General features: G+C 40.0%; 1 protein-coding gene across 1 annotated transcript; it reads left to right on the top strand.

Moving 5' to 3' along the window:
• Positions 1-23,628: 23,628 nt before the first annotated feature.
• On the top strand, positions 23,629-183,119 carry nrn1la (neuritin 1-like a). The gene is made up of 3 exons (XM_057837782.1): positions 23,629-23,785; positions 141,256-141,406; positions 182,427-183,119. The coding sequence occupies exons 1-3, from the start codon at positions 23,740-23,742 to the stop codon at positions 182,713-182,715; spliced, it is 486 nt and encodes a 161-aa protein (XP_057693765.1). The 5' UTR covers positions 23,629-23,739; the 3' UTR covers positions 182,716-183,119.
• Positions 183,120-235,007: the final 51,888 nt, after the last annotated feature.

The raw sequence follows: 235,007 nt of genomic DNA on the forward strand, positions 1-235,007 counted from the left end.
TAAATATATTGTTTCTCTTTTTTTTAAACTGACTTAACGTAAGATAGTTGAAAAAGTTAACTTCCTCATCATCATAGATAGAAAGCCTCCAATTCCTGTTTTTATGTCCTCCTAGAGCACCCTCATGAGGTCGGTTGTTGTGAAAGCCAAGATGGCTGCAAGATGTACACAGTTGTAGCTTCGGCTGTGATGTTGGTCTTTGTTTCTTCCTTTAGACAAATATTTGTGAACAAATATTTTATAAGGTACAGTGCATATTTTTGTTCTTGTATGAGATGTCTTTTTTTTCTTATATTGGTCATTTGTAGATTGTTTTGAGCGTAACTTGTTTGTACAGTTACCGTACGTTGCGAATACTAAGTTATTTGCATTTTCAGTTTTATGACGGTCTAAATTGGGCAGTGGTCAGAAAAGGACAGCATATTGTATAGGTATAGGCTTATAGTTCGCACTCGCATTTTGGGATAAAAGTTTGGGTAAAAAAAATTGCGACCGATACACGTGTATATATGGTACTTGGTTATTCGTCGACGAATTCCAATAAAATTTGGTACATATTGTCTACGGATTTATAGGCATCAATCCTTTTAGCCTTATTATTGGTTTTTTTTTTTTTTTTTTACCATCTCAGCCTCTCAGGGCTGCTAAACTACATTAATTGTGGAATTAAAACTGCCATTGCGCCGTTATTTGTGGATGGATCAATGAAATTTGGTACCGTAATTTTCGGACTTTGAGCCGCTACTTTTTTTCCTTCATTTTGAATCCTGTGGCTTATAGTCTAGTGCGGCTTATTTGTTGATTTATTGGGGTTAATAGGTAACACTTAATTTGACACTGTTAAGGGCATTAATGAATGCTTATGACGGATGTCATTTAGTGTTATCCGGCAAATTATGTCACTAACTCCATTTATGTCCAGCTCGCCTCGTTTACATCCATTCAAAAGTTTCGAGCTGCTGGTTGGTTCGCTCACACTGACTATTACTTTGTGGATGGTCCCCGAGGACAGGCTCACCCCAATACCCAGACCCGAGCAAAACGCCCTCCAGACTTGTGAGGTGAACTGCGGCCCTTTGTCGGAGACCATGTCAACAGGACTGCCATGTAGGTGGAATATATGGAGAGTGACGCGGTCTGCAGTTTCCTTGGCCGAAGGGAGCTTGCGTAGTAGGTTGGGGTGGGCATCTTGGAGAATCTTTTGACAATGGTGAGAATCACTATGTTACCTCGAGATGGAGGGAGACCGGTAACAAAATCCAGGGCAATGTGAGACCAAGGACGACTCGGGATTGGTAACTGGTGGAGGAGTCCAGCGCTGGGCTTTATGGAGGTCTTGCTGTGAGGGCAGACTGTAAAGGCCATGACAAAAGAATGTTTGTCTTCCTGTAGAGAAGGCTACCAGAACCGCTGGATGGTGGCGCCATTCCTCCAGGGCCAGTTTAACCGCCAGCAGTTCCCTGTCGTCGATGCTGTAGTGGCGCTCAGCATTAGATAACCTGCAGGAGAAAAAGGCACGCAGATGCACCTTGCCGTCGGCGTTGCGACAAAACAGCTCCCACCCCTGACTCTGAGGCATCGACCTCCACGATGAAGCGGTGGGTAGGGATGGACGAGCACAGGCGCATGGTAAAACGTTTCTTGATGTCGGTCGTTGAAGGCCAAGTCTGCAGTGTCGGACCAGCAGAATAGTGTGACTATGGAGGTGAGTGGAGAAAGAGGGGCTGCGATTCGGCTGTAGTTTCTGATAAACCTCCGGTAGAAATTGGCAAAACCGAGAAAAGGCTGGAGCTGTTTTCTATCGGTGGGGCAAGGCCACTTAAGTACTGCTGTGAGCTTAGCTGGTTCCATACGTAGCTCCCCCTTGCCCACGATATAGCCCAAAAAGGTAGTCTCAGAAACGTGAAACTGACATTTTTTCGCTTTCACAAACAGCTTGTTCTCAAGTAGTCGTTGGAGGACTTCACGGACGTGGGTCTTGTGCTCGGAGGGCATGCGAGAGAACACTAAAATGTTGTCCAGGTACACGACCACAAACCTGTCAATCATGTCCCCAAGGACATCGTTAACAAGGTTCTGGAAAACCGTGGGGGCGTTGGTGAGCCCGAATGGCATGACCAGATACTCAAAATGACCCAGCGGTGTATTGAAGGTGGTCTTCCTTTCATCGCCCTCGCGGATACGGACCAGGTGATGGGCGTTATTTAGGTCTAGCTTGGTAAAAATGGTGGCATAATGGAGGGGGGTGAAAGCGGAGTCGATGAGCGGACGAGGGAATTTGTTCTTAATGGTGATGTCATTAAGGGGTCGGAAGTCGATGCAGGGTCTCAGGCCACTATCCTTTTTGCCCACAAAGAAGAAACCAGCGCCGACTGGGGAGGAGGATGGACGGATAGCAGCAGTGGCAAGGGATTCGGTGATGTTTTTTTCCATTGCCTCCCTCTCTGGCGGCGAGATGTTGAATAAACGACCCTTGGGAAGCGCAGCACCAGGAAGGAGGTCAATGGTAAAATCGTAAGGGCGGTGACAAAGTGAAATGGCATGATCTTTACTAAAGACCTGTCCAAGGTCATGATAGCACTTTGGGACCGCAGACAGGTCTGGCTGTCCCTGGTCCTGGGCAGGACGGGCCGGCACTAGAGCAAGTTTAAGACAGTTAGTGTCACAGGATGGGCTCCATGCAGTCAGCTTGAAGTGGGTCCAGTCTATGGAGGGGTTGTGTTTTTTGAGCCATGGGAACCCAAGGACCAAGGGTGTGTGGGGGCTTACAAAAACGAGGAAGGTGCTCACCTCTTGGTGGTTGCCAGACAGGAGGAGGTTAACAGGCTCGGTTTGCCGGTCCACACTGAAGAGGAGCTGGCCATTAGGTGCAGTGGTCCTCAGCGGCAGGGGGAGCAGGTGCGTTACCAGTCCTAGTCGGGTCACGAGCTCGTGGTCGATAAAGTTCTCATCAGAACCGCAATCAACTAGGCCTGTAACAGTGCGCGACAGGGTCCTCAAGGAGAGCATAGCTGTGAGCTTGAGTCTGCGTGAGGAATTTTGCGACATGTGACTCACTGCAAAAAAATTTCCACTCTCCCCACAGTAAATACATTGACGTGCCTCATACCTGCGTGTGCGCTCATCTTGGGACAGCCTGGTGCGCCTCAATTGTGTTTGGTCGGCAACCCACAGCAGGGGATGATGTCGCGGTTTCATCGTCTGTGGCCAGGGCAGGTAGCGGAGCGGGCCGCCGAGGGACAGTGGAGCAAGGAGGCCGGGTGAACAGCTGTTCGCAGTGCTGTCTCCGGCGTTCATGCAGCCGGTTATCAATTTTGTTCGTGATATTTGACACCGACCAAAGCATCTGAGAAGTGTTTTTGCTATTTATGATCAAAGGCACAAATCAAAGGCACAAATGTGTTAATCGTGTAGTCAATCTTCGTTGTGTTAGTCTGTTTTCAGCAGTGTGAGTGCCAAAACATGAGTGAATTTGAGTGGATTCACTCATATGAAATATATGAATGTTATGGAACGTGATTAAAAGCACGCATATGTGTAAATAAGCGTGTACAATTCATAAAAAATATTAAAACTACAAAATAAGGTTAAAAACAACCTGACTGAACTAACTGAAAGAGATAGATTAAATGGTTTAAAAAATCAATTAGGATTACAGTGAATTGTATGTGGTCCATTCGCATACACGTAAATAAATGTGTACCATTCGTTAAAAATATTAAAACTACAAAATATGGTTAAAAAAAACCTGGTCGAACTAATTGAAAAAGATAAGTAAAGAATACTTGGTAGAAAAAACAATTACCGTAGATTGAGGATTACAGTTCATTGTGTTTGAATGTGGTCCATTCGCATAAACTTAAATAAACATGTAAAATTCATTAAAAATAATATCAAAACTATGAGATAAGGTTAAAATAACCTTCCCAAACTAACTGAAAAAGACAAGAAATAAAGATGAATTGGTATAAAATTGTGATTGAGATTGTCATACTATCATTTCCTCATATATTGGAAGAAGACAAAGGAATGAAATTACTTAAATACACCGAAAACGGTAAATATTACTTGGCTAAAGGAATTACAAGATAAATATAAGAACGGATGGATTAAATAGTGAATCAGACAAAAGATTGCAGTGGATTGTGTAACCGTGATGCCACGGAATAATACAACACAGGTCCGGCAAAAATAAAGCAGCAGCAGAGGTGGTGGCCAGTGTTGTTAATAACGGCGTTACAATATAACGGCGTTACTAACGGCGTTATTTTTTTCAGTAATGAGTAATCTAATTAATTACTTTTCTCATCTTGGCAACGCCGTTACCGTTACTGAGGCGGGAAAGGCGTGCGTTACTATGCGTTACTAAGTTGGTTGAATAAAAAAAAGTCTGAGAGAAACGGACTCACGGGGACGAGAGAAGAGCAGGAGTGGGGAAGACGCCGTTGCAACCGCGATGCTAGGTGGCTCCAATAATACCTGACTGCAGCCATAGCCGACAAACTACGCCCACATGACACGGTAGATATCATATTATAGAACTAGATGCAAATGATAGACACTGCTGCACTGCCAACATGTTTTAAGGACTACATGCGTTTGTAAACAGCCGCCATCTTAAAGCAGTAGACCTCTCAGGAAGGCCCTGATGTAGAGATCCTTCCTAGCGAACCTAAGTAATTTTTTTAAATCTAAAATGCTCCTAAATCGGCAAAATCTTAACATAAATCTATCTTTAAATGATGAAACAGTTTTAAAACTTACACATGTTTAAAGTAGACAGAAGGGAACTAATGCAATAACGGGAGAAATTTTAACAACTTTAACGACTGATTCACAACTTTAAATGACTTCCACACATAGCAAAGGTTACTAGCTAGTTATCGCAATACACTTGTGTCTAGTTAAGTGGAGGGTAAAGAATTGGGCTAGGGCCAATTGTCCCCCAAACACTTTAAGCTTCACATTGTGTGACCTGTGTGTGTGTGTTTTTTCTTTTTTTTGAGAAAGAAAAAAACATCACTAGTTACTTTGCCAAGTAACTAATTACTCTTACATTCAGGTAACTGAGTTACTAACGCAATTACTTTTTGGGAGAAGTAATTTGTAACTGTAATTAATTACTTTTTTAACGTAAAATTAACAACACTGCATGGCAAAAAATGCGTTAGTAGACAGCCGCCATCTTAAAGCAGTAGACTTTTTAGGACGGCTCTGTTGTAGAGAACCTTCCTAGCGAACCTAAGTAACTTTTTATCTTTTTTAAATCTTTTTATATAAATACTTCTAAATCGGCAAAATCTTGACTTGAATCTATCTTTAAATGATGAAACAGTTTTAAAACTTTCATATGTCGAAAGTAGAGAGAAGGGAACAAATGCAATAATGGGAGCAATTTTAACAACTTTTTACAGTTGATTCAGGGTAAAGGGTAAATTAGGGTAAAGAATTGGGCTCGGGCCAATTGTACCAAAAACCTTCACAAAAAACTTCACATAGTGTGGCCAATGTTTTTTTTTTTTTTTTTTTTTTTTTTTTTTTTTTAGGGGAAAAAAAAAAAGTAATTATCACCAATTGCTTTGCCAAGTAACTAATTACTCTTACATTCAGGTAATTGAGTTACTAACGCAATTACTTTTTGGGAGAAGTAATTTGTAACTATAATTAATTACTTTTTTTCAGTAAGATTAACAACACTGGTGGTGGCACAGTGAAGAACAATTTATATTAGTGAATTTAATTCAACAGTCATAAATAAAAAGCATACTTTATTCAAAACTATTTAAAATCTTTGAGTGGATAGTTTGGAAACGAAATGACAGAAAACTCAAACATGAAAATTCCCCCAACCAAGAAAAAGAAAATAACTACTAAAGATTACACTTCCAACTAGTCTTTGAATGTAATCGATTCAATGATCGAAATGCATTTAACATATATTTTTTATTGAAATGGCATACGAGTCCACCCATATCCAAGCAACTCATGTGTAAAGAAAACAGTTTATTTCATTAGGTCTCGATTGGCTCTCCGCATACGTAATGCACCCCCCCCCCCCCCCCCCCCGAGCCGCGACGCCCCAAGAGTGATTTATTTAGTGGATTCAGACATTAAAAAACAATATATTAATCAACCCACACACCACACTATTCGAAAAATAATATATATGCCCGAATCTCTCGCGTTTTACAAGCGTAAAGCCGTCGACGGAAGTGACGTACAGTCGCGTGATCCCCGGTCGTGTTAGTGGAGCTATCTGCGCATGCGCGGTAATATTTTATTTTATTATTATTTTTAATTAATGGGGGATTGCAAACAACTTTTAGGTGCATACTGCCATCTACTGTACATAAATGTACAACATCTGTGCCTCCACTCTTATCTGTACATTAATTTAGCGTCTAAAGATTTTAAAAAGTGCTTTCCTTACACACCAAAATATCTTCCTCTCCACTCACCTCAAGTAACCCCTTCAGAGACCATTCACGCTGGTAAAATTTAAAAGAAAAACTTTAAACGTTACAGACTTTGTTATAACATACAATGTTTCTCAATGTTATTACAAATAGAAACCGTTATTGTAAAAATGTACGAAGGCTTCTAAGTCCTAGACTTGTATACGTGAGTATAGTTTATTCCTTAACACTAACAATTATAAAGAGCCTCTATTTTGACTTTTATATATTTAGTAAATATACACAATTTTGATACATACTATGTTATGATTTACTTCTGCAGCTAAATCAGACAATAAAATGTTGTTGTTTTTGGTATATATTTTGGTATATTTGTAGTTTCATGTAATCATGTAACATTCTCTATCACTGTCAAACTTATTGTAATATTTCGACCATTTTTATAAGCAGAATACTATATATATTATGAACTATACATAAATATATAATACTCTTTCACTTATTTCCTGTAGATTTTCACTGAAAACAAAGGAATTTAACTAGTTTTAAGGAGGTGTGTTTTTTCAATGTACGATCAAAGTCACGAATCTTAATCATTTAGTCAGTCTTCGTTGTCTAGTGGTTGTTGTCGGCAGCATGAGCATCAAAGAGTGAGTGAATTTGAGTGGACTCACTCATGTGAATTATATGAATGTTATGGAGATGTTATTAAAAAATTATTCACTCGCATATTTTAAACTTTTAAACTAATTACGTAACAATGAAAAAAATGGCGTCTGCAAAAAAGTCACGGATATCTACCTCATAACTATCGCTAAATTGTATTTTTTTGTTACCGTCGCATTTTCTCCAACATGTTAGATGATAAATAATCGATCCAAACAAAGAAGAGGAAGAAAAAAAAAACGTTTGAAATGGTAAATATATGAAAAAGAAAATCTCGACCACTCCATGATGTCTGCGATTTCTGCATCGCGGCCCTTGTTATATTACCATGTTTCACCCATAAAATCCCCCCAAAATCCAGATGTGGCCATTCAACGGCTTTGTCTTGACACTCAGTGAGACATGCGACATGGAGTTTTTGGATTGAAACAAGGTAAGTACGTGATAATATCTCGTTAAAGTCATGTCATCTGTAATTCTGCTCTCACATGCTCTCACCTCCAGGTAGGGTTTTGCTGTTTAAAAAAACAAATTTTTTTTTTTTTTTTTTTGTAAATACCCTCTTGTCCAAAATGTTTCTTCCTCCAGAAAATTGAGATTTTAAGCTTTCCAAAGATGGATCACACATGCATATCGGACAATTTTGAAATTTGGCCAAATTGGGGTTCTCAGAGTGGAACTTCAAGTCACCTGAGTGTTTTCTGCCATATATATATATATATATATATATATATATATATATATATATTTTTTTTTTTTTTTAAAAAAAAGTTTTTAACAGTTAAAAAGTAACAAAATATTCCAGAAATACAATGGCATTGCCAAAAGATTCAATAATATATACGCTTTCTACTCAGCCACACTCCTGGAAAAATTGGAAGATGAAGTACTGTAAAAAGTACAGTACTGTAATATGTTTGGAACTTTAGTTCAAATAAAAACAAAAATTCTCGGTATCGATCGTGACTCTGTATCGACAGATTCTCAAAATCAAGTGACTCTGTCTCTGGTGCAAAAATATGCGATCAGGACATCCATAAAAATGACAATTAGTTATAAGATCATTCAAGGCACACCTTAAGAAAGGTGAGTTGAACATTAAAGAATATTCATTCACATCAGTTCTTGAGCTGAATATGGACTGATCGTCATTGCTCCCTCAATCTGTCCACTCTGACCGATAGTCTTTGCTTTTTCAACCTGTCTGCTCTTGTAGTGATTAACTTTGACATCATCTCATCATGTTGGTCTGGCCAATTAATCATGGGTTTCTGAGGTGAGATTTTCACTGCAGGGGTTGTGTCAATTTCAAAATATAGTTTTAAGTCCCGCTGTGACATCAGGGCATACTTTACTGAATTCAATTGATTAGTCTTCACTGAGCCACAAATTGTTGTCTGTTTGTGAAATACAACAAAGAAGTGCAAAACACAGTTTTAATCCCAGTTTAAATCATCTTCTGTTGGCCCTGATGCTAGAGTCAGTAATTGGAAGTAATGTTTGAAATGGGATGCTTTTCCGAGCGCAGCGGACTCATCCATGTAGTTTCATTGCTGTGGTGGCCAGTGTTTTCGCCCCCCCCCCCCTACCCCCCAAGCAATTAAACCATTTTTATCAAGACAATGGTTAATAGGAGTGGGAACCTCAGGGCACCTCACGATACGATACGATTCGCGATACAAGGCTCACGATAACGATTATATCACGATACAGCGATTATCGATATATTGGTCAGAAATTGGATACATGATATTCTACGATACAACTGTTGAAACGAAAAAAAAAAAAGATATTTCAAAAAATAGAAAAAAATACTGTTTAAGTCATTTATTAAACAGTGACACCTTTTCTGTGCAACTTTGCTGTAAAATATAAATCTACTGCAAATTGTGCACCTGCACATATAGAGGAAACAAACCATAACCACTGATATCGCTTGGAGAGATCATGATGAATGGCACCCTTAATTTCTTTAAAGTTTTAAATCTTTAAAAATATAAAATAAAATAAAAAGTGCCGTAGGTTTCAGCAGTTGAGCTTGGAGTGGGGCAATGATAAAACTGGTGGGTCTTTTCTTCGTATATGACCTTGGTTGCTTGGTTTGAGCACTTCCACTATCTGCTTCAGCATTTAAGAAGTCAGACTTGCTCAGTCACAGTCTTCCTCACCTTAAAAACAAAACAAAAAATATTAACTACTTAATAGCTTTTTAGTTTAAATCCTGATTTTTTTTGTTTTTTTGTTATGTCGGAAGTATTGAGTAAATTTTAAAAATGAACATATAGAAATTAAAAATGCAATAATTAGCTATTTTTAATGTGTAGGCTACATTAATTATCATGCACATCACCTTATATATCTTGGAAGCTATTCAAACCATTTTTATAGCTTATTGTATCAAAATGGTAGTAATAACAGTTTGTGTAGTAAACTAGATGGAAAGTGGTACTCAAATAATATCAAATAAATCAGTAAATTCATGTAGGCTTGTTTGATATTCCTTTTCATCCAGTTTAGGGTCCTGGTTTATTTTATATCATTCAACACCAAATATCATCAAAATAATACATGTAAATTAGAAAGTCAATTACATTGCAAAACTTTCTTACCTCAAGTGATGAAAGCGAAGCTCACAAACTTCGGTGTCCACTACGTCACCAGCTGACAGTGAAGCTTATTTTTCTTAGACAATTCTTGCATACAGCAAAGTCCTTGTTCACCTTACTTCCTTTCTTGTTGGTGTAAGATCTAAAGTGTGTCCCCATGTGTGATTTGTAGCAATATTTTTCTCATTTTTTCCTCCACCGTTCTCACGGAGCTTTTTTATTTTTTCAACCCACTTGGAGCTTCCTTTCTTCTTCTCTAGACAACTTGTGAGCACTTTACCCTCACCGCCACTCCCGAGCGCCCCTAGTGGACCGCCAAGGAATTGCTCAACAAACGTTGAGCAGTTTACAGCATCCATACTCCATTGTATGGCCAATATGTTAAATAAAAGTATCGATACTTGGCGGGAGTATATCGATAACCGATCGGGTTGCAAAATATCGCGATATATCGCTGTATCGAGATATTGTCACACTCTTAATGGTTAATACGGGTTGTTTATGGAACAATGGTTAATGAGTTGTGTAGGAAATTGCTCCAACACGAACACTTTTTTATATCAGCCCACATAATTTTCCATATGACCAAGCGGTGAGTGCAGAGTGGATTAAGCACATCAAGTGGCATGATTCCTGTGAGAATGCTGTTGTTCATCAAAACATTTTACTCAACACTACTTTGAGGAAGTGGAAAATGTGTTTCCAAGGAAGAGTTGTTGACAATGACATTGGAACCAAAACAAGAAGGCAAGAGCTGGCATTGTCGGTCCATCCGCCAAAAGTGCACCAGTAAAAATAACCTGATTTTAATATTTTCAGATGATAAATTATTCGTTTTTCAATTGCTATGCCTGCTGTAGTGGAGTGGAGAGGCATAAATGTAAGATATTTACCATTCAGTGTTCTGTGGGCCGCAAGGTTCTGATGGAAATTCAGCTAAAGTTCTTCCATGCTTCCATTGTAGGACTCATCACTTGCGCTGTTTGATGGTGATTCTGCCTTTGGTTCGAACCTGTATGGTAGAATCTGTCGGAAATTGTGTTCTTCGGGAATTACCTCCTTCTCTGGCTCAATTTCAATTTCGTATTCTGACTCGTCGCACTATAATGTCAACGTGTCTTGACGACTGTTTTCTACTAACTCATATGCCCCCACCGGAATCCTTGCCTGGAACTCCAGACTCACTGCTGTTCCAGCGATAGAGTGTGGCGACCGTTCCGCGGATCATATTTCCAGGGCAGAGCAAGCCACAGCAAACAGAAAGCGGAGTGGACCAATCAGACGTGACGTTGGTAAAGCGACAAGAAACTCAAGAAAGTTTTTTCCACTTGGCTGGCTCAATGTGTTTTTGGTCATTCAAAACTGGATTTACCGCGGATTGGAACATATTCTTGGCTCTATTGTTCGCCATCTGTGTTGTTGTGGAAACGACTCCGGACGCGCGAGAATGACGTTGCTCGTTAAGAACACGTCACGCAAATAAATGAATCTGATTGCGCGGATGATTTCGTTTTGGCTCGAGAGGCCAACAAGGATCTGGGTCCCAGACTCTTCTCATGGTGTTTGAAAAATACAGGGAGAACAGTTTGTTCGTGCCAGGCAACCGGAATCCTTCCCTTTTGATACGTCATCGGTTTCAACTATGCAGAGGCAAACCAACTGCAAAAAATCTTTTTATTGCACAATTTCAATATTTATGGATCTGTGCATGTCTTTATGATTGAATACCTTTTGACAACGTGGTCATTTAATTAATGTGGAAAAAAATGGTTACAGACGGTCTTTATTGAATTTATTTTTCAGTTTCAATTATAACTTCACCTTTGCAGACTTAAAATGAGATAGTGTCCTAATAATTTGAACACAAAACAACAAAGGTGTGGACACTGCACCAAGTGATACAGCAGAAGCTCAAATTACAACAATCTCTCTGCCCCTGACCGTGGAGTTAAACTGCTGAACCTTGTGGGTTTGTTGTCCCACTCCCTGTCAGTCTGAGATATGGTGATACTCGTGGAAAAACAAATATTTAGTACTTGTAGCTTTGATAGAGTTGATCAGTTTTGCCATTGTACAGTATTTTTCCCTTTTCCTGTCTTATCTAGGTCATTTGAATGTCACCGCCCCGCCCCCATTGTAGTTAATCTCTCTTCAGAGAGTGTCTACCTAACAATTTTTATGTCCCCTTCGCCTCTGAAGGCGTGCATCCTTTCTTCCCTTCTGCTGTTCTTGCAGTCAAACAATTCCCTGAGCAAAGCAATGTCTCTTTACAGCTTGGTATAGAGTTCAGACACCTCTCTGGTTTGTAGCTGGGCTATGGTCCCTTGGAGGCGGGTGTGGTTCATAATGAACTTTTATTAGCTCAAAGTATTTGGGGCTTCGCGGCCTAGTGTCCTGTTGAGTCTACAAACTTGATCGCTGTTGAAACCCACCTGAAATTGCAGTTCTATTCAGTGGTCATCCGAATCCTGCTGTCGTTTAAAATTTTGGGAACTTGCTACAATATGTCCTTTATTATTACATATACAGGAAGACAAAGGAGTCACTAATACGGATTTTGATATCATTATTGAGCACGTTTGTGCCCCCTCTCTATGCCTGGCTGGGGCCCAGCTGGCACAATACAGTAGCTCGAGTAGGGTAGGCTGTGCCCATAGAGATGAATGGTCACTTAAACTGTTAAGACAGTAAAGCGTCTGTGCTGTCACACCACCAGCTGTTTCATTGTAACAGTTAATTTCAAAGCGAGATGCACAATGGCAGGAGGAAGAGGAGATGGTGCAGCTGTAGATGACAATTCCATCCTACTGCATTTTTTTGGGCAGAAACACAATAATCATTAACACGAGTGAGCAGGTAGCCTTTAAGGACAGTGCTTGACATTGAAGTCTAGTGATGAAAGTGTAATAACCACTGAACATTATGTTGTGTGCTCTACTGCAGGGGTCTTTTTTACACGGACTAGTGTTCTGACAAATTTTGCAACCCATCAAAAATTGCAACGATGCAATTCTGCGCAAATGCGTAACGTTAAACATAGCCGTAAAAGGCGCAAATGCAGCGATTCCAAAGTAAACACTACAAACTTTCTTGAAAGAATTATCAACTTACGTTTGATCATGGAAGGACTTGTAGAAAAGTTCTCCTCAGATACATCCTGATTCCTCCCATGTTAGCTGCACACAACAACTGCACAACGCTCTCACCATTAACGACTTCGCCTTGTCATTGTCGCATTATTTAAGAAGCCCGCTTCACAAAGATACGATGTTGGAAATTGTAGCAAGGTTTTCAATGCTCTCGTAGCGATGTCAGGATATTCCAGAATGACTTTAATCCAGAACCTCAGTAGAGTTGTTGTCTCAAATGTACGTTTAATAAGGTCGCCGTCATTTGCGATCTCTACAAGTTGATCCTCCTGTTGCACAGACATGCTCGAATCACTTGGTTTATTTACAAACGGGTCACGAATCCACTCCTTCGCAGTTCGTGGGTCTTCGAGGTTGTAGGCTTGTCAGGTGCCCTTTTCGCCGTAAAAATATCTCCAAAGACGTCTGTTTTCCACTCCACTTGTGTGGGGGCTAATTTTTTCCGGGAACAAACGTGCTGCGCCCGCCCGCGGCCTAGTAATACAATATTATCGAGGACAAGCGCACATAGATATATTATATACACAAACAAAATGTACTGCTAGCAGTCCAATCAATGGATTTCTATGACGACATTCTAATCTATCCTGTGGTATTATACAGTGCCTTGCAAAAGTATTCGGCCCCCTTGAATCTTGCAACCTTTTGCCACATTTCAGGCTTCAAACATAAAGATGTGAAATTTAATTTTTTTGTCAAGAATCAACAACAAGTGGGACACAATCGTGAAGTGGAACAACATTTATTGGATAATTTAAACTTTTTTAACAAATAAAAAACTGAAAAGTGGGGCGTGCAATATTATTCGGCCCCTTTACTTTCAGTGCAGCAAACTCACTCCAGAAGTTCAGTGAGGATCTCTGAATGATCCAATGTTGTCCTAAATGACCGATGATGATAAATAGAATCCACCTGTGTGTAATCAAGTCTCCGTATAAATGCACCTGCTCTGTGATAGTCTCAGGGTTCTGTTTAAAGTGCAGAGAGCATTATGAAAACCAAGGAACACACCAGGCAGGTCCGAGATACTGTTGTGGAGAAGTTTAAAGCCGGATTTGGATACAAAAAGATTTCCCAAGCTTTAAACATCTCAAGGAGCACTGTGCTAGCCATCATATTGAAATGGAAGGAGCATCAGACCACTGCAAATCTACCAAGACCCGGCCGTCCTTCCAAACTTTCTTCTCAAACAAGGAGAAAACTGATCAGAGATGCAGCCAAGAGGCCCATGATCACTCTGGATGAACTGCAGAGATCTACAGCTGAGGTGGGAGAGTCTGTCCATAGGACAACAATCAGTCGTACACTGCACAAATCTGGCCTTTATGGAAGAGTGGCAAGAAGAAAGCCATTTCTCAAAGATATCCATAAAAAGTCTCGTTTAAAGTTTGCCACAAGCCACCTGGGAGACACACCAAACATGTGGAAGAAGGTGCTCTGGTCAGATGAAACCAAAATTGAACTTTTTGGCCACAATGCAAAACGATATGTTTGGCGTAAAAGCAACACAGCTCATCACCCTGAACACACCATCCCCATTGTCAAACATGGTGGTGGCAGCATCATGATTTGGGCCTGCTTTTCTTCAGCAGGGACAGGGAAGATGGTTAAAATTGACGGGAAGATGGATGCAGCCAAATACAGGAACATTCTGGAAGAAAACCTGTTGGTATCTGCACAAGACCTGAGACTGGGACGGAGATTTATCTTCCAACAGGACAATGATCCAAAACATAAAGCCAAATCTACAATGGAATGGTTCAAAAATAAACGTATCCAGGTGTTAGAATGGCCAAGACAAAGTCCAGACCTGAATCCAATCGAGAATCTGTGGAAAGAGCTGAAGACTGCTGTTCACAAACACTCTCCATCCAACCTCACTGAGCTCGAGCTGTTTTGCAAGGAAGAATGGGCAAGAATGTCAGTCTCTCGATGTGCAAAACTGATAGAAACACATCCCAAGCGACTTGCAGCTGTAATTGGAGCAAAAGGTGGCGCTACAAAGTATTAACGCAAGGGGGCCGAATAATATTGCACGCCCCACTTTTCAGTTTTTTATTTGTTAAAAAAGTTTAAATTATCCAATAAATTTTGTTCCACTTCACGATTGTGTCCCACTTGTTGTTGATTCTTGACAAAAAATTAAAATTTTATATCTTTATGTTTGAAGCCTGAAATGTGGCGAAAGGTTGCAAGGTTCAAGGGGGCCGAATACTTTTGCAAGGCACTGTATCTAGAGTAGACAGGGATATTGGTGTGTTAAGCAGGGGCACAGGGTTAATTCGGCCAGAATGCGGTCGTTATTAAATTATTATTTCTGTGCGGCCCGGTAGCAAATACGCCACGGACCGGCCCCGGCAGATGGAGACCCCTGCCCTACTGCATATAGGCTACATTGTTTAAGTGAAGAATTGCCAACCTTACCATAAATGTTTTGTGCCAGAATCATTGGCTGTCATTTTGGAGGACTTGGAGGACGCATTGATTAACCTTTACCACAGTAACCCTGGAACGAGAGATTTCCTGTCTTCCATGGCGGCCGTAGTTATACTGTAGCTCACTGCCTTCGTGCAGCAGGACCCCCACAGCAAGAGAGAACGGCTTCTCATTAAGATCCTCCAAGGACTCGTTAACCATTAGTTTATTTCAAATCACATTACCAAGAATGAACACTTAGAAATTCAGACGTGTCTGACTTTTCAGTTCCATTTTTCTTATGTGCATCGTTTCTTTTCTATATAAGCATTTAGTCTTTATTCATTGTTTGAAATGACAAAACCTGTGAAAAGTATTACAAATTGTTTTGATATATATTTTTTTTTTTTACTGAAATGCTCTCTGAAGTTTTTCTTTTGAAAACTGGACGTGCAGTTACTTCTCATGGGCTTTAGGTGGCAGCACCGTATTGAAGTGCATTCTCCATTGCTGCTCGTTGAGACTGTTTAAAACACCACCATCTCTGTTAGCTCATGTTCAACCATTTTTGTGTGCAACTTATATACAAACACCAGTTGGCGGTTTTGTTGAGAATGTCAGATGAGTCATGATATGGTTTGGAGATCCCTTCAATCAATGGAGAAAATTGAAACAAAGTTGCACTTTGTGACTCTCTCACTATTTTTACCTGCCTTGGAAGCAGCCAACGCCCACTACAAACCTCCCCAATGACTTTGACCTGCACATGGAGCATTCTATCCACGCCAAACATGTCTTGGATCTCCGGTGGATATTATGAGCGGCTTTTTTCATTATTACACCCGCTTTGAACATACCCAAAGCCCGCTACACACCTCCAAGAAAACCTTTTTTTTTTTTTTTTTTTTTTTTAAATCCCAAATTGATCGTCATATATCAGCTACATGCTCACTTCGCCCGCGAGTGGTGCAGTTGACCGTCATGCCGACTGTCCGGTCCTCTGCATGGTTTGCTCACTCTGAGGCAATCCTGGTGACCAATTCATGCCCCCTCTGTTCCAGGCGAAGTTTTCCAGAGCAGTCCAGGCCACCTGGATTTTCCGTTCTATGGACTTGTCTGTTATGGTGACCGGGGGACTGAATTGAGCATTTGCCCTCTGCCAACATCCCACCAACTCCACCCTGACATCCTTGACCAGCTGGTTGATGCTGTAGTTCCTCCTATCCACCCCATCCTCCAACAGCCTCTTTTCCTGCAGGTAGATGCCATGCCTCAGGACACCCCGGAGGGTAGGGAGCTCAGTTTGTATCATCGGTTCTCCTGGACCTGTCACATCAGCCAGACTAGTACCAGCCTCATGCCTGGTCTTGGGACACATCTCAATAGGAGTTATCAATAAAAAGGTTCAACAGTTCAATTCAAATATGTCCGGGAACAAAGTGTTCTCTTAATGATCTGTGATGGCCGGCAGCATGTCTTGGCATGTTAGAAGAGTAAATGTTTTATTGGAAACTAAATAAGTTTAATTTTTAAAAGGACCATTTTTTTATTTTTAAAGGGACCATTTTCAACTGTAGTAAATATCTGGTTTTAAATGGTGATGATAAATATGGCATAAAAAATTACATATCTGAAAAAACAGGGTTTAGGCGGAAATGGTCAAAAAATGCAAAAACGCCCAAAAAATTCTGTTTTTTCAATCAAAAAAGGGGGTAGGTAAATAAAGTCAAAACTATTTTTTTGCTTTTGATTACGATCAAGTATATCAAAAGACAACTTGAAAACATAGGGCCCCCTCTCATTTCTCAACTTTTTATTTCTTGACACACCCTAGTGTACAGTATCATTATAACAACAGTTCATATAAGTTTGTGCTGAGAGAAAAAATACCATTGTTTAAAAAAACTTTTTTGCCATCACAGCATCAACGGAGCTCTTGGAGTTGTCAGTCATTTTATTAGTTGGATATCGGGCGTTCTCCTGTGTTCCTTGTGTTAGGACAGACCGTCCGACCATTTGTTGTGGACTGTGCGGGAGGACTGATTGCGAGACTTGGTGGTGTCAACGTGGGCTTGTCAGCATCCATCTCGCTCAGTTAGTTGTATGACGCAAGCCCTGGGCTTCCGTAATAAGAAGGCATTGTTTATCTCTTATGCCCTTTATTCTGCTTGTTTTCCTTAAACTATGGTACAAGTGCTATTTATTTTATATTGGCTTTGTTAGAGTAATGCAAACAGTTAGATGGTGCCTATGAGAAAAGTTACCATCTCCTTCAAGCAGTTAAGGAGTTAGTCAAAATGTTACTCATTACTTGAGTATTCTTTTCACTGGATACTTTTTCACTTGTCATTTTTTGGGATGACTACTTTTACTTGAGTAATATTATTTTGAAGTAACGCTACTTTTATATGGGTAAACTTATAGGCTACTCACCTCTGGTTAATTTGAACTTGGAATGTGAATGCAGTTGGCATGATAGTGCTATGTTGTTTAGCATGTGGGCATACACAGAGATTAAGGGGGGCATAGCCCCCTGGTGGATGAAAATATCATTGCATGCAATTGACTTTCCAATATATGATGGTAAAATTAAGACTTTGGTGGTAAAATGTTGTCTATAATTTTTTTTTTTATAATGGGTCAAGATTATTTTTCAAACAGATCATGTGACTAGCACCTTGGAGATGGTCAGTTGCTTTGCTTAGCCCCCCCCAAAATCACCTAAGGACATAAGAGGCAAGCTGGATATACGTAATTTTTTCAAACCTAAGCTATCAAAAACGACAACAACTACTGCCCGAGAGCCAAGGATTGAAGATTTGGACCATGAAACGCTGGAGAGCACCTTCAATTTCAGTTTGCCCCACTAAAGACATTAATTGTACAACAGATCTACCACCGGGTGTACCGTATTCTATGGACCACAAGCTTGGCCAAAAGCATTACTATCCTACGCAGCCTAATTTAGAATTCCCCTCAAAAATGATGGGAAACAATAAAAAAAAAAAAAAAAAAAAAAAAAAAACGCTCTTTTTCAAAGTATTATTATAAATGTTTCTGGCTGTAATATTCAGTCAAAAAGGATGCGGCGTCTACTTCTCCACTAAGTGAGACAGGAAAATGCCCGCACACACACACAGCTGGGATGCCTCTATGTACGAGAATGAGCTAAGCTACTATCTGAGCATATACAGTATCTTGTAAGTTAATTTTATTGCTGACACTGCGTTTCGGCATCATCAACATTTTTGCCTCCCCTGCCACAAAAGTCAAACTCCGCCTTTGTGTGTCGGCCGATTGAGCAGGGCAAAGATGGCGTTTTTATGCGCGCAAAAATGTTGGTAATTGAAATGGTTGGGTAAAAAATATATATCTTTTTGGATGCTGTCAATGCTTTACCAAATGAAATATTATTTGCCAGTGTGATGCTGCGAGGGGCATTCAAAAAGTAATGCACTCAAGTGCATTGCTCGTACAGGATTTTACCAATCTTGTTGATATTTGCCACAAACATGATAGGACACACTTTTTTGCGATTGTTATATGTGTTTTTCTTATTTTCAGATTTTTAAAGCTTAAACTAGCTTCCAAAATGGCTGCCCCTCTTGAAGCACGTCAGAGGTGGATGGGCGACCACTACAGGGCTTATCGGCTATGCTGGCTTTACCCACCTCTTCATGGGCTTTAGTACTGTTTTTAAATCGCTGTACCCATCTTTTTGCAGTACTAAAGTCTATGGTATCATCTTTGTAGACATTTTCCAGCCAGTTGTGAATCCTCAGAGGGGTTTCTCCCTCTGCAACAAGGAATTTGATTACAGCTCTTTGTTTTTGACAAGATTCAAGAGGGGCAGCCATTTTGGAATCTAGTTTGAGCTTTAAAAATCTGAAAATAAGAAAAACACATATAAGAATCGCAAAAACGTGTGTCCTATCATGTTTGTACCAAATATAAACAAGATTGGTAAAATCCTGTACGAGCAATGCACTTGAGTGCATTACTTTTTGAATGCCCCTCGTATGTTGAGTAAGGTCGTCCAGGTCTCATGTAATAAGAAACTAACCTTTGCTCACAAACTTTTTCTTTCTTTCTGGAAACTCGCTTTTGTACTAACCTACCTTGCTAAATTGATTGTTTTTTTGTGCACCAACTTAACCCGGGCAATCTGAAACCCTTATGTTTGAAGACTGGCCTGTACTCATTTTTCATAGGTTGTAGCCAGCAGCTAATGTATAGTCACACAGTCATTGCTAACAATGTGTAGTTTGTTAGCCACTGTATTTTCTGATTGGAATATAACATTGGTATGATAAAGCAGCATGATTCTCCATGGCGAAGAGCTTATCAGGCAACCCGAAGCAGAAAGGGATGCTGTGTGCTTCAATATTTTGATCCTGATTGCAGTAATATTTTGGGCCACCATTCTTGTATATTACTCCTATAATGAAGCATTGTCTCAACTCATTTGACATTTGCACACATTTTTGTCAATAACAGGCAGTTTCTGGTGCCGTCTACAGGCAGATGCAAACAACACATCAGAGAGCAGTGTTTACCTTGAAATCAATGTTGGCACCTACTTGGATGTTTTGGAGACGAGAAGTACTATTTTGACTATGCTTCGCGTGGTTGTTCGAGTTACGCACTTCCATTAGTAGATGAAGTACAATTTTTTTTTTTTTTTTTTTTAACTTAAGTAAAAGTATAGGTAATGGGCAAAAATTACTCAAATAAAAGTACAAAAATATTTGTAATAACATGTAGTTTACAAATCAAAAATAAAAGTATTTTCTCCTAATGCAAAAATTTAATAAATCCATTGACTGCTCAATTTTATTTAAAACTGTGCAGAATGGGGGAAAAAAGAACAAGCAATAAAATTAACTGCACTGTAAAAAAAAGATTTAAAAAAAACTCCAAAATGTAGCTTAGTGGCGGATTGCAAGCAACTATGAGATTCCTAACCCCATCAACTGGACACGTGTATGCAGCACCCATCTGAAGGCGCGCTGTTCTCACAGTTGGTTTTTAATGGTCAATAACTTGTTCACCTTCCTAATCTTGCTTGCGTGTTGCTGCCCCTGGTGCTCAATTATGGTATGCAGTAGTTGTGTGGGCTTTTCGATGCGCCGGAGGCATGAAAATGAAACTAACAATTCAAATTGACGGGAAAAAAAAACTTCATTACATTCCACCACTGCACACCACTGCGCACTTCAATAGAAATATTGTTTGACTTCTGCTTCACCCTAGGTGGAACACAACTGAAGCTTATGTGTTATTCTCTTTCAACTGTTCGGTTTGCTGTGTGAATCTCTTGCTGTTTATTTTACGCTAAACATTTGAAATTATTAAAAAAAAAAAAATGTTGATTAGATTTATTGTGGTGTGATAAACTGGTTGTTTTTGTTGAAAAGGTTGCAAGCCTCATTCTTTGAAGTTGGGAATACTATAATGTCTCAAATTTCACACACAAGAATCCAAAAGTTGAATTTTAATACGTACAGTACGGTAATTTTAACTTGTTCACAAGTACAGTGGCAGTCTTCAAATGATCAATTGACTGCAGTCCTGACTAACCTGCCCATAAACTTGGCAATGACAAGTGTAGAAAATTTGGGGCCGTTTACCGGTGACGCTGCGACACCACAACATGTTGCGGAATTGCCTCACCTTTGCACGGTGATGGCGAAAACGGAAGGCGAAGAAGCAAACTTTTGAGTTCGGACTCCGAAGCTTAACGATTTGACTGCGGTGATTGCGCCGCAACCATATGAATGGAACGCTCCCGCTCCTGTGCCGTCAGCACTCGCACTTTGGGCATGCGCAGTCACTGCTACTACATATTCAAAACTGCAAACATGGCAGAACGTCAGCTTGTTAATTTACTGTTGTTTTTTTTAAAATTATTTTTTTCTCCACAATATTTTTGTTGATTATACACACATTATGACATAACAAACAAAAAAACATCAAAACAAAACATTCCACAAGTCAAAGAGTTTCACATATTAGGATACAACAGGTGGTTTTGCACCCCACTTGTAATAAAGTTCAGTAAAGGTTTCCTCAGCTGCCACATACATAATTCAAAACACCTGCAAAATGTGCCCGAGCCTTTAAAACGTCAATCCAATACAGCATATAAGATAAAATTATTGCTAGTATCCCAAAAATAAAATGGTAACTCCACACAGAACCCGTGCTTGAGCAGAACTGTCATGCTAACCACTCTTCCTCCGTGCCTCCCTTTTTACAAGTTAATTGGAGAAAATTCATGTTGAATTAATCTTTACAAGTGTAAAGTAAAACTTTTCTTGTTTCTTTCTAATGAGGCGTAAATTTGAATGATGTAAGCATATTAGCTATGTATAACTCCTGTGCTAATAGGTGTCTTTAAAAATTAAAATATATGCAGTACTGGCAATAAGTATTGGCACCCCTGCAATTCTGTCGGATAATGCTAATTTTCTGCCAGAAAATGATTGCAATTACAAATGCTTTGGTTGTAATACCTTCATTTATTTAGCTTGAAATGAAAAAAACACAAAAGAAAAAAAAAATCATTATCATTTTACACAAAACTCCAAAAATGTTCTGGATAAAATTATTGGCACCCCAGCCTAATACTTGGTAGCACAACCTTTAGACAAAATAACTGCCAACGACCGCTTCCGGTAACCATTCGTGAGTTTCTTTCAATGCTCTGCTGGAATTTTAGACTATTCTTCTTTGGCCAACTGTTCCAGGTCTCTGATATTTGAAGGGAGTTCTCCAAACTGCCATTTTCAGATCTCTCCACACGTGCTCTATGGGATTCAGGTCTGGGTCTGGACTCATTGCTGGCCACTTTAGAAGTCTCCAGTATTTTCTCTCAAACCATTTTCTAATGCTTTTTGAAGTGTGTTTTGGGTCATTATCCTGCTGGAAGACCCATGGCCTCTTAGCGAGACCCAGCTTTCTCACACTGGGCCCTACATTATACTGCAGAATTTGTTGGTAGTCTTCAGACTTTATAGTGCCATGCACATGGTCAAGCTGTCCAGTGCATGAGGCAGCAAAGTAACCCAAAAACATCAGGGAACCTCCGCCATGTTTGACTGTGGGGAATGTGTTCTTTTCTTTGAAGGCCTCTCTTTTTTCCCCTGTAAACTCTATGTTGATGCCTTTCCCCAAAAAGCTCTATATTTGTCTCATCTGACCAGAGAACATTCTTCCAAAATGTGTTTAGCTTTCTCAGGTAAGTTTTGGCAAACTCCAGCCTGGCTTTTTTATGTCTCTGGGTCAGAAGTGGGGTCTTCCTAGGGCTCCTACCATAGAGTCCCTTTTCATTCAGACGCCGACGGATAGTACGGGTTGACACTGTTGTACCCTCGGACTGCAGGAGAGCTTGAACTTGTTTGGAATTTAGTCGGGGTTCTTAATCCACCATCCGCACGATTTTAATTGGAATCTCTCGTTAATTTTTCTTTTCCGTCCAAATCTAAGGATCTGTATCTTTACACTTTTTGATGACACTGCGCACGGTAGACACAGGAACATTCAGGTCTTTGGAGATGGACTTGTAGCCTTGAGATTGCCCATGCTTCATCACAATTTTTCTTCTCAAGTCCTCAGACTCTTTTGTCTTCTTTCTTTTCTCCATGCTCAATGTGGTACACACAAGGAAACAGGACAGAGGTTGAGTCAACTTTAATCAATTTTAACTGGCTCCAAGTGGGATTTAGTTATTGCCACCGCCTGTTATGTGCCACAGGTAAGTAACAGGTGCTGTTAATTACACAAATTAGAGAAGCATCACAAGATTTTTCAAAGAGTACCAATACTTTTGTCCGTTCCATTTTTGGAGTTTTGTGTAAAATGATAATTATTCAATTTTTTCCCCCCAATTCTCTTTTGTGTTTATTCATTTCAAGCAAAATAAATGAAGATATTACTACAAAGCATTTGTAATTGCAATCATTTTCTGGGAGAAATTGAGCATTATCTAACTGGATTGCAGGGGTGCCAATACTATTGGCCAGCACTGTAATTTTTGCATTAAAAAAAAAATGCCTGTAATTGCAAGTTTACTATTGACAGCATAGGATTAATCGCGATTAAACATCTTAATCGCTTGACAGCACGATAATTAATATAATATTTCAATACGATAGGTCATGATAAAGTGGGCCGGTCTGTGGCATGAAACTCCCGAGCTGAAAATGAGTCCCACTCCGGCCCTGGTGCAGAGGCAGATGTGGTCGTGCTTTGTCCTCCCCTCCCTCTCCGCTCCTTCACTTCTCTTCTACACTCCTCCCCCTCCAGTTCACAGACTCGCCCACCCCATCAGAGGAGCGCACTGTGCAGCCTCTCACTCCGGACGATAGCGCTGCACCAAACATAAGAGAGAAAAACATTTCATTGATGCGCGACAACTAACTTAATTTGTTCTTCAACAAAGCGTCGAGAATCTTCTCAGTGGTTGCCGGGACACATTTCAGCATCATGAACTCTGCGTGCTGTTTCTTCGTGCCTGTTGCTCTCATTCTGAGTAAGTACTTCAAAAAAGCCTTTGTAAGTTTAGTGGGTACTATATGGACCACTGAAATAGTTTGGATAGATAGATGCGTCCTCCAAAAGTGGTGTTCTGCAGGTGCACATCTGCACGTGTTGCCAACGTATTTATGAATAGGTTTGAGGTTGCGTGGATTTTATGGACTAGCGCACCTGACTGCGTCTCACTGCAGATGGATGCAGAATGATGAAACTTCCTTTTCTGTCATATTTGAGTCCGACCCATCACCAGCAACCAAGTTACACATCCACCTTTAACTTTTAAGTCCAAATGATAACTATAAGCGGTATCACACTAAATTCATTTCATGTCCAAGTCAGATCTGCGCTTAAATGCTCATTTTCTGCCATCGTTGTCATCTTCTCTTGCTGCTGACAGTTGAATAAAGATTAGGAAGGGGGATAGCGGATGTCCCTCAGGAGCATGACGCCTTGAGGGATAGAGGGAACAAACAAAGTTCCGCCATGGAGATAAATGATGAATGGATAGCATCTGTCCGCCTCCTCTCTTCCCTATTCCTCGCAGTGGAATCTCTTGAGACTTTCCTTAGCTTTTTCCATGCAAAAACATCCTTTCTGACAGTTCACTCGCCCTCACTCAATATTTGTCACATTTATAGACTTTGATATATTACATCATGTGTTAGAAAGTACCACGCAGACAAAAAAAAACAAAAACAAAAAAAACAGGGAAACCCTGCTCTGTTTAACATTGGCTATATGATGGCGAGAGATGTCCAATCTATTTGATCTGGATCGACGTAGCGATTGGTTAAGCATGATCGAATCAAAATCGTTCGAAATACAACACATCGATTAAAATCGATATACCGTTTTGTTAACTTTTTAGAGAGCAGTCATATAACTCATTGGCTGCCGTTGACGGCACTAGACGTCCAATACATTTTGACTGGGAAAGGCTGGCAGAAAATGAATGCTGACAGCCATCCAAGTCAAATTGGACTGGGCCTCAATGTCACCTAAAGATGAGCATTCATAGCCATTCCTCCCAGTTTAAATTAAATTAGACGTCAATTTTGTCAGTGGCAGGCAAGAATTAAATATTTTGAAAATAAAATACACATGTATAAATATATATATTTATATACTATATCTATACAGTATACATATATATATATATATATATATATATATATATATATATATATATATATATATATATATATATATATATATATATATATTAGGGCTGTCAAAATTATCACGTTAACGGGTGTTAATTAATTTTTTAAATTAATCACGTTAATATATTTGACGCATTTAACGCACATGTCCCGCTCAAACAGAATAAAATGACAGTAAAGTGTCATTTCCACTTGTTACTTGTGTTTTTTGGTGTTTTTCCGTCCTCTGCTGGCGCTTGGGTGCAACTAATTTTATGGGTTTCAGGCTTCAGCACCATAATTATTATTGACATCAACAATGGCGAGCTACTAGTTAATTTTTTTTATTAAAAATTTTACGAACTTTATTAAAACGAAAACATTAAGAGGGGTTTTAATATAAAAGTTCTATAACTTGTACTAACATTTATCTTTTAAGAACTACGAGTCTTTCTATCCATGGATCGCTTTAACAGAATGTTAGTAATGTTAATGCCATCTTGTTGATTTATTGTTATAATAAACAAATACAGTGCTAATGTACAGTATGTTGAATGTATATATCCGTCTTGTGTCTTATCTTTCCATTCCAACAATAATTTATAGAAAAATATGGCATATTTTATAGATGGTTTGAATTGCGATTGATTAGGATTAATTAATTTTCAAGCTGTGATTAACTATATATATAACTATATATAACTATATAATATATTAGGACACATTTGTCTTACAAATATTGATATTGTGGCCTACATGATCCAAAACCTGGCATCTGCGTATGTGGATGCCAGGTCTTTATGAGGTTAAACATTTTACATTTCCACAAATAGTCACTTGCCCTTCTAAAGGGTTAAAAAATAATCATTGACAATGTCTGAAAAGTTTTCATCAACGAAATTGTCCAAAACATAAAAGTTTCTAAATTGATTTGGGTAAAATGCAACTGTGTTACAGCATTGTAGTAAGTTGATCGAAGGTCCTTGAATCGAATCATGGCAGACTCTGTAATACTGGCAAATATTGTATCATTGAAGAATTGATCTTGTGTCGTCATGAAATTGGCACTTTGATTGGCATTCATCTTTAGTTGAAATGTTAAGGTCTTTAAATCACAGGAGTAATTTATTCTTTAACACGCATGATGCATATGTCAACTAGAGGAGTGAGTCAGTTCGTGCATCCTGAAAGATAAAAATGACACCGAATGACGTGGTAAGCAAGTGATTCACCTATTTTAGTCTGTTCTACAATTCATGTGCCAGCGCTGGCTTTTGGTTGCAATCTTTTACATGTTGCTTTTCCGTTTGCAGCCTTCGCTGAAGTTCAAAATGGTTTCCTATTGACTTAAGTTACAAATACATTAATCAATTTATTCAGACTTGATACACTTACGAACAGCATTGTTACTTTAAAGCCCCACTATGGCTTTCTTGTTTCAGCCCAGCCCCCTCCATGTTTCTGAAAAATGTACAGGATGTTAGAAAAATTGAAGCCACTAAAGTGTCCTCATTTTATTAGTATTATTAACACTTTCAGGGACAGTAGTCACTAAAGTCGGCAGCTATTCAAAAGTACTTTTACATTTAACCCTTCATAGAGCAAGTGACCTTTTGTTTTAAAAAAATATATCTATATTGGCTATTATTATTTTTCAATTATTAAAAATAAATGTATTGATCGATACAATGTTAATAAATTCTATGGCTGTCAAAATTAACGCGTTAACGGGCGGTAATTAAATTTTTTAAATTAATCACGTTAAAACATTTAACGCAATTAACGCATGCGCGGAATGACTCACACAAGCATTGCTGCGAACAGGCTACAATGGCGCCGTTTGAAATATATTGAGAGCTAAGGGCAGAGACAAGCAAGTGGAGTGGACGCAGGTGTTACCGGCACCCGCCAAGGGTGGCGCTGTTATTTTCAATGTGATCAGTGAGGAAGAAAGTGGTCGAGCGAGAGAGGGAGCGAGAGGGTAGAGAAAGTGCGCAGTTAGCGCAGGCTCAAGTGCTGTGTCCCCCACATGCTTTTGTTTTGTTATTAAACGTACCCACAAAAAGCCATCCAATGCCTCTCGGTGTTTAGATGTACACCGCCGTCTTCCTTAGGAGGAAATCGGACGAACTGAGCCAACCGACGACAACGAGCCAACATCTAATTGCCAGTCCATAGCATCGCCAACTACCAAAAAGGGCGAATTGGTAATGCAGGCATTTATTGGAACCGCGCTATTTAATGGAATAAGCGGTGGCATCTCTTCTATAACTGTTATAACTATTGTGGCTATCGACATGGGGAAAAAAATCACTGGAGACGATCTTTTTCTTAACACCATGTATTGTAATCAACGCAGAGAAGATATACCATTTGCAGCAACCACTGTGACTCATGGTTGCTCAAATTCCCATCATTCACTTGGGCAATTAAGAACATTTAAGTCGCTACAGTATCATTTAGTGAAAGCACAACAAAAATAATATTCCTATCTCTCAAAAATAAAATAATGTTCACAAAAAGAAAAGCACTCATTGCCAAGAGATCTGGCATTCCCAATCAAAATAGCTATGCAAAATAATACTCTATTCAAACATTAAGTTTAGCTCAACAAATACACTAGATGGCAATATTTAGTCACAATATACAAACTATCAAAATTACTATAGCTTGTACTCACATTTATCTTTTAAGAATTACAAGTCTTTCTATCCGTGGATCCCTTTCACAGAAAGAATGTTAATGTTAATGCCGTCTTGTGGATTTATTGTTATAATAAACAAATACAGTACTTATGTACAGTATGTTGAATGTATATATCCGTCTTGTCTTATTTTTTCATTCCAACAATAATTTACAGAAAAATATGGCATATTTTAGGATTAATTAATTTTTAAGCTGTGATTAACTTGATTAAAAATTTTAATCGTTTGACAGCCCTAATAAATTATAAATTAATTAAATGAAAACATAAACAGAAATACACGCTGGTTATGGCACAATTCTTAATAGTATTTAACCACTGCATGCCATTAATGTGATGGTGATTTGGTTTGGGCATCTTTTGAATTTGAACGGTTCCGATTCCACATTTCGATTGTGGTTCCAAACGATTCTCTATTCCAAATCTTATAATAGGTAGGGTGAAAAAAATATTGCATAGTTTGTATTAATTTCTTAACTACAATTAACTTTGCTATAAATTTTTCACAGGGCTATTTTTAACTTGTACATAAATATTAGTCTTTAAACTTGAATATGATGAAGTTTCTTTTCACAGGAGTGCACTTTCACAAAAATGTTTATTTTTCAAAAGCTCACGGAGAAAACATTTACACATATTCTTTTGCCTATGCTTTAGAGCGTCTTTTGCTGCAGGCATTATTACATGTCATTGAGCTCCCACTAATGGGCTAACCTGGTGCAGAATATTAAACCAACAAACAAACTAAAAAACAATTTGTAGAACCCAGTCCAGATTAGCAGCTAGTACAGTATGAACTGCCTTCTCAGGCAGTAAGTGTTCTGGGTAGATAGTGTCTTCTGCAGTGGAGAACACACGTTCACTGGGATTAGATGTAATAATACGATTTATTCTCGTGCTATTCCATCCATCCGTCCGTCCGTCCGTCCGTCCACCCGCCCGCCCGCCTGTTCGTCCGTCTGTCCGTACAGACCCACTGCTTTTTCTGGGGTCAGGTCACGGGACAACAGAAGACAAACGTAATTTATTGTTTTACATACCTGGTTCTGACTAGTTAGAGGTTCGGCGCAGCTCGTCAAATATGCGGCACTCAGCTATGCACTACTCTGCACTTGTATTTCATGAAGACGGGGGTGTATAATCATATCAGTTGTACAGCCACCTTTGCATGGTATAGCTGTGTTTCAAATGTTGCACTGAGCAGACTGGTCATTTTTCTTTGTGAAGTTGAGCCAAACGTTTGAGCGCCGCCACACAGTGAATACGATTGAAATCAAGTTGCAACGCACAATCACACACTTCATGTGGCTTCTTCTTCGTGGTGTTCGGCAGCTATTTTTTATAGTCGGTGGGCAGGGTATCAAAATGGAATCGAAATAAAAAATTCGAACAGTTCCGGGAGAACCGGAGTGTTAGTCCCGGATCCCATCAATGCTCGATGCCCAACCCTTACGGTGATAGAAGTCTAATTCATTTAAACTGGGAGAACTGGCTGTGAATGCTCATCTTTCAGTGCAAGGTTAATTTGCCCCTCCTTGTCAAATGTCTACCAATGTCAATGGTAGTCAGTGAGTTCAATGAGAACTGTGTAAGTGGACAAAAAAAAAATGCATTTGTGCGTGAAAATTTGTTAAATACAGTTCATAAGGTACAGAATCTCCTGTGATTAGCAGGTGACCAGTTTTGAGCAGAGGGTACGAGGCCAGTTCTTACTTGAAGTCAGCAACAGAATAGGATGTGGCTCAGCTGCAACCATAATGAGAAGAGCAAGAAAAAAAAAGATTATTATTAACTAAATCAAACAGCATAGGTGAAAAACCCATTTCCATTTTAGGTATGTTTGAATTGCCATGAGCGCCTAAAAGTCACTGCTGCACCTGTGATGCTTGAAAGAAAATTTGCTACGCTGTTCCGATCCGTTTACAAACACATAATAAGGTTAAAAAAACACAAAAGGAAAAACAATATTTTTCAGGGCAAAAAAGGGAGAGCGCAATAAATCACCGATTTGTACCTGAATACAAATAAGACAAGAAGTCAAGCTGCAGAATTAGCCATTTGAAATTGTGAGGAAAAGTTAAACAATGATGCTTTCTTGGCCTAAAGTGTGTTTGAGTTTGTAATTATTGCTCCATTAGTTTAAATGTGCATGAAAACAGTAAAATTAGAAATACTGAATATTCCAATTCAGTATGTATTATGGTTGGAGAAAAGGAAGGAAAGGTAACAAAAAGAAGAGACCGCTCCCTGTGTTTTTCGAGCTCATCAGAGACCCCCAAAATAATGTTAAAAGCTGTCCACTGGTAAGGAGAGGATTATATTTTAATTGTTCTCCCCTGAGAACAACAGTGCGTCTTTTCCTCCCATATGTTCCCTTGCGTGAGCACAGACACTGCAGGTGGAAGTTCCTTTGTTGAAACACTTGTAAAGGTCAATTGTGGCGTTTACTTTGCTGTCCGTGAGAGCTTCTCTGTTCAGTTCTCATAACCCTTTTACCAACTGTTTTTTTCCCTATCACTAATATCAGCTGAGTTTTGAGGTGTGTTTAAAGATGCAGTGACAAATGGTTACTATTGTGCACATATTGTGTGCGTGAAGTGAATCGACGGCGTACATCCAGTTTGCACTAAGTTGCTACTTGTTCAAAATTTCCCTGTTTGTCATCTTTATTCTACCTATTGAAATGGATGAAGGCCTCCTTGTCTTTTGTTGGCACAATACTTGTGAAGTTCTTCCCTTAAAACTTCCTTCGACCTTGAAGAAATGACAGGTTTTCTATGCACCAACTCCCTCCATTACATCCTTTCTCTTTCCCCAGTCAATTTTATTCTCGACGATTAAGAGCTTTTTGGCAATCTCGCTTTTTGCTTTTTGCTTCAAATCACATTAAAGCGAATGGTGTGCTAGTACGAGTAAGTGACCCATGATGTCCTGACTTTTTTTCCGCCAGGCTTCATAATTACAGGTCATGATCTTTGTGGTTGCATCCTTCGTCCCTGTGGCTTTTCTCTCATAAATGCTTTTTTTCACTTGTTCTTTGGCTAACTCTTCATATTACACCACTCATGTTGAATGGTCCCAGGAAAAAAATAGTACACCTTTTCAATCTCTGTGTGTGTGTGCCATTGAAAAATGACAGCATTGACCTTGGATGGTCACTGTGAATAAGGTTCACATGTAATCCTGGCAAACGTTGTGGGTGAGCATTTGCGATGAGGTGCAAGTTAATACATACTCACCAGAATCCTTGTTAAGCAAACTTGCGGAATAGAATGAGATGAAGAACATAAAGCTGCACTTGATTAATAGATTATATCCTTTCCTTCATTTTCTAAATACCACTTGTAATTAGGGTCAGTGGTTGGGGGCCCAGAGCTTATACCAGTAGTTCTAACATGAGACTCAATATATACAGACCTGATCCAAATTTTAAGACCAGTTGAAAAATAGCTCAAATTTAAATTTTGCACATTTGGATCTTGGTAAAGTTTTAGTAGAGCTACAATATGTAAAAACAAGAAGGGAGAGTGTGACAAAAAGCATTTTGACAAAGCAATGTATTGAAACAAACTGAAACTTTTGACCACCTGATAAACAGTCTAAGTTCAACCCTTAAAAGTGGTGGGACGTGCGTCCTGCGCGCATGTCATCTTTGAATTTTGTCATGTAATTACATCATCCACATGCCGGTGGTTTGTCTCGTTTGAAAGTGCACAAGTTGAGGTTTACTCTCATTTTTACTTGAAGTCAATTGACCAAGTAAAATGGGAAATAATGTCATCTGAGTTTTATAAATTTATTGCCCTCATAAATAAACATTAAAACGCTGCACAGACTACGGGTTTATCACTGTACTTCCATCACTTCTTGTCCTTTTTCAAAAGTGAAAGCACCATTAAAAACTACATATCCCAGGATAAATTGTGAGGTCACAAAAGACAGATGTAATGTGAACACTTTTTAAAAAATTGCTCAGTAAGGCGCCACCTAAGGCGTGGTAGCGATCAGCTGGTTGGAATTGGGCGAGCGACTTTGAAACGTGCCGAATGAATCGAAAACTAAATTTCATCAACTTGAGGAAGAGGATGGACCAGATTTGTCGTTGTTTTCTTCGATGAGTTGGCGAGTTAGAAGAGTGACAGGCTGACAGCAGTGCGCAAATGGCGGAAGAGTGGGCTGTGTGACGTAGTGTATAACGTAGCCATTTGTCTTGTTCAAGGGGAAACTGAGTGGCATGCCTGAAAAAATTGAACAGAACTAGTTTATTGTCAATATTTTTGAAAATACTTTTTTTCAATGTTATATTCGATAATTTCCCCCCACTATCAATCTTTTCAATTTGTATACAGATGTGTAAGGGAAGCTTGATTTACGGACTTCAGCATGGTGATGGTGAAGTCTATGCTTCATAGTATGCATATACTTTTTATAAAGTGATTGGTGCAATACCTAACTTCACGAAGAGATATCATCAAAATCCTTTTTTGAGTTAGATGACATATATATATGGCGGAAAACACAGACAAGGCTGAAAAAGCAATTTCCTCTTTAAAATAAACTGCTGTATTTTAAGCCAAAAGAACTGTTGTATTTGATAGAACAATATGCCTATATGCTGCTATAGCAGTTCCATGGCACATTAAGCCCCCAAACTATTTCTAATTTGTCCGTTTTACCCTGAAGACCCCGTTTACAGACACCGCACAACCGCTTTTGTTTCAACCCAGCCATAAAAAGAAGGTAAGTAATTATATTTATTATACGAAATGTCTGTCATTTTTGGCTTAGAATCATTAATTGATGTCTAATATTTAGTTAAAAAACAACAACAAAATTATTCACTCGCATATTTTGAACGTTTAAACAAATTACGTCACAATGAAAAAAATAGTGTCTGTAAATAAGTAATGGTATCTATCTCATAACTATCGCTTAATTTTATTTTTTTTGTTACTATGGCATTTTCCCCAATATTGTAAATGATAAATAATTGATCCAATTAAAGACAATTGAGAGAGAGAGAGAAAAAAAAAAAAACGTTTAAAAGGGTAAAATATATGAAAAAATCTCGACCACTCCTTGATGTTTGCACCGCGATCCTTGTTATATTACCATGTTTCACCCATAAAATCCCCCCAAAATCCGGCTGTGGCCATTCACAGCTGTGTCTCCACACTCAGTGATACATGGAGTTTTTGGATCAAAACAAGGTAAGTATGTGACAATATTTTGTTAAAATCATGGCGTATTTAAATATGCTCTCTCATGCTCTCACCTACAGTTAGGGTTTCGCTTTTTTAATTTATTATTATTTTTCAAATACTCTCCTGTACAAAATTTTTCTCCCCCCCGAAAACTGAGATTTTAAGCTTTCCAATGATGTAACACACATGAATATAGGACAATTTTGAAATTTGGCCAAATTGGGGGTCTCAGACCGGAATTTCAAGTCACCTGAGTGTTTTCCGCCATATAAATATAGATAAAACCATCCCCACACACTATTTTGCACTATGTGTAAAGGCCCAAAACGCCTATGACCATATCTGCTGTTTCTGTTGAATTATGAAATATAAAACTATTCAGTCGTGTTTTTTTCTGTTGAATTTTTATCCTAACAAGTTGAACAAATATTGTTAAGCTTCAAAACTGTTCTTCGTGCATGTTTGGTTGTCAGTAGGTCATCAATTGAAAATTTTGACCAAAATTATGGCATTTTTGTTTTTGTTGTTGTCTTTTTGGGTCCAAAATGTTCATTCTAATTGGCCGGTGAAGAACACAACAGTTTGGACATGAAGGTTATGGTGTCCTAAAAAGGGAACCAACCAAACCATTGTAAACAATTTTTTCTTTGAAATATAAAGGCAACATAAAAGGCATGCAAAATTGGACAAAATAGGCCCGGACCGTAGAGGGTTAAAAAACAAGAACAAAAAACTTTCTGAGAATGCTGAGCTAGTCAAGCTTTTGATAGTTTTCTATTTATTCTTGATGAATGTGGATCAGAAAGTCAGAAAAGTGTTTTCAAGAATTTGGAATAACAAATTCCTCCAATTTTGGTATGACCCATGTGTAAATATGCCAAATTTTGTGGCTTGTACTACATGTACTTGCAACAGAGTATTAGAATTGCGACAAGTGCACACAACGTAAAGTGGAGTTGCTGTCCTCTTTCATAATCGCTCTAATTCTATTAACTGCTAACTCTTCGTGTGTGCGTGCATGTGTGTGTGTGTGTGTGTGTGTGTTGGGGGGGGGGTGCGCACATGTCTGTATGTGAGAGAGAAGGAGCGAGAGACCACATTTGTACCCAGTACATGCTTGAAAATGAATATTGATGCCGAGTATTGTTTGGAGAAAAATAGAAGCCAGTCATGGTCTGCTAGTAATTTGTTAATGGCATTTGCCGAGAAGTACCTCAATTACACACACACCTACATACATCCGTGGGGACAAAGCTTTGGATTAAAGACTCAAGTAGGTCCATATTACAAAAATTAAGACTGCTGAAAGATGAATTTAAAATAAATGAATTGTCTTGTAGTAAAACGTAAAACACACGAGCACCACCAAGAACTGCTGGATTATCAGTGACTCACATCCTTAATACCATTTCATTATACCATTTAGGATACATGTAGTTCCTCACTGTTCTCTTGAGTTTAAATATGCTCCTTGAGGCACTGAAACATGAATCGCCAAGTGCTTCTTTTCACCATAGTTACCACCACTCTCATAACACACACACACATACAGCAAAAAGAATGGCATAATAAAGAATAAACTAACAGAGGTGACTCTCACACTGAGGAATTGTGATCATAAATCCACCATCTATCCATTTTTTCTAGAGAGAGTGGCATACACCCTCGAGTGGTCACCAGTCATTCAATTGCATGGTACAATTAAAGCCGGATTTAAACATACAAAGCATGCAAGATCAGGTTTAAAGTAAAGTTGATCTGCTGATATTGTTTGCTACATGTAGTATTTTCTGCACAGACAGTTCTGAGAACACTAAATGATTTTCAAAAAGAGTAAGAGTTCTCCAACTACAACTACAAAGTCAATTCCAATGAAGTTGAGACATTGGGTTAAACCTGTACTTCTCAAATAGTGGGCGTGTCCCTCCTCAGGGGGGCACAGAGTGATGCCGGGGGTGGCACATGTGTCCTCGGGAAACATACTTTGTGTTGTACTATAATAAAGTGTAATTGCACATCCACCAAACAAGAGCATACAGCAAAGAGCACTTGACATACTGTATGTTTCCTCGTGTTAGCTCTTCATGACGAAGCGTGTGTAGCGTTTGGCTTTTACTTTACATACAGTGGGAGACGAGGAAAGACCAGTCAGTTTACTGTCTCTACAAATGTTTTGAGTGGACAGCAGGAAGCCAAATCAATTAGATGTCACTGAAAGACATTAAACCCCAATCACACTGATGAGCTGCTTGATTTTTTCCCCCCAGCGAAAACGTGCAGAATATTGCCAACAATCGTCCCGCTTTGTCAGTATTACATTAGTAAACCAGCGAGCACTGTTGGTAAAATATAAGGTGGCGCAAGTTGTTCCATCAAAAGTAACCCCACACCACAGCAAAGGAGCTGCACTGCATGCAGCAAAAATAAAAACTGTCCCAATCCAATAACAAAGTCCTTTTTGTTCTATGAATTTTTCATTTTTATTTTTTAGGTCAGATTGTTTGGCATATATTGCCCTTATGAGTTAATGTTGCTAATCAAGTTGAATATACAGTGGTACCTTTACATACAAAGTTAATTTGTTCCAGAACCTTATCGAAATGGTTGTATGTCGAGCAGGATTTTTCCATAAGAATACATTATAATCCCATTAATCCGCACCACAGCCCAAAAACCTACACTAAATCATTAATAAATACTGCTGGTACTATTACAAATGGCAATTACACAAAGCAAAACAAATAAAATATAAATAAAAATCGGAATAATATAATTAATAATAATAATAATTCCTGTATTAATGTAAAAAATCGGGTTCTAATATTGCAGATGTTTTTTTCTGTACCCGAACGCATCGCGTGGCTGACATGACTGCGAGAGGGAGAGTTTACTTTCACTTTGGCAGTCTGTTGGCGTTTTGTGTTGGAAAAGTTCTGAAATAAATGATAAAAACCTGACCAAGCTGGCGATTTCGTTGGCGATGTTACCACAATAATAATTGTCATCTTAACGTATAAAGACTGGCGAACGGTGGTCGGAGGAGGACCACGGAGATGTATTGTTGAGTCAGTTCACGGATGCGCACCCCACCCTCATATTTTTCTATAGTTTGCATCTTCATTTCAATGGTAAGCGTCACCTTTTTCCTTGATTGACCACCTGTACCAACCTTTTTGAAACCTGTGTTGATTTCTCTCACAAGAAAATTTGCCATGCGTCCGTCTGCGGTGCTGTCATGTCGTCGTATTTCGAGCATGTCGTCGGATGTAGAAACAAATGGTGAGTCAAATTTTACGTTGAATGTGGAAAAGACCGTGTGTTAAAAGCGATCATATTTCGAGGTACAGTACCACTGTACTATTATTATTTACTGATTTTATTGAATTCAGTTTTTCAGTATGATTTTTCAGTAGCCTAACGATACTATTTACAGTGGTGGCGGCGAGTGGTGGGGGCGTGAAACATTAATGATTTGCTGTAGGGTGGGCGTAACAAAATAATTGAGAAGCACTCTGTTCAACAAATAATAAAATAAAATAATTTGCTAATCATGTTCAACCTATATTTAATTGAACACAATACAAAGACAAAATACTTTCTGTTTAAATGGATAAACTCAGGAAATTACAATTTTATGGCTGCAACAAGTTCCTAAAGAGCTGGGACCAGGTGAAGGATACTGCGTCACATCACAAAAGGGCCACAATATCCAAAAACTATTTGAAATGTGGACACGTCAGACCACAGTGTGTATTTACTCTCTCTAATTAGGGTTGCCAACAGTCCTGGATTGCGCGGGACAACCCAGAATTTAGGAAGTTCTGATTGGTACCATCGCCAGCCCTACCACCCTACCACTAATCCTTGTGAGGATTAGTGGTAGGGTGGTAGGGCTGGAGCCTTTACCAGATAACTATGGGCAGGAGGCAGGTTAAACCCTGAATTGGTCACCAGCCAATCACAGGGCATACAGATAAACACCCTCTCACACTAACACACACAACAATAGAGAATTTTGAGTGTTAATCAGCCTACTACGATTTTATTTGGGATGTGGGAGGAAGCCGGACTACCCGGAGATAACCTACGCAGGCACGTTGAGAACATGCAAACCCCACACAAGAAGGCCCGATCCCATGATTGAACTCTTGATCTCAGAACTGTGATTGGGACGTACTTACCATCTTGCTTGCATGTTCAAATGTAATTATTTTGTATTAAAACAACAACAAAAAATGATTCAAATTTATACTAATGTTACCAAGTGTTACAGGTATGTGGAGCCGACGCCGGCTCTACGCAGGGACAAGAGGGGGCAGTGCTCCCTCAGATAAATGTGTTGCCCCCTCAAATAAAAATTTTAGAAGTTGAGAAAGCATGTTTTTTATGTACTCACAAAATGAATACATTACAAATTGACAGATTAATCTGCAGTAGTGGAAAAAAAATCTGCCGCAAAAGGGACACGAAGACGATATAGTATCAGTTTTCTCTCATCTTTCTTTCCCTCCACTGTGTGTATTGATAACAGTGTACAGATAACAGTCGCTACAACAGGATGGTCTGCGCGCTCACAGCCACCAGTAAACATCCAGTCACACTGTTAGTAAATAGTGTTATACTTGTACAGCGCTTTTCCACCTTTCAAGGCCCTCAAGCGCCTTACACTACATCGCCATTAACTACTGGTGACACAGCACCAGGAGCAACTTGGGGTTCAGTATCTTGCTTAAGGATCCTTAGGGCGGAGAATCAAACCCACAACCTTTAGGTCGGGGGACAACGACTCTACCACTGAGCCACACTAACTTAGTATGTAAATAAGCCTAGACATCGCCAGACAATGTGGTGTCAGGTGTCAGCGCGGCCTCTAAGGATGCCACAATACTCGTTATTATATTGAACCGTTCGATACGCCCTCTTCGATTCAGTACGCAAACACAAGCTGATATGCTATCCCCACTCGTACATTTTAAATAATGACTGTCTTTGACAGTCTCTGACTGACATTGTTGCACGGGTAAGTACAACAATGTCCGCCAATATATCGTTGCCAACTTGGCTGCCTTGATTAACTTCGCTTTGACAACAGACAGGTTAAGACCATGGGTCACAGAGAGCTAACTCACGGCTACATGATGAAAAATGAGTGACAAATTAAGAGTGCTGTACTTCAAACTCGTCCTGTTTATGAAAGTCGATTGTCAAATGCTGGTGTTGTGCAGAAATGAGCAGACATGACTTCTGTGGCGTTTATTAACTTTTTTTTAATGCCCGACAACACTCGCGCGCACACACTTGATATCATCAAACAACAACCTAGATGTGCTACGTTAGATCCCCCCAAGTTCCATGCCAATGGCTGCGTGAGCCCAGAGTGATCATGGGACGCGTAGTCCATATACTACATTGTTGAATTAAAAACCGCCATGACTGAATAGAAGTTAAGCAGGCCAAATCAATCCATACCAGTGACTATAGATAATGCTGCAAATATTGTTAATTCAGTACGTAATACAGTTATATTTTCTTCAGATCAGTAAGAAGAAAGCACATACATATTATGCACTATAATGCATGTTTGTAGGCATTGGCATTGTTATTTTTGCTTTTTAGCAAAAAAAACAAAAACAAAAACATAAAAAACACTTGTATTTTTTGTTTCAGAGCATTAAATGTATTGAATCGAATCGAAAATCGTGTCCCTATAATCGAAAATCGTACCGAACCGTGACTTAACTGTATCGTTGCATCCCTAGCGGCCACGGAGCAGGTAGACTTTGAAGAAGCAGTTGCGTTTTCTCAGTTACAACAAGCAGAGAAATAAATGGTAAATGGAGAGTACTTATATAGCGCTTTATCTACAGTCCATGTCCACTTCACATGACAGACTGAAGACAAATCACCGGTGTTTTACAGACCCCTACGTAAAGCCCCACCTCAGAGTGTAGTTCTGCACTGCTTTGTTTCGTTAAATCACAACAGTTTTTACAAAGCCTTCTTACGTATTTTCACTTCAGCTTGATGCTGCTCACAAAGAGAAATGTAAATTGGCCCATGAGAAGTCCATAACAAAGAACTTGGATGAATTTGTGAGTTTTTGCAAAGGGAAGTTGGAGACCGATGTCTGTTGACTGTTGTTTGGTTGCTAACAACCCCCCCACCCCCCAAAAAAAAAAAAAAAAACAAACAAAAAGAAAAGATGAAATGTTCTGTTCTATATCTGTTGTTTTATAAATTAGTTTGAAAAGTATTTTTTATTATTATTTATAAGACTACGTACTCAGGAGACAGTTTATTTGAGAATTAGGTCATCCGGTTGAGATATATGTTACAGTATGTTAATAAAATCTGGATGAAGGATATTTTATTCATTTTATTATTCAGTTTCCCCCTTTTAAGGGATGGCCACCTTATTGTGGTCAAGGGGTTTGCGTGCCACAGTGACCTTAGGAGCTATACCAGCAGGAGCTTAGTCCTCAGGTGGGACACCGAAGTTGGACAGGTCTGAAGGTAGAGGCCTGACTAAGTGTAATTCATTTCTCTAGTTTGGGGTTGGACACAGCTAACAACCCAATTCAATAAACATAATTCGGTTGCTATGAGCACTTAGGGGGGTTCTGCAGCGTGATGTGTACATATGATACCCCCTACATATTTCTGACTGCCCCCTCATACATGCCTACCGACAACCGGACCTAGCTGGAGCTTCAATTGTTTCTTATTTTGTCTCCTTAGAGTTGTTTTGCCTCTTGGTATCCCATTATAGATGAGAGAGGATGTTGTTTAAATACACCTGCACGAGTTGCAACAATGTGAAGTGGCGTTCCCATTAAAAAAAGATGCGCTCGTCCCAGTGGATGCACACATAAGCCCTGTGTGCTCGTATGTGTTTGCATGTCCCATCACGTAGTAGTCTCTGGAAGGTAAAGGAAGTTGGCCTGGACAAAGCCTAGATTGCTAATGATTTAAGACTGATAAATATACTGCTTATTTGATATTACGATCATTGTTATCTTTGTTTCTTTGTAATTTTGTTTTTGTTTGTCTTGTTTTTTTTTTTTCATGTCTTAAAATTTCCTGATGGAATTGGCCTGTGCTTCAGGCAGCTTTCCTTTGAACAAGCTCTATTTCATTATTTTATTATCTATATCTTGAAGTCAAAACTAATTTTGGGAAGGTTAAAATGCCTGCAGGCATAACAAAGAACAGTGTCCTTGCACTCTGAATATTCAGTCCATTTGTGATGGGTATGCCACGAGCACATTGTTTTGCTTGTCCCCCATGATTGTCCTTGGAGATTTTGTAAGCTGTTGTTTGCACAAATGAGCTATAATAAACAACAAATTCTACACAATTTAAATGATTTTAGTATCAGGTTGCATGTTCAATGCAGCGCTGTCCTTGGGTAGTATATAAAGAGAATGCAAGTGTGATATAATGGCGACTATGATGATCTGGCAAAGGAGGAAGTTCAGGCCCACCAGAGCCAGTATACTCTAAACAGACAGACTGTAAAAGATAACAGTACATCTTAATACAAAGAAATTTGTTTACAAACATCAACTCTGTAAATTACCGTATTTTTCAGACTATAAGTCGCAGTTTTTTTCATAGTTTGGCTGGGGGTGCGACTTATACTCTGGAGCGACTTATGTGTGGAATTATTAACACATTTTTATATAATTTCACATGTTGTTTTAGTGTTTTGGAGTGACACTGATGGTTTGGTAAACTTGTTAGTATGTTCTTTATGCTATCGTTATCTGAATAACTCTTAATAGAATGAATGAATGAATGAATGCTTTATTTTGGACATGAGAAAAATAATAAAAATGATAGACAAACAAAACAAACGAAAAACAAAATGATTTTTTTTTTTTTTTTTTTTTTAAATCAGACAGAACCAATGATATTCTTGAGATAACAGAAACAATAGTTAAGACAATAATAATAATGATAATAATAACAAGATCAGAATTTATTCATTGTGTCCAAAAAGGAGTAGGATGAAGCATTTGCTTAATAGCTATGTTATGTTAGCATATCGGCCATGTTCGCATTTCGTTGTTCATTCATCATGTAACATTATCATACTATACACTTATTCAGCATGTTCTCTATTGTATTTTTATTTTAAATTGCCTTTCAAGATGACATATCTGTTCTATGTGTTGGATTTTATCAAGTAAATTTTCCCCAAAAATGCGACTTACAGTGCCTTGCAAAAGTATTCGGCCCCCTTGAATCTTGCAACCTTTCGCCACATTTCAGGCTTCAAACATAAAGATATGAAATTTAATTTTTTTGTCAAGAATCAACAACAAGTGGGACACAATCGTGAAGTGGAACAACATTAATTGGATAATTTAAACTTTTTTAACAAATAAAAAACTGAAAAGTGGGGCGTGCAATATTATTCGGCCCCTTTACTTTCAGTGCAGCAAACTCACTCCAGTGGCCTATACTACGAACCGAGTTCAACCTCCCCAGAAGTAATCCAGTTTACCAACGGGTAACCGGAGTTGACAAAACCTGGTTGTCTAGTTTGTGGTCAATCGGTGCTACGACGCTGATTATGAGGTTGATTAGTCGAACCTGTGTCAACCCAGTCAGAGTTACTGCGCGTTCACATAAAAGGGGGCGGTGACCAGAGTCAAACACTACTTGTGACGATGGCACGGGCACCTTACTTCACGGAGGAGGAATGCGCGATGATCATGCGGAATTATGAGGAATTAAAATCCACCTTCACCGCGAAATCCAACACCACTTCGGCGAGTAGAGCGCAACGGGTCTGTTGACAGCGAATTTACAGATCGTGTGATTTGTGAGTGCGTCAATATGCCAGTTTACTTATGTCCATGAAAAGAAATAAAGCCTGCTGTCAGGACAATAAAATAAGATTTGGTACATTAACAGTAAGAAATAATTGTCACGCATCACCACACGAAACAGGATGATTGTATGTTTAGTCCCCTTGACTGTACGAATACATATGTTCTTTTTTTTAGGTTGGGCCTAAAAAATCCAGCCCGACCCGACCCGAGTCCGATCAATAAACTTGATTTGCAGGCCCGAGCCCGACAACAAAAAAAAATTATGTTATATTTGTGAGGACTGCGGGGATGCCATGCATTGTTGCGTAAATAAAAGCCCGTCTTTTGTAACGATTTTTCACAGTTAAACAAGACTGTAAGATGCATATTCAATAAACTTTTATATTTGTGCGTCTGTCCTATCAGTGGATTTGACATTTAATTTAATCTCCTCGAGTTGGCAGAAAAAAACGCAAGTTTTCTCAATGTTTAAATAGTCTACATATTTCAATGATTATTGTAAATGCATCAATTTGAAGCGTTTCCATACCCCACTCCGAATCGCACGGCATACAGTGTTCATACGCAGATATTCAGCATCACCGATGGAATACATATATTGTCCCTGGCGAAAGAGCGCACGGACAGGCACACACAATTTGCGCGGTTGTGAGGGCCTGACTCGGCGGGTTACATTAGTGACGTCTGCCTAGATCAGTTGGCACAGGTAAAGAATTCCCTCAGCTGAAAATCTATATCTTTCATGGAGAACATCTTCCGGGTTCGCCAGCGGATTCTGGCGGTCCCGAAATACCCGTGCCCTCCGGAGAGAGCCCCTTACAATCCGCGCGCCAATGTCGTATGGGTCGTCCAAGTACGCTGTCATTGTCAGGAGGACACGTCCGCGGAGGAGTGCTGTTTAAATAAAGCGTGGTTAATTGGAATCCTGATGTTAAGCAAGATCTAACTCTGACACGACCAGGTTTGGCGTGTGGCGTGTGTTGCCATGGCAACACTTCTCGGTTCCAACATATCCACCTTTCGTAGTCTCGCATAGCCGCGAACTTACGTTGCACGTGATAAAGTTACTCTCGAAGTTACCCTGCTAAGCCAGAAAACCGGCTTCGTAGTATAGGCCACAGAAGTTCAGTGAGGATCTCTGAATGATCCAATGTTGTCCTAAATGACCGATGATGATAAATAGAATCCACTTGTGTGTAATCAAGTCTCCGTATAAATGCACCTGCTCTGTGATAGTCTCAGGGTTCTGTTTAAAGTGCAGAGAGCATTATGAAAACCAAGGAACACACCAGGCAGGTCCAAGATACTGTTGTGGAGAAGTTTAAAGCCGGATTTGGATACAAAAAGATTTCCCAAGCTTTAAACATCTCAAGGAGCACTGTGCAAGCCATCATATTGAAATGGAAGGAGCATCAGACCACTGCAAATCTACCAAGACCCGGCCGTCCTTCCAAACTTTCTTCTCAAACAAGGAGAAAACTGAGCAGAGATGCAGCCAAGAGGCCCATGATCACTCTGGATGAACTGCAGAGATCTACAGCTGAGGTGGGAGAGTCTGTCCATAGGACAACAATCAGTCGTACACTGCACAAATCTGGCCTTTATGGAAGAGTGGCAAGAAGAAAGCCATTTCTCAAAGATATCCATAAAAAGTCTCGTTTAAAGTTTGCCACAAGCCACCTGGGAGACACACCAAACATGTGGAAGAAGGTGCTCTGGTCAGATGAAACCAAAATTGAACTTTTTGGCCACAATGCAAAACGATATGTTTGGCGTAAAAGCAACACAGCTCATCACCCTGAACACACCATCCCCACTGACAAACATGGTGGTGGCAGCATCATGGTTTGGGCCTGCTTTTCTTCAGCAGGGGCAGGGAAGATGGTTAAAATTGACGGGAAGATGGATGCAGCCAAATACAGGAACATTCTGGAAGAAAACCTGTTGGTATCTGCACAAGACCTGAGACTGGGACGGAGATTTATCTTCCAACAGGACAATGATCCAAAACATAAAGCCAAATCTACAATGGAATGGTTAAAAAATAAACGTATCCAGGTGTTAGAATGGCCAAGTCAAAGTCCAGACCTGAATCCAATCGAGAATCTGTGGAAAGAGCTGAAGACTGCTGTTCACAAACACTCTCCATCCAACCTCACTGAGCTCGAGCTGTTTTGCAAGGAAGAATGGGCAAGAATGTCAGTCTCTCGATGTGCAAAACTGATAGAAACATACCCCAAGCGAATTGCAGCTGTAATTGAAGCAAAAGGTGGCGCTACAAAGTATTAACGCAAGGGGGCCGAATAATATTGCACGCCCCACTTTTCAGTTTTTTATTTGTTAAAAAAGTTTAAGTTATCCAATAAATTTTGTTCCACTTCACGATTGTGTCCCACTTGTTGTTGATTCTTGACAAAAAATTAAAATTTTATATCTTTATGTTTGAAGCCTGAAATGTGACGAAAGGTTGCAAGGTTCAAGGGGGCCGAATACTTTTGCAAGGCACTGTATACTCCGGTGCAACTTATATATGTTTTTTTCCTCTTCTTTGGGCATTTTATTGCTGGTGTGACTTATACTCAGGTGCGACTTATAGTCCGAAAAATACGGTAGTAAAGTGGAATTAAACATTCACAAAAAAATAAATGTTTTCCAAGAACATTTTTGATTTAGTGAATAAAAGAACATGATATACAAAATTAGCCGGAATCTCTTTTCCTTGTATGAACTGAACAAGTAAAGCTTGTTCACTTAAAAAAAAATTGTTCACTTAAAAAAAAAAAAAAGAGAGAGAAAAAGGAAGGAAAGAATTTAACCAATAAATATAGGGTAACTATTTTCAGTCTCTTTATTTGGGTAAATTTAACCCTTTAAGGTCTGGGCCTATTTTGTCTGATTTTGCATGCCTTTGAAGTTGCCTTTATATTTCAAAGAAAGAATTGTTTACGATGGCCTGGTTTGGTCCCTTTTTTTGTGACACCTTGAACTTCATGTCCAAACTGTTGTTTCATTCACTGACCAATTATAAATCATCATTTTGGGCCCAAAAAGACCAAAAATTCCAAAATCGTTTTGTCAAATTTTTTAATATTGATGTCCAATTGACAACCAAACATGCGTAACGAACCGTTTTGAAACTTTGTAATATTTATTCAACATGTTAGGATGAACATTCAACCAAAAAAATTTAGAATAAATAGTCTTATATTTGACAATTCAACATAAACAACAGGTATAGCCATAGGCGTTTTTTGCCTTTATACATGCTCTAGTCAAAACAGGTTATATACAGCAGACCGAACAGTGAAAAAATATATACCATCTAACACAAAAAGTGTTTAGAGGCCATCTCTTTATGAGTTTAGGTATTGCGGCCCATCACCTGATGAAAACTATGTACACACAATCAAGCTTCTTGAACACACATTTATATAGACAAATTGAGAAGACTGATTGTGGGGAAAAAATATATATACAACATTGGGAAAAAAAGTATTTTCAAAAATATTTACAATAAACAAGTTAAATTTTTTTCAGGCATGCCACTCCGAAAAGCAGTTTCGTCCTGGAATTCGACACAGGGCGACATCACACAGCCCACACTTCCATGGGGTGTCGGTCCTCTTTCCACCCTTCCATTTTCATTTCACTTTACTTTCATTGTCACTATAAATGTACATGAAAAAAAGTCAGTATTTATGAAAATAATAAAGTATAAAATAAAAATATATACAGCAATAAATAATAATGGAAATCTATATGTATGACAATAGAAAGAATACCATAGCTGAATATGTGCTACATCCCTAATCTTCATATAGAAAGAAGATCATCACAATTATAAATTCCTGCCTTGGATACACACAGTGCACGTACGACTTTGATCTGATATGCACATTTTATTATTATATACACAAACACACACTTATATTGCATCAAAATTAACTTTGTCTTGCAATATCAAAAGAAACTTTCAAAAGAAACTTTTTCAGCATCAAAAAAAAAAAAGTGAGTTTGCTTACCTCTGCTCGTCGATGGCGTCAACCACGTGTTCAAATCCGTCACTATCTTCACTCGAGGACTCTTCCGAAGAAGACGATGATGACGAATTTGGACCATCCTCTTCCTCAAGTTGATCAAAAAGCACAATTGCCTGCGCTAAATTTAGTTTTCCGTTCATTCTCAAAGTCACACAAAGTCGCTGCTCGAGCCACACGGCCGTCGCTCGCCCCCTCGCTGCTTCAGAACACTCCTCCCTCTCGTTCGGTGGAACCTCGCACGGCAGTTATATTTATTTAAAAAACGCATTTTGTGCTTCCACTGTGACTTCGAAAGGGTTCGTTTGATTTGTGTTTTTTTCATGGAGCTTCCGTTTTGAAAAAGGACAAGAAATGACGGAAATATAGACATAAAGAAATGATCCATGCAGCGTTTTAATGTTTTTTTGAGAGGACAATAAAACTATAAAACTTAAATGACAATATCTCACGTTTTAGTTGGTCGATTGACTTCAAATAATAACGAGAGTAAACCGCAACTTCCGCACTTTAAAACGAGACCAACCAACGGCATGTGGGTGACGTAATTAAAACGTGAGGGCGCTTCAAAGACGTGCGCTGAGGACGCGCCGGCGCGTCCTTCGACTCTCAAGGGTTAAATAAAGTATACTGAATTTTATTTATTACAAAAGCTATGAATGACTGAATTGATTATTTTCATTCAATTTTACATTCATCACTCACAAAAAATGAGTTGAGGGTGGTTTAAGTCGTCAGCCCGGCATGACTCAGGTGGGAGAGTGAAGGACTCCAAACCTGACAGATGTGGATTCATTCTACAGCCTTTGTGACAATGTTAAACATCTTTACGTGGGTGAAGGAAAAGATAGCATTGAGGCCCTTTTAGTACCTCAAAGGCATAAAACACTCCAAGTCAAAGCCCATTTCCCATTTTGCTTCTATTAACTAATTTTGAATTATGTTTGAACTTAATTCCCTAAGTATCTGAGTTATTTGTAGTCAAATAAAATTATTAGGGCTGTAGCTATCGAATATTTTAGAAATCGAGTATTCAACTGAAAATTTTATTGATTAATCCAGTAATCTTTTTTTTTTTTTTTTAGGGTAAAGAGCAATTATAAATATACACGAGAAAACAAGACATTTGATCTAATATTGAACCATTTTCAGTCAATCAATATCTTTATTTTTCATGTACATTGTTGAAAATAGCCAACGATTGTATCTCAGATGTGACTAGAAAAAAAAGACTAACTAATTGCACTCAAAAACTCTAGATCTTATATAGATTATATTATAGATCTTATATCTTATATATGTATATATATATATATATATATATATATATATATATATATACAGTGCCTTGCAAAAGTATTCGGCCCCCTTGCAACCTTTCGCCACATTTCAGGCTTCAAACATAAAGATATAAAATTTTAATTTTTTTGTCAAGAATCAACAACAAGTGGGACACAATCGTGAAGTGGAACAAAATTTATTGAGTAATTTAAACTTTTTTAACAAATAAAAAACTGAAAAGTGGGGCGTGCAATATTATTCGGCCCTCTTGCGTTAATACTTTGTAGCGCCACCTTTTGCTCCAATTACAGCTGCAAGTCGCTTGGGGTATGTTTCTATCAGTTTTGCACATCGAGAGACTGACATTCTTGCCCATTCTTCCTTGCAAAACAGCTCGAGCTCAGTGAGGTTGGATGGAGAGTGTTTGTGAACAGCAGTCTTCAGCTCTTTCCACAGATTCTCGATTGGATTCAGGTCTGGACTTTGACTTGGCCATTCTAACACCTGGATACGTTTATTTTTGAACCATTCCATTGTAGATTTGGCTTTATGTTTTGGATCATTGTCCTGTTGGAAGATAAATCTCCGTCCCAGTCTCAGGTCTTGTGCAGATACCAACAGGTTTTCTTCCAGAATGTTCCTGTATTTGGCTGCCTTCATCTTCCCGTCACTTTAACCATCTTCCCTGTCCCTGCTGAAGAAAAGCAGGCCCAAACCATGATGCTGCCACCACCATGTATGACAATGGGGATGGTGTGTTCAGGGTGATGAGCTGTGTTGCTTTTACGGCAAACATATCCTTTTGCATTGTGGCCAAAAAGTTCAATTTTGGTTTCATCTGACCAGAGCACCTTCTTCCACATGTTTGGTGTGTCTCCCAGGTGGCTTGTGGCAAACTTTAAACAAGACTTTTTATGGATATCTTTGAGAAATGGCTTTCTTCTTGCCGCTCTTCTATAAAGGCCAGATTTGTGCAGTGTACGACTGATTGTTGTCCTATGGACAGACTCTCCCACCTCAGCTGTAGATCTCTGCAGTTCATCCAGAGTGATCATGGGCCTCTTGGCTGCATCTCTGATCAGTTTTCTCCTTGTTTGAGAAGAAAGTTTGGAAGTACGGCCGGGTCTTGGTAGATTTGCAGTGGTCTGATGCTCCTTCCATTTCAATATGATGGCTTGCACAGTGCTCCTTGAGATGTTTAAAGCTTGGGAAATCTTTTTGTATCCAAATCCAGCTTTAAACTTCTCCACAACAGTATCTCGGACCTGCCTGGTGTGTTCCTTGGTTTTCATAATGCTCTCTGCACTTTAAACAGAACCCTGAGACTATCACAGAGCAGGTGCATTTATACGGAGACTTGATTACACACAGGTGGATTCTATTTATCATCATCGGTCATTTAGGACAACATTGGATCATTCAGAGATCCTCACTGAACTTCTGGAGTGAGTTTGCTGCACTGAAAGTAAAGGGGCCGAATAGTATTGCACGCCCCACTTTTCAGTTTTTTATTTGTTAAAAAAGTTTAAATTATCCAATAAATGTTGTTCCACTTCACGATTGTGTCCCACTTGTTGTTGATTCTTGACAAAAAAATTAAATTTCATATCTTTATGTTTGAAGCCTGAAATGTGGCGAAAGGTTGCAAGATTCAAGGGGGCCGAATACTTTTGCAAGGCACTGTATATATATATATATATATATATATATATATATATATATATATATATATATATATATGACAGTTAGCTTTATTATGTTTTTATTTTACAGCCTCATCACTCTACAGCGCTATGTTTTTACAGATTAAATAAAGCCTGTATGTAAGACATGTTAGTCACACATCTGTAAAACATGTTAGTCACACATCGACAGTAGTCATAATTAAGAGAAACCTAGCCCTCCGCAGGGCTAACGTTACGTGAGCAAGGGACATTACTGTTAATCTTATTTCTTAGCGCTAAGAAGCCTACTGCTTTAAGATGGCGGCTGTTTACTAACGTCGCCGAGTCTGTCATTGCGCATCTAGTTCTATATACATGTGATATTTATGAGACGCACCAGACACTACCTGCTACCACCGTAGCATCATGCGGGCGTAGTTTTTAGCAACATTGGCATAGTTAGTTTGTAGCGGCTGTTGGCTGCAGTCAGGTATTATTGCTTATTCCTCTACGCACATGACATCGTCCCCCATTAAAAGTAGCCTGGGCAAAACGTGATGCCTAGAGCTGGCAAAATTAAACGATTCTTCGAGGCGAATAACATTGCCCGGATCAGTTTTTAAACTCCTGTTACTTGAGTTGCTCGAGTATTCGTTTCAGCTCTAAAAATTAAATATAGTTAAATATGAATAAATCATTGCAATCTGTTTCCTCAAAACCACGTAAGTTGAACTAACTCATCGGGTTTTACAATCATCGTGATCGAGCATTACAGCACTCTTTTAGATGTTTTTTTTGAAAGGTGGATTTTATCCTGCATGGCTTATGTACCGTATTTTCTGGACTATAAATCGTTTCGGTGTATGAATCGCATTTTGGGGGTGTCATATGCCATTTCTCTTCACCAAGCAAGTGAACACAGACACTAGTATTACTTCAGCAACTAAAGAGCCGTTTAACAGAATTGAATAGTTGTGGAACTTGGCTTCAAAACCACCTACACGGGCATCCGCATTGCACTCAGTCAGTAAACATCAAACATCATGCTGGGCTAGTGCTAATCTCAGCTTTCTTTAGCTTAGCAAGCAACCAAATCACAGCACTTCAGCTCGATAACAGTCACTTCGTCAGCTTTTCTTGTACTTTGGTAGCATGCACACAGCCTTTTACGCATGGTTTTGTTTAACACTCATCTTATCGACAGTTCCGTTGGCTTAGTTTAGCTGTAGTGGCTTCACCTACTCAAGTGTAAGCTCCAGACGTTGGTTACTCTCTTGGAGTGACATCTCTTCCTTCGTTCGGCTCCAAAGACAAGATAAGACTGTTTCTGTAGCTACTTTGTGATAGGTTATCGTACAACATAATAAATATAGATAACTTTGTGCTGAGAAAAAAACAGTACCATTGTTTAATACAAAAATTAAAAAAAATCAAACATCGTAAGCAGTAACCCACAATGTTACTCATTACTTGAGTACTTTTTTCACCAAATACTTTTTTACTCATACTTGAGTACATTTTTTGGATGACTACTTTTACTTTTAGTAAAATATTAGTAGTATTAAAATTATTTTCATCAAAGCAACACAATTCATGCCTTTATAAGCTCAAGATGGACTACTGCGATGCACTAATTGTTGGTCTTCCCAAGTCCTCTATTTCTCGACTGCACCTCGTTCAAAATGCTGCTGCTCGATTTTTACACGGTACACCCAGACGTAAACATATTCCCCCACGTGCTATCATTGCTTCACTGACTTTCAGTTCATTTTAGAATTGATTTTGAACTTTTACCTTTTGTTTTTAATTCTATTACTGGCCAGGCTTCTTCTAATTTTAGGGAGATTTTAACCCTACGTAACTCTGGCAGTTCTCTTCGTTCTACCCACCAGCTCCTTCTGCAAGTTCATAGGTCAAGACTTAAACAATGGGGTGATCGATCTTTTGCGGTTGTTGCCCCAGGTTTTGGAATAGCCTGCCCCTAAAATCCACACCATTACGAATCTAGGCGTTTTTAAATTGTGGTTAAAGCCCCACTTTTTTAGACTCACCTTTTAGCCGGACTAGGGTAGCCTGGTTATATTTCTTAAAGGTTTTTATTGTGTTCAGATTTCATCTGTTGCTGTTTTGACTCGTGTGAGGTGTTGATTTGTTTATTCTCATTTTTACTGTATAATACTTTCCTGCCTTTTTGTTTATCATGAATTATATTTTTCGTTGTTGTAAAGCACTTCGAGGACCAGTGTTGGTAATAATAGTGTTATAACGGCATTAGTAACGGCGTTATTTTTTTCAGTAGTAAGTTATCTAATTCAGTGTTTTTCACTGACTCACGGCACGTTTTTACTAATGACGAGTCTGTGAGACCTCATGAAGCGTGTCGACACAGTGACATACTGTGTCATTGAATACTGACACGTGCTGGACATAAAAAATCCCTACAGGCAACCCACTTGACAGAGTGACACTGAACTGACGACATAGTAAAATCAAATCATTTAAGTCTGCATTCATATTGCATTATTCCATATCTTTAAATTATGTGAACATATATTATAATGTGAAAATGTAAGTAACGATGAATGGGTGAATAAGGATGCTTGTGGACTTTTTGTTCTGATAAAATTTTATTTAAAAACATAGGGTTTTTTTTTATGTTTAAAATTTAGTTGGTTCCTTTTTATTTATTAATTTTTTTAAAACAAGCAATTTCACCTGCTGTGGACAACACACACTCGCATGGAACCAACGATGTCAGGATGCACAAGAATTTCTCAGCCAGTTGAAAGAGGTTTGGCTAAGATGTCCATTGGCTCCTCCAGTATTGAAGACAATCTGCATTGCGTGCCATGTTCGGCTCAGCCATTCATCGTTGCACTTTTGCAATTTCATCTACAATTGCATTGCCTCCTTGACTCCCCACTTCGTCATCTAAGTGCTACCATAGCCCATCAGAAAAAAATTGAAGTGGACAATAAATAAATTATAGCTTAATTACCGATTTCTAATAAATTACCAAAAAATCTACAGTGGGAAAGTAAAGGAATGGCTCTATACCTGTGTTTATCTTGGGATTATCAGAAACTTCATTCTCATGCTTGGCCCAATAATGCTAAAGCATTGAGGAGGTGGCTACTGTTTGTATATGACAGGTTGAAAGTACAAATGCGACATTTCACTTGCAAAAAAAAAACGTTAATAAAATAACCGATGTCCTTAGAGCTGCGCCGTGCGATGCGATCCGGTTCACATGTTCAGACCACGACTCGTACATGCGCGCACGACGCGTCGAGGACAAAAGACAGGTGCTCTGACCACTGTGATAGCAGGTTGAATGCCTTTGGATCCTCATGAAGGCATCAAAAGGGATATTTCCACGCACCGCAAATGACGGACCCGCGTGTAACCGTCACACTAATAAACTGAGTTACCTTAAAATTAATTGTATTTTGAATGGAAGATGACAAGTGCGTTTTCCCTGTGTTACGTCCATTTCCACAGCATGTAGACAACGAGGAAGTAACCGTGAGATGTGGATTGTTTCAGCAGCTCCATCGCGTTGACAGACGCTCTTCCTTTTGAACCAGTTCGCCACGTCATGACTGTGTCGACACAGTTCAATGAGTTCATGCATCAGTCACGTGATTTTCTTGTAGCGATACGCGCATCGAAGCAGGGGCAGCTCCATGAGCTCGGCGCGCGCGCCGGCGCATTAATGTTACAGGACCCATCACTAGTTTTTACATTGGAAAAAATCTCGCGGCACACCACAAACACAAAATGTTCCAAAATTATTTTCTGTATAGTATATTTACTGTAATTATAAAATAATTTCTCAGTATGTATACTTACTCAGTGTTTAGATGAACACAAAGTCGATATCCTTATTTTTCAACAGATCTCAGTCTTTCTCTGTTTTTATTTTTTATTTTTTTATAGGCTTGAAAAAGCTCAGAATTATCAGACAGGGGGACTTGAGCAATGTCTTTAACCACATCAGGGCCGAGGATCTCGCAGAGAATGGCTTTGCAGGCATTTAGTATTAATTTCTCTGTCACGGTGTGGGACTTTTTGGATTTAGCAACAAGGTAACTGGCTTTGAGGGCTTTCTCATTTACCTTCGTAGTTTTTAATCAAAAAAGTTGCCTGTTTCTCTGTTTTCTCGAAGGCGAACAAAACTATCCATCGAGTAGTTTTGAAGTGACGGGTGTTTCGTTTGGAAATGACGTTTAGGAGAGCTGCTCGTGTCGTGTTCAAGAACTGCTCGGATTTCTAGCCGTCAGCCATTTTTCTGTCCTCGACAATGTTTTGGAATAAAACACAGGGGGAGGATTGACGGTCGTCACATATGGATAAAACCGAAAGGAAACATTCGAGTATATCGACACATGACGAGTCGAACCAAATAATGTGCAGTAGACGTGCTGGAGTCCACATTGTCGCGGACAACAAGGTCGTTGATGGCTAGAAATCCGAGCAGGTTTTGAACGCGACATAAGCAATCCTGCGCTCATCTGCACACGACCGAGAAGTTTCTACCTACTCCTTCCTACCTTCCAACTGCAACTCCGCCCCACGACGTAAAAAAAATATTGTAATAGGCCCGAAAGGGGAAATGGAAAGGAGAGGAGTCGGTGATGACTTTCCCACTTTATTGTGACAACAATGGAAAATAATAAACAAAATAACAGCGGCATCGCAACATGCGACCGCTAACTACGCTCTCACGCCGTTCCCCCTCCCTCCTCGCTTGCTTCCCGCTACGTCACCACTCTGCAGTCTGATGCCCCCTTCAAGGGCCCGCACAGTTACGGACATTACAATATTTATATATATAAATGCGACATTAGATAATTTCTCGCGGCACACCTGACGATCTCTCACGGCACACTAGTGTGCCGCGGCACACCAGTTGAAAAACACTGATCTAATTAATCACTTTTCCATCTTTGCAACACCATTACCGTTGCTTAGGATGTGAAGGGGCGCATTAGCAGCGTTACTACAATTTTGTTGAATGAACCGCTTGCTGTCTGATTTTGTCACAGCTGCCTGGGAGATAACAGAGCGGGCGGAAGAGGAGGAGGGAAATGGGTGGTGACACCTTTGCAAAGGTGATGCTAGGTGGCTTAGAGCGTTAGCATAGCATTCGCGTTCCCATTAGCATTAGCATTTAGTGTGGCGAGTGTCATCTTAAACCTTGGGGCAACTCTTTTTTGCATACAGTTCGTGGCGTCCAGGTGGATACAATTAATTGAAAAAAATTGTACTGTGTTCCTTTTGAGTATGCATTATCATCATCAAGTTGGCGTTGTCCTTGTAGATGCTACAATATAATAATAATAATAATTATATATATATTATTATTATTATTATTATAACCAAATATAGTCATTTGTGCTAAACTTTTCTTGAATGACGTATCCATGAACCTTGAGTGATGTTTTTTTTTTATTTTATTTTTTAATTAAATCAAAACAACTTGAGCAAAGATAGGAGAGGCAGGAGATTCACTTGCCTGGTACACCAGACTCACCGCTGTTCCAGCGATTGAGTCTGGCCACCATTCACTCGGATACAATTTCCAGGGCGGAGCAAGCCACAGCAAACAGACAGCGGAGTGGACCAATCAGCGACGGGCAGACGTGACGTTAGTAAAATGGCGACGGCAGGACGAGGGACCTGCGCGCGGAAGTAAACATACGAAGAGAGCGGAGTTTATTCAACATGGCTAGCGCGAGACAGACTGTTGTCAATGACTCGTGTCGATGTGTTTTTGGTCATTTAAAACTGATTTTACCGTGGACTGGAACATATTCTCGGCTCTGCCGTTCACCATCTGTGTTGTTGAAGAGACGACTTTCGACGCGCAAGAGTGACGTTGCTCGTGAAGAACACGTCACGCAAATAAACGAATCTGATTTGTCGATTGATTTTGTATCTGCTCGAAAAGGCCGTAAATGGGATGGTTCCCAGACTATTTCTCTCAGTGGAGAATAGTCTGGCAGAGCCAGGCAATATAACCAGGGGTGCACATAAGTGGTCCGCATGCGCGCATGCGTACTGGACGTAGACAAACGCGCTGGCCCTCAACGACTTCCATACGCTTTTGCGTACCGATGGCTGACCACTGTATTTGCGGCGGACACGAGAAAACAACTTCTCAAAATGTCGAAGAGGCAGGCCACACTGAGTAATTACTTTCGTGTTCCCCCACCCCCGTCAAAAGGCAGACAGACGACAGAGACGTCACCGGAGCTACCGAAAAAAAGGACTTTTGCTGAAAATTGGCTACAGGAGGTACCATGGCTAGAAGCAAATGATGCTCGCACGGAAATGCAGTACAAAATGTGCCGTGAGAATCCCAATGTCGCCAATAAAAGCAGCGCATTTTATGTAGGGTCAAAGAATGTCAGCCATCCAAACTTTGAAAAGCACGAAAAAAAAACTGAGCATGTGGCAATTAAGCAAACTATCGATGTCAAACAGGACCCCACTCGCCCTATGGACAAGTGGCGGCGGAATAGGGCGGAATAAAGGTAATGAACAGCGACATGCACTGACAAACGTGTTTTTGCTCACATTTTACAAAGCTAAACATGCACGTTCAATGAGGTTTTATGGGGAGGACATCCCACTTTTAAAAAGGCTTGGAGTTAATGTGGGAGCCGCATAATGCCCTTTATTTTGAATTGGCGCTTTTTATTTCTTTACATTTCACTTCAAAGTTGTTAGGATTCGTGGGTTGGAGAGGATCCTTATGCAAAAAACCGGCACGGTGTGGCAATGGGTTAAAAATGCTTTATTTGTGTCCAACACGAAAGCAGTGGAACTTCCTGATCGGGGTAGTCGAGTGGACGTGAGGCGATGAAGCTCGGGAAGGAGGCAGGCGTGAAATCCGACAAGGGGCGCGCAAAAAACAGGACCTGGGACAAGAGCAAAAATGTCGTGAGCCGGTGATCAGAGAAATAAGTAAAGAATGCGAGATACAACTGACTTGGCAAACAGACACGTTGATCGGGCGACGAGGTGGCGGCGTCCACTGCTTTTAAAAGAGGGCTGATCATCATCACCATCACCTGTGGCCGCTCACCCCGTCTCGTGCAATCTGTAATCAAAATAAAAACAGGCACACCTGCAGGAGGTGGGCCAGGGCTCAGGAGGGAGGAGCAGGAGCCCTAACAGGACCCCCCCTCCTACGGGCGCCACCTGGCGCCCGACGAAGACTTCCAGGATGGGTGCGGTGGAAATCACGGATTAGCTCGCGGGACAACACCCACCGGGCTGGAATCCAGGACCGCTCTTCCGGGCCACAACCCTCCCAGTCCACCAGATACTGGAGGCCCCGGCCACGATGGCGGACGTCGAGAAGCCGCTCCACACGGTAGGCAGGACCCCCATCGACCAGAGGGGTGGCGGAGGCGGCTGAACGGGGGGGCCAAGGGACTCGTGGAAACCGGCTTGACTTGGGAGACGTGGAAGGTAGGGTAGACTCTGAAATGGGCAGGGAGCTTAAGGCGCACGGCACTAGGGTTCACTAACTTTGTGATCTCAAAGGGGCCAACGAACCGGGGGGAAAGCTTAACAGACTCAGTTTTCAGTGGCAGGGACTTTGAAGACAGCCACACTTTTTGGCCGACGCTGTAGCTGGGTGCAGGTGTGCGGCGACGGTCAGCCTGGGCACGGGATTTCTCAGAGGCGCGGAGGAGGGCAGCGCGCGCTTGCTCCCAGACCCTGGAACAACGATCTATGTGTCCTTGGACCGATGGGACGGCGAGGTCACGTTCCTGTGAGGGGAACAACGGGGGTTGGTAACCCAAGGAACACAAGACTGGCGACATACCCGAGGAGGCATTTGGCAGGGAGTTGTGCGCGTATTCGACCCAGGGCAGTTGATCGCTCCAGGTGCTGGGGTGAGCCTGAGTAGTGCAACGGAGGGCCGCTTCGAGCTGTTGGTTAGTCCGTTCGCACGGGCCATTGGTCTGTGGGTGGTAACCCGAGGAGAGGCTCACGCTCACGCCCAGGGCCGCACAGAAAGCCTTCCAAACTTGTGAGGTGAATTGTGGTCCGCGGTCAGAGACTATATCTGCCGGAATGCCGTGCAAACGGAATACATGGTCAGTGAGCAGGGTTGTGGTTTCTGTGGCTGACGGGAGCTTGCGAAGGGGGATGAAATGGGTGGCTTTGGAGAACCTGTCCACGACGGTGAGTATCACTGTGTGGCCCTTGGAAGGAGGCAGACCGGTGACGAAATCTAGCACTATATGAGACCAAGGGCGGCTCGGAATGGGTAACGGGCGGAGAAGTCCAGAGCTGGGCTTGGTGGTAGTTTTGCTGCGGGCACAGACTGTACATGCCAAAACAAAGGATCTGGTGTCCTCCGACATTGACGGCCACCAAAACCGCTGGCGCAGCACAGCCATTGTTCTACGTATGCCGGGGTGGCAGAACAGCTGGGAGGAGTGAGCCCACTCCAGCACCTGGGAACGGAGAGCTTGGGGCACAAACAAGTCAGGTTGCGGGGGTCTGGGTGCTCACCATGGGAGTCCTTCACCTTCCGCTCAATCTCCCACTCCATTGAGGCGAGGAAGCAGGTTGGTGAAAGAATGGGGGCGGGTTCCTCCTTGGGTTCGGTGGTCTGGAACTGGCGTGACAGGGCGTCTGGTTTGGCGTTTTTGGAACCTGGAATGTATGAAAGGGTGAAGTCAAAGCGGCAGAAAAACATGGCCCACCTGGCTTGTCGTGGATTCAGTCTCCGGGCGGACTTGAGGTACTCCAGGTTTTTGTGGTCGGTGAGCACGACGAAGGGCTGGGATGCCCCTTCCAGGAGGTGGCGCCATTCTTCCAAGGCCAGTTTTACCGCCAAGAGTTCCCTGTCGCCAATGCCAATAATTGCGTTGAGCGGCAGAGAGCCTGCGGGAGAAAAAGGCACATGGATGTGTCTTGCCGTCGGCGGGCTGGCGTTGGGATAGCACAGCACCCACGCCTATCTCCGAGGCGTCAACCTCCACCATGAACTGCAGCGACTGGTTGGGATGAGCTAGCACCGGGGCAGAGGTGAAGTGGCTCTTGAGGTCGCTGAAGGCGGAGTCTGCAGTGTTGGACCAAAGAAACTGCTTGGCAGTGGAAGTGAGGGCCGTGAGTGGAGCCGCGATCCGGCTGTAATTACGGATGAAGCGACGGTAAAAATTGGCAAAACCGAGAAACCGCTGTAGCTGCTTTCGGTCAGAGGGGCGAGGCCAGTTCAGAACTGCAGTGACTTTTGCCGGGTCCATGCGTAGCTCCCCTGCCCTACGACGTAGCCGAGAAACGTGGTCTCCGGGACATGAAACTCGCACTTTTCTGCCTTGACGTACAGTCGGTTCTCTAGGAGCCGCTGGAGCACTTGACGGACGTGGTTCTTGTGCTCTTGAGGTGTGCGGGAGAACACAAGGATGTCATCCAAGTAGACCACCACAAATTTGTTAATCATGTCTCCCAGGACGTCGTTAATGAGGTTCTGGAAAACCGCTGGAGCGTTTGTGAGTCCAAATGGCATTACTAAGTACTCATAATGGCCCATGGGTGTATTAAAGGCGGTCTTCCACTCGTCGCCCTGCCTAATACGGACAAGGTGGTAGGCGCTACGTAGGTCGAGTTTCGTGAAAATAGCAGCACCTTGGAGGGGGGTGAACGCGGAATCAAGAAGGGGAAGAGGGTACTTGTTTTTTACAGTTATTTTGTTCAGGCCTCGGAAGTCTATGCAGGGTCTCAGGCCGCCGTCTTTCTTGCCTGTGAAAAAGAATCCCGCACCTACAGGGGAAGACGACGGGCTATGGCACCAGTTGCTAAGGACTCTGTAATGTATTTCTTCATCGCCTCCCTTTCTGGTAGCGAGATGTTAAAGAGGCGACCTTTGGGAAGAGCCGCACCAGGAAGGAGGTCGATAGCACAATCATAAGGACGGTGTGGGGGGAGCGATGCTGCGCGGTCTTCATCGAACACCTGCCCCAGGTCGTGATAGCATTTTGGTACCGCGGACAGGTCAGGTTGTCCCATGCTCTGGACAGGACGAGCAGGCACTAAAGTGGATTTCAAACAGTTAGCATGGCAGAAGTCACTCCACACAGTTAGCTTGGGGTGTGTCCAGTCTATGGCAGGGTTGTGTGTTTTTAGCCATGGCAGGCCGAGGACCAACGGTGTGCCGGGACTATGGAAAACTAGAAAGGAGCTCACCTCTCTGTGGTTTCCGGACAGGAGGACGTCGACGGCTTCTGTTTTATGACTCACACTAAAGAGGAGACGCCCATCGAGTGCCGTGGTTTTTAACGGGGCAGGAAGCGGATGCGTGACCAGCCCCAACTGCTCCACGAGGCCACGATCCATGGAGTTCTCGTCAGAACCACAATCCACAAGGGCAGTCACTGTGCGGGACTGGTCCTTCCAGGTGAGTGTGGCTGTGAGCTGGAGCCGGCTTGAGGAATGATTGGACATGTGGCTCACGAGTAGTCCCCCTTTTCTGGGTGAGCCTAGACGCAGCAGGCAGCTGCAAATAAAGTGCCCACCTTGACCACAGTAAATACATAATTGTGCAAGATACCTGCGTGTACGCTCCTCCTGCGACAGCCTGGTGTGGCCAAACTGCATTGGCGCGGTCCTTTCAGCAGGGGGTGATGTCGTTGGCGCCGTGTCAGTGGCCAGGACAGGAAGCGGGGATGGTCGCGGGAAGACTGTCTCTGGCGTTCACGCAGGCGATTGTCAATTTTGATAGAAAGGCTGACGAGATTGTCCAGGGAATCTGGCTCGTCCCGGTGGCCAATTCGTCCTTGAGAGGCTCGTTCAATGCGCGGAGGAATACCTCTTGTAGGGCCGCGTCGTTAAAACGACTCTCAGCGGCCAACGTCCGGAACTCCACTAAGAATTCGGCGACGCTCCGAGACCCTTGGCGAGCCGACATGAGCCGTTTGGCTGCCTCTTTGCCGCGGACTGGGTGGTCAAATATTTTGCGCATTTCCTCTGAGAAGGACGCGTACGAGCGACACACGGGGGATCCCTGCTCCCAGACTGATGACGCCCAATCGAGAGCAACCCCGCTCAGGCAGCTAATAAGGTAGGCAATCTTCGCTCTATCCTCCCGATACATGGATGATCGCTGCTCGAAAACTAGGCTGCATTGAACTAAGAAAGCCCGACACGTACCAAGGTTGCCATCATACGGAGCTGGTGCGGGAACATGGGGCTCTCGGTTCGAAGCCGATGACGCCAGGTTAGCAGCGGGTATGGGGCTTGGAGTGGCGGCGGTGTGGCTCGGGGATGATAGGGCCGTATGTGCGTAAGGACGCGGCGTGAGCTGTGCCTGGATAGACTGGAGTATTCGAGAGACGTCTGTTACCTTATTGAGGAGGTATTCGATGGCTAGTTGGTGGTCAAGAAATGACGTAGGAGAGCCGGCGTGGTTTTCTGCGGGATCCATAGTGGCCCGATCAAACTGTTAGGATTCGTGGGTTGGAGAGGATCCTTATGCAAAAAACCGGCACGGTGTGGCAATGATTAAAAATGCTTTATTTGTGTCCAACACGAAAGCAGTGGAACTTCCTGATCGGGGTAGTCGAGTGGACGTGAGGCGATGAAGCTCGGGAAGGAGGCAGGCGTGAAATCCGACAAGGGGCGCGCAAAAAACAGGACCTGGGACAAGAGCAAAAATGTCGTGAGCCGGTGATCAGAGAAATAAGTAAAGAATGCGAGATACAACTGACTTGGCAAACAGACACGTTGATCGGGCGACGAGGTGGCGGCGTCCACTGCTTTTAAAAGAGGGCTGATCATCATCACCATCACCTGTGGCCGCTCACCCCGTCTCGTGCAATCTGTAATCAAAATAAAAACAGGCACACCTGCAGGAGGTGGGCCAGGGCTCAGGAGGGAGGAGCAGAAGCCCTAACAAAAGTAATGGCAATTTTGTTGTGCCAGTTGATGTTAATCAAGCATTAATTGTTAATATAATTAATTAAAGTTAATTGGCTCTAAATAAAGCTTGTCATAAATTTATCGCATCAGGCGGGTCGGCTCTCAAGCTCAATGAGGACCAAGTCACATCTCCAGGTCCTCCTCTGAGAACCTGGGCAAAAAAATTATGTGCACCCCTAAATATAACGTAATAACATGTAGAACATGAAAAGTAACGACAGTTACTTTCCTGAGTACCTAAATACTTGTACAATTAGGCAACTGAGTTACTAACTCAATTACTTTTTCAGAGAAGTAATTTGTAACTAACTAATTACTTTTCAAAAGTAAGATTAACAACACAGTCGAGGACCTTTCGGTTTTTGTAAAGGGCAATATAAATAAATTTGATGTGATCTTGAAGTAATGCTACTCTTATTTGAGTAAAATTTTATTGATACTCTACCCACCTCTGTTTATAACTGCAATCAAAACGCTTGAGAAACTTCACCATTCAGCAGGGGCGGACTGGGACTAAAAAGCAGCCCTGGACTTTGACTCAGCCCAGCCCATAAGAATCGCTATACGAAGGGAAACACAGACCCCATAGGGGGGTCCGGGAACATGCCCCTCCCGGGAGATTTTTTTTTTTTTTTTTTTTTACATTTTATTGTAAAATGCACCAATTTCGTGCACTTTGAGAGAAAAATGAAGAAAATGTGTCTAGACTGTGACTGTCTGACTACGGGCGCTCAAAGTACTGCAAGGCTGAACTGGAGTTGGATTCATTTTCTGTACTAGCTCTATGATCAACCTGAATAAACAAATGAAAGAATTTATTTTTCAAAGCAAGTTTTACGTATCCAATTGATTATAATATATCTCTATAGATCTCTGTCTATAAAATGACTTCATTGTTTATGCCATAATTCAGTGGTCTCCAAACTATTCCACATAGGGCTGCGGCGGGCGCAGGATTTCATTCCAACAAAACAAGACAAAACCTCTGCACCAATCTGGTGTCTTACAAGTGTAATCAGTTGATTGCAGTCAGGTGCTGCTTGTTTTAGCAGAAACTTCATTGGTTAAACTGTCGGTACTCGATCGGTTAAAACAAAAACCAGGCCCCACAGCGGCCCTTGAGGACCGGTTTGGAGACCCCTGCCATAATTAATCTTGCCATACAAATAATAAATTTCAATGAAAATACAATACACATTTCAAGACAAATCCTGTATACATAAACTTCATTGGAAAGTATTAACCAGAAAACAAAACGATATGTATATGATTAATAATGTATATAACATCAATTTAACTACCTAAACTTTAAAGTAAAACCATTCATTTTATTAATATTTTGTTATATTTCTTCTGAATTAATATTGCTATGCTGCGTGTGCATACATTGTTTTACGGCTAAAATATTTTTTCTTAGGAGAGGGATAGTAGGACTAGCATACTGTAACTTGACACGATTGCAAACGGGTACATCGACTAGCTGGCACTAACCCTTTAATTGTCATTTATTTGATTTAAAATGTAGCTACCTGATGGATAACAATTGCCAGTTTACAGAGCAAGTAACCCTCTTCATCCCAATTTACTTGCCCTGCGCTTGTCTGGGGAACTTCCAACAGTTTATCGTTGCCCCCTCCCTCTTCTTTTCTCTCTCCCAGCACCGTCTGCACGTCAGAGCGGCTGCAGCTCCCTCTCACCATCGCCGGGAGCTGAGCTGTTGTTACCCGACGTGGCCGTTGCAGCCAGACTGCTGCTTGCGAAAATATTTGTCGATTTATGACATTTTAATGCTTCACTCTCCAGTTTCTTTAATTTTTTCTCTCTAACCTTCTCCGCGCCACCCTGCTCTTTTCAGTTTTTTTGCCACCACCATCCATATTGTGCATTAACACTCGTCGCTATTTTGCTTCCACAAGGAAGGAACCAATGAAGGCTACTCTGTGCTTTCGTCGTTCCTAGTCTATCAGATTGGAGGTGAAAAGCCAGGCGCATTGCTGCCACCTGTCGGATTGGATGCGAACTGTAGATAATCAGAGGATAGGGGGGATAAAAACAGTGATGCATAATGAATGGCGGCCGCCGGCCGTCCAGGGCACCGGCCGTTCTGTGATCCTCCAGAACCCACAGATTACCAGTCCGCCCCTGCCATTCAGTAGGAAGACAAAGTGCCAGTAAGTCATTATAAGTCGCTGGCCCTGCCAAACTATGAAAAAGATATAATACAAAAAAAAAATATCACACAAATTTTTTATTGTACTCAACCATAGACTTCATAATGATATTGACGGGGCACGGGGCCAATTAATAAGAGGCCTGCATTGTTGGCGTGGCCGTCAAAGCTGACCAAGTGGAATCACAGACAGACCTTTTTGCGGTGAAAATTCTTGTGAATAAATGCTTAAATCCCTGAATTCTTTATAGATATGGATGTAAAACAGTCTCGATTCTTGGTTAAAAGCAGAAAAAAATGTACAGATAGCATTTATTTTACGTAAATATGTCGAAGTACGATGCTAGTCTGTCAGTCAATGTGGCGGTCACCATATGTAAACAGAGCTTTTTCCGTTGAAAATTCTTGTGAATAAATGCTTAAATCCCTGAATTCTTTATATGGATATGGATGTAAAAGAGTCTCGATTCTTGGTTAAAAGCAAAAATACGTACTGGGAGCATTCATTTTACGTATGTATTGTGAAGTATAATGCCAATGCTGTAGCGGCTAATTTCTCCTGTTGATTTTGTTTTCACAACATTTCAAAATGCATGCAAGGTACGAAAAATGCAATAATTACCTTGAATCCTTGAACAAATCACTCCTTTGACAACCCTTCCTGTTTATATTGGGTACAACTTTCGAACTTTTTCAACATAAATCCAGCGTTGGATCGCTGCATGTTTTGCTGCGACCAAATGCGATTGTGTGAAGGCCCCCTACCCGAAGGCGTGGTGCACTTAAGGTCGAATCAGACCTGTCAATATCATTATGAAGTGAATGACACAACTCATGTTACGGACAGATTCCGTCGATGTGGTTTGCGTATGATAACGTTCTTGCAAATTCTGAAGCTCAGAAAAAACTTAAGTTATCCGTATACTACAAGTTGTGTGTGTGTGTGTTTGTGCGCCATGGGAGCAAAGTGCTAACTGTGATAAGTTACAGCAGCCACTTCAGGTGCTGAAGTCAATAAAAGCTCATTAACTCAACAAGCGGGTCGGCGGCTCCGTCCAACATGATACACCTCCCACTTTGTCTTTCTCGCAGCGAGGTATAAGGTGCGCATGTGGGCGGCTGCGCGTTTCCCTCCGTTTGCATTCATGTGTGAGGCATTGGATCAATGGGAGCATATGCTTCATTTCCTCTGACTTTCCAAAGAGGTGGAGGAACGATGTAGGGAAGAGAAGGGCACAATTGAAAAAGAACAGTAATGATCATATGATGTATGAAAGCAGTCAATGTGACAAAGGTTGTTATAATACTTTCCACTAATACCAATACTTTCAAATTATCGCTTATTTCCCAGCCTTCTAAGAGCATTTACTTTCCATTCATTTCAATGCAGAACGACAGAATGGAAATGTTTCCTCTGCAAAAAATCATCGCAAAATTGAAGAAAACGCCAATCAGCTTTGTGGAGGGCAGCAACACATGCATGTATCGTAGTCATTGGCTACTAAATATCCCGTTGATATTGTATTATGATTTCCTTTGTTAGTGATTGTTGGCTCCCTTATGATTCGTTACTTTCAGACTACATTACGGCTCCAGGCTAACATTTTTTATTAGGAGCCAAATCGCCTGACTTTTAGGGGCGCAAGCAGAGGAGTCAAGGGGGCACACTGTAAAGTGACATGCAAGGTTTCCCTTTAATTTTCACTGTTTAACTGATCAATACTTCCAAAAAAAACCACTACAAACTTATGAATCTACATTTTATTATCCATCAGTTTTGACATCAACCAGTATACTACTTAGAAATTAGGTAAACATGGGAGTTTTATTCTATTTTTGTCCCTGTCACCTGGCACTACAACCATTATTGATCAACAAATCACCTGTGAGGACATTGGCCAACCTGGAAATTGACTTCCACATGCCACACTGTCAACATGGAGGAGCGTATCATTTTATCAGTGTGCAACCTGCACATACCTTATGGTACCTCTCAGCATGATTTCCGGGACATAAATAAAAAAGTATGGGACGTTTTGGGCGCGCAGAAAAGGCCGGAAATTTTAAAATGCCTTCCAAATTTATAGCTGATCAGAGACGAGCGATGACGAACAGGCGGAGGGCGGTGCGTGTCACTGTTGCTTGCCACTGCAGTCGCATCGTGCCTCGTGTGTTGGCTTTCAGCTCAATGGCGATGACGTTCGCATTTTGCCATCACTCATCACCTTCCATGTGTTAAGCCCCTGACCCGCTCCACACATCGCCCACCTCCACCTTCTTTTCCTTCTGTTGTATTTTCACTTGGCAAACCAGCTTGTAATTACCGCCAACTCGTGGATTTAAACCACAAAAAAAAAAAAAAAAAAACCTGCAATGTTACTGGTCGCTCATGTGCGACCAGTAACATTGCAGGTTACATACAGGTTAATACTTACTTATAATACAATGCTTTTTAAAAACTTTTAAAACGCATCCTATCAAGGATTTCTGAGTGCGATAGGGCAGGCAGCAAGCGTAACTAAACAATGGCACAGTCAAAATGATGAAATTCAGCAAAGAATCTCGACTTTGCAGGTCCATTGCAAGAAAGGTTTAATTTGTGGTAAGAATAAAACAGATAAATCAAGTGGTATCACTTCCTGATACTCTATCTGTCATACGATTGACTGGGTGTGACTTTTAGCAAGGACTAGATTACACTATTCAATGTCCTGTTGTGCCCGCCCCTGCCCACAATTTTGGTTTGTTGTCAAGTTGGTAGCTGGGCTAGGCTCCAGCACCCGGGTGACCCTTGTGAGGATAAACGGATCGAAAAATGAATGAATGTCAAGTTGGTCTCAGACAACATTAATGTCTTGAATTTAACTTTTCCATGATCTGGAGGAACCCTGTCAATATTTTCATTTCCACTTATTTTTACTCTTTTACTGATATACAGTGTATCACAAAAGTGAGTACACCCCTCGCATTTCTGCAAATATTTACGTATATCTTTTCATGGGACAACACTGACAAAATGACACTTTGACAAAATGAAAAAGTAGTCTGTGTGCAGCTTATATAATAATTAATTTTCCTCTCAAAATAACTCAAACTATAGCCATTAATATCTAAACCCCTGGCAACAAAAGTGAGTACACTCCTTAGAAGCTACGTACATCCCTAAATGTCCAAACTGAGTATTGCTTGTCATTTTCCCTCCAAAATGTCATGTGACTGATTACAGGAGTGCTGTCAGCATTATTGCAGAGGGTGAAAAGCTGGGGGGTTAGCCTGTTAGTGCTCAGACCATACGCTGTACTCTACATCAAATTGGTGTGCATGGCTGTCACCCCAGGAGGAAGCCTCTTCTGAAGACGGTACACAAGAAAGCACACAAACAGTTTGCTGAAGAAATGTCAACAATGCGCATGGGTTACTGGAACCATGTCCTATGGTCTGATGAGACGAAGATTAATTTGTTTGGTTCCGATGGTCTCAAGCATGTGTAGCGGCGACCAGGTGAGGAGTACAAAGATAAGTGTGTCATGCCTACAGTCAAGCATGGTGATGGGAATGACCCACCCACTTCTTCAATCTCTGCAGCAATGCTGACAGCACTCCTGCAACGAGTCACATGACATTTTGGAGGGAAAATGACAAGCAGTACTCAATTTGGACATTTTGGGATGTACGTAGCTCCCATGCGGTGTATTCACTTTTGTTGCCAGGGGTTCACATCTATGTGTGTGAAATGTAGTCTATAGACTACATTTCATTTTGTCAAAGTGTCATTTTGTCAGTGTTGTCAACTGAAAAGATATACTTAAATATCTGCAGAAATGCGACGGGTATACTCACTTTTGTGATACACTGTATGCAATGCTTTAGCAATTTATTGGCGCATTGCCACCAACAATTAGGGTTAAGTGTGGAGAATAGGTTTGTCAGCCACAAAAATTCAAGAAAAATAATACAATGTTTTTGCATATGTACAAGTAGATGAAAAATTTACTTGCATTGTGTCAAATTTTAGGGGTGAAATGCCCTCATTTAGGCGCAGTCTGGAGTCCTGTACCTTCATGTACTGTAAAAAAATGGATTTGGGATGTTTGGGTCTGTGTGTTCAATGTATTGTATGTGCCCTCTCAATATGCCTCTTTTATTGTTTCACATAACACCCAACTAAAATGTTTTTTTTAAAAATCGAGTTTATCAATCTTTCATTATGACTGCACAACAAGCTTTTAGGCTGCATATTGTGCTAAGTAGTGGCCAACAGCTCCTTGCTGATCATCGATCCGATTTATTACGCTGGTACAGCACATCATTGCTCTGTGGAATTGTAGCCTTCAGTAAAACTTGTAAGGTTAAGTGCCTTGCTTAAGGGCACATTGGGAAAACATATAGGGTGAGGAGGGAGAAGTAGTAGGTATTCGATTTGTGAACCACATCGCCACACATAACCACACAACACGTCGTTCATCCTCCATGGAGTTTTCTGTGGTTGCCCTTCATTAAAAGAATATGCAGTGCATGCGGAAAACTCTTGGGGTATAACTCTTTATCAATTCATGAATTAATTAATCGGGGGGGTGTTAGACCCCCTAGTTCTCATCTGAATCTTAATTCTTCATTGTAGCAATCTTCATTTCACTGTTTGGGACCGAGCTCCGCCGGTAAGAAGCCATAAGTGACCAACGATATTCTCCTCTCTTCGGACTCTGGACAATTCACCATGTTCAGCCTCCTAGACCTCACTGCTGTTTTTGATTAAAAAGTTCATTTTTTTAAACCGTGAACTTTAATTCAAACTTTTGAATGATTAACTATGAACTGAACAGTTCATTTTAAGATTTGGAACTGCAATTTGAACTAGTTCATGTAGAAAATGAACCTTCCCAACACTGCATATTACAATCGAATATCAATATCGTTGAGCTTAATGCCTTAGAGAGAAAATCTGACATGCCTGGCCTCGGGATATTTTTGAAATCTTAGAGACGCTCATTTGTTACAATTTCAAAGCCTTGTATTGGGTTCATCACGGACACCTTGCAATGTTACCTGAAATGGAGGACCAACCAGTTGTGCTGAGTGTATGTTTAAAATGAAGAACCCCCGCACCCCCAAAAATAAATTGCTTAACTAACAAACATGTTGAGCTTACCATCCTGGGCATCTTATAAATATAATATTTATAGTGCACATCTATTGTTTTTACAACAATATGCGTAATGCCATACTTACGTACACGTGGATAAAATATTGAAGCTTGTGGTGGAAATGTACTGGAGCTCATACTCTATATAGAAGCTACCACATTCAGTGCTTTTAAAGTGAATCGGGAGCAAGTCTTGCCTTAAATATTCTTATTCTATATATTCTTTGTTCTGACTGTATCTTTTTTTATGTAGAATGTATTAAGTCAACATAAATCATAACATTTGAATGAGCCATGTAAAGTTGCCCAACTTTACATGGGAAAAGTTGGTATTTTGGGTCAAAATGTTTAAGAAGTCATTAGTCATTCACCAAAATAAAAACATGACCTTCATAAGTCAGCCTTTTTGCTTTTACAGGCTTGGAGAGGTTTACAATTGTCTTTGATGTCATGATGTGTGTGGTGTGCTGTTTGTCCTCTGGAGTAAGCTGCACAAAAGCAGTAAACTCACACATGCTGACTTTTTGCACATGTCATGTGCAGGATATTCACATTTTAAAAATTGGGAAGGATGTTAAAGATCGGTACGTGTTTGCCCTGGAACAGTACTTTGGAATCGTTTTTCCTCTGGAACAGTGGACAAATTCCATAGGTTCTTGCATTTTCCTTCTCTCTAGTTGAGTGTTAAGCTGTTGTGATACGATGCAGTAATAAACAATTTGGGGTGCACGATATCCAGTTTTTGGAACCGATATCAATAACTTCCTGCTCCTCAAAGCCGATACCGATATCGATAACCAATAATAAATATATAATAATTTTTAAAATGTATACTCACCCGAGTTTTTGAACACCTGGAGGTTTAAAAAAAAAACTAGTGGTGGATTCAACATAGATTTGCCTTTGACCTAACCAGATTTTTCATGATGACATGAACATTATTATAATGAACAGTCTTCATTTCAAATAAAGCGCCAATACTTATTGTTTTCAAATAAATATAATTTGAGTCAATCACTTATTGTTTTCAAATGAATATAATTTGAGTCAATCACAATCAATTAGTCAATATAAGTGAAGATGTGTTTCCTGAACAATGAGCACTGGACTAAAACACAGACCCAACAGGTATGGTGCTTTGTCATCAGATAAAAATATTTGGTGCTACAGGAGAGAAGACTGTTGCAGTCTTGGTCCATGAAACAACTTTCTTAACCTCGGAGACAGGTTAGGACAGCAAGCCTATTAATAACCAAAAGGCCTCTCAGTAACTTACTAATATAACTTACGCTGTAAAATCCAAACATTAAGGTTCATCACTCATTTCTCATAACAAAAATATGGCAGAACAAAAAGGATTAATGTCTTGCCCTATAATAATCAATATACAGGCATGCAAACTTGCCACCTTTCGGCGAAATTTCGCCGTTTTGAAATCAAAATGGGTCATTCTTCTGAATCATGTAGATCCGAGGAGAAAAAAAAAATGGGGGGGGGTGTCTGTCAACGAGCGAGTGAAACCGTTAACTTCAAAACCGTAGTCCATGCCCAAAACTACACTCCAGTCCAGGGGTCGCCATCTGCTGGGGGGCGGACCAGTTCCGGTGCGCATTTGCCACCGGGCCGCACAGAAATAATAATTTAATAATGACCGCATTCTGGCCGAATTAACCCTGTGCCCCTGCTTAACACACCAATATCCCTGTCTACTCTAGATATAATACTACGGGATAGATTAGAATGTCGTCATAGAAATCCATTGATTGGACTGCTAGCAGTACATCTTGTTTGTGTATATAATATATCTATGTGCGCTTTTCCTCGATAATAACGTATTACAAGGCCGCAGGCGCAGCACATTTGTTCCCGGAAATAATTAGCCCCCACACGAGAGAAGATGACTGGAAAACAGACGTCTTTGGAGATATTTTTACGGCGAAAAGGGCACCTGATGAGCCTACAACCTCGAAGACTCACGAACGGCGAAGGACTGGATTCGTGACCCATTTGTGAATAAACCGAGTGATTCGAGCATGGCTGTGCAACAGGAGGATCAACTTGTAGATATCGCAAATGACGGCGACCTTATCAAACGTACATTTGAGACAACAACTCTACCCAGGTTCTGGATTAAAGTCATTCCGGAATATCCTGACATCGCTACGAGAGCATTGAAAACCTTGCTGCAATTTCTAACATCCTATCTTTGTGAAGCGGGCTTCTTAATTAATGCTTAGCGACAAGGCGAAGTTGTTAATGGTGAGAGTGGTGTGCAGTTTTTGTGTGCAGCTAACATGGCAGGATGTATCTGTGAAGAACTTTTCTACAAGCCCTTCCATGATCAAACGTAAGTTAATATTCCCTTCTTTCTTTGTGTAGTGTTTACTTTGGAATCGCTGCATTTGCGGCTATGTTTAACATTACGCGCATACGCAGAACCACATTGTTGCAATTTTTGATGGGTTGCAAAATTTGTTAGAACACCGGTCCGTGGAAAAAAAGGACCCAAATAACACCGGTCCGTGATGCAAAAAAGGTTGGGAACCCCTGCTCTAGTCCGATGACCTAGACCTATCACCGCCACTCTCTTCTCGTGACAACAAATGAGTGACATTAGTGAGAGACGGGAGTACAGCTGTTCTCTGCTTAATGCAAATGGGACATACTGTATATTTTATAATTTTGATTTTGTATAATTTGCTACTTAATGCGTCTCATATGTTCTGATTTCAGGATGAGAGATTTTGACTTGTATATGTTAAATTATTATGTACTGTGTTTAATTCGAGATGTCATGCACTTATCCGGCATGTCGTGTGTCCATGTTACTTTGTCACCTTTTTCACCCCTTACCAGTTTGCATACCTGAATATAAACGGCAGTGAGTGAGCCCATTTTCAATAAAGTATGAGGTTTCTTCTCTGCATAGTACAAAATCCTACCAAGCATGCTGACAGGACTAACATTACACGTCTATACTGTATCTCTGGGGTGAAAACCTACGTGCCGTGCATGGTTGCCGATCGAAGTATGGAGGCGTGTGGTAATCTCATCATACTTTGCCTGGAAACATTCATCTGAAAAGTGGCGGCGGCTTGGAATAACGAACCTGGATCCAAATGACGAAGTAGCCGCCTGAATCCTATGTCTTGGACGAGGAAAAAGGGTTGGTTGTCTAGCGCCATCATTTCTGTGATCTATAGCCCTCGGTCATCTTTGTGAAACTTTTCAAAGTCCTCGTTAAATGGTACAACCCCGGCTTATTAGCTGGCTTTGGAATTGGATGGGCAGCTTCATTTGCAGCTCGCGCGTCCTCGTACTCTTTTAAAGCACCACCGAAGCGATTGTCATCTTTTAAGTGGCTTATTAAGATGTGTTTGTCGCCAGCCGTGCGGCACACTTGAGCGTGATGTCACAGAAAGGGAGCACTTGATTTACAAACGCACACATCCCAATCCGACTTTTCTCGCCAGCCGTGTGGCACACTTCAGTGTGACGTCACAGAAAGGGAGCGCTTGATTTAAAAACGCACACATCCCAATCCACCGACACCGTGCCAAAATATTACAGTACATATTATCGGTCCTATTAATAATGTTATTGGATTTATTGGAATGAAGTCATAATTCCTATTATCGGACCGATAATTATCGGACCAATAATTATCGTGCACCAGTATAAACAATTGCTGTTGTGTAAGTAATGGAGCAGGGACAAAAAGGCAAAGTAGCACTCTAGGGCGTAGGTTTGCATAAGGATGGTAGGAACATAACACTACCAACCTTTTAGGATGCTCAAATTGTCCCCACCAACTTTTAAAGGGGAAATGTGAACTAAGGCTGGCCAAACATGTTTTTGAATAATATCAATGGTTAAACAATTATAAGCATATTTTCATTATTTTTTTTAACGCAACCCTTCCAGGTTCTTTGTTTAACCCATAGCAACGCCCTTGACAACGAAAATGCTTTTCTTCGCAATCTTCGGAAATTATGTCACACCGGGAAGTGCGAGGGAAGTCCGCCTTAAAACAGTATTGTTTGTTGCACTGCTTCTCGGTAAGATGCCACGGCGGTGTGTGGCAATGTTTTGTTCTCACTCAAACGAAAAGTTGTATGAGTGGCCAAAGGATAGCAGGGCACGTAAATGGACATCTTTCGTTCGTACGAAGCGAATGAATTTCATGCCATCATCGAGTAGTGTTCTCTGCTGCAAACACTTCGAAGATGCCTGCTTCCTTAACCGGTCTGCTTATGATCAAGGGTTTGCCAAAAAGTAAGTGTGATTTTTGGATAGATGACTGATGACTTTGTCAAAGCAGAGCTGCCAGCTGTTGTGGAATGAACAGTATAAGCTAGCGACGTTAGCCGTGGCTATCCCCGATCATAGTTGTTGTTGCGTTCGCTAGGTTAAGCGTGTTTAAATTGTGCGTCATCTACGATCTTGTCCGAAAGGGTTAATCCACTGTCAATCGGGAAAGGGGTGTGGATGTGCACATAAGCGGGTCGGCGTCGCGGTAATTCACGGTCACGTTGCAGATAGCCTTCTAGTTTGTGTTTCGCCGCTTCGCGAGAGCTGCTGACAGGCGACAACTGTTGCTTTTAATGTCTGGCAGCGAATCAGCGAGCGTGCAGGCCACGCAGTGAATCATGGGAAATGTAGTCTCGGGACAACACTGAAATGGTGCTTTGTAATCTGTTCGCTTGTGTGAAAAAACTACATTTCCTCACGCCATTAGACGCCACTTTGTTTTCTTATTGTTGCCACAGTAAGGTGGAGAAAGCCATCGGCGACTGTGATATAGTGGATATTATTAAGTTGTAATACGGGAGTTCACCAGTAGAGTGTACACATGTCATTTAGATGTGTTATTGTTTGTGCCTTACTCCTTCACTAAAAGAGAGAATCGTTGTTGTTCAGAGTCACTTGGCAAGACGTTGAGTAAAGTTGTAAAAGCCAATAAAGGTGTCGTGTGGGTCACTCGGTCAAGATAAAACAACGACTCATCTCCTTCTTTCCCCCCAACGTTTTTATATTGTTATTTTATATGCACGAGAGTTGCCGGATCTGCCAAAATGAACATGAAGTCTGATTATTATTTTTTTTAACAATGTCATCAGATAGACAAAAACATAAAATTATGTGCAAATGCCTGCATCTTCAAATCATGAAAATAATAACAGCCTATATCTTACCAATGTTGTAATTTCGATGGGTCTTGTATCCATTCCATGTCAGGAAGTCTAGGCACATTGTTTGCATCCTGATTAGCGTCTGGCTAATAACATAAAATTCCAATCTCCTCTTCTTCCTCCAACTCTTCAAAAACTTGGATCTCCTCCCTTGCGTTTGATCTATCGCTTATATCGCTGTTTGAATCATTGTTTGAAGGGCTTTGTATGGCGGCCGTATGTATGGAGGTGCCATCGCGTTCCCGGTGTGACGTATCACCTCCGGGTTCGTCCCCTTTCAGGCTCGAACTTCGGAAACACGATTATTTTGTCAAATATACAACATATAAATGATTTTTTCATGCTTTATTTGTTGGACAATGTTTAATTACTTTACTTGTGACCCTATTTGGCATGTGAAGAAATTACTTCACATTACTGCTTTAAGCAACCTTCCTCAAAGGTTCCCCAATGGTTCATTCTTGGACTACTTTTATTTAACATCTATATGCTTCCCCTAGATCAGGTCATGGAATAGTATGACATCTCCTATCACACCTATGCAGATTACATAGAACTCTACATTTCTGTGTCCCAGCATGATTATAGTCCCTTAGTCTCCGTGAGTAAATGCATTCATCAAATCAATGAATGGATGTTCCAGAATTCTCTCCAGCTAAATGTGAGGATGACAGAAGTGATCATTTTTGGGCCAAAAAAAGGAAAGGTCAAAGATAAGCACGCACCTTGGCACAATGTTACTTCCAGCTACAAATCAAGTCAGAAATCTTGATTGAGACCTAAAATTTGATAGCCATCTAAAGTTCGACACTAAATCTGCTTATTACCACCTTAAATATATAGCCAGAATTAAGGGGCTTCTGAATAAACAAGACATGAAAAAATTATGCATGCATTCAATTTCAGCAGAGTGGACAATTGCAACGGTATATTTACAGGTCTTAAAAAAAAAATCAGTCAGGAAGCTGCAGCTAGTACAGAATGCTGCTGCCAGAGTCCTTACAAATACAAGAAAACTGGACCACATTACACCGGTTTTGAAATCGTTACGCTGGCTTCCACTGAGTCAAAGGATATACTTTAAAATACTACTGCTCGTCTACAAAAAACATAATGGCTTTGGACCAAAATACATGCTTTATTTGTTGGATATCTATGAAACATCTCAACCCTTAAGGTTGTCTGGAACCGGTCTCCTGTATGTTCCAAAAACAAGAACCATGCAGGGTTAGGCAGCATTTAGTTATTATGCTCCTCACTTCTGAAACAGGTTACCTGAAGGTCTGAAGTGTGCTCAAAGTGTTAGCTCCTTTAAATCAGGGCTAGAAACGCTTTTGTTTATCACAGCATATTCATAACTGTCTATAACTGTATATTTCAAATTTCTAGCTATTTGCTTTTTATTCATTTTCTGCTTTATTCCCATTTCTGATTTGTTATTATTAGTTTTTTTAAACTCTATTTGTGATTTAATTTTATTTTCATGTATCATTTTATCTTTATTTTATTTTAACTTGATTTAATGGGATTTTTACGAATCACACAAAGCACTTTAAATTGTCTTGTGTGCTATACATATAAATATGCCTTTCCTTTCCTTATTTGCATTATTTAATGACTTCAGTTATGTAGGTAATTTCCATTGTCTTCCTATATGTTGTAAGGCTACAATAGACCTTAATATTATTAAGTGAATTATTTTCATTATGTTCAGACTTACATTTATCCCTTTTCACTTGCTGAATGTGCCGGTCCCTCAAATGCACGTTTGATTGGGTGATGGCTTGACCCCCGCCCCCGTCCCTCCACACAGACACACATGCACACTTACACAGCCCCGACAGATTAATGTCGACAACATGCCCCCTTATAAGTTATTTTGAGCCAGCAGCAGCCACTATTAAGTAATGTAGTCAATGTTGTGGAGGTGGGGGAAACACTACAAATTTTGCAACTGAAAGTCTGACCTGTATCAGAGTTAGCATAATTATTACGCTGTGTGAACTTGCTAACCTGCAAAACTACTGCGGTCAGGCTAGCCTCCACAAGGAACAACGAAGTCAAGCTAGCTAGCTAGGCTTCAATGTCCCTTTATTAAAACAACAACAACAACAACAACCAAAAAAAACAACAACAAAAAACAGGGAGCTATCCAAGAATGAGTAATAATAAAGGGTATTTATTATATGGGTTTCGCACTTTACCAACTTAGCTGTATGGATGCTCCAAACAAAGTTTTGTTGTGCTTTTTGTAACAATGACAATACATATTCTGAATCTGAGTCCACTTCAGGGGGACACTGACATGAACATGAACTGACATAAAAAACAAACAAACTGGGAAATGAAATCACACTTCAGAATTTCATGAGAATACTTTGGTTCGAGTCTTGGGGTAGTGTAGTATGCCTCAGATTTAGATCGGTCTTTAGATATATCTGAAATATTTTTGTTATCAAGTATTTCCCAAATCACTCTTATATTTCAATACTTTAGCTGGAATCTAGGGGTGCTCCAGTGTTCCCCCCAGAAGTGGAAGTTTTTCTTTTTTTTTTTTTTTTTTTTTTTTATAGAAAGGGACTTGCACTTCAAAATATTGCTTTAGTAGTTATTTGAAAACAAAGGTTTGAATAGAACGTTATCTCACCTGAACCAATACACATAAAGGTTAGTATAAGGGGCCGTTTATATGGTGATGCTCCAAGAATACGACAAATTTCATGTTTGCATTTACATGGTTCCATCTCAATTCGAACGATGATGCAATTCCGTGAGTAAATAATGTTGTATTCATGCCGGTCCCTAGAAGGCAGTGCAGTTTTACAGAGCGATAGTCAATGATGCACTTCCTTGACAACAATCTCCTTAACCCGGACGACAACACACCCACCCACTCGAAGCAATGGCGTTTTTTTTCCCGTCTTCCCTTTATTTTGCAGTCATATTCACAGTTTTTCCTGTATATTTAATTTTTCTCTCGTATTTCTTGTATGTTTGCTGTTCTTTACGAATTTAAATGATAGTATGTCATTGCTTGTCAATTAAAAAAAAAAAAATCAAAGCAATGGCGTCCATGCGTTTTTTCTTTTGCTTTAAAAGGCACAAAAACGCGAAAAAAAAAAAAAAGTAAGTTAAAGCTGCCGATCCGCCATGTTTGCTGTTTTGAATGTTTACTAGCAGCGACTGCACATGCCCAAAGTGACGTATGTGAGGGCTGACGTCATCGGAGAGAAAGCGTTCCACGCGTATGGTTGCGGAGCAATCCCCACAACCGAATCGTTCCACTTTGGAGGCCGGAATCAAAAGTTTGCGTTTCGCCTTCCATATTCGCCGACACTATGGAAAGGCGAGGCCATTCCGCAACACATTTGTTGCATCCTGGTGTCGCCGTGTCACCATGTGAACGGCCCATAAATCAATACAGATTATTTTGGATTGATCATTTAACCTATCAATTAATTAGGTTCATATTCGTGAGAAACGTAGCCCTGACCTAGTCTTATTAATGTCCAGTCCCCAGAAAAAAGTGTACATACAAGTTATTCTGTTATACAGTATTGTCCCTTCTAATGTTGAGCCCAAAGCTACGTCCTTTGTAGCACTGATTGATAATCTCCTATATTATCAACCAGGATACACTTTTCCAAATATGGAATGGCAACACTATTAATACAAATGTGTGTAAAGGTCAAACAGGTATAGGTGGCCTTAATGACTTAGAGAAGGATTAGAAAGGTCACAGCTTCAATAAGGTAGAGTTTAGCCTGGAAACATTCAATCTTTTGACAACCCCTAGCAAAAAGTATATCACCAGTCTCGGACGAGCACTCACTCAGACATTTTTTTATGTAGAACAAACTCAGATACAAAGCTTTAAATAATAATGAATTAGTTCAAAAGTGCAACTCCTTGGCATTCAGAAACACAAAAAGAAATGAATAAAAAACATTGTGGTGGTCAGTAAATGTTACTTTTTTATAGAGCAAGTGCAGGGAAATAAATATATTAATATTATATTATATCATATATATTAGATTATAATAAATATAATCACTCCCTTCTGAAGAAAAAAATATGGAATCCATTTTGAGTAGAAAATATAGACACACCCAGTCAATTTCCTTTCCTTAATTGGGCCCCTTCCTCAGATTAGCTCTGCTTGTTAGTCAGCAATTAAAAACAGTGCATTTATCACACCTTGGAGGGCTGCTGGACCAAGTGGATTCACAAGACTCATGGCTCTAACAAGAGAGATGTCTCTTGAGACCAAGGAGAGGATTATCAAACTTCTTGAAGAAGGTAACGCTACACATATGGTTGCCAAAGATGTGGGCTGTTCACAGTCAGCTGGACCAAGTACAAACAACATGGCAAGGTTGTTTAAGCGTACTGGTAGACCAAGGAAGACATCCAAAAGTCATGACAAACAACTAAAGGCCATATGTCTTGAAAACAAGATGTACAACAAGACAAATGAAAAAGAAATGGGAGGAAGCTGGAGTCAAGGTATGTGACAGAACTGTGCAAAATCGCCTAAAGGAAATGGGATTTTCATACAGGAAAGCTAAAAGGAAACCATCATTGAAACTTACGTAAATGGGCTAAGGAGAGGCAATCATGGACTGTGAATGACTGGATGTAGGTTATTTTCAGTGATGAGTCAAGAATCTGCATTGGGCAAGGTGACGATGCTGGAACTTTTGTTAGGTGCCGTTCCAGTGAGATTTACAAAAATGACTGCCTGAAGAAAACATCAAAATTCCCTCAGTCCTTGATGATATGGGGCTGCATGTCAGGCAAAGGCACTGGGGAGATGGCTGTGGTTAAATCTTCAATAAATGCACACGTTTACATTGAAATTTTAAACAGCTTTCTTATCCCTTCAATTGAAAATATGTTTGGGGATAATGAAATCATTTTCCAAGATGACAATGCATCATGCCACAGAGCTGAAACTGTTAAAGCATTCCTTGGAGAAAGACTCATTCAGTCAATGTCATGGCCTGCAAATAGCCCAGATCTTAACCCTATTGAAAACCTGCGGTGGAAATTGAATGAAAATGGTCCACAGCAAGGCTCCGACCTGCAAGGATGATCTGGCAACTGCAATCAAAGAGAGTTGGCACCAAATTGATGAAGAATGCTGTTTGTCACTCATCAAGTCCGTGCCTCGGAGACTGCAAGCTGTCATAAAAGCAAGAGGTGGTGCAACTAAATACTAGAGATGTGTTTTGATTTTTATTTCTTTGTTTGTTTCTCATGATTCCATGTATTTTTCTTCAGAATGGAGTGATTCTATATTTGTTTCCCTGCACTTGCTCTATAAAGGTAACATTTACTGACCACCACAATGTTTTTTATTCATTTCTTTTTGTGTTTCTGAATGCCAAGGAGTTGCACTTTTGAACTAATTCATTATTATTTAAAGCTTTGTATCTGAGTTTGTTCTACATAAAAAAAATGTCTGAGTGAGTGCACATACTTTTTGCTAGGAGTTGTATATATTTGCAAGGAATTTCAAGCAAGCAAATAGATAATCGGAGTGAGCTCTTGTTGTTGACTATGGCGTGCGTAAAGTTATTTTTTAAATGTGCAAAATTTAAAATATCCAAGTCCTTGCATGACCAGCCTTTCACATTTTGTGGTAGGCTACTACAGTTTGCAATGAGTACAGAACAAACTTTAAACTCTTATTAATGAGATAACACTTCAACTCATGTAATTGCTCCGTTATCCAGTTGTTGCTTTATGTCTTTGTGGTGCAGTAAATGTGTGTGAAGTCTCTTAGTTTCCAAAAATAAAACGGAAGCAAAGAGAGTATAATATATGGTATTTGTTAAACACGCACATTGTACTTCAGTAAATGTGGACATGAGATGAGAATGACTGTGCATGTACTATATAGTAGAATGATGATTGATGAATAAATGGATTTTAGGGGAGCAGTAAGCAGCTGTCGTGTTCACTAATTTGACCATTTTTGTCACGACAGATGAGGCTTCCACTGTGAGCACCGTAGTCAGGAGCCTTATTTGTGCCATTTCAGTGCTTTTTGATTGGCTCTTATATAATGTGGATTCTGCCACACCACACCACTGCTTATGCTGCATCGCTGCTTATTGATGTAGATGGAGCATATATATATATATTTTTTAAATCACTGTGAGTTATTATGACAAACACTGAGATCACTCATTCCAGAGTATGGTTAAATTTACATAAGCTTTTCAAGGAATTAGAAAAGAAAGAGGATTATACGGGAGATAATTATCTTGGAGTTTGGCATCAAAATCCTTAATCACAGAAAGAAAAGTTGTGTTAGGATTGTACAGTGCCGAATTAACTTTAAAGCGCTGAAACATAACACACAAGGAGTGGTGTCACACATGTTTATGTTATGCATAAACTACCAAATTCAAAGTTGCAAAGTTTTCCCTGAGTCCAACGCCTTCTCTGCACCACCTTCAAGCACATCTTCACAACCACATTGGTTATTTGCACATCTTCAAAACAGGTGATCATAATGACCAAATTAATCATACACAGCCAGGTCAGGAAGGATCAGATACTGATGGTAATGCAGTCGTTCTCGAATAGCGGGGGCGCAAAGGGATGCCAAGGGGGGTGCATGTGACCTTGGGCAACATACTTTTTTGCTGTACTAGAATAAAGTGCAATTGCACATTCACTCAGTGGTTGACAGTGGCGCTCTCATTTTTAGAATGTGGGCAGTATTTTTGCACCAAACAAGAGTACACAGCAAATTGCGGGAGCTGCGAAGTGCATTGAACATACTTTGCTACCAGTGGTTCTTTCAGTGACAAAATGAAAAAATATTTGACAGGAATGTTGGAGATGTCTACCGAAAGCTGAGACGGGGAAATATGAAAAAGAATATGTCGCATTGTGCTTCACTTTTAATACAATTGGAGACAAGGACAGACCGGTATGTTTGCGGTGTCGAAAAATGTTGGCAGCCGACAGCATGAAGCCGGATCAATTAAGACGTCACTTAATGACATTAGACCCTAATTATATTGACGAGTTGCTTGATTGTTTTTCAGCGAAAACATGCCGAATATTGCCAACAATCGTCCTGCTCTGTGAGTGCTACATCAGTAAACACCAGTATCATCATCGGTAACATCAGTAAAATGCTAAGCAGTTTTAGCATTATATAAGGTGGCATACCAAGTTGCTCAGTGCAAAATAACCCCATATCATAGCAAAGGAGCTAATACTGCCTGCAGCATTAGACATGGTCTCAGTCATGTTGGATGAAACAAGTGTTGCTGCAAAAATAAAAACAGTCCCTCTGTCCAATGACAATGTCATTTTTGGTGTATTGATATACTGTATTTTTTTGGATTATAAGTCGCAGTTTTTTCATATTTTGGCTGGGGGTGCGACATACTCTGAAGCGACTTATGTGTGAAATTATTAACACATTATTATATCATTTCACATGTTATTTTGGTGTTTTAGAGTGAGACTGATGGTTTGGTAAACTTGTTAGCATGTTCTTTATGCTATAGTTATCTGAATTACTCTTAATAGCTATGTTACGTTAACATACCGGTCACGTTTTCATTTTGTTGTTCATGCATCATGTAACATTATCATACTGTACACTTATTCAGCATGCTGTTCTCTCTATTTTTATTTTAAATTGCCTTTCAAGATGACATATCTGTTCTATGTGTTGGATTTTATCAAGTAAATTTCCCCCTAAAATGTGACTTATACTCCGGTGCGATTTATATATGTTTTTTTCCTGTTCATTGCGCATTTTGGGGCTGGTGCGACTTATACTCAGGTGCGACTTATAGTCTGAAAAATACGTTTTGTATTTTCGGTCAATTTTTTTGGGCATTATTTGCTCTGAGTTAATGTTGCTAATCAATTTGAATTTATTATGATTTATTTATTTTTTTAATAATTCAGACAAATTGATGCACTTTTCTGTTAAAAACAAAAACCAATAAGTTACAATAAGTTAAACTTCATTGTAAGTTGATGGACGTAAAACAGTCTCGATTCTTGGTTAAAAGCAAAAAAAAAGAAAAAGGTGCAGAATTTATTTCATGTAAATATTGCGAACTGTGACGCCAATGCCATGGCGGCTAATTTCTCTCATTGATTTTTTTCACAAACTTTCAAAATGCGTGCATGGTACGAATAATATAATATTTACCTTGAATCCTTAAACAAATCACTCCTGAGACAATCCTTCCCGTTTTTATGTGGTACAGATTTCGTACTTTTTTCAACCTAAATCCGGTGTTGGATCGCTGCATGTGTATTAGAATAACTGCAACCGACTTTGACCAACTGAAGCGGAGTGTAGGACGGCCCCCAACTTGAAGGCGTGGCACAGTGTGGGGGAATGTGTCCCGTCAATATAATTATGAAGTCTATGGTTAAATGTAAGAGTAAATGTAGCGCGTTATTACCCATCTCTGCTTATAATAATTTTATCGACAAATGACACTATTTACAGTGGTGGCAGAGTTGGGGGGTGGGCCGCAAAACCGTTACTTCTTTCTGGGGGGTGGGGGGTAACAGAAATTAATTGAAAAGCACTGGGGTAATGCGAGCAAACTAGTAGTCCTGCCACAACATTAATGTCTTCTTGCACGCTGAATAAGCAGATGCCTGTGGATCATGCTTTTATTTGTGAAAACTTGTCGTTTGGATCTGAAATATACCAGTAGGCTGTATTTTGTTATACAAGTCAAAGAATCTTTTTGACACATCTAATACCAGGTCTTTTTTTTTTTTTTTTTTTGGTAAGATCAGGTTTTGGGTTGTGAGAGGAAGCGCCTTCTGTATTTGATACTTAGCCAAATACATCACGAATAATTTGGTGACAAAGTTCACTCTAATTTGTTGGTGACACGCTCGGGGACGAAGGGAGCAACTCTGTCTGTTGAATAAAACACTGGCACAGTCCTTAAAAGCTTTCTGCCAAAATGATTAGATCGTCTACCTCCTGAGGTGCACCACTCACTGAGGGCTATATGTGTGTGTGTTGCATTCAACTTTTCAATGCTAGTGAGAATCCCATACCACTTTGTGCGCGCACACACGCACGCGCTCGCCCACTCACACAAACACACGCTTTGAAAGTTAAATAGACATTCCTGAACCAACACCGTTTATTCAAAGGACTTTTTAATCACTCACTGTCATTCTGATGGGACTAAAAAGTGAGACAGTGAGGTGTGTTGTAAGATTCACTGTGTGTGCATATTTGTGTTTTTGTGTGTGCACGTATGCACACTGTATGGGTGTTCATGCACCAATGGGGAAATCATGAAGAACAATCATAGACACACATCAATGCCTTCTTTGTCATAAAGGAAATGACTGACAGATATTCACAGCAGATGCGGCAATTACTTATAGTTATGTATCCATCTTCTTCCACTTCTTTCTTTCCAAGACTATTTCATCATTCTGGCCACATTTTCTCTCTTCTTTTTGTCTAAAATCGTAGAGCAGATTAAAGAAAAACAGCGAAGCTTCTTTACTCCCATCACACGCTGGCTTTACTGTGTGTAATATACTTCCTTCCCTTTTTCTACTTATCAAGGTGACCTCGTCAGTTCGACTCCTCCGGTCTTTTCTATTTTTTCCCCTACCAACCTTCCTGTAATTCGTTCATACTCATTCCAACCAACTTGCCCTCAACACTCTCTGCTTACTTTATCATGCATTACAATTCTCTCTCTCTCTCTCTCTCTCTCTCTCTCTCTCTCTCTGGCACTTTAAAAGTGCATCAGTCCCAGTTAGGATAATATATAAATAATCCTTGTAACTTAATTACCTTAATTACACCCATCCATTTTCAACACTGCTTAGCCTGGTCAGGGTCACGAGGTGCTCGGTCTTATCCCCTCTGACTTCAAGCGAAACTACACCCTAAAATGGTCACTATTCAGTCATAGGGCACATACAGAGATGGACAACATTCACACCATCACTGAAACATAGACTTCACTATCAAGTGATGGTGGGGGCGTACAGTGTATCATAAAAGTGAGTCCACCCCTCGCATTTCTGCAGATACTTAAGTATCTATATCTAACACTGACAAAATGACACTTTGACACAATGAAAAGTAGTCTGTGTGCAGCTTATATTAGTTAGTGTTGATACTGTTAGTGCTCAGACCATACGCTGCACTCTACATCAAATTGGTGTGCATGGCTGTCACCCCAGGAGGAAGCCTCTTCTGAAGACGCTACACAAGAAAGCCCGCCTGTCTCATCCGACCATAGGACAAGGTTCCAGTAATCCATGTGCTTTGTTGAAATGTCTCCAGCAAACTGTTTGCGGGCTTTCTTGTCTACCGTCTTCACAAGAGGCTTCCTCCTGGGGTGACAGCCATGCACACCAATTTGATTTGGAGTGTAGCGTATGGTCTGAGCACTAACAGGCTGACCCCCACACCTCTTCAATCTCTGCAGCAATGCTCACAGCACTCCTGCAACGAGTCACGTGACATTTTGGAGGGAAAATGACAACAAGCAGTACTCAATTTGGACATTTAGGGATGTACGTAGTTTCTAAGGGGTGTACTCAATTATGTTGCCAGGGTTAGATATTAATGGCTATATTTTGAGTTATTTTGAGGGAAAAATAAATTAACTCTTTTATATAAGCTGCACAGACACTACTTTTCATTGTGTCAAAGTGTCTTTTGGTCAGTGTTGTCCCATGAAAAGATATACTTAAATATCTGCAGAAATGCGAGCGGTGTACTCACTTTTGTGATACACAGTAGGTTTGGTCTCAACATTGGTAGGTACAATGTAACAACATAACCTGCATGTATACTTTTTGCTGGGAATGGGACATAAATAAGACCAAACTGATTGGGTGAACAGGGGTTAGGGCTACATTTCTCACAAATACGAACCTAATTAATTGATATGCTAAATCAGGGGTGCTCATTACGTTGATCACGATCGACCAGTCGATCGCAACGCTAGTGTGGGTAGCTCGCGGCATCCCAAGATTAAATTTTTTTTTTTTTTTTTTTTTTTAAATGTACATAGTTAATTACGATTGTTGTGTGAGCAACATATGAGTTTATGCAACATCCCTCTCTAAGCAGCTTCTTGCTCACGTTATTCTGGTTCTATAGTTTCCAGCAGAGTTCGCTACATTTCTCACAGTTTTATTAATGTTAACAGTAGAAAACAGAAACAGAAGGGCACTTCTCTCTAAGCAGCAGGTTAGCAAGTTCACACAGTTTAATGGTATGCTAACTCAGATCCAGGTCGGACTTTCAGGAGCAAAATAAATGGTGTGTTTTCCACCTCCACATCATTGGCTTCTTCTAAAATTACTTACAGTGGCTGCTGCTGGCTGAAAAAAACTTCTAAGGGAACGGAGGAGGCGACATGTTGTTGACAAATTACCTTAACATTTGAATGTAAACCTATGCTAGTTTAGTAGTAAGTTTACGCTTGCTGGATACAACAAGGTGACCGTTGTAAACAAAGCGCCTTTTAAGTTGATAATTCTAATATTTCTAATATATTCTAATATATTCTGATAAATAAACGCATACATCACCAGGATTTCTATAAATATGAACGACAGTCTAGATTCTTTGTTAAAAGCAAAGAAAAGGGCAGTTAGCATTCATTTTAGGTAAATGTTTCAGGCTAAAATTACGTTTATAATCCAATGTGGCGGCGTGGCCGTTGTAAACAAAGAGCTTTTTAAATTGAAAATTTTATCAGTAAATGCATACATCACCAGGATATCTATAGATATGAACATAGGACAGTCTGGATTCTTGGTTAAAAGCAAAGAAACGAGCAGTTGTCATTCATTTTACGTAAATGTTTCGAGCTAAATATACGTTTATAATCCAATGTGGCGGTGCGGCCGTTGTAAACAAAGAACTTTTTAGGTTGAAAGGGCATGGATGGGCCTTTTTTATATAATAATTACCCTGAATCCTCGACCAAATCACTCTTGAGACAATCCTTCCTGCTTGTATACGCTAAAAAAATTGTCCTACTTCCACCTAAGTCCGGTGTTTCAATGGAGCGTGTGTTTTGAGTTTATCAAAGTCAATGCCAACTCTGTCTGGGCCGACCCCAATGGGAAAACGTTGCACGATGTTGGTGTGAGTTGTCCACTTAATATGACTGAAAGGAAAATTGATTCCGTGCTGCTTGCGCCAAAGGAAGGTGTACCATTACACCACATACTGTGCCTTAATTATTTCAACTTAAAGGCATTGTCCAGTCATTTTGATGATTTTCCTTTAAATGCACGTTTGGGGATAAGTGCTGAAAACATGGGCACAAGCTCAGAACAATTGAGTGCTGAATTTCTGAGTTATAGCCAGAAACTCTTTTGTGTCTGGTTTTTGACAAGATTTTTTTCAGACAGGTTTAAAACTGAATCGGGTGTCGTCACGTCCTCCTTGCTGGCACGTCCCTATAACTAAGCCTAAGTGCGGCGTCAGCAGTGTTGCCAACTTGGTGACTTTCTCACTATACCTGACGTCTTTTTTTTATTTTTTATTTTTTTTTGCCAAAAGCCACTAGCGACAAATCTGGTGACCTTTTTGGGTGTTTTTTTTAACTCACTTTTTGCTTCTCTTTCGGCGTTATTGCGCTCCCCTACAGCGTCCATTACAATTACATGCAAATGGCCAAGTATGCTACTTGGTGATGACGTCATTTGGCGACTTTTAGCGATTTTTAGGACAGCCAATCACAACTTTCCTTTCTGGGGAAACCGTCAGTGGGTCTTTCTGGTTAGTCACAGTCGGTCATTAATTTTAGCAAGGACCATTACAACAATGCCTTTAATATGCAAATTCCTTGGATCCTACGATGCACTAAATAACATCGTGATGTGATAAAAAAGAGCCACACAAATGGAGATCTGCTTTACACCCCCCCCCCCCACACACACACATATTGGAACACCTGGTATGCTCCATTTGCGTAAAGGATGCACTGCCGTACCCCTGTAACCATCTTAAGGCATGATTTATGCTTCTGCGTTCCGTTGAAGGCGGAGCGACAGCATAGTCCCCACGCCGTCATTGAGAATTCGAAGTTCTGGATCAAGGGAATTCACCGACATGCCACAAGAGGGGTGAGGCTTTGTTTTTGTTCGGTTTTGGGGGACTCTTGTCGAATTCCTTTAGTTTTCCTCCGGTCATACACAGCAATGGCAACAGAGATGGAACGCGTGTATTTGCAGCGAAAAGTTGTTAATACAAATGTTGAGGTGTAGGCGACACCAGAGGCGTAGCGTCCCATTAGGCATAAGCAGGCAATTGCCTAGGGCCCCAAGCCAGCAGGGGTCCCCAGAGGGCCAACAGATTTGGCACGCTAAGATTTAGCACACTCAGCTTCGCCGCACTGTCGTAGCTACAAGTATTGGGGGTGATTCAATACCATGGAATCATTTGGCAGATTATCTAACAATTCTGTTATCAGTCCCAATTAGCATACATGTTTAAGCAAGTCCAATCAGTTTTAACACTGCATGTATGTGCAAATAGTGATTCACCAAGAACTTTATGAAAAGTCCTTGCTGCAATTTTTTATGTTGGTTTTCACAGGCGACCTCATTATTCATGTGACTACTTAAAGAAATGGTGATTTTTCCAAGAAAGTCTATTAATGGGTCTATCATATTCCTTGTAGAATACTCTATAAGAAAAATATAACATATATGCATCTAAAATAATCCTAAACGATTTTATTAGCAATTTTAATACTCCTTTTAGCAAGGTTCCTTGGGTATGCGGAATGCCGCTGCGTACGTTCCCATAGCAACCAGTCCTGTTGTTGTCCTACGTCACAAGCGCTGCATATTCTTAGAACGAGAATAGGCGTAAGCATAAGGTGCGCATTTCGAGCAGAGGACGGCCACCTCAGCTGTTAGAGGATTAACCTGTGCGTCCATGAACGAATGTAAGTATTTCCTCTTCATGCCATAAAGTTCTCATGATAAGTTAGAGCCGTTATCAGCGCGACCGTTTCTTGTTTTTCCTGTTACGTTGGCTGGTTGATCCCAATCGTTCTCGATGCGTCAAGGAGAGCGTTCTTTACATTATATTCGCATTGCACATTTGCTTTAAGAGGGAAGGTGTTAGTTTAGCATCTTAAAATGATGTTGTACATCCATATGAGTGTAAAGTGCTTAGTTTTCGCCACTTTTATGGCCAAGATGACCGCATGCAGCGCGCACTCGAACACCCCCCCCCACCTTTGCGTTCATTTTACTGCGCAAATATGTATGTGTGTCACGTGACTCAGAGTGAGAGTGGGCGGCGATCGGGCCTTTTTTGTATTGGCAAAATGAAGAGAAGTTATCTGTCTGGAAATGAAAAAAGAAAGGGAAAAAAAGCAGAAAAGGAGAAAAGGAAGCAAGACAGAGGTGAATGTACTATGTTACTGTAGATTTATGTCCTAATGTAGTAGAAGCCGGGCACTTTGAGTGTCCTTAAAACGCTCTATGAGAGCGAGGCGTTATTAGACTTTTATTAAATATGCTATTGCTCCAAGTCCAACTGTCCCCCTTACTTGCACATGCTTAAAGGGCCCCATTTTGCCTGTTGCCTGGGGCCCCCGGGGACCCTTGCTATGCCTCTGGGCAACACAGAAGACGGAGGTGGAAGGCGGAAGTGTTTGAATGTTTAAAAATGCCGGCGCTGTTGTGCTGAACCGGAAACAAAGGGGTACAAATCCACCCCCGTCCCATGTACTGTATTTCAGATAGCCCACCATTGCTCGTGATGTCAGATACACCCAAAAATTCCTGGGCTATTGCGATGGCAATGTTGTTTCCATGCAAGTCTTCACATCTAAAACAATATCTTAAAAGGATAGTTTGCGATTTTTGTCCTACTCATGTTGCTGTAGGTTTGTCTATCTTGCCATACGTTGATTTGGTGTGATTACCCGCTGCTTTGAAGCTCTGCAGCTGTGCTACCACTCAGTCGTATAGTGTACAATCGTTTCATACACGGATTTTACACGGAAAAATTACATAAAAAAAAGGAAAAGGCAGTGTCAGGACGTCACAGTGTTTGGCTTTTGGCTGTACAAAGAGGACAAAGGGTAAATACCAGTGTTGCACCGATACCATTTTTTGGCCACGATACCGATACCTGGCTATATATATATATATATATATATATATATATATATATATATATATATATATATACACACACACTGTACAAAGTGAATTCAGTTGAACTTTTCATTGCATACCTGGTATGGGTGACAATATTATATTTAAATAGTGCTAAATTCGTGAAATTACAACATGTATAATACTAGCCCATCAGTAAGAAAGTAAAAATACAATGAATGAATAATGAATAAACTTTTTTAAACCCTGAGTTTTGGCTCTCAAAGGCCAAACAGTGCAACTTTCATAAAATTATAAGTAATAATAATTGATCACAGCATCCTGTCTCTCTATTAGCCTCCCTCTCTGTGCACCAGCAGTAACACACACTTAGCCACTTAGCTTACCTTACTTCTTCTACAGCACTTTTGAATTGGCTTGCCACCCATCCTTTGAATTTTGGAATCGTTGAGGATTGGGAATTAAAGGTTGCGTTCCATACTGAACCAATGCAGAATATATATAAATAGCTACATTTCGATGCATTTTAGGAGTTTTAGGGGATGCTCCTTTTTTTTCTTTGCCTGTACAGCTTTGTGCACGAGGGGGGCGTCCGTGCCTTGATTCTATTTCTGAAAGGTGGCAACCCTACTTTTGAAACAGGTCTCAAATTACGGCATTTCTTTCAGTAAAAGACAATAAAAGTAAAGTAGACGAAGTGAGCTGACCTTTCTCTTGGTAGCAGTTGTAACTTCAAAATCTTTTTGTTCGTTCACGTTTCGTCTTCAAATGTTTTATCAGGTTCGAGGTATTGAAACTGGCCAATTTAACTCCACCTCTCGAAACTTTCAGGTTGCATATCTTGCATGCCGTTAGTGTACTTGATGGAGATTATAAACTGAAATATGTCCAGACTGCTGACAGTTTCCTCTTGGAGTTTGTTTTTCCTCCATATGAAAAAGCTGCCCCGGCATTTGTTAAGAGTGGCTATTGGCCCGCTCTCATTGGTCTGGAGCAGGCCAATAGCGATAGCTGTTGGCATGCAAAGTGATCACGTCTCATCACACAACAGAGAATGTCGTGAATGTCAGGAGAAAAAAAGGCTGCCGTCATGTGTTATAATACTGGACTAGTAAATGGCATCGGCGCCCTCTTTGTTGGTCGATACTGGTATCGTATCGGTGCATCTTTAGTAATATAATAGTAGGAGCAAAGAAAGACATGGACTGAGGAGGGAAAAAAAATTACGCCGCTACATGCCATTTCGCCCGACCAAAGGCTTAGTCGTATTTGTCATTAATAAGTAACGTAATGTAAGTCAGATGAATTAATTGTTCGCACTTTGATTTCTTGGTCACTTATGCTGGTTTTTCTCCCAATGAAGATGCCTAATCCAATGGTTGTCTCGGTTTGGCATGGCTCAGCTCAGCCTAACGGTCAGGCTGCAGCTTGCATCTACGCTGGGATGAATTAACATTTTTTGAGAAGATTTATCGCTGGAACTAAGGAAATTCCTTTTCCATATTAATTTGCCTTGCGGCCCAAAATGAAGAACCCCACAGCGGCACAGCCTTCCCTTGGGTCCTGACATCCTGGATGAGAGGCTCTAAGTTAAGTCCACCGCAAAGGAGCCCAACACATCAGCCCCTGGGAGTTTGTCATGTTCTGTGTTAAACATTATTTTCTCCGTAATCGTATTTCTAAATTCCCGATTTGCACATTCGGATTCCTAGAGCAACCATTTTCCATATGACGGTCAATTATACTAAAAGATTGCTATTGCTTGAAAGACAGAAAATCAGTCCCAGCAAGTTTGAAAGATCTCATTGCATGTTCTTAAATTGTCTTTTTGTATTTTCTAGGGATGTCCCGATCCAGGTTTTTCCACTTCCGATCTGATACCGATATTGTTTTGCACTTCCGATCCGATACCAATACTGGCCAATACCGATACCGGCCTATCTGAGCATGTTTTAAAGTTTAAAGTTATTTAGCCTCCTTACTTAGTTGTCAGACTCATGTTGAAAAAGGTTTTAGTACTCTTGATAACAACTAGCCAGCTGAATTAGGTGAGTTTGAATAACACACAACGGTTGGTAACAAGAAACTGACCTGTTTATTCAATGACAAACACAAAACATTATAAATAACAAACAGAAATGGCATATTCAGTCAGTAAAACTTGCAAATAATATTGTAAACTGTCTTAAAAAAAGCAAAACACACAAACAACCTCAGTGGAAAATCCTACAAACCCCCCAAGCTATTAGATGCTTTTAATGTTTCGTGCATTAGTTACAAAAATTGTATAAAAAGCATCTCAGGTTTAAATAAATGACTATTTCAGTATCAAGTTAACATTTTAAAACAGTAAATAAAATACTCAAGTCCCCATTCTGTATCAGCAGTCCCCATTCTGTATCAGCAGCTTTAAACTACATTCAATTCATTTAATTTTGCGAAACATCTGTTAAAGTTGTTAAAATTGCTCCATAATTTCCCTTCTGTCTACTTTCGACATGTGAAAGTTTTAAAACTGTTTTGAAGATAGACTCAAGTCAAGATTTTGCCGATTTAGGAGTATTTTAGATAAAAAGTTAATTAGGTTTGCTTGGAAGGTTCACAACAGCCTACTAGGGAAGTCTTCTGCTTTAAGATGGCGGCTGTTTACGAACACATCTAGTTTTCAATACTTCAATGTTGCTAACGCCGTCGAGTCTGTCATTTTGCATCTAGTTCTATATACATATGATATTTATTATCTACAGTAAAACGATGTTGACATAGTTTGTAGCCGCTGTCAGCAGCAGTCAGGTATTCTTGTGTTTTTTATCCAGCGGCATGAGTTGAGCTAAAGCCGTGAGTTGAGCATTGGCATTACCCGGGTCTATGAGAAGCATGTTTACTCTCGGGACGCAATGCGGTCCGTTTTTCATTGCGTCCCGAAGACCGCGCTGTGTATTAGTTCCGCTTTGCTTGACATATTTTAATAATCGGAATTTGGATGTTTGTGAATCGTTCTTGAATCTTCCACGGCCGAATCGCTAAAGGATGTAATGACGGCTGGGCATGTTGTACTGTGGTTCTAAGTGTTGGATGGTGCGTCTTTACTCATGAGAGATAATGACTCGTCATCCAGAATGAATTCTTCGGCAATGACTCTTGTTATTTCCTGGGCTTTGGAACTGTCGAGTGCCAGTTTGTCACACATAGCAAAGGTTTCTGCCAGTGTTAGTTGCACAGGACCTTTCTTTTTGTATTCGGTTTTCTTAAAATACTTCTTGTATTGTTTGTGATGGTATTTCGCTAAATGCTTGATTAGGTTGGTTGTATTAAAACTTCTTACAGCTTTACCACGATGCTTGACTTTATTGTGGCATATGTTGCGCTCTGCCTCTTCGTCTTTGTCGTCCTTTGAGGTGAAATGATCCCACACAGCTGACATTTTTACCGAAAAAGACTCTCGGTAAATTGGGAGATGGTAATGTAAATGTAGTGTGTTGATGGTGTGCGGTAAAAGGCGGACCGGATTTTAGGGAAACCGAGGCAAAAACTGGAATGGATTATGTAAATCGGTGCGCTGGAAAACCTGGACTGGATTTTGAAAAAAAACAAAAAGGATCGGAAGTCTGGATCAGAATTTTTCCGTGTTGGCCGATCTGCATTTTTTTGCCCATATCGGCGTCCGATCCGATCCAAATATCGGACCGGGACATCTCTAGTATTTTCTCCCCGCACAGTGCCCAAAATAGGCAGAGTAGCAATGAGGAATGCAAGATACAGTTAAGTCACGGTTCGATTCGATTTTCGATTCAATACATTTAATGCTCTGAAACAAAAAATAAAAGTGTTTTTCTTTCTTTTCTTTTTCTTTTTTTATTTTTTATTTTGCGAACACGCAAAAATAACAATGTAGTCATATAAACATGCATTATAGTGCATACTATTTATGTGCTTACTTCTTACTGATCTGAAGAAATTTTATATAAAAGTGCTGAGAACAATCTTTACTGTTTGTAAAGTGAGGCGGGGCACACTGTTGATTGCTATTACTCTCTTAGCAGGTATGTGTACCACATGAGAAAAACATCTGTTCAGTCATGGGGGTTTTGTAATTCATCGATGCAGGTAACGGACTACGCGTCCCATGATCACTCTGGGCTCACGCAGCTAGTGGCATGGGACTTCGGGGTATCTAACGTTTCACATCTAGGTTGCTATTTGATGATGTCTAGTGTCTGCGCGCGAGTGTGTTGTCTGGCATTAAAAAAAAAAGTTAACAAGCGCCACAGAAGTCACGTCTGCTAATTACTGCACAACACCAGCATTTGACAATCGACTTTCATAAACAGGATGAGTTTGAAGTACAGCGCTCTTAATTTGCCACGTATTGTTCATCATGTAACCGTGAGTTAGCTTTCTGTGACCCACGGTCTTAACCTGTCTGTTGCCGAATCGAGGGTATTAGTAGCAGCCAAGTTGGCAAAAATATATTGGCGACTTTGTTGTACGTATCCGTAAAGACAGTCTTTGTTCAATATAGGCTATACGAGTGGGCATAGCATTTCAGCTCTCCCAAAATTCTGCCACACTACAGATCTGTACAAGATCAAACCTGACAAGCCGCCTCCAGATTCTGTCTGTCCTCACGAGTAATGATCCTCGTGTGCCACAGCTCCCACCTTTCATGCAGTTTGGGGGAGTGTGGAGGAGCTGGAAGGGCTGCTAACGACAGAGTTTGTTTGTTCAAGGCAAGGCTGTGCCGGACATTTTAGCGAGAGAGACGACAAAGATAAATACGGAAAATACATTTTGGGAGCTTTTCATTTGGATCAAATGTTTTTGCGTCTTGAATCGAAGAGGGCGTATCGAACGGTTCAATATAAAACTGAGTATTGTATTTGGACACAGTTCTGGGTGAGCTGATCACGCTTTTGCTTTAAAAGATCCACATCTTTTTGTGCGCTCAATAAAATTCTACACTCCTTTTTGCTGGCTAAGTTGACAGCACTGCGTAATTTTTTTTAAAAGGCCAGGTACACAGCAGAACATTTTGCTAAATATGGTAGTTAATTAAAAATGCAAATATTATTAACTGCTTGATGTTTTGCATCGTTTAACGAATTAATCTAGTTTCATCCCTAAGGGCCTTTCACAAATTTCACTCAACACCCATTACCTGATCAATATCATCCATACAGTACAGTGAAACAGTATCATGTGAGTTTGCTTTTCAACAACATAAACTGTGAAGCTCATTAGGAGTGAGGAAAAGATGACTGCAGCAAAACAAAGAGCGGTCTTTGATGAAAACCTGGTCCTCTGAACCTCAATTTTTGAACAGGACAACGGCGCATATAACACTGCCAGGATCACAAATAGGCCAGATTTGAGCCTCAGTGAACATCCCTGGAGAGATCTGAAATTGGCTGTGAACCAATGCGCCCTATTGAACTTGATGGTGTTCAGAGAATCTACAAAGAATAAAAGACACTGCATAAAATGAAGTGTGCCAAGTTTGTGCTACTCAAACAGACTTGGGCTCTAATTGCTGCCAATGATGTCTCAACAATGGACAGTACTACTATTGGATAAATGGTGTGAGTACATACTTTAAAACACATTGCACATATTGCGGAAAAGTTTTTTTTTTTTTTTTTTAAAGAACTGTAACAGCATGAACTGGAAAAAGTGTTTACTGCACAGAAGTAGTGGTTCATCATTTGTTTTAAAAACACAAATTCACATCTGATTTGTTAAGATTTTTACACACAAAACATGGTCAAACACATGTACCAGAAAGCATATTACATCAATACTATACATGTCAACCCAATAGTCAACCATTCTTTATTGCTGTTACGTATCGCGGCACCGAGGGGTTTCCAGCGTGGACACACAAAGGAACGATAGTTGTAATTTCTAAATGCGTCTATTCAAATGAGACAGACCAGGGGTGGGCAAACTATTCCACATAGGGCCGCTGTGGGTGCAGGTTTTTGCTGCAGCCCATCAAGAGGACACCTTTTCACCAATCTGGTGTGTTATAAGTGCAGTCAGTTGATTGCAGTCAGGTGCTTCTTGTTTCCATTGAAACCTCATTGGTTAAAAGCTCTGTGCTGGATCAATTGGAACTAAGACCAGGACCCACTGTGGCCCTCAAGGACCGGTTTGCCCACCCCTGAGACAGAAGAAGGTTGGGCAGGCGAGAGGTGGACTACACTCAGGGGGAAACACCAGGTCCCGACCTGAGCGTGGAAATCATTCCTGGGACAAGAAAAAAGTTAATGAGCTGGGGATCAAAACAGCGACTACCCAAAGAAAGCGAGCAACAACTGATGGTGAAACCAGATTAGTGGATTGGGCGACGAGGTGGTGCGTCCACTGGCTTTTAAAGGGTGGCCGATGGAGTTTCCATGCACCTGTGGCCACTCCACCCATCTGACATCCAACCTGCAATTAGACAAAAACATGCACGCCTGCCCAAGGTGTGCCAGGTCTCAGGAGGGGGGGGGGGCAGAGGCCCTAACAGTTTCTTTTATTATTATTAATAATAAATTATATTAATATTAAAATTAAGGCTGGGACTTTAACGCGTTAATTTCGATTAATTAATTATAAAGCTTTTAACGCGTTAAAAATTTTAACGCAATTAACTGTTTCAGTTCCATTTGTCCGCATGCGGAACCTTCCTACTCATGTGTTTCTGGTACACCGGTAAATCTGATGCACAAAAACAAACGCTAACAGCAGCAGTGATGGGAGGTGACATTTTATTTGGACAGTTATGGGCTAGTTTTCCCCTATAAAACGCATCCTGATGGGACAATGGACAGGAGCATCGTTTTGTGCAAGCTGCCGACGCGGCCGTGCGCCTTCCTCGTTCCCCTCTTCCCGCCCGCCCTTTAACCAGGGCGCGGCGGCGGCGAGGGTCACGGTTGCACCCGGCGGGCTGCCTCGGCCGGCACTTGTGCAAGCTGCTATACGATTACGAAAAGCAGACCAAAGAAGACCGATTGAAGTCTGTCGAGTATGTTGGTTTGACACGGGACCACTGGACTTTCTTGAGCAATTCTAACTATCTCGGAGTGACCGCACATACAATACAAGTCATTAATAATGAATGGCATTTGGCGTCTTTCGTCCTGACAGACGCTAAAGAGTAAACTGTGCAGACCAGTTTTTTTTTTTTGGTAGCTGAGTCCTGGGAGATTGAACGAAAAGTCACAACAATTGGTACGGATTGTTAAAAAACTTAATGTTGAAGTGTTGCACTTTGTTATTTTCTTGCAGTTTAATTATCAGTGTTTACATTTCACTATTTTAAAGAAAATGTTTGGCAGTATTTTATGCCTCATAGTTTCATCTTGTAACTACTGAAAAGTAGTTAGTTACTGTTTTTTAACTGTATACATAGCTAAAGAAAAATGTTTTCAAAGAACATAAATAATCCGGGGCCTGAAACACTTGAAACCTGAATAGCTGTATGAGCACTTTGACCAATTGTTTGCTGATGACATTACATATTAACAGTAATAAATTTGTTGTTAAGCTCAAAAAGGCTTTTTTTTATTGAGAACATGATGTGTTTTGTCAATATATGGTTTTCAATTAGAATGCGATTAATTTCGATTAATCAATTACAGACCCTGTAATTAACTCGATTAAAAATTTTATTCGAGTCCCACCACTAATTAAAATTAATAATATTAGTGTTGCAACAAGCAAACTCCACAAAGAAAGCGGAGAAAAGTGAAATATTCAAACCCTGAACCTCAGAACTGCGTGGCAGACTAACCACTGAGTTTCCTCAAATATAATACAAAGCAATTTTATTCATTTAGATAAAATGTAGTATAAATTTGGCTTGAACACCCATTTACACTCACATTCAGAGGATTCAGTGAACCTGACATGATACATGGTATTGACTGAGTGAGACACGCTACCACTAAAACACAGCAGGTCTTTTGACAAACCAAGTAACCATTACTTTTTTTCCCCCTTGTGGTATAACAGTAACAAGCACAGGGAGGACCTGCAAACACCTCAAAGCATACCACTGATAAATGATACAGTGTATTTAATTGCCTTTATATACTGACCCAGTTGGTGTACTGTTCAATACCACAGTGGTGGAGGAATCATATCAGTCATGGATTTACACACAATATGAGAACGTGTATTAAATGGATATTCATACAAGCACAAATAAACCGACTTTTATTAATTATGTTGACCTCTAATTGTACTGGATGTACTTTAATAACTTCATTCATGTTTGTTTGTCAGAGCAGTATAGACCTAACAGTCAGTCAGTCTAATTGGCTATGCACCAACAACTTTCTCTAGGCCTGCACAGTCTTAATATGCTAGTTTTTTCTCGGTAAATCCCTCACTGAAATTAACTTCAAGTGGTGTTAGTTAGCGGCACATACACAGTGACGCTCTAAACCAAAGCTCTTTGATTAAATTTGGTTTATGTGAACACACCAACATGAGTAAAAAAGAGTGGTGGAGGATTTTCCTGCAAGCTCTTGTTCCAGCAGTTTAGTCCTAGTATTGATCGGACTGCCACAGATGTATAGTGTATCACCTGGTGGAGACACAATATACCCATTAGCAACATGCACTTACTCCACTCATCTTGACAGCACTGTGTCTCTCTTGAAGTCTGTTGAACTGCAAGACCAAAATTCCATAAATTCCCTTGCTATCTAAAATATACTCTGGCTTAACGTACTTGATTTCAAAGAGACACTTCACCTTTACACAATTTAGACTTTTAAAAGTTACTGATTGAAATAAGGCATAATTATGCTGTCCATATTTTCTAGTGGTTATTATCTGCAGCCACACTTCTCAATAGTAGAACAGCAAAAATGACAACAACAAAAGCAATACCCATTATAAACACAAATTTCAATGTAATATAGGGCGTGAACAGTCAATCTCATTCGCCAGGAAAGTCTCTCCTCTTATTACCTTGGAATATCTGCATAAAAGAACGCAGACATTTGACTGTGACCGGAGCATTGCTGTTGTAATAGACCAAGGATTTCTTTTTGTAAAGGTCAGAAGTAACATTTGCTTATTGATTTAATGTCACGTTAAAGCATTTGTTTTCCATGTATTTTGAGAAAGTCAAATAATCTTTCCTTTGGGTACATTATGGTCGGAATTGTAATAAGAGTCCTAAGGAAAAAGAAGAATCTGAAGATTTCCATATAACAAACACAAGTTTAATGTAACATCTTTTCTAAAAAGTTTGCTTCCAAGTCTTCAGTAATAATTAAGGGTGTTAAAAAATGGATTCTGAGGTATATTGTGATAGTACATCACGCAATTCTCGTATCGATTCAAAAGCCGTCCGTATCGGTCCCTACATATGTGTTACTGATGGAAATAAACAATACAGCGGCTGCACTACTACTCCCGTCCACTAGTTGGCAGAGTGCAGCAGCCTTGCCTTGCAATTTGCTGAAGTAACAACAACATCTCGCGAGAGTTATACCGGGTGGCTTTTTTGCACCATAGTCTCGCAGGGTTTGGCACGACGGAGCAAGAATTTCAACATGGCGGAGATGGAAGTGTGCATTGCCCCGGAGCATCTTTCTGAAGTCTGAAATTTGGGCTCATTTTGCCTTTTTCTGCGAAAACTGAGGCAGGGAGTGTAACTGGAGCCACGCCATATGCAAACTCTGCAATGCAAAATTGAAATACAATGATCACTCGTTACTTAGCGCTTCAAACTTCGTGCCTTCAGTCAATCGCGGATTTTATTTCAATTCATAAAAAAATACAGATGAGCTGTCCCCAGCCGATCGCGTAGTGTCACTCTCACTCCCTCCCTTCCTCTCCTTGCTCTTTGTTCGTCAGGCACTGCACTGGAGTTGCTTATTAAGGTTAACGATGTTGACAGATGTTTATGTTTGATCCTGCCAGAGTCACAGAATCTAAAAACACTGCATTCGCCAACCATCGTTTAAACAGTTGCTGTGGCAACTCATTGTGTGCAAGTGAGCCGCTTGAGAGGATTTGAGTGGACTCATTATGAAGCATTTATTAAAGCCAAGCATTTTCCTACTACTTTATTCTTGAAATAATTCGGTGGGATAGTAACATGTTTAAAACTGATCATAATTATTACATTTGAAGTGTTTAAAAAACATTTATTAATATATATATATTGTATTCTATATTGTATTATATATATATGTATATACACATATATATGTATATATACACATATATATGTATATACACACACACACATTTATATATATATATATATATATATATATATATATATATATATATATATATAGCTTGGATAGCTTGTTGAAACAGGAGAATGTCATTGTCAGTCGCGTCGATAAAAAAGCTAAAGCTATGCTTAGGTCGGCTCGTTTTTTTCGTCTTTTTCAGCCTTCGACACTAAACCATCTCTTTAACTGAACATTTTTATGTTCTTCCACATCTTTGCCAGTGAATTTGGCACCAGGCACATCATTTTCGGAGAGAATTGGTAGGTTTAACTCTGTAAACATCTCCTTCGTACACGATTTCCATTCATTTCCTATTAGGGACAAACGGTGACTTGTCCTTACTTAGCAACAGTAGCTAATGTCATGAATATTAATGAGCGAAGTGATGTGTTGCTTGTGGTACGCCATTGATCGCGCTAGCTTAGCCACTCCTGAGCCATGAAACTAACAAATGACTTGCAAATGAAACGGAATTTGATGAAATCAATTCCACCAACTAACTAAATCGAAGATTAAGCCTAAAGTCAAAAATCCTGAACTTCCGCTTTAATGGAATACTTATTTGTCCATAGTAGTGAATGTTAATTTTTCCCATTCCATTCCATTTAATATGCCTTATGACTGATAACAACTAGTACATATTGTCTCCTACTGCTTGCCCAAAAGTGAACCCGAAATAGAACTAAGCGTACAGGATTTTAATAGATGGATGAATGGGCATCATTAATAATAAATGCTTAACAAGAAAGATCTAATTGAAAAAATGGGCGGTTTGTACTGGAAGGTCCTGTATATTCTACTGTGATCGTACTTAGCTTTTTAGTATACTATAACAAGGGGTGAAACTGGCTCGCATTTCTTGCCGGAACTCCCCAACGTGAAGGTTGCCACAGAGCCAGAAATTTTATTTTATTTATTTTTCATTCAAAATTGTGTTTTTTCAATGATTTGCAAAATAAAAGTTAACAAAAACGGCAATAACCCCAACCTCCATCTCCTAATTTTTATTTTCCCTAATTTCCTCACATACTAAATGCCAAATCTCAATTTTAACTACTTAAGAACATAGGATATATATTAAAATTGAAATTAATGAAAACATTTACTTTTTTTAAAAATAATAAAGATATATGTAACGTACATTCAGAAAAACAAGTACAAATGACTTATATCATGCAGAGTGAAATGGAATATATTTTGAAGATCGCGCAAACATTGACTTTTTAAATCATAAGGAAATTGTTAAGTAGCCTAACATAAATGAACAAATATAAGTCCAAAGTGCACATTGACAGCTAAGATGTTCTTAACCTCCCCATCAGAGCAAATACAACTAAATATGATGAATAAGCCTCCTCAACTCTTTCGTTGCTCTTAAAGATTTAAAGATTTTATGTTGCATTGCCCTTTTTTGTCGCATTAATTCAACAAGTTTTTTTTTTTTTTTTTTGCTGTTCCAGAAAACATGCACATTTGAACCAATCAGAGCTAACCATCTCTGCTGATCACATGTCAGTATGTCAGTCAATGGAACGGATGAATGAGTCCAGGCATTTTGCTTTGCTGTCTGCATTCGGACGTTGACGTGACTCATCATCGTTAGACTCAGATAACTGCAGCAGCTGGGGAAACCTCCATGCCGTCCGTGAAATAAAATCAACAATAAATATTGATGGAAACGGATTACGCTACACAAGCACTTTATTATGCTTGTTTTTAACACTTGTCTATCTAAATCTGATGTTGGTAAATTGTTTTCTTCTTGGAACTGAAATGCATGTGTGAAAGCTTAGCATTTTTAAAAATGTATTTATTTTTTTACATAGCGTTTTGACAGTTGCTGTCATATTTTCGGAATCAAAGCACTGTGTACAGGAACAGCATTCCGGCCCTGAATCTTATACCGGAACTGCGTTCTGGCCCTGAATCTTACACCGGAACTGCGTTCCCGACTGTTCTGGCCCACTTTCACCCCTGACTATAACTTCAATTATTTACAACAATAACCAGTGCACCACTACAACAAATAATAATAATAGCTATAATAAAGACAAAAAAGATGTGTTTAATAAGATGCTGCCTGACATTTGCCATGACAGTCATGTGAATGGGGCCTGTCAGATTGAACAAAGAATCAAAGTTAAGATAAACAGTATGGTGCCCTTATTTGCTCAGGAGAGCAGACAGCAGCAAACAGCCATTGTGTGGCTGCATAATGTGACGGGATGCAAAGTATTGTCACTATTGTATCATGTCATAGTAGCTCCTTTTGATGATTAAATGCTAGTAAGGCCAAGAGGGAGTAAGTGTCTTTAAGCAAAGTGAGGGAAAAATACACATTAACACGCTTTAAATGCGTGGCAGTGTTTGTTTGTACAGTATGATCTTAACAAGCTGGTTAAAGTGAAACACTGATGACCTGTGCAGAGTGAAATGGATTTTCTCAAAGATTGTTTGTATGAAGCATGAATACAAAGTGGAAGAGCATGTTCTGCTGACATTGTACCTCGAGTACAATCATTTCCCGAGTATGCTATGACCGCATAAGGCAAATTAATCTGACATTTCTTGTTTGTACTAATTTGTTATTCTTTGAGATTTGAGCTGACATACTCTGCAAGAGTGACTTTGATTGTGATAACACTCATTCATGTGGGGTCTTACACTAATGCAGAAAAGTTCTGAATCAGCACTTCTGACGCTTGAATAGATTGTTTCTGTGCTCATTAACATGTGCTAAGGATTTAGGTGCCCCACGAGGAGGATGAACAGACACACCATATTTCACCGCAGGGTGAATGTAGCCTGGGTGTTCTAGGATAAATTCCAGCTGTGACCTCATGTGAGATGCACTAATGAATATTCACAGTCACTACCAAGAGAGGCCTAAATTGTTGCCATTACTTACATATCTGTCCTTTCTGTCCTTTTTTCTTTTGAGTATATTCCTTGTAATGCATTGAAGGACGAAAAAATCATTACTCCAATTTGAGCAATTTACATCACCCCAGAATGTAGAACACATTCAAACACACATACTGAGGCATCCCTGCTATTCAAACCAATTTAATCAGGCGCAGCAACGCTTGAACTAAAAAGCCTTGAGTAAACTGTAAGATGCATTGCGTCTCTGCTTTGGTGCGGTGGAATTGGGGTTTTCTCTCCTGACAACAATTTAATGCACCGCTAATATTACTGTAGGTCCCATGCCGAATCGCGCTGAGAGCAGTAACTTCTACAGAGTTTTGCTTATGATTCGTGACCTCAAATGCAATGCTGCTGGTAATACCTCTTTACTACTATGATTGTTTGTGGGAGCTGACTAGAGCTGGGAACCTTTGGGCACCTAACGATTCGATTACGATTACGATTCAGAGGCTCCGATTCGATTATAAAACGATTATTGATGCACCCCCCCCCCCCCTTTTTTTTTTTTTTTTAAATTAAGTTTTGTACATTAGTTCCAAAATTGTTCAAAAATACTCTCAGGCTAAACCAAACTACTATTTCAGTATCAAGTTAACATATAGCAGTAAACAAATATACAAAAATAACATTAAATAAAAAAACTCCAGTCCCCATTCTGTATCAGCAGCTTTAAACTACATTCAATTAATTTAATGTTGTGAATCAACCGTTAAAGTTGTTAAAATTGCTCCCGTTATTCCATAATTTCCCTTTTGTCTACTTTTGACATGTGGAAGTTTAAAAACTATTTTAAAGATAGATTCAAGTCAATATTTTACCGATTTAGGAGTATTTTAGATAAAAAGTTAGGTTTGCTTGGAAGGTTCGCTACAACAGCATTGCAGGGAAGTTTACTGCTTTAAGATGGCGGCCGTTTACTGACGCCCGCATCTAGCTTTTTGCAAATTTGCTGCTACCGCTACCGAGTCTATAATCCATCTAGTCCTATATAAATGATATCTACCGTAACATTATGTAGCTTAGCTGTACTTGTAGCAGCTTTTCGGCAGCAGTCAGGTATGTTGTTGTGTTTTTTTATCTCGTGGCATGAGTTGAGCTAGAGCCGTGAGTTGAGCGTTGGCATTACCCGAGGGGCCGGTTAATGAGAAGCATAATGTTTAGCTACTCCCGCTCCGTTCCATCCCGAAGACCGCGCGGCGCGCTGAGTATGTTGTACTTCCGCTTTACTTGGCATATTTCAATAATCGGAATTTGGATGTTTGTGAATCGTTCTCGAATCTTCCACGGCCGAATCGCGAATAATCTAAGAATCGGAAATTTTGCACACCTCTGGAGCTGACTACCATATAAGTGAACATCCAGAACACCCCAGGAAGAGTAGACTTCACCATGGTGAAGACTAATAAATAAACAACAATAAGCACTCTACACTATGTACTAAGTGCACACACACGTTAAATGAAAAATTTCTGGCACAACTTAAAAACTTGCTGTTGTTCGAATGCTGATCATAACACTTCTATAAACTGTCACAATCAAGCATGAAACCTCTCATTAATATGAATGAATGCTTATGACAGATGTCATGAAGTGTAATTCAGTTAATGATGTCCCTTTTGATGTAAATTTGATATCATTTCAGATGTCTAAGGGTTAGAACACTTAATCCTATAATGCCTGACCCTAGAAATAATGAACAGAAAATTTAGATTTTTTAAAATTTGAAAGCTTTATGTGGTCATAATGTGAAAAATTAATTTATTTATAAGTAATTTATTTTAATTACTTTGCATATTTGTTCTCTAATTTGTATCGTAAATGATACATTAGGCATTACATGCAGTTCTTGTGGTAAAACAAATATAAAGTAAGATTTAACACAAATAGGTTAAGTTTTTTTTTTTTGTTACTGAAGTGAGGACTAGAAATGCTTGTACGAAATGCAGAGGTGGGTAGAGCAGCTCAAAATTGTCCTCAAGTAAGAGTAATGTTATGTCAAAATAATATTACTCAAGTACAAGTAAAAGTAGTCATCCATAAACATTTACTGAAGTACAATTAAATTTTTTTAAAAAAAGTATTTGATGAAAAAAAAGTAGAGTAAAAAAGTATGATAGCACATTTTTTTGATGAGGGGGCCACATCAGGCGCTAGTATAGGGTGAATTGGTAACACCAGACCTTGCCCTGGCATGGGGCTCCGGTCGATCCGCCTAGGCCGTCCAGCAGTTGAGAGCCAATCGAGATGACCATGTGTCTGTCTGACAAGTCAGTTGTATACAGCCTTCCAAGGCTCCGTACTGGTTGGTCCACTAGCAGCGGGATTTTTTTGCTGCCGACCGTGAAGCAGATGTTGTCAGTCCGTATGCCTTTTCTGATGGAGAGGCTGCGGGACTTCACTGGTTTTATCCTCATCCGGGCCCATGTTAGCAGCTCTTCGAGCCTTTGCAGGAATCTTGCCGTGCACGCTGAGGACTGGAGGAGGGTGGTTATATCGTCCATGTAGCTCCGGATGGCTGGAATTCGTTGGCCTGACTGGGATCTGACACCTCTGGCCATCTGCCTTCCACCGATCAGGATGATCTCAAATGCTGCTGTGAAAAGGATTGGGGAGATAGAACAACCCATTGCTATCCCTTTCTCCAGGCGATGCCAGCCAGTTGCGATATCTTGGTTGGTGTAGCAGACGTGGAAGTTGTTGAAGTACTTTGCTACTAGGCCCTGGATGTGTGATGGTAAGTGGAAAAAATCCAGGGCGAAGTGGTTGAGCTGGTGGGGAACAGATCCGTAGGCGTTGGCTAGATCTAGCCAGACCACATGGAGGTCTGATTTGCTCTGCTTTGCTGACTGTATCTGTTCCCAAATCATAGCTGAGTGCTCTTCGCAGCCGGGAAAACGAGGGACGCCTGCCTTCTGACAGCTGGTGTCCACATAGTGATTTGCCAGGAGGAAGTTGCTCATGCGTTTTCCCATCACCGAAAAGGAGATCTTCCCCTCCACGTTCAGTAAGGCTATGCCTCTGAACTGGTTGATGCTACAGGAGTTTTTCTCTTTCGGGATGAATGTGGTAACTGCTCTGCTCCATGCTGGAGGAATGGACTGGGTTTTCCAGGCAGAGCTCATTAGTCTCCACAAAAGCTTCAGGGTCCTCAGGCAGTTTTTGTAGACTTTTTATGGCATACCATTTGGTCCTGGTGCAGAAGCAGGTCTCGCTCGCTCTACCACGTGACTGATTTCGGACCAATTGTGGGGGGGATGTCAAATTGAGAGGTGGGTGCTGGTAGGCGGGGAACGTACCCTGGTGATCCGAGGGGACACTCCGTTAGGCTGTCCCTTAGCTGGCCTTTGGCGAGTTCTTCTAACTCCTGTTCTGAGACCTGCAGTGTTCCCGATTTTTTCTCCTCCAGCAAGCCTCGGGCGTAATTGAAGGGACCTCGAAAAAAGTGTGCCCTTGCTCTCTCTTTGTGGCTTCTGCGCTTCTTGATCCGTTCAGCTCGCCATAGCTGGGCTAGCCTTGTCTTGAGTTGTCTCCGTAGGCTCTGGAGGCCTTCTTTCTCGTCGTCCACTGCTCTCCTCCATTCTTTCCGTAGAAGAAGTCGTTCCTTTACCAGCTGTAAGATCTCTCTCTTCCGTCTCACCATCCTCCTTGGTGGAGCACTTTTCCTCGGCATTTCTCCAAATCTTTCTCTGCCTTCTTCGTAGATTATGTGGCCGATTATGTTCAACTTTGATGTTGCGTTGCCCTTTAGGGTGCCTTGAAAGACTGTGTGCAGGGCGGCATCAAAACTGCTCCATCCTTCTTTGTTGCTGGCTTTTGGCCACTCGATCTTGGATTTCCGGACGGGCTTCTCCGCACTTCCTATGGCAGGCTATCTGGGAGGTTTTTTGGCCTCTTGTGGGGTAGTATGCAGCTTTTGCGGGGCCTGCTGAGAGGAGTACGCGTGGACGCTTTCCCTGGGTGCAATAGTGGGGTCAGTAGCACGTGGTGCTCAACCTGGCTCTGACTCCTCCTTGTCTGACCTGCTTGTGCAGTGCAAGTTTGTGTTTGGTGCTGCCACCGCATTTCTTCCTCCCTTGGTGGATCTGCAGGCCCTGGTCGGTGGTAATCTTGGACCAACCGCAGCTGCATCTTCTTAGGATCCGTAAATCTTTTGCCATTTCCGTTCCGTTCGTTCCCGTGACATCTGTCCTATTTGGTCCATCTTCCATCCCGCCCCTCGGAAGACCTCCGGGCTGTTTTTTCCTTACAGAACTCGTAGTTATTATGAGTAGTCCCCGTAGTAGAAGCTACGTGGACGTGTGGAAAGGGTAACTAGCCCCTTCACCCCAGGTGCGGTCTTTCCTGCCATCAGCCAGACTTCCCTGGCAGCCCTCCGGTCTTTCCCAAATGCTATTCTATTCTATTCACTGGCAAGCCAGCTTGTCTAGTTGGGAGTAGTAGTAGGTAAATAAGATTTAAATAAATGCAGTCCTTTAGGTGAGCCTAAACCCACAGCCACATTATTACCATCAGAACAAACAAAAAAAATTAAGTTTAATAAAAAGCATGTGTGTATGACTCGTATCATGTTTACATTACACTCATACTCTCTTTCTCAACACAGACAGTTGCCAGGGAGAAACAAACACCACATTTTACCAACACTAGACACACTAAACACACTGGAGTTGACTCTTAGCTGGTGGAAAATTTTCATGACAGTGTTTACTAACCTTTAATTTTGTATAAATGTGAAATCAAATCGGAGGTATTGCCACCTTGGCAGCCACAGTCCGCAAACATGGTTTACATTTAGGTTGGCTCTCCTCTTCTAAGCCGCGGCCATATGTAAATTTTCTGTAGCCGAAGGATTCCCATAGCAGCGATTTCGTTTTCTTCAATGGGGGAAAAAAGTTTAGGAGTTTCACCTCCTCCAGCCATTGTGTAGCACAGCTGACTCACCGACATTGAGCAACAACAGGTGGGGGAGGGTTGAGCCATGCAGCTGCATGCATTTTTGGGACATAAAAAATAGGTAATACCTTAGTGACGGAATGTCGGAAAATGTTTGCCGTTTTGAAACCTTGACATTTTCATACCACAGTATACAGTACCTTGAAACCGGTAATTAGTCTATAAAGAGAGAAACAAAACCTGGATAGCCTGAATGAATCTTGAATGCTGAATTCACAGAATTCAGTGGCACAAAATCAGTCATAGCAACTCTACGGTTTGACCCCAAAAAAAAAAAAAAAAATACTACGTTATGTCAAGTATTGAATGAAAAAAAAAGTCACTAAAATACTCTCAATATCTTGTTGACAAATGAAACCAAAGTTCAATTATTTAATGGAATCGTTGAATTTGTATCGCCATGTGTGGAAGGAAAAAAAAGCACAGCACACTGACTTCTAAACCGTATCAATACTGTAATACTGCGTACTCCAAAATTCTAAAATCCCTTTAAGAGGTAATTGAAATCCAGCTGTGTGCGTGACTGCAATCCTTGGGAGGCTGCTGCATGAAGAGAATTTAGAGAGACAAGCAGTTTCAAATACCTGCTTACTATTCATCAGTGCCTTTTTTGACACGAAATTCACCAGGGGAAAATATTTTCTATCTATCCATCTATTCATCTCTTCAATGTCTAAAAAATTTTCACGTCGATTAATGTGTTTTGCAAGATACAGTAATGGGGATTACTGGACTCCCTTTTTATTTATTTATTTTTTACGTAATTCTAGTTCGTCTAAAATATTACATAAAAATAAATTGAATTTTTAGGTTTTGCAAATATGTCACCGCCCCCTTCCCTCCTACCCCTTCCCGCTCTGCTCTCTCCAGGCAGGCAGCTGGCGTGTGGCAAAATCGGACAACTCGCGTTTTATTCAACCAAATTGTTGCAAAAGCGCCCTTTCACTTCCTTAGTAGCGGTATCGGCGTTGCAAAGATGGGAAAAGTAAATACAGTGGTATGAAAAAGTATCTGATCCTTTTGGAATTTCTCACATTTCTGCATAAAATCACCATCAAACGCGATCTGATTTTGTCAAAATCACACAGATGGAAAAACTGTCTGCTTTAACTAAAACCACCCAAATATTTATAGATTTTCATATTTTAATGAGGATGGCATGTAAACAATGACAGAAGGGGGAAAAATAAACAAGTGAACACTCTGCCTAAGGAGACTTAAAAGGCATTTGAAACCAATTTTTACCAAACAATTTAAGTGTGTGCCCAATCAATGATGAGTGGTTTTAAAGCTGCCCACACACCTGGTAAGAATTGTCTTGATGAGAAACATTGTCTGATGTGCATCGTGGCTCGGTCAAAAGAGCTGTCTGAAGATCTGCGATCAAGGTTTGTTGATTTGTATATAGCTTGGAAAGGTTACAAAACCATCTCTAAAAGTCTGGATGTTCATCAATCGACAGTTAAGAAGTTGTCTACAAATGGAGAGAGCTTGGCACTGTTGCTTTGATGTGGCCGTCCACCAAAGGTGACGCCAAGAGTGACTCCGAGAGGTAAAACAGAACCCTAGAGTGTCTGCTAACAACTTACAGAAATCATTGGCACAGTCCAATATCTCTGTGCACACATCAACTATATGCAAAACTATGGCCAAGAATGGTGTTCATGGGAGGACTCCACGGAGGAAGCCACTGCTGTCTAAAAAAAAAACATTGTTGCTCATTTAATGTTCGCAAAAAGGCACTTGGACACTCCACAAACGTTTTGGCAAAATATTTTGTGGACCAATGAAACCAAAATGGAATTGTTTGGGAGTAACACACAACGTCATGTGTGGAGGAAAAATGGAAAAACTCACAAACATCAACACCTCATCCCCACCGTAAAGCATGGTGGAGGGAGCATCATGATTTGGAGCTGTTTTGCTGCCTCAGGGCCTGGACAACTTGCAATCATTAATGGAAGAATGAATTCAAAAGTTTATCAGGATGTTTTGCAGGAAACCCAAGGCTGTCTGTCAGACAGTTGAAGCTAAAAAAGGGGATGGATGCTGCAGCAAGACCATGATCCAAAACACAGAAGTAAATCCTTTTCAGAATAGTTTCAAAAGAACAAAATACACGTTTTGGAGTAGCCAAGTCAAAGTTCAGACCCCCATTGACATACTGTGGCATGTCCTAAAGACAGCGATTCATGCGAGACATCCCAGCAATCTGACTGAACTACAGCTTTGTAGAGAAGAATGGGCCTTTGATTAGTCCTGATCGATGTGCCAGACTGATCTTCAGCTACAGGAAGCGTCTGGTTATTGCTGACAAAGGGGGGGCCCACAAAATATTAAATGTGATGGGTCACTTAGTTATTTTTCCCCTTTCTGTCATTGATTGCATACTATCCTCATTAAAACACATACCAACAAATGTTTGGGTGGTTTTAGTTGAAGCAGACACTGTTTTTTCATCTGTGTGATTTTGACAAAGATCAGATCACATTTGATGCTCATTATATGCGGAAATGTGAGAAATTCCAAAAGGTTCAGTTACTTTTTCATACCACTGTAATTAGAGTACTTACTACTGAAAAACATAACTTCGTTAAAAACACTCGTGCTTACTTATGTTGTAAGACTTACAACAGAAGTACTTTGCTTCTGAGAGAGCAAAATCGTATCCAAAACATGTTTAGAAAGCAAGTGACTAACATAGGTGGGTAGAGTAGCCAAAAATTTTTACTCAAGTAAGAGTAGCGTTACTTCAAAATGATATTACTTAGGTAAAAGTAAAAGTAGTCATCCAAAAAATGTACTCAAGTACAATTTAAAAAGTATTTGGTGAAATGAATACTCAAGTAACAAGTAACATTGTAACTGCTTAAGATGTTTGATCTTTTTTTTTTTTTTTACAATGGTAATTTTTCTCACAGCACAAAATTATGGATATGAATTATTATTATTCTGTGCTATAACATGCTACACAACCACATTAAGCAAATGAAATACAACCACAAAAAATATTGAATTCCGGCAAGAGAAAACAATTAAGCATTATGTGTTCGAAGAGCACCAGTGCCCTCTAGTGGAGAAAAACTATTCCCGCACTTTCAATTCATGTTGACCTCGGAGCTCTATGTCAAATTCTTGATTTTTTATGGTGCTGTAAAGACGCCACGTGATTGAAGAGGCCGCCATGACTATTAAATGCCAGGCTTGAGTCTGATTGGTATAATGGAATCACGTGATTATTACTGCGATGTCTCATTTGTGAAACTGGTCGAGCCACTGTTGGTTTCCCTGCAAAAAAAAGTACTAAAATCTAATATGTAGAATAAAGAGGAAAAATGGAACAACTAGTGTAGCCCAAAGTAGCGGTGTAAGAGCAGTGTTTCTTCTTCACATATCCTCTCAAGTAAAAGTAAAAAGTATGGCTTAGTAAATCTACTCTTGGAAGTACATTTGTCTCAAAAAGTTACTCAAGCAAATGTAATGGAGTAGATGTAACATGTTAATTCACCCATGGTTAATAGTACATTAGTTTGTACTTTTTGTTAAATTGTGTTGTTTTATGCAATGTTCAGCACTTTATAAACTATTTTCTTCTGCTTCCTTAAGTAGACACTTTATAAGTAATGCAAATAAATCTGCACAAGTGTGACAAACACAATATTGATGTTTATTAATTTATAAGCGCAGTGTTTTACATTGTTTTGGTACTGCAAAATAATGTTATAAGAAAATTCCCACATCATTAGTGCATTAATTTGCTTTAGAATTGGTCATTTTAAGTTGTTTAATGCCCATGGAACAACAAGTTTCATGCTGCAGAATCAAGAATTGCTCACTGCAGAATTGTTATCCGTGGAGTAAACACTTTCACCGCGGATTCCAAGGTGGGGGGCTGATGAATGGAGTGCATGCAGGTGCACTACTAGATGAGTTACCCCAATTTAAACTGATTGGTAGTGTCCAAGCATTCATTGAGACATTGCCTGTTGAACCTTAACACCTTGCTCTCTTGTTGTTTAGTTTCTGTCCTCTCAACATCATTAAAACTGATTGGTAGCTCTCAGTGATCTCTTGAGATTTAAAAACAATAAAAAAAAATCTGAATTGAAAAATATGCTTTGTGCAAAAATTGTTTTGGGAAATTTTGAGGCTGGAAACTCTCACCTCAAAATGCATATGATAAATCCATTTGGAATGGCTCCATAAATGATGAGATGCAATGTTGTCACTGCATTGCTTCCAAATTATTTTACATGTGACACTCTCCACTAAACACATGTGAGAATATATAAATGTTTAATGGGAAACAGGAGTGAGCAAATGGATTAGAATGAGCAGACATGACAGAAATATCAAAACACTTCTTCTCCCTTGGTTCCATTCAATACAGTGTTAAATGTACAAGAGCAAGTTTTGCTTAACAAATGAAGTCCCTAAAAATCCCCAATTTATACATCTCCTCTACAGTCTGTTTCATCCTGGTCGTCTGACTTCACCATACCTCATAAAAATTAGATGAATTACACTTTAACTATGACTGCGAAATGGTCCCGTGTAGATAAAACATGAGCTGCAATTTAAAGACTTGTCATCTGAGGGGGATGAAAGTAGTCCTGCGTGGGAGGAACCTTTTCCGAATCTGGATTTGCATGACTTTTCATGAAGTACAAACACATTGAACTAGCCCAAAGAGACTGTGAAGCACAACACGCTCTCCAATTTCTTCCTAATTTATTTCTGTGTCATACAACAGACAATTTATAAATGACACACACAGGTGGAAAAAGTTTCCAAGCCATTCACCTGACCTGGACTAAACTTATTATGTTGTTCACCTTTGGTCCCACAAATGAAGAAGCTGCCAAGGCAACACACAAACACACACTCACACAGACACATCTTTGTAAACAGTGTGTGGTCTCAGAGGTACTCTTTTTCTCACGCAATGAGCTGCACCACCCCGAGCACCAACATTACGTTCTAAACAAGGAGGCACAGTACGTCACACGCTGAGGTCGCCATAACAAAAGCTGTCATAGTTTCAAGTAGCGTGTGTTTCTGTGTGTGTGCAGGCTGTTGGAGAGGTGGCGATTACACAGAGCCATGTGTATCATTTAGGGATGGATTGACAGCTGAAGAAAAATAGCTGCAGGTCTAATCAATTTGAATCTTCTCTGTGCGTGTGTATGTGCTTGTCAGGTGAGGAGAGCAGCAGGCATCAGCAGCATTTTAGTCCAGTCAGCAGTGATCTTGCCAGCCTCTGCACAAGCGGACTCATGAATAGATGAGTACCGTGGGTGTTTGTGTGTAAGCATGTATCAAGATGCCATCTGCATTCTTTATGCCAAAATACCATCTTGGATGTTAGCGACACTTTTACACAATTAAAGAGCAACAACTTGTAGAGCAAGTAGAACTCTAGCTGATGGTCATGGAGAAGGTCCTGAGGATACAGGTTGAATCACAAGCCAAGACATGACCCGCGGTGCAATTGAGTTGATAAGGTAGTTTACTGTATGTTTGGGTCTAACATTTGGTAATCTATTAAAGCAGTACTTCTCAATTATTTTCTGCGCCCCACCCCCAAGCCTTTGCCGTCATTAAATAGTACAATTTGTCTCAAAAATTATTATTATAAGTACACCTCTTCATAATATTGTTTTTTTATTAAAGGAAAAAAGCAATATAAATCAACTTAGGATAAAACATTCCTTTATTAACCTTGGTTTTGTCTGTAACAGATAAGAGTTAAGGCACATCAAATTGCCTGATTAAAAAAGTCACATCTAACTGTAAAAATACACTCAAGGTACATTTTTTGACCATTTGATACTGAAAAATAAAACTCAATAATAAAATCAATCAATAATAATAAATTCAAATTAAACAACAGTGTCATTGGACAGAGGGACAGTTTTTATTTTTGCTGCAGGCAGTATCTGCTCCTTTGCTGTGGTGTTGGGTTATTTTGCACTGAGCATGCTAACAGTGCATGCTGGTTTACTGTTTAACATTGACAAAGAGGGACGATTGCTCGTAATATTCGTATATCAAGTGGCTTATCAACGTGATCGCGTTCTAAAGTCTTTAAGTGACGTCTTAATTGATTTGACTTCCCGATGTCTGCTGCAAACATTTTTACACATAGTAAACAGACTGGTCTTTACTCGTCTCCTACTGTATTCTTTTCTGTGTGCTCTTATTCTGTTCAAAAATACTGCGCACACTCTGAAAATAAGAGCGCCACCGCCACCTATTAAGTGGGTGTGGATGTACACTTTATTCTCGTACGGCAAAAAAAGCATGTTTCCCCGAGGTCACACGCGCCACCCCCGGCATGGCTCTGCGCCCCCCTGGCGTGCCCCACTATTTGAGAAGTACTGCATTAAAGTATTCCTGGATGCTACAGTACAATGAAGCCAGACGCAAGTTCTTCCAAAAAGGTAGTTCATTTTGGCAACCGTCTTATTTACTTTTTTTCAAATACCTGTAGCCACTGGCCCGGGAAGTGGGGTGCTGAGCGTGCTGCAGCACCCCCTGGAGTTGAGGGACAAAAAGTGTTTTGGTAGATTTTTTTTTTTTTTGTTATAAATAAATAAATAAAACATTGAAACAAAAGAGTATTTAACTTTGAGGATTAAATATATATGTTGAAAAAGATTATTATTATTATTTTTTTAAATAACATGGTCATCACCTGACACCTGGCTTGCTACCGGGTCACGTTGAATTAGCCGGGAACTCCAGACTCACCGCTGTTCCAGCTATAGAGTCTGGGACCCAGCTTCTTATTGGCCTCTCGAGACAGAACGAAATCGTCCGTGCAATCAGACTTGTTTATTTGCGTGACGTGTTCTTAACGGGCTACGTCACTCTTGCGCTTCGGAAGTCGTCTCCACAACAACACAGATGGCGAACGGGAGAGGCGAGAATATGTTTCTATCCGTGGTTAATTCATTTGTAAATGACCAAAAACACATTGATTCGCTAAAACCAACAGTCAGTCTCACGCTAGCCATTTTGAATAAACTTCTCCGTTCTCCGCTTTCCTCGTATGTTTACATCCTTACGCAAGAGTTTCTTGTCGTTTTACCAATGTCACGCCCTCCCGTCGCTGATTGGTCCACTCCGCTGTCTGTTTGCTGTGGCTTGCTCCGCCCTGGGAATTTGATCCGCTGAACAGTTGCCAGACTCTATAGCTGGAACAGCGGTGAGTCTGGCGTTCCCGGCTAACGTTGAATAAGGCATGATTGAAAAAGTTAATTGTTGACCAGAGGTGGGTTAGGGTTAGGTTACGTGTTACATGACCTCCGTTACATTTACTTGAGTAACTTTTTGAGAAAAATGTCCTAAGAGTGGTTTTACTAAGCCATACCTTTTACTTTTACTTGAGTAAACGTGTGAAGAAAAAACGCTGCTCTTACTCCGCTACTTTGGGCTACACAAGAGTCGTTACATTTTTCCTATTTATACTACATATTGTATTTATTATTTTTTTTGCTCGTGATGCTTTCACTAATGAGACATTGCGACAATAATCACATGACTTTTGCTCATGATGCTTTCACCAATGAGACATTGCGACAATAATCACATGACTCCATTACACTAATCAGATGCAAGCTTGCCGTTCTATGATCATGCAAGCCTGTTGAATCACGCATCTTTAAGGCACCGTAACAAATGTAAAAAAGTATTTGACATAGAGCGCTGCCCTCAACATGAATCGAAAGCGCAAATTTAAAACTCTCTCCCAGTTTTCATTTGGCACCGATTGACCACAGAAAACTGGAGGTATGATCCTTTTAATTTCATAATAGTAACTATGATAGAACTACAGTATTCACTATTCAAACCAAGAACTATTTTCTCCACTAGAGGGCATGGCAAGAGTTAACTTCTGCAGCTCGGACCGCTAAGGCCCACGCCTTTGGCTGCTGCCCAACTCCCTATGCACCTGACCCCTTTGGCCCATCCCACAGGTGGTGAGCCCATGGTAAGGGGAACCCACATTGCCTTTTCGGGCTGTGCACCATGGGGACAGGCCCGGCCACCAGACGCTCGCCTTCGAGCCCCACCCCTCTGGCTCCATAGGGGAGACCCGGTAACCCGCTTCCAGGCAAGGGAAACTTGAGTCCATTTATTTTATTTTATTTTGAGCCATGATTTGTCTGGCCCCTCACCTAGGACCTGTTTGCCATGGGTTACCCTGCCAGGGGATTTAAGCCCCAGACAACATAGCACCTAGGGTCATTTCGGGCATCTGGTGCCTCCTGGACGCCTCCTCGGAGAGGTGTTCCGGGCATGTCAAACCAGAAGGAGGCCCCGGGGACGACCCAGGACACGCTGGAAAGACTATGTCTCTCGGCTGGCCTCAGAATGCCTTGGGATCCCGCCGGAGGAGCTGGTTGAAGTGGCTTGGGAGAGGAAATTCTGGGCTTCCCTGTTAAAGCTGCTGCCCCCGCGACCCAACCCCAGAACAAGCGGAAGATGAAGATATTTCTTTGGCTTAATGTGGTTATGTAATGGGTTATTGTACAGTATCATGATAACAACAGTTCATATAGATAAGTTTGAGCAGGGAAAAAAAAAACATTGAAAAAAATCAAACAAAAATAAGCAGTTACTCCAAATGTTACTCATTACTTGGGTATTCGTTTCACTGGATATGTTTTTACTTGTACTTCAATACATTTTTGGATGACTACTTTTACTTGAGTAATTTTATTTTGAAGAGACACTACTCTCACTTGAGTAAAATTTTTACTACTCTACCCACCTCTGCTGTTCACGGAGGAGGCGTTAACACGGCACAAAAACAAATTCGCGATTTTCCTCTTTACAAAAACAGCGAATATTGCACTGCGAAATGAATATTCGTGTGCAATCCATTTTGGTGTTGTAAAAAGGGAGTGCTAACGTGAAGCATATTTGACCTTATGTGTTTGTGTGTCATTGTGCCGTCTAGCTGCACTGATTTGCCGCCGCTTTTATTACCAATACAAAAACTCCAACACACACTGTGGGTGAAATAGAACGCTGTCTTTGTAGCAGTCAACTAGTATGTAAACTATCCAGCAAGTGTGTGTACTACCATTGTGCACACCTTGTATGGAGAAAACACACAAACATGACAAAATTCGACCGAAACGGCTGGGTTTGGATGGGAAACACTAAAAAAGATCCTCAGCACCCCCTGCTGTGAGTGATTTCCAGCACCCCTGCAAGCTGTAGCCGTCGAGAGCGTGCAACCAGTGTGAAATTAAACAACCAAGTAAATACTGTGTTTTGTACACTGCTTTTTTCCAAACATGCTGTATGTAAATAAATGTCTTTTCTTTTCCTTCGTTCGGAATTTGGCTCAACTGTGACAAAACTGTGTGACCAATTTAAAGAATATTGCACCCATTCCCACTTTTTCTGCAAACAACTTGGCACCTAAACTGCAGCATTTTTAGCGGTTATCTGAATCCAGCCACCCAAATCATATCAATTATGCAAGGTAAGCAGAGCTGCAATGTTACCTTAGAGTAAAAGGAGCTAACAGCATTGGTGTTTGATGGCAACAACTTTACCGTATTTGCAACGACAAGAGAAAATGACATGAAATGACACGAGAAAATGACAAGAAACTTTTTTTGGAATGATCTTTACAGGTTTTCTTTGGGTAGTACAGCTTCTTCCTAAACTTAAAAAACATACATTTACGTTAGGTTACTAACAGTTGTTTGTCTAAAAGTGCCCCCAGATTGGCTAGCAACCAATCCAGGATGCATCATGGCTCTCAACCAAAGTTACTGGGATAGTTTCCAGATGCCATAAGGTGAAAATGGACTGATGGATGGTCTGCACTTCGCACAGTACTATTTACCTGTCCTTGTTGTTTGCAAGCATGACAAAACATTTTTGGTGATGCCTAATGTACACATAGATCCAACTAACAGCTTATAATATGACAATGAAATTTCTGTCTGACCTACTAATAGGGGTGTAAATCATCAATTCTATGTTGCTGAATTACCAGAGCAAATCTTGCATCTTGGACATCTGATTTGATTAAAGGACCCTCAATCATTTCACTTAAAGCAATAGAAAAATTACAAAACAATTTTGATGTTTATGTCAATTTTGTTACAGAAGGATTTCAGAATTTCAATGAAACCAGTCTCTTTAAGCAAAACGCCGTAGCTAAGAGAAAAAACCAATATTGATTAGTGTTTTGGCTTTTAATTCCGATTTGATTGTTTTTAACCAATTGATATATCATTTTAGATCAATGAATCATTAAACCCCTACTTTTTAAAGGTTGCTACTATTGATGGCGATAGATGTCCAATCCATTTTGGCTGGGTGGTTAGGCAGCGATCATTCCCAGCTGGTTCTTTACAGTCAAAATGGATTGGACATATTTCTTCTTCAATGGCACTGAAACTGCCAACTGTCCCAATCACGTCCATCTCCTTCAATTACAGTTAAATGGGATCAATGTGCACCATTCAACACAGTTATGCCTTGTGCCTTCTTGTTTTGCCTTGTCAATTTTGAGATTTGCTAGCTGCTACAAACTTGAGCTTTTTACCCTATTAGGGTTGGTGCATCCCTCCACACAGCAGAATGTGAGTCTTATTCTATACAATAAAGTCGAGGGAGACAGACCCCCCATAGGTGTAGCTAAGTCCCTATGTTATGAAGTCCATCCATCAAACAATATTCATTGGAAACTCGCTGTAAGTCAAACTTCACTTACTCTTTATGGTATATGAGAAGGAAACTAAGAACCTGTCTTTATTTTAAAGAGACATTTAATTACACTAACAAATATTTGTTTGGCAACATGTCCACTGCAAGTGCTACATCTACAGATCCACACACTTAGCCCCAACATTCATGTTGTTACTTGCTTATTTTGTTAAGGGTAGAGGGGTGTTGACCATACACTGTAAAAAAGAACTATGTGGGTGAGATTTCCCTCCATGTTTTTATTTAGTTTGGGTGAATTGGAACTGTTATCCTTAAAGAAGATAGGACTGGTCAATCATAAGGTACGAATAGGCACGTACAAATTAACATTAGCATTCACACACCCATTCACAATAGCCACTTTTGGACTGTAGGAACATGAGTACTTACTAGTAGTTCCTATAACATTATGCCTCTCCAGTAGTTATAGCAGTGCTTCTCAATTATTTTCTGTTACGCCCCCTACAGGAAGACGTAAATGTTTCGCGCCCCCCCCCCCCCCACCCCCCAAAAAAACTCTCTGCCGCCACTGTAAATAGTATCATGTCTATAAAATTACTATTATAAGTACACCTCTGCCAAACATTGTTTCATTTTTTTCTATTAAAGAAACAAAGTAACATAGATCAACTTACAATAAAGTACGCCTTTATTAACATTGTTTTGTTTGTAACAAAAAAGACTTAAACCGCATCAATTTGCTTGAATTAAAAAAAAAAAAAAAAAAAAAAACATCACATCCAAACTAAAAATACACTCACATTTTTGTACATTTTTGACCGTTTGATACTGGAAAAAAATGTAATGAAATCAATGTATAATAATAAATTCAAATTGATTTGCAACATTAACTCATGAGGACAATGTGCCCAAAAAATTAACCGAAAAAACAAAACTGAAAAACAAACAAACAAACAAAAACAAAAAAACAGTGTCATTGGACAGAGGGACATTTTTATTTTTGCTGCCAGCATGGTGTGGGGTTATTTTGCATTGAGCATGCTAACAGAGCTCACTGATTTACCGATGTAACACTGACAAAGCGGGAGGACTGTTGGCAATATTCGGCACTCGGCATTTTCACTGATAAAAAATCGCGCCCCACTATTTGAGAAGTACTGATGTATAGGAACTGTCTTTCACCAGGCAGTTATTTTCGCACATGGGTAATGCACGTGATACGAACTGCTGTGATGTCGTAATCTGCGCCAGTGACACATTTACTCGCCACACCCACCTCTGGCAAAATAAAACCGCGAAAACTTAGCTGAACGGACAACAACGAAATGCATCGCCGAGCAAATCCAGTGTCTAACAATGAGACTGGAAGAACACACAGATTTAGTAAAGTATGAGGGGCCGTAGAAGGCATTTTTCATTCTGGCCCTCTCACACACATACATTCTCCTTTCACATACATATATATTCACTTTCACACACATACATTCTCCTCTCACATGCATGCATTCTCCTTTCACATCCATACATTTTTACTTTCACATTCATACATTTTCACCCTCACATTCATACATTTTCACTCTCACATTCATACATTTTCACTCTCACATTCATACATTTTTATTTTCACATTCATACATTTTTACTTTCACATTTATACATTTTTACTTTCACATTTATACATTTTCACTCTCACATTTATACATTTTCACTCTCACATTCATACATTTTTACTTTTACATTTATACATTTTCACTCTCACATTCATACATTTTTACTTTCACATTTATACATTTTTACTTTCACGTTTATTTTTCAAAGTACTTTTATTTTGAAATAATACATCAGAATTTTATCAGAGTACTTTAGTTCAATACTTGGGGTAGTCTAGTATACCCCAGAAGTGGAACCGTCCCGGGATATCAGCCAGATTTTTTTAAATCAATTTTTGAAATCAGGCGAAATGACAGCTAAAATAGGCAATTTTCAAAGTACTTTTATTTTGAAATGATACATCAGAATTTTATCAGTGTACTTTAGTTCGAGTCTTGGGGTCGTCTAGTATACCTCAGAAGTGGAACCGTCCCAGGATATCAACCAGATTTTTTTTTAAATCAATTTTTGAAATCGGGCGAAATGACAGCAAAAATGGGCAATTTTCAAAGTACTTTTATTTTGAAATGATACATCAGAATTTTATCAGAGTACTTTAGTTCGAGTCTTAGGATCGTCTAGTATACCTCAGAAGTGGACCCGTCCTGGGATATCAGCCAGATATTTTTAAATTAAAATTTGAAATAAGGGTAAATGACAGAAATAACTAGCAATTTTCTAAGTAGTATTACTCGGAATTCCTAAATTATTTTTTATATCATAATACTTTAGTTTGGGTCTCGGGGTGCTCGAGTGCCTCTCTCAAGTGTACCCGTTCTTGGATGGCTTCCCGTTTTTTATTTATTCATATTTATTTTTTTCAATAAAGGGACTAGCGCTGTGAAGCCACCGGGGGACTTGCGCTGTGAAGCCACCACGTTCCATCATGAAGCCAGCACGTTGCAGTACCATAATGCACACAATGCAAACAATGATCCAAATGAGGGGCGGCTAGCTTGACTTCGTTTTTACGAGTGGAGGGTGGCTTGACCGCAGTAGTCCGGTGTTGTGCCGAAAAATAGCCGCCCCGCGTGAAATGTCCCCCTGACGGGAAAGCTTATTTATAACGCTTTATTGAGGTGAAAATATCAAATGTTTTCAAGGACGCATTACCGTCATGGATTTACGACTGTAAAATCAGTTTTAAATAAATAAATTAAACAAAATACTAGTACTGTACTTTAGTAACAAATCGTGGACTGGGCCACATAAACATCTTTGAACAGAACGTTTTCACGACCATATCCCAATGACAATCACACTGGTATGACATTTATTAGTTCAAGCAGAGTAAAATAATAAATATTCACGGCACAAGAAAATCGTTTCCATGTCCATCGCTTGGTAAGAAAAAGCTGTTTGTAAAAGTTACGTGTGGGCGCTCAATAATAAAATAAATAAACAAATGAATAAAATAAAATAAACAAATGAATAAAATAAAATAAACGCTCAAATAATGCGTTATAAACAAGTTTTCCCATCAGGGGGGACATTTCACGCGGGGCGGCTATTTTTCGGCACAACACCGGGAGCGGGTCATATTAGCTCCCGCTTGGACAGTTGAAGAGGTTCGAGAGTTGCTCGGTCTAAAAATGTCTCTCATTTCACTTACATAATTAGCACTGTTGGGTGCAGTTGATTGTGTCCTTTGCCGCCGCTCGAGACAGGAAGCCAAAGAAGTTAGTTTCTGGGGTCGACAAAATGTTTTGCAAAAGTCCAACTGCTTGCCGAAGTGATTGTGCATCCTCTTCCTTGTTATTTTATGAACAGTAACCCGTGTCAGGTTCTCAGCCAATCAGAGCTTACCAGTCAGAGCTAGCCAATCAGAGCTGGCTTCCGTTTCAACTAGACTCCTTCCGTTTTCACTATACTTTCACTCATACATACATACATTCTCTCACGTTCATACATACTTTCCTCACATACATATATATTCACTCTTATACACATATATTTTATTTATACAAACATACATTTCACAGACTAAAAATGTGTGAATGTGAGAGTAAACATATATGAATATAAGAGTGAAAATGTATAAACGTGAGAGAGAAAATGTATAAACGTGAAAGTAAAAATGTATAAATGTGAAAGTAAAAATGTATGAATGTAGGAGTGAAAATGAATAAATGTAAAAGTAAAAATGTATGAATGTGAGAGTGAAAATGTATAAATGGGAAAGTAAAAATGTATGAATGTGAGAGTGAAAATGTATAAATGTAAAAGTAAAAATGTATGAATGTGAGAGTAAAAATGTATAAATGTGAAAGTAAAAATGTATGAATGTGAGAGTGAAAATGTATGCATGTGAGAGTGAAAATGTATGAATGTGAGAGTGAAAATGTATAAATGTGAAAGTAAAAATGTATGAATGTGAGAGTGAAAATGTATGAATGTGAGAGTGAAAATGTATTAATGTGAAAGTAAAAATGTATGAATGTGAAAGTAAAAATGTATGGATGTGAAAGGAGAATGTATGCATGTGAGAGGAGAATGTATGTGTGTGAGAGTGAATATATATGTATGTGAAAGGAGAATGTATGTGTGTGAGAGGGCCAGAATGAAAAATGTCTTGTACGGCCCCTCATACTAAAGGGTAGGTTTTTCTTTTTTTTTTTTATATGGCGGGTCCTCGAAATGCGTGAGTATGGAAGGGCTAATCACCAAACACCTACGTATCGAGTTCCTACGGCCCCAATGAAAGTCACTACCTCAAAGTAGGAACTAAAATTGTTCTTGGAACGCAAATTCCTGGTCCTTAGGTCCTACATGTGCGAAGTAAATGTGAGATGCCTGCACAGAAGTCAGACAAAAGTATTAGTTGTCATCAGGCAAAAATAACTTGTATTTTGATATATGACTTAATGTAAAAAGTAAAAAATTGAACTTAAAGTCTATTTGAAGATCTCGCTTTGATACATTTTAAACAGATTTCAAGCTCCATTCTTACCCTGACTTGAGAGATCTATTCCCCTAAAAGCTTTGTAACAGTATTTTCAATTTAGATATATTGTTACCTACAATGAGCCACTCTCTTATTTTAATCCTTGCTTCTAACTATTTTGATTTTCTTCAATAGGATTCTTTGGTCACATACAGTATGTCATAAATTAACAGGATTCTAGTTTTGACTATTAATTTTAGATTGAATTAAAAAAAACACACACACAGCAGTTATGGTTTGACAAATAGATTACATAATAGATAAATGAATGATCCATACATATTTATCAGTTGATGAATCCCCCCCCCCTCCTCTTCATTCTAACAGAGACCCTAAAATAACCATTGTATTTTGGAATAGTTAAATGTGCACCGGGAGTGCCTCATAAGAACTAAGTACAACAATAAAAGGATTTCCCCCAGCTAACATCTATTATTTTCTTACCATGCTACAATGCAGTCAGCAGTGAGATCAATGCTTTGAAACATCATCAATGCATTTGAACAACTCTGTAAAGTAAGTAATTAGCTATTCAGCTCATCAATCTTCTCAGAAATGTCTCCTTCATCTTTTTTGAATCCCCTAATCCTTTCTCTGCAAAAACAATCTGGTATATAAGCCATGAAGACTGCTTGCTTTCCTCTTACCTGGTTTTAGTCCGGATATCAAATATTAATACGAGCAGACACGCAAACAATTGATTAGCAACTCTGCTATTGATCTGCTGCATGCTTACGTTCCTACCAATGTGTTTTGTTTTGTTTGTATTTTTAGACCTACCTTTCCTAAATTTGTGCCGTTAGATAAGAAAAAAGACATGAAAAAGAAACCAAACCACTGTTCATAATTTTACTAATGTTATTAATCATATATTGTAAACAGCATATATTCCCAGTGTAAGTGCAGAATGATTTTAGGAGTCTTGACAGGAGCTCTTCTGGCGTTTCCCATGACCTCATGACTTGCTCAGATAGTGCACTTAAGTATATTACTGTATATTTACTGCACTATAAGGCGCACCTTAGACCCTTCAATTTTCTCAAAAGCCCACAATGCGGATAAAATATAAAATAAAAAAAAGATAACATGAATAAATAAATAGAATATAGTCCGATGTGCCTTATGTATGGATCAATATTGGTTAATCATTGCATGACATTCCCTTTAGCTCAGATTCATCTAGTGGATGCATAACACAACCCCAAACCACTACTGCTACTATTGCGCCTTATAATGCAGTGCACCCTATATATGAAATCAGTTGTAAAATAGGACATTCATTGAAAATGCGCCTTATAATCTGATGCACCTTATATATGGATCAATATTGGCTTATCATGGCATGACATTCCCTTTAGCGCAGCTTCATCAAGTGGATGCATAACACAACCCCAAACATTACTACTACTACTGCACCTAATAATGCTGTGTGCCCTATACAGTATATGAAAACTAGAGTTGTCTGATAATGACTTTTTAACCAATATCCTGATATTGCCCAACTCCAAAAATCTGATACCGATATCAAACCAATGCCGATATATGCAGTTGCAGACTTAAGAGTGGATTTTCCACTGAGGTTGTTGTTGTGCTTTGCTTTTTTAAGACAGTTTACAATATTATTTGCATGTTTTACTGACTGACTATGCCATTTCTGTTTCTTATTTATAATGTTTTGTGTTTGTCACTGAATAAACAGGTCAGTTTCTTGTTACCAACCGTTGTGTGTTATTCAAACTCACCTAATTCAGCTGGCTAGATGTTTTTAAGAGTACTAAAACCTTTTTCAACACGAGTCTGACAACTAAGTAAGGAGGCTAAATAACTTTAAACTTCAACACATGCTCAGATAGGTCGGTATCGGTATCGGCCAGTATCAGTATCGGATCGGAAGTGCAAAACAATATTGGGATCGGATCGGAAGTGCAAAAACCTGGATCGGGACATCCCTACTCAATATACAACAAAGTGCACAATACACTTATGTACTCAACTATTATATGTATAGCATAGCACACTAGCTTGCGCTACTAAAGCATTGGCTGGCTTCTATAACACAACTTATGAAGTTCTGTACATATGACCCTTCACCACAGAAGTAAACATATTTTGCACATCCATATGTAATAGTAAACATAAAATACTTACCAGTACATATATTTCAGAGGTGGAAACGTAACAGAAAGCATTCACGACTGTCAATGCTACCGCTAGACACCGCAATGTGTAAGTGATTGAACCAAACTACTGTAACAAAAAATAGGTGCATTGAATTATTCTGACCAGCAGGTGGGAGCAATGCCCCGCAAATGTTCAACTGATTTCCCATACTATTGTGTAAACTGTAACGCCAGAGCAGTACATATTATCGGTCCTATTATAAATGTTATTGGATTTATCGGGATGACGTCATAATTCCTATTATCGGTTCGATAATTATTGGACCAATAATTATCGTGCACCAGTAAATTTCAGGGTGAAAAATAAGAGAACACTTCAACTGAAATTATGGGAAAATTGCCGATATTGCACCACAATATTTATTGTTGAAATCAAAATAGTGCAAACTTCAGTTTTTTTGATCATGTGCAAGTGCAAAGTGTCAAAAAGGCACTTATTCTGTCCTCAATGTGTGTGTGGGTACACAACTCGACTGATCAAATCAGGCTCTAAAGAGAAGTCAGATGCTGGAGTAGGATTGGCTTTACTGTGGTCATCTTTCTCTTGACAAGAGCACTGATGCTTTTTTTGTAAAACTGAGAGCAAAAGTCACAAAATAAAGCAATGTATACACCACGTGTCAATTTGAATAGCAACTGGTTGTACAGCTTACAAGCAAAGAAATAATGTAACCACATTTTACAACAAGCACAAACAAAACAAAATATACACGTCTCCAATGTACTACACAACACTCATGAATAGAATATGCAGTCATGTGAAAAAATTAGAACACCCTATAGAAGCCTAGTCATATGGATATTTAATATCCATTTTAACAATCTTGAGAGATTCAAGTTATAGAACTAAACAATTAAAACTGAGAAAAAATATAATTTTTTTATAACTTTAGAAAATATAATTCTAAATAAATGCAATTTCTGTTGAGGAATAAATTAGGACACCCCCAGATTCAACCCAATTTAAAATGGCTAAAATCACACACAGGGTATCAAAAGGGTGCACATGATTAGAACATATTTACCCAGTGATTTGAAAGAGGCTTGCCTTATTTACACCTCACATTTAGTTTGGTGGGCCCCTGACTGTTGAAGTGAGAGAAAACACCATGGTGAGATCAAAGGAGCTGTCTAAGGCCTTCAGAAAGATTTTAGACGCTTATGAATCTGGTAAGTGATTTCAAAAGATCTCAAAAGAATATAAAATCGGCCATTCCACTGTCTGGAAAATAGTCTACAAGTGAAGGACATTTAAAACAACTCCCAATATGTCCAGGTCTTGCAGTCCAGCAAGTTTGCCCCGAGAGCAGACCGCAAGATACTAAAATAAGTCTCCAAAAACCCTGAAATGTCATCACGGGACCTACAGCAGGCTCTTGCTATTGTTGATATGAAAGTGCAATCAGAAAGATACGTACTTCTCAAGTTTAACCTTAATGGAAGGTGGGCAAGGTAGAAACCTTTCCTCTCCAAGAAGAAAATGAAGGCCCGACTGAAGTTTGCCAGAGTGAATGTAGACAAAGACCAGGACTTCTGGAATAATGTTCTTTGGACAGATTAATCTAAAATTAAATTATTTCGACAACAGAACAGGGGACATGTTTGGCGTAGTCCCAATCCAGCAGTCCAGGAAAAGAACCTAATACCAACTGTGAAGCATAAAGGTGGAAATGTCATGGTTTGGGGATGCTTTCATGCAGCAGGACCTGCCCCGCTCACCATCATAGAATCCACCATGAACTATCGTGTATCAGAGGGTGCTTGAGGAACATGTGAGATCTGTGAAAAAATTAAAGCTGAAGTGAAACTGGACCCTGCAACATGACAATGACCCACAACACACCAGTAAAGCCACCAAGGACTGGCTGAAAAGGAATAAATGGACAGTCCTGGAGTGGCTGAGTCAAAGCCTTGATCTTAATCCCATTGAGATGCTGTGGGGTGACTTGAAACGGGCTGTACATACAAGAAACCCCTCAAACATCTCAGAGCTGAAAGTATTCTGCGTTGAGGAGTGGGGCAAACTTTCTTCAGATCAAAGGCAAAGACTGGTAGATGGCTACAAAAAGCGTCTCTCTGAAGTTATTTCAGCCAAAGGGGGTAACACTAGCTATTAGGTGGTAGGGTGTCCTAACTTTTTCCTCAGTTAGAAATGCATTTTTGTTGATATAGTTGGTTTAATGAGTAAAACAATGTTAATTTTTGTTGTTTACCTGCAATTAAATCAATTTCTTTCCCAGGGATAAAGAAAAATAAGATAAGACGTATGAAGATATGTGAATTTTTCTTAATGAAGAACTGAATATTTAATATGATGTCCTAATTTTTTCACATGACTGTAACTTAAAAGAGATGCTTGGCACAAAATTCGTGGTGAGATGAAAAGAACTGCTATGGTACACTGACTGCAGACGTTAGCTCGCCCATTCAGCTTTCTCCCGTGCGTCGACATATGACGTCAGCAGAAAGTGCTGGAACTTATCAAAATTAATTACAGCTAAGCAGGGGTTGACAAAACACCAGAAACACAGGCAGGCAATAAGTGAACATGACAGCACTGCCATATGCATTTTGTCCCAAAACCGATAATGAAAAACTGATGTCGATGTTATCCTATATCATTTTAAAATGCTTTTATCAGCTACCCGATAATATCGGACAACTCTAATGAAAACCGTTTTAAAATAGGCCATTCATCGCAGATGCGCTTTATAATCCGATGCGTGTTATAGTGCGGAAAAAAGGCTACACAAATACTTCGTTGATTACTTGATGAGAAAAGTAACTAGGTTAGGTTACAAATAACGTCATTATTTCATTTTTAGTCTACATTTAGGTATTTTTATTCATACAGTGGGGCAAATAAGTATTTAGTCAACCACTAATTGTGCAAGTTCTCCCACTTGAAAATATTAGAGAGGTCTGTAACTGTCAACATGGTAAACCTCAACCAAGAGAGACAGAATGTGGAAAAATAACCAGAAAATCACATTGTTTGATTTTTAAAGAATTTATTTGCAAATCATGGTGGAAAATCAGTATTTGGTCAATACCAAAAGTTCATCTCAATACTTTGTTATGTACCCTTTGTTGGCAATAACGGAGGCCAAACGTTTTCTGTAACTCTTCACAAGCTTTTCACACACTGTTGCTGGTATTTTGGGCCATTCCTCCATGCATATCTCCTCTAGAGCAGTGATGTTTTGGGGCTGTCGCTGGGCAACACAGACTTTCAACTCCCTCCAGAGATTTTCTATGGGGTTGAGATCTGGAGACTGGCTAGGCCACTCCAGTACCTTGAAATGCTTCTTACGAAGCCACTCTTTTGTTGCCCTGGCTGTGTGTTTGGGATCATTGTCATGCTGAAAGACCCAGCCACGTCTCATCTTCAATGCCCTTGCTGATGAAAGGAGATTTTCAGTCAAAATCTCTCGATACGTGGCCTCATTCATTCTTTCCTTTACACAGATCAGTTTTCCTGGTCCCTTTGCAGAAAAACAGCCCCAAAGCATGACGTTTCCACCCCCATGCTTCACAGCGGATATGGTGTTCTTCGGATGCTATTGAGTATTCTTTCTCCTCCAAACACGAGAACCTGTGTTTCTACCAAAAAGTTCTATTTTGGTTTCATCTGACCATAACACATTCTCCCAGTCCTCTTCTGGATCATCCAAATGCTCTCTCGTGAACCACAGACAGGCCTGGACGTGTATTGGCTTCAGCAGGGGGACACGTCTGGCAGTGCAGGATTTGAGTCCCTGGCGGCGCATTGTGTTTCTGATAGTAGCTTTTGTTACTGTGGTCCCAGCTCGCTGTAGGTCATTCACTAGGTCCCCCCGTGTGGTTAAGGGATTTTTGTTCACTGTTCCTGTTATCATTTTGACGCCACAGGGTGAGATCTTGCATGGAGCCCCAGATCGAGGGAGTTTATCAGTGGTCTTGTATGTCTTCCATTTTCTAATAATTGCTCCCACAGTTGATTTCTTTACACCAAGCGTTTTACCTAATGCAGGTTCAGTCTTCCCACCCTGGTGCAGATCTACAATTTTGTCTCTGGTGTCCTTCGACAGCTCTTTTTCCACTCTAATTTGGAAATAAATTCTTTAAAAATCAAACAATGTGATTTTCTGTTTTTTTCCCACATTCTGCCTCTCATGGTTGAGGTTTACCTATGTTGACAATTCCAGGCCTATCTAATCTTTTCAAGTAGGAGAACTTGCACAATTGGTGGTTGACTAAATACTTATTTGCCTCACTGTACGATTACGTTTTGTTTCTTAATAATATTGTTATAGTGTCTCTGAGTTGTATTTATGTTTGACAATTTTTTTTGCATCTCGTGTGGTTTTTGAAGTGCAATATAAATAGAATAAATAGAGTTGAGTTGAGGTTCATTGTGCAGATGCAGACAAACCCTCTGTATCTAAAACAGCAATCAATTAAGCTAATACCAAATTAGAAGTGCAGCATTGATGTATAAAAAAATAATGTATATTTTTCATTTAAAATTGATAATGCAGACTCTTTCTTAAATTCCATATAATTGTTTTTTATTCAATAAACATTCACGAGTCTCTCTGGATTACATCAATTTGCTGATTGTTTTTATTTGGAAAAAAAAAAAAAGATTAAAGACACTCTATAGTGACCAAATATGAATATTTTAAAAAATAATCACCATGACTAAAATAAATTGAGCTTCATTCAAATATTGTCAAATTTCGACCTCTCTGCAGTGCTCAAGTAATATTGATAATTGCTTGTTCCGAAGGAATTACCAGGTGAAAATGCTGCCAAGTGTCCCTGCCCTGACGGTCTGGGTCTGAGTGCAAATGTGCATGGTCGGGTAGAAGGTGTAACCCATTAATTCAGGACAGTACAGTAACTGCAGTCTGATTGCTTTTGCAGCCAATACAACACGGTAAAGTGCAACGAGTTACTGACATCACTGAACCTAAGTGCTCAGAAATCTCTGGATTAATCATAGACATGGCTCGGCATCTGGCTCAATAGTTGGCTAAAATCCTGTTTGTAATCGTTCTGTGATTGACTGGTGCTCGGTTCAGGGTATACTTAAGCTATCGGCAAATGAATGGATGGAATTTGATGTATACCTCGGTGGAATATTTTAGACTTAAGCATACACCGTGGTGGCCTCATGAGTTTAATGAGAAAGATACTTTAAACAATTACTGCAAATAGTGCAAGGTTCCTTTCAGTTGTACACCAGTAATGCGGACTGGTTCAGCGATAACATGATAATGGGTATTATTATTATAAAATTCAGAAGCCTTAGTAGCAATGATTATAAAAGGGGACGATACTGAATAAAATCCCTTTCCGATGTGATACTTGTGGAGGCATGCAAACAACAAAGAGAGGAAGAAATGGGCATGTGCCCATTTTAAGAGAAAAGAAGATGTGCAGGGTTGAAGAAATGAATCGTAGCGGGTATAGCACTTAAAAATAATACTTAGTCTATTTTTAATATTGTATGTTGAAGAATAAAAATAAAAAAAACATAGGAAAGCACATGATGACAAATATATTTTGATTATTTACTGATAGAGCCTCAGGTAGTCATTAAATGAATATGACATTAACGTCTTTAATTTGATTTCCAATGTGTAAAAGTGATGGAATCAGTTTGAATATGGGTGGTTGGACCTAATCAGGCAATACGTTGAGAAGGAGGTGGGGAAATCATGCAAATGAGGCTATCATGGGAGTCGACTATTGATTGATATAGCTCCTAGTATAATGGACTGCATATTGCACAATCCTACCCATCATGGGAGACAATCACCAGCTTGGCTCTCGACAGAAAGTGATTTGAATTTGAAGGAACAAATTTCCCTCAATATCTGATCTCAAAGGCCTTGTTCAGTTCAAAGTATTTCACCCATTATATGATGAATGTAAGTGTTCTAAACCAGTCTGGGAATCCTAGACCCATAATTGAAAGAGCTGATAACTGCTGGTTATGTTCTAGCATCATCAGTCACAGTAGACCATCTATTGTTAAAAAGAGCAAATAAAAGATCTGGATGGAAAATTATGCCTTTACAAAGATACGCTAATGCTCAGTTGTGATAAACCCTTTCAAAATACTGTACAACAAATAGTAAATGGTGGTTTGCAGTGATGTAAAATTGGGCTGTCATTCTTAAAAGTGTGAAAGGGAACCTTGGACTTAAAGACTTGTAGGCACTAATTAAGCCACAATTCTTCTCTTTTACTAAAACGTTATTAGAAACACATTAAATATTGCCATAGATTTAAAAATCTGTAATATTTACTACGTTTTCACCTACGGGGGGCACCATGTTTTAAGCTCTCAATGGATGCTCGGGGTGATGACGTAGATTGTCACTGTCACTCAACGAATACTACCGGGTTACTGCAATTACTTCTTCGCGACGAGATGTCGAACACAAACGCTCATCGGTTAAAAGTGGCAAGTACTTACTATTTGCATTTTTATTGAGTCTTTTATTACCTTTTCAGTGCCTCAAAATACTTTTTGCATACGTTTCCCTCTCTCTACTTTTAAACGTTTTTTCTTGTGGTAGCTTTAAAGCAGATTGTTGATCTGTTGTCACCTTAGTCACGTAGCATATTTAAACCACCCTATTTGATATTAAGACATTTAAGTATTTTCTTCAGGCATCTTTAGTATGTTCTGTCTGTATGCATCTAAACAAAAATAGTTGAAAGCGCACGGTAGTACTTTGGGTGTGAAATTCGCCTCTTGTAGGACGTTTTGTCGGTGTAGCCCATTTTGGCAGAACACCGATTTTCCCCCTATTCTCGTCTCATCTCATTCCGTCTTTCCTGTTCATTTTGCTTTTGCTGCTCGTTTTGTGAAATATTGACAGTGGTGTCATGGTCATTCATGGTTCTCTCGGGTTTATATTGAAAGGTTTGAACAGATGACATTTTTATGTCGCTAGAGTGTGGAAGCCCGGCAGCGTAACCGTGTGACGTCACCGCCCTGCGACGTCTATAACAATGGTGACTTACTAGTTAAAATAATTTTATAAATTGTATCAAAAAGAAAACATTAAGAGGGGTTTCAATATCAAATTATTTTCACTCATAATAATGTTAATCTTTTAAGAACTACAAATCTTTTCTATCCGTGGATCCCTTTAATATCAGTGGGGAACACAATTTTTGTTGTTTCGTGAAGTCGTGAAGTTTTTGTTTTTTTTAACGCAGTTATTAACTAATTTTGCGTGCAAAATAAAAAAAAACTGATGTGGATCCCACCCTCCCCTTAAAATACAAGCTTTTAATAGAGTATGTAAGAACCCTGTTATCTTCAGAAATATGAAAACACTGTACTTTACATATGCAGTTGTTTTATTTCATTAAAAAAAAAAAAATCTAATATTGACATACAGCGATGTCCATATATTTTTACAAAGGTTATGGCTAGCTGTGTGCTTGTAGTAGCAACATTGTAAGTAGGTAAGGTGTGGAGGAACAAGTTTTGGATTCCGTATCAGAGTAGTATAAATTAAAAACAGCTCTCAGGTATAACCCCCCCCCCCCCCCCCCCTCCCCAAAAAATATAATCTAACAAAATCAGCAATAGTCATTTTGGGAATGACACAGTGCAGTTCTGCACAACAGCCTACCACAAGTGAGAGACGAATGTTAATTACCATTCTGACAGTGCCAATCAAAACTGAGCTATTTTACTTTGTAAAGGCTTTTTGACATCGGTTTTCCTCTTCTGCTTTCCATAATAAGAAACTTGTTGGATATCAGTGAACTCAATAATCCTGAGAATGCCTGAACAACGCATCTTGAAATCAATAGGTTTCCACAGGGAAGGGCGTTGGAGGAACATTGATGGAAATGGAGGAAGGGGTTGGCTAATTAAATATTAAATAGTGTCTCGCTGCTCTGTTGATGCAGCGGATGACCCAATTAGCATCTCCGGTTCACCTGCCAGCATCACACTGCGTGCACACCCTGATGTGTACTTGTCATGATATGCCTGTTCTGGGACAGTCACACTCTTCAGTAGTGTCATTCCTGCTGTTCTGGGCACAAATCATGACACCATTCGCACAGGAATATATGACTCAGTATCATACAACAAGGAAGAACAAACAAAACTTGATTTAATGATTAACACCTTTAATAAAACATAATATTTTTTAAATAAAATTCACAGCTGGGTAATTTTTGACCCAGTCAAATTTGATTTAAGAAAAAAAAAAAAAAAAAGCCTTGTTACAAATTAACGACAGTCATCAAACAACAATGGAAACAACCTTGTGCCTTCTTCCAATCCTCCCATTATAATAAAAATGCTGATTGACACAATATTATTATTAAATTACTTTAAATTAAAGTAATTTAATTTTAATTGAACTTAAAACATTTTTTTAGACTATAAGGTGCAACATTAATGAAGAAGTTACATTTTCATGGCGCATAAGCCGCATTGGTGCATCAAAGAATATATATATTGCGGAAAACATTCAGGTGTTAACGGGCGTTATTTAATTTTTTAAATTAATCACGTTAAAATATTTGATGCAATTAACGCATGCACTAAATGACCCGCTCGCACATTGCCTCAAACAGATTACAATGAGGCCGTTTATGGACATTAAGAGTGAAGAGAATGCCACCGGCCGCTTGGGGGCAGCGCCGTTCCATACTCATGTTATTTCTTCTAAACGTGGCAGAATTAGTAGTTGTGAGACGTTTATGCTGTATTCACAATGCAATGCAAATTGCTATTTGTGCTCCACACATATTTCGGTAAGTTTTCTTTCTTTTAGTGGCAATTATGTGTCTCTTGTTGTATTTTGGGTAAGATATGTACAGATATATGTTATACAGTAAAGGCGAGTGGACACAGGCATTCTTTGGACCTTGCCGTTTATTGGCATAAGCTTCTCCTTCACAACAAACATAAGTATCGTTTAGTGAAAGCACAACAAAAATAATATTCCTATCGCTCCCCAAAAAAAAAAAAATGTTCACAAAAAGAAAAGCACATCAGTCTATAGTAATGAGGCCCTATTCTGACACACAGTTAAACAACAATGCAAAATGAACTGGCATTCCATATCAAAATAGCTATGCAAAATACACGTAAAACTTAGACTTTGGTCACTCTATTTTTATTATTGTTATTTTTATTCTTATTATATTGACTCCACTTTTGATTGAAATTTTTACAAATTTTATTAAAACAAAAACATGAAGAGGGGTTTTACTATAACTTGTAGCTATAACAATTATCTTTTAAGAACTACAAGTCTTTCTATCCGTGGATCACTTTAACAGAAAGAATGTTAATAATGGCATTTGTGGATTTATTGTTACAATAAACAAATACAGTACTTATGTACAGTATGTTGTATGTATATAGCCGTCGTGTGTTTTATCTTTCCATTCCAACAATAATTTACAGAAAAACATGGCATATTTTAGAGATGGTTTGAATTGCGATTAATTGCGATTAATTACGATTAATTTATATATATATATATATATATATATATATATATATATATATATATATATATATATATATATATATATATATATATATATATATACACTGTATATAGCATGGTAATACACCGGGCCGCATTTTTTTGGTCCTCCGATGAGAAAACGTGACATGTGGTGTCACTCCTAACCTCAAGAGCAACATTTCTATTTGAAATGCTCTTTGGACATGACTGCAGTAATCTTCATTCCACATACATTATAAAGCAATAGCAAAATAGTAAGGCACAGACACTAAGGAAACTAACTTTAATCAGATTAGTGGTTTGGAAAAATAAACGCATTAGATTGCTCATTCCTGAAAGAATGTAATGAGATTACAGTAACGCATTACTTTGTAACCCGTTAGTGACAACACTGATTATCATAATATGACAGGTTGTGCAATATTTTTTCCAGAAATTGGCATGAATGTAATCAGGCAGAGGACAGTAAAAGTGTAACTTGAACATTGATGTGCAGGATTGGAGGGGGGCGGGGGTTCATTCATTTTCATTCAAAAACAAAAGTTTTTCCACACATGGGAAGTCCTCTCTCTCCCTGGCTCCAGCCTATCAACTACTGTATAACTCTTTCTGATCGCAGCCTTCCTTCAAATGCCCACATTTGGAATGTAGCCAGAGGTGTTTGTATACTGTAGCGAGCTGTCAAACTGCGTGGCAAAATCCAAAGTACTTCATGAAGCAATCAAGCGGTACGGCTGGGCAGTGATTGTCGTCACTGTTTTCCGAACCTCCCCTAAATGAAACGAAAATGAAGCAAACACCTCCGTCCCTTCATTACTCAAGACACACGCCGAAGGCACCTCATTACATCATTAACATTTACGTTGTTGGCAACATGCATATTGGGCCACATCCAATTATGAAAAACTGATGTCAAAATTGTCCAATATCATTGTAAAATGCTTTTGTCGGTCGATATTAGCGGCTACCCGAGAATATTGGACAACTCTTTTGATAAATATAGTACTTTTGCAGCTCGACTAATAAAAATTATTGGTCGCACAGACGCGAGTAGATGAACAATTGACTTGCAATTTGTCAAATTCTTGGGGCAAAATGACCTTATTTAGCAGCAGGATAGACACCTGATACCTGGTTTGGAAATTAGAAGCCAGTAAAAACACCTTGTTCAATAACTATTCCATTTTTTTACTCATCGTCTGCCATTGAAATGATGGACATTTAATCCATTTAAACCAGATGGGTCCAGCAGGGATTGAATGATCAATGGCTGTGAATGAGTTAAAATGCGTGACTGGAAAGAAAAAAAAAAGTGTGTTTCTCATATGACAACAATCTTGCATGCAATTTTGCTTTTAGCCAGAAACCTGAAATCCATGCACATGATTTGCTTTTGAAAGCCACACAAAATAAATAGTTGGACCTTGAGTTTGAACAAATATGATGTGGACGATGGGTAGCTGTTGTGATTGACACCTTCTAATATGAATGCGTTGCATGATATTCAGAAGTTGATGCGTTCATGATTGTCATCATTTGTCCACCCCACCCTTCTCTAAGATATTCTGCGGGCAGCCTTCAGACTTTGTAAATCAACAGGCAGCCAGTCATCAGTGTGTGCTGCCTGTCAGCAGACATAAGCTTCCAGTTGAAAGAGTTAGGAGATGAATTATGACGTGAATAAACACATTTGGCTGCACCACTTCAGCAGTCTTGCACATGAGATGATGGCATGAGGATGATGTAATTTTAGCTTGTAGTTGGATGTGTGGGTATATTTTTGTAAACAGTCACGCCACATTTGTTAAAAAAGTCTTCCTAAAGTTTTTTCTATCTATATTGAGTACAATTTGTTAGTCTTTACCCCTACTCGAATGAATGTGTTTCTGAATTGAAGATATGAGTTCAATGAAAAGAAAATAAAGGGGTGTGAGGGAAATATCTATTGTTCAAAGCCATTTTACTACTGCTACTCTAAGTCCTTGCATGCTTTTCATAAGTCCTTGCATGCTTTTCATGTCATCAATTTGCCACTTCTTGAAAGCTTAAAAAAAAAAAAAAAAAAAAAGGATCATCTTAATCAACTCAGGTACTGTGACAGGAGAACACAGAACATCAGTTTACAAAAGACGGTGAGTATTCACATGTCTCTCTCACAATTCTGAAGTTGGGGACTCGAGTCTTGGCTCCAGGTTTCCTGTGTGGAGTTTGCATTGTTGCAAACTCGGGCCAGCTCCCATATGTCAAAAACCTCCCTGTTATGTTACCTTGTTAATCCTCAAATTATGTGTGTGTGTGTGTGTGGGTGGGTACTAGAATAAGTGTGATTTCACATCCAGCACAGTAGAAGCCAGTGGCGTTCTCATTGTCAATGTAAGCAGGGAATTTTAACTCTTTGTGATGTGTTTTTAATCAACGAGCATGATCACACACAGCACAAAGCAGAAGACAAGAAGTGCAGTGAACAAATATTCAATAGACAGTATGAATTGAGGAGCGAGACAGGGATGAGAGAAAAGAAGTCTTCCGAAAGCTAAGACCAGGAAATGCATTTGGCTTTAATGTGACTACGGTGAAAGATAAGAAAAGACGCCAAATTTCCCTCATTCTGGACAGTGTTGTTGTTCTTACTTTAAAAAAGTAATTAATTACAGTTACAAATTACTTCTCCCAAAAAGTAAATGAGTTAGTAACTCAGTTACCTGAATGTAAGAGTAATTAGTGACTTGGCAAAATAACAGGTGTTTTTTTTTCATTCCAAAAAACCCCCAAAACAACATAGTAACCTTTGCTATGTTTGCAAGTCATTTAATGCTGTGAATCAACTGTTAAAGTTGTTAAAATTGCTCCCATTGTTGCATTAGTTCCCTTCTGTCTACTTTCGACATATCAATGTTTTAAAACTGTTTCATCATTTAAAGATAGATTCAAGTAAAGGTTTTACCGATTTAGGTGTATTTTAGATAAAAAGTTACATAGGTTTGCTAGGAAGGTTCTCTCCAACAGAGCCTTCCTGAGAAGACTACTGCTTTAAGATGGTGGCTTTTACTAACGCCGGTGCGGCTATCATTTCACATCAGGTTTTCTATACATGTGCTAACGCTGCCGTGTCTGTCATTTCGCATCTAGTTATACAGGCATGTGACATCTACCGTGATTTCATGTGGGCGTAGTTTGTAGGCTATCGACCACAGTCAGGTATTATTGGAGCCACCTAGCATCGCGTTTGCGACGGCGTCACAACTGCCTTTCCTCCTCCACACTCCCGCTCTGCTCTCTCGTCTCCGTGAGTCCATGTCTCGGACTTTTCTCACGTCATTCAACCAACATAGTAACGCATGCCTTTACATTCTCAGTAACAGTAACGGCGTTGCCAAGATGAGAAAAGCAATCAATTAGATTACTCACTACTGAAAAAATTAACGCCGTTAGTAAGGCCGTTATACTCTAACACCGTTATTAACAACACTGATTTTGGGGGGAATGTAGGAGAAAATAACTGAGAAGGGCTGCGTTACGTAAAGTCTCTCTAATGGCTATTGGTGCAAACATGAGTTTGAGCGGTCGTTTGTCCAGATGGATCACTTTTTGTGACATTTTTATTCTGTGCGGCGTCACGAGATTTTCTCACTTAAAATTGGTTCGTTGGCCTAATAAATGTTAGTAAACTCTTCTAAAAAAATAGATAGATGCATTTAAAATGCAATACAGTGATCAAAAGCCATTTTGTAGTAACAATTTACATTTTATTGTAACAAATGACTGAATATTGTGAAAATGTAGCCACAAAGCAAAGTTAAAGAATCACAACGATCCATAAATATGGAAATTGTGTATTGCAATCAATATATTAGGGTTTTACATAGCCAGAGATGACATCCTGATGTAACTGATGGTACTCAAAGTGAGAAAGTGTGAATATAAATCAATGTGGTGGACATTGAGGTTTTTATGGGGGGAAGAAAATGACTATTGTGTGGTGAGTCATGATACAAAGTTCAATTGCAGAGGAAGGTGTTTCAAGAATAATTTTAATGTTCGAGCTGAGAGTAATTTTCCTGTTCCGGCCAGCCAGTATATGACAGATGGAAGGGGTGAACAATTGCAAGAAACAATCAACTTCTAATGGTGCTACGACGATGACTTAACACTGAATGGTAAAAAAAAAATATATGCCACTGGAAGCATAGCAATAGATAAATGAATTTTCTCATTTTAATTTAATAAAACATGATGGATTTGTTAAAACATCATTTTGGTACAAAATGAATAAAATGATTAGAAATAATAACTAAAAAGCCAATCGCCACAAAATTGAAAACAGTTGTTTTCATCAACGATGACGATAACAAAAATATTTCGTCAACGAACACTTTTTTAATGATAATGACAAAACGATAACAAGGTGAAATTGTGTTTCAAAGGGACGAAAACATAAGACGACAACACTACGAAAATGCACAATAGTTTCCGTCATGTTCAGAATGTGTGACATTTTATGTGCACAGTAGTTAGCCTGCATCGTAGCAGTATTTGGTCAATCCTGACTCATGAGTGTCGTCTCCAGTCTCCTTGAAGGCTTGCACACAAAGTAAGATTTGTTTTCTCGACGAGAGAGAATATGCAATGTTGCTTGGGCCTTTAAAGGTCTGTCCTGAGGAATAATCCCACACTAAAAGTAACTTGTAGCGTTAGCATAGCATTTGCTTTAGCAATATGCTAATGCTAACGGCGATCGTCCTCTTATATTCTCTGACGGGTTTTTTTTACATATAGTTTGTGGCGTCCAGGTGGGTATAATTAACTGAAAATGCACAGTTTTCCTGCTGGGTGTGTATTATCCCCAAGTTGGTGTTATCCTTGTAGATGCTACAATATGTGCTCGTCTGTCAATGTTCATTCAAAATAGTTGGAAATATTTATTTATTTTTGGAGTAATTCTTTTTTAATTTTATAGATGAAAACATTTTTAGTAATCGTCGACTAAAATGAGACGAAGTTAGCCTTAAACTTTCATCAACAAAAACTAGATGTAGACAAATACATTTTGAGATGACTCAAATATGACTAAACCTAATAAGTATTACCGTCCAAAAGACTAAGACGAAAATTGAAAGAGCTGCCAAAAAGAACACTCGTTTAAAATAATGCCAAAAATGCGGCATTGAAAGCAAGTAAACAATGCCTCCTCAATTAGAGTCACTTATGGCTAATGGCGCAGGTGTCGATAGCCAACAGCGGGAGCGTAAAATTGGTATTAAAGCAGCAGATTGGGCTAATTTGGTTTATTTTATGATCAAAAAGAGTGTGGATTGTGGCTCAGTGAAGTCACCTCTAACGTGACAATGGGATTTTAAGGCTGATGGCTTTCATTTGCGACACATTAAACTTTGGAATTGTTGTTATGAAGAGCTACGTTTCAGATTCTTTTCGTTAGGACTGCATTCATGTGTGCAGGCACTGTGTGCACTTTAAAGGAGCTTAAGCTTTTAAATTTGACAGTCGCCACAGTCAGCAGCGGTCCTGACGGAAGCATTTGCAAGACTACAAAGCCACACGCAAATTAAAAGCTGGTCTAATGACAGCACATTTTCATAGGCTTTTAATTTCACTGGATTGTCAGTAACAGCAGGAAGCTTTTCCAGAAACAAAGCTTATTTGAGCTAACGATAAGCATTTACACTTACTGTACGCAGATCCTCACACTCAAGAGATTTCCACTAGAATAAGCCATTCTAATCTGGTCAGTACCAAACAGGAGATCCCAACTGGAGATACCCACACTCATCTCAGAACTGAAGGATGTTACTCTAAGCAAAACTCAAAATGTTATATTGAAAAGTGGGGGTGAAACATATTCCTTGGGGTATTCTTCACAATTTTGTTGGAAATTATTTTTTGTTGTTTTAATATGCCCAATCAACAAACAAATGGCAATAAAAAATAAATTGGAAACACGATGAATATTTAACTTAATTGGCAACTCTATTAACACAATCCTCATATGCATTATGTAAATACAAATCTAACAGTTGGATAATGAAGTTGAGGTGTTTACTACATTTTCTGCCTCTAAAGTCTGATGGTGTGCATTCAATATATTTGGGCATCCCTCCCCTCATAGTGCAGGGATTGTGCATTCAAACCTGAGCTCCAGCCTTCTGATTCAATTAATTTGCTCCCGATCCCTGATTTTCCTGACCGATTATCTGAAAACTACACCATGGGTGAAATACAGTGATCCTTGTTTTTTGCGGTTAATGGGGACCAACACCCGTTGGTGTGTTCATTGTATTTTTCGGATGTAGCATTGGAAAGAGATACATGTAAGACATATTTTTTTCACTTTTTCCCCCAAAGTATAATTAAAAACAACAACAACAAAAAACTTTACACTTCGGTGGCTTGGAATTTCGCTCTGAGACCCCCAATTTGGCCAAATTTCAAAATTGTCCTATAGGCATGTGTAATAATTTGAGCAGGAGGGCTTTAAAAAAAAAAAAGAAAAAAAAGAAAACCCTAAACCCTAACTTGAGGAGAGAGCATGAGAGCATAATTAAAGACATCATGATTTGAACGAGATATTATCGTGTACTTATCTTATTTCAATCCAAAAACATGTATCACCGAGTGTCAAGATTCAGCTGTGAATGGCCACAGTCGTACTTTTTGGGGGATTTTATGGGTAAAACACAGTGATATAACAAGGGTTGTGATACAGAAATCGCAGACATCAAGGAGTGGTCGAAATTTTCTTTTTCAAATATTTACCCTTTTAAATGTTTTTTTTTTCATTGTTTGGATCGATTATTTATCATCCATAATATCAGGGAAAATGTGACAATAACAACAAAAAAACAAAACAATTAAGCGATAGTTACGAGGTAGATTTTCGTGACCTATTTACAGACACTATTTTTTTCATTGTGACGGAATTTGTTGAAAAGTTTAAAATATGTGAGTGAATAATTTTTTAAAGTCGTTTTTTTAAGCTAAATATTAGACATCAATTAATGGTCGGTTCTAAGCTTAAAATGACAGAAATTTCAAATAATAAATATAATTACTTACCTTCTTTTTATGGCTGGGTTGAAACAAAAGTGGTTGCGCAGTGTCTGTAGGCGGGGGTCTCCAGGATAAAACGGACAAATTAAAAATATTTCGGGGGCTTAATGTGCCATGCGCTATGGCAGCATATAGACATATTTTTCCATCAAACACAACAGTTTTTTGGCTTAAAATACAGCAGTTTATTATAAAGAGGAGTGCAAGAGCAGAAACTGCTTTTTCAACCTAGTCTGTGTTTTCCGTCATATATCCATATATATGTATTACTAAATTATTTTTAAGCACTTCAAATGCAATAATTATGATAAGTTAAAACATGTTACTGTCCCACCGAATTATTTTTAAACAAGAATTAAGTAAAGTAGAAAAATGCTTGTCTTTATTAAATGCTTCATTGAGTGAGTACTCAAATCCACTCAAGCTGCTCACTGACACACAATGAGTTGCCAGAGCAATTGTTAAACAAGTTAAACGATGATTGACGCATGCGGAGCTTTAGGTGTCAGCTTCCAAGCATCTCTGGCAAGATCAAACCTTAACGTCTGTCAATCATTAACTTTAATAAGCAACTCCAGTGCACTGCTTGATCAAGAAGAGCAGCAGGAGGGAGAGTGAGACTACGTTTTCGGATCGGGACAGCTCGTCTGTATTTATTTATTTATTTTTTAATTGAAAAAAAAAATCTGCGATGGACTGAGGGGGCTTAGTTTGAAGCACGAAGTAGCGGGGGATCACTATAAATAAAAGCTGTTTATGTTACCACATTCATTACAAGTTATGAATATTATGTTTTGACTTCTTGTGTGTATTTCCAGTGCTGAGCCCTTGCTCTATTGCTGCAGTTTCCACAAGAAGGTGCCACTCCATCTACAAGGGCTTTGCTCAGTGTCTCATGGCTCTGGGTGACAGCCTGACGGACAGCGCACGCAAGGATGAAGACACTCATGAGATACACTCCATCTGCAGGTTAGTGTATTCACTTCTTTTATGTAATCAAATAAGATTCGCAGAGGAAGGGCACAAGTCCTTCACTGATGCCGAGGTTGCTGAGGTAATCAGAAAACTCCTCAGTGGGTAGGAGCCTCACGGTCAGATAGATTTTATTTGAATATCTCAAAATGAGCTCAGCGGGTAGGTGGCCTCCTTATTAGGAAGGATTGGATGGGCTTCACTATCCTCTGCCCATTATTCCGCAATACTTGAGAGGAAAATCATACAGTGAGACAATGGACAAGGAAAAATGGGGGACAGAAACATGCTATATATTCGGAAGGCATTTGCGTGATGTGTACACAAAGAAAAGGCATTCAACTATGTCCCTGTTGTGGTTTTCTAGTATGGCGTGGGAAGCTGTCAAAGTCACTGGAAACACCTTCAAATCTGAAGAAATGAGTGTCGGTCAGAAAATTGTGGGTTTATTTGGAAATGTTTTGCCTCAAGTGGAGAAATTTCTTAAGCTCACTGGAGGATAAATGGAGCATAAGCTTGACAGATGGTAAAATTAACACTAGTCCAGCTACCCCTGTGCTCTTAGTCCCGCCCCCTTGGCAGCAGCATTATGCCCACAGACAAATAATTATTGCAGCCCAGACACCTGTGTATTGGATAACATTAGTGGTTTTCGCGCCTGAAAAACTCTGGCACAATTTGCATTTTGAGGGTTACTTATCTCCATCATTCATGCATTCATTCATTCACCTTCTGTACCACTTATCTTCACGAGGGTCACTAGGGTGCTGGAGCCTATTTCTGCTAACTATGTGCAGTAGGCAAGGTACATCCTAAACTGGTTGCCAGCCAATCACAGGGCACAGTGAGAAAAAACAACCATATGTGCTCACACTCATACCTGGGGACAATGCATGTTTTTTGGGTGTGGGAGGAGACCAGAGAAAACCCACACAGGTATGGGAGAACATACAAACTCCATACAGGAAGGTCAGAGCCTGGGATTGAACCCTTGATCTCAAAACAGTGAGATGGATGCGCTAACCACTCATCCATCGTGACACCAATTTTAACTAATTTAAGGCAATTTTTTTCAGTAGAAATAGCTTATCTGAAATATAAAATTGTTCTTTCAATGAATTGGGACCGGTTGGCTCCCATGGAGGTGGCGATAACAGGTGGCGGACAAGCAAACAATTATTTTTGTGTCATTGCTATTGCCACTCTTGATCAATCACTTAAAGGGTACCACGGATAGAATGATATCTAGTTCTTAAAAGATAAATGTTAGCATGAGTTATAATAATTAGATGTTAAAACCCCTTTTAATGTATTAATTTAAAAAAAATGTAAAAGTAGCTTAACTAGTAGGTCGGCATTGTTGTTGACAATACACTCTGGGCGGTGACATCACTAGGCCATGCTGCCAGACTTCCACGGTGTCACCCTTCAACTACATAAACAATGTCGTCGGTTCTGCCCTTCCAGTTTGAACCCGAACGGAACATTAATGAGTAGGACAGCTCTGTCGATATTTCACAAAGGAGCAGCAAAAGCAAAATGAACAGGAAAGATGTGATGAGATGAGAGCACAAAACTGGTAGTGTTCATGTGTCAAGTTTGCTAGTGACAGCAATCTCCTGCTCTAGTGACGGAGCAGGAGAGAGTTTAATGTAAAAAAAAAAAAATGTTCCGAAATCTTCATGGTAAACTATTGTGATCCTCCTTCCCAGCAAGTTTGATCTCGGTGTGTTTTACTTGCACCATGATTGTTATTCACGACTTTGAAACATTATTCATTCATGCCAAATGAATGGTAAATTATTTTATATACATTGCTGTAATTTTCGGACTAGGTTTTTTCCCTCGTTTTGAATCCTGTGGCTTATTTGTTCTTTTATTTGGGTCAATAGGTAACACTGTATTTGACACCGGCATCATTAGGCTGTCGTAATACCGTCATAATTATGACATGACTGTCATGGGCACAAATGAATGCTTACGACAGATTTCATTCGGCAGTTTTGTCACTAACTCCATTTATGTCCAGCTAAGATCTATTCCCGATACATTCATTTAAAAGCGCTAATAAGTGATAATTTGCTGGATGACTCTACATCACATCTGTCATAAGCAATCATAAATGATCATGACAGTGACATGTCATAATTATGATGGTCTTATGACAATCTTATGACACCAATGTCAAATAAAGTGTTAGCGGTTAATATCTGTTGGTATAAATATCTCATAATACAGTGAGGACAGCTGTGGCTTAATTTGACCGATAACATTAAATGACGTGTTATAAGCATTCATTAATGCTCATGACACTTTCATGTCATAATTAAGATTGCCTAATGACAGTCTTATGGCGCCACTGTCAAATGAAGTGTTACCAATTAGCCTATAATAACTAGCAATTAATGAAACAATTGGAACAGTAACTGAAGAAATAATCAGCACAGAACATGAATTTTGATTGTTGTTTACATCTGTAGTGCTGCAATGCATGGTAGAGGTATGTTGGAGAACAACAGTATTGACAGCAGGTGGCAGCAGAGGTTGACTGTCTCCCTCAAGGGAGCAGTGATGGCCAAATGAAGCTTCTTGAAGCATGGTGGTTCATTTGGTCCTATGACAGTCGTATGATGCCGCTGTCAAATAAAGTTTTACCTGTTAATAACTTTGGATGTAAATATCCCCTAATACAGTGAGGACAGCTGCGGCTTATATTCTCCAGTGTGGTTTATCTATGAACAAATGTCGTTTTTGTGTCAAATTTGGTGGGTGGCGGCTTACAGTCAGGTGCGGAAATTACGGTGCATTCATTTAAAAGTGAGATAATTTGCCGGATGACGCTAAATCACACCTGTCATAAGCATTCATTAATGCTCATGACAGTGACATGTCATAATTATGATGGTCTTTTGACAATCTTATGACACCACTGTCAAATAAAGTGTTAGCGGTTAATATTTCTTGGTGTAAATATCCCATAATACCGTGAGGACAGCTGTGGCTTATAGTCCGGTGTGGCTTGTCTATGAAAAAAATGCTGTTTTGTGTGAAATTATGTGGGTCGCGGCTTATAGCCAGGCATGCCTTACAGTCCGAAAATTTGGTATTTAACATAATATTATAGTATTAGTATTAAGTGACTGGTGTACTCGTCTGACTTCCTTGCACACTGCATGAGTTTAAATGGGTGTCTTTCTCCATATTTGACCTCTCAATGACTGGCGAGTGGGTCCAGGTCATAATCCACTTTTCACACGATGACAGCTGGAACACACTTTATTAAAGTTTCTTAAACTGGATAGATTGACTAGATTGATAATAATACCAAAAATCAAATACATACAGTACTAGCATTTGTAACACTCATATACATTGAATTAAGTTTAGTTAAGGAACACAATGTTTATAGTCATCTACTGCATTCTTTCATATATTCTCCACAGCATATCCAGCACAAAGTTTAGGACAATCTGGGTTATGGCAGTGCAATCTTTTACTAAAATTTACAAATGACACCCCCCACCCAAATAGCTGGTACTTGTTCACCACAGCTGTAGTACTTTAAAAGAGATACTTAATCAGCAAGTTTAGCCTCTTGTTGGTCACCACATAATGATTTTTCATTATATTATAGGCTTTTAATTCATTCAGCTAATTTCAACTTGTGCGGTCGTGAAAGTGTCTTTGCCAGTTTATCTTCTTTATTTGCAATCGATGCAATAAATGTTACTCCTATTGAGCTGCAATAATATTTTGTTATGGGGCTTCAACAGCTTTCTTCATACCTCGTAACACTACATCTAAAATTTTGCAGGCTGGTTACCCAAATGTTTTTGTCTTATTGAGAGTTATAGCTCATTTATTATCCTTTAGGATGCAAATGTACTTACTACAGGCTAACACTACAACTTCAAAGTTGTCCATTAAAGGTGCTGTACTCCTGGAGGCTCATCTCGAGACAGTTAAAAGTTTGCTGTCACCTTGAAGACTTTACTTGATACAGTGTTGTGTATCTGATGAGTGAATCACAAATAGCTATGACTCAGTTTTACTGTTGAGTCTGAACCCAGAACGGCTCACTGCGAGGTCCGTGTCACTACTAACCACGTTTAAACATGCCCTTGGTTGGTTTATTTTATAAATGTTTTTGTAGGTATTCTTCTCTTTAATTTTAGAATACTGGCAAACTGCTATTTAGCCACTGAAAATAATTCCACTGGAGTTGGGGACCTGTTCATGTCTGATAATCATAAAACATTCAAATAGACACATTATGACACAATTAAAAAAAAAAAATAAATAATAATAATAAAAAGCATTAAAAAAAAACTTTGTATCATGTTCAATTTTGCCATTTTGCCTCTGAACATGCATATGCCCCTTTCTTTTCCAAACAAAACTGTTAGCATACTACAGACCCCGATTCCCCCGGTTCCGATGTTGTATAAAATGTAAATAAAACAAGAAAAAGATTTGCAAATTATTGCCATCAAAAAAAAAAACAACAACAACATCCCATTAAGAGGTTCGGTTGGGTTTCAGACCCATGACTTTTGAGGCAAAACATGCTAACCACTTGCGCTTAATCGTAAGAATTTAATTCAAAATGTGATAAAATTTCAGGTGGCACAGTGGCAGAGTGGTTAACACTTGCCTCTCATAGTTCTGAGATGAAGGGTTCAATCCCGGATTCCGGACTTCCTGTATGGAGTTTGCATGTTCTCACCATGCCTGCATGAGTTTTCTCTGGGTACTCTGGTTTCCCTACACATCCCAAAAACATGCAGTAGGCTGATCGAACACTCTAAATTGTCCTTAGGTATGAGTGTATGCACAAAAAATGTTTTTTTTTGTCTCTTTGTGCCCTGCGATTGGCTGGCAAATGATTCAGAGTATACCCTTCCTGCTGCCCATAGTAAGCTGGGATTGGCTCCAGCACCCTCGTGAGGATGCTGGAGCCAGGATTCATTCCAATGCCTGGAAATTGAATGAATGAATGAATGTAATAAAATCTTCCACATGTTTAATTCACAAATGGCTGAAGGATGGCCTGGGCAATTGTTACAATGTGCAAATGTTTGAGGCAGGTAACAGGAGTGTATCTCATTAATAGTTTGCACACTTGCAGTTGTTAAATGCAATCCAAGCAGATATCGTCCGCTGGCACGGAAGCTGTTGCTATTGTTGTCTATTTTCCCAAGGTATCAACAATAACTGCACACCACTTGTCTTGTCACACCCACCCACATGCTGAGTTGGGGGGAAAACCAAAGCTGCTGTGCATATCACTTTTGTCCACAACTATTGAGATTTGGATTGGTTTACAAACCAGCAAGGTTGGTGCCAGCCAATTTTTCATGCAAACTATACCCTGAACTGACTAATGGCTATACTGTGTATGTACAGACATTGACACATTCATACTTAACCCAAGCTGCATGCATGGAATCCAGACCTTTGAGTGTCATGCTGTCAATCTATTGAAAATAACAACCACAATGTGTAGGTTTACATTTTCCCTTGTAAAGCTGCTATAAAATGGTGACCATGTCAAAAATGAAAATAACTGCACTAATGCAATTTTACATGTAGAAAACAAATTTGCCACTCTGGTTGTTTTTTCCCATTTCGTAGTTTTACCACCAAAAGCAATGTATCAGGGAAAGGCCACTTTTTTTTTCAGCCTTTCTTCTTTTGACATCACAACCAGAATTGATGATCATGTTTAGCTTCCTAGTAGTGCTTCAGAAAGTACATAGTGACAGAATGACTGAACGGTCACACATTAACAAGAGAATAGATAGCATAATGGATAGTATGTTAAGAGAATAAAAAAATCTGCAGTTGATTCTGAGTATGACATCATGTTCTATTTTAAGATTTTTTAGTTGGCCGGGCTAAGGCAGTTGAAAAAGGAAGACTAAATAGCATCTTCAGTGCTGGCCAAAAGTACTGGCACCCCTGCAATTCTTTCGGATAATGCTCAATTTCTCCCAGAAAATAATTGCAAATACAAATGCTTTGGTAGTAATGTCTTCATTTGTTTTGCTTGCAATGAAAATAACACAAAAGAGAATGGAGGAAAAAAAATAAATCATTATCATTTTTCACAAAACTTAAAAATTGGGCCAGACAAAAGTATTGATTGACATGACATCACATAACTGAAAAATCATGTGACGCTTCTCTAATGTGTGTAATTATAAGCACTTTTTACTTACCTGTGGCACATAACAGGTGGTGGCAATAACTAAATAACACATGCAGACAGTTAAAATGGTTGAAGTTGACTCAACCTTTGTCCTGTGTCCTTGTGTGTGCCACACTAAGCATGGAGAAAAGAAAGAAAACCAAAGAACTGTCTGAGGACTTGAGAAGCAAAATTGTGAGGAAGCATGGGCAATCTCAAGGCTACAAGTCCATCTCCAAAGACCTGAATATTCCTGTGTCTACTGTGCGCAGTGTCTTCAATAACTGTAAAGCCCATGGCACTGTGGCTAACCTCCCTAGATGTGGACGGAAAAGAAAAATTGATGAGAGATTTCAACGAAAGATTGTGCGGATGGTGGATAAAGAACCTCGACTAACATCCAAACAAGTTCAAGCTGTCCTGCAGTCCGAGGGTACAACAGTGTCATCTCGTACTATTCGTCGGCGTCTGAATGAAAAGGGACTCTATGGTAGGATACCTAGGAAGACCCCACTTCTGACCCAGAGTCATAAAAAAGCCAGGCTGGAGTTTGCCAAAACTTACCTGAGAAAGCCAAAAACGTTTCGGAAGAATGTTCCCCGTTTAGATGAGATAAAAATAGAGCTTTTTGGGAAAAGGCATCAACATAGAGTTTACAGGAAAAAAACAAGGCCTTCAAACAAAAGAACATGGTCCCCACAGTCAAACATGGCGGAGGTTCCCTGATGTTTTGGGGTTGCTTTACTGCCTGTGGCACTGGACTGCTTGACCGTGTGCATGGCATTATGTAGTCTGAAGACTACCAACAAATTTTGCAACATAATGTAGGGCCCAGTGTGAGAAAGCTGAGTCTCTCTCAGAGGTCATGGCTCTTTCAACAGGACAATGACCCAAAACACACTTCAAAAAGTACAAATGGTTTGATATAAAGCACTGGAGACTTCTAAAGTGGCCAGTAATGAGTTCAGGCCTGAATCCCATAGAACACCTTTGCAGAGATCAGAAAATGGCAGTTTGGGGAAGGCACCCTTCAAATCTCAGAGACCTGGAGCAGTTGACTCCAAAAATGTAAAATTCCAGCAGAATTGAAAGAAACTCATTAATGGACACTGGAAGCGGTTGTTCACTGTTATTTTGTCTGAAGGTTGTGCTACCAAGTATTTGGCTGAGGTTGCCAATACTTTTGTCCGGACCATTTTTGGAGTTTTGTGTAAAATGATAATGATTATTATTATTATTATTATTTTTTTTTCCCCTTTTATGTTTTTTAATTGCAAGCAAAATAAATGAAGATTTTACTACCAAAGTATTTGTAATTGCAATCATTATCTGGGAGAAATTGAGCATTATCTGACAGGACTGCAGGGGTGCCAATACTTTATTAAGCCTTTTTTTTCAGGTTTTTTCCATATCATTTTGAAGTCACTTACGGTACTGCAAATAGTTATTGCAAAATGCAAAACATAGTGAATAAGCTACAAAACCACCTTACTTGCTCAAAATGGATCATCTATTCTTCAAAAGCAAGTAGTCGTTTCAATGTAACTGTCAGTCATAAAAAATGAGACAACTTGACACCCTAGTTGATGAACAAGATAGTCAAATGGCTTTGTCATGTTTTCATTATGGCAGTTTGATCTCAGTGTTTTCCATTACTAAAAAGGTCAGAACCCAGTAAGACTACCTAAAAATGCTCTACAGCACTATACACTACATGTACAACTGCACATTGCTTTCGTTAAGGGAGTAATTACAGGGACTCAATACGTAAATTTCAGTTTTTACTGCATATGCTCTTTTCAGTTACGCAACATTATGAAAAAAAAAAAATAATACAGTTCAGTCACTTACCATATTTTACGGGCTACAAATCGCATTTTTATTTTCATAGTTTGGCAGCGGTGCGACTTATACAGTGGTACCTCGAAATACAATCATATGATCCTTTCGACATCCGACTCGTCACTTGTTTCGATATCTAATGACATCTTTGAAATACGATGATTTATGACAGCTTCGCAAGTTAATTGTTTTCCCACAAAGGGGACGCACAGGGTTTTTCATGTGAGAAAAATCAACATGGGTCCCAAGAAAGTTAGTGCAGGTGGTGAAAAAAAGGAAAAAGGTGAGGCTTACCATTAAACTTAATAAGGAAATGATAGTAATTTATGCGCGTGGTGAGTGAACTGGCTAGACTTGCTCGCAGCCCCACCTCCCATTCACGGGCCTGACCTGAGCGGGGTGCCAAAGTCGGCCTTTTCTTTGGCCTCAAGCCAAATTCAGTTAATGACCACTCCCTGATCGAAGGTTCAATCTTTTCTTTTTTTTTTTTTTTTTTTTTTTAATACCTGGCATGTATGAGAGGTAGAGCCTGAACAGGGCGGGAAAATGAAAATGACCGTCGCCATTTTATCTCACCACAAATTTTGAACAGTCAGTCAGAACTTGGGAGATACACAACATTTTTGCGACAAACTTCCCGTGCTTTATGAGAGTCGTACATTGAAGCACCAACTAGTAGCAACAGAAAGTCATTCATTTTACTTATACAGTGGTACCTCGACATACGATCGCTTCGACACATCTTTTCGACACTCGACGTAAAACTTGACTCGCCCTTTTTTTCTATGTCAGACGACATGCTCGAAGTATGACAATTTATGACAAAGCCGCAGTTTCATTGCTTTTCAGCAAGACGGACGCACAGCGGATTTTCTTTTGAACAACACTGATTCCCAGATGTTAGTACAGATGGTGAAAAAAGAAACAGGTGACATTTACCATTGAAATGAAGATAAAAAAAATAGAAAAATATGTGCGTGGTGTGCGCACAAGCGCAGGTTTGCATAGGGACGGTAGGGACATAACACTACCAACTTTTCAGGATGCTAAAATTGTCCCCACCAATTTTTAAGCAACCTTATTTGCATTATATAATGAGTTCAGTTATATAAGGAATTTAGGTTGTCTTCCCATTCACGTGTGGAGTCCCCCAAGGGTCAGTTCTTGGACCACTCTTATTTAACATCTACTGGACTGTCTTAGGAAATTAGAATACACAATATTCTAATTTTTTGAGACAGTCCTGTGTATATATACAGGACTGTCTCAGGAAATTAGAATACACAATATTCTAATTTCCTGAGACAGTCAGGTTCAGGTAAAGCACGCAAAACATGTCCGCCATATTAGAACACGATTCGTTACATTTTTACAGGAATAATAAATATTATTATATTATTCCAATTATTATTTATAATTTATTTGTTTTGCTATGTGTAATTGCCATTTTTAATAGTACTAGCAGTATTTATTAAGGATTTAATGTAGGTTTTCGGGCTTTGGAACAAATTAATGGAATCCTAATGTATTCTGATGGGAAAATCGTACTTGACTTATGGCCATTTCAACGAAATGAATTAACTACGTACAGTGGGGCAAATAAGTATTTAGTCAACTACCAAAAAAAAGTTCTCCTACTTGAAAAGATTAGAGAGGCCTGTAATTGTCAACATGGGTAAACTTCAACCATGAGAGACAGAATGTGGAAAAAAAAAAAAAAAAGAAAAATCACAATATTCGATTTTTAAAGAATTTATTTCCAAATAATAGTGGAAAATAAGTATTTGGTCACCTACAAACAAGATATATTTCTGGCTGTCAAAGAGGTCTGACTTATTCTAACGAAGTCTAACGAGGTCTAACGAGGCTCCACTCGTTACCTGTATTAATGGCACCTGTTTAACTCATTATCGGTATAAAAGACATCTGTCCACAACCTCAGTCAGTCACACTCCAAACTCCACTATGGCCAAGACCAAAGAGCTGTCGAAGGACACCAGTGACAAAAATTGTAGACCTGTACCAGACTGGGAAGACTGAATCTGCAATAGTTAAAACGCTTGGTGTAAAGAAATCAACTGTGGGAGCAATTATTATAAAATGGAAGACATACAAGACCACTGATAATCTCCCTCGATATGGGGCTCCATGCAAGATCTCACCCCGTGGCGTCAAAATGATAATAAGAACGGTGAGCAAAAATCCCAGAACCACACGGGGGGACCTAGTGAATGACCTACAGCGAGCTGGGACCACAGTAACAAAGGCTACTATCAGTAACACAATGCGCCGCCAGGGACTCAAATCCTGCACAGCCAGACGTGTCCCCCTGCTGAAGAAAGTACACGTCCAGGCCCGTCTACGGTTCGTTAGAGAGCATTTGGATGATCCAGAAGAGGACTGGGAGAATGTGTTATGGTCATATGAAACCAAAATAGAACTTTTTGGTAGAAACACAGGTTCTCGTGTCCGGAGGAGAAACTTTACTGAATTGCATCCGAAGAACACCATACCCACTGTGAAGCATGGGGGTAGAAACATCATGCTTTGGGGCTGTTTTTCTGCAAAGGGACCACGACGACTGATCTGTGTAAAGGAAAGAACGAATGGGGCCATGTATTGAGAGATTTTGAGTGAAAAGGCATTGATGATGAGACGTGGCTGGGTCTTTTAGCACGACAATGATTCCAAACACAAAGCCAGGGCAACAAAGGAGTGGCTTCGTAAGAAGCATTTCAAGGTCCTGGAGTGGCCTAGCCAGTCTCCAGATCTCAACCCCATAGAAAATCTGTGGAGGGAGTTGAAAGTCCATGTTTCCCAACGACAGCCCCAAAACACCACTGCTCTAGAGGAGATCTGTATGGAGGAATGGGCCAAAAATACCAGCATCAGTGTGTGAAAAGCTTGTGAAGAGTTACAGAAAACGTTTGGACTCCGTTATTGCCAACAAAGTGTACATCACAAAGAATTGAGAACTTTTGGTATTGACCAAAAACTTATTTTCCACCATGATTTGCAAATAAATTATTTAAAAATCAAACAATGTGATTTTCGTTTTTTTTCCCCACATTCTGTCTCCCATGGTTGAGGTTTACCCATGTTGACAATTACAGGCCTCTCTAATATTTTCAAGTGGGAGAACTTGCACAATTAGTGGTTGACTAAATACTTATTTGCCCCACTGTATGTGGAGGTATCACTCTACATGTCCAATTCCTTTCAGGTTGGTCAGTGTAGTTACAACACCTTTTTTAATACTACATCTTAAGGCCTATGTCCACATGTCTCTGTCTGTTGCCCCTTTGTTGCCCATTAAAAGGAAGTAGATTTCTTCAGGGGCTCATGCCTGAATAGAGCCACGAAATTTGGCACACTTGGTCGAACTGACCCAATTAGAAGGTTCATTTTGGTTTTGAATAGGACCTTGGCGGCACAGCTCAGTAGCGCCTCCTTTTTTGTAGGACCCTCTTCAATAGTTTTTTTTTTTTTTTCACCTAGGTGTGTGATTTTTTTTTTCCTCATCTCAGGATATACAAAACATCTCTGTTAGTCATGCCCACAACATAAAAGAGGTTCCACAAAAAAAAAAAAGAGATGAGTTTTGAGAACATGTTAGTTTCTCATTAAATGATGAGAGAGGGAAGATCTGCCACCATACTATGAGGGCCCATTCAGTTTTTTTTTTATTATTATGAATTTTTTTCCCGATTTCAATTGCGTACCTACACAATATAGGCATACCATTCATCTCTAATTTTATGCAACGTAATACATTTCTGAGTAAGGCAACATTTCAGTAAATATTGACTGTTAGTTAATTGGGCATTCTCAAAAATGGTGCTTGTGATTCAGTTTCTGGTAACAAATTAACTCAGAAACTTTTTTTACTGTATGAAGCAGTATTATATTGGACAACTTGACAAATGAAAATTGAAGTACCATTTTTAAAGGCACAGAGTTATTTCTTTTACTAGCACATTCTCACTTTGCTGCCCCTCTTATCCTCTCTTTGTTTGCGCTGGATGCCATTTTTCAAAGATGTACACGTGTAGGCCATGTTATTTCCCACTCTCCTTTCAGTTCCCACTACAATCCGCTTCTCTTGCATTCTGTCTGTTTGTATTCACTGATCTATTTATACATTCCTCTTTTATCCCTCTTCCCGTGAAGACACGCTATAGACCAAGGTAAAGATCTGCTGGCTTAGAGTCTTGGGAAAGGGTTGCTGACTTAAGTGTGATGTTTCTGTCAAATAGAAATTGTACAGAGCTCTAAAAGAAGTAAATGGAATCATCTTCGTGGATGGCATGGGAGATGTCCCTCAAAATGTTCCTTAGTATAAAGCTGACTGTTTAACAGCAGGGACTAGGAGCTGCACTTCTTGCACAATACATAATGAAGGAGGGGCACTCTTAAGGCATTCGTTTTCTTTTCTTTTTTTTTTTTTTTCTTTTTTTTAAATAACTCAGCATATATGATCTAAAAATGTAGGTACGTATCAGTTTGGTTTTGTAAAATAAAGTCCAATCTGAGGTGAAAGCACGTATGATATGTTTGGTTGGAATGGGCACCGTTCTTAGAGAGGTTTAAATGTGCAATTGACTTCCATAAATGGTTTGCTGACAATCATGGGAGGATCTTATTTGTGGCTGTTGGTTGTAACACATCTTGTCAATGGTTGCTTTACGATGTATTGCTGCATGTACTGTACATTCACGCTGCAAATGTGACTTATATGCACACAAATAAAACATTACATCAATAAAACACTCTGTGTCTGACTTACTGAGATTCCAAAAAGCGAATGCTAAACTGCGCGTTCACGCTAACAGATTGCTCACGCTGTTGGCAGCAGGTGTTTAACGGTTGAACACTGCCATATTTATAAGAGAGTTTTAGGCTTCAGGTGCTGTAGTGCTGAGGATTTTCATCATGTGGGAGAGCATCGAAAGTATAAAATGAAGTCTGATGTTACGGAATGTGAAGTGCTTTTAGAAGAATAACAAACATACTTGCGTTGAAGAAAATAAATTGATCACCTGGGGAAGAGTGCAACCACATAAAAGCCAGGTTTAGTTTGATCATTATCCCTACAAGACTCTTTTCATTGTTGGAATTTGAAATTCCATCCACGTGCTATTTTGTCTGCACTACACTGGTAAACACCTTGCTTTCTGGTTTGCACCTGCCTTTGAGACCCATGGAAAATTAGACAACGTAGTTCATCTCAGGTTTGATAAATCATACTGCACTACAACACGTTTCGCAATTATAGAAAAATAACATTCCGCAAGATAATCTGTGGATGCCAGTTTAAATGAACTCTGTCTGAGATATTCTGTGAATGTTCTTTATTGACATCTGAAGTGGCATTGTTCATCAAATAAAGTTGACTTGAATCAATGGAAAAGGTAAAAGTAAGGAATTGAACAGCTCTCTACTTCAAATCAAGCGTTAACATGGTGGTGTCCTACACATAATAGCAATTGCACATTGAATCATTTGCTGCATGCAAAGGCACGATGCTCACGTCTTATGTGATGTCAGTTTTCTTTATAGTAACTTTAAAGGTTTCATTTTCTTGATAACATTTTATTTATTGGATCTTTGATTCATCCTATACTTAACTGTCCAAGGCAACTAATACAAGGACAAAAAGAGCAAGACTTTAAACCACAATGTGAATTACATGGTAGAAGGAATGGTTAGGGAATGATTCGCCCTGCTTCCTTAAAAGCAAAAATATCTTCAAAAAAACTAATTTTAGAGAGTATTTGTGTTACCGTGACCCTACAGCCCACCCGTATAGCACCCCTTCACGATTGTTCGGTTGGTTCTATTCCTTGAGGTACCAATTAAAGCACTTATCCTGAAACCCAGCCACCTTAGCGAGAGTGGGCCTAATGTAATGACAGAGGTGTTGAAACACTCACACAACCCACTTGTCCATGTACACACTTTCCCCTAAGCTGTCTTCCTAATGTTCTTTCCATAAAATGTATTTCTCTCTCTCATCCTCCTTACTTTCTTATTTGTTTTGTCCTATTCCACCTCTACTGCACTGTTCCCTCCATTCTCAGTGCTTTTATTAACATAATTAAACCATTTCATGCACAAACTATGATTTTTTTTCTATTTGAACCTTACAGGACTCTCATTTAACTCACTGACGGTGCTAGACGTCCTATCCAATTTGACTAGGAGTCAAAATGGAATTTAGTCATTCACCACCAATGGTATACAATGAGTTAAATATAAAAAAAATAAATAAATAGAGTGTTATTTGGGGCTGGAAAAAATGTGGATTTCTTTTTTTAAATTGAGTTTATTTTAATAAATGTATTTTTTATTTAAATTGTATTCCATCCCATCCATCCATTTTCTCTGGCTTAAATTTATTGTTGGCTAAAAAATGCAATTCCTGGAGAAATTGCGATGGTTGCTTTGCTCTGATGCCCACTTCTTGTTGATTTTGGGGCGTTTCGGAGTCACTTCCTTTTGATATTGTGCCACATGCTATTGACTTTGGGGCATTTCGAGGTCACTTCCTTTTGATAGGGGGAAATTTGGGGGTCACTACCTGTTGTAATCAGGTAAATACCTGTTTAGCTTGGGTAATTTTGGCATCATTTCCTATAGACCCTACTCACGTGACGTCACAGCCACGCCCCCGCGCCACGTTGTCCGTATACTCGTCATGTTAATGCATTAGCGCTTCGTAAATTCCTCCTATTATGGCGTGTTTTTCTGCTCGTTAACATTAATAATCAAAATGGTGAAGTCGTGTGTGGCGGTCGGTTGCAAAAACAGAGAAGATAGACGGAGAGACTTGAAGTTTTACCGTATTCCGAGAGACACGGAGAGGAGACTGAGATTGACTGCTGCAATTCGACGAGAAAACTGGGCTCCAAACGACTACCACAGATTATGTAATAGTCATTTTATATCTGGTAAGATCCATTTAATATATATTTAGAGGGTTTTGGGCTGACAACCCCAATTAAGATCATTGCTAGGCTAATCGCCGGCAACATACACTCAGATGTTGTGAATGAACTACCTGAAAATATATAATTATAAGGGGATAATCAGACAGTTGTCATACAATTAATTTACAATTTCACTATTGAGGTCAAAAGCCAAAAAATAAATTCAACTAGGGACAATCTGGAGTAGTGCTATCGCACTTCGTATTTATTACGTATTATATATGTATGTAGTGAGAGTGCTATCGCTAAACCATATAAACATTAAAAGCCCTAGGTCCATTGACAAATGACATGAAATACATTAGACTTGACAGTGGATGTGGAAGATTTTGAATAGAAAATTTCGTAACTCACCTTCCCGAGCACACGATAGATTCCTGCCGAATTTTCGTGGACGAGGACCTGTTTCACCCAACCAGCAACGAAGTATTTATAAGCCTCCAAGCTCTTAAAGTTTTTCAAACTTTCGTGAGAATAGGCTGATTTTGTGTGGACAAAATAGTTGTAAATATCAGGGTAGCTAGCAGATGTCAGGCAAAGACGGCGAAGACAGCGGGTCGAAAAACATCGATTTAGGCATCAAATATGGATCTGGCGAATAGATAAACTGAAGCTTTTCCACACACCGCCTTTTATGCAACGCATCCAATGAGTTTACAGCGTCATATAACACTGGGGCTTCCATGAATTGCTCTATAACTTGCACGACTAATTGAAAACAATGAGAATAAGTCTAAAAAATACGGACAATATGGCGGCCGGATACAGCGACACGTCATATTGTGACGTAGGTGAGTAGGGTCTATAGATATCAGGTCCCTACCTGTTGTTTTGGGGGTATTTTGGGTGTCATTTCCTGTTGATTTGCGGCCATTTCAGGGTCACTTCCTGTTGATTGCAGGTAACTTTCTATCAATGAAATTCACATACATGGCCGTCAATGGCATTGACATTCATGGCTGTCAGTGGCGCCGACGTACATTGGCATCAATGGAATTGACGTACATATGCGTCATTGGAATGGAAGTTTATGGCCATCATTGGAATGGGCAAATATGGGCATAAAAACGCATGGCCAATTGAATGTCAATAGGCTTTAATGGAAAGGTTTTGGTCAAAAATTACATCCACCAATAGAGATGCTTTTGCCTCTGTTGTTGTAGATTTTTGCAGGTCTGGATTGGAAATCATTAAGAATGAATGAACGTTTTTGCGCCATTGAGCAGAACAGCGAAAAGAGCTATTTGAAATAAAAGGGAAATTTTGTCCAATACAAACTGCCTGTTTTCTGCAAAAACCGCATACAACTTTTGTTCCACTTAACTTAAAAACAGTAATTATTTTGGGTGTCATTTGTCGAATTATGGTCGATTTGGTGTGTGAACCAAGGGTTTAGCTTTACATAGGGACAGTAGGGACATAACACTACCAACTTTTCAGGATGCTCAAATTGTCCCCACTATCTTTTAAGCAACCTTATTTGCATAATATAATGATTTCAGTTCTATAGGTGATTTAGATTGTCTTCAATATGTTATAAGGATAGAATAGACCCCACCATTATTGAGTGAATTATTTTCATTATGTTCAGACTTGTATTTATCCCTTTTCACTTGCTGAATGTGCCGGTCCATTTTATCTCCCTCAAATGCACGTTTGATTGGCTGATGACTTGACCACCTCCCTTCGCCCCACCACCGCCACACAGACACACGCACACTCACACAACCCTGGCAGATTCATGTCCATAACATGCCCCTTCGAAGAGGAAGGATATTAGAAGTATTTTTTTGGGGCTAGCAGCAGCCACTGTTTGTAATGTAAAAAGACGTCAATGTTGTGGAGGTGAAGGAAACACCACAAATTTTGCCACTGAAAGTCCGACCTGAGGTTCCCGATAAGAGTTGGCATAACAATAAACTGTGTGAACTTGCTAACCAGCAAAACTACAGTGGACACGCCAGCCTCCACAAGGAACGACGAAGTCAAGCTAGCCATCCGTAATTTGGATCATTGTTTGCCGTATATGCATTACGGTAATGCAACGCGGTAACTTCAGAGTGCAAGTCCCTTCATTATTTAAAAAAAAAAAAAAAAAAAAAAAAAACAGGGACACTGACATGAACATGAACTGACATGGACAAAAAAAAAAGCTGTGAAATGAAATCACACATCAGAGTTTCAGGAGAGTACTTTGGTTCAAGTCTTGGGGTAGGTAGTTCAGTACACCTCAGATCTAGATCAGTCCTTGGATATCTAAATTTTTTTCATTTTTCGTTCCCCAAATCACTTTTAGATTACAATACTATAGTTTGAGACTCGGGGTGATCCTGTGTCCCCCCAGAAGCTGACCCATTCTTGCACAGCACCCCGTTTTTTTCAATAAAGGGACTTCGAAATGTATTTTTTTAGATGTTTTTGAAAACAAAGGTCTGAATCGAACGTTGTATCACCTGAACCAATACACATGTAAGTTAGTATAAGTCGATACAGATTTATTTTGCATTGATCATTCAGCCTATTAATTAATTTGGTTCATATTTGAGAGAAATGTAGCCCTGACCCCCATTCAATAATCTGTTTGGTTTTATTAATGTCCCGTCACCGGCAAAAAGTGTACATGCTGGTTATGCTGTTATATCATCCCTACCAATGTTGAGACCAAACCTACGCCCTTGGTTTGAACGGTGTCAAACGGGCTGGGCAGCGCGCTGAAGGAATGCATAGAGAAAAACCCAAACCTGAATATTATAAATGGTAGGTTTTGCATTACATGCAAAACTAGCATCAATTACAAAAATACCATAATGAGTAATAATCTTGAAAAAATACTTTACCAAGAAAGTATAATTTGCATCTAGGCCAAGGCTGCAACATTTTTCAGAGGCATCCAAGGAGTGCAGCTGTCCTTCTATTCTATTCCTCATCTTCACAATAGGTATTGTGATGTTGCTATCTCTCTTGGTGGCTACAGATAAAGAGAAGTGGAAAGGAAATATTAGAAGCTAAGGACGCACAATAGAATTAAACAGTGACCTTTTGCTGTGCTTAAGAAAGAACGGGAGATGCACTGATGAAAAATAGTTGCTGTGTTACAACAAGGCAAAGTTATACAGCTTAAAGGTTACTCACCCACTCTAATGGCAATAGTAAAAAGTACAAGATAAAATGTGAATTATGAACCATTAAACATTGACTTCATAACATATTCACACCCTCTTTAAATTGCTGACTCAAACATCTTAATGGATAAGACTAGCTGTTTGGGTGCAATTGTATTAGTATGGTCGAGCACAATCTGTGCTCATTTGGATCAGTTTTCCCATCGTGAATGATAATAAGAGGCTCAAACAAAAATGCTCCCTTGATTCACTATAGGACGATATGTACCCTAATTCAAATATGGGGTTGATGTCTTCCATGTTGAAACAACGCAACTTAAAGTTCTACAGTATCTTCTTAAAATTTGCGGCCATAATGGAGAATAAATCCACAAAGAAATTTTTTTATTCCATTTTCTAATGAGGCTTTAACATAACAAAGTTTAGAACCAGTGAAGTAGTTTGAATACTTTCTTGATGCACCATAGATACCACCATGAGAACTAGCACGACTGAAATACTGAAACAACATCTCAAGATACCTGCTAGTAAATCAAAGCTTGTCTAGTAATGAGACTTCCAAATGGACGATGACTTTTATACTTCTATACAAACAATTATACTGGTCTTTTCTAAAGGAATGGACTGAAATTCCTGCCAGCTTTTTGGTAGAAGCTTGTGGAAAGATACAGTATACACATCTCTTGACCTATATCATATACTTCAAACAAAGCTTTACCAACTACTTATATAATATATTCAAACATCTGACTTTGAAGAAATTGGTGAAAGTTATACTGTATTTGAAAAACAAAAAACATTCACTCATTATACTGGCATCCATCCATCCATCCATCCATCCATCCATCCATCCATCCATCCATCCATCCATCCATCCATTATCTACCACTTAATCCTGGATCAAGTTGTGGTGGCAGCAGCTTTAGCATTGAAGCCTAGACTTCCCTCTCCCCAGCCGATTCAACCAGCTCCTCTGGCGGAATCCCAAGGCGTAACCAGGCCAGCCGAGAGTCTCTCCAGCTTGTTCTGGGTCGTCCCAGGGGCCTCCCGCCGGTGAGACATGCCCAGAACAACTCTCCAGGGAGGCGTCCAGGAGGCATGCAGACTAGTTGCCCAAGCCACCTCAGCTGGCTCCTCATAATGTGGAGGAGTAGTGGCTCTACCCTGAGTCCGTCCTGACTGACCGAGTTTCTCACTCTTTATCTAAGAGAGAGCCCGGACACCCTGTGGAGGAAACTCATTTTTGGCCGCTTGTATCCGGGATCTTCTTCTTCTTTCGGTCACGATCCACAGCTTGTGACTGTAGGTGAGGGTAGGAACCAGTGTTGTTAATTTTATTAGTAATTAATTACAGTTACAAATTACTTCTCCCCAAAAGTAACTGCGTTAGTAACTCAGTTACCTGAATGTAAGAGTAATTAGTTACTTGGCAAAGTAACTAGTGATCATTTTCATGTTTTTTTTTTTTTTTTCCTAAAAAAAAACCCAGGTCACATAATGTAAAGTTTAAAGGGTTTTGGGGACAATTGGCCCTAACTCAATTCTTTACCCTCCACTTAACTAGACACAAGGGTATTGCGATAACTAGATAGTAACCTTTGCTATGTGTGGAAGTCATTTAAAGTTGTAAATCAATCATTAAAGTTGTTAAAATTGCTCCCGTTATTGCATTAGTTCCCCTCTGTCTACTTTCAACATGTGTAAGTTTTAAAACTGTTTCATCATTTAAAGATAGATTTAAGTCTAGATTTTGCCGATTTAGGAGCATTTTAGATTAAAAAAAAAAAAAAAAAATTAAAGTTACTTAGGTTAGCTAGGAAGGATCTCTACATCAGAGCCTTCCTGAGAGGTCTACTGCTTTAAGACGGCAGCTGTTTACTAACACATGTAGTCCTTAAAACATGTTGCCAATGCAGCCGTGTCTGTCATTTGCATCTAGTTCTATATGTGATCTCTACCGTATCATGTGGGCGTAGTTTGTAGGCTATGGCTACAGTCAGGTATTATTGGAGCCATCTAGCATCGCGTTTGCAACGGCGTCTTTCCCACTCGTGCTCTGCTCTCTCGTCTCCGTGAGTCCATCTCGCTCAGACTTTTTTTATTCAACCAACTTAGTAACGCATGCCTTTCCCGCCTCAGTAACGGTAATGGCGTTGCCAAGATGAGAAAAGTAATTAATTAGATTACTCGTTACTGAAAAAAAAACGCCGTTAGTAACGCCATTATATTCTAACGCCGTTATTAACAACACTGGTAGGAACGCAGACCGAACAGTAAATCGAAAGCTTCACCTTTTGACTCAGCTCCTTTTTCACCACAACAGACCAATACAGAGTCCGCATCACTGCAGACGCAGCACTAATCCATCTGTCGATCTCCTGCTCTCTCCTACCCTCACTCTTGAACAAGACCCCAAAATACTTAAACTCCTCCACTTGGAGCAGGATCTCATTCCCGACCTGGAGTGAGCACGTCACTCTTTTCGGACTGAAGACCATGGTCTCGGATTTGGAGGCGCGGATCTTCATCCGAACGGCTTTACACTCGGCTGCAAACCACTCCAATGAGTTGGAGATCATGTCTTGATGAAGTCAACAGAACTATATATACCACCTAAAAAATATAGCCAGAATTAAGGGGCTTCTGACTCAACAAGGAATGGAAAAACTTATGCATGCATTCATTTTCAGCAGATTGGACTTTTGCAACGGTATATTTACAGGTCTTGATAAAAAAAATCAATCAGGAAGCTGCAACTAGTCCAGAATGCTGCAGCCAGAGTCCTCACAAATACAAGGAAACCGGACCACATTACTCCGGTTTGGAAATCGTTACACTTGCTTCCAGTGAGTCAAAGGATAGACTATAAAATCCTACTGCTCATCTACAAAACACTTGACGGCCTTGAACCAAAATACATGCTTGATTTGTTAGATTCTTTGAAACATCTAGACCCCTAAGGTCGTCTGGAACCGGTGTCCTGTATGTTCCAAAAACAAGAACCAAGCGGGGTGAGGCAGCATTTAGTTATTATGCTCCTCACCTCTGGAACAAGTTACCTGAAGGTCTGAAGTATGCTCAAACTGTTAGCTCCTTTAAATCAGGGATAAAAACACTTTTGTTTAGCACCACATAACTGTCTATATATTTCAATCTATTTGCTTTCTATTCCTCTTATGCTTATCTCCATTACCGATTTCAATTATTATTATTAGTAGTAGTATATATTTTTTTCATTCTATTTGTGATTAAATGCGATTTTTATGTATACTTTTTAGGGCTGTCAAAATTATCGCGTTAACGCGCGGTAATTAATTTTTTAAATTAATCACGTTAAAATATTTGACGCAATTAACGCACATGTCTGGCTCAGACAGTATTCTGCCTTTTGGTAAGTTTCACAGCAAGGTTTTTTGTGCTGTCTAACAGCGAACTCTTGTGGTCGCTTTGCGACATGGTTTATTGCTTTCTTGCCAGTTCAATATGGCTGCACAACGTCTCGGGCTGACGCCTTCGTTGTAATGTTGTGCTTATATGATCCTTGGACAAGATTTGTCCGTAAGTATGGTTGTTGTAAAGAATGTACATATTATGTTAGTAAGCGAAATGTTATATTTTTTGTATGAGACGCTTTTTGTTTATGTTTAGTGAACCTGTATAGCGTGCTAAGCTAACGTTGTTGCTAATGCAATGCTTGTGTACTTTTTTTTTTGTAGTTTCACTACGGTCTAAAGAGGACAGTGGTTTGAGGCCATTTTATTCATAAATCAGATGAAAAAGGAAGAAGTCTGATTATTAAGGCGTCGTTCACTAGCTGTCTAGCTTTGGAAAAAGTAGACGCTTCGGAGTGAGGACAGCATAGACAGATTTAAATGACAGTAGAGTGAAATGCCCACTACAGTCCTTATGTACCGTATGTTGAATGTATATATCCATCTTGTGTCTTATCTTTCCATTCCAACAAATTATTTTACAGAATATATATATGTATAATTTAAAGAAAAATATGGCATATTTTATAGATGGTTTGAATTGAGATTAATTGCGATTAATTACGATTAATTACGATTAATTAATTTTTAGGCTGTAATTAACTCGATTAAAAATTTTAATTGTTTGACAGCCCTAATAATTTTATTTCCTGTTTCGATTGTCTTTGTTTTTACGTTCTATTGATTTTAATGTGATTTTTCTGCTCTTCATGTGATGTAAAGCACTTTGAATTGCCTTGTGTTGAATTGTGCTATATAAATAAATTTGCCTTGCCGTGCCTTGTGTGCAAAAAGCAGAGATGCAATGCTGAGGCCACCAAACTGGACCCTCTCAACGCCTTGGCTGTGCCTAGAAATTCTGTCCATAAAAGTTATGAACAGAATTGGTGACAAAAGGCAACTTAGGAGGAGTCCAACCCTCACTGGGTACGAATCAGACTTACTGCTGCAATGCGGACAAAACTCTAACACCGGTTGTACAGGGACCGAACAGCCCTTACCAGGGGGCTTGGTACCCCATACTACTGAAGCACCCCCTACAGGACTCCGCAAGGGACACGGTCGAACATATCCTCGACAGCACGCTGTCCTTCCGGTCACATATAAACAGCATCACCAGATCAGCCTATTTCCACCTTGGCAACATTTCTCGTCTCCTCCCATCTCTCACCCACCATACGGCTTCCACCCTGGTCTGTAATCTAGTAACCTCCCGGCTCGATTATTGCAACTCACTGCTCTTTGGTCTCCCTAACAAATCCCTCCAGAAACTGCAGCTCCTCCAGAACTCAGCTGCACGCCTAATCACTCGAACCCCTGCAACACACCACATCTCTCCCATCCTTCGTCAGCTTCACTGGCTTCCGTCAAACAAAGAATCAATTACAAGATCCTCATCATCACCTTCAAAACACTCCATGGCCTGGCCCCTCCCTACCTTTGCAATCGACTCCGTTTAAACAATCCAACCCGTCCACTTCGCTCTGCCACCATTCTCCCCCTCTCCGTCCCCCGTGTCCGCCTCTCCACCTTCGGTTCCAGAGCTTTTAGTCAGTGTGCCCCCAGCTCTGGAACTCCCTACCCCCTGATCTTCGCAGTACATCTACCCTATCACTTTTCAAATCCAGACTGAAAACACACCTGTTCACTCTTTCTTACCCACCATAACACCTAGTTCTGTTTATATTTTTACTTCTTTTTATTGTGCTTTTAATCTTTTATCTTTTCAATACCCTTTTTATCGTACTGTGATTCCATGTCTCTTGTGAAGCGTCTTTGTGTGGTTTGAAAAGCGCTCTAGAAATAAAATGTATTATTACTATTGTATATGTAAACCGGTTGGGCAACTCCCATGCACCCTGGTGAGGGTGTAGAGCTGGTCCACTTTTCCAAGGCTAGGACGAAAACTACACTGTCCTCCTGAATCTGAGGTTCAACCTACTGACCTACAGACGGACCCTCCTCTCCAGCACCCCTGAATAGACTTTACCAGGGAGGCTGAGAAGTGCGATCCCTCTATAGTTGGAACACACCCTCCGGTGACCCTTCTTACAAAGGGGGGTCACCACCTGGTCTTCCACCCCGGTCTGCCAATCCAGAGGCACTGTCCCTGATGTCCACAAAATGTTGTAGAGACGTGTCAGTTACGACAGCCCACAACATACGGAACCTTTAGAAACTTCAGGCAGATCTCATCCACCGCATGTAGCCATGTAAAATTAACATTTTATTTTATTTTCCAGTAAACAGTATACAGTACACAATGAATAATGTATACTGTAGTTGTTTTTCAGACTGTTAATGAATTGTGTCAATCACACGATACACATTCATTCTACCTTATTTGGATATGATGTGACTAAACTACAAAAAAATCCCAGGTATGTTAGCTAAAGCCTTTCTGAAGTGTGTGGAATAAAAGCAAGGTGAAATTGAAAAATAGTTTTGATAGTTGCTGTCCTTACAAATGAATACAAGAGACCAGGGTTGGCAGCATGATGGAGTCGTGGTTCGCACATCCAACTCATAGTGTGCTCAAATATTGCTCTCCACTGCAGAATATGCATGACATCCCAATACTTGTGGGGGTTTAAGATGAACTTTTCTGTTTTCTTTTTCCCCTCTCTATTACATATTCGTATTGTTATCTTTGGATATAGATTCTGATCAATCATTTATTTGTTTTCATTTAATTGAGCTCTACAGTGTTTTTTATTTGTTTGTTTGTAGTGCTGTGTCTGTCTCACAATAATAGCTTTTCATAAATTGAGAAAAATATAAACCTGATGACAAATGTTTCTGTCAGCCATTCACCATTTGCCATGCACAGTGATTTACACCCTGCTATTTAAAGCTTTGTCAATAATGCTTTTGTCCATGAAAGACGCTCCAACATAATCCCATGAATCCCTTCTGTTTACCGTCTCCAACCACAAAGTTAGCCATATTACCTTCGCCTGTTTTAGCTCAGGCCACAAGTTCTGCTTCAACACTTTAGGCGCTTTCGCACTGTAGGAACCACCTGCAGTTCCTATAACCTTTTGGGTTGATGATGTTTGCTGTGTTCGCAAATGTCGGAACTACGGAGCAGTACATCGAGTTCCCATAACTATTTTAGCTCCTACTCTGAGGTAGGGTCTTTCCTTAGAGCCGTAGGAACTCAACTACGTAGGTGTTTGGTGATTCGCTGAAATGAAAAGCTACGGCCCTTGCCATATTCGCGTGTTTCAAGGAGTCGCAATGGTTTTGAACTTTTGAATGGATGTAAAAGATGCAGACTGGTTGGAACATAGTGTCTCAAACAGCGCTTTTTTTTCAAGCATCACAAAAGCTTTCTGGTCACAGTATTGCTTCTATTCAAGGAAAGTAACTACAAGAACAGGGCTCAGAAGAGGGGTTTGGATGTTTTAGAATGACAGGGGTAGAAGTAGCAGCAGTAGAGCAGAACTCTCTTGAGATTTTAGTCTTGTTGGAAGCAGATGCTTGTCTGTTAAGTGTCCTCACAGTGATTCTGCTGTTTGTGCACCACCTGTGACTTCAAGGTAACACAACATACAACCTCCCTTCTCCGCAACACACACGTATGCACGGACGCTCACTGATGGAAAAACATACAGAACGAGCCAATGACAAAAAAAAAAAAAAAAAAAAAAAAAAACACCATTACACTCAACACCTCCATCTGCTTCTCTTCCCTTTGCAAGGAAGCAATGATCCTTCCTGAACCAGTGGCAGACTGCCGGAATTTGGTGCACGTGTGTCACGTATGTGTGCTTGTACGTGCATGCACGTGTGAGATGAGTGCAGTGTGAAAAGTGAGACTTTTCTTACCCTAGCTTTTTATTCCTAAATGCAAAAAAATAACATTTTAAAAAATATAATATGCACCACCGCTTTGTAATTTGAAGCCAAGGAAGATTGAAAGAGAACATTAATCTCGCTTGTGTGTGTATGTGTGTGTTTTGTTCAGAGAAAGATGCTGGACAGAAAATGGTTTAAGGAGGACAGATAAATGAGGAATGGAAAGAAGTTAGGGAATAGAAATACAAAAAGTAAATAGTGTATCACAAAAGTGAGTACACCCCTTGTATTTCTGCAGATATTTAAGTATATCTTATTCTTTTCATGGGACAACACTGACAAAATGACACTTTGACACAATGAAAAGTACCGGTAGTCTGTGTTCAGCTTATATAATATAGTTAATTTATTTTCCCCTCAAAACAACTCAAAATATAGCCATTAATATCTAAACACCTGGCAACAAAAGTGAGTACACCCCTTAATGAATACGTATATCCCTAAATGTCCAAATTGAGTACTGCTTGTCATTTTCCTTCCAAAATGTCATGTGACTCGTTACAGGAATGCTTTCAGCATTGCTGCAGAGATTGAAAAGGTGGGGGGTCAGCCTATTAATGCTCAGACCATACGCCGCACTCTACATCAAATTGGTATGCATGGCTGTCACCCCAGGAGGAAGCCTCTTCTGAAGACGATTCACAAGAAAGCCCGCAAACAGTTTGCTGAAGACATGTCAACAAAGCACATGGATTACTCGAACCATGTCCTATGGTCTGATGAGACATAGTTAAATATATGCAGAAATCCAGGGGTGTACTCACTTTTGTGATACACTGTATACTGTATGTACAGTATATGCTGGGGTCAAACCCACATGTAAATGGCCTCCATTCATTCCACACTCCTCACTGGTAAGGTTAGCCACATGACAGTGCTATGTTTGCTTTCGTGTAACTTATATACAGTACAGGGGTACCTTTACATACAAAGTTAATTCGTTCCAGGACCTTGTTTGTAAGTCGAAATGGTCATATGTCGCGCAGGATTTTCCCAAAGGATACATTATAATTCCATTAATTCGTTGCACAGCCCGAAAACCTACACTAAATCCTTAATACGTATATACTGCTGGTACTATTACTAATGGCAATTACACAAAGCAAAAAGAATAAATTATTAATAAAAACCTGAATAATAAAATAATAATAATTTCTGTAATAATGTTATGAATCGGGTTCTAATGGGGTGGACGTGTTTTGCGTGTTGTACCTGAACGCACCGCGTCTCTAACATGACAGAGAGAGAGAGGGTGTGGTTGAGATTTACTTTCTCTTTTAATGTTCTGTTGAGAACACCGTCAACTGCGGCGGACAGTTGATGTGTTGTGTTGCACAAGTTCTTGAATAAATAATGAAAACCTGACGACGCTGGTGATTTCTTTGGCGATGTTACCACAATAATAATTGTCACCTTAACTTATAAAGACTGGAGAACGGAGGTCGAAGGAGGACCGTAGAGATCGTCGAAATTTTACGGCCGTATTCTTGAGCCAGTTCACGGATGCGCACCCCACGCTCATATTTTTCTATCATTGCCATCTTCATTTCAATGGTAAGCTTCACCTTTTTCCTTGTTTCACCACATGCACTAACCTTCTTGGAACCTGTGTTGATTTCTCTCACAAGAAAATCCGCCGTGCGTCCGTCTGCGGCAGTGTCATGTCGTTGTATTTGGAGCATGTTGTCGGATGTTGAAACAACTCAACCCAAATTTTACGTCAGATGTCAAAAAGATCGCGTGTCGAGCGATCGTAAGTTGAGGTACCACTGTATAAGGAATGTATGATATCTGAACTTTTGTTTTCTTTTGGTCGATGGTCGATGTAGGAAGTCAACAAATCCCGACAGCATTGAGCAATCGGGATTCGTTTGATTAAGATAACAAATGAGTACCAACTAGGTTTAAAAATGTTGACTGAATTCTTTTCCAAATGCGTGTATCTATGTTACACGCTAAGATCTATGCTTTGTAGTGACAAGAATAGTATTTTGTTATCTGAGATAACAACGCTATACATAAACACAACAAGCATAATTTGTTGTACTGAGGCTAAGCTATACACAATGTCATTTACTAACATAAAAATGACCAAAACAACGCTGACTTAAGGGAATTAAAAAAAAAAACAATCTGAGAACCGTATAAAAATGTATTAGTAAAGTCATCTGATCGGCAAGCCCTATTTGCGCAAGTTTACGACACTTATTGCGCTTTGATTGCACCATATGATGCAGTATATTTCCACGCCAATGCTAACTGCAGGGACTCTATTTACTTAATGACTACAGTAACTGCATCTCTCCTTTAGATAAGTAATGTTTGAAAACAGTACGGTAAATGCCTAATTATGCTGCTGACTGCTTAATTTGTTCCTGATTTGTCTTCTACCAAATAAACAACATTCCTCTGTCTGTCATGATAATGATCTCCAAATGTGATTTTTATTGACACCAATCTCCACGGATGGTGCTTAAATGCCTTAAGGTCTGAGTGTTTTGTGTCAGGTTTTGTTTTTATTGTATCAGAACCATCAGCTTCAGCTTTCTTCACCATTTCTCCCTCATTTATTATGAACATCACTTTTGTCAAAGCTCTGAAAATAAATTTCTGTTAAAACTAGTGTGCACCGATACCATTTTTTGGCCCCGATACTGATATATGGCTGTGCAGTATCGGCCGATACCAATACCATACCGATACCATTTTGTTTGAAATGTATATGTATGTATATACTGTACATATATACACTCGCCGGCCACTTTATTAGGTACACCTGTCCAACTGCTCGTTAACACTTAATTTCTAATCAGTCAATCACATGGTGGTAACTCAGTGCATACAGGCATGTAGACATGGTTTAAGACAATCTCATGCAGTTCAAACCGAGCATCAGGATGGGGAAGAAAGGTGATTTGAGTGACTTTGAACGTGGCATGGTTGTTGGTGCCAGAAGGGCTGGTCTGAGTATTTCAGAAACTGCTGACCTACTGGGATTTTCACGCACAACCATCTCTAGGGTTTACAGAGAATGGTCCGAAAAAGAAAAAAATATCCAGTGAGCGGCAGTTCTGTGGGCGTAAATGCCTTGTTGATGCCAGAGGTCAGAGGAGAATGGCCAGACTGGTTCGAGCTGATAGAAAGGCAACAGTGACTCAAATAACCACCCGTTACAACCAAGGTAGACAGAAGAGCATCTCTGAACACACAGTACGTCGAACTTTGAGGGAGATGGGCTACAGCAGCAGAAGACCACGCCGGGTGCCACTCCTTTCAGCTAAGAACAGGAAACTGAGGCTACAATTTGCACAAGCTCATCGAAATTAGACAATACAAGATTGAAAACGTTGCCTGGTCTGATGAGTCTCGATTTCTGCTGCGACATTCGGATGGTAGGTTCAGAATTTGGCGTCAACAACATGAAAGCATGGATCCATCCTGCCTTGTATCAACGGTTGAGGCTGCTGGTGGTGATGTAATGGTGTGGGGAATATTTTCTTGGCACTCTTTGGGCCCCTTGGTACCAATTGAGCATCGTTGGAACGCCACAGCCTACCTGAGTATTGTTGCTGACCATGTCCATCCCTTTATGACCACAATGTACCCAACTTCTGATGGCTACTTTCAGCAGGATAATGCGCCATGTCATACAGCTGGAATCATCTCAGACTGGTTTCTTGAACATGACAATGAGTTCACTGTACTCAAATGGCCTCCACAGTCACATCTCAATCAATAGAGCATCTTTGGGATGTGGTGGAACGGGAGATTCGCATCATGGATGTGCAGCCGACAAATCTGCACCGTGTGATGCCATCATGTCAATATGGACCAAACTCTCTAAGGAATGCTTCCAGCACCTTGTTAAATCTATGCCACGAAGAATTGAGGCAGTTCTGAAGGCAAAAAAAAATATATTTTTTAAAATATATATATACATGTGTGTATATATACAGTTGTGGTCAAAAGTTTACATACACTTGTGAAGAACATAATGTCATGGCTCTCTTCAGTTTCCAGTTATTTCTACAACTCTGATTTTTCTCCGATAGAGTGATTGGAACAGATACTTCTTTGTCACAAAAAACATTCATGAAGTTTGGTTCTTTTATGACTTTATTAACAGAAAAAGTGATCAAATCTGCTCGGTCAAAAATATACATACAGCAACACGAATTAGCAATTTCTTGTGAGTGATTATTGACTTGAACAATCATTGACTTGAAGAAGTCAGGAAAGTCACTTGGAGCCATTTCAAAGCAGCTGCAGGTCCCAAGAGCAACAGTGCAAACAATTGTCTGTAAGTATAAAGTGCATGGCACTGTTTTGTCACTGCCACGATCAGGAAGAAAACGCAAGCTATCACCTCCTGCTGAGAGAAAATTGGTCAGGAGGGTGAAGATTATACCGAGAATCACCAAAAAGCATATCTGCCAAGAATTAGAAGCTGCTGGAACACAGGTGTCAGTGTCCACAGTCAAGCGTGTTTTGCATCTCCATGGACTGAGAGGCTGCCGTGCAAGAAAGAAGCCCTTGCTCCAAAAGCGGCACCTTAAGGCTCGACTGAAGTTTGCTGCTGATCACATGGACAAAGATAAGACCTTCTGGAGGAAAGTTCTGTGGTCAGACGAAACAAAAATCGAGCTGTTTGGCCACAATGCCCAGCAATATGTTTGGAGGAGAAAAGGTGAGGCCTTTAACCCCAAGTACACCATGCCTACCGTCAAGCACGGTGGTGGTAGTATTATGCTGTGGGGCTGTTTTGCTGAAATGGAACTGGTGCTTTACAGATGGGATAATGAAGAATTCTTCAAGATAACCTAACGTCATCAGCCCGAAGATTGGGTCTTGGGCGCAGATGGGTGTTCCAACAGGACAATGACCCCAAACACACATCAAAAGTGGTAATGGAATGGCTCGAATGGCCTTCCCAAAGTCCTGACTTAAACCCCATTGAGAAATTGTGGACACTGCTGAAGAAACAAGTCCATGTCAGAAAGCCATCAAATTTAACTGAACTGCACCAATTCTGTCAAGAGGAGTGGTCAAAGATTCAACCAGAAGCTTGCCAGAAGCTTGTGGATGGCTACCAAAAGCGCCTAATTGACGTGAAAATGGCCAAGGGACATGTTACCAAATATTAGCGCTGCTATATGTATATTTTTGACCCAGCAGATTTGATCACTTTTTTCTGTTCACCCATAATAAAGTCATAAAAGAACCAAACTTCATGAATGTTTTTTGTGACAGAGAAGTATCTGTTCCAATCATTCTATCGGAGAAAAATCAGAGTTGTAGAAATAACGGGAAACTGAAGAGAGCCATGACATTATGTTCTTCACAAGTGTATGTAAACTTTTGACCACAACTGTATAGGTATATATATATATATATATATATATATATATATATATATATATATATATATATATATATATATATATATATATAAATATATATATATATATATACATATATATATATATATATATACATATATACAGTGCTGCTCAAAAGTTTGTGAACCCCCTCAACATTTTGGAATTTTCTATTATTTCAACCTGATTTCCTAATCAATCAATTCAGTAGTTTTTTTTTTTGTTTTTTTAACAGTTGTGTTGTCGAGACTAAATTAAAAAGAGTTTTCATCAACTGATGTAGGTGCAAAATTGAACTGTTTGGTCACAACCAAAACCGCCATGTCTGGCGAAAAGTCAACACTGCATACCACCAAAAGAACCTTCTCCCAACAGTGAAGCATGGAGGTGGGAATGTCAAGATCTGGGCTTGCTTTTCATCCTCAGGACCTGGACAACTCCACATAGTCCAGGAAATCATGAATTCTGAGGAATATTGTCAAATCCTAGAACATAACCTGACGCCATCTGTTTTGAAGTTAAAGCTTGGCAGAAGGTGGATCATGCAACATGATAATGATCCAAAGCATTCCAGCAATACAACCAAGGAATGGCTGAAAAAGAAGAAGATTCGTGTTCTGGACTGGCCCAGTCAAAGTCCTGACCTAAATCCCATTGAAATGCTGTGGCGGGACCTGAAGCGAGCAGTTCATGCCAGACGCCCATCAAACCTCTCTCAACTGACTGCGTTCTGCAAGGAAGAATGGGCAAAAATCCCCCAAAGTAGATGTGAGAGGCTGATTAGTCACTGCAGAAACCGTTTGGTTGAGGTAATCTCTGCAAAAGGAGGCGCAATATCCTATTAACTGAAGGGGTTCACATACTTTTGCACACATGATATCTGAGTTTTTCTTAAATCAACCACTTTTGTTAAATAAAGAATGACAATATAACTATTTCTTTTGTTTCAGTCCATTATTTGGAATGTCAGTATTGTGGTTTTGGGTATAACTTAACATTTAATAAGGTTATTTTAGTTTTTTTTACAAAAAATCTGACCATCGCTGTGGGGTTCACAAACTTTCGAGCAGCACTGTATATATATATATATATATATATATATATATATATATATATATATATATATATATATATATATATATATATATATATATATATATATATATATATATATAAAATACAATGAATGAATAATGAATAAACTTTTTTAAGAGTTTTGGCTCTCAAAGGCCAAACCGTGCAACTTTCATGAAATTATAAGTACTAGCAGGGGTGAAAGTGGGCCAAAACGGTCAGGAATGCAGTTCCGGTATAAGATTGAGGGCCAGAACGCAGTTCCGGTATAAAATTCAGGGCCGGAATGCTGTTCCGATATAAGATTCAGGGCCGGAATGCTGTTCCGGTACACGGTGCTTTGATTCCGAAAATATGACAGCAACTGTCAAAACGCTATGTAAAAAAAAAGAAAAAGACAAAATGCTAAGCTGCCATACATGCATTTCAGCTCCAAGAAGATAACAATCTACCAACATCAGATTTACATACACAAGTGTTAACAACAAGCATTATAAAGTGCTTGTGTAGCGTAATCCGTTTCCACCCATATTTATTACTGATTTCATTCCACAGACGGCATGGAGGTTTCCCCAGCAGCTGCAGTTATCTGAGTCTGACGATGATGAGTCATGTCAATGTGCGAATGCACGTAGCAAAGCAAAACGCCTGGACTCGTCTATCTGTTCAATTGGCTGACATACTGACATGTGATCAGCAGAGATGGTTAGCTCTGATTGGTTCAAATGTGCATGTTTTCTGGGACAGCAAAAAAAAAAAAAGCTTCAAAGGGCAATGCAACATCAAATGGATCAAATCTTTAAGTGCAACGAAAGAGTTGGGTTTTGTTCATTTCATTTATGTTAGGCTACTTATTCATTTCCTTATAATTTAAAAAAATGTTTGCGCGATCTTAAAAATATATTCCATTTCACTCTGCATAATATAAGTAATTTGTAATTATTTTTCTGAATGTAAGTTACTTATATCTTTATTATTGAAAAATAAATAAATAAATAAATGTTTACATTAAGTTCAATTTTAATATATATCTTATTTCCTTAAGAAGTTAAAAATTGAGATTTGGCATTTAGTATGTGAGGAAATGAGGAAATATGAAAATTAGGAGATGGAGGTTGGGGTTATTGCTGTTTTGTAAATTTTGTTTTGCAAATCATTAAGGGTGTCAACAATAATCGATGCGGCGATGCATCCCGATGCGGGGCAGGGACGATTCGATTCGATGCGGGCAACACACTGAATCGATTCAGCGCATTTTAAAATATATAAGTACGTTCAAAAATCTTCCCTGCGCAATTCTGGTGATGCAATGGATTTGGTTTCCCCATTTGTATTGTTATTTTCATGTTTACCTGTAGAGAGAGCTACTTTACATTCAAAGCAAGCCCGTAGAGGTTAGATCGGGCCTAAAAAACTCCAGCCCAACCCGACACGGCCCGCTGGTATTGAAGCCCAACCGGCCAGATCAATTAACTATAGATTTGCATGCCCGAGCCGAGTGATGCGGGAAAAAAAAAACGCAGCAGCAGCAGCAATTTATTTTCATTTCTTCAAATTTTCTTACTGTTTAAATAGTCTACATATTTTTATAAGAGTTATAAAAGCCTTTACAGAACGAAATAACGGGAGGAGAAGAAGAAAAAGAGGGCTGCGCCACAGCCCTCTGCGCATTTTTTTTTTTTTAAAATAATTTATTAGTCCGGAGCGGCGGCCCGACCCGACCCACCGAAATGTGAATGCTTAACATTTCGGGTCGGGTTCGGGCACAAAAACGGAAAGTTTAATATAAAAAAAACACTGTTTTGCAGACACACAGAGGAGAAAATTTGAAAGGATCACATTTGCCTTTGTGTGCATAAATAAAAGTGTCTTTCCTAGCAAATTCTCAGTTGGCAGACAAAAAATACAAGTTTACTCAATATTTAAATAGTCTACATATTTTTAAGAGATTTATAAAAGCATTTACTCAACAAAATAACGCTGGGAAAGTTTAATATTTAAAAAAAAAAAAAAAACACGGTTTTACAGACACACAGAGGACAAGATTCGAAAGGATCACATTTGCCTTTGTGTGCATAAATAAAAGTGTCTTTCGTAACGAATTCTCAGTTGGCAGGAAAAAAACGCAAGTTTACTCAATATTTAAATAGTCTACATATTTTTATGAGAATTATAAAAGCATTCACACAACGAAATAACGGGAGGAGAAGAAGAAAAAGAGGGCTGCGCCACAGCCGTTTGCGCATTTTTTTTTTTTTTAAATAATGTATTAGTCCGGCGTGAATGCTTAACATTTCGGGTCGGGTTCGGGCACAAGATCTAACCTCTATGCAGGGGGGACGAGGAACCCAAATCCGCTTCCTTACCGGAGTAACGTCACAGACAAGCGCAGTTGTAATCGAGAGAGCAGAGAGATAGGACATAACATAACAATGGCTGAAACGGAGAAAGAGGGAGCGAGAAATATTATAGATATAAGATAGGCTAGGCCTACATTTTACTTTTGTTCTACATTGCAATTTAGTTGATGTTTTGTTTGCAACTGAACTGATCCCTGGATTGATATTGCGATAAAGATGCTGCTGCACTACAATATTTTCTTTGTCGTTTTCTTTAATATTTACTTGAATATTTTTATTGATGGGTTGTTGTGACTAAAATACAGTGACTGTTATTACGGATTTTGCACATGAGTTCAGATGTTGCACTGTGTGAAAGGCTGCTGCTGTGTGTAAAAAAAAAAAAAAGAGAAAGCCCTGGTCTCATTCAAAGCACTAATTAATGTGATCTGATTTTTTTAAAAAGATATATCTGAAAGTATACTATTTTCATTTGACTTCAACCAGGAGTGACACAAGAGCCAATAAAAAGTTGTTTAATGTCTGTCCGCTTGTGTTGGCTCATGATTCACGAAAAATATGCTTTGCTTTAGAATTTTAATGCATCCCAGGCTTTAATGCATCGCAATGCATTGCCGAATCGAACCGAATCGAATCGTGACCCTCTGAAACGAATCAAATAGAATCGAATCAAATCGTGGCCTTCCGAATCGTAATCGAATCGAATCGTGAGGGCAGTGTCGATGCACACCTCTACAAATCATTGGAAAAATGCAATTTTGAATAAAAAATAAGTAAACAAAATTTCTGGCTCCGTGGTGACCTTCACGTCGGGGAGTTCCGGCAAGAAATTCTAGTCACTTTCACCCCTGAGTACTAGTAATAATAATTGACCACAGCATTCTGTCTCTCTATTAGGCTCCCACTCTGTGCACCAGCAGCAACACACACTTAGCCAATTTGCTTACTTCGACAGCACTTTTGAATAGGCTTGCCACCCGTCCTTTGAAATAAGGAATCGTTCCGAATTGTGAATTGAAAGTTGCGTTCTCTATTGAACCAATACGGAATATATGTATCTAAAGAGATACATTTCTATGCATTTTAGGAGTTTTGGGGATGTCCCTTTTTTTTCGTCGCCTGTATGACTTTGGACGTGAGGGGGGCGTCTCTTATTTCTATTTCTAAAAGGTGGCAGCCCTACTTTTGAAACAGGTCTCAAATTACTGCGGCATTTCTTTCAGTAAAAGACAAATAAAAGTAAAGTAGACGAGGTCAACTGACCAGGGTTTGTTGCTCCAGTCCAGCCCACTTTCTCTTCGTAGCATTTGCTGCTGTTGTAGCCTCAAACTCGTGTTCGTTCACGTTTCATCTTTAAATGTTTTATCAGGTTCGAGGTATTGAAACTGGCCGATTTAAGTCCACCTCTCAAAACTTTCAGGCCACAAATCTTGCATGCCGCCATTGTAGTCGACAGAGATTATAAACTGAAATATTTCCAGACCGCCGACATTTTCCTCTCGTAGTTTGTTTTTCCTACATATGAAAATGCTGCCCCGGAATTGGTTAAGAGCGGCTATTGGCTCGCTCTCATTAGTCTGGAGCAGGCCAATAGCAATAGCTGCTTGACATGCAAAGTGATCACGTGTCATCACACAACAGAGAGTGTAGTGAGCATCAGGAGAAAAAAAGGCTGCGGTCAAGTGTTGTAATAGTGGACCAGTAAATGGTATCTCCGCCCTCTTTGTTGGTACTCACCAATAAAACCATTTCAGGCGGGATCGGCCCCCCCTGCGTATACTGGTATCGGTGCATCTTTAGTTGAAACCACTTAATTCAGTTTTGCAAAGATCTCTCGCACTCTTTCTCATTTATATGAATGAAACTTAAAAATAGACAAATAACTTGAATATAAAATGTTTTGATGCATTTTTTACTGCATATTCACTTTTTTGATCGTAAGTTGAACTTAAAATGTTTGCTTATGTGACAGATGACACACTTTTTTATGCTTGTTGTTAACACCTGTGTATGTAAATCTGATGTTAGTAGATTGTTTTCCTCTTGGAGATACCTGTGTGGCAGCCAGGCAGGTTGTTTTTAGCATAGTGTTTTGGCAGTTACCCTCATATTTTCGGGGTCAATGCACCAATCTGCCCCGTTCCAGCGCGGAACGTCTTGCCGGAAAAGTGTTCCGGCCCACTTTTACCCCTGCTTATTATAGATGTCATTAAACATCATCCTGCAAATTTTGTCACCGACTCTATTTATGTCCTGTCTCTCTATCTTTTACATCTATTCAAAAGTGACATAATTTGCTGGTTGACACTTAATGACATCCGCCATAAGCATTCATTAATGCTCATGACAGTGTCATATCATAATTCTGATGGTCTTATGACCAGGGGTGCACATATTTTTTTTGCCCAGGTTCTCAGAGGAGGACCTGGAGATGTGACTTGGTCCTCATTGAGCTTGAGAGCCGACCCGCCTGATTCGATAAAATTATGACAAGCTTTAGTCAGAGCCAAATACCTTTAATTAATTATATTAACAATTAATGCCTGATTAACATCAACTGGCACAATAAAATTGCCATTACTTTGAAGTGAAATGTAAAGAAATAAACAAAAAAGCAGTACTAGTTCAAAATAAAGGGCATTATGCGGCTCCCACATTAACTCCAAGCCTTTGTAAAAGTGGGATGTCCTCCTCCTCATAAGAGCTCATTGAACGTACATGTTTAGCTTTGTGAAATGCGAGCAAAAACACTTTTGTCAGTGCATGGCGCTGCTCTTCATTAACTTTATTCCGCCACTTGTCCATAGGGCGAGTGGGGTGCTGCCTGACATCGATAGTTTGCTTAATTGCCACATGCTCTGTTTTTTCCGTGCTTTTCAAAGTTTGGATGGCTGAAATTCTTTGACCCTCCATAAAATGCGCTGCTCTTATCAGCGATATTGGGATTCTCACGGCAAATTTTGTACCACATATCCATGCGAGCATCATTTGCTTCTAGCCATGGTACCTCCTGCAGCCACTTTTCAGCAAAAGTCCTTTTTTCGGTAGCTCCGGTGACGTCTCTGTCGTTGTCTGTCCTTTGACGGGGGTGTGGGAACACGGAAATAATTACTCAGTGGGGCCTGCCTCTGACATTTTGAGAAGTGATTATCTCGTGTCCGCCGCAAATACAGTGGTCAGCCATCGGTACGCAAAAGCGGATGGAAACCGTTGAGGGCCAGCGCGTTTGTATACGTCCAGCACGCATGCGCGCATGCGGACCACTTATGTGCACCCCTGCTTATGACGCTACTGTCAGTGCTTCCGACATTTGTCGCATGTGTATGTTCTACCTGTGCTTTGCAAGGTTCCCAGGAATGATTCCCAAATTCCACAAAAATGAATATTATCATATTTGAAGATTACTGTAGATACCAATTTTTTTGTCATTGCCTGTTTTTTCCCCTATGTGCACTCTGACTGGTTGGTCCCAAAAATCAACTGGGGTAGGCTCTAATTATGCTGTGACTGTAATGAGGAAAAGTGGCATAGTAAATAGATGAATATTAACTTAGTGATGTGAAATCAATCAGTTCAGCCGTTTATCTCGAGGTCGGACAAGATTTTGATTAGTTTATGGCTAGTTCTATGACTAATGTTGCCCATGACAAACTTGTCAAAGTGTGTGATTAATTTAGACTTCAAGACACCTCTTACAACAGTGCTAGACAAAGTGAGGAGCGCTTGCAAGAGTATGAAAGTAGACCAACTATGAACAGAAGCAGGAAAGTTGCAAGTTAGTATACATATACGTACACAGCAATCGCAGGTGTTAGGATTTTTCTACAGCCGTACTGTTACTTACTTTTTATATGCTCAAAATACACTTTGCCTCTGCTGACCTCTGTGTGATAGTCTCAGGTGCACAATATGATCAATTTTGCTAGCATCAGCATTAGCCTTCAGAGCTATGTGCAGTGCACAGTATTTGGTCATCCGCAGCTGTAAATGATTTAAAGTTTTTCACAACATTGATAGTGGACTATAATCTCCTTAGCAGTGGTGAATGAAATATTCACTTTTTGTTTTACCTAAGTAAATGTACAGATACAGGGGCAAAAATATTACTCAAGTAAAAGTACAAAAGTAGCCTATGAGCCAATATTCAAAGAAAGACCCAGAAAATTAATTGACTGCTCGATTATATTTAAAACAGATTATATTTTTAACAGAAGCTTAACAAACTCAAAAAACCCCAAAACTAAAAAAAATAATGTCTCCTGGCAAAATGATTAACAGATCGGACCTTTCTCCAGGTGATTACCAATAGTATTTATGATTCTTCTTCTACTTTAGCTTAATAGTGGATTGCAAACAACTATCACGTGCATACCCCCAGCTACTGTACAAGAGTGTGCAGCACCATCTGAAGGCGCGCTGTTCCCACTGTTGGTTTTTATTGATCAATATTTTGTTCACCTGCATAATCTTGCTTGTACTCGTGTTGCTGCCTATAGTGCTCAATTACACTATATTTGCACAGGGCTAATCGATTGCGCTGGATGCATGAAAACAAAACTATCAATTCACCATGAGAAAATAACAAACAAGCAAAAGTAACATGTAAGCTGGCACCAAATTCAAAAGTACCCCAATAGCAGGCGACTGCGCGCCGGATCCAGCCTCAGCTCACCAGATCCGTATAGCAATCACACCCGGTTAAAGTCAGTGCGCCAGATGCGGCCCGGATTAGCACAATGACAGTCCAAATGATAGGTTACCCACTGTTCCGGGATGGACCGTGCAGACCAGACGCGCTCAAACTCTGAAATTTAACGGTTGACATGTGACGTCACGGTCAGCGCGCACCTGAAAGGCAAATAAACAGAAAAACACACAGGAGTCACAACACATCAGTGGAGGGCACATTTGTATGGTAAGTGCTTCATCCAAAGTCATAATTGCATTTTGAAGTCACTGATTGACTGCTAAACAAGATATTCAATCATAGGTTAACAAAATGGCTGGTGTTTTCAACTGATCTGCCCTGTCTGCAAGTTAAGTAACTCAAAAGTTGTTGCATGACAACATATGGAGGGAGAAAGAATTTACTCTATATTGCTGTAAATGTTTCAATGTTTGAATACTCTGATTCAAACTGAGGCCATGTCCACACGTAGCAGGGTTTTTTAAAAACGAGGATTCTGCCCTAGTACGTCGGGGAAAAATAATTGCGTCCACACCTGCACGTTTGTGTCGAAAAAAAAAAAAAAAATCCATAGCCAACCGCTTTCATTCATTTTTAAGTACATTCAAAACAATAAAATAATTGTCCAAAATACCCATTATTCAATGAAAAGCACAGCAAGAGTTTGTTAAAAAAAAAAAATGGAAGCAAAAAAGCGCCTATTTAATATACTCCAAATGTAAAAAATGGTCTCATGTGTGACGTGAGGACAAAATTTGTCGCAGCCAGTGACGTAAATCATCGGTTATCAGTGTCCACATGATGAAGCCACAAACGCAGAATTCGCAAATCTTCACCTTCGCCGTCAATTTTAAGAACCCTGGTTTAATTCTGCGTGCGTGTGTGGATGGTAGGTCAAACCGTAGAAAAATATCTTCTTTTTGCCGAATACCCTGCTACGTGTGGACATGGCCTAAGACCCTTCTTCTTGTGTTTGTGTAACTTTGCCTTAATTGTCGCCTTGATTGCACACATCGGCGAGCCTGGGACCAGGTGCCACTGATCATCGTTAGCAGGTTACTTAAACCGATCCTTTGCCTCACTTAATTGGCAGATCAACAACTCACCTACAGGTATGTGACTTTCAGCTAACAAAGAATCTTGTAATCCTGATACTGAGCTATTTTTTGTGTTTTTTCCCCCCTAGATCCTGTACTGCTTACCTGGCAAAACGCCTAACTGCCCGTTCACCTGTTCTATCACCAAACTGCCCACCGGATTTTCGGACACTATCTCCCACATTGTCAATGAATTAAGTTCCCTGTTACCCCAGAACTTTAACAAATACAATATGTTGTTTACAGTCTAAAAATAGGTCATCATGAATCCTAACACTAACCCTAACCAATTAAAATATTTTGTGAAAAAACAATGTTGTATTGTTATGTTGTTGTATGTTGCATTAATATGTTAGCATTAATAAATGGAATGAAAAAGAAGTGTTGTCATTCTTGCTTTTAATAGACAAATTTAATTTGCAATATAGACACATTCGAGTAAGATACATTTATCAAAATGGACCCCAAATTTAATAGTGAAAACGGTTTTGATACAAATCTGGCCCAGATTGGGTAACATGTTTGCCATATCCGGGCAATATATTATTGTCGTGTCTGCTACTTTGGACCAGTTCTGGCCCAAAACAGGTTGCTAATCTGGCAAGTGACTCCTTAGTGAGTTTGGGCCATTGTTCAAAAAGACACTGGGGCGAATCCGTTTTCCGAAGTTGGGGCAAAATTTGCAGTCCATCTGGCCCATGTCCGCTCCAGTTATATTTTGCTATATGGGTAGTGGAGTAAAAAATACAGCTACGTGCTGCAAAATGTAGTGAAGTAAAAGTAAAAATTACCACTTCATATTTGTACCCAAGTAAAGTACAGGTACAAAAAAAGTACTTATGTACAACAACAAAGTCATCTTACTTCGTTACATTGCACCAGGGTGAACATCAACAAGTGACTAAATTTTGTTTTTTTGTCCTTAGGTCATGGGATGAGTTTCATGACTGTGCCAACGTGGCGATGGCTGGTTGTCCAGAGGAAGCTGCAACCGTCTGGGAGTCTCTTCGTCAAGAATCCAAGAAGATGCAGTTTTCAGGAAACCTCTATGACATGTGCTCCAACCGCAACAGTCACACGTTAACCTCAATGCCCCCGCGAGGCTCCCACATCAAAGGAGAGCTTAACCAAGAGTCTCTAAGAGGGCGAGTCGGTCGTTTTGCAACCTCATACTATATTATCATGCTCCTGTCTCCTCTGTGGCTCCTGTTTTGAACAGAACTGCCTCAACACAATGGGACTTGTGTAAATATAAACGTTGTGAGTTTTTGCCTCCAACGTTCTTCACCGACCGCTTTTCCGAGACACCAGAAGAGAGGAATGCATGCTTTCTTTCTGAAATTCAATCATCCTCTTTCTTACAGAGTTCAATTGACACTTGTATGAGCTGCAACCTGTATATACATCAGCTAATAATAGCAGCCATACATCACCTGTCTATATACATTTGTTAATCTCATAATGTACAAGCTTTTAGCAAGAACTGGCTAAAAAAAGAACAGATCCGGGGCCATTATGGACTGCCCTCTTCATTTTCGTCAAAAACAGCAGACAACAGCTGCTGCATTTAGGTTACAGGCTTTTGAATGAACTTTTTTTTTTTTTAATAACGCAAAGAACTTTCACATGTAAAGTGTACAGCTTATATTGACCCTTGAGGTGCATGTTTCAAAATCAAGTACAAAAAGCATGATACGGTATACCCTAATTAAACTGCAAGGTTTTTTTTCCCTATATTCAACCCTTGTCTAATGCAGATCAGGTAGGGATGAATGCTTCTCTGCAGGCACAAATTGCTACGCTTCTTCAGAGACTCCATGCTTGATAAGTCAGACCCATTTATGAGCCATCACACGATAGTAGCATCAGATCCCCCTGGAACTTGAAATGGTCACATACATGCGCAAAAAATACATGGAGTCAACTGATGTATGGATGCTCGACCATTTTGTTTTGAACAAAATTGTTGGTTTAAAAGTAGATAATTTGTACTTGATGTGGGATGTATGTTTTCTTCTTTTAAAAAAAATCTGTTTACACTTTTGTTGTTGTTTTTTTAATTATTGTTATGATTTTCTTTATGAAGTTTACAGGATACAATAGTAAACAGAGTGTAGTACAATATCTTACCGGGCGGAGATGGCATGTTCTCCCAATGCTTGTCTGGGTTTTCTATAGGCACTGAGGTTCTTCCCACATTCAAAAATCATACTTTGGACTAACAAATTGTCGTTAGTTGTTATTTGTTAATGTCAATTTAAATGACTTTGTGGCAGCCACTTCAGCGTGTAGCTCCTCTTGCCCAAAAGGCAGTTTGCATGTCCTAGAGAGGACATACATTATATAGTAGTAATATTTTCACTATCAAGGTCAATTTTCTTTCGACTTTTCCTGTGTAATGTGACAATCCTTGCTCACTTTGGGTGAAGGCAAACTACACAATGTACTGGTTGCCAGTGAATCACATGGCACAAATACGATCGTATCATTGGCACTCACAAACACACAATCACTGAGTGAAGACTGAACCCAAGTTATCTACATCAAAGTCAGGCAAACAACTACATGTTCAATAACCCTACTATCTTCATATATATATATATACATACCGTAATTTTCGGACTATAAGGTGCACCTGACTATAAGCCGCCACCCACCAAATTTGACACGAATACAGAATGTGTCCATAGATTTGCCGCAACGGACTATAAGCCGCAGCTGTCCTCACTGTATTATGGGATATTTCCACCAAAAGATATTAACCGGTAACACTTTATTTGACAGCAGCTTCATATGACTGTCATAAGACCAAATGAACCACCACCAAGCTTTGAACCAATTGGCTGCAAAGCTTCATTGCTTCAAGAAGCTTCATCTGGCCATCACTGCACCCTTTGGGGAGAAAGTCAACCTCTGCTGCCACTTGCTGTCAACACTGTTGTTTTCCAACATGCCTCCTAGCTTGCATTGCAGTGCTACAGATGTAAACAACAACCAAAATTCATGTTCAGTGCTAATTATTTCTTCAATTACTGTTCAAGTTGTTTCATTAATTGCTAGTTATGGTATTTGGTAACACTTAATTTGACGGTGGGACCATGAGACTGTCATTAAACAACCATAATTACGGCATGACACTGTTATGAGCATTAATGAATGCTTATAACATGTCCTTTAGTGTTATCTGGAAAATTAGCTCACTCTTGATTATACTTAATGACACCTGTCTTAAGCATTCAGTAATGCCCGTGATAGTGTCATGTCTTAATTATGATGGTCTTATGACAGTCTGATGACTATTATGACTATGACTATTAACTAAGCTGCACTGGACTATAAGCTGCAGGATTCAAAATGCGGGGGAAAAAGTAGTGGCTTATAGTCTAGTCCAGTACTTCTCAAATGGTGGGGCGCGCCCCCCAGGGGGGCGCAGAGCGATGCCAGGGGTGGCGCATGTGAGCTCTGGGAATTTTTTTTTTTTTTTTTTTGTAGTACTAGAATAAAGTGTACTTGCACATCCACCCAGTGTGTGGCAGTGGCGCTCTCATTTTCAGAGAGCGCGCAGTATTTTTGAACTCAGCAAGAGCACACAGAAAAGAGATATAAAGAAGAGCTGTGCGCCATTTTCGAAAGCCGTTTTCCGACCGGACTCACGCAGTGACCCACTGTCTTCTCCGGTTCTCACGTGTCCGCCCAAGAAGTGCCATTTTCAGCTTGGGATCGTCACGACGACCGCCCTCACCTACGGTTCTCCGTCGGCCGCGAGAATGCACTTTTTTCGGGCCGTTTGCATTTGACTTTTAATACAGTGGGAGAAGAGGAAAAAACCACTGTTTACTGTGTCTAAAAATGATTATAGCGGACATCCGGAAGCCAGATCAATTAAGACGTCCCTTAAAGACATTAGACCCCAATCTCATTGATAAGCCGCTTGATTGTTTTTCAGCGAAAACGTCACAATCGCCCCGCTTTGTCAGTGTTATATCAGTAAACCAGTGAGCACTGTTAGCATGCTCAGTGCTAAATAACCCCACACCATTGCAAATGAGGTAATACTGTGAGCAGCGAAAATAAAAACTGTCCTTCTGTCCAAAGACACTCTTCCTTTTGTCCAAAGACACTTTTTTCCACTTCTATTCAGTTTTGTTTTTTCGGTCAATTTTTTTGGCTTATTGTCCTCATGAGTTAAAAAAAAAATCAAATTGATTAGAAACATTATTATTTTCTGATTTTATTACATTTTATTTTGCAGTATCAAATGGTCAAAAATGTACCTTGAGTGTATTTTTACAATTTGGATGTTGACTTGTTTTTGTTTTTTTTTTCAATTCAGGCAAATTGATGTGCGTTAAGTCTTTTCTTTTACAAACAAAACAATGTTAATAAAGTTATACTTTATTCTAAGTTCATTTATATTACTGTTTTTTCTTTAGTAGAAAAAAGGACACAATGTTAGGCAGATGCGTACTTGTAACAATAATTTTATAGACAAATGATACTATTTACAGTGGCGGCAGAGAGTTTGGGGGGGCGCAAAATATTTACGTCTTCCTTGGGGGGGGGGCGTACTAGAAAATAAGTGAGAAGCACTGGTCTAGTCCAATAGTCCATTTTTAATGCAGATCCAAATATTCAACAATAATAAACATTTAGTAGATATTGATGGGTATACAGTTACTTTACATTCATTAGGAGATTACGCTTGGGGAATTGTTCATATATAAATACAAAATTTAACTGTGCGAAACCATTATTAAAAACGGATAACACATTTCCCAATGTGTACATACACTATGTACTGTAGGTTTTTTTCCCCCCTCCACAATTAATTTGGACTGCGTTATGGCAAAGGTCGAGATTTAAATTTCAGCTACAGTTACAAAAGCAAAACTGACACACTGAAGCAAACAACAGGCGACGTTATCGTTATCATACTCAGATATCCATTCCACACAATTCAGTTCATTGTTGAGCAGAGGGCTGTGTTAGCTTCTGTGGACTGAGCGCCACCCTACCTAGGAACGGACACATATCAGTAAACAACAATTCAATTACATCAATGGGCAATTAAATGTTTTCACTTAACAGGCATGTTTTTGAGTGTTGGTGGATGCCAAACATACTGGGAAAATCCATGCAATCAAACAGAGAACATCCAAAGAGCTGAGATTCAAACCCCTACTTTGAAATTTCCATCCTGTCAAACTGAATGAGTTAGTTCAAGTAAATAAAAAAAAAATAATAATAATATGGGAGGAAAAGCAACTGATTTTAACGATTCATTTAAAGCAGTGATTCCCAACCTTAATTGCACCACGGACTGGTGTGACGTGGGCCATTTTTCACGGCCCAGCAATGTGTGACAGAAAATTCCTATAGATATAAAATAACAGGAGTGTGATAAAAACTAATGAAGTGCAGGGCAAATGTAACTCACCATACCCTGAATCAACCTTTTTTAACTAAAACTTGACGACAAATATCCTTGGTAGCAATAATAATGAGTTCTTCTCAAATCGTGAAAGGTTTCTTGGCTTTAGCAATAAGGTTCGCCACCATAGGTGGAGTTTGACTTTCGTAGCGGGGGGGGGGGGGGGGGGGAATACATGTTGATGACCCCAAAACGGCAGCAATAAAATTACTTACAAGATACTGTATATGCCCGGGTAGTATCTTAGCCCATGCTCGTAAATACAGGCATCCCAGCTATGCGTGTGTGGGTGCGCGTGCCTATGTGAGTGTGTGCGTTTTTCTGCGGAGAAGTACACACTGTTTTTTGTGATATGCGGAGATATCCAATTTAATACCAAGTTTTTCAATCAATCACACCCTTGCGAAACGAATCCTAACCGCGGTGAGTTTGAAAATGGCGGCAGGCAAAAGAGGAGACCGCATCCTTTTTGATTGACTATTCCAGCGAGGAATATTTATAATAATAAGTTGAAAATTAGTGTTTTTTCTTTTACATCATTTTTGAGGGGAATTCTAAATCAGGCTGCTTAGGACAGCTATACTTTTCGCCAGGATCGTCATCCATTGAATATGGTACGCCAGCCAGTGGTGGCTCTAATGTACTATTAGTGTCATTTTTTTTTGTTCATTTCATTCATTTCAGTTGTTTGTTTTATTGCTTTACAACTTTTATAGACAATATTTCACCGGAAAAATCTTCATTTTAAAATCCTATACAGAGGTACCTGGACATACGATTGCTCCGACACACGATCTTTTCGACATCCGACGTAAAATTTGACTCGCCATTTGTTTCTACATCCGACGACATGCTCGAAATACGACGATAAGACAACGCAGACGAACGCACGGCGGATTTTCTTGTGTTAGTAATCAACACAGGTTTAAAAAATGTTGGTACAGGTGGTGAAACGCTCACCTTTTAAATGAAGATGCAAATTATAGAAAAATATGAGCGTGGGTTGCGCATCCGTGAACTGGCTCAACAATACATCTCCACGGTCCTCCTCCGACCACCGTTCGGCAGTCTTTATAAATTAAGCTGAAAATTATTATTGTGGTAACATCGCCAAAGAAATCGTCAGCTTTGTCTCGTTTTTATCATTTATTTCACAACTTATTCAACAAAAATTGCCTCCTGACCGCCAAAGTTGATCGTGTTCTCAAGAAAACATTGAAAGTGAAAGTGAAACTCTCAAGCTCACCACTCTGGAGTGGTGAGCAAAAAACGTCCGCCACATTAGAACCCAATTTGTTACATTATTACAGGAATAGTAATTATCATTATTATTATATTATTCTGATTTTTACTTATAATTTATTTGCTTTGCTATGTGCAGTTGCCTATTGTAATAGTACCAGCAGTATTTATCAAGGATTTAGTGTAGGTTTTTGGGCTGTGGAGCTAATTAAGGGAATTATAATGTATTCCTATGGGAAAATTCTGCTCGACATAGGACCATTTCGACTTACAAACAAGGTCCTGAAACGAATTAACTTCATATGAAGAGGTACCACTGTATAAGAAAGTCAAATACTAAACATTGAATGACACTTCTCAGCCACCGGGGAGGGGGCCTGCCCTCCACTTAAACTCCGCGTATGTTCGCCACGAGATATAATGCGTGTGCTAGCTTTTAGCCACATATTATGCAGAATAAAGTTGGCTGTCGGCTCCTCTTCTAGCTCTGCAGGCGGCCTTTTCCCCGTGAAAAAAATGTCCAAAGATATCTGCTTTTCAGTCATCTTCGCTAACGTGTGGGCTTATTATTTTCGAGACCAAATCCGATTCGCCTACGTCATTGTGTTGGACAAGCGCACATAGATATATAAAGTAGTAGCTAGATGATAGCTCCACATGATTTCAATGACAACTTCCTATCCAGTTATTTTATTATTATATTTATAGAGTAGATAGGCATATTGATGTGTTAAGAGTCACAGGCCAGATCGCGCTCGTTAACAAATTGTTTATTTCTCTGAGGCCCGGTAGCAAATGCGCAACAGACCCGTACCGGTCCCCGGCCCAGTGGTTGGGGAACACTGAATTAAAGGGCAACGAAATGTTTTTATTTAAATTTCACTTATTTTAATATTGCATTTGTGGAAAAAAAACTAAACATATAAATTATGTGCTTTTCATTCATCTCAGCGTCATAACTGCCTCTCTGCATGTATGAAAAATGTCTCGTGACCAAACCTGGAAAGAGGATTGGCATAATGATTTTTTGGGCCAAATAAGAATCAAATTAAATTTCTTATCCAGCAAGTTTGAAACGAAAGTTAAGATTTTGAGAAATGATAACTTAGCACGAGCAAAAAAAAAATAAAAAAATAAAAAAACATCTCTAAAGTAAAAGTCAACATTTTCAATCAAAATTGGCACTTTTGTTTACAATTTCCCCTTTCGCTGCTCATACTTTTGCTCTTGATGACAAACTTTCGTTTGATTCATTGTTTGCAAAATGGCTTTTTTTCTCCCTTGCGGCCTATAAAATTTAATTTGCAACTTTGGAAGTTTGGTTTGATTATGTTTTGGCACAAATATATTCCAATTTGAATACATGATTGTTAACAACAACAATAAGTTGAGTTCAGAGCGTCACAAAACCACCAACTGGCTTTACAAATTGCATTCAAGTGGAGTCCTGGAATGACTAATTTATTTAGACTTCCTTGGGCTAGTTTGCAGAACATTCCCGCATTCCTCGTTTAAAGATGCAACGAGGAGAATTAGGTAAACAGGTATTGATTATTTGCTGGGATGACACAGCAATTTCCTCTACAACCGTTACAACATATTACAGTAAACTTTTAGAGCTCAAGTCACTGTGAAGTGAGAGTGTGCTTGAGCTCTTTTTTTTAATTGGTTCTTGCCCAGGTCTAGAATACACCAGGGATTCTCCTTGGCATCCTGCATTGTAGCCTTACATTATGGGACCAATATGTGTTTCTGACAGCACAGCAGCCCGATCATAAGCCAAGTGTATTTCATGCCCCGGGAAGTGTAGTTTGAGCCTCCAGGCCTGCTGAAGTGTTTGTTATTCTAACTGGCTGCCGGGAACAGTTGCTTTGTCTGGCTGAGGATCAGAAATATTGTCACATTATAGTCAGATGGGAGAGAGGAGAAGAGTCCACTTGGAAAACAAACACTTTTGTTCTCAGTTCAAATGCACTGAAATGAATCTACTTGTCTAGCACTGAATTTTCAACAGACGGTTCTGGGTTCCTTTTTTTGCTTTTACCTAAAATAAATCAAAGCTTCCCAACTGTAAACTGGTGTACAGCAATCTGTCAAAGATTGAAACCAACCCTCTTAGGCAAATGTTTACACACCAGGTAAGATGAAAAGTTAATAAATGTATGTGACAAGGGATATCTAAAGAAAGAGATTCAGACTTTACCGCCCAATGAACTCGCTGAACTAACTTGCCAGAGGCAAGTTTAGGAAATGTACCTGCAGGCCAAGAAGATCAAAAGCGACACGTTTTAAATGTTGTGTAGATAGAATGGTATTTGTCCAAAGTAATTTGGGATAGTAATGTCAAGTAGAAGACTTGAATGTTAAAGTCTACTGTATTCCAGTTTCAGACAAGCTTAGCAAACCCTGGATTTCTATTACTGAATAATCACACTGTATGCAGATTAATAGACTTATAGGCAATAAAGCCACAACAATTTTAAGCATAAGTTCAAAAGAAGGAAGAAAGGAATTAGGTTAAGGTCTCAAAATTTAAAAAAAAATCCAATCAGCCTGCTTTTAATTGGGGACTTCATATCCTAGAGTATTTTTTATTAAGGTAAAGTAATTTTGAACCTTAATTATACTGAATTATAACTTAGAAGCCTTGCAGCAATTTGGAAACAATTACAGCTAGTCCCCGGGTTACGACGTACCCGACTTACGTGATTTAGACTTTATGACGCCGGAGAATTTGTTTTTTCTTTTTTTTTTTTTTTTTTTTTTTAATAATATTGACTTATGGTTTGTGATGCATGCTTTTTATCTTGGTGAAGAAAGCGTAGAGCAAGTAGTACTAATGGCACGCGAGTAAGATGACATGTACACACGATGAAGAAGAGCGCACACATGAGGAAGAGCGCATTTGCTCCTATGAAGACGTCGCGCAGCCAAGTGCGAGAAGCGAGAGAGAGGACAGATTACAGCTGCAAGCCTACGCGCACATTTGTTGCTTGTGAAGCATCTACAGAGGAAACACCTGTATATAAAAGCTTTTGTATTGTTTATTGTACGTTTTCAATGGTGGTCAAATACTTGGGGCGAGTTTATGTGATTGTTTTTGATGATGTGCGGATACTAACTGATACACGCTAATCGTGTGTGTGGATTGTTATTGATGTATCATCAGCTAGTTCTAAACGCAAATTTGAATTGCTGTTATTGAAGATTAAACTGATTTCATTTAAATTTTATTTTAGAGTCATTCTGCATGTGTTGGTATCATTAGCAGCTGAATAAACTCAGCAAACCACACAGATGTCTGGCATCGTCATTTCGGATCTTAGCTTGCTGTCTAGCTAGGACTTTGCTCCAACAACTTGGTGAGGACAGTACAATGACATATAATACATGTTTCGGTAAAGTTATTTTGAGATTTAGAGGGTATTTAGGGATAATTAAACTCGTTTGTAACCTGGGAACTACCTGTACTTTGTAGATAAGGGTGATGAATGCTATATACAGTTGGACCCTCATGATGCGAGCACCTCACCTTACATTTTTGATGATACAAGCATCGTCATGAGAGAAATGTCTCATTATGCGAGCAAATTTTCACCATACAAGCAAAATCCAGAAAAGCCTATCAGGAGGCATGCGAGCGCTCTCTTTCACTTTGTTTCTCGTATCTTGGCATACGAGCATTTCACACCAGCAGAATTCCCCATTTGCCCACCTGTCACTCATCATCATTGTCTAATTTTGCATGCACCGAAGTTCATCCGAACCATTTGTGCTTACAGGTAATATTAACTATGTCCCCCAGTTTAGTTACACGTAAAATGTTTTGTTTATGTTCATGTTATGCTACCGTTTCCTTTAATGTGACGGTGTATGTGTGTCTGCCTGTTCTCGCTCGCCTCCTGTTTGACTTTTGTTACATCGCGAGACTTCAGCCATCACGGTAAGTGCTTGTCTATATATAACACTGTTTTTATACTTTTAATTTCTTTTTCATCTATATATACAGTATATGGCAGAAAACACTCGGGTGACTTGAAGTTTCGCTCTAAGACCCCTATTTTGGCCAAATTTAAAAATTGTCCGATATGCATGTGTGATATATCATTGGAAAGCTTAAAATTTCAATTTTCTGGGGGAAGAAAAATTTTGAACAGAAGGGCATTTAAAAAAAAAAAAATTAGTAGCAAATCCCTAACTGGAGGCAAGAGCACGTGAGAGCAGAATTACAGACGCCATGACTTTAACGAGTTCTTATCATGTACTTACCTTGTTTTGACCCCAAAACTCCATGTAGCATGTATCACTGAGTGTCAAGACACAGCTATGAATGGCCACAGCCGGATTTTTGTGGGACTTTATGGGTGAAACATGGTGATATAACAAGGGTCACGATGCAGAAATCGCAAACAACAAGGAGTGGTTGAGATTTTCTTTTTCATATAGTTATCCTTTTAAACGTCATTTTTCAATTTTTCTTTGTCTGGATCGATTATTTATCATCTAACATATCGGGGAAAATATAAAGCGCACTCGTGTATAATGCGCACCCCAAATTTACTTGTAAAATCTAGGGGAAATTATTGTACCCGTTTATAACGCGCAGCCTAATTTTAGCACCAATAAATAGAAGAATACAAGAAAACTCATGTACAGATACAGAAATGTCATTTCGCTGACTGGTGAAACACAGCACAAGCATAGTACATTGGTAGTTCATAACATTACCATAAACTGACAATATTTACGCTAATAATATGATTTGCATGTACACAACCATATACTGTACAGTAAGGCTGCAACAAAAAATCGATTAAATCGATAAATAAATTAGTTGCCAATGAATTTGATAATCGATTTTTGCTGGCAGCTATGAGCAGTCCCGTTTGGGTCTGCGTTTGTGTGTAAAGTGAGGCTGTGATTAGAGCAAAAAAGAATGAGTTCACTGATACACTCAGGTTGGGTTGCTGAATCAATACAAATTGAATGAAGTGTCGAGAGTTAGATTGTCATTTGCGTTGTTAGAGCCAGTGTTCCTCCCTCAGAGGTGAGTAAATTAAGCCAATTGTATTGTTTCTATTCTTTGTTGATGAGACGTTACTATTTAGCATGGAGTACTAAGCTAGTTAGCGATTATGCTAATCAGTGTCTTAAGTGTCTATTTGTATTGTGTTTTGGAGAAGCATATTAGCACTTGAGTTATTGATAGAGCGGAAAGTTGTCTTATTTCGTTTTATAAACCCACACACATAAACCCATTCATATGACAGCATAGAGTCTCCTTTCAACACAAACTCCCATTCAAACTGTAAATTGTCATAGAAAACAGTGTGCTTTGAAATTGGATTTGGATTGTATTCAAGAACAACTGTTTGATAAGGACAAGTGATTCATTACAGTCTGCCTCCTCCTTATTCAATTTTTTATTGTTTAGTGTAAAGAAAATAAATAGGTCATTGACACAATTTAGGTATATCAGCGCTTTGCCCACAAGGGAAAAAAAATGTCAATTAGCAACACTTTTTTACTTACTTCATGTACAGCAGCTGTTGACCACAGTTAATTAAAGTGCCAACGACAGGATTAAAACAGCATTATTATGTGGATTAGAATCATATTTTGAGACGATTCGACTATATACAACAATTTGGCAAAGCGCAGATGACGACAAGTTAGTCTTTTATTGAGGATGACGTCGGCAGGGTTTCATTTGGTTTAGAATTTTACCCATTGAGGGGGAATTATTTGGAACGAGGAAAGTGCGACGAAGAGAGCCGCAAAATGTCATTGTTTAAGTCTCTCTACGCCAATAGTTTTACAGGATATTCTTTTTATCAAAGTATTTTTCCCCAATTGCTAAATAAATGGTATGGTCATGACAAATAACAGTATTGTGCCAACTGGAATATGAAATTATGAAAATGAGTTTTATTTTCGCTTTTCGAAACGAAAAATCACACAAAACTAGCCCGGTCATGTCACTCGGCAGCAGGGTTGTCGATTGTCTTCACAGTTCGGCAACCCGCCCGGCGGCGAGCAAGTTACAGCTCGTTCCCCTGCTACGGACCGGAGAGCTCGCCGGGGAAGCAGCTGAAGAGTACCGCCGGACAAACCGGCCGATGTTGGAGGAGCACGTAGCTGCCACACGGTCAACACGAATATGGCGTAAAATAGTACTTTACTACACGGTGGAGATGTGAACAGAGAGCGGTGTGCAGTTGTTGTGCAGCTAACATGGTCAGATATGTCTGAAGAGAACTTTTCTACATGTCTGTCCATGATCAAACGTAGGTAAACAGTCCTATATTTAAAGTAAGTAATCCGCAAAATCAGCTGAATCCACAGTCCATCTGCATGCAATAAAGCAATGCTGTATCGTGAGATGCTGACCCGGGTGACGTCACATTCGCATTCGTCCTAAACCCGAAACTGAAGCCGGAAGTCACACATTTTTATGGCGTGGGATTCAAAAATTGAATACATAAAACGATGACTTCCATACGTATCCAAGCGGTCCATTTCAATCAAGAGCAAAAAAAAAAAAAAACGCGTGAAATATAAAATAAACATGCTTTTTGGTGTCATATGCACTTTAAGTCAGGAAGTGGTGATAAATTATTATTTATGAAGGAAATAGTCATCCTTTTTGCCTTCATTGTTACTTACGACATGCCTAAATTATTTCAAGTTAAATTGTGAAGGTAATTGAAAAAAAGTTACATTTATTTGATTAATCGATTCATTAATCATCTTTTGTTGCAGCCCTACTCTACACTAAGACATGTCCAGAAAAATCATCCTGCTCTAAAAAAAAAAAAAACAACAACCTTGTTTTGTTTTTTTGTTTTTTAACCCAAATCTACTGTTTCGCTTGAGCTTTGTTGAGTGTTGTTTTAATGGTTGTTAGTGCGTGTGTTTGTGCTATTTCCCTTCTCTTCTTACTTTGATTCAAATATACATGCATTCATACATTATATGTTTGGCTACATTTCTGGAAAAATAAAAGAGTTTCTGACTAAACAAATGAATGTTGTCTCATATGTACATTTATAGATAAGATTTGTTGGTTTTCTACAAATTTTATTTTGTTTTATGTTTTTTAAACCCAAGCATTATAGAAAATGAAAGTGTGTATGAAATCTTTTAACTTTTCCTTGCCAGCTGTGTTCATTTTGCACTCTTAACAAACCTTTGCTGTGAACAGAGGACTATTAATTGGCACAAAAAAAAAAAAAAATCTTTAAAACAAAAGACCACTTCATGAGATTACACTGGTGGGCAAAATAAGTAACAGAAACATTCTTGCAATTATAACTTTTACAGTACAAGTATTTTGAAAATGCAATGAATACCAAAGGCTTAAGAACTCATTACATCTATATTTCTATGACAAACTCCATCCATTCTTTATACCACTTATCCTCTGGGGCCAGGGGGTAACCTGGAAAGCGGATTGAATGTTCCATATATCCGCTACGAATATGTTACACATATCAACCTGAGAAAAAGCCAATTGAGACCTGTTTCACAGAAGGAACCTTCAAAAAAATATACGGCTGCTGATTGGACGATGGCTCTTCTTGTCGCACTCGCCAAAATGCCGTTTCATGTCAAAAAAGCTTTTAGTGATGTTCTTTGCTCCTCTTGTATTGAGGATACTAAGTGTATTTCCAACAAAACTTGGGAAATGTACTTATCCACAAAAAACTGTTTGCATCCTGGCGTAGTATCCAAGCAGATAGTCACTTTCTGGTCACGTCTGCAGCTCCCGCCTCATTTCCCTTATTGGCTCGACACCAGAAGGCGACCAATCCGCATATAGCCACAGTATGATTGGTTTGCGGAACTGCAAAAGCATCATTTACAGTCAAAAATGCTTTTTGTGACGTTCGTTGTTCTTCTTTTAATGAACAAGTGAAGTGTATTTCCGACAAAACTTCAGAAATTGATCAATCTAAAGAGCTCTTTTGTACTCTGACATTGTATTCAACCTAAAAGTTCCTTCCTGGTCACGTCTGTAGCCTCTTTCTCCTGATTGGCTCGAACATCAGATGACCAGAGAAATGGTCGGATAGTAAAGGTTGGCGAGACAGGACTGTATGATGAATCGGGAATTACCGTCTTACTTGCAAGGCTATGTCAGGAGTGTACTGGAGCTTATCCCAAGTGACTTTGGGCAAGAGGCAGGCTAAACTCTAAACCGGTCGCCAATCAATGGCAGGCCACACAGATGAAAAAATATTAACACTCATGTGTAAACACACAAATACGCATGCACAAGGATGAATATATGTACAGCATATATTTGTTTTTCTATTTTTCGTCTGCCTATGCACTAAACACAAAAAAGATTATTGAATGAACAGCGTACGCAAGTCTGAGAGGAAAAAGTTGAAATAGAATTCACAAAAAATATATATAACAAAAGGAAAGGTGAGTGGATTTACAATGGAAGGTAGACATCAGGTAACAAGAAAACAAAAAGATCTTCACGCATACAAAATCACAGTAGTGTTTTTGAAAACGAAACTTACAGCAAGTAACTACTGGCAGATGCTAGGCAAGCAAGAAACACTATAAGAACAAGAAAAAACTAATAGCAGTTTAGATGAGCAATAAACATTTCTGGAGTTTCCCTTTTATTGCTACTGTTTCTAAAACAACCCTCCATCCCCATCTGATCGCACCCAGCAGGTGTGATGCAGGAGGCTCCATCCACAACACTCCCATAGGAGACTGTAAACAGAATACTAAATAAACCTGGATGAAAACAAAACAGTAACATGGGAGGCACAAGACAATTGTAAGGTTATGCCGTGCCAATGAAGGCTCGTGACTATTACAGGGCAGATTTCATTAGAATTCTATTACTTCACATGGACAAAAATTGAAGCTCAGACAATGTAGAATGTAAACAGTAGATTTCATTTATACAAATATCAAATTCCATAAGCAACACTGAAAACACCCATTGATTCAAGCGATGCCAGGGGTTGCGCATATGACGTTGGGGAACATACTTTTTTTTTTTTTTTTTTTTTTTTTTTGCAGTAGGCCCTACTAGAATAACATATAATAGTGTACCGCACGAATGTTTTAGACCGTGACGTCCCCATCTTAAACCGGAAGTGGGTCAACATAGAAGCGTCCTCGCATTCAACCCATGTTAGTACTGCTTGTTGCCTGCCAGTAATCTTTCAAAAAAGAACATGCTGAGTAAACACTGATGCTATGGAAATTGTAGAAATGACTCTAGACATTAAGACAATGAAGGATGTTTTCTTCATACGTTTACCGATACCAAAAACTCAGAGGGAAAAAATGTGAACAATGGATCAACTTGTGTGGACGTCCAAAAGACCAGCTGAACGCCAGCAAGGTGAAGCCATTCACCTTCATATTCAGTAAACATTTTGTTGGGGGCCATGGACCTACACACAATGCTGATCCATTGCCTGCCCCGAAGAGGTAAGCCATTTTTATATTTTTAGTTATTTTTTAGCATGGCATTTTTCTGTGCTGCTTCTGTCTGATAATGAATGACTTGGAAATAATTAAAATGGTAACTGACTGCCACTGTTATTACCTTCCTTGTTGTAAAAAACTTTATTAAGAGGAAAGTGTAAATAAATTATAGAATTAAGATACAGTATGTCCATCCATCCATCCATCCATCCATTATCTTCCGCTTGTTCCGGGGTCGGGTCGCGGGGGCAGCAGCTTTAACAGGGAAGCCCAGACTTCCCTCTCCCCAGCCACTTCAACCAGCTCCTCCGGCGGGATCCCAAGGCGTTCCCAGGCCAGCCGAGAGACGTAGTCTCTCCAGCGTGTCCTGGGTCGTCCCCGGGGCCTCCCGCCGGTGGGACATGCCCGGAACACCTCTCCAGGGAGGCGTCCGGGAGGCATCCGAACCAGATGCCCGAGCCACCTCAGCTGGCTCCTCTCTACGCGGAGGAGTAGCGGCTCGACGCCGAGTCCCTCCCGGATGACCGAGCTTCTCACCCTATCTCTAAGGGAGAGCCCGGACACCCTGCGGAGGAAACTCATTTCGGCCGCTTGTATCCGGGATCTTGTTCTTTCGGTCACGACCCAAAGCTCGTGACCATAGGTGAGGGCAGGAACGTAGATCGACTGGTAAATCGAGAGCTTTGCCTTTCGGCTCAGCTCCTTCTTCACCACTACGGACCGGTGCAGCGTTCGCATTACTGCAGACGCCGCACCGATTCGCCTGTCGATCTCCCGCTCCCTCCTACCGTCACTCGTGAACAAGACCCCAAGATACTTGAACTCCTCCACTTGGGGCAGGATCTCATCCCCGACCCGGAGAGGGCACTCCACCCTTTTCCGACTGAGGACCATGGTCTCGGATTTGGAGGTGCTGATCTTCATCCCAACCGCTTCACACTCAGCTGCGAACCGCTCCAGTGAGAGTTGGAGGTCACGGCTTGATGAAGCCAACAGCACTAAATCATCTGCAAAAAGCAGAGATTCAATGCTGAGGTCACCAAACCGGACCCCCTCAACGCCTCGGCTGCGCCTAGAAATTCTGTCCATAAAAGTTATGAACAAAATCGGTGACAAAGGGCAGCCTTGGCGGAGTCCAACCCTCACTGGGAACGAATTCGACTTACTGCCGGCAATGCGGACCAGACTCTGACACCGGTCGTACAGGGACCGAACAGCCCTTACCAAGGGGCTCGGTACCCCGTACTCCCGGAGCACCCTCCACAGGATTCCCCTAGGCACACGGTCGAACGCCTTCTCCAAATCCACAAAACACATGTAGACTGGTTGGGCGAACTCCCATGCACCCTCGAGGACCCTGCTGAGGGTGTAGAGCTGGTCCACTGTTCCACGGCCGGGACGAAAACCACACTGCTCCTCCTGAATCCGAGATTCGACTTCCCGACGGACCCTCCTCTCCAGCACCCCTGAATAGACTTTACCGGGGAGGCTGAGGAGTGTGATTCCTCTATAATTGGAACACACCCTCCGGTCCCCCTTTTTAAAAAGGGGGACCACCACCCCGGTCTGCCAATCCAGAGGCACTGTCCCCGATGTCCACGCGATGTTGTAGAGGCGTGTCAGCCATGACAGCCCTACAACATCCAGAGCCTTTAGGAACTCCGGGCGGATCTCATCTACCCCCGGGGCCTTGCCACCGAGGAGCTTACCAACCGCCTCAGTGACTTCAACCCCAGAGATCGAAGAGCCCACCTCAGAGTCCCCAGACTCTGCTTCCTCAAAGGAAGGCGTGTCGGTGGAATTGAGGAGGGCTTCGAAGTATTCTCTCCACCGACTCACGACGTCCCGAGTCGAGGTCAGCAGTACACCATCTTCACTATACACAGTGTTAATAGTGCACTGCTTTCCTCTCCTCAGACGCCGGATGGTGGACCAGAATTTCCTCGAAGCCATCCGGAAGTCATTTTCCATGGCCTCACCGAACTCCTCCCTGTCAGCTGCCTCCGGAGTCCCACAGGCCAAAAAGGCCCGATAGGCCTCCTTCTTCAGCTTGACGGCATCCCTTACCGCTGGTGTCCACCAGCGGGTTCGGGGATTGCCGCCACGACAGGCACCAACCACCTTACGGCCACAGCTCTGATCGGCCGCCTCAACAATGGAGGTGCGGAACATGGCCCACTCGGACTCAATGTCCCCCACCTCCCCCGGGACAAGGGAGAAGTTCTGCCGGAGGTGGGTGTTGAAACTCTTTCTGACAGGGGATTCTGCCAGACGTTCCCAGCAGACCCTCACAATACGTTTGGGCCTGCCAGGTCTGGCCAGCATCTTCCCCCGCCATCGGAGCCAACACACCACCAGGTGGTGATCGGTTGACAGCTCCGCCCCTCTCTTCACCCGAGTGTCCAAAACATGCGGCCGCAAGTCCGATGACACGATTACGAAGTCGATCATCGAACTGCGGCCTAGGGTGTCCTGGTGCCAAGTGCACATATGGACACCCCTATGCTTGAACATGGTGTTCGTTATAGACAAACCGTGACGAGCACAGAAGTCCAATAACAGAACACCACTCGGGTTCTGATCGGGGGGGCCGTTCCTCCCAATCACGCCCCTCCAGGTCTCACTGTCATTGCCCACGTGAGCGTTGAAGTCCCCCAGTAGAACGAGGGAGTCCCCAGAGGGGGTGCTCTCTAGCACACCCTCCAAGGACTCCAAAAAGGGTGGGTATTCTGAACTGCTGTTCGGTGCATAAGCACAAACAACAGTTAGAACCCGTCCCCCCACCCGAAGGCGGAGGGAGGCTACCCTCTCGTCTACCGGGGTAAACCCCAACGTACAGGCGCCAAGCCGGGGGGCAATAAGTATGCCCACACCTGCCCGGCGCCTCTCACCATGGGCAACTCCAGAGTGGAAGAGAGTCCAACCCCTCTCGAGAGGATTGGTACCAGAACCCAAGCTGTGTGTGGAGGAGAGTCCGACTATATCTAGTCGGAACTTCTCTGCCTCACACACCAGCTCAGGCTCCTTCCCTGCCAGAGAGGTGACATTCCATGTCCCAAGAGTTAGCTTCAGCAGCTGGGGGTCGGACCGCCAAGGCCCCCGCCTTTGGCTGCCGCCCAACTCCCTACGCACCCGACCCCTTTGGCCCCTCCCACAGGTGGTGGGCCCATGGGAAGGATACAGTATGTTATAAATGAAAAAATTAAAAGTGTTCGTTGGCTGTCACTGAGTAGCATTTGCGATCGCTACACAAAAATAGCAAAATAAACGGTCAGAGACGTAAGACAACCAGAGGATATAATATATAAGAAAGACATGGTGGTAAAGAATTGATTGTTAAAACAGGAGAATGTCATTTTCAGTGGCGTATGGCAATGCACACAAGATAAAAGTGTCGATAAAAAAGCTACCTCTGGATCAGATCAGCTCTTTTTCCTGTCTTTTTCAGCTCTCGACACTTAAGCCATCTCTTTAACTCAGTGCTTCTCAATTATTTTCTGTTACGCCCCCCCAAGGAAGACGTAAATGTTTCGCGCCCCCCCCAACTCTCTGCCACCACTATAAATAGTATCATTTGACTATAATATTACTATTATAAGTACGCCTCAGCCTAACATTTTGTCCTTTTTTTCTATTAAAGAAAAAAAAAGTAACACAGATCAACTTATAATAAAGTATAACTTTATTAACATTGTTTTGCTTGTAACAGAAAAGACTTAACGCGCATCAATTTGCCTGAAAAAAAAACAAAAAAAAAACACCACAATGTTTTTTTTTTTTTCATTTCTTTTAGTGTTTCTAAACGCTAAAGAGTTGTACTTTTGAACTAATTCATTATTCTTTCAAGGTTTTATCTGAGTTTGTTATACATGATAAAATGTCTGAGTGCTCGTCCAACACTGGTGTTTCCATACTTTTTGCCAGGGGTTGTACACGTGCTGTAAAAATAAAAACTGTCCCTATGTCCAGTAACACTTCGTTTTTGTTTTATTAATTTTTGTTTGGCATATTGTGCTCTTAGTTAATGTTGCTAATCACTTTGAATTTATTATCATTTACTGATTTTATCAAATTTAAATTTTCAGTATCAAATAGTCAAAAAATGTGCCTTGAGTGTATGTTTTTTTTTTTTTTTTTAAATTATTGTTATTCAGGCAAATCGATGCACTTTAAATCTTTTCTGTTACAAACAAAAACAATGTTAATTAAGTTATACTTTATTGTAAGTTGCTCTATATTTTTTCTTTAATGTTAGCAAGGAAAGAATGTTATGCAGAGCTGTGCTTATAATAATTTTATAGACAAATGATACTATTTACAGTGGGGGAAGAAAGTTGGGGGAAAAGGCGCGAACCATTGGCTTCTTCCTGGGGGGGACGTAACAGAAAATAATTGAGAAGCACTGCATTGATGAAACATGATGTACTCCAGCTAATAGATAACCTTTTTACAAATGTATATGAAAATCACTCGCTAAAGTCATAGAATATCTTTAATTAAAACCGTAGCAGCTGAACAACATGGTAATCTATAGCTAGTGGATACTGAAAGTCATCATGACACCATTTTTTGATGACCGCGAATGTTATAGTGTTAATCACCATCCACTTCACATAGTCCAACTTTTAAAGGTCATCTTTATAAATAAAATGTGCGTGTGCGTGCATGGGGATGTTAATGCGTGTGCAGGTATTTTGTACACATGTTTAGTTGTGTAAGGTGAAAACCACATATTAGGAGTTGCTAGTAGTTATAGGGATGGTTTGGCCAATGAATATTTCATCAGCGGCCGGAAGCTTTAGTAGACAACAAAAACAAAACAGCAGCATCAGTTGATGATGTGAAATATCATTTCTAAAAGTCCTTAAATTTCACACCGTTGCTGTATATGCATTCAAACCTTTGAATGGCACAATTAATAAAAAAATATATATAATATTTTCTCTGTTTCTTGTTTAGTAGAAGTAGTCACACTTTACTATACGTGTTTTTCAATTATTAAATCACTTTCACAAATCCTTATAAGATTGGGTTATAAACCTGTGTACCTCTGCTGTATTCTTGGTCAAATGATTATGTTAAATCTGAAAGTCAGTTAGGATGTATGATGCATTACACCTTCAAATTACTTACTGACTTTCTTAATGGTTTTGAATGTGTCATTGTGGGTATAAAAAGACAAGTCATGTTTTTCTTTTAACACCCACAAACACGATACGCCAGGATATTTATTGTCTATAAAATTAACATAAAATTTGAGTTGTGCGTTATTGTGAGTTACGGATGGATAAAATTCAAAGACAGTTATTGTGATGAACATTAATTTTATCCTCTAATGTTCATATATATCCATGTACCTGTGTAAATTAAAATTATGCTATAAATCAGTTCATGTTGCTTATCAGAATAAAAGCTTACTGTCAATCTTAATTTGCCAGTTAATGCAACATCTATAATGAAATCCCAAAACATATTTTTCTCAAAATGTCTTGTTAGTGCTATCTGCAAAAGGAAATGAGCTCAACAGTTCATGGATAAAAGCTCTGTACTCTTTGCGTATGTGTGTAAGTTAGATTTTTGTTTCAAGAAAGATTAGATAGAGTAAACACTATTTGCTGGGTTAGATGTTTTTTTTTCTTTTATCTTTTATAAATAAATTATGATTTTCGGTGAGTTGAGTTGGTTGACTTTGAATATTATTTTTCTGTGGTTACTCTGGTTTTGCTGCAAATTCCAGGAAAATACATGGTAGACTAATGAATCATGTTTCAGAAGAAAATTCTCTTAATGTTTTTTAGTAATTAAGTAAATGAACTGAGTTATGTTCTGAACAGGAGCGGCACCAAACAATACAATACTGGGGCATGGCCTGGCACTGGCGAGCGAGCAAAAAATGTTTGTTTTTTTTTTGTTTTTTTTAGCACTTATCTATCATAAAATGTCAGAAATAGGGCTTTAAACTACATATAATTGAATAAAATTAGTAGGTTCTGTAAAGAAAGTGACGTTTTTTTTGTTTTTCAACCACTAGTATTCAAAATCAAAATTGGCACATCCCTTGTTGATAGTCAATTCACCTCTGCTCATGCTCATCAACTCATCTCTTCTTTACCTCTTCCTGCACTCTTCTGCTCTGCTTTGTCTTGACAGAAATGGGGATATATCACTCCTAACTGTGAAGCAATTAATCAATGTTACTCAACTGGTAGGTTGTGACCTAAAAGTTGCCTAGGTGGGTTACCTATCTTACCTCTCTCATTCCTCCTTGCTGATTTATCCTTGCTGCGAGCAAATGACTTTCTAATATCCATGCATCCATTGCAAGTGTAATGCTGTTTGAGTCAATACAAATTTAAAAATTAAGACTTGTGACAGATTACAGCGACTGCAGAAACAAATAAAACGCTTGTAAAACAGCTGAAAATTGTGATGAGCACACATACAAAATGGTTGTCGGTTATATCCCAAAGCTAGGCATATAAATAAATAGCAATAAACAATATCAGTATTGATACAGTTCAAATATCACATATCATATCAATACAATATTAGCCAAAGCTCTTGAATGAGAGCCTCTCTCACTCAAATCGCATTTAATTGTCAATGTTTTCATAGCCAGTTGGCTAAAAGACAGCAGCTAATCTGCTACTTCAATTTGCGAACAGAGTAGTTTACCAAAGTTAACTGCCTGATACAGCAGAAAACACTCATGTGACTTGAAGTTCCGCTCTGAGACCCCGAATTTGCCAAATTTCAAAATCATCCGATATGCATGTGTGATACATAATTGGAAAGCTTAAAATTTCAATTTTCTGGGGGAACAAAAATTTTGAACAGAAGGGGATTTAAAAAGCAGAATTACAGACGCCATGACTTTAACGAGATGATATCGCGTACTTACCTTATTTCGATCCAAAAACTGCACGTAGCACGTATCAATGAGTGTCAAGACACAGCTGTGAATGGCCACAGCTGAATTTTGGGGGGGATTTTATGGATGAAGCATGGTCATATAACAAGTGTCACAATGCAGAAATCGCAGACATTAAGGTGTGGTTGAGATTTTCTTTTTCATATAATTACCCTTTTAAACTTTTTTTTTTTTTTTTTTTTTTTTCAATTTTTCTTTGTTTGGATCGATTATTTATCATCCAACATATTGGAGAAAATGCGACAGTAACAGGAAATGCAATACAGTACAATTAAGCGATAGTTATGATGTAGATATTTGTGACTTTTTTTTCCAGACACCATTATTTTCATTGTGACGTCATTTGTTTAAAAGTTTAAAACATGGCAGTGAATAATTTTTTAAAGTCGTTTTTTTTTTTTTTTTTTTTTTAATTAAATATTAGACATCAATTAATGATTTTAAGCTAAAAAAGACAGACATTTTGAATAATAAATATAATTAATTACCTTTGATTTAAGGCTGGGTTGAAACAAAAGCGGTTGCGCGACGTTTGTAAACAGGGGTTTTCAGGGTGAAACGGAAAAATTAAAAATAGTTCGGGGCTTAATGTGCCATGAATCTGCTATGCCAGTATATAGACATATTGTTCAATCAAACACAACAGTTGTTTTGACTTAAAATACAGCAGTTTCTTTTAAAGAGGAGTGCAACAGCAGAAACTGATTTTTCAGTCGTGTCTGTGTTTTCCGCGATACGTAAAGAGTGAAGTTGAAGCCCTTAAATTCACAATTCATGGGAACAGGCGACAAACATCAACACAGAGGTATAAATGAACAACAAGGACGGACAGTTTATCTGGCACTAACCTGTAAAGCAGGTGGGAAGATGTAATTTGCAACGTCGACTGTATGATTGGCAGTTTGGCACACGCACCGTAATATTGATGCTGCATTCATGTGTTGATGGAGTAATGGAAAAAATGATTCTCTATTACATGGTACCTATAAAAAGCGCCAGTCACTCAACTAGTGATGTATCGTTGGAGAATGAAAAATATGCTACTCTTTGTAGCAACCATGTTTCTATCCCACATTACGACTTCACAACACATCAGAACGATTTTCCAACTTGGGAACTCAGCAAGGGCGTAAAACTACCAACTTTTCAGGATGCTCAAATCGTCCCCACCAACTTTTACGCAACCTTATTTGCATTATATAATGACTTCAATTATATAGGTAACTTCTTCTCATGTTGTAAGGATAGAATTAACCCTACCATTATTAAGTGAATTACAGTACTTTCAATATGTTCAGACTTACATTGACCCTTTTCCTTTGCTGAATGTGCTAGTCCATGTTTCCCCCTCAAACGCAAGTTTGATTGGCTGATGACTTGACCCCTCCCCTCCCTACACACACGCGCACGTTCACAGCCGGTGTTCTGTCAAAATTTTCACCCTGATAATATTTTGTTCCCAAAGCTTTTGTGGTGGTGGATAAGCACTCTTTTACATTCAGTTGGACTCTCAATTTATCCAAAGGTGCTAAATAAACGAGTTACATCATAAACATACACGTGCAACATGAATATGGCATAAATAAATGCTTAAAGACACGGTGAAGACGTTAACAGTGAGAGAGCGGCGTACAGTTGAGCTGTGGGCAGCCACATGGTAGGATGTACAGTATCTGAGGAGAACTTTTCTACATGTCCGTCCATGATCAAACGTAAGTAAATATGCCTTTCTTTATCGAAAGTTTGTAGTGTTTACTTTGGAACTGCGGCATTTGCGGCCATTTTTAACATTATGCGCATGCGCAGAACCGTTTATTTTTTGCATTCCTGGTTAGTTAACAGATGATGAACAAGTTTGTATTTCTTGTGTATGCTAATATCATGTGTGTTTAAATTTGCTTATAAAATCCAGACACTTAGTCTGGAAGTTGGGTTTCAATCGAACGGTGTATCACCTGAACAAATACATATGCACTGCAAAAACCCACCTCCTTAAAACTGGAAAAAAAAATTCCCTTGTTTTCAGTGTAAATCGACTAAAAATGAGTGAAATTATCTTCTAGTGCTTCAAGTAAATTTTACTCAGATTTCTTGAAATAAGAAAAATAGCTAGCTGAAAATAAACTTGCTTATTTTAAGCAAAAAAAGTGTATATTTCATATTAAAAAAAAACTTGTCAGAAATGTTCTTAATTCAAGAACAGATATTCAAAAGTCAAAACATAATTTGGAAGCATTTTTTCTTGACACATTAATCTGTTAGCAAGCCTTTAACACTCATAAAAAGATGGGAGAAAATTATTCGACTATTTTTTAAGAAAAATTATCAGATAAAGACGTTATAAATTTGCAGTGTAAAAGTTAGAATAAGTGGATACAGATTTGTTTTGCACTAATCATTTAGCCTTTCAATTAATTAGGTTCATATTGGTGAAAAATTTAGCCCTGACGCCCGTTCACCCAATCTGTTTGGTCTTCTTAATGTCCCGTACCAAGCAAAAACTGTACATGCAGGTTATGCCATTATATCGTCCCTACCAGTATTGAGACCAAACCTACGCAGTTGGGAACTCAGATCTCGCGATACACATGAACACAGCATCGAAAGTGCTTCGCAGAAGTATCAACTTGTATGCCTATCACAGCCAAACTTACGAGCATAAATTACCATATTAAGAGCCGTGAGCAGATTGTGTATATGGCGTGAATAGAGTAATATTACCATATTAATTAGACGCATTCTGTAGATTATGCTATGTAGACTTAAAACTCCAAAGTGTTTTATTTAATCATTATTATTTTTTACCCACGTGCCCCAGTTAAATATGTCTAGCGACCCCCATGGGTCTGAAATATTTTCCTTGTTCCCAAATGTGCTGTAACGTTGCAAGCCTACACAGTTCAGGTTTCTGCATGCTGTTAGAGATACAGTACATCTCATCTTGGAGACACTGTTGGGATGGGAAAAGCTCTGACCTGTGACTTCTACAAATGGATAGCAAGATATACTGTACAGGAAGGAAAACCCTGGGTTTTATTATTTTATGGCCTTTAATGTTACCAGTTTCCTGAGGGAACAGACTTTCAGGCACTCAGGTGAAAAGCACCCGTCAGTGATTGACACTACACTGGCTGAGTGCTTGGAGGTAAAACAGACAGATGTATGGACGTTGAAGACAATGTAACTTGAGTGACCCTTGATTCCTTTATAACCGAGTTGGATGTGTGCGCTGTTTTCTGCTGATCAGCTGTATTCTTTGACCCACAGCGCTACTCAATAAATTTGTCTTGGTCCACACCAAGAAGAAGTGTAAAGAGTTCCTTCTTTTCTGCCAAATATCTCATGGATTTTGTCGATAGAGAGAAGCTTTAGAGCATGAGCCGACCTCATAGAAAACAATCACTACACTTGTTTTGGAGTGTCGAATGATTACTGGCCATCTTGTTTGATAATCGCAGAATGTACATCTATTAGAATGTAATATTAGCCTTGTATTCTCCCAAGACTTTAGGGTTAAATGAAGACAGGAGAGGAGTTGCGAATTAGAAGTTTACTTGAATTCCATCCACGTTAATACAGACAGACGCGTGTGGTTCCGAAGGAATAACATAAGACATTACCATTATAAGCTAGCAAACACAGCACAGCAAAGTGAAGGACAATATAAGAGTGGCAATAGTACTCTCAATGAGGTTCACTTAAACAATTACTATAACTATTTACTATATTACTATATTACTATAACTAAACAACAATAATATTGAATTAACAAGTATTAAATGATAATAGGCACTCGCTTGGTGTTGGATGCACACAATAACTTAGGATAGCACAAGAAATTGTTACTAGTTCGGATGGAATGAGCAGAGCAACCTCCTCTCTTTCCAATAACGTTTCTTAAACCAGGAAGAAAAAAACAACTTCAGTTACTCTACTCTCACAGGACTATAAGGGAATCCTAATCTGCCCTCTGGTGGGCGAGCGAACTAATAACAAAGAACTAATCATCAGAACAGCCGCCCCCAAATTTGTACAATCAAATTTGCTGTAGCTGTTACTGTTCAAACAATTCTGGTGCAGCAGGGAGTCTGACGAGACGGCTCACGGGTCGGACATATGTACGGTTTCTGACCTTAATCTCCACGGTGCGAATCAGTCCATCAGTCCCTGGAAACACCTTGGGGATCTTCCCAACAGGCCATGATGCTCTGGGCAATTGTGGGTCCACGATCATGGTCACAGCACCTACCTGTAAAGGGGCTGTTTCCACCTGCCACTTGGACCGCGTTTGCAGTGATGGTAGGTAGTAGTGAAGGAACCGTGTCCAGAAGCGTTCTGCCAGCACTTGGCAGGTTCTCCAGTGACGTCAGCAGAGTAGATTTGAGTCGTGGTACACCACCTGAGGCAGGGAGGGGGTCCCATCAACAGCAGATCGGGGGTAACAGGGTCAGGGTCTGCTACATCTGCTGACACATAGCCTAAAGGCTTAGAGTTGAGGATGCCCTCAATTTCTATCAAGACGGTGGTCAACACTTCACCATTGACAACTTGTGAGCCCAGAGCAGCATTCATGGCGGACTTGATGGAACTTATCTCCCGCTCCCACGAACCTCCAAAATGAGGGGCGCTTGGTGGGTTGAATCTGAATTCAATCTGTTGCTCGACCAACTGGGCTTGCAGCGAAGGATGCAGAGCTTTGTAGGCCTCTTGGAGCTCCCTGTCTCCACCTTTGAAGTTGGTGCCCTGATCAGAGAGCAACTCAGCTGGTTTCCCACAGCGGGATATGAATCTCCTCAGTGCCATTAGGAAGGAGTAAGTGTTAATGCTTGACAGGACTTCAATATGGACTGCTCTTGTCGTCATGCATTTGAAGAGTAGGCCCCAATGTTTCTCATTTCGACATCCAATTTTGATCTGCATAGGACCGAAACAATCTATCCCCGTTGAGTAGAATGGGGGTTGCCGCAACTTGAGGCGGGCAGGAGGCAGATCTGACATCTTGGGGTTGATCGGTTGGGCTCTCCATCATTGACACTCAGGAAATAAGCGGCGTTCCTTTTAAGAGCTGCACGACCGCGAAGAATCCAGAACCTCCTCCTCAGTTCTGCGAAGACCCGTTACGTACCTGGGTTTAAAGGTCGCTGTCGGTTTGTCTGATGAGCAACTTGGTCACCGCATGCTTGGGGTGCAAGACTACTGGGTGGGTTGCGTCGTTCTCGAGGTCTTGGCACCGCCGCAGTCGACCACCCGCACGCACCAGTTGAAGAGCTTCATCATATTCGGGAGCTAAGGTGATTAGGCAGCTGGATGAAAGGACTGGTTTCCCAGCTGCCAAGCACTGAACATCCTCAGGAAAGCTCTCTCTCTGAGCCGACCTCAAAATACTGAGCTTGGCTTCCTTGTACTCCTCTACTGTGGGGTTGTTGTCAGTGTTCGCCACCGCCCTATGGAAGTACCGCGCAGTCGCGTGCAGAAGATCTCTGAAACTGCTGAACTGTTCAGCATCAGGTAAAGGGGGCACAAATGTACTAACAAGGCAGGCTGTGGGCTTGCGCAGCTCTTTGGGGTTATCCTCGCACACTATGTCTCGGTGTACCGGCCATAAGTCAGGTGACCCATGTAAAAAGGGGGGACCCTGAGCCCAGCGGTTCACACCTCTCAGTTCTTTCAACGTCTTTCCTCGGATAATATCATCTGCCGGGTTCTCAGCTGTGCCCACGTAGTGCCAAGCCTGGCTGCTGGTCAACTCCTGGATCTCAGCAATGCAGGTTCCCACGAACACTTTAAAACGACAGGAATCTGGTTGAATCCAGGTGAGGACAGTGGTGAATCTGACCACATAACTACACTGGTGACCTCTAGGGTGAGCTCTTGGACCAAAACATTGGCCAGTTGGGCACCTGTGAGGGCGGCACACAGCTCCAGACGAGGCATAGAAAGCTGGCGTTTGGGGGCCACTCTTGAGCGGGCTGAAAGGAATGCCACCTCCAAACGCCCTTGCGCATCTTCTGTGCGTAGGTATCCCACGGCACCGTAGGCATCCTGTGATGCATCACAGAAGATGTGCACTTCTCGCTGACTAGCGGTGTGATCTAGGACAGGACTCACATAGCAGCGAGGTAGCCTGATGTCATCCAGATCTTGTAGCTCTCCTTTCCAGACTTGCCATGCGGTGAGTAGATCTCCTGGTAGCAAGGGGTCGTCCCACTCCCTCTTCTCATTCCATAACTGCTGGACCAGAATTTTCGCTCTTGTAGTAAATGGCGTAAGGAACCCCATTGGGTCATATTGGCTGGCCAACACTCTGTAAATGTGCCTCATTGTGGGGGTGGGGGGGGGGGGGGCTGCAGTGAGCGTGACTTGTAACGGAGCACATCCGTCTGACATAGCCAGTGTAAGCCCAGGGCAGGTTCTTGTGGGTCCATGTCGATGTGGTTAAGCCACTGCTCACTATGCTCTGACGTGATCTTTTTGGGCAAGTGACTGATGACGTCAGGCATGTTGCTTGCCCATTGCCTCAGCTCAAAACCTCCTGCTAGCAGTAGTTTCCTTAGTCTGTCACCATTCTCTTTGGCCTATTCTGGAGTAGGGAAGCTTTGCATCCAGTTGTCCACGTAGAAGTACTTCTCAACGGACTCGCGAACTTCATCTCCGTGCTGACTGTGGTCACATACGTGTTTCTGGAGAGCTGATATTGCGCAGCACGGTGAACAGGTGGTCCCGAAAGGAAGGACCTGCCATTCATACACCCTGGGTGCTGAGTCTTGCTGCAGATCACGCCACAAGAAGCGCAACATAGGCCGGTCTTCAGGTAGCTGTCTTACTTGATGGAACATTCCCTTTATGTCACTGATGACAGCAGTGGAGTGTTCCCTGAAACGCAACAACACCCCCAGGAGCGATGCACACAGGTTTGGCCCGGACAGCAGCAGGTCATTTAGATTTTTGTCTCGGTATGTGAATGAGCAGTTGAACACCACTCTGTTCTTCCCATTGTGGGCCACCATGTGGTGAGGAATGAACCAAGACTCTTTGGAGCTTCTCACTTGCTCTTGGCTCACCTGGGAGATATAGCCAGCCTTTTCCAGCTTCATGATCTCCGCTTTGTAAGCCTCCGCTTTAAAGCTGTAGTGTGAACTAATTTCTTCACATGCCAAATAGGGTCACAAGTAAAGTAATTAAACATTGTCCACCAAATAAAGCATGAAAAAATCATTTATATGTTGTATATTTGACAAAATAATCGCGTTTCCGAAGTTCGAGCCTGAAAGGGGACGAACCTGGAAGTGATACGTCACACCGGGAACAGTGTTGGCAGCTCCATACATACGGCCGCCATACAAAACCCTTCAAACAATGATTCAAACAGCGATATAAGCGATAGACCGAGCGCAAGGGAGGAGATCCAAGTTTTTGAAGAGTTGGAGGAAGAAGAGGAGCTTGGAATTTTATGTTGGATCTAACATGTATTAGCCAGACGCTAATCAGAATGCAAACAGTGTGCCTAGACTACCTGACATGGAATCGATACAAGACCCATCGAGATTACAACATTGGTAAGATATAGGCTGTTATTATTTTTATGATTTGAAGATGCAGGCATTTGCACATAATGTTATGTTTTTGTCTATCTGATGACATTGTTAAAAAAAATAATAATCAGACTTCATGTTCATTTTGGCAGATCCAGCAGCTAATAATATAAAAACGTTGGGGGGAAAGAAGATGAGTCTTCGATGGCTTTCTCCACTTTATTGTGGCAACAATAAGAAAACAAAATAATAGCGGACTGCCGCCACATTCGACCGCGAAGTTTTGCTTCTCGCCAATCTCCTCCTCGCCTCCCACTCCAGCGTCTCTTAAACGGATTGTGCATAGTGTCTTGTTATGAGCTTTTTGTTTACAAATGTATCGAACACACGATGCGCTGACAACCTTGTCTCTTTATTAACACATGGAGCAGTTCTTATGGAAAAGTTAGAACACAGCTCGGCACAGCTCTCGGCAGGAATTGGCGTCTAATGGCGTGAGGAAATGTAGTTTTTTCACACAAGCGAACAGATTATAAAGCACCACTTCAGTGTTGTCCCGAGACTACATTTCCCATGATTCACTGCGTGACCTGCGCGCTCGCTGATTCGCTGCGAGATTGACTCAATGGCTATGCTAAACCAACACGCTATTTTTCAGCTGTCACCTGTCAGCGGCTCTCATAAAACACAAACTAGAAGCCTATCATGCGATCACCGTGAACACTGAACTGTCCATAAGCAATGCAATGCTTGAAGCATGAACTTGGAAATACATAATACAAATACAAATAAATGTGCACAAACTAACCGGCGGTGTGTGTCTCTTACAGCAACGTGACCGTGAATTACCGCGACGCTGACCCGTTTATATGCACATCCACCCCCGTTTCCCGATTGACAGTGGATTAACCCTTTCGGACATGATCGTAGATGACGCACAATTTAAACACGCTTAACCTAGCGAACGCAACAACAACTATGATCGGGGATTTCCACGAGTTAACTTTCGGCTAACGTCGCTAGCTTATACTGTTCAATTCCACAACAGTAGGCAGCTATGCTTTGACAAAGTCATCAGTCATCTATCCAAAAATCACACTTACTTTTTGGCAAATCCTTGATCATAAGCAGACAGGTTAAGGAAGCAGGCATCTTCGAAGTGTTTGCAGCAGAGAACACTACTCGATGATGGTGTGAAATTCATTCGCTTCGTGCGAACGAAAGATGTCCATTTACGTGCCCTGCTATCCTTTGGCCACTCATACAACTTTTCGTTTGAGCGAGAACAAAACATCGCCACACACCGCTGTGGCATCTTAACGAGAAGCAATGCAACAAACAATACTGTTCTATGGTGGACTTCCCTCGCATGTCTAGGTGTGACGTAATTTCCGAAGATTTCCGAAGATTGCCGAAGAAAAGCATTTTCGTTGTCAAGGGCGTTGCTATGGGTTAAACAAAGAATCTGGAAGGGTTGCGTTAAAAAAAATAATGAAAATATGCTTATAATTGTTTAGCCATTGATATTATTCAAAAACATGGTTGGCCAACCTTACTTCAAAGTTCCCCTTTAACTGGATCCTTACAGAGACGTTTCTCTGTGCTACGCAGGCACGAAAGAGTAGCCTCAGGCGGCGCTGTGAGTGTGGGCATGTTACTTACTCTGAGAAGTGGGGTGACGTATCTTTGCACTCCTGCTACTTCTACCCTCGTTGTCTTTGCCTCCAGTAGGTTAATGGCCTCTTGGTCTCTCCGTGACCTTGTCGCTAGTCTCTCACTTCTGTATGGTAAGATGCCCAGTTGCCAGAGCTTCTCTACCTGTCTATAGAGGTCAGCTGCTGGGGGGTTAGTGGTTAGAAAAAAGTACTGACTTTGGCCGTGCGATTGGAAAGATTTGACTGGTCCTTGTAGGGCCCAACCAGCCTGGTCTTGACAGCAGCTGGGCCCCCAGGTGGACCAAGACGGACAGGCTCAATGGGTGTCACCAGATGCGGGCAGTCTGAGCCTATCAACAGGAATGGCTGAGCGTTCAAGATCGGCAGTAATGGTAGCCTTTTGAGATGGCGGTATCAACGCTGAAGCCCCTCTATTGGATAAGAATGTTCAGCCAGACCTAGTTCGTCTGCAGTAAAGACCCTTTTGATGATGAAGGTCTTCTTTTGCTGACCAGATGGCACGATCTCAAATGTCACTGAGGAACCACGTCCTCAAGTCCTGTCGTACTGTCTTTAGGGTGAGACTCTCTGGAGGTCCCTGGAGCTTCAGCCTCTGAGCGACATCTTGTAGGAGTATTGTCCTCTACGAGCCATCATCTAGTATGGCGTAGGTCTCCAGGGTGTGGCCACCATTTCTTAGTAGTACTTTACAGACCTTTAGAAGGACTTGATTACAGCCTGCACGCCGATCCAGATACAGAATGGCGGCAGAGGACTTTACCTATCTGAAGCTGTCTCATATGCGTTATTCTCAGTGGTGGCACTTCGCAAGTTGACATCATGTAAGGCTTCTAAATGCTTTCCCTTACATACCTTGCACAATATTTTCAGTCTACACTGGGCAGCCTGATGATGCCGTCCACAGTGCCAGCAGCTGTTGTTAGCCTTTACCCATGTGGTCTTCTGCTCCTTGGTGAGCTGCTTGAAGTACAAACACCGATCGAGGAAGTACAGTGTGTTGTTACAGTACGGGCAATAAGCTCTGGGTTTCTCTGCGGCTTCTGGAGGAACTTCAGTTTCCGCAGAGCTTGACTGTAAGAGCATGTCCTGAGAAGATTCATACAGTGTGGTTGCTGTCCTTCTAGTTGTTCTCCTCTCCTTCTCACGTTCTTCTATCTTGTCGAGCCTTTCCCCACCTTCCTGAATCATCAGCTCGTGCTCAAGCCACTCAGCAAAGTCCATCAAGGTTGGGACTCCGTCTCTCCGTGAATAGAGGTACTGACGAAAGGTAGCGCGGAGATCTTGGGGGAGCTTCTTCAGCAGCCTCGCTATATGAGACCCGCACTGCAGTTCCACTCGGCCTTCCTCACCCAGTTGCTCTATCATTCCAACGAGGGCTTGGACGCGTAGAGCAAACCTTCTGAATCCCACCGTATCACCCGCTTTGATGCTGGGCTCCTCCATCAGCTCTGAGATCCGCTGCAGTGATAGCTGGTGGGGCTGACCATAGCTCTTAATCAGAGAGGCCATAGTATCAGAGTAGGGATGGGATGAATGGCAGTAAGAATCAGCTATGAGAAGAGCATCTTCAAATTTTAAGTGGTCACACAGTATTTGGTATTTAAATATCTCAGTAGCGTCATCAGGTAGAATGTTCTCCAGTGCCAGCCTCAACCTGGCAAACTCCTTGGGGTAATCTCGCGTGAACTTGGGGATGGAAGGTTTTGGACCTCTGTAAATCTCCGTACTATGTGGCGAAGTGGACCCTTGTAATGGATGGAAGGGGTCGGCCACAGCACGCAGTTGGTCTGGTATAAGTCTGAGGGATGTAGTTGACCTTGCCACATTGAAATATTGATGAGCATCAGACGTTACAGAAGGAGCTGGTGACAGACATGCTTCCAGACGTTCCAGCCGTTCTCTAAGTTCTTCTATCAGACCTGGAGGATGTGGTGGTGGGACTGGTTGCACCTGTGGGGGCTCCTGGAAGGTTACTGGTGGAGGAGGCAGCGGCCATTAATCATCTTGCGCATGTCTAACCACTAGAGATAGGTGTTGGTGGTGTTCCCTCGCCTGGTATGGTGCTATGTGCTGTGCGGGGGATGGTGGTGGCAGTTGAAGAGGTTCTGGGTTTCGGCTGATTGACGTAGACCTCAAGCCTCTACTGTCCATCTGATGCCTCATATTCCTCATCTCTAGCTGCAGCTTCCGATTTTCATCTTGGAGTTGTTGTAGCATGTCCATCACGGCAGATATGTGGTATGATTGGGATGCACTCACATATGGTGCTGGATGAGGTGTGCTTGTGTACGTCGGCAATGGAAGAGGTGTGTTTGTATACCGACGCTAGGATATATCTGGAAGACAGGTCGGTGGGGTGTGGGGTGAGGGGGGTCATCTCGACGGGTCCCTCTCTCTCTGTTGTCCCACCGTGCTCATGTGTCCCAGTGGCACCAGAAGCATCGTGCGCACCTGCTGCTTGCGGTAGGACGTAACCATCGTAATCACCCATCCATGCTGGTTGACGGATCTGCCGTCGTGGGCGCACATCTTCACTTGGGGGAATATTATGAGCCATAATCACTCTGTAATCATCGATATCCAAGCTCGAAGGACCATTTGTTTTGGAGTGTCGAATGATTACTGGCGATCTTGTTTGATAATCGCAGAATGTACATCTATTAGAATGTAATATTAGCCTTGTATTCCCCCAAGACTTTAGGGTTAAATGAAGACAGGAGAGGAGTTGTGAATTAGAAGTTTACTTGAATTCCATCCACGTTAATACAGACAGACGGGTGTGGTTCTGAAGGAATAACATAAGACATCACCATTATAAGCTAGCAAACATAGCACAGCAAAGTGAAAGGCAATATAAGCGTGGCAATAGTACTGTCAATGAGGTTCACTTAAACAATTACTTTAACTAAACAACAATAATATTGAATTAACAAGTATTTAAATGATAATAGGCACTGACTTGGTGTTGGACGCACACAATAACTTGGGATAGCACAAGGAATTGTTACTAGTTCGGATGGAATGAGCAGAGCAACCTCCTCTCTTTTCAACAACGTTTCTTAAACCAGGAAGAAAAAAAAACAACTTCAGTTACTCTACTCTCACAGGACTATAAGGGAATCCTATTCAGCCCTCTGATGGGCGAGCGAACTAATAACAAAGAACTAATCATCAGAACAGCCGCCCCCAAATTTGTACAATCAAATTTGCTGTACCTGTTTATTACTGTTCAAACAATTCTGGTACAGCAGGGAGTCTGACGAGACGGCTCACGGGTCGGACATATGTACGGTTTCTGACCTTAATCTCCGCGGTGCGAATCAGTCCATCAGTCCCTGGAAACATCTAATCATCAGAACAACACTTGTGCATGTCTAGTGTACAGCTGTACAGTACAGTACGGTTGTACTAGTACAGCCCACCACTGCTCTGCCGACAGTATTCTTTTGGTTATGTCATAGGAGTGCGTCCATGAAATGTGGGCTGAAACCTGGTGTGGTATGATGTGAATTAACATATTGTCTTGCTCACCTAACCATTTTTTAAAATAAGATCGAAATACAGTATTACTTGGTAGTAATGTATACACTTTTCACATACTAAACTGATCATCATGTTACCCCACTTTTTATATGGATAAAGTATACAGGTAGTCCCTGAGTTATGAACTAATTCGGTTCCTACGCTGGCGACGTAACACAAATTTCCGCGTAAGTCGCAATTAACCCTTTAAGTACATCTAAATACCCCCTAAATCTCATAATAACTTTCCAAAAACGTGTATTTTACGTCATATTAATAAATAAATTTAAAAATAAGCGGAAAATGGCGGATTAGGCAAAAGCAGAGTTTAAGAGGGGGGGGGCATGTGGTGCCCTGATGGCTGAGAAGTGTCATTGTATGTAATCGACTTTACTATATATGATTTGAAAATTAAGAATTTTCCAGTAAAATATTGTCTATAAAAGTTGTAAAGCAATAAAACAAACAACAAAAATGAATGAAATGAACAAAAAAATTTTTTTTATAATGGGTCAAAATTATTTTTCCAACAGATCATGTGACAGCAACCTAGACGGTCATTTGCTTTGCTTAGTCAAAATTACCCGAGGATCGAAGAGGCAAGATGGATATACGCAATTTTTTCAAACCTAAGCTTTCAAAAGCGGCAACAACTACTTAGCTAGAACTATGGATTGAAAATGGGGACTATGAAACGCTAGAGACCACCGTCTAAATGGTGAGCGGAGTTGCAATTTGCCCCACTAAAGACGCTAATTGTACAAAAGAGCCACCACGGGTGTCTTGCTAATGCAGTTACCCCCCTCAAAAATTGTGTCCCCTGTCCGTGGGAACACACACACACACACACACACATTAGTTATGAGTTGTTTTGACTTAATTAATTTAAGCCAGAAAAGAGCCAGAGATATATATTTTGGACATCGATGTTTATTAAACTACAGAAAGTCCATACAGGACTTAAATTACAGTAATAACAGTTATAGGCAGGGGTGCACATAAGTGGTCCGCATGCGCGCATGCGTACTGGACGTAGACAAACGCGCTGGCCCTCAACGGCTTCCATATGCTTTTGCGTACCGATGGCTGACCACTGTATTTGCGGCGGACACAAGAAAATAACTTCTCAAAATGTCGAAGATGCAGGCCACACTGAGTAATTACTTCCGTGTTCCCCCACCCCCGTCAAAAGACAGACAGATGACAGGGACGTCACCGGAGCTCCCGGAAAATAAGGACTTTTGCTGAAAAGTGGCTACAGGAAGTACCATGGCTAGAAGCAAATGATGCTCGCACGGAAATGCGGTACAAAATGTGCCGTGAGAATCCCAATGTCGCCGATAAGAGCAGCGCATTTTATGTAGGGTCAAAGAATTTCAGCCATCCAAACTTTGAAAAGCAGGAAAAAAACACAGCGCATGTGGCAATTAAGCAAACTATCGATGTCAAACAGGACCCCACTCGCCCTATGGACAAGCGGTGGAATAGGGCGGAATAAAGGTAATGAACAGCGACATGCACTGACAAACGTGTTTTTGCTCGCATTTTACAAAGCTAAACATGCACGTTCAATGAGGTCTTTTGAGGAAGACATCCCACTTTTAAAAAGGCTTGGAGTTAATGTGGGAGCCGCATAATGCCCTTTATTTTGAATTGGTGCTTTTTATTTCTTTACATTTCACTTCAAATTAATGGCAATTTTGTTGTGCCAGTTGATGTTAATCAAGCATTAATTCTTAATATAATTAATTAAAGTTAATTGGCTCTAAGTAAAGCTTGTCATAAGTTTATCGCATCAGGCGGGTCGGCTCTCAAGCTCAATGAGGACCAAGTCACATCTCCAGGTCCTCCTCTGAGAACCTGGGCAAAAAAATTATGTGCACCCCTGGTTATAGGTCATCCTACAAGTTAAACAGTGAAACATCGCCTTTTTTACGTTCAGTACGTATGTTATGTTATATGACGATTTTTTGGGGTGGAGGGGATGGGCCATGTTTTAAAACCTCATAGATAACCTCATGGACAAAACACGGAAATCAAGCAAATCAGTCCAGCGCAGTGGGTCTGCCCGTGGGGATACTATGGCAGGCGAACCATATTCAATGGGTGACGATCTTGGTTATAAGCATAGCTGTCCTAAGTAGCCTGATTTAGGATTCCCCTCAAGAATGATGGGAAACATAAAACGCTCATTTTCAACTTATTATTCTAAATATTCTTGTACGTTAATTTTGTTGTTGACACTGCATTTCGGGGTCATCAACATGTTGTTCCCTCCCTGCCCTAAAAGTCAAACTCAGCCTATGGGATGAGACACTGTTACACGACTTAAAAAAAAAAAAGGAAAAAAAAGAAACGACTGGAGACAAAATGGCGTACGAGAGCCAGCATCGTGAAATCTAAATCACGTAGGTCGCATATGTCGTTAGCTGGGGATTACCTGTACTTGGATTGCATTGATTCAATAATTTACATCTTAAATTAGATTTTGCTTTCACCACAATTAGAGAATGAGCTTTGGCTGTTTTTTTCCTCGTTATTTGAGAAGAAAGGTGATATTTGTCTCGATACTTTATGCAATAACCCATAACCTTGATGAAAGCAAACATTGTCGGATTTAACACGAACAAAAGGCAGAATTTCATAAAAGATTTAACTTTTATCCGCCAATGTTGTTCCCAAGTAAAAAGTACATTTATTTCCAAACCAGAGTATCTTACATACACCTGAAAATTCATCAACAGTATTTGAAGGAATGACCTTGAAGGATGGCATTTTATCTTAAAGTCCTTCACACTTGTACATTCATACCATTATGCTGAAGTCATTCAAAAAACTGCCCTGAGGTCATATCCACCGCAGTGCCAATGCTGAAAGGTTTCTGTTCTTGAGCGGTCTTTCGTGTTACAATATTGTGTATGAACTTGAAAGGCTCCATGAAATATAGCGCTGCAAGGCTAAATGACATTGTACTCTTGGTTCGTAAAATAAGTATAAATCAAGTCAATTACGTGCAGATCGTATTGGTCCTTCTCTCTTGAACCTCTTCAGTTTTTGTAAAATGGTGGTAGAAATCACACACGGTAGTCAGAAGGAGAACCAATGTCACAGGTTACAATGTCATGTAACCTTATAACCTCTTTCAGAGAGACAGCAGTGCTAAGCAAGCTTCAGACCCTCTTCTTTTATAAAATATTTGTTTTTCTATAATGCAGAATGAATCTAATATTACGTGTAATTTCTCTATTTTATTTCCCAACACGAGTAAGAACAACAAACTAGTTATTTGTTGTTGTTTTTTTCTCATGATGACTTGAAAGCATGGTATAAATGTCATATCTTTTGTCTTACTTTCAAGATATGAAGGTATGGTAAAGGACAGGTGTGATTGAAAAAGTAAATTCTGATACCCTTCACCTTCTAAAATATTTATTCTACGGGTAGCAAATACATGTGAGACAAGATGAATAGCTGGTGATAATGTGGCAAGAAAGCGGACAAAAAAGACAGAGAAAAGAAGGAAAAAATCTGATGGGAAATGAAAACTTGAAGGACAGATTATGAAGACAGTATGCAAAAGAGGAATGAACACGGGGGCGGCACATAACAGAAAGAGAATGAAGGTTATACTAATGAGTGGTTAGTAAGGAAGGAAGAAAGCAAAGAGGAGAAAATGTGTATGTGTTGGAAGGTTTCAGACCTTGAGAGGTGTGGTTCCATGTCTTTGTACTCTCGTGTTCCAGTCACGCTTTGAGCAAAGATGATCTAGCAGATGATGCTAACTGTAGTAAATTGTAAGACTCATTTGCAGAGTTGCTCAGAACACAACTCGGTTCATTTCGACACTATATTTCATGGCCTTAGAAGGTTGTTAATTGCAATTGCAACAACAGTTCCTCCTTATTGTGTTTGCTCGTATGTTTGTTTGTGTGTGTTTGAATAGATGTTTTATGTATGACTGCTAGTATTGTAACCCTGGTCTAAGTAATAGTGAAGTATAAATGCTTCGTCCATCTCATTTGTATGTCATTAAAGGTAAAAAGCGATTCATAATATATTGGTGACCTGCTAACATTATACACTGCTCTATAAATGAGGGGAACACTAATGTAAGACGTTGTAGATCTGAATGAATGAAGTATTTTTTTAAATACTTTGTTCTTTCCATAGTTGATTGTGTTGACAACAAATTCAAACAAAAAATATCCATTAAACTCAAATGTATCAACCCATGGAGGTCCAGATTTGGAGATACAGTATACTCAAAATTAATGGGTTAGGGTTAGGGTTTGTCCAAGGGTAATGTCCTTTAAAAAAGTTAAAATGAGGCTCTGTAGTGTGTGTGGCCTTCGCGTGCCTGTATGACCTCCCTAGTCCAATGCCTGGGCATGCTCCTGATGAGGTGGTGGATGTTGTCCTGAGGGAACTCCTCCCAGATCTGGACCAGGGCATCACTGAGCTCCTCAGGAGCAACCTGACGGCTTGTAGAAGATTTCAGGAGACAGGTAGTTACTCCAGGACAGCTGGATAGGGTCGTAGAAGGTCCATTGGTGTGGATGTTTCCGACCAAACAATCAGAAACGGGCTACAAGAGCTTGGCCTGAAGCCCTGACATCCTGTAGTGAGCCCCATGCTCACTACCAATCACCGTAGAGCTCGATTGGCATTTACCATAGACCACAAATTTGCAACTACGCCACTGGCAGGTTCAACCTGAGCACATGCGACAGACTTGAAAGGGTCCGAAGATGCCGTTATGCTCCCAGCAACATCATTCAGCATGTGTGGTGGTGGGTCACTGATGGTCAGGGGAGGCATATCCCTTGAACGACACACAGACCTAGGTTAGATAATGGCACCCTGATGCTATTAGGTATCGTGATGAAATCCTTGGACCCATTGCCATAAGCTATGCTTATGCAGTGGAACCTGGGTTGTTCCTGGTCCACAACAATGCCTAACCTCATGTGGCTGAAGTATGCAAGCTGTTCCTGAAGGTAGAAGGAATTGATAACATTGGCACCCACGTTCGCCTGACCTAAATCAAATAGAACACCTCTGGGACACCATGTTTAGGTCCAGGTCTGCTCCTCAGATTGTCCAGGAGCTCAGTGATGCCCTGGTCTAGATGTAGAAGAAGATACCCCAGGGCACCCTCTGTCGTCTCATTAGGAGCATGCCCAGGTATTGTAGGGAGGTCACACAGGCACACGGAGACCTCACACACTATTGAGCCTCATTTTGTCTTGTTTAAAGGGCATTACAGAAAAGTTGGCTCAACCTGTAGTGTGTTTTTCCACTTTCATTTTGAGTGTAACTCCAAATCCAGACCTCCATGGGTTGATACATTTGATTTTCATTGATAGTTTTGTGTGATTTTGTTGTCAGCACATTCAACTATGGAAAGAACAAAGCATTTAATAAAAATATTTAATTCATTCATATCCACATTGTGGTACCTTAGTATTCCCTTTACTTCTTTTAAGCAGTGTATAACCTACAGGTAGTTCTTATTTCCACACTGTCAAAGTTTAAAAGACGTTCACAATTTTGTTACGACTCTGTCTCTGGGAACCAGGGAATTTAACACGTTGTTGTTCCTCCCGTCCAACCATAACCCAGAAAGGGCAGCGTAAGTCGGTCACAAGAGCAGTTTTTCCTTCATTTGCTTCAGAGGGAGAAAAATGCCAAAATAACAAAACCATCTAACGAAACCCTACCTTCCCTAACCAAAAGAAAAAGGGCAAATTAAAACCAATTCATAAAACTACTTCCTAATAACCAAAAAAAAAAGGAGAAAACAGGATGTACAACAAAAAGGCTTCTACGTTCTACATCATTGCTCTACTATTCATAATACAAATATCTTCTTCAACTAGACATGAATCAGGAATGGGGAGCCACATGCGTGTTGACGTTTCTGGGTGGTGGTATGGTTGGACAGGAGACCGAGTGCTTGTGGTTAGCTGCTTAAATAGGCTAAGGCAGGGGTGGGCAAACCGGTCCTCGAGGGCCGCAGTGGGTCCTGGTCTTTGTTCAAACTTATTCAGCATAGACTGTTTAGCCAATGAGGTATCAGTGGAAACAAGAAGCACCTGGCTGAAATCTACTGATTGCACTTGTAAGAAACCGGATTGGTGAAAGGCTGTCCTCATGATGGGTATGAACAAAAACCCGCACCCACTGCGGCCCTTTGTGGAATAGTTTGCCCACCCCTGGGCTAGGGAGTCCACACCTTGACCAATCAAATGACACCAAAGCTGTTGGACAGGCAACGCCTGCAACTTATTCATTTAATCAGGAAACCAACTCAACACACACACACACAGGGTCATAGCAACATACATTATATTATATTATATTGTTTTTTATCCGAGCTTTGTTTATGTACATGCTTGTTGCAAATACAGCTTCATTCTGCAATAAAAATAATATTGAGTTTCATAAGGGTATTTACTCATTTCATGACTATGCTTGAGAACATGCACGTCACGCAATCAGTTCATTCTTTTTGAAAATCTTGTTGAGCTCCTTGTCTTTTTGCATTGTAATGAAGAGGATATATGTAGCTCTCACACACACACTTTATACTCGACAATAGAATTCAAAGAAAGAGAAGGCGGTGACATTTCCTGTGCCTCCCTGCTTTTCGCTAGTGCACTCAGGGAACCACTCGATCCCTGTTCAATACACTCCCTGCCTGTACCCGCGTGCCGCAAACATACATACATGCACGCCACACGAACAGGGAACCTCTCAGCAGTATCTTTTGGAGTTTTGAAAATGTAGTACTCTCGTCATCATCCCTTCCTTTTTGAACTCCCACTTCTCTGTTGTTTTCTTGTAATATTCATTATACATACTGTATGTGTTCTTTCTATCTTAATGAGTGGAAACAGTATCGTGATACATTCAATGGTTATTTAAAAGCAAAAATTTCATTGTATGGCAGTGTTGTTAATAACGACGTAACAATATAACGGCGTTACTAACGGCGTTATTTTTTTCAGTAGTGAGTAATCTAATTAATTACTTTTCTCAGCTTGGCAACGCCGTTACCGTTACTGAGGCGGGAAAGGCGTGCGTTACTATGCGTTACTAAGTTGGTTGAATAAAAAAAGTCAGAGAGACGGACTCACGGAGACGAGAGAGCAGAGCAGGAGTGGGGAAGACGCCATTGCAAACGTGATGCTAGGTGGCTCCAGTCACCTGACTGTAGCCTACAAACTACGCCCACATGATACGGTAGATATCACATATTATAGAACTAGATGCAAATGATAGACACGGCTGCATTGGCAACATGTTTTATGACTACATGCGTTAGTAAACAGCCACCATCTTAAAGCAGTAGACCTCTCAGGAAGGCTCTGTTGTAGAGATCCTTCCTAGCGAACCTTTTTTTTTTTTTTTTTTTTTAATCTAAAATGGTCCTAAATCGGCAAAATCTTGACTTAAATCTATCTTTAAATGCTGAAGCAGTTTTAAAGCTTACACATGTTGAAAGTAGACAGAGGGAACTAATGCAATAGCGGGAGCAATTTTAACAACTTTAACGGTTGATTCACAACTTTAAATGACTTCCACACATAGCAAAGGTTACCATCTAGTTATCGCAATACCCTTGTGTCTAGTTAAGTGGAGGGTAAAGAATTTGGCTAGGGCCAATTGTCCCAAAAACCCTTTAAACTTCACATTGTGTGACCTTTTTTTTTTTTTTTTTTTTTTTTTTTTTTTTTTTTTTTTTTGGGAGAAAAAAAAAAGAAAATTATCACTAGTTATTTTGCCAAGTAACTAATTACTCTTAAATTCAGGTAACTGAGTTACTAACGCAATTACTTTTTGGGAGAAGTAATTTGTAACTGTAATTAATTACTTTTTTAAAGTAAAATTAACAACACTGTTGTATGGTCAAACCATTTCAGTCACTGCAGCTAATGTTTCCGTTTATTCTTGATCAGGTACTAAACAACACAAAATGTGTGGTAAAACAGTGAAGATGTTGGGAAAAAAAAGGATAGTGTGTGTGCCTTTATGGGTTAGAATAAGGTGACTGTGATTAATTTCCCTCTGTAGCCCTGGCTCTAATTCCCGGTTGGGGTGGGAATGGTCCCTGAAAGAGTCCCTCTGGAAATCACAGTAGGCAGGAAGGCAGCAGCTATGAGAAACACTGATGAATTATCTATAGCTGGATATCTAGAGGGGGAGGGCGTGAGGAGATCGTGAGGCATGGAATGGCAGGAAGAGAGAGAAAAGGCTGTAAAAAGTGGAGTTGATAGAAAACAAGGAGGTATATTAACTAGAGAGTGATTCGGGAAAGTAGTAGTGTTGTGTTCAAGACCAACATGTCCAAGACCAAGAAATGTCCAAGGCCAGAATTCACCAGAACCAAAACAAAATCAAGCCTTTTGAGAGTTGCGATTGGGACAAGCCAGGACCGAAACAAGACCAAAACCATGAAAAACATTCAATGGTTTTGCCTGACTTTGGCGCAAGCAGCGTGGGATCAATTCGCACTCAACGGCAGTGCGATTGTGAGTGTGAATAGTTGTCCGTCTCTGTGGGTACTGACTGGTGGCCAGTTTAGGTTGTAGTCTGCCTTTTGCTCGAAGGCCGCTGGGATAGACTTCAGCCGCCTGCAACCGGACGAGGATATGCAGTGTTAAAAATAAGTGGATGGATGGATGGACGGACGGATAGATTGATAGTGTTGCAGTTGTTCGTAGGGATAGGGGAATGTTAGTAACACAAACACTGATTCTATTTATTTTTACCAAATCTTTTTCCATAAAATTACAATAAGGAAGTTGAAGGAAGTTGTCTTGACAGAAAATCCCGAGTCAAGAACGTTGGCCAGACTGAGCCTGAGGCAAGACCAAGACCTTCGAAATGTGGTCTCGAGATCAGTCTTGAGATAATTGGAGGGAGATTGATGAAAACAATTAATCAGAAAAAAAAAGATATAGAAAAAAATAGATAAGAGATAGATAGATCGTCATATTTAGAGCATGTTGTCAGAAGTAGAAACAAATGGCAAGTCAAATTTTACACCGGATGTCGAAAAGATTGTGTTTCGAAGCGATCGTATGTCGAGGTACCACTGTACGCCGATTTATGACAACACTGCAGTTTTCTTTGTTTTCCCGCAAGACAGTAGCAAGGTGGATTTTCTTTTAAGAGAAATCAACATGGGTTCCAAAAACGTTCCAATTTTCGCTCAGGAAAAATGTCTATATAGGAAAGTTACATACAATTACATTTTCGGCCACCAGGGAGGGGGGCTATGACACCCCTCACCCCCCACCCCACCCAAATCTCTGTGTATGCACCTACTGCAGTGACGTGCGGTCAGGGGAGGCAGGTGAGGCAGAGCCTCACCTGTCATCATGACAAAAAAATAATTATAGCATCAAATTTATATGAATATTTGTCCATTGCTCTTTATGTATGACTCATTTCAAACATTTTTCATAGTCAAAATCGCTGAATTTGCCTATTTCCTGTTCAAATAAAGAAATGAAACGAGAGGTGCGGCAGCAACGAGTAAAGCCTCACCTCTGATTGCGCAATCCATTACAAACTGGGTTGATACATGGAATTGGAGCGTGCTGGTTGCCGTACATCTGCATGTCGCCATTATAATGTTTCCAGATACGTTTCTTTGACCTGATTTTCCACAGTCTGGCTAATGTCTTTATCCCTTAAAGTTTAATGTTTGTTAGCGACATATTTAGTTTTGCTGATGGGAAATAAAACCGCAGTGAAAAGGCACAGATTGCGGCAGATAGTACTCTGCCGCACTGCAAGGGGGCGTACGTGAAACTGGACTTTCCGTTAAATGTGGACGCGGTTAACACAACACCGGAGCTAAAAGGTTTGCTTCAAACTACGGGACAGAAGATAACTCGCGCTTTTCAAACGGACTGGTACACCCGAAAAGACTGGCTATGTGGCTGTCCTTCGAAAAATCACCTTTGCTGCTTTCCCTGCCCTTTCTTCCCAACTTGTGCCAATGTCTGGACTAACACGAGATATTGTGACATTAAAAAACTACCACGAAGCCTCAGCAAACATGAGAGCTCGACCACTCACATTCAAAGCCTGATTGCTTTAAAAACTTTTGGAAGCTCAAGGATCGATTTGGCTTTGACGAACAGCGGAATCTCAACGGTAGCATTCAGAATGCTAAGGTAAAGAGTTTGAAATACCTCATTAATGCAACCTGCATCCTAGCTAAACAGCAGTTAACATTTCGTGGTAACGATGAGTGTGTAAACTCTTCTAAACGTGGCATATATGTAGAACGATTACATGGTTTTGCTGAGAAAGATGAAAGGTTAGCTAGACTTTTGGACACATCCACTGTGTTTTCTGGCTTGTCAAATAGAACACAGAACAATCTAATTGAAGCAATCCTCTCCATTGAGGCGGAGAGATTTTTTTTTAAAGTAAAGGAAAACAAGGAGGACTTTTACAAAAAGGGCGTAGGTTTGCATAGGGACGGTAGGGACATAACACTACCAACTTTTCAGGATGCTAAAATTGTCCCCACCAACTTTTAAGCAACCTTACCTTTTTTGCATGATATAATGTTCAGTTACATAGAGAATTTAGATCTTTCAATAGTTCCATATGTTGTAAGGATAGAATTGACCCTACCATTATTAAGTGAATTATTTTCATTATGTTTATGTTTGCTAATAAAAACCAGACATTTATTGAGGAAGTTTTCAAAATGTTTCTTTAGTATTTTTTGATAACAAAGGTTTGAATCGAACAGTGTATCATCTGAACCAATGCATGTAAAAGTTATTATCAGAAGATAAGGATTTATTTTGCATTGATCATTTTGCCTATTAATTAATTAGGTTCATATACATGAGAAATGTGGCCCTTTGCCCCCTTCATCCAATCTGTTTGGTCTAATTAATGTCCCGTGCCCAGCAAAAAGGGTACCTACATGCAGGTTATGCTGTTATATCGTCCCTACGAATGTTGATACCAAACCTATGCCCTTCCAAAGTAACGCCGGTTTTTGTGGTGAAGGACAGGCGCAAGAGCACAAACAGTTTTCATTTCAATCTTATTTAAAAAAAAAAAAAAAAAAAAAAAAAAAAAAAAGAGCTTAGACCAAAAAAAATACAATAGAATATTTAAAAACTAAATTTTGGCCTTAAATAAAATATTCTTTGTTTTTCTTTTCACACTTTTTGTTTAGCAATCTGTAATAAATTGATTAAAGTATCAGAATTAAAAGTTTTAAAAACAACGGAATATTTCACTAAAGGTCAGAATTGAATTCTGTGGTTTTGTACACCACTCTTTACTCTCATTTATGTTGCATGAATTATAGAATTGCGACGACCAACACATTGAGGGTGTAGAGCAAATGCATGTTATTTTCTTACTTTTACGTATCGATAATATGTACCGTGTGTGCGTGTTTTGTGAAGAATGCTGATGAGATATGAAATAACCAGTAGCCAATTGAATAAGCTACCCTTTTTGGTTTATATATTTGGAAATCTGACACTAAAGGAGTCAGTGCCTCACCAACCATGAACCTCACCGCACGTCCCTGACCTACTGTGCGTCACAGTTGATGCCAACAACAACATTAAAGGTAAAATCTCTACCGCACCTATCTCCCTGTTACGTCAGCCACGCGGTGCGTTCAGGTACAGCACGCAAAACACATCCGCTACATTAGAACCTGATTCGTTACATTATTACAGGAATTATTATTATTGTTATTGTACTGTGTTATTATTACAATTTTTATATATAATTTATTTGTTTTGCTATGTGTAATTGCCATTTGTAATAGTACTAGCAGTATTTATTAAGGATTTAGGGTAGGTTTTTGGGCTGTGGAACGAATTAATGGCATTATAATGGGAAAATTCTGCTCGACATATGACCACTTCGACTTACAAACAAGGTCCTGGAACAAATTAACTTCGTACGCAGAGGTACCACTGTACTGTTAAAACTGTAAATTACAGGGACTGGGACTGGTGAATGTAATGAAAATAATTATCTAACAGTACAAGAGGAATCGACAACTCTCAATAGATTGAAGGAGACTTATCATGGAATTATTTTTTTTTCCTTTATATGTAAGATGAAAATGAGACAAAATGAGTCTGGGACCTGATTGAAATTGTCATCTTTTGGCAACTGATTTGAGTTTGCATGTAAAACCTCTCTGCAAACAACTGGATTCAAAATTGGTGACAATGTGATGTCACACTGTCATTACAATATAAAAGTACCTTCCCACCTCTTGCTTCCCACACACCCACACTTCTCAGGAACGGTGACAAAGCGGCTCAATGCAGCATTCATGATGAGCAAAACCCCCAACTGCTTAAGTCAGCTAAACTCAGGCGAATTCATAAATGGCTTCAACTTATTTTAGGAGAGCATTCCATTCAGGCCCACTTCATGAGGACTGACTCCACAAACGGGGTTATTTCCGGGTTCTTTGACAGCAGGCTACTGGGCCACAAGCAACCCAACTAAAGTATCCTGTATACTGTAAATGCTTACATTTGTTGTGGTTTACTACATTACTTAACACAGTGTTTATTTGTGGCTTAAGTAATTAAGTTGCAGTCATTGATGGCAAACGTGTGTGACAGATGATGTTTGAATGTCACTTGTGTGTTAAGGTTAAATATTTGTTTAAATCTGCTTTCAGATAAAACGTATTTCACTTGTAGCACTCCACGTCAAATGATCAATACAGGAGATCTTTGTATTACAAATGTTTGCTCACTGACAGCTTTCCGTCAGCCATTCAGAGTAGAGTGTTTAAATCTAAGTATTACATTTGATAAAGTCACATATGTTAAAGAGGATCCTGCAGTTTACAGAGGCAATGAAATAACTCACTTAACATCTTAAAACCCTTAAAGGCCTGCAACATTAAGCAATTCTCAGAGAATCCCAAAATTTCAAAAATAAGGTTTTAAAGGAGCCTTTTTTCAAATTTGTAAAAAAAAAAAAAAAAAAAAAAAATTGGAAAAAAGGAATGTGTGAAAAAAGCGCTTTAATATCTATATCTCAGTTTAAGAGTCTGGGTGTCATCCACGACAGCACGCTCTCCTTCCGCTCCCATATCAACGACATCATCAGATCAGCCTACTTCAACCTCCGCAATATTTCTCGCCTCCTCCCTTCTCTCACCCGCCATAATGCTTTCACTCTGGTCTGTAGTCTAATCTCCTCCCGGCTTGATTACTGTAACTCACTGCTCTTCAGTCTCCCAAATAAGTCCCTCCAAAAATTGCAGCTCCTCCACAACTCAGCAGCACACCTCATCACCTGGACCCTCACCACACTCCACTTCACCCCCATCCTCCGTCAACTACACTGGCTCCCAGTCAAACAAAGAATCAACTACAAGATCCTCGTCATTACCTTCAAAGCACTCCATGGCCTGGCCCCTCCCAACCTATGCAACCGCCTCTGTATTAACAGTCCCCCCCCCGTTCACTTCGCTCTCCTCTATCCTCCACCTTTCCATTCCCCGTGTCCATCTCACCACTTTTGGTTCCAGAGCTTTTAGCCACTGTGCCCCCAAGCTCTGGAACTCCCTACCCCCCGATCTTCGCAAGAAATCTATCCTTTTACTTTTCAAATCCAGACTCAAAACATACTTCTTTACTCTTTCTTACCCACCATGATTCTTAGCTCTGTTCTATTTTTACCTTTTAATTTTTTATTTACTTTTATCCTGCTTTAAATCTAATTTTATGATTGTTTTGTTGTTATTGTTTTTAAGGCTATTCTGATTCCATCTTTCTAGTGAAGTGTCTATGTGTGGCATGAAAAGCGATCTAGAAATAAAATGTATTATCATTATAATTTTTATAACCCTTGATAAATCCTGTTTTTTTTTCTCATGGAACCAACAGATGCATGAGTTGACTTGCATCCATCATTTTTTTTAGAAAGACATTTCAAAATTCTGAATTAGAGTCTCAAAATTATGAAATTCTAAGTGTATCAAATGTGATACATTGGCTATAAAGACATTCTGACATTTTAATCAGATCAATTTAATCATCTTGCAAACTCGATAAAAGGACATCAATTTTTTTTTTCCAGGATCCAGCACAATTTAAGCAGTGGTTGGGTTTGAAGTGTAGTCATATAGGAAAGAATACAAAAAGATACAGAACAGAACAGTATTATAGTATATTATGGTAGTAATATCAATAATTGGTGGTGGAGGATGGTTAATCCATATACAGTAAACATTTACAGGACGCACAAACTGCTGGCTGGGTGGATGGACTGTTAATTCATTTTAGAAAAACATTTGTAAAGTCAGTGTTCATCCCAAAAGGTGTTTCATGGGATTCTCCCACAACAAGTATAGCACATCCAAATAAACCTTTGTACACTTTGGAGAAGTTATGCTGGAAAAGAGAGGGGACTTCCTCATGCTCAACATCAGAAGCGCTGCTGGGACTAATAATTTGCAGGATGTCAAAGGAAAGGGGCAGTAGCAGTGATGGAAGTCAAGCTTACCCCAGGCCACTGGCGTCTTCTGGCAGTGCTCAACAAATATTCTTGTTTTACAGCCTGCAAATTAACTTTAGTTCACTCTCAGTGCTCTCATTAACCACATTTCAAGATGCAACAAGCAATGAAAACATACGGGTAAGCGCTTTCCCTAGGCACATGAGTGGATCATCTACTACTTTACCGAGACAACGGACAAAATACAGTATGCCCGCATACGCACACAAGAATTATTATCTGCATCCATCCATTTTTTTATACCACCTATCGTGTTTGAGATCATATGAAACCTGGGGCCAACCACATTTAAAGTAAGGTAATAGGTGGGGAATAGCTTTAATTTGTCAAGTCTATTACATTGAGATTGTGAATTTATTACTTATGTGCAAGCAACATTCTATTCAAAACTATTGACATGAGCATAGAGTGGCTATTAATATTCATATATAGCCCAAGGTAAATTGTATATACTGTATTTATGCATGTAAGGCATACGTGCCAACTGTCTTCCTAATGATGAGCTTCTTGATTTGTAGAGTATGTACATTATGCAGAAAGTAGAGAGTACAGGAAATGAGTGCCCTGCATGTTTGAGTTGTGGGTGTAATATGAGAAGTGTTTGTGTAATGGTCATTGAAGTCATTAAGAAGTCATTAAGGCCTACGAAATAAACTGAGATAAAAGTCATTGACCTGCAGTGTGTCAGTTTGGCTTGTGGAGTTGCCTGTATGTTTGACTTTTGGTGTTTCGTATGACCTATAATTTGTTAACACATTACATCTTCTCGCTGCATTATTCTTTAGGTTTCTCCAGAAGGTTTTAATCACCAGAGGTTTTAGACATGATCAAAATTGCTCGGATCATTGGAATAGAGAGATATCATTGTTTTTAAGGAACACAGAACGTTTTAAATGGAAGCAAAATGGGCTGTGGCTTTTTGAAACACAGACAATAAGATTATGTTTTAACAGTTTATTGTTAGTTTAATAACATAACTTCCTATCTAATCTTTTGAACAAGGCAAATTATGCTATTGGACTTTTGATATTAGGATTTGATGTGCCATAACAAGAGGCAACTTTTCTTCACCCCCATTTTCCTCACTTTTAATTAGCCTGGAAGTCTGGGGAGTATAGGTACTGTATGTCCATGGATCATATCTGTGCCTCCCTTGACACCTATTTGGTTTGGATGGTATCTGCTTCAGAGGATGGCTTCATGGCTGTCATACTTGACTACAAATCCTACACTCCCCTCGTAATATCAATGGAAATATGATCCTCTGGCAATATCATCCAAATTGGATTTATCTTTTTTTTTTTTTTTTTTTTTTTTTTACCCCTCTCTTCAGCCTCAGCTGCTAGTGTACTGAGCGTAAGTATTCATGCCATGTACTGTATGTCACCTCAAGCCATTATAAGTCATACCATGTAAACAGTCCTTTGAGAATTGCAGTTTCCATTTCAAATGCTAAATCGGGGGTTCGGTCTGATTTATCTGCTGTCCTATGTATTTTTTGAAGACAATGCGTGTTTGAATTTTTGTTTTCCATTGTGCAATACAGCTAATAATCATTTTCATTCTATTGACCCTGTTCAGGGTTGCTGGAGCCTACCCCCACTGACAGACAATTTCACAATAACATTCACACTATCACTGAGTGGGAACTGAACCCACGCTGCTGGCACAGAAGTCAGGCATCTGAACCCCTTTACTATCAGTGACTCCACAGTAATGATAGCACTTGTTTTATATTCTACAATAGAGCAAATGGTGTTCAAACAGTGATGTGGCATTTTACCTAACTGCCATTTCCCATGGCTACGGTATGAAAATAAAAATCCACTGGCTTGAGCTGAAATCTTTAAAACACTCTACTCTACTCTAGCCACCTGAATAAGTGACCAAAATGAGGCCAAATTACAAATAATATCACAGTTGCCTTATGCAGAAGTGATGAAAAGGATTTGGTTATTATTACTAGCAAACATCACAAGGTATTTTTCACCAGGTTAGATTATAGGTAGAGTTGTGTTGAAAATTATTCAACCCCCACAGTGGATAAGTGATTTTGCAAGTCTGACATTTATTTTTCATCTTGTTTATAATCACATTAAACAATGACATGCCAAATAGACAAATACAAGTGAAAAAACAAAAATGTTCGGGGGAATTGGGATTTTTGGAGTATATTATATTATCATATTAAATAGGCGCATTCTGTAGATCAGGGGTGCCCATGCAGGTCCGGTCCTCAAGAGCCCCTATCCAGCTTGTTTTTCATGTTTCCCTCCTCCAACACACCTGAATCAAATAATCAGGATAGTTATCAGGCTCCTGCAGAGCTTGCTGATGAGATGATCCTTTGATTCAGGTGTGTTAAAGGAGGGAGACATGGAAAACAAGCTGGATAGGGCCTCTCGAGGACCGGACTTGGGCACACCTGTTGTAGATTATGCTATGTAGACTTAAAACTCCAAATAATTTTTTATTTTTACCGTTGAAATTTATACTGGGGCACTGCAGATCAATACTGGGGCACGCGCTCATGTGTAGGAGAAAGCCGATAAACCCCAGAAAACCCACGCAGGGACAGGTAGACCATGAAAACTCTACGCAGGAAGGCCAAAGCCTGATTTTTCTGTAAGCCACATTTGTTTTCATGAATGCCATGAATGAGATAGAAAATCGGGGCCGGATCTATGGGGGGGCCAGGGTGGGCACGGCCCACCCAGATGTGAGTCGTGCCCACCCAATCAAAATGTCGGTGTTCTGTTATGCATAAAAGATTGATGGGTTTTGTGATTGAATACCTGAGTTTTATTGCTTTTACGTCTTATTAGCATCATCTAGTAGACACCTTAATTTACTGCATCCCATGTGCACTTTATTTGAAAGAAACTGTCACACGGATGTTCAGTAGTTGTTCAGTAGGGAATCACACGACGACGGACGCAGTCAGTTCGCACCATCTCTGTGACCACTTTGCCTTGAATTTGAGGTTGCATCGCCGGTATGTATTGTTTAAATGTGTTTAAAAACGTAAATATGTGAATTGTGTGTACTTCAGTGCTAAAAAAGTGAGACAGATTTACTTAGCATGAAACTTGTGATATGAGTTAGAGGGTCGGCAAAATGGCGTCTCGGGCGCTCTGCTAATTGTTTATTCATAT

This window comes from Corythoichthys intestinalis, chromosome 5, assembly GCF_030265065.1.
Source record: "Corythoichthys intestinalis isolate RoL2023-P3 chromosome 5, ASM3026506v1, whole genome shotgun sequence".
Lineage (NCBI taxonomy): Eukaryota > Metazoa > Chordata > Actinopteri > Syngnathiformes > Syngnathidae > Corythoichthys > Corythoichthys intestinalis.

Excerpts from the sequence above, each read along its gene's own strand:
- nrn1la (XM_057837782.1), top strand. The coding sequence starts at position 23,740 with ATGAACTCTGCGTGCTGTTTCTTCGTGCCTGTTGCTCTCATTCTGA. Across the intron at positions 23,786-141,255 it reads GCCTGTTGCTCTCATTCTGA|TGCTGAGCCCTTGCTCTATT; the intron begins GTAAGTACTTCA and ends GTGTATTTCCAG. Across the intron at positions 141,407-182,426 it reads GAGATACACTCCATCTGCAG|GTCATGGGATGAGTTTCATG; the intron begins GTTAGTGTATTC and ends TTTTGTCCTTAG.